General features: G+C 39.1%; 2 protein-coding genes and 1 long non-coding RNA gene across 8 annotated transcripts; 1 reads left to right on the top strand and 2 right to left on the bottom strand.

The window, feature by feature from the left end:
- The first annotated feature begins 60,239 nt into the window (after positions 1-60,239).
- BANK1 (B cell scaffold protein with ankyrin repeats 1) lies at positions 60,240-188,585 on the top strand. 5 transcript variants are annotated; one of them, XM_065837029.2, is made up of 17 exons: positions 60,369-60,504; positions 75,788-76,186; positions 81,984-82,049; positions 93,313-93,461; positions 94,624-94,762; positions 96,714-96,856; positions 103,626-103,746; positions 111,482-111,678; positions 163,520-163,616; positions 164,454-164,756; positions 167,443-167,724; positions 177,211-177,279; positions 178,896-179,089; positions 180,360-180,423; positions 182,410-182,480; positions 184,996-185,045; positions 187,154-188,585. In XM_065837029.2, exons 1-16 carry the CDS (start codon positions 60,441-60,443, stop codon positions 185,038-185,040), a joined length of 2,403 nt encoding a protein of 800 aa, XP_065693101.2. In that variant the 5' UTR covers positions 60,369-60,440; the 3' UTR covers positions 185,041-185,045; positions 187,154-188,585. The 5 variants fall into 5 exon arrangements, with proteins under 5 accessions (XP_071664339.1, XP_071664340.1, XP_065693101.2 ...); XM_071808239.1 differs by lacking the exons at positions 60,369-60,504; positions 184,996-185,045; positions 187,154-188,585 and adding exons at positions 60,280-60,355; positions 62,581-62,700 and having other exon boundaries at positions 182,410-182,605; XM_071808238.1 differs by lacking the exons at positions 60,369-60,504; positions 184,996-185,045; positions 187,154-188,585 and adding an exon at positions 60,240-60,355 and having other exon boundaries at positions 182,410-182,607.
- Positions 182,451-191,229, bottom strand: LOC136101150 (uncharacterized). The gene is made up of 6 exons (XR_010651307.2): positions 190,622-191,229; positions 188,589-188,746; positions 187,152-187,298; positions 184,133-187,071; positions 183,795-183,953; positions 182,451-182,673 (listed from the first exon to the last, which is right to left on the bottom strand). It is a non-coding gene; the product is annotated as an uncharacterized lncRNA (long non-coding RNA).
- A 30,797-nt stretch (positions 191,230-222,026) lies between these two features.
- Positions 222,027-247,666, bottom strand: SLC39A8 (solute carrier family 39 member 8). 2 transcript variants are annotated; one of them, XM_065836878.2, is made up of 8 exons: positions 247,291-247,644; positions 240,205-240,373; positions 235,069-235,238; positions 234,406-234,528; positions 233,082-233,249; positions 226,638-226,845; positions 225,947-226,131; positions 222,027-223,277 (listed from the first exon to the last, which is right to left on the bottom strand). In XM_065836878.2, exons 1-8 carry the CDS (start codon positions 247,474-247,476, stop codon positions 223,131-223,133), a joined length of 1,356 nt encoding a protein of 451 aa, XP_065692950.2. In that variant the 5' UTR covers positions 247,477-247,644; the 3' UTR covers positions 222,027-223,130. The 2 variants fall into 2 exon arrangements, with proteins under 2 accessions (XP_065692950.2, XP_065692951.2); XM_065836879.2 differs by lacking the exon at positions 222,027-223,277 and adding an exon at positions 224,471-224,633 and having other exon boundaries at positions 247,291-247,666.
- Between the last annotated feature and the right edge of the window lie 9,290 nt (positions 247,667-256,956).

The following is a 256,956-nucleotide window of genomic DNA, read 5'->3' as shown; positions in this document are numbered from 1 at the left end:
GTAGCACCAGTGTTTTGTCAACATTTTCTAAAGAACTGGGACTTGGCAGTGGGAAAGGATGGGACAGAGGAGGCTGACTGGCTTCGAGGGCCAGTGTTTGCAAAAACAACTGTCAGGATCAGATGGTATTATAACTTTAGCAATCAGGAGTTTTGAATGCAGATTCACCAATTGTAATGATATCAGAGAACATGCAGCTTTAAGACTAAACTAAATGTTCATCTGGTACATTCCAGTCCTTGGCTAGTGACTGACAATTGATCAAACCAACCACAAGTGACAGCTGAATGTATTACGTGACGGAGCAAATAATGTTGTCCCTAGAAAACATTTTTATCACTTAATATGGTTCATAAAGATGTTAATTGACTAATACAGTTTATAAACATATGAATGAGTTTATAAATCTAAGTAGAGTGTTCGTAAATCCACGTTATTCCATAGAAGGCCCATAACCATCTCTTTCAGGTAAAGATGGACTGAAACACTGCACAATATCTCACCCACAACTTCATTCTTTCTCCATTCATTGCTACTCAGATTTCACATCTATGGGATAAATAAGGAAGGTAAGACTGGATCTATTACGTGAAACTGAATTAGCAAGGGATTTCTTTTTAAAATAAGAAATTATAGATGGACAGAATTATCCATATTTTTGCTTGTGTTTCAGATTTAAATCTCCATTCAATGTCTCTCTGTACATGGAGTTCCTTCTTAGTTCTGACTTTAAATTACAACAGGACCACAAACAAGCAATAGTAATTTATAAACTCTAGCAGGAATCATGGCCAATTTATAGTTTTTTGGTAATTTACATCAGCTTTTAATCTGGTTTCAGGTATTCCCAGAGGTATAATATTAAGACCTGCAGAAAACAATCCTTTTTATTTTTGTTGATTTTGGTATTAATTGGATGTTGCAGCAGTTTACAAAATCTCACTGGGCTCTTAGATTCCCAAGTACTTAGAAACATCAAGGCATGTATCTACTTCAAAACGTTGGGCCATGAGGAACCAAGACATACTCTTATCCATCTAGTCCAGTATTTTGCTATTAAGACAGGCAAAAGCTACACAGTGGACAATTTCTGAGACACCTCCAGAAAAAAATTACCCCCAAAGTGTAGTTATTTGAAATTCATTGGTTCTCTGAAACTTGAGAGTTGACTATGTACTTTGTGTGCATTTGATATTATCAATATAACTCTGGGTATATGTGTTTTCTAGTTACTTTAAAAGATTCTCTTCTGTAACCAGATACAGAGGCTGACCCCAAATATTGCTTCCACTACTGAATCCAATGATCTGAAGATTTACATGGACAGAACCATCTTTCTGTCACTTCTGCATTTATGATAGTTCAGTTCCAATGAATTCTGCTCTCTCCTTGGCCGGGTGAATGGAAGAGGTTTTTTATCTGCCTTCTGTATACCTTTTTTGTTTTGGTTTGGTGTTTTTAATTATACATCCATGCACTTGTTTTCACTCTAATATAAGTGCTTCAAGTCTAACCATTCTCTCTCTCCACTGGTTCTAGCAATGACAAGACAAAGCCAGTACAAATGTCTTATCTGAATTTTCACTGTTGCTTTTAATTTTTCAATAAAAGAGCATCTCTAACCCTCCCAAAAAATTCTGTATAGTATGTAGAATGTCCTTCCAAAAAAATTCTGCACTCAGTTCTCACTCAGCAGACTCAAATCTCCTTCAGAAATGATTTGTAGTAAACCAGCCAACCACCTACGTTGTCTCACTAATGCTTATCACCACACAACTAAAAAACAACCTGTGCAAAGGTTTATTCCTCAGCCAATGTATCTACAGAATGAATATACCAGTGGAATGGAATGGATCTTTGTCTTTGCTATTGGGGTCTGCAACATCCTGAGCAAATTCCAAGACAGGAATAAAAATCCCTTCCCACTGATTCAACAGAAGGGACTTTGAGACACTCCTCAACTCTTCTGCGCATTCAAAACCTTGCAGGATAAAACCTATGAGTCAATGAGCAGGGATCTCATCTTTATTCATGCACCTCTTAGTGGCAATAAATAAGGTTCAATCTTCATAAACAGACAAGTACATACCTATAAACATACACACATGCACGATCCTGGCATATAAAATAGGAGATAAATAAATAATCTGCGCTGTCAAATGTATGGAAAGCAAGTCTGAAGTGTTCCAGGCTATGGGTATTTCTATCTTCTAGCTCGGTGGCAATTTTCTTTGCATTTAGCAATGATTTTGTAGTCTTTAATCATGTCACAACTGTCTTTAAGATACACACCTTATTTACAGGCGGAAGGAAATCACTTTTACAGCTGGATGTGTTCCCGGTTAAATATCACGGTTCAGACAGGACAGGCAGAGGATAGGCAGCGTGGAGAGACCGCCTCAGCTAAACCATTCCGTTCTGCATCACTAAATCTGAGCTCCTAGGAACACAGATCTGTTCTCCGGTTTGCAATCCAATGACATTCAAAACAAGCAAACGCCTGAGTAAGTTTATAGCCTTCTCCTCCCCCCTTTAAACTTCTGATTAAATGCCCATGTGATATTTTTGATGAAACACTCATCAAAATATAATATTTTAACACCTAATTTCTATGTAATTTCCCATCCCAAATCCACATAAAATCCCAAATTCATGGGTCTAACGAGAGGGAAGTTTGGAGCATTTTCCTGAGGGAAAGCGCAGTGCACGTTGATGGCAGCGTAAGCCATGGAAGAAGTGAATGTAGCTTTTCAATGTGAAATGTCAAAATCACTTTTCACTGTCAGCTCGGAATGTCAAACATAAGTTCTGAAAATAAATCCATTTACAATTCAGGCAGTTGCGCTTTCATATTCTCTATCACCAAAAGTACTTCATTTGTTTGCGCTTAGATTTCATCTCAAGTTTATTTGTGGTTGTATCAAACAGGTGGGGTTTTTCACATCTGCGACCCGTTTGAACTCATAATAAAGACAGCTTTAACTTTTCAAATGGATCCAGGAGTTCTGTCTGACTAAAGATGCTTGAAATCAATACTGCTGGCCGATGATACTCCTGGCAACCATGAGACCATGGCTATGAAAGATTCAACTTTTTATTTGCAAACCTATCTTACAAGTTACTTATTTTTCTCTGGATCACGTTTGAAACTTGAATTCATACCTAGTGTAGAAAAAAAACAGCGGTAGATTCCGAGAAATCATCATTATTGCTAAAAAAAAATAATTAAGAAAAATTGCTAACTATTTCTGTAGATATGCTATCCTGCCTTTAAATGGAAAACACTTTGTAACCCGGCAGGTAGTTTCCCAAAGTAAGGAAGCAAACACCAGGACCGTGTCCTTTAAAGGTCCTTACTTCACAGAACAATTTATCATTTGAATACAAAGACATAATACAAACCTAAAGCTACTGAACTGATAAGTGTTGGCTTTATGTGGTTTCCTCTCTTGCCTTCGTGTAGAAAACTGAGAGACTCTGGCTTGCTTTGCTCCGTGGGTTTGTTCAGACAAACCTCTCTGACTGTTCCTTCACTCTTTCATATGCCTGGGTTTGGCTACTTGGTTCACACAGAAACTGGATCAAATCCAAACACCCTATATGCAAACATGTAGTGGACAACCAGTTTTATCTTTTGACCAGTAAAGAACAATTTTTAGTGGCAAGACTAACACTGACCTGCTAGATCAATATAATAGGTATTCTTTTGCAGCATCTCTTTATAAATACATCTGTATCGTAGCAAAGCAGTTATGCAATTTCTCTAATATATTTTCACATGCTGGTTATTATTTAATGAAAGTAGAAAGATAAGAAGCATTATCGCCCACTGATTGCTTCTAGTTTAAGCCTGGGGAGGAGGGTGTATAAGCCTTGCACATTCTGTTCCTTCACTTCAACATACAGGGCTTGATCTGTAGATCTGTCTCGTGTTAAATATATATATATAGCTTGTGAGGTGGCCACAGTGCTGGGATGAGCAAATCCAGCTTTGAAGTCTACACCTCTTCCTGTTTATAAATAGAGTCGTGAATGTTAAATATTACATTGAAGCAGATGGTACCTTCCAAAGGAAGCCATTAAATAGCTTTAATTTTACTGTGTCCATTATTGTACATGCAAGTAGAAAATGCATGCACATGTATACAGATGAACACGCAAACTGGGTCTCATCCTCACTCTTCCGATGAGTCTCTGATGTTGTAAAATCTGTGTTTTCCATGGCATAAAAGGACCCTTCACCTTAGTAAGAAGAGCACATGCCCTTTGAGCCTTACACTGAGACACAGACCCAAGAGAAAGCCGTGACCCCTGGCCACCAAGGCCACACCAGCCCAGCTGGGCACAGGCTCTGCAGCCTCCTAGAATCATAGAATAATCATTTCAGTTGGAAGAGACCCTCAGGATCATCAAGTCCAACCATAACCCAACCCAACTCCAGCACTCCTGTCCTGCTGCTGCCCTGCACCGTCTGCACGGCCCAACATTAGGCCTTTACATTTAACACTTAAACCAACAAAAGCTACTGGGACATAATCAGCAAGCAGCTGAGGAGATACTGAAGAGATAAAACACCAACTGCAAAGGGACTCAGTAAAATCATTACAAGACCGGTAAAACCACTGTGTTTGATAGGGTATGGCCAAGTTAATTCTGAGGTGCGGAGGCTCCATAGTGGCTGGAGACTGGAAAGGCAAAGGGACGGAAAGGTGGACGAGCTCCTGCAGCCTCTGTATCACCAAACTGCCAGCCACAAGCTCCAGGAACCAAACCACAGAGGGATGTTAATGGTGCTTGATCTTCAGTGAGCCACTCCAAACAAAGCCAACAATTGCCAAGTGTGTTGTGCATAAAGACAGAGCACGCAAGACGGGTATTTCTAGATCAGGCAGGTTGGATCCTAAGGAGCTCGAGGAGAGCTCCTGCGCTTGTCAAGAGAGCTGGGTAAAACAATGGATCATAACAGAAGTTTAACACCATGTACTGGAAGAATCTTGGGAAGATAAATTCCCGTTCGTTCTTTACCTGGGAGATTCCACAGGATGATTGTTTCTCACTAGAAGTCTGTTTGATGTATTCCACTTTCTCTCTTAGGAAAGAACATTTGATTTATACTGCTTCTTCCCTATGTATTCCAGAATTTCTGGTTTTATGCTCAGAGTAATTTCTGGCACCTTCTGTGCTGCAGATACAATTTGTTCAGTACTCTCCGTGTTGTCCTCAGACATCGCTGGGCAACACAGTAATGTTGTGATAGCAGTGTCCATCACAGGTCTGACTGACAACCCCAACCTCTCCCTAAAAGAACAAATCTAATCCTTAATTCGCTAATGCATTTTTAATGAAAGAATATATTTTGTTTAGAGTAAGGCATGCAATAATTACTTATTTTGAAGCATTCAAGCTACTTCTGGATGCTAATTAAATGCTTGTGACTAGTAGCCTCCCTATAGTTACAGTAGCATAATTATATCTCCATCTTTCGTAGCAGAGCTCATTTGTGAAACCTTTGCTTAAAAAGTGTCAACTACCTAATCAGAAAATCAAAATAATCCCATGGGATTTAGGTGACTAGTTATGATAACAAAGAAAACGCACAGTGAAGGTGAGTGATCCCCAAACAAACCATAGTGGAAAAAAAAATGGGAGAAAAATGAGACTATGTCAGGAATAATTGTTTAACCAAAACAGAGCTAATTAATTATTTAAAAAATAACTGTTTGTCCTGGAAACCACTGTACAAAGAGCAATCATCACAGAAGCTCGGTAAATTGGGAGATATTTTAGAGCTACAGTAGGTGTGGGATGTGTAAAGATAGAAGTGCTTCTGCCTGCTCTGGAGGATGAGCAATGCACTAAAGTTGCACAGGGATGTGCTGATAAAGTTTTTCAAGTCAGAGATCTCGGTTCCAAACTTGGGGAAAACCTTCCCCAAAAAACACAGCTCTGGAAAGCTGCATTTCAAGCACTAAGGAACTGCATTGGCTTTGAGATGTATCATTTGCAGTGAGATCTTGAAAATGTCACATACACAGAGCAACAAAGAGGAGTTAGTCCTAATTGTGTTGGGACTGCAACAATAGATGACTTTATGTACTTTAATTTGCCGTAACAATCGTTAATTAGATTTGTAGCATTGGCATTTTCCATGAAATGAAGATGATTGGGTCAGTAACGAAGGGCAAACTGCAAACATTTGCTACATTAACTGAAAATATTACTGATCATTGGGCTACAATGCTTCAAATAGTTTTGCCACATTGGAGCAACAAGATGAGAGTAGGACATTCTATGTAGGGTACAGCAGGAGAGATGACGTTGATTACAGTCCAAGGAAGAAGCACTTTTGGTCATACTTAATTAGCATTATTATTTAATTATCATAGGAAGTAGTATAGACAAGTAATAATGTCGAACTTAACTCCAGCAGGCAAACTAATTCATAAGGAATCTGTGCATTGACAACAAAAGTCTATCATGATATAAATCAAGGGGGGGTGAAATCAAAAATGTAATTGCCATGCAACAGGACCTTCAACTTTGAGTAAAGAAGTAAGTACTCAACATATTTTCTGTCTCAAAGGCCTTCCTGGATTAGAAGGGATGAGGAAATGATCCCAGTTTATAGCACAAATTTAAAAATCACGGTGTCTGCAGAAAGTTTGGTATTTAAGCCCACCTCAGGTGGTCTTTTTTAGTCTGAGTCAGGGTTTTCTGCTACTAAACACAGTGAGACTTACTCTAGAACTGCGGGTATCCAACAGTTGCTCAAGATCAGAGTGGCTTTGACAGGACAGTCCCTCTACCTCACCACAAATGCCAGTGCATAGGCAAAATGAGAACACATGTGCTGGTCTAAATGAAGATCGTGTCAGATGCTAAAAGTCAAGAAACTGTCGTGAAAATTAATAATTTTTCAGTGTTATGAACAGCTTATGTTATGGAAAACCACAAAGTTCAGGAAAAAGGGGCATAAAGGCAGCTACATTTGGCTGCAAATCCCTCCAGCTCCACCATCCACCTTTCACCAGTGGCCATTAGCACTTATCTAGGGAAGAAATGCAAGAAGAACGATTATGAAATGATCCATTCTTTTAAATATTCAACCAGCTTCCTAACCAGTCATTTAAAAACTTCCCAAGCTGAAAACTGCACCTGAAAAATACTTCTAATAGGCACTGACTGACCTGGCTCCCATCAGAATGTCTGATCCTTTCTCTGGCACTCTTGGTTGTCTTCACCGTGTCATGTCATGGATTAACAAGCTACACCAATTCACCCTGCGCTGCCTGCACAACTACCTCCTTCTCTTTGTTTTGAAGTCGCTTGATAGTGCAAATGCAGAAGAAGCCGTAAGAAATAGTGAGTAATCACTGCCTACCTGCTTTCCGTGAACAATCCATCATTTGAGAGACCTGTGTCATTTCGCCCTTAGTCACTTCCTTTTCATCATGAAGGCAACCGCACTACAACTGTTAATGAGGTCAGAGTTTTCCCTTTTCTTTCTTATCACATCAATATATTTGCAACTGAAAGAAAATTCCCAACAGAATAAAGATAATACTTGCAAACGCAAGCCAGGCTCCTGTTCCTTGCAATATAAGGTGATATTCCAGATCAATCACAACTTGCATAGCACTAAATAACCTCATTAATCCTGTAGGTATGGGAACTTAGCAGGACGTGTCCCTCTTTTCATTAGGGCCTAGAAAAGGCGAAGAAGATTGTGCGCGGTTCACGTGTCAGATGGGTGTGCACCATCACATTTTACAGCAGGGCAGAAATTCCAGAGGTGTCTGGGGCCAGGGAATTCTTCACACACAGCACCTGTGTGCATTGGTCTGCCTGATGGTCTGTGGGCATCAAAGAGCAGTCAGTCACATTGCATTTGGGAGCAGGATGACTGCTAAATTTTAACGCTAAAATTATGTAACAAGAGCAAAACTTCTGTAGCATACGTTTCCATACGTATTTCAAGACGGGCTGTAAAGTGCTGCTTCAAAGAGCTCCACACCCGCCAGCTGCCTCACTCCTTGTAGAATCAGTAAGATATTTGCTGTAAAATCACCATCACACCAACGAAAGATGTCTGTGAACGTTTTTGGTTTTGTTTTTTTTTTTTTTAAATATTTGTCTTCAGGCCATTAGAATTCCTCAGTAATAGCAGATAATAATTCTCATCCTTTCTTAATTGCTTTTAGGAAATTAATTCAATTCTTGACTCGTAGTATCTCTGCATCCCTCTCCTTCCTAACTTCACAGAATCCCAGAATGTCAGGGGTTGGAAGGGACCTGGAAAGCTCGTCCAGTCCAATCCCCCCATGGAGCAGGAACACCCAGCTGAGGTTCCACAGGAAGGTGTCCAGGCTCTGTTACCCTCAATGAGAAGAAGAAGTTTCTTGTCAAATTTAAGTAGAACCTCTTGTGTTCCAGTTTGAACCCATTATCCCTTGTCCTACCATTGGTTGTCACCAAGAAGTGCCTGGCTCCATCCTCCTGACACTCACCCTTTAGATATTTGGTGCTACTTCGTCCGAAAAATGTCAGCCTTCGTATAAATGGACTAAAATCCTTCTCTGTCTTATTGGAACCAGGGCTGCAAGAGCAAACACCTGCCTTAGCAGGCGGGTTGGACTGGATGATCTCCAGAGGTCCTTTCCAACCCCAACCATCCTGTGATTCTGTAGACAGTGCACTGATTGATGTGATGTCCAGACTCGCACCCTCTTCCCGGCCTTCCGCCCCCTGCCCACCTGCACAGGAAGCCCAGGCTTCTTGGAAGATGCATAAGTATTGAAAACAAGCACAAAATAACAGCGTCATATCAAGTATATTTTCTTCTTCTTCTTCCCCTTGTCTCATAAACAGTGTTCAACGCTTTGGGACAATTTTGTGTGCCACCTCAAAATGTGAATTCCATGATCAGCTGAGAAAAAAAATAGGTAAAAATTGACATGATTCTATGCTTTGTCAACGAGTCATTTCATAAAGAACAACCATCATTTATTTGTATGTTCTTTTGAATTTCAGTTTAATACAGTGCATATGTGTGAGAGCATTACTGATGGCGTTTACCTGTATTCCAGAGCACACTGGAATTCCTGTTATACTGCCTAACACCATTCTAACAACTTGATGTGAACATTTTCTTGAAAAAATAATTGGTAAACCAAACATTGACCCAACAAGAGCTGAACTTTGGTTCTGCACATTAAACTTACAGTGGTACATTTTCAGTTAGGTGTAATCAAAATATGACTACTGGAAGTGTTTTATTTGGGCATTAACATTTTATGTGTTGATGCTTCATTATGGATGTGAAGAGCTCAGGAAAGAGCATCAGGGATCGGAGCCCCACTGTATTTTTTCATGACGATTTTAGCACCTAAACACTTTGGAGAATCTGAGTCTGTTCCACGGAAAAAAACACAAGTGAGATGTTTAAAGACACTGGAAATTTCATTCCAAGATTTAAACTAATGAATTGCTTTATTTTGTCAATGCTTTTTGCTCAGTCAATACATTGTGTCGTCAGAATGGACTCAAGTGTAGTATTGATCCAGATTTGGCTGGTGGTTTACACTGTTGTAATCCAGATGGGTAAATAAGGGAGTAATTGTTCAGTCAAATCTCTGTTGAATGTGGTTCCATGCCAGAGCAAATCAAACTAAACTTTTCAATAGCCAGTGGAGTTAATTATGAGGAAAAAACACTGTGCCAGGGAAATAAAAACAAAAGCCTTTTGACGTCGTGCACAACATCGTAAGCCATGGAGTAAGAAGTGTTGTATGGCCACCCACTGCCTTCGAATTTGCCAGGGGCAAGAATATTTCATTAGTTTTTGGAATCTTGGTAGCTTGGTAAGTACTTTACAGTTCTTGGGGATGTGTGACACTGGACTGCTGTTAAACACTGGCAGCTTAATCAGCCACCAGGTTACACTCTCTGTGAACCACACCATGAATATGAGCCCATGGGAAAACTGGAACATGCTACTGTATGATCATCCCACCTAAGATATCTTATCTAACTTTAATTTATATTTATACCTGATTTACAATTGCCTTCCAATACATTTTAACCAAAATTAAAATGTTTCACTGTATTTCATGTGATAGACCTGAAGTCTGTAATGAGCTGTTTCTTCTATGCATGGAAGAGGCACATTAGGCTCATTTTATGCTGAAAATGTGTGTTGTCTGTGGATGTTACTGAAAGATGAACTCATGCACGGTTTGGATAGCGAAGCAGAAAAATTGTGTGGCTATTCTAGAGAGATTTCAGCATACAATAGCGCTATAAGTGAGGTTATTTATAGATGCATTTATGCCATGCAGATAGGCTGTGATGAGACAGTAGTAAAACGATTTATCAGTTCTACATATTTGATAAAGTTGTTCATACTTTCTGTTTCCAAAGAAAAACTTTCCAGTCATTTTCTGGAGTATATATTATTGGATTTCCTTTTGTATTAATATCTAGTGATTCACATTTTTGGTAGCTTTTAAATTCACCAAAGAGAAATAGTTGTATTAGATCAGAAAGCAGTTTTTTTCTGCATAGAGTACCTTCTGTTTCTGTAACTGTTTTGTCTGAAAGATGGAGATTCCCAAACAGAAATGTGGAAGGGAAAAAATAAAGCTCTTTCCAGGTGCCAGGTTTGATATAACCCTAGTTAGATGTTTCCGCATTCCTGTTTTAAAAATTTACTCATAGAGCTGCTCCTCTGATAACCTTTCATTTTGCTGAGTGCAGTACTACTAAATATGAACATTAAAAACATCAGGAAACATACAAAGGTTGGCTTAAAAACATATGCATTCTTTAGCTTTGGATTTTTTTTAAATACTCTTTTTAGATCCAAAGCCTTTATATTCTTAAGATGTCTTTGACAATCATAATGAGCAGAAGAATCATTTTGTTTTAACAAATGAGAAATGAGACTTTCAGCTAATTACATGGTTACAGAGATCCAGGAGACTTGTAGGGGAAATACAGGTTTGGGGAAAGAAAAAAAAGGGGGGGCGTATCTTCAAGAAAGGAAAGATACGTAATAGGGCATAGAAGAATGATGATCAGAAATGTAGGAAATGTAGCTTTTAATATTCTGGATTGTTGATTCATGACAGTGATGACAGACACACTGATGGTATCTTCAAGTTTTTGGCGTTATAGACAATGAGAGTGTTTCTATAAATTTGTGTCCCATATTCTTCTTGTTATTCAAGGGAGTAAGGGAAGCCTTTTAAAAATATAAGCTGGCTAAAGGTTCCACTTGTGGATTTTCCTGTGAATCTCTGTGAGAAGCAGCCGTACTCAGCTACTCGGAGCTGGCCCATTAGTTCTAGCAGCGTTAGATGATCCTTGTGAAGAAAGTTCCACACAACAAACAACATTGAACGCGTGAACTTTTTTTAACGACATGACACAATTCTTCAGGTTGTAGAAATAGTTCTGTTCGGTGGGTTTGGGTGCTTTATTTTCCCCTTACTGTTTGTTTAGTCCTAGGTTATTTTTATGCTAAGAAACCACAGAAGGCTACATAGAATCTGTTGCACTCATGGTGTCTGGTCCATTTATCTAAAAATATCAGAGGATTATGGCTTACAGTAGGCAAGATTCAGAGCTGCTTGAATTCAAATAAACATTTTGCATTTGTTTGCTAAAATAACATAACAAACCAAACCGCATCAACATTCTTGAAGTTGTAGCCAATTAAAACCAAACTTTATATACATCTGGAATGGTTTGGGTTATAACTGTGAGAGTGTAGATTTTGTGCAGTGCTGGAATTCAGTTGTATTTCATTCCATGTAACTTTTAGAGCTAAACACAGAGCTTTTCGCAGAGGTTGGTTTGAAAGCATTGGAGAATGCTGTTCATTAGATGGGTACGACACAAGCAGCACAGACAACATACATAGAAGAACCATGGTCAGGTTGAAACTGCAGGTCTCTATTAGACCTTCCCATTGAAGCTGCCAAAAGGCAGCACCATGAGCAGCACTAAACTCCTCCTAAACTCACACTCAGGCTGTCTTTAGCATTTAAAATGTAAAGGTCTGTCTTTCTTTACAGCAAGGGCTCCCAAAGCTTAGGCACTAGTTCAGTAAAGCTCATTCAGGCACATTGAGCACACATATGCAAGTGACAGAATGTAAACACGTTGGTTTTGCTGGGCATGTGGAAAAGGAGAAGACTAGAAGACTTTTAGCATCAGTATGATAAATGGGACATAGGAAAGGAGGGTGGTGGCTCCACGTGCTTCCTCTGTCTGCACGTGCCCCTCTCGTGTCACTGTCACTTACTGCAGCCACACATCTATCGACATTTTCACAAACATTTCTTCAGAGACTATCTTTGGAAAATTCAAGAGAAAACTGACGATTAAAATCTCCTTCTTGGATATGGTGAGAATGTCATCCTAGGGGAATGAGAAACCAAAATACTTACAGTAAAAAACAAAAGGATGAAAGAAAATTTAAAAATCCATAAGACCATGAGAAAAACAACCTACTCTGGAGCTGACAGGTTATTTACAATGACACTTTCCCAGACTTTTTGCCAGTTACTGTGATAAAGGCTGAACAATGATTTTTTTCTCTCTCTCCCTTTCCAAATGGCTCCATTCTAGCAATCTCTGGCCAGTTTCATCCACTCCCTCCCTATTAGAAAGAGAAATAGAAGCTTCTAAATTGCTTATACAGCCATAACCCTTCGGAAGTATGATCTATATCTCTTTCTAATCAATTCCCACCTGATCAGTATATTTGAATTAATTTCAACTCCTGAGTATTGTCCTCTTGGTAGACTAAACCTATCCTCTGGATCTTCAGTTCAGCCTCATTCCCCAAACTTAGTCACTTTTACTGCAGGGATTGGATGTGCTCTTATATCTCCGAAGGGTTTTTAACTCCTTTTCTTAGACCATCCCCTCAGCCCAGTTTAAGTGCAGAGGAGTACTGGTCACCCTAGGTGTGCGCTACATGCATCAGATTATTTTTAAGCCTTCTTCCCAAATAACACGATTTAACATTCCCGAATATTGCTAAAACAATCATGCTTCTACAGAAAAAATATATAGAAGGGAAGTTAAAAGCAACATTCTGGAACTTGTTTAAAATCACATACACACACACACTTAGAATTGTAGAATCATTTTGGTTGGAAAAGACCTTTAAGATCATCGAGTACAATCATTAACCTAAGTTAAGTCCACAATCATAGATTCAGATAATATATATATATATATCATATATATTTTGTTGAGATGTGTATATGTGCTACAAAATGAGTAATTTAAATAGTTTTTAATTTCTATGCCTTGTCTGATATTTAAACTGCCACATAATTTCGCTGTTATCCTGTTATATTTGTGAAGACTCCACATTGTTGGAGTTATAAAAAAGTAACTAAGCAAAAGGGCCCCGAAAAAGGGTGAATCAACCAACAAACAAAAATAAACCAGCCAACTGAATCAAAACCCTACTTTATTCCATCATTTGTTTAGTTTCTCACTGCCTCCTTGCAAACCACAAGCTCCGCTCCAGCTTTGAGAACGTTCCCAAAAGCTCTGAATTTGCAAAGCATCAGCACAATTGGAAAGGGAGGGGTGTACAGGCTGCTCCAGGGTCACAGCACAGCCCGTCCTGTGGCTGGTGACCAGAACACAGCGGTGCACAGCGTGGCTTTGTTCTCCTAGTTTCTAAATGCGGGAGGTTTATCTGCCAGCAGATGTGACTTTTTGTTGGCATTACTGGCCTGCAAGCTTGCGCATATAGAATCATAGAATGTCCTGAGTTGTGAGAGACCCACAAGGATCCTCAAGTCCAACTCCTGTCCCTGCATTGACAACCCCACAGGTCACACCGTGTGCCTGAGGACGTTGTCCAGTCTCTTCTTGAACACTGTCAGGTTGGGGTCATGACACCTCCTGGGGAGCCTGTTCAGTGTCCAGCACCTCTGGGTGAAGAACCTTTTCCTCATGTCCAACTGACCCTCCCCTGACACATCTTCTGCCATTCCCTGGGTTCTGTAGTTGGTCACTAAAGAGAAGAGTTCGGCACCTGCCCCTCCTGCTCCCCTTATGATGAAGCTGTAACTGCCATGAGCTCTCCCCTTGGTCTCCTCCAGGCTAAACAAACCCAGTGACCTCTGCCACACAGCTTCCCCTCCAAACCCTTCACCAACTTCATACCCTCTTTTGGACACTTTCTAGCAGCTTAACATCTTTTTTATCCTGTGGTGCAGAAGATGCATGTTTAGGAATCTATGTTTGACTTATAACCATGAGAGACACACCCCCAGCTGGGGCTGAAAGGCAACCCCAGCTCCCCCACAACGTGTCTGGTGGCAAACTGCCCCCATGGTGGGCACAGCGGTGTGTGTGGGGTACTCCTGGCCAGCTGCCCCCCGCATGCTGGGGTGAACTTAGCCCAGCTCCAGCCTTTGCTCTTCACTGTCTGCTTTCAAGCTCAACCTTTTGCATTATGGCAACGCATTGCTTTGGCGTGAGATCGTATCAAAGCTCCAGCAGACCCTTAGGTGCCTAATACATATTTGTCATCAGGCTTTTTAATGGGAAAAGAGATGAATCGTCAGTCCCTAAGAACTGTTTCTTTAAAACGTGCCAGAAATGGGTCCTTCTGCGTTGGTGGATTCTACTTGCAAAAGCTAATGACTCTCCGCCTCATTTTCTGAGCAAAGCACTAAGTAGCAGCGGCTCAGGCACAGTGAGAGCTGTTAGTATACATGGAAGAGGGACGTCTTTCAAACAGAAACACAAAGCTCATATTTTAAATTTCCCTCTGTCAAAAAAAAATATCAGCAGGTGCAAAATAATAGACAAATAATGAGGAGAACGTGGTAAGAGCAGAAAGCTTGCATCACTCCTTCATTTGGCATCCCTGCTGTGGCTGTGGGCTGACTGTCTCCAATTCTGGCATTGACAATTCAAGGAGGGCAATGGAAATGGTGCAAAAAACGTAGAGAAGAGCCGTGAGAATGCTTAAAGGATTGCAAAAAGTCCTGCATCACTGAAAAAGTATTTAGCTTATAATGGAAAAGGTTAAGAAGCAATTTAAGCCCTCTCTGTGAGTAATAACATGAGAAGTAAAAGGCCCTTTGGATTAACAGACATTAGTGTAACTGGCTAAAAGGTGCAGATGGACTGGACTAGATGGAGAATAAAGTGCTTTTCCTGTAAGTGATGATAGTTAAGCACTGGAACAACTTGTCAGGTCCCGGTTACTCATAGGTTTCCTGTCCTTAGATGGTACCTCAACATTCAAAAAGGGGAGTATTGCTAGAGATTTGTCTGGAGATTTTTCATGGTAGCTATTCATGCCAACAAAGAGAACGTACGTGGGGTATTGATCACAGGTCCCATTTTTATTGAAGCATTTCACAATGGCTGTGTGTACACACACAGCATTAGCATGTGTAAATCTAGCTTATTAATTCCATAAAATGCATTGTTTTAATAAGTGCTTCTGCAAGCTTCTGTATTTCAGTATATGCTTTACAAATAAAACAAGATAATTAACACTACCTTGTCTGAACAAGGGCCAAAAAAATCAATGTAGAAGGATAGCAGACCCCCAAAGTAAAAGAGCACCTCTGTTTTTGCCTTTCAGTTTGCACTTTTCATAAGGAAAAAATGCAATCATTTTCTACATTGTTATGTAGGATCACCATTCTAGCATTGCTAAGGGTTTGTATTATGTGATCACTTCCTAGAAATGCTTAATGACTGATAAAATTACTTTTTGTAGCTTTTAGGTGTAGGATTTCTACATCAAGCCATTTGTTGATAGAAGGCTCTCAAACTGAGCCTTTTAGTCCAATTTAGCAATGCTATATCTGAATACACCTTTGAATCAAAGCGTGCTGACAGCATTTTAGTGCTATTAACCCATTTTCTAAGAACACTGGACATCTGAAGATCAAAGAAGAGTTTCTTGTGGTCAGAAATGTCTACACGAGAAAGGTTGTTCAGAGAAATCTCAACATAAAAAGTGTAAGTGAGAGGGAGGAGGGCCTCTTTCATTCTTAATCCAAAAGCACAAGTGAGGATACAGCAGAGGGACCGCGGTTCCCTGCAAATGATTTAATGGGCTCGCAAGTAGAGCAGCAAAAGCATTACATCCGAACAGCCTCTCAATGCACTGGCCATTGTTGTCCTCATTATGACACCGAGAGACCAAACATTTGAAGTCTCTTTCCTGCTTAAAGGGTTTTGAATTTTTTATGTGCACCGCCACAGTAGTCTTTTTAATAAAAAGAAAACTCTTGATAAAAGGCATTAAAGCCCAAAAGGCAGCAGCAGCAGCTTCATTCAGTCCCAGCAAACAGCTGGGAGCCAGATTTTACCAAGAGGTGCCAAGAAAAGCTCGACTGCCGTACCTGGCAGTGAGGATCCCGTACGACCTCGCCAGGCACAGAGCAACGGGGCACGGGGATTTCCAACAGGATGGGGCTGGAACTCAGCCGTGAAGCGACGATCCAAACACACAAAGCTGCTGTGATTTGAGTGTTCCTGTTCGAGTCTAAAGGCAGATTAAAGCCCCGCTGGAGCCCGCTTTGGACTTCTAAAAAGTCGAAATGCTTTTCAGCGGGGTGTTCATTTTCTTTTCATTCTTCTCTATTACCTTACAAAATGTGTCTACTTGCACTCAAAGGGAAATGGTGGAGGATCACATTACCCCTCATAGCTAGCCGATACAAAAGAATCTACTGGACACCTGCAGGTATTAAAAAGGTCTTACTTACTGGAAAGCAAGCTGTCATTAACTCTTCTAAGCTAGTCAGCAACTATTTAGTTTGCAGAGGGGTTATTTCAACACTTTAAAGCATTTCTCCTCTGTATACATAAAAATTTTCACACTATTTTCAACTAATATCTGTTTTTCTGTATTTGGTGTTCCCTCATATCTCACAAAACAAAAATGTTTGACACACTTAGCTCTGCTAAAGAGGGAATATTCTGAAAACCCACCCAAGCATCCACTGGATTTCAAGACTGATTGTATTTTAGCTTGGCAAGTCAGATGCAACTCTTTGTGTGTCCAGCCAGAAATCATTCCCAAGGAACAAAAGCAAGTGAAACACGGTCGTTCTGGTCCAGCTGCCACAATACCCGGTAGAGTAGGATCTTGCCAATGAATTAAGTAGCAGACTTGTTGCAAAATAATATTTTCAGGCGCTGCATAAGGTAATTTTACACTACTCCAACCTTGTGTTGGGGACACAGAACATAACAGAGTCCTAACAGCACAGAACAAGTCAGATTCCTTAAAAAAGGGTGAAGAACTCAGGACCAAATTATCCCTTGGTCTTTACTTGCTGTCTTGTTGACCACATTTTCCACAGATGCTTCTGTCCGTCTGTGTGCACATCTCAGTATAACTGACCTTTGCGACAGGCTCAGCTCACGGCCGTGTGCACACGAACCATCTCAGAGCCACGTCAGCCCCATCGCCAGGGCCAGGTCAGGAAGCACTGGACGCTTGGATTGAATATCAGCCCCCATGGCATTTTGTCCCAGGTTTAGACACATGTAAAGAAAACATGTATTTATGTCACCATGTCGGTCCACTCAAGCTCTTCTTTTTAGGCAGAACTAATCCCACATAATGTACATTCATACAAATTGCACAGATCCCACCAACTATGCAGAATAAGTTGTATGGGCAGGAATTTCATGAAATTGCAGCATGTGCTGCCATCTGTTAAGATTTACCCACGGTTTCTACTGGCAGTCAACCTTTATTTTCAGAAATATAACTTTCTAGGCAGAAATTGTAGTTTCTAAGGTCAGGGACTGAGTAAATTCGAACTCACTGAATGTAAAATTCCTTTGCTAAAGAAAATAAATCTCTGTTGGATGCTGGAAAAATGAAAAAAGGCTTTAAAAGCAACCAAAGTAGGTTACTTTGATTTAAAGAATAAATCATTCTGTTTATGTGAGGAGATGAATGTCAGATTTTCATTTCTCTAGTAATCTTGTCTCTGCATGCAAATCAGTAGCAACTCAAATTACTAAAACCTTCATGTCAAAATTCGACACTCTTCTCATCTCTAAACAGGACTTCTCAGCGCTGGTCCAACCAGACAATGATGTAAAAGACAAGACACTCGCTTGACACCATGGGAAATTTTAACTCTTGAATAAAAAAGGTATTTTATCATATATTAAGAGGAATATATATAAAGAAATAAATTAGGAAGATCATTTCCTTTTAGTTAAAAAATAAATACATTGTATATAACATACACATATTGTCCAGAGTCTTGGAATCAAGACAGAGTAAACAACCAAAACCTCTAAGCCAAGCCTACTCACCAGAACATATTACAATAAACTTTGGTTTCTGAATGCAGACCTTTTTGATTTATTTCAATAATAAGCTTTCTTCTGGTATTCAGCTTCATGTCCCCTCTTTGAAGCTTTTTTTTCCACTGAAATGAAAACGTTATTTTCTTTAGCAAAGGATTTGTGATAAGAGGTAGGTGAAATATGTATTTCCCCAAAAGAGGAAAAAAAGAAATACTTTGGTATTTTCTTCATCCAGAATCCATACATTTATTTTAGGAGAGCCACTTCTGACTCATTAGAAGTCAAAACTAGAATAGAAGGAAGAGAAATACTACTTTAGCTGCTACAGGTTAATTTTAAATGTTACCAACAAGCTTTTCAAAGGAAAGTTAATTGAGTCATTGCTTATGATCCTCAGAGCAGTTGTATCTGGAACAACTCATTTGGCTACCAAGGTGGATCTGACAGACAGACAAATTCCTCAAATGTAGTTACTGTGGGTAAACCAGAAGAAAACACAGGCAAATGTTTTGATGATCTCTCTACTGTAGTCACATTTTGTCAAGGGCTAAAGGGCATTGTAAATGATACCAGTCACAAGGTTCCTGCTCAAATTTTGTGTGGGACTCAATGACTATGAGAATTTTTAGAAGAATCAAACCTAAGAATTCGGAATTCATTTCAAGGATTAAAAAGCTTTCTGTTTACCGCAGTACACCAAGTGTGTCTGGGACTTCACAGAGTCCTTAGGAAAGGTGGTGCTTAAACGCCACTTAAAAAGAAGGAAAGGTTGGAAGCAGCAGAAGGAATCTGAAAAATTGTCATGTATTATGGTTCACAGAATCATGTCTGATGGAAAGGAGACAGCATTTGGTGCAAAGAGTCTTTAATGAATATCTCTCCTAGAACTGTTCTTTGACCAGAAGGAAACACAAATCAAATTAAGACAGGCTTCTGCTACTGAGTTGGAAAATATGTTCATAAGCTGGATTGAGTAAAGAAGGTTCTGCATGGGAAATCCCAGGTGAGGAGAGCGGTGGATCTTCTATATAAATGTTCTCATAAAAACATCACGATCAAAACATTAGCACAGACTCTAATGCGAAGGGAAGGTCAGTTATTCAGGATTTGGATCCCTCTGTAGCGGCCAGGCTGAGATGGATGATTATTCAGGAAGGAATATGGTAGGGCTCCCGGGATGAGTATGTATACTGAGATGCGGTTGAACATCATTATAAATTTCAAGTCTATTTTCAAAAGCTGGCTGCCTCTGTTTTGCTGTTGAACTTTCTTAGTACTTTTCTGCTATTTGGTGACTGTTAAAGATTTTCCCACAAAGGAAAAAGGGAGCATGAACATTCAGCCCACACTCTGCATCATCTGTCCCTATTGAATCTGTGCTCTTAAGTTTTGTTATGTTTGTCTACCTATTCCTACAAAGTTCTACTCAGGTTTATTAGATACAATGGGACGGGAAAGGAGCTCCAAAGGGGCCAGTAAACCAGGGTAAGAATTTGGCATAATGAAGAGTTGTCTCCATTGTTGTATTGATGAGAATATTGCTTGTTTCTGAAAGAATTTGCTCTTTCATCACAGAAGATACGTGGCAAAGTAAAAGAGGGTGGAAGCCATTAAACTGAATACAGTTCTAGACAACAGCAGCTTGATATGCAGTGTCCAAAAAGAAAACATTATTTATATATATATATACACATATATACAGCAATGTTCTTCCATTTTATTGTTATTATTTATTGTTATCTTTGCCTTAGCTCTACCTGAAGTAACACATGAAAAACACAAGTCACAAAGACCTTTTTCTGTGGAATATGTGAGCAGAAGTACAAAAAAGGAAATAGCAGCTGGAGTAAAAGGGAAGGTAGCCCACTGCAATTACTGTGTAAGAGGCCAGGGAGTGGAAATGACTTGGTGCGATGGCTTGAAGGCCTTTTTCATGAGAAGATCTACCAAATCTGCACCCACAAGAAGCCTTCCAGCTTCAAGGTACTTGCTAATACCAAGAGGACATGTAATTTGGAGTGGATGTGAGTTTGGTTGCATGATGGACTTCTTTTCTGAGTCACTTCTTCACACAGAATGGCTGCTAATGTTACCCTTGATGGCTATTAAAATCATACAGCTAGACTGCAGGAATTTGAAAGTTCTTCATTAACACTCCTGTCTAGCCATGGAAATACACCCTTTAAAGCAGGGTTGGCAAATATTTTTGCTTAATGGAAATCAAACAGGAATTTCAAGTGCCTTTCTGCAGACCAACCATAAGGCTGCACCTCAGCCTAGTGTCCCTGTCCCCCGCAGCCCAGCCTCCCAGTGCTCCCACCAGCAGTGTCTGGGGCTGCGCCACTGCACCAGGATGAAGAAAATAAATACATATATATATATTAGAGACTGCTGAGCAGTGTGGCTGTATGGCATGCTAGCAATAAAGGCTCTGACTGGCTCACAAACCAATTTCATCAGGAAATACCTTCTGGGATTTGTTTCCTCAGATAAGTACTGCTATTTTTTTCGTGCACATACAGAAGTGCAATATTCCAGCCCATTATTTTTTATTTAACTCATTTAACTTTTACCAGCACGTTGTACAGGGTTTTTTTTTGCCATTTTCTATCCCCGAATTTCACAGTGGAATGGAGAATCAGGGCAGACATATCCACTGCATGAAACTTTTATGCCGTCCAAAATGGCTGATCAAACTTAATCCATAATAATTCCAAAGAGCAGAAGGTATCATGATCCTATATTTTAGTTGTTTGTAGTATGTACAGATGTTAACAAGACCTGGAATCATGTACTCTGAATTGTGAGATAATGTCTGATAAACAAACATTGAATACAATTGTGATATACTGTCCCTCTAAGCTCACTTATAAGAGAAGTATGGTCACCTATTTGAATAAATCTCACTTTCCTCCTGACCCTTCTTCTACTGCTAGAGAAGATAAGCTTGTTGGTTTTTAATTTGTTTCTCAAACATGAATTCAGTTTATTAGAGACAGAAATAAATTTGTTGTTACAGAGATTAAGTTTAGCTTTGCAATTCTGGTATTAACTCACTCTTACAACTAACCACAGGGTGACAGTTTTATTTTCTGAAGAAGCTGGATCTCTTATTAGCATATACAATTACTTTATGAGTTGTCTGAAGCTAAATTTTTGCCGTGGTAGCAAAAAAAATGAAGTACAGATGCCCTCCAGGCCAGAAGAACAAAAACTCTGAGTAGTGCTGCATCCTGTACACTTCAATTTTGCTTTTAAATGTTAATATATACAGTCCAAAGTAGAGAATAACAAATGCTGACATCCACACTCAGGCATTTGATTTAACATCTATACCTCAAGAACATTCAAACTGCTAGCTGAAACCTTCACATGAAAAACAGAATATATGCAATAGACATGAAAGATGAGATCAAATACAAACATGAAATAAAAGTGCAACATACCTCCTGGTGTAATTTCTGAGTATTTGTAGTTCAAAGGAGACTAAACCACACAGCTTCGGTACCTGTGGCAAAGGATGGTTTCTGTTAGTGACCTCTGCTCTGAACACTGATTTGTGCTGTGCCATATGCCTGGCTGATGATGTACAGCCCCACGCTTCATGGTCTTGATTAATGCACGGTACTCAAAGTCAGCTTTTACTGTTACGTTAAATAACATGCCTCATATACCTGTTTTGACTTTTGAATCCAGCATCAAAGTTTTCTTCTGTGACCTAATGAAGTCACTCTCTGGCTTGGGAGGCTAGGGTGTCTCTGGGGTGTCATCACCTTCCACGCTACCAACATATAATGCATCCCATACACTGGCCCTTGGCATCAGTGTGAAATTCAAATCAGCACATGGCATAGGACACACCTCTTTGGGATTTTTGCACACTAGTCCTGGATATTTTGCTGTGCTGTGTCACCAAAGAGCCAAACCCTGCAATAGTGACAGGATTTCCTTGTGTGTGCCCTATATAGACAGCACTGAAGTTGCTACTGAACTGCAAAGAAAACAGGGTACACACATAGACTATCATAGTCACCCTGTTTAACCCACTTGAGCTCCAGCTATTTTGTTCCTATTTTTTTTATTATTTCAGTGAATTAAATAGTTGTCTTAATGTATGTTTAGAGAAGCATATTCATTTACGTTCAGCTCATCTTTGCATCTTAGACCAAATACACAGTGACCCAAATACACACATTTACACAAGATATTATAGAGATCACAGTATGATACATAATCCTGAAAGTATTCTTCCAATATGTAAGAAATATTTTCATTTAATCTACTTGGGGGGTGGGGGAGAGAAACACAATGTGCCTCTTCCATAAACTAAATAAAATTGCTTTTCATTGACTCACTGCTCATTCTAATGCAGCCTTATTAAATTCAGAGAAGGCTGCTACAGAGAAGTCTGGGGTAAACTAAACAGTGTTCAGATGTTACACTTCAGATATGTATTTCAGATGCTGTCTTTGAAGAACGACAAGTAACAGAAATAGTGCTTAACTTGCTCCAGGAACGCATCTTTAAAAAGTCTCCTGCTGTCTAATTACAGTAACTCAACGACATTTAAGCTAGAAAGGTCATTAACATTTTAAGCATACACTATGCCACAACTACTGCATATTTCCTGGCATTCCATAAAAACCTAGTGCTCTTGGGAAACTGATGGCTCACAGGGTTGTTAATAAGTGAGATACCCTTTGCCTCTTGATCACTGGTCTGAATTCTGTTTAATCTGGAAGCAACAAACAACTGTAAGTGGCTGGTGGTGTTTATGAATTGATTTGATAACTACTCTTGGTTTAGACTGTAGCAGGAAAATGTCCCAATTTAAAAAACTTTCCTTACTTTCCTTGCCCCCTTATTCACGCAATCAGCTCTGATATGTCTGGAGCAGTGTGGCACAAAAAGCTACAGACTCCTACAAGAGACTGCCCAGACAAGGTGTCAGTGGTCACACAGCTTCATCACGACTTGCCAAGGTGACCATATAGCTCGCTGGGTACACAAAAGGCACAGTATAGACCTAGTGACTCCAGGCTGGATTACAAACCCTTGTTTCTTCCCAGGGACACTAATGTGTGCTGGGAAGAAAAATTCTCCTTTATTAATAACATCGAGTTAAGAGATTTGCTTTAAGGACTGTGCTGGGTGCTTCTGGAAAACATGAGGGCATTTCCCCCTTATCACCTCACTTGCTTGTAATGAAGTTTTCCTCTAAAACATGTTTTTGGTAGAGCTGGTTGCAAGATCCCTTTTCTTACAACTTAGCAGACAGATGACCCAGATATGGCCCCAACACTGCTCTGTTTCCCTGGCATATGGGACTTGTAAATGCATTAGGGAAGAAACACCCTGAAGGGGTAAGTAACAGAAGTGGGACTCCTCTTACCTGTCAGATTGAGGCAAAGACTCTCCTCCTTTTCCTCTCCCCCTTCTCTTTCCTCTCTTTCCTTTTTGAGCTAGACCTGTGTTAATATAATGAAAAAAACAATATGAATTACAAAGGAAGAATGATCTGAATCAGACAAGGTTTCAACAGATGGTTCCCACTATCTTTCTACGGCACATCATTCTACTATTCACTCTTCAGCCTGGTTAAAACACTTTCCTCATGTGCTGAATGTCACCTTCTTGTGACACCTAAGAAATGAGCACTATTAGATCATTTATGAAACAGCAGTATCTCTGTGTAAAAAGACTGAATTGGTACTGGAAGTACATGGTCTTTTCCATGTATTGGTATCTACCTCTTTCATTCTGAAGACAGAGATTTTCTTAGGCTCTGTCTGAAGTGCTATGTGGATATGTGCCATGGTGTTCCCAGGAGCGACAAGCTCAGAGCAGACCAGCATTTCTGTCCATTCCATATGCCAAGATTCCCACTTAATAGAAATCAAGGCACCAAGGAGCGGAGAACCTCACGAACGCTTGAGTTTTACCCACTACGCAGCTGGGATGTGGCTAAGTGGGATATACCAACCATACATATACATATCTAGCCTCCAAAAATATCACAGCAAGGGATTTTTTCCATTTTTTTCTGCTAACATGGTAGAGTTTTAAGTCCTCAGAAGGAAATTCTGACTGCACTGGAGATTACGATGAAGCTCCCATTGACTTAAGCAAGGATAGCGCATTAATTTGGTAACAGCATAGTTTAGCTTCTCACTCTTCTAAAAGATCTTCCTGGTTCGTCTCGGATCTACAAGGAGGCCACAGTTTACACCACCCACAGCTCTGCAGTCCCCAGATCAAAATATTTTGCTTCTGTTTTCTGACATTATCCTACTGTAGTTAAGTCTAGCAGCTGCCTGCTCAGAGAGACAGAATGGGAATAAGTGTGATAGAATGTAAAACATTGCTAAGTCTATATGACAACTTTGGTGATATTTACTGCTTCTCACCTTTTCTTAATTACAAGATCAGTAGAGAGAATCATTCCTCACCTAATTTTCCTGCCCCTTCATTTGCCATATGCAACTGGTTACAAAAAGCAGCTCACTAAGTAACTATTTGTGGCCCAGCATCAAAAGGGATTCCACAGGGATCTGAGATTAATATTAATGACTATTTTTAATTAATTTGGCATAGGATGAAGATTGCTGAGAACAAACTCTAGATGGTATAAACTGGGAAGGGATGACAAATTGGATAAGATGAAAGTGCATCACACTGAATAAATGAGAGAACCAGACACAATCAGTGGGATATCAGCTGATATCCCAACAGGAGATGGAGTATTCCAGCCTGCTCAGTGGCTCCTATTCCTCAGGTACAGTTTGTGAGAAACCAGAGAAAGTCAGGCGTGCTAAGAGGCTTCCTTTTTACTATAAATCATAGAATCACAGAATGTTCTGAGTTGGAAGGGACCCACAGGATCGTCGAGTCCAACTCCTGTCCCTGCATTGACAACCCCACAGGTCACACCATGTGTCTGAGGATGTTGTCCAGTCTGTTTTGAACACTGTCAGGCTGGGGCCGGGACACCTCCCTGTGGAGCCTGTTCAGTGTCCAGCACCCTCTAGATGCTGCTGTTGTGTCTGTACAAGTGTATTGTGTGTCTAAACAGGCCGTGATTTTCAGCACTAGATCATGACCATCCATATTGTTTAAGCATTAGCACATTGCCTGGCCTGAATTTGGCCCATATGGATTAGTGCTGTCCCAGACAATGCCACATCACGGCTCAGCCATAGGACAAGGTCCATTTTCTGTAAGTAGCAAGGACAGATTATACTAAGAGAAGACCTTAGTCATACAGTTAAAAGTTCTGACATGCCTCTGCCAGAGAACAGGCCACAGCACTATGATGTTTATTAGCATAAAGAGATGCAGCCCATATGTTTGCATTGTGGCATGCCTTTGGAATAAAACTGCATATGCATATGCAAATGCAACAAATCTATCCATTTCCCCTCTTTTTAAAATAAATCCGTTGTTGTACCTCAGAAAGAGGGCCAGATAACGTACAGAAATACTGTTAAGTTGGCTTTTGTTAATTCAGACTATACAGACAGTAGCCTCACTCTATGTGTCAGAAGAGCTGTAGAAACTACCTCTGCACAACCTAAATAGTGCATGAGGCAGGATGGATGTTCCCCCAGCCAGGAGACATTATGCCAAACATTGATGTCTCTTCATCTTCAATGAAAAATGTGGACAATCTCTAATTGAACCAAAAGACAACCGGAGGCTGGTACCCATTGTGTTATCCCCAGCTGTGGAACAAGCCTCCTGCCTTCCTGTCTCATGTCTGCAAAGCCAGACTGTTGACCTTCCTGTTCAAGATGTTGACCGACCTTCAGGTCTTTCTGCAGGCTGAGTTGTTTTGCCTGGTCTCTGGAGGAGAAAAGATACATTTATTATGCTTTTACGAGGTTTTGGAGAGATTCTGGTTGAAAGATGCGCATTATTCTGGTGACAGAGGTGCTTCTGTAATGCATAGTATGTCTAGAACATGCAATGGGACGGGGGTTTGAGTTTCTTTCTATGCTAGTATGTTTAAAAGGTTTATTTTTCCTGTCGAATTTGGCTATGCTTTCAAAAGCACAAACACTTCTTGATAGGACAGCAGACATACTTGTAAGAAACTCCAAATTGTTTCCTTCGCCCACTCCCCATTTTAGATCATCTTTCACATGGGAACAGCTTCCCTCCTCCTCACTCACCTCCTCCTCCAAAAAATTTCTGACATCTGTTCCTTTACCTCTCTAGCAGCCACTCTCCCCTCATCATTTGCCTTTTATTTTATGGTACCCATTTGTGCACTTCAACTCTGTGTTCTCTGAGGCACGAGCTGTTATGTATGTTGCACTTCTAACCCTTTGTAAAGCATCTTAAATGTTACAGACATTTCCAGCACAATATAGATGATAATGTAGTTAGAATGGAAAGGCAATTCCCTAGTTAACACCTCCCACATGTGGTGATTAAGTACTAGGCTCAAAAGCATACAGCAAACCCAGTGCAGATACATTTCTAGAAAGACTGCGAATTCCTGCCTCCAGATGGTCTGCAGTTGGTGAATAATGACACGGATTGTTTGGTGCTTCACTAATCAATCATGACAGCAACAAGGAGAAAAAGCATGTCTGGGTAAAGGAAAATGTACTTTGGATAAACCCCAACTTATCGTTTTGTGCATTTGATCTGCTCATCAAACATCACCTTTTTTTCCCTTTTCTTGTATTATGCTGTTCTTAATTGTTTATGAAGAAATCCAGAAAACACAGTTGGGTTTTTTCCTATAAAATACACATGAGGGGAAGCTGAACAGCATCAGCATGACTGCAAAGCTGCATTGCATTTCAGACTGCAAAATGACAAATGGGAGAGGAAATGGCAGAGAATTCATCTCCTGCATTAGGTTCTGGAAACCATGAAGCCTTCTTCAAATATTTCTGTAACACCAGCACAAAACCTGCACTTGAGGTTGTAGAAAGCAAGGATTGGAAGGAAGAATGCCAGCCTCCAAATTTCTTCCTCACTGCATGAAAACAATTTGATTTTTAAAAAGTAAAAGTCATTCTCTAAATCACACCATAAGTAATGAATATGGGGTCAGCTTTAAGTAAAACATATAGAACAAAGTCCAGCATTTTCTTGATTACATGCTGACCAGTTTAACTGGATTTCTCTGTACATCAAAAGGAGAGAAACAGTACAATTAAATACATAAAAGATAGAAAGGGTGGATGGATACTGCAGGAGTCAGGAGTAGAATAGGCAGTTTGGGGGTTTATTTTTGGGTAGGGAGAGTAAGAAGAGAGAGAAGAGAGAAGAGAGGAGAAGAGAGAAGAGGAGAAAGAAGAGAAGAGAGGGAAGGGAAGGGAAGGGAAGGGAAGGGAAGGGAAGGGAAGGGAAGGGAAGGGAAGGGAAGGGAAGGGAAGGGAAGGGAAGGGAAGGGAAGGGAAGGGAAGGGAAGGGAAGGGAAGGGAAGGGAAGGGAAGGGAAGGGAAGGGAAGGGAAGGGAAGGGAAGGATTTTCCATCAAATAAGCATAACTAGTTTCCAGTTACTGTAGGCATGACTCAGAAAAATAGAAGTGGGCAACACAGAAAGGCTGTGAAAACAGCAAGGTAAAACGTACAGAATAACTGGATTTCAAAGAGCTAAAATTATACAAGATTTATCCGTATTAAGGCTAACTACTGTTTGTCTCTCAGTGCTACTTCATTGGAGTCATGTAGCAAATAACTAACCTGATCTTCTTACGGAGGACAGTTGCCAAAAGGTGGATACTGCACACTGATGACATTCATCCTTCTATTATAGTACCACCCGAAGTAACTAGGAATGAGATCTACACAAATTATGTGCAGATACTACTGAGGACATTGCTTTTGCTGATATTTTAGAAGATATGCCCAGAATACAGGCTAAGCTAGCAAAGTATTGATCCATGTATAATGGGAAGAAAATTAGGTGAAGAATGAGCTTTTATTTGCTTTTCTTCATTACCTGGGACTTAAAACGTGTCGAAAAACATCTTAAATAGATCAGTCACTTTTATTGTTCCAAATGTCCAGATGATCAGAGTTGCAATAAGTTGCTTTTCTTACATTCATTTGCTTACAGACCGCTCTATGGGCTATTGGACTAAGTGTCTTGCTCAAAGAAGATTCATCTGCAACCAGCTGCTTTTAAGGCAGCATTGAAAGTGAACCACTGAGGGGCTCACAAGAAATGCAAGAGAATTCAGGACTGGTCAGCTCTGATTGAACAGAAAAAGAAAAGGCAATGGATTTGTCAAGGAACATTTCTGACAGAATTTTTAGAAGCCTTCTTGAGAGAATACATCATTGAAATGCAGAGTGCAGTACAGTACCCCCTACTGTTCCACATCATTCTAGTTGTTCCCATCTGGTACAAAGCACAGTCATTCCTTTGTAAATCTCTCGTTCTCCCTTCTTTATGTCTGAAGAATCAAGATACCGAAGTGGCTCCTGCTGATTTCTTACAGGAGACCACTTATATCTTTCAATATTTCTAACAAGCATTTTTATTATTTTCTACCTACAATATGCATTAAGCCTACACATCTCAGCTCTCTTTCTGTGATCGGGCTTGGTTTCCTATCTTCTCCAAGCCAGTACTGGAAATATTTCAGTTTTTCACCTGTTGAACCTTTCTACTGTTCTAAATGCTTCTAGGGTTTCACATGGTTTTTCTCTGTGAGAAGATACAGAATTGAAATTCTGCCTCCACTTCCCTTTGAATATCTTTGTGGTTGGATACAAAAGTTTCCATAAAACTGAATTTATCTATCGCTTCTGCATTTGATCACTAGGTAATGATTGCTTGCATCCTATCTGTGGTAACTCTGTCAGTACACAGGCATTTCATTCCATCCCACATTAAAGTCCTTAATGTGGTTTTCACTGGTGGTTTCACTGACTCCAGAATTTACTGCCTGTTATCGGGGACTGCAGCTTGCCTTGTTATCTCATCGGCACATCTGACTCCATCCCCGGGCTGTGGGGGGATGAGATGTGTCATTCCTTTTTAGTTTGCAAATCCTTTCAGAGCTTCTCTCAGAGCAAATTCTCCATACACGCTGAAAAATTCCGGGCAGCGTATGTTACTGTCTCACAGGCTGCCTAATGAAATGGTTGCATGCTGCTGTTCACAGATGTTCAGAGCCCGGTACTGACTTAGCAGGATGTGTTTACTGGTTGCTTGCACTTGGCAGTTTCATTCCATGGCCCATTAGGGCTAACCGACTACTCCGGCATGCCAATACCACCTATCTCTTCTGGATAGACAGCCTATAGATTATTCTGCCTCCAGACAAGAAGGAATGGGCTGCTGAATATCTCTTTTGACATTCTAGAAGTCAACAATTGATCTTCTGACTCAAGATTTTCTTTGCTTGGTGCATGTTTATCTTTCAGCATCACCTGGCTCTTAGTCATGATGCCATACCCATCTGTACAAATATCTTGGGTATTCAATTTAGGTGTTACATGAAGAATAAATGAACGTGAAAGCAACAAAGTTCAACAAGATGCCTATTTCATTCAGTAAACCAAGACAAGTAGTCATTTCCCATTATTTGTTTTGGAGATGTTATACATCCGACAGCCAAACTTTCACAGTTAGGTCCCCGGTTGCAAGGGTAATAGCTTTGTTTCATTTCTAATTAATGTCTCCTTGAGCTGTTGATAGAACTCATCAACTGCATCTTTGTCATCTGCTGTCGTAGGAGTGTTGATCCGTATGATCGACATATTGACTGGATTTGCTAGAAAAAGAACTGTAGTGATTTTATTGCTGATTGGCTTACATCCAGGCATGTACTTTGATCTGATATCTGATCGGATATGACAAACACAATACAAGTTTCTTCTAATTTTTCTGAGCTTAAGCAGCATCCCAAGTAGCTGTTCATCATCCCAGAATGACACCTATTATTCCATTGCAGCACTAATTCTATATTTTTCTACTTCAGATTTTTCCAATTTCTTTGTCACAACAATGCTCTTTTTTTTCCCCACACATTTCACATTCTCACATTAATGCTTGGCCTGCAGAAGACTGGTGGTATAACCATCAGGGATTATCCTCCTAGAGGCTTGGTAGAGCCACAAATACTCTATATGACCAGTGACTATATATGACCAAATGCTCTATATGAACCTGTTCTGAGCTCTAGGGTCTTGCATTCCATCATGGGACAAATTGTCATGCGCATCTCCTGAAGCTTTTCAGTTTACCTGGACCATGGAAGAGTTTGAGTATTGAACAAATTATTCTAAGGAATGGAGTAAATAACCATTGCTTGGCTGTAAGAGGAGTTGGGTGTGCACTGTGAAACCTCCAAAATGTAGCACATCTGGTTGACACACCTATGGACAATGTTCTTCTGCATCTCATAACATTTTACATTTATATTGGATCTGCAAACACAGCAAAAGTCAAACTGAAGCTGTGACTCAAGTTCATTTTTAAACCGATTCCATGCTTGTTAGAGCATGTTTCTGTTTTGAAGGTGCTCCTTTGCTACAGAGCACAAAATGGCAGCTTAAACAAACAAAAACCAAACAAACAAAAACAACCCCCCCAAAAATCCAAACCAATTTATAATTACTTCTCAAATGCTCACATAATAGTTTAAATGTGTTTTTTCTGAGCTGAAATAAATGTTACTTCTAGGGACAAACGTGTCACTCACATTCCGCTAAATCACTTTGCTTTTCTGGGGTGCAAGCCAAAGCAGAATTTGGGATGCTTCTGTGCTCTCTTTATAATTTTGCATTATATTCCTCAGTGGCTTTTCTAGCTTAATCTTCAGGACGTTTCTCATATTCACTTTTTAAATTAACATGCACACATTCCTTCAGATACCCGTGTATCCACCTTGCAGAAACACATGGTGGTGTCAATACTTTCAGTCTGGTCTATAATTTGTTCCATCAATCCCTCTTCAGGAGAAAAAGAGGCAAATGAATGGCAGCGTCGAAGGTGGCCTTTTATTGATCATTATGAGACATCATTAGGATAGATTGTCTGCTTTTGTGTGTGTGTGTGTTTATCGGAACACATTAGAATTTTTCTCTTAAGGATGTGTTGAGTCTAAGCTGTGGTGCATATATTTCAGAAAATTACACGTATCACCAGAAAAAGACTCTTCTGACTGAGTCCACTCACTGGTTTGATTCTCTGTCACACATGTCAGGTTCAGCGGCTGCCTAGAGGCTCTCCATATGATCAGAGAAACCTTTAGATAATGACAAAATCATTGCAATGTGAATTAAGAGTTGGTGCTGGCAATCAAAGTAGTATTTGTTCAGTCTGTTCTCCTCAGGTTCTTCATGTAATTCTCTCCAGAGCAATCCCATAATGCAAGAAGTCCCATTGATTTCAATAGACTCTTTCACTTAGAAAGGCCTCGCATGAGATTTGAAAAGTCAAAAATTGTTACATCTAATCTTCTTTCAGAATAATTTAATATGTTTATGTAGCCACACGTTTAAACTGCTTAGGATGATAACCTGGTACTCTGGAAAAATGTTTTCAGTGTATACAACATAAATCCATAATCTTTACTTCCAATTTATGAAATGTGGAAAAGAAGAACTACTGTTTTCTTCAAATTTTTGCATTATATTCTGCAATTATGATTTTTATAGACAGTTACTCACCCACAGTTACAACAATCATTACAATTTTTATTACCAGCAATTAAAATACAAATGCAGTGTATTTCATTTCAGATGCACTTCATTCTTCTCGGGGTCTACATGCTTTTAGTTGTAGTATCATAAAAATCAATACAAAATAAGCAGAAATACTAAAATATGAATGAGGATCTGTGAAGAACGGGATCCTATCTCAGGAAAGTTTGAGTGTAGCTACAGCACTGTCAAGTCTTATAGAACTCATTTTGTATAGCCATGTTATTATACATTTTATTATTTTTGTTAAATTGTGAGTTTGGGTTTTGTTAATTACTAATGAGAATAAGGAGAAGGGTCAGCTAGCAAAAGGAAGTCAGGATAACCACTTTATTTAGAATCTAAAGATTTTTTTAATTTGCCTGGTGACAACTCACATGTCCTCATTGTTTGGGAAGCCCATAGAAAAGGTACAGCGACCAAATCCATACTGCCAGCATGAAGTATGGTGCTGACCTCCTTATCCCCTTGGCCGTTATTTAATGTCTGGTGTGGACAACTGACTGTATGAAATATCCAGTTTGCTGTATCTGCAGACGCAGAGATCACATCTTCCTCTTTGCCTATTGCTATGGCAGCTCATAACTGGTATATTCTGGTGCACCAGTAACGAAAGAAAACAAGGATGATTTAGCTGTAATGGTGGCAGGAGCTGGTGTAGAAAGTGTGGTTCCTTTGTTTGCCACACAGTTCTGGTGTGACCTTGAGCAGTGATGGAATTACAAAGCTTAGTCTAGGAAAGAAGTCAGGAGGTTATTAAGTCCATCTATCTGCCCTGAGGCAGGACCAGCTGTATCTCTGCCAAGGTCTGTTTAACTGCTCTTAAAAAACATTCAGTGACCAGGGCTCTAAAACCTCTAGGCCATCTATTTCTGTGACTAATTGATCCTTATCTTTAGGAAGATTATTTTTCTCCTGATGTCTAGCTTAAACCTTCTCTACTATAATTTAAGCCTGTTGCTATTGTCTTATCCACCATCAGAACTATTTTCCTTCTTTTGCAGGAAGTTACTGAGCATTTGAAGAACGTCAGTGAATCTCCACTCTTCTCCCTTCAAGTCTAAGCGATATGTTAACAGTTTGGGTGTGCAAACCCATGCTTCAGAAATTACTTAGCTTGCGTGGTATATCACAGAAATCCCTTGACAAAGGGAGTGTTCAGACCTACAAAGCCATTGTTACTATCAGACATTGTACTTCTAGGAACAGGACTGTTGCAGTTGCCAACTTCCACCAACAGTCTTTTCAGTAGTCGTTTCATTAACAGCTTCAGCTAGAACACAATGTTTTTGTATTTAAAAGTCAGCCAGCTCAGCTGTTTACCACTGATACGCAACAGGGACAAACGGCCAAGTGCCAAAAGGACTATTTAAATGTGAGATTATGGTCATAAGATCTACTTAAGCAACAAGGTTCCACAAAAAACATCCAGAGACTCCTAGCTACTGTGTGGAAGCCCTTCAAGAAATCTGCATATTGAAGTATTTTAAGAAACATGAAGAGTTTGTGGGGGTAGCAAGTTCAGAACAAGGCTTCCCTGTATTCAGAAGGGCTGGAGAATAAGAAAACTGAAACGCATTAAATACTTTGTACATACTGACGAAAGAGATTTATTCTCATGGATTTTCCAATGAACAATCTTGAAGTTCTTACCCAGAATTTACATTCAGCCCGTCTCAAAATTTCAATGAGATCTCTACAGAAGGAATAATAATTTTCATGTACAACTTATGCTTGCATGTGTGAAACGTACCTCATGTCAGAAGGACACAAACTGTTAAGAGGAAAGTATGGTCCAATGTAAAACAGTAACTAGAGGCACTGATAACCAGAAGGCTGCCTGCTAACTCAGCAGTTGTGCTCCTCTGTGGTTTCTATGAGTAAGGATCCATGCCCTCTCGACCTCCAGGGACAACTGTTCTTTCAAGAAGAGAATTCTGAACAAGAAGAAATATATTCAAGTAGAAGCGAAGGGAGGGTTGCAAGAGTGAAATGATTCATTACCATGACTGAAGAAGAAGAATAAGCCATTCATATGCAAGGTCATCTGTTGTTCTATGTCATTGTGCTAATGAATCACTGTTTGTTTACACACTGGGAATAGTACCTTACCAGTACAGGGACATGACAGAAACTATTTGCAGCAGGAATTATGCCAGTAATTTTAGTGAAAACTTCTAATTCCAAAACACATGACTGAAGAAAGGGCTGTATTCATACCCAAACCTGCAGAGACTTCCCCACTTCTTCGGGCTGTGTGAGATTCAAACGTATTTGTCTTAGTGCCAGACCTGTGGCCATCTGATCTGAAGCAGAATCTGACAGTGCAGACACTGATGTATTATGAACTGCCAAAAGTACAAACTAGGGAGCGCAATGTTTTTGCTGCTTCTACAGCTAGAGTGTTCATTAGTGGTTTTGAGGAGAAGAGAAACGGAAAGGCTGTGACAGGGAATAACTTTACTGGCAATATGACTAATTTATACTTTAATTTTCCACCTAAAGGCCTTAAGAAATAAGTTACCTCAACTATGAGCCATTTATTCCAATAACTCTTAATCTGGATATTTAGGAATTTTTCAGTATGTTCAAATGTTGCCAAAGAATCTGAACAGGAAGAATTTCTTCGCTTAAATTCCCAAGAGGTGATAACTTGACTTGACTAGACCAGTTTTTTCTCTGAAGAGAATAATTTTCTGAGTTGCTTTGTGGATAAGAAAACCTAAAGGTCATATGAAATCCTGTTATTTGACTAAATAAGGGTTGAATTCCAGATTTAAAGCCCAAGTGATAAAACTCAATAAAGTTTAGGAATAGTTTTCTGATAAAACCTATTTTTCTTCCCTTGATTCACATGTTTTCAGAATTCCTCAGGGCCAAATTCCAAGGTCTGAATGTGGTTCTTTGAGCTGAGCCATTCTTGAGAATCACTGTGGTTATCGAGATGCAACCTGCCTTGGATGAGCTGTTTGCAATGTTCAGTCATAATCATCACAGCCCGGATATTGTCAGCCTTCCTCTACTGAGAACCCTTGCATTAAATGCCCAGTTGCATTGGAACTACATAATTAAATGTTATGGAAGTTCTTCCCTAACAGTAAAGGTGGTAGAATTCCAACCTTCGCTTTATGAATCCATTTTCAATCATGGTCAGTGTATCTGGGAACTGCTTGCCTAAAAGGATCCAACAGCATCCTTTTGAGGCTTCCTGAGATTCTCAGGTTCTTGATTTAAATACATTTTTAAGGTTTAGCAGGAAAAGTCTTCTTTACTAACCTGATATATAAAGCACAGAGTAATCCCACTCCCAGACATATATTATAGAAAGTGTAAATGCTGGAAAGATTAATAATTACAAATTTACAGGAGAATTTTAATTAATGGCATTGCAAAATGCTATTTTTTCCCCAGTCTGTCCCAGGAGCCCCCTACATGGATGCTTATCCTACCATTATCTGAAAGACTATAAAAGAGAACCAGCAGGAGACTGGACTCATTCAGAGACTTTCATGTACTTTTCCTTAGTTACTATGTAAGTACCATGTGAGAACAGGAGCTGAGGGGAGACCTTATCTGTCTGCAACTGCCTGAAATGAGGTTGGAGCATGGAGGGGCTTGGGCTCTTTTCCCAAGTGACAAGTGATGGGACAAGAGGAAATGGCCTCAAGTTGCCCCAGGAGAGGTTTATAGTGGATATTAGGAAAAAATTCTTCATGGAAAGGGTTGTCAGGCATTGGAACAGGCTGCCCAGGGCAGTGGTGGAGTCACCATCCCTGGAGGGGTTTAAAAGGCATTTAGACGAGGTTCTTAGGGACATGGGTTAGTGCTGGAGTTTGGTTGGGTTATGGTTGGACTTGATGATCCTGAGGGTCTCTTCCAACTGAAATGATTCTATGATTCTATGGATGAGGAGTATGTGCAGAGTACAGCTTGTATTTTTAACAAGTGTTCTGAAACCTGCAGGGGGTCACTTACATGCTTCATGCAGCACAACCATGGGGCTCCCACTGTGTTTTGCTTCCTGACATGCAGAAGTAACGCAAGATTCAATGATATATTCCTCCTGACCTCTACTGATTCTCAGAGAGAAAAAAAACACCAGGAAACCACTTCTGTACAGATTCTCATACCCTGGTGACTGAATTCTCATACCCTGAAGACTGAACAACACAGACAGTACTGCAATACTTCAACTTTCAATGCCAGATCTATGAAAGACCTATGGAAAATATTGTACCCAGCTAAAGGCACAAAAGAGCCAACCAACAACCACCAAAAATAGCACCCAGGACTGACACCCAGCGAAAGTTTCAGATGTACCAGGACATCCATAAAAATACAGTTCTTGTTACGAAGACAAAAAAGAAAGAGTGTGGTTTAGGAAATGGTAGGAATAGAGATTATGAGGGAGTTAAAACAGATGAAAAACGTTTTAATATTACCTTCAGGAGACAAATTGAACAGTGGTTAAATTATTACTACTAGACTCTTTCTCTAGTTGGAAATTTATTCAAGGACAACAACAACATTTTAATTCATTTTTTCCCCTAAAATTGTAGGGGAAGTTATTTGGTATGCACTTCACAAATAAACAGAAGACAAGTAATTGTGCTTGTTGCCTAAGGTTTTAATGCTTAAATACATTAACTACTTCATGTTTTTATAAACTTACTCATTTTAAACGTTAAACATTCACTGAAGTTTAAACACCTGCTTTACTTTGTTATAGCTGTGGACTAATATATTTTATAAATAGCTCAAAAGAGCTTTGCTTTTCTTTTCCTTTGTTTGCTTGTTGCCCTGTTAGACTGTCTATCCTGTAAGATGACTGCAAAAAACAATACACAATGTAAAGGAAGAAACCCACTGTAATATCTTCATCTTCTGATTCATGGAAAGATGGGGAAGAAAATAGAAAAGACAGAATAACACAAATTACTTTATCTGGATAAAAACTATCTGAGTTGTTGATAAAGATTTGGAACAACTTGGCTAAACTCTAAGGGCTTAAATATGCCAGCTCTGCATAACACTGTTAGAAAATCCAGGAGGAAGAACAAGTTCTACTCAAATATTAATACTCTACAGAAAAGAAGGAGTCTTCCCCTCTTTGTAGAAATTCCAAGGGACTATTCAAAACCTCAAATATTTAGTCTTCTGCTGCTTTCCAGGATCTACTTAATCATAAATATAGTTTATTTATGATTTAGTAGATCTATCTCAGTTCTATCATCAGCATGGCTTGGGCTGGCCACAAAAAATATGCCCTAATTTATGTCTTGAATACTAGAAGATACCACTAACTCTTGTCACTGTGGTTGAACTTTATCTCTTCACATGAGCTACTCACCATACTGCATATTTTACACACAGTAAAGCAGTTCAGTAAATAAGTCAATCAAACGAGGTAATAAAAAAAGGTAAAGAATGGGAAAAAATATGGGGACTGCCTTCTCCCTACTCTCTGAATATAAGCTGGTGGAGGAGGCTGGATTTCTTTTGCGGTGGAACACTTCCACAACCTGCCAATGAGAAAGTTATAAAATTAAGTCTATACTAATAAATTAAGCAGTGCCAGAGTATGTTTTCAGGCTTGGCACTCACTCATCTCTATGGATGAATGATTAAAACTATCCCTGGCATGGATTTGTCCTGTATCAGCCTGTGTTTTTCTAAGCATTTCCAGGGATGTTGAAGGTGTTAACACATCCCCAAGACCACTTCCACAAGCAATTCAGGCCAAATGCCAAATATAGATACGGCCTATACAAGGCACACACACCAGGGTACTTATTGGCTCTCTTTAGATGACAGGCACAAGCAGCAAAGCATGTAGAAAGATTAGGGCATCAGCACAGACACAAAATGGCCATCCCATCATATATTGGGGCATAGGCAGCTATTAGGACATGTATGCAAGTTTTATAAAGGCCTGCGCCAGCATCCACTGAACAAAACTCTGCCATTAAGTGCCTTAGAGTAATGCACGTGTGAAAGTCACTGAACTGCAAGATAATAATGCTTAGTAGGCCAGTGAAGCATAAATACATGCGTTGTCAAAATCAGTTTCTTTTAAATGAGACAAATAAATATGCAGTTCTTACAAAGAACTCACCTACCGATTTGGAGAAAAAGATCTATTCAAATGTAACTTCATTTAAAAGGTTTATTTTGAATTTCAGTGTATTACAGAGTAGTTCTATTAAAGAGCTAAATTTGTCATTTTTCCCCCTACTAGGGATGTTGATCAGTTTCCTGATGTGATATTAGATGCATTTAACTGAAAGGAGATGGATTCAGCCGTACGTACATGACTAACTCTGTTGAAACATCAACAACAGAACAGAAAATCTATCATCTAGACTTTAACTGGACTACACAACAAACAAAGGCCATGCTTTGAGATTCAGAACCCAAAAATGTTAATAATCACATTAAGTCTATGACAAATAACAAACAGAGAGTTCAAAGGATAACACTCTTTATGTGTACTTAATAAAAAGGGAAAAAAGAATATCCACAATACCCTCTATTACAATGTAGCCCATACTGTAAAGGTTTTCAGAGACACAGCTGTCTATTCCAAGTAAATAAAGTGGCATTTAAGCAACCTGAACTTCATATAATCAGAGCCCTGAACAATCCACAAATCAACAGATGTTGATTTTACCACGTATTTTACTCCTTGGTACAGACCTACACTTGGGAATTAGACCTTGGTCTTGACAAAGCCTTCGATTTGCTCTAACACAAGGGAGACTATGAGCTGGGGTTAACTGGACTCTGATACGTTAAAGACTGAAAGGACAACTCTGAGTTCACTGGCTGACAGAATACAACTCACAGCAGTTTTCTTTAGTGGCAAACTGAATTTGTTCCAATTCAGATCAAATTAGGTGCACTCTTCCCCTTTTCAGTGATGAACTAGAACATTTTCCCTCGGAATTCTTTTTCCTCTCTTTTTATTGCAGCTCATTGTTACAAGAAGGTTGTTACAGAGGCCAAACAATTGTCCTGAAGGCAGTACAGAAGGTTGTCATATCTTCTGCAGAAAATGCCCTGATACATCCGTGCTTCACTCTGTCATGTCCTTCATGTCATGGCTAGAGGCAGCTTGGGACACCCTGCACACAGAGTCAGGTTTTGGTTTGGTTGGTTTGTTTTGAAAAGATCAAGAGTAAGATTTTAGATTTCTCTGTCTTCAGGTATGCTGGAAACTGGAACCCCAAACCAACATGCCAGGTCATCTACTCAATAATAAATAATATATCTGTTGGATGTGGCATGAGTTACTGATGTTCCTTAGTTTAACTGCTATGAGGTCCCTTCCAATCCCTAACATCCTGTGATTCTGTGTGATTCTGTGATAGTGTAATCATATAATTAGAAATCAATGTGGCAGCCTAGAAATAAAAAATATATTGATCGGAATTAAGTTTGAAAGAACTAGCTTAACATACTGAGGATAGCTTTATTTGCTATTACTAATAGGTCCATACCAACTCTGTGTATCCAAAGTCAGAACCTTTGAAAACACATGCTCTCACCTGACTAGACAAGCAGTGTAACAGACCTGTGATCTGTTTGCAAGAGCCCTCAGTCAGTTTACAATTACAGTGTGTAGTTTGTTTCATTCTAGTTTAACACTTTAATCAAGAAATACTCCAAATCTTTAAAGTCAGAGATTAAAGGAAATGGAAAATGGGTCCTCCCGGATCACGCTCTTTGCCTCAAGCAGTCAGCTCGCGTCAGCCTGAGCTCAGCTGCAATCACCGCTTCCAACAGGACAGTTGGGTTTGCCTCCCGAACTCCCGCAGCTGCTAACGCCAACAGGACCCACACTGCAGATCACTAGTCTAGCTATCTGTTTCCAACCAGCGATATCATTTGGTTACATGCTGTAAAACACACAAAGAGAACAACCCAAAAGCTTTCTCTGGAGGCACAGTTGCTGGGGAAACCATCTTCTCTCTGTATTCAGCACTTCAGAAACCCTTTAGCTCCAATAAAACAAACAAACAAACCATGGTCAATTTGCCTAGAAGTGTGCATAGCATCAATGCTATTTTTTGTCTTGCACCTCCAAGGAAACTGCCTTTCCTTTAAAGGTTGTACTGGTTGTTATGCCTATTTTCTATCTGTCATTGCATCCCCACACTTACGTTTGTTTCAGCCATTACAACAGAAAAGCCTGTGTACCTGTAAAAGCAGGTGGAGTGAGTGAGGAAGTAGAAGCAGCAGAAGGAACTCGACAGATGAAAATGGAAACGGCCTCCCTAAGAAACCTCTTGCAGCCTGATCACCCCTGTCCTAGGGGTCTGCTTTTTCCTATTGGTCTCACTGATTCTGGAGATATTCTCATTTAAGAAACACTAACCTTTCCCGTAGCATCACCCAGCCTCAATTGCTTTAAATTGCAGAGAATGAAATAGGCCAGGTTCAAGCCTGCAAGAAACTGTCAAACCTTTGAAAATTTTTCAGAGGTCAGCATCTGTAAGGCTATTTGGCCCAACTGAATCCTCTGCAAGATCACAGCTCTGCTTTGCGTCTCCTTACTTCATGAGCTTAACTGTGTCTTCATACGAATCTCAATTTTATTCACATATTATGATAGAATTGGATATTTATTTGAAATTATTTCTGAGTCTTTAGCACTGCATGAGCACTACTGTGTTTATTTACAATGGCTATTGTTACGAGGTTCTTGAAAGACACAGAACATAAAAAATCTTCCTGATAGTGCAGATTGTTAGAAACTTCTGTCAGTGAACATCACAACCTCAGAGCAGGATGTATTTATAATCTTATAGCAGTGAATGAAGCCTTTTATAAACATGCTTAAGAATTCTTGTCCTGATTTTGCAAACTGCAATTATTACCCAGCTTAAATGCTCGTGAATTTCTCCATTAATTTTAACATCAATACTTCTTTGTAATTGTAAGCAGCTGGGTAATTATTTCATGCCCTCCCCTAAACTTATCTTTTGGAAAAAGAAATCACACCAAAACGTCATCCCAAATACAGACATCAAGAACAAGAGGAGCAGAAGCTGGAATAATTTGATTTACAGTAATAACAGACTGGAGCTACCCGCTACTTGTTTTAACTACAAATTATTATACAGAACAACCATCAGTTACACAATTTGAGATGAAGTCAGTTTTTCCTGATATATAAAGTAGACATAAATGACCAAAATGTAGGATGAGTTTCTTAATTAAAACAATGGCAGAATTCCAGTAGGACTACTTTATGAAGTTTATTATAATACAAGTTGTTTTGCAGCCTAATAATGAATGGTGAATTACCATATGATTTTACCAGTTTGCAGAAAGGATGCCTTTTAATTTTTCCCTTTTAACAACAGAATATGAAAAAGTTCTTCTTAGTTCAACTTAGTCTTACTTCACTTCTTTCCTTTCTTTTTGTGAAACATAACCACGATTTAAAGGTATATATACAAGGAGCTACTACTTTCTCTTCCTTCCAGGATAATACCGTGCGTTGCATGCTAGTCTTTCTAACATTATGCAAGAGTTTGTCTGTAGGATTACTACTGTGCATGGAAAGAACACAGCAACAAGACCTAACGGGCTGCCTGTTACCCAGTTGTCTCTTTACATTTTGCATGTGCTGCACTGAGGCCTCAGGGCCTTCAGCCATTCAGGAGCTGCCCAGCTGTGCAAAAAACAAAGCACATTTAGCATGTCTGGAGCAAATTAATATTGCAAATCTCATTGTGACAAACAGAACAAGAAGACAAGGGAACCAAGGCGTAGCCAGGCTGCAATTTAAATTACCTTCACAAACCTGGAAATGCAACTACTAATTCTGACCAAAGAATTATCCTAAATGACTAACTAATGAACATGATTATTCTTCTATGATCTGGACATTCCACAGTGCTTCTGCCTATCTCAGAGGCTGTTCTTTGTATAAGTGCTTGGGAAATGGTAGGAACAGCTTCATGTCAGCCATAAGGAGTGCAGACTTCAATTCCATGTCTCCCTGAGGCAAGGGGAGGTCCTCTTCGGTACTTCATCTAGCAGGGAAATGGCAACTCTCCATAACCTTTTGTACAATGCACCTTCCAGTTTGAATCATCACCTCCTCAACACAGCTTGACACAAAACCCTTTGCCAAGGCCTGGGTTACTGAGAGAAAAACCACTAAAGCCTTCCAAAAACTTGATCTAATGAAAACATCTCATTCCTTACTCTAAAATGTTTCCATTGTGAGCCCAAGAGAAGATCCCATAGTCAATCCCACTGCAGCCAAACAGGAGATAAGAAGAGGCTGCCATTGCAAAATAACACTTAGCTATTCAGGCTTACAAACCCCTTTCTCACATGTTGAGGCCACAGCATTACTAGCTGGCAATATTCCCCCTTACTGCTTCCAGATTCATGAGGGGGTTGAGCATACTCAGGAAGGCATCCTTTTTACACTAAGGCTTCTTTTTCTTGCTAGCTCATGCTGCTGGCTCTTGCATAAGCTGTGAGTAGTCTTACAAATTTACACATTAACCTGAGTTGTTGTCAGATATTTGGTTTTATTTCTTCATTAGAAAACTGGTTTATACCATTTCAGAAACTCTGTTTTGTCCTTACCTTTTTTGTCCTCTGGAGCATAGTAGCTGCTCCCTGTGTGATTATTCCCTTTATGCAATTTATTTGGCCTGCAAGGTGAGCTCGCTCCACAGACTACCCCTTGCAGGCTAACATACCTTTAGTATTTTGTCTAAAAGCAAACAACACCACCATTTTACCTTGTTTTGTTTTTCTCTCCCAAGCTAAGGTTCCTCTAAGTGTTTTCTTAATCCTTTTAATTCCTCTTGCTCAATCACTTGTGCCAATCAAGTGATCTAATTGCTGACAGAACGAAGTGGCCTCCAGGATAGCTTACCAAATGCTGATCTTGTACATATACTACAACTTCTAACTGGGAGCCAAGATATCTGCTGACAGGTGGTAACTCCTCCAGGATCTGCTCTTCTGTGACCTGCTGAGTTGTTTTCCTGGTTTATTCATTTATTTCCTAAAGAAAGAAATAGGATCATTCGTAACTTTTGCTTGTTAAGCATGGCTCATGTGCTCTCTGTGGCTTTGGCCAGGAACCATGTGGTTGGAGCATTTATATAAAGCAAAAAGGTTGTGATTCTAGTGAGAAATCCACGACCCATCAACTGTGATTTATTGGTCCCTACGATGCCTTAAAAATATGCTGAATGGTTATATTATTTCAGTCAGTGCTTAGCATTTGAAAACAACAATTTTTCAAGTGATGCAAGAATGCCTTCACATCAGTGCAGTGCGGAAAAAAATTTTCAATAATGATTATTAATTCCTGTAAGACGTGCACTGTCAGGCTATTATGATGAGTCCTGACAAAGTAGTATTGTCTGCCTGATTCTTCTGCTCAGATTTTTAGGCTTTTATTGACATTGCTGCAAATCCATTGCTTAAAACAATACACTCTTAGGCTACATCATTCATAAAATCAAGCTGCCTACTGTGGGCATAGGGCTGTCATAATCAGCAAGCTTGTATTTTACATTCCTTTGCAATTACCTGAATACTTACTGTCCATGCTACCATGTTCAAGTGTTTTCCAGCAGTATGCAATGCCTCTTTCAGGATGGAATGAATGGGTAAACATCACAGAAAGATGAAGGAGAAACAGGGTTATGTACCAAATTAATGAGATGCAGTGATGTCAGTGCCAAACACTCTCTTCTATTAATTTGCCAAAGCCCATCCTCACCAATTGGTACATACTTCAGCCTTCTCTCCCACCTTTGTCTCATCGTGTGTTGGAAATTAGTGGTTGTCTCCTATATTCTTGAACACAGCTACGATGCTTGTCAGATATCCTTCTGTCCTAAGAGTGCCCTGACCACGGTGCCATTGACAGCTCCTGGCACTTGTGCAGTCAACTGCTTTCTGCACGGTGCCAAATCTTCTCAATACAGAGAGAGGAGGAGATCCTGCAGCAGTAACAGGCCCAATCCCTCAGAGGACCAAAGCTGCAGTTTTCTATTAAACACTCATTAAACAATACAGAATTCTGGGTAGAGGGACTAGAGTCCAGGTCTGCCTATCCCTTCCCTATAGTAAACAGTGCTCAACCTATTAGGCGGCAGCTTTTCCTTCCTGTCGTACAATGTTAATTCAGGGAAGGATGAAGTCCTGGATGTAGTAGAGGGTGGAGCAAACAAGCCGTAAAACCTTTCTCATCCCTCCTCTTACATCCCCAACCCCCCAGGTTATACATCCCCAGGAAAATAACCTTTCACAATGTAGCATAAAACACAAAATGTAATGTTCTAATAAAAATATATTAACTTTAACTTTTTTTGTGCTCTTCTGTTAATCAAGTCCATACAAAAAATGTGCTCATCTATTTCAGCTCCAGTACAGCTGCGAAATTCAGGCAGTAATGGGAGTGCTCTGTCTTCTGGCTCTCCATGGCATAACATGGACTTTTCAAAAGATCAAAGCAATTAAAGAAGAAATGAGTGTATGAAACGATCTTCAAACTGTCTCAGTTCTCCTGCTGTTCCTGATGTGTTTGATGTGACTTCCCGTGCTTTATTCTTTCTACATCTCTGTTCACATAGTGAAGAGCTATGGCCACACACAGGCTTTCCTTAAGAAAGGTTCCTACATAATATAGATGAGTTTTCCTTCTGTATAAGCTGTATACAGGTTTATTAATCTCCACTGAGAATTACTTTTATATTAAATTATCAAAGAAGGCATACCCACTCTACCTGGTCTCTGATTTGAGTTGCATGAGTAAAGTGAGTTACTGCACCTGGCTGAGCTGGAGCTGACAGCATTCACTCTCATAAACCATACAAATTAGATACAATCCTTCACAGATATCTCTTTCTTTCTGCGAGCATTCGCAAGAGACTTTGAAATTTACTGGAAATGTTCACTTTTTAATTGATTAGGATCTGTGGACCATATTCAGATTCCTATAATTTGGCTCTGGCAAACTAGCTCATTTTTCTATGAAATGAGATTTTGTGGACCTAGGAGCTACAAACAAAACTCCAGGTGGTCCCTAGCTGAGTAGTTTTCTGCAGTTCACAGCCAGTGTCTTTGAACCTTTTGAATAATGCAGTAAATATATTAGATTTTACTTCTCCCAACAGACTTTTAAATGCCAGGAGATCTGTTATTGTGGAAATATAAATCTCACTGAGGAAGCTTGGGATCTATCCAGAAGCTTCTGAAATCGGTGGAAGTCACCTGAATGATTCTGACAAGCAGATCAGACTGTATGCAGGTACATGACCATGCTGATGAATGTCACAGAGTTGTTGAATTGCCACACAGGGTTGTTGCCTCCTTTGTTTTAAGCAAAAAAGATCAAAGGTTTTTCCTTAATTTTTGACACAGCTGGACACACTGGAGCCTTATCAGCTTCACAGAGTTATCTTTTTCAAAGTAATCAGAGAACCAACATGCTTGGAAACAAAAATTCCTCAGCCAAAATACTCTAAAATCTTTGGCAATGTTCATATCTCATCTTGCACACCAAAGAGTTATTTCCCATGCTTAAATATGAATAAAGAGTTTTTAAAACACTATCGTTCTAGGTCTGATTGTTTAATTCTCTCGGCTTAATTCATAATAGGGTTTAGGAGCTAAGCAAAATTCTCATAAAACAAACCTCAAAACATTACAGAAACACTACAGTATTTACAGATTTAGATTTTTAATGATTACCCACATAAATAAAAGGTCAAATAGAAGAACTAATCTCTCTATCAAATCTCTACATCCCTTCTCCCTATTACTAAAAATACTTCTATAATAAACTGGCCACTGGTAATTGGCCACCAGAGGGAGCCTGCACAACTTCAAAAACTGCAGAGAGCTTCACAAAAGGAAAAATGGCCGAGCAGGGTAAGTGGAGTCTTTACCAGCTTCCCCAGAAACGTTTCAAACAGAACCTGGGCTTCATGTGACATTTTTTGCTGCTTCAGTGTGGAAAAGATAGGAAGCTACTCAAAAGGAATGAAGGCATTGAAAAAATCAGACTAATGACACAAGGAAGAAGACAATAAATGGATAATTGTTCAGCTTCATATAAGATGAGTAAAATAAGAATAAAGTATAACATTAATTCCATCATATTCCTGTTTCTGTTCTGTCTGTGTAAGGCCTAATCTGCCTACACTGAAAGTCATTTCAGAAAAGGAATTCTCTCATTTTGTATTGGCACAACTATGGACAATATGGGTATAGTGAATAAGAAGCAAAGCAACGGACTCTCTTTACTTGTACCCCTCCAAATATCTGATACTGCTTCACCAAATTTCTTTATGAGTGAGAAAAACGATTTCTGATTGTTCTAAAAATAAGAAAACTGAACACGTCTTGAGAATAAATTCACAACTTTCACCATCCACTGGTCAAATTTGCTTCTCTGAAGATTGCTGTCCTTTTGGATACTTGATATTTATAGTCATAGCATTCTAAATGCATTCAGTGATTTCTTCTCAAGCAACCCTCTGAAATGCCAAGTTGACTTTTATGAACGTTATAAGATTTATGGAACACTCTTTTAGAACAAATTAGAAATTTCCTGTGATGACTTAATTGAAAAAAGATGAAAGAAACAGATATCTAATAATATTGATGCTGTTATGATGGTGACTGTGTGTTTTCCTGAAGGAAATGGGAATGAAGAAACATCAAAAGGGAAATGGGGAAAGGCAACAAGAAGTGAAGGATGGAAGGGGAACAAAGGCAGCGGTTTCACCCTAGATCATCAAACTGACCAGAAACTACATGCAGTGGTAAAAGAGGAAATAAAATGGACAATGTGTATGTGAGATGTCTGAGTCTTGAATTCAACCTCTTACACAACATCCACCAGTACAACTATCAGTGGCTTGTGACACATCACCGGAGAGGCCTGCTGGCTTCTTGGATTACAACTTCAGTGCCAATATGACTATTGTTGCTGACTGCAACTGATGCAATAGGAATAGATGGCTACATCCTCCCTGCTTATGACAGAGGACAATTAAGCTCATTAGAGGTCTACATCCAGGCTATGATTTCTGCTCAATCCTGTACCTGTTGGATGTGCGGCAGAAGTCAAAAGATATATGTCTTGGGCCTGACAACTAGTGGGAATGAAACTATTGGGGTATCCTACAACCAGGGGTCTTCACTCACACCCTTGTCTCCAGCTGCTAGTAGGCTACCATAAAATTGTGCTTGCTTACACTATTTTTAAAGTGCTCAAGCCCTTTATATATCTTTCCCTATACACTATGCACTATAAATGTCTCAGGTAATTGGAAAAATTGCCACAGGTCATAAAAAATTGAAAGGTTTGGTTTCTCATTTCTACACTTTGTTCAGAAATAACCGCTATGATTGGGCCACTTTGCCAGTTCTGAGTTTCAATCTCTTGGGTAACTATGATTTAAAGTATATTTCTTCCATTTCTTAAAACCTATAACAGCACAGATTGGCATAAGGATCAGTACAGGGAGCTAAGAAGCTTCTATTTTAAAAAAGGCCCTAGATTACTTCATGCTAACTACAGGACATCCCTTGTGCAGTGACTAGAACAGCCTCAGTTTAATTGCTTCTGCAACTTTGCCAATTTGCTGTATTACTGGAAAAACTCATAGTATGATATTTGATATTTTTCTCTTACAGGTCAAGTACTGCAGTTAGTGGACTCCATGAGAATTTCAGTTTTCATATCTAAAGAAAGTGAAGCTTGTGCACAGCGCAGTTCTGGCTTACCTCTAAGAGCATCCAGCGTTAGAAAGTAATTAGAAAGAATCAAACAGCTCTTGTACGTTTTACGCTTCATGTAATTCTTTGGGGCCAGACACATGCAGTGGGTTTCCTCTCTGCCTGTTTGATTTTCTGATGATTTTCAGTTTCAGTTATTGGAGGTTGGTGATGCAGGACCAATACGGCACTGACAGCCACACGGACCATGTTTTGCCCAAAGCAATCCAGGGTTTGGAGCCTCAGAGGGCTGACAAACACCACATAGAGGATGGCTCAGACTTTTACCTTTTGACTCTTCTGATGGACATTTCAAGTGGATAAATTACATATGGAGGAAAAGCACTCAAAAACTTTCTGGAAAAAAAAGAATACAGGCATAGGCTTTGCACTGAGCATTTTAGTTATTGCATTGGAAGACCTTGTACTGTTCAGATCAAACAAAAGATCTGACTCAGAGAAGTCAGTGGTATCTTCAGTTATTCTTTTCCTAATTCAAGTAATAAAAGTACTCAGAAGGCAGTACAGGAGGTATTTAAGGGCCCTAAATCACCTGAGTACAAGACTGTGCATTTGGCATCTGATATCATGGTGACTTTACAATGGCACTCATCTCTCTTCACACAGGTGCTTCTTTGCACATATAGTATATTTTACAGGGTTCTTTTGTTCTCTCCCCTGCACCAAGTGACTGAAACATAGTGTTACAATGTCTCACATAACATATAGCAAAAGTTATGTTCTGTATTCACCTGCCTTGCTACAGCCATGTAACCCACGTAAATTAAATGTAGCATTTTTCAAATTTGAAAAAACAGCAAGAAGTTAATTTTAAAACTTAGTAGCTTGGAGCTTCAATTTAATATTCTTTGTTACCTGCAATGTTGAAATAAACCAATTGTCTCCGGAGGCCGGCTGTAGTTTCTCATTACAAATTGTACCAGCAGCTGGGGACTCAGGTTGGAGTTTCTAACTCTAAGTTAGAGAAATCAGCTCTTCAAATTTAAACCTCTCAGGCCACTTGTGACCTAAGCATTTCAATGTGCTGCTATGTTTTGACATCAAGTTGTGTTTGCATGTATTTTTACTATTTATCAAGAATATCCAACCAAGATGCAATGTTCTGCTGATAGGAACATCTGCTGGGTTCCATTACAACATATTGATAATGTGAACATGCTTGCTGTATTTTAAAAATATAGGAGTTTTCCCCTACAGTTTAATTGGAAAGTGGAGAGAATACAGTCTGCAGTGAATAAGGAGGTAACTCAGCAAAGGAGATGCATGTGTGTGCTTCATAAAGATATCACTTCTCTTTCCAATTATAAGGTGGCAGCTTTGGATGTGGGAAGGAGTGCTATGTCTATTCATTTAAAAATATGGCCAATATTTATAGCATTCGTGTATTCTCATTTTAAGATCTCTACTTAAACATAATCACCTACCATATTCATAATTCTAAATGCTTAACCCAAAATGATTTTCCTCTCCAATTTTTAGACAAAAACAGGAAAGACACATAAAATCAGTACATGTAACCAAAAATCCTATGTGTATGTACACCACATCTATGAAGTATCCACAAGTATACATAAATCAAAGCTAGAGCCAGGTGTTTATGACCAAAATTAGAATTACGGTGCACATTGTCATTGTCATAAACACCTGGCTCTAGCTTTGAGGATTTCAAATATACAACATTGCATACAGTTGCTGTGCATCATCTCTCATCTTCCTTATTCTGCAAAAACACGATGAGCGAAAGGGCTCAGAGGAACAATTGTTTGTTTTCTACACCATAAAAGTCAGCAACCGTCTACCTTCACTTTGTAGCTGTCACGGCATTACTTGCTTGGTGTCCAATAATCCCTATGAGCCATGATGCTGGAGTTTCACATCTCTGAGCCACTTTTCACACAGCCCACACACCATTCGCCATCCTGCTGCCACAATAGTTATTTCCAAAAAACCTGTTTTGAAACAGTATATTTAAAAGGCAAGTCCCACAGAACTGCACTGTACTAACAGAGAGCACAGCACAATTTATTCTGAAGCATGGGAACATCATGGGAAAGTCAGCATTGTTCGTATCTTTGGATTTTGTATCAGCACATGCATCATAAAACTCTGCACAAGAGACTGTAAATTGCATAAACTGTTCACTTACAGGATACTGAACTATGTGGGTGACAGATATGGCTCCACTACAAGACTCTTACTCGCAAGAATACACGTATGCATTCCTGCGTACATAAACTGATGAAACAAGGTATGATGTATTATTGGTAAGGGAGAAAAGCTAAGTTCTGTTCTCCCTGGAGCTTGGAGAAGCATGAAAAATAGGTACTGTAATTCTGTATTTGACTTCTTGTACATTCAGTTCAGAACATTGCCCCTGATAGTAGTCAGCATTAGAATTTTGAAATAAAGCTGATACCTTCCATCATCTATATCTATCGTCCTAAACGCAATATCCTAGATTCAATCTCACTTCCAAAGCTTTTATTTCTATGTGTTGTAACTTTGGATGTGTTTCCATCAGTCTTCAGATCTGCACAATTTTTGACCTTGATACCACCCTGCTTAGGTACAAACTGCAAGAGAAGTATTTAATGCAAGTCACTTTTGGTGAGTGACTCAGTGGCGTACTTCTGAATCATGGCGCCAGTCAGGGTTACTTGCAGTTTATGAGGAGAACGGCCTCTGGCAATGTGGGCTTCTCAGAGCCTGAAATAGAAAAAGGTCAGTGGTTTCCTGTCCCGTACAATACCACATCCTTTTTCACTTTGGCATAGCACATACCATGCCCCTCTGCCCTAAGCTGTTCAAAGGCTGCAATGCACCACAACATCAGGGTAAGCCAACACTGGTTGGCCATGATCTACCAGTTCTTATAAAAGGCGTGGGAAGGAGTCAGCAGTAAAGAAGGCAACGCAGAGGGGAGGGGAGTAATGAGGGATGGAGATAACTATTGTGCTTGGTCTGTGGAGGCCTTGGAAATCATGCTTTTTTTTGCATAATTAGGACACTTCTGTTGTCAACCACTGCAAAGCAGCCAAACACGTGGGTACATTGTGAGTTGAAGTTAAAAGTCAATTGAAGTAGCATTACAGGGTGATTACATCGCTCTGACCGTGCTGATTGCATGGGCAGTCCTCCATCGGAAAAACCACAACTGCAACTGCTGAATCAGCTCCTTTTCTAAGGAAAAAGAAGCCAAGCAACCTATAAATCCTAGCAGCTACCCCACTACAATCCAATAGATTCATCCCCCCCCTCCAAACCCTCTCTTCCATTTTCATTTAGTCTGCAATGAAATGCAGAGAGATTATTAATCAGAAAATAACTCGTTCAAATATTCACTTGAGGGCTGTTTGGTGGCTGGACTCCAATTCATACACAAGATGCCTGCCTCTAATGAGTTCAGTGAGGTAGCTACCTCCAAGCACAAGAGTGCTAGATGATGAGAGAAAAATTGTTTGGACCATCAGCAGATAACACCTATTTTACCTTCTCATCACTAAAAGAAAATAAATAGTTGTTACTCTTACTGCCTGAGATGAGTTTCCCAGTGTGAAATCCTTAAAGACATCAATTGTTTTTTTAATTTATGACGTATGCATTTCAGAGAGTTGAGTCTTACTGTGCTAAGTTGAGTTTTTGGGAACTTCGCTTAAGGAAGCTGTGACAAGATCCAGTTTGTGAGACAATAAACACCTCCGACCTGTTTAGGTTTTGAAGAAGGTCCACTCCTCAAAGAATGATTTCTTTTTTTCCAGTGCAGGAGCTATAGGATGCGTGAAGCTCTCAATCTAGCCTGTTCTTTGCAGCTTGCATCTACCTTCATTTCTATTGTCTGCCTTTCCCATGAGATTTATAGCTTTTCTGTGTAAAGGTCGCAGCATGAACAACTCCGTCAGCAAAACCAAAAAACTACAAAAATATGTATTACTGTAGAAGTTACAACTGATTCATAGAATGCAAACAAACACGCAACCACCTGTAGGTCTCCATGTAAAACCAGTGGAAAAAAAAAAAGTTAAATGCAGAATCAGACAGACATACTCTGATTCCTGTTAAATTTGTGGTTGTAGACATGTGCCAGATATCAGTTTTTATTGCATTTTGCCTTACACAACAAATTCAGGGCTATTTGTCATTTAGAGCACATCTTCCTTAGATTACAAGAAATAAGCAATGGACATTCCCCGAGTACATTCGTCAATATGAATCTGCAATCACTAACCAACATCTCAGCCGTCTATGAGTGGCTGTTTCCACTTTAACACAAAAGGAATTGCTGCTGTCTCTGACTTGCTGGGGTTACATGCTTCGTTATGTATCTCTTTGATTTGACTCGACGGCAAGTGCGAGGCTGACGTGGTGCCCAGGTGAAAATGAGTTTGACATCCCTGCTTTAGAAGCTCAGCTATTAAGAATAGCAGGTAATTCTGATAGTCTTCATCATTTGCCCTCTGAATCTGCAGGTGAGAAAATCTAACAGGCAACTACATCAACCATCACACAATATTAAAATCTGTTGTAAAGAGAGGGGATAGGAAGAGGGAGCAAGGGACAGAAAGAGAAATCTCCTAGAGCACGCTGTGCCATGTGGGAAATTATATAATCCAGGCAAAGCATGATACAAGTATTTCTTCCTTTGTGTGTGTGTATGTGTGTGTGTGAGAGAAGGAAAATATAACATCAGCTTCATTCTTGCTCACGCCTCCTCTTCATAAAGCAAAAAATCTGCTGTCCACTGTAATAGAAGTTTCTAGGCATTTTGTGTACTGAAATGCTACCCATAAACAACAAAAAGGCAGCATTTTATTGCATTCTGCCTGGGTTATATAGTCTCCAACACCATAACTTGTTCTCCAGTGACCTAGATATCAGGGTGTAACTTGGATGTAGATGAAAATCTTCAGTTTTTAATTAATAATACATAGTGCAGAATCTGAAAGGCTATCTATAATTTATGTATCAGTGTCTCAAAAGCAATCATCCATACATTATATATTCAGACAGAAAATTATCTTGCTTTTATTTTCCAATAAAAACTATATTAAGATGTTACTATGTACCCTCCAAAATGGTTCAGTGCTATCCAGAGCATCATAACTCTCAGAAATGTTGGGTTCCACCGGGTTCTGTTTGTTACAAGAGGCTGAATGTGCAACAGCATTACTGACCAAGCATCTCTCCCTCTCTCCTGATGGGCTTTTAAAAATGATCAGGCCACTTCTTGGATATGGGCTAATTTACCCATAGAGGAACAGATACTGTGAGAAAAAGAAATTTATAAAAAGGGAAGGAAATGATTTAACAATAAGGGGTTTCCAAACTGGATGTAAAAAAAACCTGATTGTGGTAATATGCCACAAGACTCCTATAAAACAGAGAAAGAAGAAGGTCATTTTTGAAATATAAGTTAATGAAAAGCTATTGCTTATATAGCATGTTTAATATTAGCAGTCCTTCTCATAACGCTGTCCTATTTTCCAAGCACCCACCTACTTCTGAGCACTTTAAAAAGTAAAAATCAAAAAACGCATACTGTGTATGCTGAACATGCAACTCTCAACAGTTGCTTTCAATGCTATATTTGCCCTCATCTCTGTCAGGCCACAAAGCCTAAAAAATCTGTATTTTCTTCACTTCTCTATCAAGCTGCAAGACCTAAAATAGTGATACCAGGCTACGTAGCGAAAAAAAAAATTAAAAAAGAGTCAGTTTCTCTTACACTTCAGTCTTTTTTATGCCACTTTCATGCATAAAACAATGTAGACAAGAAGCCAGGAGGATCAATCAAGCCTTCCCTCCTGCCTCAGGTGCCGGGGAGGTAATTTCCACATTCTCCACTCCTAAAAAACTGTTTGCTTTTTTTTCCTGAAGTACTGAAATAATCCAGCTTCAACAGAGATTTAGTGCAACAGAGATAATAAATATTTTCCAATCACATGAGGGCAAGGAGATGATAAAACTAATTAATCCTCGTGATGCATCTGGATGTATGATGGCTTGTATGTAGCGAGATAGAGAGGTAGAAGATCAGAATTCACAAGACAGCTTTCTCTGTCTCTACCTAGTACAACACAAAACCAGTTCGTGTAGTACGTACAACTAAAGTTATCCCTCAGAATTGAATCTGGGGATGGAAGGGCTTTTGAGAGACATTGTGAGTAGACTGAGGTGTTATCAAACAGAACATTTAACTTGGCTAGTCTAAAATCATAGCATATTTTTCCTTCACAATTTGTAGCTCAATAACTAGGATTACCAACCAGTTCTTGGCAGATATTTTGAAGATTACAGTAATTATACTTCAATGAATTTCTTTATAATCATCTGTTTCTTGTATAATACAATTTTAGAATATTACAGTGTGTGAATTAGCAGGTAGCTACCACAGAACTCTGGAATACAGCAATCCAAATCCACCTCTATTTGAATTTTGAAGTATTATTTCTTTATCTTGCAAACTGTCCACTGTAGTGGTGAAGAGTTTCTATTTTTTTTTAACCTCTGCTGCTAATCTTTTGTTTCTTTCCTATAAATTTTTATCACTAAGTATTTTAAATAACCTCATATATTTTTCTTCATAGGACTCTAATGACAGTTTTTGCATGATGACTTAGGCTACGAAGGTTTTTTTCTCTGATATTAAATCAGTAAGAGGAATAAAGACACTGAAAAAAAAAAGCCAAACACATCTATTTCAACCATTCTAAAAAAAGCTTTAAAAAAGCTCTGTGAAACCTAAAGCTGAGGCAAATAGGAAAAGGAGCTGTATCTTTATAAGTCAGTAACTGCAGGCAAATAGCAATGTAATGTATGCTGAAATTGCTTCTGCAACAGGAACTGTTAGATTTTCTCGTTAGCTGAAAAGTAAAATATTGGCAAATTACACAGTAATTTTAGCAAAAAAACCTCTTAGGTCACATGGTCTATTTCTTCTGTTCTGACAGGACTACGCTGCTCATTTTGAAGTGTTTTGTACAACCTGGTTTTGAGTAACTCCAATTAAAAAGTGAATAAGATCATTCCAGTGAACGGTTCTTTATAATTCATTTGCCACCTGACAAATTGCCTTTGAAAACTACCACAAAGTACTTAAACTTCATGCTATTATAAAATACTCCTTAATAGACATGCTGTTGGTTTCTTCATACTGCTTGAGTTGTATTTGTTACTTGAAGAAAAATTACTTTAATCTGGATTTAATTAATTCTATGGTCAGTGGTCAAATGGATCAGCATTACTGAATTAGGAAGGGGAGGCTGTAAATCAACTATTAACAAACCATTACAGTACAATAATTACATTCTGAAAAATTACAAATAGTTCTCAACAAATCAGATGTCAGGCCTGCATAATGCTACATGGCTACTGAGAAGAAAATGATGCCACATTAGTCTCTCGGGCACATATGATCAATAAGAAGCGAGTGCTGACTACTGGCTGAGAAATGTACATTACCTTTGCTCTTGTTTCATTATTGGAAATATCTCTTTGCAATCCTAAACAATGAAGTCAAAAGCCTCATCGGTTTTAAATCTCCTCATGTTGCTACAATCCTGTTAAATTGTCTTCAACTAGTCCTTCCCTGCTTGCAACACATGCATTTGCTATTTTTCAAAAATGCAATTCAAGTGTCCCCTATCTCTACTTTCCAGACCATTCTCAACAAGGAATTTTAAAGAGGAGCCAAGCATTACTCCTGTGTGGTTCATATGATACAAAGGAAGAATGATGCATAGAAAAGTGTGTCCATGGACTATGAGGAGAGTGAAGAGGGAAAAAGTTTAACTTGCATCAGCCAAGAATACAACCCAAAGACAATGAGTAATCTAGGTCTGAGAAAATCAGTATGTTGGCATCCAGCGATGTTTTCAGTGAACTGAAGAAACACCGTATTCTGCTATTGGGGCTTTGAATTGACTTGAACAACCAGTTACTGTCTTTCTGGTCATTCCTTTCTTTGTGGGTTCCATATGGCAAGACAAACCAGCAGTTCATTTATGACCAAGCTTTACTTATAATCCATGAGTTACTCTATTGTCTATTGAATGGGATTTGAGTCCAAAACAATCCAATCTAAATTTTTCTGAGAACATTGTTTTGGGTGCTGCATCCAGTGATCTATTAGTGATGTAGTTCTTCAATATAAATTTTCAAATAAATGTATAAAACAACTGTGATGGTAGGCATTAAACATCCTATTTATCAACAATTACTGTAAGACATAGACAAGACACAAGAGGTATCACCTTTATAAGTATGTAAGAGTAGCTTGCTGTATAGTATTATATAGTGACATTGGCTTTCTGATGCTGTAAACAGTATTTGAACTGGTTTCTAATCACAACATGATTAATTCATTTTGTTACCACTGAAGGCTTAAATGTCACTAAATTTGTTACGCAAAATCTTGAGAATTAATGTGACCTGTACATGCATGTCAAAACTTAAAATACAGTAACAGGCAATTCTACATGAAATTATATTCCATAGATGGGCGAGGGGGATTCATTCCTGCTCTCTGTTTTACCTGTAAAGAGACCTTATTTTTAAATCCTTACAGATGTATAATGTATCTGAAGTTTCTTCAAAACTATATAAAACTCTGTTGTGACCACCAAGAATGCTATGGGAGGAAATAGTTGTGGGCTTTTTTTTAATATAAGAATGAAATTAAAGAATGACACAAATAATTTTTATGACACACTGGCAATACTTTTATGTTCCAGGCCACTTTTTTTATATTCTCTTTTATTTCATCTCTGTCATTAACCAATTGAAACATAATGGTACTAGAGAAAGAAGCTATTAGATTTGTCTCACTGGACCCATTTTTTCCTTCACTGGCAGTGTTACTGTGTACAGTAACATTTTCTGTTGGACTCATGTTCCCTTCTAGATCTGCTTTATTACTATTTTAGTGGGTGTGAATTTAAGTAACAAAAGGAAGGCCGCAAGCACTACTTTCTTGCTCCCCTGAAAGCTAACATATAAACTGAGTAACACTTGGAATTCTTTGATATCTCTCCATAAGATTTAACCAATTTTTGGAAATATATCATGTAGTTAGTTTCTCCTTTTTTCCCACTAGGCAAGAGGAGGGGACACTCTGCTAAATCCATGTTAATCCCTATAGGAACATCCGATAACAAAATGAAATACCTGTTCACATGGGCAGATAAACTAACATGACTACAGCATGAATCCAAAAACCAACCCACATACATGCAAACCCCTGCTAAAATACAAAACCAAACAGCATCATCTGAAATGCAATACTCCCAACTGCTTGTACTAGTGATTATTGCAATATTAGCTCTTTTGTAGAATAACCTAGTAATATTATCAGTGGATTTAACAATGAAAGCTGCAAGTAAAATTAAGAGTTAATAATTAACTGTGAATAAATATTTCAAGACCACTTCAAGCTCTTTAACAGACAAAAAGTTGTTCAAACCTTAGCAGACCTGTAGGAAACAATCAGCTTGAACACAACACTGACGTCATTCCCAAGACATGTTTTTCATGTTTTAACATGGATTTTTTTGTTTGTTTTTCCTCTGGTATAGCACTGCTTCATGACAAGCACTGAGGCTGCTTGATAATTTAACTAGTTTTTCCTTGCCTAGAAACAGAGTGTTCTTACACCTCCAGCATGAATTATAAATTCCTTGTTTTTATGATATATACAAAGTGCCATCATTAAGAGGTGGAAGAACGGGGGAAACATAATTTTTCTGCTGAGTCTGTAGAGAAGACCTCAACATGAAAGACTTCACAGCAAACTTAAATTTGTCAGCAGGAGTCTTTGTTGGAAATGGCATTGGCAGTGACATCTAGTCCTACGCAGACATTACACCTCACCAGAGCAAACCTTCATGACTGGGCTGGTAGAGGAAGAAGTATAAATTGATGGCGATAATTATGCAGTTAGAAAAATTACGTGTTTTTTTCTTAGAAATAAGGCTGCTGGCTGTAGGCCTTGCTATGTCTAATCCCGTCTGGAGTTGCAAATAGTAAGAAACCAGTGCCATGCTCACCGTTACCCCCGGTGTTCTCATCATCCTGGACACACCAGTATCACTGTCTGTTGTTCGGTTTAAAATACAAGTAGAGCAAATTTTATTCTTCCTTTTAGGACACATTTCCGCAGTGCTGGCTCACTTTCCTCTCAGAATATAAATAACTGGCCTATCACATTTCCATTTTGTCCCTCATCCTAGCACCCAGGAAAAACTTCTAATATTGTTTTGTTTTTACTGGAATGACAGCATTCCAAGTTCCATTTTAGTTATTTTTATATTTAAATACATTTATACTTCATGACCTTTTTTTCTTTTTATGAATTCTTATTTCTAGAGTGAAGATCATCACAGTTCTGACTGCTACATCATCCCAGCCTCATCCAACCACATTATTTAACCCATCTTTTAGAAGCAGCAGTCATTATTGCCTGGGCAAAATAGTTAGATACAATATTTCCAAATGTTTTATCTTTGACATATTGCTTCCTCTATTATAATAATCTCCTTCCTGTTCATCTTGCTCATGACTCAGTACTACTGACACTCTAATGCTGTGATCCCCATGTCCAAAAGTACAGTATTAGAATGAGATAATGCCCAGATACCTGTCATTCAATGAACAAAATCTGAAGGGTAAAACGAGCAGAAAAGAACAAGGGGAGTTATTCCAGGCTCTTCCCATTGCATATGTAGACTGACATGCTTGGATCTAGCCTGGATTTTCCCTGTGTATATGTATCAAAAGCACAATGACAAAAAAACCCTCAAAAACACATACTAAATAAAAACCAAGTATCTACCTGTGTAATGACAGAAACAGGAACAGCTCACGATGGTTCCATTTCTCATGTATTTCAGTTGGACACAGTCCGTGCAGCATGCAAGGGCTTTACAGGAGCAGTTCTTTGACTGAAGTCCAGACTCCTGCAGATTTGTGGTTTGTGGTTGATTGCAAACTGTGAAGGTTTTGTCATGCTGTCTATAAAGACTGCCTCTGTGTGGCTTTTCCTTTAGTACTGCTTCAATTCACTTTGCAACCTTTCCTTCGGTTCAGGCAGAGCTCAGCATTTGTCTCCTCCAGTTTGGACACCCACACTCCTGAAACTGATACTTAGCAACTTCACCTTTGAGATTCTTAAAACCTTTGACAAATTTCACTAGAATCAGCTGCAAAGCATTAATGTTCTGGTAGGGAAGAGGAACACAGAAGTTCAAATGAGTGAGAAGCACACTACCACATGTGAAGTGCAGTTGGAGAAGCGTTGCTCCCTTTGGAAACCAACTTAATGTTTTTTTTTTCTTCCAGAAGGTACATCCAGCTTTCCTGTAATCCTATTTTAAGGGGTAACTCCAGCTTCTTGTGGTTCTGGCCTTTATTCTGAACTTGCAAGATGTTACTGTAATCAATGCCTCCTGACAAGCCAGTAGTTTAATGTGGTTAGGAGGATACATAAAATGAGGGATAAGGTGAGTATGAACGTGATTATGTCAATTGCTCTTCTCTGGGGTTACACCAGATTTTAAGGATTGGAAGTTGATTGTACTTAATATGCTAGAAGAGCAGGATCCTCATCAATACACAGTTATGTAGAGGAATAACCAGATGATGTCTACGAAATGTTGGTATCAGGCTGCTGCTTTGAATCCAAAATGCTGGTTTGATGTAAAGTGGAATTTAATTAGTCGCAAGAGACAGGCTGATAGGAAGGAGGATCCAATGATTACATGGAAGCCATGGAATCCTGTAGTGACAAAAAAGGTTGAGCCATATACGCCATTTGTGATGGAAAAGGGTGTTTCATAGTATTACACAGAATCACAGAATGTCAGGGGTTGGAAGGGACCTGGAAAGCTCATCCAGTGCAATCCCCGCGCGGGAGCAGGAACACCCAGCTGAGGTTCCACAGGAAGGTGTCCAGGAGGGATTGAATGTCTGCAGAGGAGACTCCACAACCTCCCTGGGCAGCCTGGGCCAGGCTCTGCCACCCTCACTGAGAAGACGTTTCTTCTCAAATTTAAGTGGAACGTTTTGTGTTTCAGTTTGAACCCACTTACCCCTTGTCCTATCATTGGTTGTCACCGAGAAGAGCCTGGCTCCATCCTCCTGACGCTCACCCTTTACATATTTGTAAACAAGCTCCAGAGCCCCAGCTCCCTCAGCCTTTCCTCACACGGGAGATACTCCACTCCCTTCAGCATCTTCGATGCTATTCTATAGCTTGAAGCACTGTGTAGTAGAACCCTAATAAAATAGCCAAAGTGCGTGGATTGCTTGTTTTTGGTTACCTTCTGTAACGCTGTGGTGTGCTCATGTGATGGTAACACCTGAGGCGAGTAGGATGGGGGTTTACGGTACCGCGGGAGCGGGCGGCGAAACTCCACGGCCGGAAGGAACCGGGAGCGGCCCCACGCTTCCGGACCGGCGGCGACGACTTCACCAGCCGGGACAGCGCTGTCTGTCCCCAGAGAGAGAGCGAGAGAGCGAGGGGACGCGGCGGCGGCGCCATCGTGCGCCAGGCAGGTCTGTGAGGGGCGGCGCGGGTGTGAGGGCGGGCGCGCGCGGCGGCCGTTGGAAGTGGCCGTTGGTGCGAAGAGACGCGGCCGCCATGTCGCAGCCGGAGGGCAAGCGGAGTCCTTGCTTTACCTTGACGGGGGTAACGCCGTGCGCGGGTAGGCGTCGTGGATGAGGAGGGTTTTTTTAGGGCTTTGCTGCCGGAAGGGTTTTTGTGGCGGTTTTTCTGCAGGGCTGCCCGCGGGTACCCGAGGGGCTGTTGGATGGAGGCGCTGCTGTGTGGGGAGGTTCTTGTGGAGAATCGGGATGCGCTGCTTTTGCCTTTGCCTCCCTAGGTTGTCCTCCAAGTGTCATGTTGAAGAGTGGAGAAATCTACATGAGGTATTCTGCGCTTAGTGGGTGCATGCCCTGTTAGCGTTGCTAGTCCAAAAAACTTTTTTTTTCTTCCTTTTGATATTTCAACACATGTTACATGTTTGCATCTTTTCATGACAAATCATGCCAGAGCTTTTATTGAGGCGGCAGCTTTTAGCACCTCAAGACAGCTTTAGATAACTTCTCCTCAGCTGCAAGTGCTTTCAGTTCATCTGTTATTGTCTTGAAGTGCATAATGCAATTTTTATGAAGAGAGGCACCGAAAGGTTAAGAAATTAAGGATAAAAGTTTCATGAGTAATGTTAATTTGGCTTACATGTATATCCACTCTGGGATAGTCTTAATTGGCTAATAACCTGTGTTATTAATTAAAAAGTGATCATCCTTTTTCAGTCTCAGCATTCAGTATGGCATCTAGTCTTATTTTACACTGGACAGTAAAACACTGCTAGACTTTACACAGAAATATTCATTTCCTTATTTATGTTTTCATTGGTGTTCGTCACATTATCTATGTGCCTCAAAACTATTAGTGTATATTTTGTTACTCTACTGGTAGTAATGCAGTGTATTTTCGTGCCCTATATTGTTGGAGAAAATTGATGAGAAGGTAAGATGATTTACGAAGGTCACATGTAAATGAGAGGCAGTCCTGAATCTGGACCAGGAACGCTTCACTCCTGGTCCCTGTGTTCATTCTTCCCAGTTATGTTTCCTTATTCACAAAATACTGTGTATTTACTGCTCTCAGTTTCTTCATGTACATTTACAAGGCTGAGGAACACTTAAGTCAAACCAGTGACTGCAAACCTGGTCGCTCAATAAAGGAGAATTGGAAGATGTGCAGCCAGATGCCAGAGGTTTGACTTGCTTGCAGCAGGTTGCTCAGCTCTATCTTTGCAACTCTTCTATTAGTCAGGACAGTTACTTATTTCCTCATTTTATGAATGAGGAATTGAGAAGGAGATAACTGAAGCCCTGACTCTGCAAAGGTGGCTCAATACTTTGGTTTACTGTTCTGGCTCACCATTTTAGATGACTGCTTCTGATGTCAAAACAGGCTGTTTTCTTTTTCAAAATACCTAAAATTTGATATCACTTTATAACATCAAAGTAACCATATTAGATATTAATTATAAAGTGCAGCATTCTAATGACATTAGCATTGTAAGCCACCTCTACCTACTACTGTCATTATATAGATGGAAACACTAGAGAAGAAAGGCAAAGTGACTTCCCTAGATGTTGTGTAATAAGTTAGTGGTAGATAAAATATCAAAACTCAGGACTGCTTTGTCTTCTACCCAAGGCTCGTTGCAGAATGGATATAGTTATTTTACTAGTATCTAACTTTTGACAGACAGGATTTTCTATCTGGACTGGACTTGCAGTATTGCATACTTCTTGAAAGAAAAAAGTAGCATGCATGGGCATGTTGAATAGCGTTTCAAAATGTGTATGTACTGTCTCAGTTACTGGGCAAGCAGATATTCCTAGGTGTGAACAGTCAGTTGTATTCTGATAATTAGACGTTTGCTTACTGATTGTTGTATCTAAACAACAGTATACAATTGTGCATGACCTGGGGACATTCAGTTTAAAGTTTGGCTTTTGGTGAATAAAGGCAGTCAAATCTTGAGTACCCATGTGAAGTTGCTGGAGTAACTGCTGAGCAAATACCTAAGAGCACCAAAGAAGGATGGTCAGTTTCCCAGTTGCTTGCAGTTAGTTCCACATATATGGTATTGAGAATTGGCAGGGAAACAATTAAGCGTAGGTTCAGCAAGCAGTAATTATGCTGACCTTCTACTCTGTCATCATTTATCGCTGTCATTGTTTCATGTATTTCTCTGCACAAGCCTCATCCACCTGGAACATCCATGAATAGACCTGTCTATTGCAGTTTTACCACAACACCAAACCTTTACTTCCACAGTGAAAATGGATCTGTTTTCTCCTGATGGGACACTGCTTATGAGGTATTGAAGTTGCTTTGGGTGCTCTAATCTGAAAACTGGGATACTTGATGGGAGGGACAGCCTTTTTACTTGTCAGTACTCTGAAGGAAAAGCTGGCCTAGATGAACTTCTTTATGCAAATTCCACTAGATATGCCGCACCTTGTAGAGAAAAAACATCTGTAATGCATAATCCCTGATGACATCTGTCCTCACTTGAAACGGGAGGCACCGACGGATAACTTGTTAATGGCTATGCTGCGTTTGAGTTGTCATACCTCTCTGCAGTCATGAACACAAATACTGTCACTGAGATCTTCCACTATGTGCTCTTTATTTACATGACGTACCTTTCTGTGCCTCCAAATGTTCCTGGGACAGTTTACGTGACAGATGTTCTGTGAGAGAATCTAGACAGTGAATATACACAAATAATACTTGATTTTTGTTTTTCTCAAGAATTAGGGATCACTTGAACTCACTTTTAGGGACAAAATAGGTCTCATACCATGATTTGATTCAAAATCTAAGGGGTCTAGTGGTGGAGTTTTGAAGTAGGTTCAGTGATAACATGATATGAATAATATTACCACTAATAATACATTAGTAATTCGAGTATCAAAGAAGCCTGTACTGCAGAAGCTGCTGTCATCTGTTTACAATCTTATTATTCTGAAAAGAAGTTCCTATTTTTTATTATTAATGCAACATTTTTATATTTCTGCAGTGGGAAACAAAAATATAATACTTAGATATTTTAAAGCTGAAATCTGTCTCCTTAATGGGATCCATTAAGCTTTGAAACTCAGGTACCTTATAATTAACATAAAACTATAATTTGTCTTCAGAAGTGTTGGGTTGCTGATTCAGATTCAGAAGTTGATCCTGAGACAATGCTTTCCTTATGCTAATCCTCTCTGGTCTTCCTTATCTTGCAAGCAGTGATTACTGAGATTTGCATATAAGCAATTGACCACCCACATTTGAAAAATTGTATCATGGTAAAGGTGAAAAAAAGTAATGGCAAAGGTGAAAGAAAGCACAATGATCTCAGTTTCTGAAAAGAGTAACGTTTGTGTCCAGGGACTTGAGAACCGCAATGTCACTGTTTTCTTGTTTGTACATCTCTTGGAGCTGGTCTTTGATCATTTGGTTAGCTTATATACTCCTTTATTAGGTAGATAATAAAGGATGTTTTGACTCCTTTAATAAGCATGAGTGCCAGAATGTGAACAGCAGCAGTAGCTTGTGGTATAATTATATCCTCCTGGGAGGTCCAGTCATTTCTGGCTATCATTGAAAAAATAAAGTTGCACTGACCTTTTGTATAAATTGAGACTATTACAACGTGAGCCATGATAAACAGCTAGGTTTTATTAAATGTAACCAAAAGTAGTAATAGGTTCAGAAGAGTATTTTATGTATCTAGGAAATTTGAAACTGTTGTGAAGATAAGAAGAGAGCCATGAATACCAAGATTTAAAGTTTAAACTGGGATCTATTTTATGTGATAATATTGATTATTTAGCTTTCATTGTCTCCCTGCATAGTAAGAAAGCAAGATTTGTATTAAGCCACAGAATTTAATTTATGCTGTCATGGGCCTGACAGTTAAAGCATACTGGTCTCAAGCAGTCCCATCATTACTTTGTTTTTCAATCTTTCTATGAATCTTTGTGCAATTAAATAAGTTAAGGCTTACACATGTTTGACACTGAGACGGTTCAACCAGAGGTATAGCGGAGTTTGGAAAGCAACCTCTTACTTTCTGATCACATGCTTAGCAACTGTAAGTCACTTGAAACTTTATACAGGTACTTATAAATAGCTACAGTTTGTGGCTGTGGTTCACTGCTTATAAGCTTAGGGGTGAGGAGCAGTCGTTTTTAGTGTAGGACCATTTGTCAACTCATTACTCTTCATTATTGTAAAATATTAAACACTGTTAAAGACAAACTTAGTACAATTCAGTTTAGCAGTATCTGGAAATTACTTTTATGATAAATGAGAATTAACATATCTATAGGAAATACAGTTACTGCCTGAATATAGCCTACTTGGAATATCAGCATTCAGTGATCCTCAGTTACTACATTTATCAGAGAACAGTGCTTTACTAGTATACTGCCTAAGCACTGATTCGGAGCATTCAAACCTTGAAGTACACAGTAATGTATGCTGCGATTAGAAAAGGAAAGGAAACTTCCTTCTTCCTTTTTGGTCTTGAAGTTAATGTACTTCAAAAATGTAAGTGAATGACAGATGTTAAAAAAGATGCCAAGACTCTTCAAAAGCATGTAGTGCCAAGGAGTTCCCGTTGTTTCTAAGAAATGAGCTTTTGTGGAAATTTGGGACAGACAGTTCACGGATAGATGTTCGGAAATGTCCACATGTTTTTTAAGAGACTGTTTGTTTACCTTTGTTGAAATACTTGGAATTTCTTTTCAAAATACTTAGGAATTGTTGTAAAAACATAAAGCCAATACCCCAGCTAGTGTGTGTCAGAATAGCCCTACTTAGCCAAGGACGCCTTGTTGCTGAGCACTATTGGAATTTTGCCAGTGTTTCAAACTTTTTGAGGTTTTCATACTTGCATTCTGCTTTTGTAACACCATAATCTTATCATCAAAACTTCCAAATCTGTTTCTCCCCGTATCAATTCTCTTTGCTGTTCAAGATTAACCATTTTAGAGGAGGCCAAATATAATTTGGCCTTGAATGCACGAAACAGAGTCTGTAATGATTGAATTGAAGAAAAGATACTTTCTGAGAAAGTTTAAGGCAGATCCTACATTTATAAGTTTGGAAACAGAAGATTTTTCTCCTTACAGGATACATTCAGGACAATTTCATGTTAATTTTTCTTGACAGTTTTCTACAAGAGTTTTAGAACAGCTCTGTTTCATTGCTGAACTTGCAGCCTGTATTTCAACACTGAAGTTTATAGAATTCATTAGTATGGCAATCCATATTCCTGTATTTTAGCTTGCAAGTAGGTAGTGTATACTATAAATTTTGTACTCCCACATGCTGTTAAGTCTATGCTGTTTATTATGGATAACATAGAGTAATCATTGTTATTCATTTTGTATACAACCTCTTATTTAAAACATACCTTAAATTATATAATAAAAAGACAACCATCTTTTGAAGCTGTGACGGCTCATCCATTGGATTTAGTGTGTTTTGGAGACTTCTTTTAAAAGCTAGTCCTTTTTATCAGAAATCAAGGGTTGAACATTGACCATATTCGAATATTATAAAAGTCAGTTATACTATTTTGTTTATTGCACCACAGTTGCATCACAGATGAACACTCTGAAATTTAAATTGCCAAACTGTACATAACTCACCAGAAGACAGTTTGTTTTGTTTAGTACACTGAAAAGAGCAAAGGTTTCACACTTACTTAGGAAAAAAAAAAAAGCTTGCCTGAGACAATCCAGTACTTGATAAATGGCAGTGAAGGATTTAAGTCCTTATTGAAGCAGTAGGAGTCTTGAGAGGAGTGTTTCCAAACATTAATTCCTTTCTTTTTATGGGTTTTGTTTCTTACTGGAAGATCAGATTAATGAGAAGTTTCACAAGAGATTTAAGCAACTGTCATTTTTTGAAAATGACCCTTGATTATACTGTTTTCTTCCTAGATTTTTCCATTCTTAGTATATTGTTAAAGTCTTTTCACTGAATTTTAATGTCATAATAAGCACTTAGTTCAGTAAGTGTTTCATTTTGTTGTAGTCCTAACTAGCCAATGCAGGTACCTATGAGTACATTAAGTACCACAGGACCGTGTGGCCTTGCAGTCTGTACCAGCTATGAATTCAGCGGAAGTGGCTATGCTCAAAAGCATCACTTGAGGAACCTGCTTTAGTACAAGTGTGCAAGAGCAAGTTGGAGCTTAGCTACATGCTCATGGTACTGCGGTTTAGTGTGTTTCCCGAATGCTGTAAGGCTGTGTCCACACTGGGAAGTAGCGCTCCCTGCAGAAGGGGATTTGTAGAGGCCAGCAGTAGGTGCTAACGACCTGATAGCCATGCAGGGCACATTGAAGGGAGCTTATTTTGAACTTCTTCTAGCCTGATCCTATGGCATTAGCAGGTGGCATACAATAGGTGTGATTCTGAAGCACATGTTCTGCTTTACTTTTTTCTGAAAGGTATGCAATTTATGTGTTCCACGGCTAGTCAGTAATGTGAAGCACAGCTTGGTGAGGACAATCAGATGGTTTATTTTAAATGTATACTCATGTTCTTAACTGAATATTAGTGTTTACTCACTCTAAGCCATAGCTGTTGCTCCAAGTGGCAATCTTCCCCTCCCATTAATTCCAGAGGCTTGGATTTATCCGAGGCCTCATTTTCCCTTTTGTCAACAGAAGCTTTTAGGCAACTTCAAGGCAAAACAGGCTGGGGAGTTGATCGAAGTGAATAAAAAAATAAATGGTCAGCAGGGGCATAATCAACTGTATAGTAGAGATGTGTAGGACCGCCCCTTCATGTAGCAGTGAGATTTTTTTGTGTGTGTATTTAAGATGTTTATGCAGTTATAGCAATAATCTGCAGTAAACAGAAGGTGGAGCATGGGTGGTATAAACTTTGGAAGAAGAAATACAAGACTGCATGTTGTGTTTCATACATACAGCAAACATGAAGTCAGTTATTGCTGAGCAGTTGGCATCCTGAGGAGTCTTAGATTAGATGCTAATAAAATGTATGTGCAAACAAGACAGTACTAGACCTATGACAGCATCAACCTGTTTTCTTTTAAGACTCTTCTTTTTTTGGATATTCAAGAGCAAAATAAAAATTTAGTTATATAGATTCAGTCAAACAATGAGGGGCTTGATAATGTAAACTACAGGATGCTTCATAATTCCTTGGTCCTGTCTTGTCCCGCTCAAGTTTCTGAGATTTACTATATTTGAACTGCACAGATTCTCTGACTGTAGTGAGATACGGTTTAATTTGGTGTAGGAAATGGCTCAAGAAGGATGTGTTTTCACTTTATTCTTTTCTAACTAGAAATGGAAGGCAATGGGCTTGAAAAGCTAGTAGTACTGGTGAGATACATTTCTTCCAGTTTACATAATTACATAGACATAGTTTTCCTGTTTTTATCCAACAGTGAGAACATATGGCAATGACAGTAAAGTATGGTAGGCAGGTATATAGGGCGTGGTAAGTGTGTTTGCAAGAACCTGAACATACAAAACTTCCAATTGGTTCATTTCCAGCAAGCAACGGATTTGGTCAAAGGCAGCAGATATTAAACCTTTCTATGAGGGCTGTCCGCTAGAGGAGGACCCCAAATTGATACCTAGATAACTCTCCAATTTAGTCCTATTGTAAGGCTGGTAATAATTTGAGAATTTTGCAGGGAGGGAAAGATAATTGCATGTGTTTAAGTTATACTGAAGAGATACACTTGCTGGAAGAATGTCTTTTGAATTTCATGTAAGCTTTAACAGTCTTTGGACGTTGCAGTTGATTTTGCAATCCTGTGGGCGAGTTAAGCAAGGGCAGACTCGCACTTGCGAATAACTTGATTTCTTTCTGTCTGATGGGCAGAAGTGAAAGTAGGTTGTTATATAGCTAGTGTCTAGAATCTTTGTCTTAAGGCAGGAGAGAGGAAGCTGAGGTGGGCTTAATATAGAGAAGTCACCTGTCTACTGAGGTTTTTGCTGAATGTTTTACTTAGCTTGGTTTCTAACTCACTGTTAGCTCTGTCATTGCTCATTTTATGAAACTACACATTTATGTAATGATTTTTCTACTTCATTTACTTCCTTCTGCGTGCATCATTAACATGAATGCTGTTGAAAAGGTTAACACAAAAATATAAAGTGTCCAACAATGATTAGAGGTTTGTCTTGTTTTTTTGTTGTTGTTGTTGTTATTGTCTGTTTTTTTTTTGAGACCGTCACTTATTTGTCAGAAAGGGACAAAAGAAATGAGCTGAAACAAGAGGATACTTTCTTCTAGAGCCTTGTAGCTTAGACGTGTTACATATCAAATAGAAACTGCTTCTTATACTTCCTTTAATGTCTGGATGAATGCTCAGGTAAATAAGATGCGTAAAAAAATATTTTAAAACAGTCTGTAAAAGCAGAATTAAAACCATTTGATTTATGGGCTATCAGGAGTCCTCCCTGGATACTCTGCTGACTTGTGGCAAAGGAAACGTAGTTGTTTAGAAACCTAAAGAAGTATGGGTAAGACACTGGAGCAGGTTGGCCAGAGAAGCTGGGGATGCCCCATCATTAGAAGTGCTCCAAGTCAGGTTGGATAAGACTTTGAGCAACCTGCTCTAGTGAAACATGTCCCTGCCTGTGGCAGAGGGTTGGACTAGGTAGTCTTTAAAGGTCCCTACCAACACAAACTATTCTGTGATTCTATGACTGCTCTAAGGCAGTTTTACCTGACAGATTTCTTGTGTCAGTGATAATCTGTAATTTAGGAACTGTTGGGATGCTGTCCATGGTTAATTCGATTTATTTGACCATGTTGCAAATGCAGGAAACACAGAAATCTCTCTGAGCAGAAATTGCAGTAAGTGGTGATAGTTACTGAAAAACATTGTCGTATAATGATGATTGATGATGTGTCTGCTAAGTCCCTGGTGTATAAATTACACTACCTAATGTGTAAGATATCTTCCTTGCGTTTGATAGAGCAGTGCTGTTGTGTGACCTCCCTGGATCACAGCAGTTAGAACCACAGCAACTTGCCCGAAAAGTTGTTGTTTGCAAGATCAGTGCTTTCTGTTTGGTTGTATACACACAATTTTCTGAGGTATATTCTTTTGTGATAGAAGCAAATGTGCTGGATTTCATTAAACTGTTTCCCCTAGAACTAATAAATATCTGCAGAGCATGTTTTCTATGTTTCTTATTTCAATGGAATTAGAGATGAGAATTCGTGAGAAACTGATGTAAAAATGAATGAAAGGTGGCAGAGAAAATAGCAACAGAAAGTGGAAGAAAAAGCAAACAAGTTGAATATAAACAAGCAGTTCGAATGTGAACATAAATCAAAAAATCCATGGGATAAATCAGGATGGGCATATCTAGAGAGATCCTGATATGAGAAACACTGGCAATGAAAAACAAACAAAAAAACAACAAAACCCCCACTTTGGTCTACCATACAAGCGAGATTTTGAAACTGGAATTTTTAAAAGTGTTTCATGTTTATAGAACTGTAGTTATAGTATAAGGGAAAGCTTCAGGTGGTTGTTGCTTCTAGTAGAAATAGCATCAATTAATACAAACTTGATACAGCTTGTTCAGGTTTTTGTGTGACCTTAAAGACTTGTTCCACAGCAGTCATAAAAAAACTAATGGATTACTTCAGCTCTTTATGCTGTCAGTATGGTATATTTTTCTCTTCATGATTTATTCTTGTCTAAAGCATTTCTGAATTACCTGACTATATTCTGCTAAAATTTACCAAAGGTGCGATTTGCTCTCAAGGAAGTGAGTGTGATGACACAAAATTTTGCCTCGTTGCAGTGATGATAAAGGAGGAGGTGTACCTTGAAATAGAGAATTGAGTTCTGACCTTTATACCCCCTGTTTGTGTTTAGTCATGCTCATTAGAAATGAGAGCACCTGTCCATCAGCTGTGGATGGACAAGGCCTCCACAGGGGAAGATACTGTGATGATCATTACATTTCTGTATGTGTTCACAGGACAGATCAGAGAGGCCTGAACCGGGGAATAAGGCCATATCATTCTGCAGGAGAAACAGCTTTTTGGGCATAATGTTGGCTTTGTCAGGTTTGGTAGTCAGGTATCTTTCTAGTCTACCTGGGTCAGGTCCATGCTGAGGAAAGGTACCCCACAAACTCATTTGGCTCTGTCTTCCTGTTGGCACTGTAGAGAAGGTCAATGGGATTTCTTAACAGAGAAAGCCTAGAAGATTAAGCCTAAACTCATCCCATTTGGAGGAAAATCATTCCTCTCCATAGAACTTAATTTTGCCCCCTCCAGGCCTCACTGAGCTTAGTGGAAATAATGATGAGGACAGGAGGCTTGATTTTATACAGATAGAGCAAGTACTTGTTTTCACACACAATGTAGCAATTAGTGACAGAAGGTACATAAACAATGAAAATGTTCTTATTACGTGCTAGTTAAATAGGCATTTGAGAACAGTAGTGCAGCAGCTCTGCTGGCTGATACAGTGATAGCAGGAATGTCCCATGCTTTAGGATAATTGCTTTAATTGAAACAGGTGTGCCACAGTGCTGCAGCAATTTAGCTACTTTGTGATCTCACTCTGAAGTTTACAAGCAGGCTTTTATAATTTTCATTTCCATTAGTGGAACATCTCTGAGAAGCAACATATCTGACTTGAAAACATTTTCCATTATCTGCAAGTAGTTCTAAAGTGCTTTCTGCTGTCCTTCCCATTTTGCTTGCTTCAGGGGATTTGCCTTGCAGAATTCCAGCAACCAAGATCTAGAGATGCATTTTGAGATACATTTACTGGATGTATAACAGGTACACTGACTGGGAAAATCGATGCCTTGTGGATGTGTGGGGGGCAGTTTATTATGCTAAGGCCACTGACTAGTGTTGAATTAAATGTTCTCATTCTGTTTCCAAATGTTAAATTGCAGGGTTTTTTTGAAGTGCTGGTGAAACTTTTTCCATAGTTCCTTATTATATAATTTTAAGTGATCAGGGCAAGCAATATGAAGAGATGAATGACTGAATCTTTGTGAAAAGGTTACAAAGGGGCCAAGAGATTAAAGGTCTTTCGTTTCTGGAATCTCATTTGAACTAGTATGTGTGCTTGCCATTCTCATCCTACATACAGCCCAAATGGAAATGAATCTTTTTGATATTAGAAGAAAGGTTTTGCAAATCTCCAAGTGAAGATGGGAGTGTAGGTCTTTCACATTGCCTTATGTTTCTCATTCTCCATTTTTTATCATTGCATCGTGACCCTTGACTATACTGGTAGTTTTATCTTACAAGGTAAGAAGAATATGGGGGAAAGGGGAAGTAGAGATGTCTTAGAAGGAAAACAGACATTTTTCAAACTGTAGGGGTTTTGAAAACCATGGACTTAAGACTTTAGGTCAGGGGTATCAAGCTCATTTTCACCAGGGGCCACATCAGCCTCACAGTTGACTTTAAAGGCCTGAATGTAATTTTAGGTCTGTATAAATGTTTAGTTCTCATAAGATTCAGCAGGTCTTTTTAGAGAATACTTCAGATGGCATGTTTCCTGAGATGTTCTTTTTCGGGCAACTACATGCCAGTAACTAGAGAATAGTTCTGCTTGTCAGAAGAACCCTTTCAGGTTATGGATGACTGCATGAATTCTCTTACTATCTCTCATTGCTGAACTAATAATACATTTTATTTCTAACTTTGAGTCAGTTTTCAAGTAGGAGTAGTTGAAGCATGGCTTAATTTTGTCAGGATATGATAGTTTCTATTACATTAACTTTCAAGGGAGCAAAATTCATCTCAATGTGGATTATATTCCAAGTGCAGTAACTTCAAATAAATATGCAGTGGGAGATGAAAATAATGAAAGGGAAAAAACTCTAGTTGGTAAGTTAAGCATTGTTACTGTGTATTCAGTACTGGGTAGTGTTGCATTAAAGTTAAACTTCAGATTTTGTTGTTTGAAGTTAAAGAGATTCTGTTTTGAAAGCAGCTATTTGGGTGAGCTTTAAGTAATCTGCATGCAAGCATCTGCATCTTAGTAAAATTTCTGTAGACAAAAGCATTGTGTAACAGGAAAAATGCTAAGGCACATGGAGTAGATTTTAGAAAGGGGACTTCATAACTATTCCTGGGGTAAACTGTGACTCTCCATTTGAAGTCAGGTAAGCATTTAAAAATAGTGATATTTCACCTTTTAATACAATTTTGGGCAAGTAATATGTAGGTCTTGTGTTCCTGCTTAATATCAAAGTTACCTCTCAGTCTAGAAGACAGATAAATCAATGGCAGGATAAAAAATCAAGCATATAATTCAAAACAAAACCCACATTTGGTTTCCCACAGGTGGCTTGATAGCACTAGTTGCTTTCTTCAAACCAATAAACAAACATTGCACCAAACTGCAGCATGAAATACCTTGCTCTGACAAGTCTCTCCTCAACAGCATGACTCTTCCCTCTGAATATAGATAGAAAAGAGAAATCAAATATGGCAGCCATATTAAATTAAAGTTTTATGAGATGTATGTTGCAGAGCCTTTCTTCGATCAACTGTGGTGGTAGATGTATTTCACTCCCTTATACAAATAAAGCTTTCTTTCTCATATATAAAAATAAACATAGTTAGAAAGAAATGCAGTCAAGCCTTCAGGAAACATCTTAAAACTCCTTTTGCATTCATGCTTATCTAAGGCCAAAGCTGCGAACTGAGGTGCAGATAAACAGTAAAGAAATAGAATTACTTCATCTTCTTCTGTCATTTAGATGCAGCTTCCTCACTTCTATCTTTAGAATTTCTTGAGTAATCAAGCCTTCTACTGTCCATTTGCACAGGGCTAAACTTTATACGTTATGCATGTTTTTATTATCATTATTATGTAATGTCAGTTCTGTAAGAATATTTCTACTGAAGAGCTTACTCCTCCTTGCCCAGCACACAGAGAGCTCTTCAACTGTACCTGAATGGTTGGGTCTAGCAGTCCTTTCCTGCTCTGGGATACAGAAACGCCTTTGGGGAGCTTCCAGCCTGCACAGGAAGGAGGTGCAGTTCTGCACCATTCGTGCCCAGTGCTCTCCTTCTACTTGGAGAGGAAACTTAGACTCTTGGTCAAGTGGGTGCTGTGGAAGACACCAGCAGATCCGTCTTCTGCACAATCAGGACACCAAGATTCTGTGAAGCTGAGGTCTGGGTTGGGGGTGAATTGCCTTTTCGGTTTAACATGCTTTTTTTAATCCCTTCCTGCAATTCCACTTAGCTATGTCCTTACCCAAATCCATCATAATAGAAAGAAACACAGCTGAGCATGAATTTAAAATGAGACCTTCCTGTGCATATCTGAGGTGATCTCAAATGAGATTTTATTCTTCCCATACACTGTATCAATAGAGAGTTCACGAAAGTGCAGGAGGAATGGTAGTAGTTCTACAGGACCTCTCTGATAGTGGGGAGAGTAATAATCCCAGTTTACAAACTGTAATGAAGGCAAGGCTAAGAGTCGCTTCATGAGAGTCTGAAGACCTTAGGGGGACAGACTTCTGAGGGCAGATACTTCTTTGAGCTTGCAGAAGTAGATAAAACTATATTCTGTGACTGGAAGTTGAAACTAAGCAAATTCAAACAGTGCGAAGAATGAATTTTTAAATCTTCTTCATAGACTAAGCATTTTCTTCAAATCCATATTTTTAAGGACCACTACAGTGCTTTTAGTAAATAGGGACTGAAAATAAAAGGTGCTTGGTGATTCTGTTTCTTGTGATAGGAAATGGTGTGGTCAGTCTGAAAAAGCTTCTGGCCTTACAGCTTTGTTAAATATAATATCTTCTTTTGAAACTGTGCAGCAAGTGCTTTTTTTCTACTTTTTATTTATGCAAGTTATGGAAAATTCTATGAGATTGTGAAAACAAAAAACATTGCAGCAAGTAGGTTTCTTGTGTTAGTGTCACATATATAACTTTGCTCTGAGTTAAACTGGAAATATGCTACTGTTTATTTTTACAATTAAACCAGCATTTCAGCAGAAACTAGCATTTTTTAGAATGCTTTTACCATGGAAAATGTAGCGGTCACCTTTCCAAACATATTTTGAAAAATATTACCCTGCTCTAATGTATTAGTTAGCGTCATTCATCTTGAAATACCATCACCCACTACCATATTGAACTTGGTCCTGTATGACTTCATATGACAGAAAATTTTTTTAAAGTATGAGGATTCATATTTGTTTGAAAGATGGCAGCTATCCCCCAAGCAGCTTATAGGCATATAATGAACTCAAGAGACAAAGCTATTGTGTCCCTAGTCTACAAGTTTCAGCCAGCCTCAGCAGGATAAATATTTCCTGAGTAAAGAATGAATGAAAAAAATATAGAAATAAGTTATTCTAAAAAGAAGGAGACTTCAGTAATTAAAACACTAATCCTGGACTGGAGATGTAGGTTCAGTTTCTTCTTTTGTACAAGAACTTACATGGAATCCTTGACAAGTTTGTTCTCTTCAGCTACATCTGTGCTATGCTTTCAATGGTGCATTCCACTTTCCAGAGCTGTTGTGTGCCAAAGAAACATTTTAACTCTGTGTGTGCCCACCATTTCCACATCTCTTGATATTCACAAAGAAGCGACTTACTGACCTGCACTACAGACAGGTGCCAGGCAGGTTGCCTGACCCATTGGGAACCTGGGAGACACACTGAACTTCAATGGAGGGAGATTCCACAACCTCCCTGGGCAACCTATGCCAGTGCTCACAGTAAAAAATGTTTCCTGATGCTCAGAGGGTGCCTCCTGTGTTTCAGCTTGTGCCTGTTGTCTCTATTTCATACTGTCATCCTAGTAACACTGTCAATGACTATTAGTCTTACTGGCATCACATTTTATGTCTTAAATAGAAAGCAGAACTAAAAAAAAAAAATAGTTTTAGATTTGTCAGGTTTGTAAGTAATTCTGTTAGAATAAGGACTGTAAGAAAAAATCAGTAATGACTGTCCTAATACCGTGCTGCCAAAATATCTTAAACATACCAATCCTGTTTCTAATGAAGTCAGATCATGTCCGGTGTTCAAATATATGTTTTTTATTTCTGCCTTTAAAAGTTAACTGTAGCATTTTTAATAGTATCACCTATTTGTCAAGAATCTAGGAGTGAGCAGAATGTGTGGATGCACTCTGGTGTCTACACTGCCATTTCAGTATTCATTCTGAAATACTAGTTGAAGCTATTCTAAACGTATAATATTCTGAGCTATTTTAACAGTATTTCTGTGGATGATATTTCTGCTTTGGTCATTTCAAGGTGATAACCTGTCTTGTTACTTCAGAACCTCAAGTTTTTAAATGGGGGGAAGCTATCTGTTTTCTTGTATTTATAATGGCTTAAAAATGCATTTGAAATTATTTTTTTGTTTGTTTGTTTTCTTCTCTCTAGAAAATATGAAGGATATTCTCGTGATATATGAACAAGATGCAGAAGAGTGGGCTCTGTATTTAAAATCTCTTTTTGGGCGCATTGTGAACAAAGGAGGAATCTTGCTCTACGATCTAAAGACTTCATCTTTCAAGCACCAGGAGCTATTGTCTTTACCCTGTTATAAATGTAAACTCCTGATACTATCATGGGGACTTCTTAACTGCCTGAATCGAGAAAGAAGTTATTTTCTAGAGCAAGTTCTAAAACCTCTGGATGATGTGGTGATTCTACTTTGTGGAGTAGAGAACTCAGATATCCTTTATGAGATACTGACCTTAGATGGAGGCAGCAAGGAGATTTCTACTGAGCAGGATCCTGAAGAATATATCTCTGTTGTTACTGGAATTATTCAACCAGGTAATGTAAAAATGAAAACTTTGTATGACTACTAAATAGTTCTCTTAGCTGTATTGATGTAATTTGGAAGATTTTTTTTAAAGTGATAGTTTAGATTTTCTGGATAAATTATCTCTCTTCAGCTTGGTCTAACAGTTTTAGTTGGGTAGTGCACTTTTCATTGAAGTGTGATGAAACTGTTGTACTCTTAATCCAGCTTCATTTTCACAAGGAAGCAGCTTTGTAAGGTCTAAAAGCTGCCTGTGGCACTGGTGAACCTACCACCACCATTTAACAGTAAGACTGAAGAGCTGACAACACTTTCTTCTGTTTTGTTGTTTTTTTTTTCCTGAGTTAACAAATCTCAAGCTCTACAAGTCTATGGGTTTATGTTTCATCTCTTTCAAAATGCCTTAATGTGGCAGTGTATATGGCTCTTTAGATAAATCTGACAGAGAGAAAAATAATTACTGAGAAAGACCTGGTTTCATGGATGGTGTCACTTTCTGTGTGACCTGCTCTTAGAGCTTTTGCATAAGTTCCCTTCCCCTTTTACCAACCCAAGTAATGAAGCTGTACTGGAAGGACTAAAGCTATCTGGTTTGCATGTGTTTGCACATCCATGAAAACTACAAAGAAGCATTAGTGTAAAAATTAGCACTTCTAGAATGCAAGAGAAACCTGTGTCCTGAGGGTGAGAGGTACTGAAATGGCAGAGTTTGTGCACAGGGTTTAGTTTAACCCAAAGTTTAACTTCTCCAGGCTGCACAAATGAAAGTGAGAAATAGCTTTAGAAAGATGGATGAGCGGACCGCTTTGGCAAGATGATGTAGCTGTGCACAGGTTTCGGGTAGATGGCTGTGTGTTTTCCTTTGAGACTATGCTTACTACTGCTTCTTTGTAGTATCTAGGTCTCTTAACTCCTCTCAGCTCTTCCTATTTTGTTATGATTTTGTCTACTAAGCAGAACATTGTGCTTCTGGCTTCGTTACCTGCAAAGTGCCTCATAACAGCACAGGAGCTTGTGGTTGAGAAAGACATTCTCCAGTTCAGGAGTTTTACTTGGAGATTAACAGGTTTTAGATGCAGATGAACAACCAGGAATATGCTTTTGAACACAGGAGTAGAGAGACCCCAGCTGAGTCAGAGCGACCTAGCTGGTGAATGTCCTTGCTGCCTTGGGCTTGAGCAGATCAGCAGAAGCATAGTATAAGACTTTCAAACCTGCCTAGAACGTGTCTACACACAATTTGGCTGTATCACATCAATGCTTTAAAAACAAAGCTTAGATGGTTCCTTCCCAAACATCTCCTGTTCTAACATTTTTTGCAGATGGGCATTTATTAACCTTTTACTCAGTATATTTATTTTTTTTTTAGCATCTCTCAGACTTTAAGTTTTGGGCCTAATCACAGTTGCCTGGTTTGCTTTCAGGAGATAATGTTTGCAATTTCTGACTGTGTCTGATATTTTGCTTCAGATTGAAGTTCCTTGGCAGCTTTTTAGTGGAAGGAAAACAGTGGGTCTATACTATGCATGTCTGTGTGTGTATATATGCATATATATCGGAAGGAACTGAGCCCAGAGACAGTCAGTTGACGCATGCACAGGAAATTGCAACGTTTTTTCCAAGATAAACAGTTTTCTAGAAGACAGATGAGGATTCTTTGCTTAGGTTTGTGCATTCATAAAAATATTTATTGTATGTACCTTGGGATTTCACTTACATAGTCATGTCAAGTGACTTAATAGCTCAAATGATTTTTTTCTTTGGCAGAGGTCAATATCAGCAACTTCAGAGACAAGTGCAAAGCTGAATTAATGAACAGTTTTGGAAAGCCTCAGTCTCAGTGCATACATCTTTACCAGGGATGCATAGACTGTGGCTGGGATCAAACAAGTTCAGTTGACTGAACTAGATCCAGGACTGCGATTAGTGTTGCTGCCTGGTGCTTCACAGTGTAAACCTCCTCTGTACACACAGCTGAGAACTGCTCTGGCTGTATTTTTCTGTACTGGTGCACCCTGGCCGTCAGGCAGGCCAGCTCACATCAGTGCTTCCTAGGAGACCTCTGCATTGCTTTCTGTTGCACACTGCAAGTATTCCAAGTGGGAGATTTTTCTGTCACCTGGGTGTTGATTTAAGCTCTGAGGAATGAAGATGTGCATGTCTTATCATTATTTACCTTTGCTTAAAGATAATGGTGACTGGTTGCAGTGCCTGTATTTATGATACTCTTTTGTAGAATCCTATTAAGCTCTTAGCATTTGTGGTATCTGTGGCAGGGATTTTGACAGATTACTCATCTGGGAGAAAGATATATATATATTTTTTTTAACCCTTGTATTTAAAATGGCTTGCTAAGAGGTTATTGAGTATACTTGGATTATTTTTCCTTTGCAGCAATTTTTTTTATGCCTTTCTTCAGGACTGTGTATTCAGAAGATTTCCCATCTCTTTGTGTGGATAATCATCTGTCTCTTAATTGTTTTCAGTGCCCATCTCTTGTCCCTTACACTTCTGGTTTTGGAGATAGAGATAAAAGCACTTCTGTGTGTATTCCTCATGCTTGTCCATTCCTTTTTTTTCCCTGAGCTGTTCATTGCTGTGAACTTGTTCCTCTGTGCATTTGTACCTTCTCGTCTCCTCAGTACTAACAAGAGCTGTATGCTACGGTATGGTCCTCATTTCCATTTTGCCCTGCCAATGAATCTTTGAACAGCTCTGCAGGGACTGCTGCTAAGATTAGCAGATTAGTAAATGTTACAAAGGTGTTCTGTTTCTCCATCTCCACACAGTGTGATTGTTGGGTTGCCAGTGCAATGAGGAGGATTTGTAACGGGGGTGACTGTCAACAAAAAACTGTGGTTCGTGTCATGAACTTGTTTCGTGTGGTACATGATCCTGGCTATTTGAAACCAGAAGAGAAACTGAAGTGGCAGCCTGGAGGTGGCAACCATAGACACGATGTTGAGACTGCCATACCCTGCTGCTTAAACTGTTTAAGTTCATTGTTATTTCTTCTCTTATTTTTGCAAAATCCAGAGGAGCCTTTATTCATTATAAATCAGATTTCTTAGCAGCTCATATTTTGATCTGTCTAGCCGGTCATGGTGACCCGTACCCTTGGATTCTGAAGTATGCAGCATGTATGTGATTTTTTTTAATCTTATTTTTGACACTAATTGGATGAAAACTGCTTACACCTTGAAAAGTGAATGCACTGACATCTTAAAATGAATGGGTTTTAGCAGCATTTAGGACAAACTCATAAAAAGTTTTATTAATAATAGAAGTCAAATGATTAGAACATAAGTACTACTGCGACAGCATGTACTAATTTAAATTAATGTACTGTGATTTTACTGTTGTTTATTTAGGTTATAATTTTTTATTTTGAAAATGAATTAATGGATTTATATTATCATCATTAGTCTGCTGTTTCAAGGTTGCAAGTGGACACCATCCAAATTTATGTCTTGTTTATGGCACAACAGTCATCAGTCAGTATTTAGCTCCAGTTGTGAGGCTATTTCTATAGCTTACAAATAAGTTTAAGCTTTCCAGCACGTATTTTGCAGCTAGAGCTGCATGTCTTCAGGAAATGCATTATTTGAATATTTTTTGGTGCACAAGTGTTGTTATAACAAAACTGCTCTTTGCAATTTCACCGTGATGTATTTCTGTGAAGTTAGTGTCGGCTTCTTGAAAAGAGGATAAAAGAAGGGTCTTGTTTTCCAGATTAAAAAATTGTAACACCTATCTCTGAAAAAATTAATTGTAGCATTTACTTAAGTTCATACTGAAAAACAAACAAACAAACAAACCCCCCAAACTAACCAATATTAGGATAGCAAAAGAACAACTTTTTTTTTTTTTTTTTAATAGAATCGGATTTTGCTCTGGGTGGGGTTTCTCTGTAGTTATTTAAATGGCTATGAGGACACAACTTGGTCCAGAAAATGTTATTACAGTTATTAAGTTAGGTGTTCAAAAATCTAGAAGTTACAGGTACAAAGTAGCCTCTTAAACTTTGGTTAGAACCCTTGTTCGTGGCATTGATTGCCTTTCATTATTTAAGTGCATGCTTCCCCTCTCTCCACCTCCCCTGGCAAGAAGCTGCCCTCATTAGTACACAGGATAAATAGTACTCAGTTAATTAGCACTTATTTGAGACTTTGTTTTGTGTTTGAGTTTGCGGTTGCATTATTTATGTATCGAATGTCATTCAGATCCTGTTGAGAAAACAGAATTTCCTAACAAGCCAAATTAGAGTCAAGCATTTCTTCCACTTCCGATACCATTCTAAGATATTACCTTTCATAACACTTACCAGTATACAGTATTTTTCATGTCCATATTCAAAATTCCTTTAATTTCAGGTGTCTTTGTGTCTGCTTGGAGGTCTGCAGGTCAGCTGTAAGGTCTTTCACGGAAAGTGCTGTACAAAACTAATGAGCACTTCTGAAAAGCATGTTTGAAAAGCCTTCTAGGCTTTTGCCTCAAAACTTCAGTATGGGAACCTGAAATTACCTAACTTCTCTAGAGCAGCAATCAGCTACTATCTCTCACTGGAATCCTCTCCTCATTCACTGGACTCTAGTAAGAGGTATAACTGAATCAGAATACGGTCAACACCACTTTAAGTACAAAACCACAAGCCAATGCCAGCGTAGGTCTAACCACTATCCGCAGTACAGATCAATTTAAAGGAAATAAGTCAACAATATACCACGAAGGAAAAAGACTACTTTTTAGTGTTTGGTTTATGCAACCTTAATAAAGCCATTGTAAAGCAGTCACTTTCCCAGGCTCCTCATCCTAGCCTTGGTGTCTTTACCCAGTGACTCTTCAGTCTTGATCCCTTGTAATAATACTGGTTATTCCCTTCTGGAACACCCAGCGATATGTGTAGATGCTATACAACAGCATTTGTGTTGAGTTAGCTGGATCTCAGAGCTCAAGCAGGCCTCATATCTCTTATGTCAATGTTACCTCAAATGTGGAAAAACAAGTGTTAACTTGATCCAGCATAAAGAAAGCATGGCATAGACAGATATTGCATAATATGGCAGAAAGTCTCCTGGTAGTTATTAAGCCAGCAAAATCATTTTAGCAAACTGGAGCTGGCAGAGTTTTTTAATGTTTGACCAGTACTTTACAGAATGTGACCATTGTTTGGTTTGTTTGTTTTTACCCAGTACTGGGAACTCTGTAGTCAGATTTATTGTATTCTCAAACACAGCCCCTCACAGTTGTCTTCTATGTCTGTGTCCATTTTCCATTTCTCAATTTCCTGCACACAATTCTGTTATCTTTCCTTTTACCCAACTCCTCTCCCATTTTTTGCTATATTGACTTTCAGGGAAACTTCTCTACTTCCTTAAGCCCTCATTTCTTACCTGCTATAGCAAATTGAAAAGATCAGTCACAGGGATGTTTACTTTAAGGGGATAACTACAATTCCATTTAAAGATCTCTCTAGACTTGTTCCTCTCCACTCCCCATTGGATTTCTTTTTCTCTCTGCAAAACTGTATCTTTAAAATAGCTTTATCTTACATCTAAAATAACATACAGAATTTAGTCTATAAAAGAGAAAGTGAAAATCAGTGCCATGGTATCAATTTTTTTTTTGTTTGTGCCTTTTTTTTTTTTTTTTTTGCTTGATTTTTGGTGATAATATCTTCCTTAGAGCAAACTAAACATTCTGTGAAACTATCAACTAGGATAGCAATGATCACTGTCATCAGAACTGATGACCATTTAAAAAATATTTCTAAGTAGATACCATTAAAGGATTATTCTTTTTTCCTAGATAAGCAACAGAGCGAAAATCCTGAAGACTCTTTGTCTTACATCTATGAAGCAGTTCTTGCAGATGGTGAGTTGAATTCACCTTGCATTTCCTCAAGTAAAGCCAGTGCTTTTCAGAAAATTAGATTTGTTTTCTTACATCTTGTCAGACATGGAATGCAATAAACTAACCTTGGCATAGCATGCAGTTGTGCAAAGGAACATGCCTTAGTCTCAAGCCTCTATTCACACCTCTCTACCCACACATTCTGGTGAGGAATATGAAAAGGGGAGGGGATTCAACAGGGGCATTCTTTTTCCTTTCATTTCAGAGCAGAGAAAAAAGGAAGACATGGAGAGCTTTCCTTTTCTGTTCCCAGGATGAGGAGTTTTGCTTGTAGTAAAGAGCACTGATCTGAAATTTCAGATAGATCAGTCCTACTTGCACTATGTTTGTGGCATCCCGACTTCAGTGCGGGTTGACACTGGCCATTCTGGTTTATGTATTTTTGTGAAAGCCCCTAATATTAATAGGGAAAACAGATTAACAAAATCTCCCCTTGCGTTTACTGAAGAGATACATAACATGTTTCCTGTCCCCAGTTCTTCCTTAAACACCTTTATTTCTGGGTTGACACATTTGTGAAGTGTTTGGCTTAACAGCACCAGCATGCTGACTGAGGGAAAAGGATGAGTAAGTTATTCTGGAATTCCTGGCACAGACGTTTTCTGCTGCTGGACTCTGAGATTACTGGCTCTGTGGATCTATTTTGCTGGCAAGGTGTAAAAGCAGAATGATGCTGCAAGCTCAGTGGCTCTTCCTTACTAGCACAAATTCAATATACATGTCAGTGATGTATGGAGTTCAGAGTTTTAGCTTCTTCAGTTAATTTCAAGACATGAGCATCAGCCAGTGTGTTTTTAAACACTCCAGTCATTCCCATTTTCCATGTGTTGGTTCACAGAGCTGAACAATCTTGGAGCATGTGGATTGGATTTCTTTCAGATAAGTGCACTCAGGGAGCTCACTAGGTGCAATTCAGACACTAAAAGGTGTGCATTCTACAGGTCCAGAGCAGAGTTAGTTGGAAATATGCCCCTTTGAAATATGTATAGTGTGGAAGGGAGTATTTAGTGCCAACCATCTTTCTCTATTAAATCTTCTGGTATTAGTCCCTCCTCCTTTCCAATAGAGACTGTTTGTGACTCTTGACATCTTGGATGTACTGCTGTGATCTCAAGCAGAAAACTGCTGTAAAGCTGCCCTACAGACCTATTGCCAAGATTCCTAAGGATGTCTCTTTTGGTCCTGTGTTGAATGTGCTGTGGATCAGTGCATTGAAGAAGTTTACTGGTATAAAGAAGGCTTTTTTGTAGTTGCTTATTCATCATCCAGGTGTTCAATAAGTTGGCATCACTGTTACTCTTATTCATTATCATGATGTCCAAAAAATGAGATAGCAAAGAGAAAACAGGGAAAATGGAGAATCTCAAGAAAACGAAAGACTGAGATGTTCTGCCAAGCTACTCTCAAGAAATAAACAATTTTTACTAAAACCCTGTAAATTCACAAAATAACAGCATTTTATAAATTCTTAAGCAGAGACCGGCATGCCAAAAGCTGAAGTTTGTTTTGAGTATACAGATACTATACCAAAAAAAAAGGATAGGCTGAGAGAAGATGGAATTTAGACTTGAACTGGAATGAGAGTAGAACAGGTCAGAAGTATAAAGCTTAATGAGAAATCTAAAGCAACAAGACTGAAAGAGCAGTGACTGGATGACAGGACATATTAAAAACAAACAAAAACAAACTATATCCAATAAAGCAAAGATAGATGGGGAATGAGCAAGAGCCAACAATCAATAAGAAGTGATTGACTAAAGTGAATTGTGCAAGGCCTTGAGGGAAAAGGTCAGATAGTACATTGGAAAATGGAAAAACAATATGATCACTGAAATCCTTTGGGGAAATATGAGCTACAAACAGATGTGAAAGCAATTGATTAGCTAGTGAGTGATGGAAGAGATCCAGTTGTGGAATGCTAATCACCATGATACGAATGTATGAGGACTCATTCCTGTAGGTGATAACTGAACAAATCAGCTCTTTGGTCACTTAGAAATGTTATGTGTTTATTTCTGGTTTCTATATAAGAGAAGTAGACTGATGTTTTCTTTTCTATTACTAGAAAACTGTATTTTGAGAAATCCCCTGTGGTTCTTAAGGAATTTTTTCTGCTCTCCAAAGAATCATTATTTATAATTTGTCCTACAGTTGGAAAAGTGAGGCAATATTACTAGGAACTGAGTATACAACCTTGTAACCACACAGATAAAATGTGAATGCCTTATTGTGGAACTGGCATTCATTATTTTACCTGCAAAATAGAGCAAACCTCACATTTAGATACCAATTAGGTAATACTCAGCTTTAGAAAAGGCCATTCTCCTGTGAAACAGCTTTGTCTTTTTTAACATTTTCTATTAAGGCTTGTATCCCAGCATTCATTTATTGAACTAATTAGGGATGGGCAAGCGGAGCACAAAAAGGTGATTTTAAAGTGAAATAGCTGTCTGCCTATTAAAACAGCAGACATCTGTTGGTACTGCTCAAGGGTCTCATCAACTAACATATATGTGCATACTGTGTTTCCAGTATCCTTCACCTAACAAAATTGGAGAAAGGCCAGCACTTTAAAAAAAAAAAATAGTAGATGGCATCCCTTCTGGAGATAAAGAGCTATTGGGGTACCTCTGCTATTCTTTCCTATAATGCTGTCTGAAATCCTGGTTTAGTAAAGTGTGCCTATTCAGGGGTCTAGGTTTTAGATTAAATGACAGTGCCTTAAAAGGTAAAGACTTAAGATGACTTTCAAAGCCATAACCCTAACAAAAGAAAAATAACCAGGAGTTAGAAAACAAGTATGGTTTTCGGATATCTCTAAAAGTATCACTCCTGATGCTGTTCCTGAGAGAGCCATGTACCCTTTTAGCCCACTTTAAGGGTCAATAGATTTTAGCTATTTCAAACCAAAGGTGGGAGTAAAGCAAAGCAGCCTGTCCCCCAGTGAGTCAGTCTTGCTGACAACTCACTTTTTTTTCCCTTCTTTAATAACAAATGTGCGTGGTGTGAGTCTTTATGCTGACAGTAACTGTGGCAGCGTGGCACGGGGAGACGTGGTCTCTTAGATAGACAAGTTCCATGTAATTTAGAGCTGTAAAGATCAAGAACAGCATCATAAATTTTGTCCAGGCATTGATAAGAGCGCTGTGTAGGTATTGGAGCTCTGCTGTCATACTCAGACTGATATGCTATTTGGCGAATGAGCTGCTGCAGTCCAAGCTAGCTTATGTTACCAGATTGATTTAAGAGGTGCTATAACGTGGAGTATAGTGTCTTATGTCAGTAAACATTTGGATACTATTAATGATATGTATCCTGTACTTGGAGCGGGGTGAAGGCTGAGAATGCCACCTGTCAGTATCTGTCCCCCCAGCCTCTCCCAGTGCAGTTGTTTAAGGTCTTTTCAGCTACATTAAACTTCATTTCATGACCTTCCAGCCGTGTAATTTTTTGAACTTTGCTGACTGTAAAGAACATTCTTTCTCGAGAGAAGCTTCAAACATAGTCAAGAGGGAAAAGTTTGGCTACTTACTAGTAGTTCCTTGAGGGTCATATCTGTAAAATCTTAAACTCTATTCAGCCTGAAATCTGAACTTTTGGCCTGCCTGCCAGGTGTGCTTCTCCGAGGTACAGCTTGATTCTAAAATACTCCCCTCTAGCTGTGTTCTTCTATATCCAGGCAATTCAGAATGTAGCCATGTGCCACTTCTTTGTCCAAGCAGAGCATACAATTTGTACCAGGCCAGTTATAAGAGACTTGAATTGTAGTTTGGAGATAATAGAGACACCAGGCAGCTGCAGCTAGCCCCTCTGGAATAATAAGGAAGTCGCAGGACCATTTTATCAGGCAAACAAGTTTTGGAGGTCTGCTCACAACCCTGGGTGCTCCTCCTGTCAGTCTTTTTGTCTTTAGCGGTAATTTGAGTCAGCAGCCGGAGGATAACCTGTCTCTGTAACAGCGCATCTCAGATTTTATGCAGTGTTTGGTGCTGTATAATCCTTCACTGAAACAGAGGTGAGATATGTGTTTGTTAATACTACAGAGAAATGGAACAAAAATGCCAAAGTGTTCTTGCTGTGATAGAACTCCTGTAACTCTGAAGTGAATAGATGGACTCTAATCAAACACGGGGCTTTAATAACTGAGAACTGTTGCTGCATACAAAGGGCCAGACTTCAGTTTGCTTTTCCCTGGAGAAAAGGCAGGATGAAAGTTTGCAGAATGTAGAAACTGGAAATACCAGCCTTGGACTCCATCAGCAGTCCGCTCAGCACCTAGATGACTTCATGCAGGTAGTTATTATTTCCAAACTAATCAGTGTGCTTAATAGTTTAGAAACTGTTTGGGACAGTCCTACTATGTGTTTAAGACTCAGCAGAGTGGTCATGTTATTAGTGCTGCTACTGCAGCTGAAAATTATATAGTAAAAGATATATTTAGTCCCAAAAAGCTTCTAATCTAAATGTGTGCATCCTAACCAAAGCACTGATTGCTGAGTTTAAGTCAAATCATGCTTTCCAGCCACAGACCAGGTAAGAACTAGTTAGTTGTCATAGCCATACATCCTCTGAATATACAGTTAAAATCAGAAGAAAGTAATATATATATGTGTGTGTAAAGAAATGTCTACAGTCTTATGCAAATTATTTCTTAAATATTATTGATGGTAAATTGTGGGGTTTTTACAGTTTTGGGGTCATTTGAAGGCAGGATTTTTTATTTTTACTGTGACATCCAATATGGCTATACATAATAAGACTTCTGCATTGTGTTTAGATGCTTTTATGGTAACTCCATTAGGCTACAGTTAGATTGGTAAATTGTTGTGTACAAAAACATACCTGAAAATATGAGAACAAGTGAGGATGCACCTTTCTAGTCAAATCAGTCTTTGGCTACACATATATAGTAATGCATAAAGCAATACGTGTGGGGGTGTTGCAGGGATTCCTCTGTTACAGGAGAGAAATAGATGTGAATGAACCTTGCAATACCATCTGTTGCTAAAATGACAGAAACACCAACTCCAAATATTCAGAAAAGAAAAAACCTGATCTTTATAGATTTAAAAGAACTGTCAATTTGATGCTTATTTGCAAGAAAAATTGCTCACCATAAATTAAGTAATGGAAACATTTTGGAGACATGGGCAAAATAGGTCAACTCACAGAACGCTACTGGTTTTGACAGAACAACTCAGCCATGCAGGAGAAACTGGGACTGAGAATGTTTTGGAGAAAAACAAAGATAACTGTTGATGTAGTTGCAAAAGATAGATGATTCAGCATAGAGAGAAAGATTATTTATAGCTTCTTCAATAAGGAATATGTTTCCCTTGGTCTGGAATTTATGCATGATAGAAAACAAAGGAAAAAAGCCAGATGTTTATATGTTTGAGTATGTATTTAATTTTCTGTGATTTTTTTTTTTTTTTTTTTTTTTAGAAACATTTCCATTCCTAAGCCCTGTCTCACCATCATTAAAAGAACAAACAAACAAATTTTTTCAGCACAGCAGAAAAGGGAATTTGCTTTGAAATCCAACCTTAGAAAGGGCTTATGGTAAAAATGAATAAATGCCACGTTCATGCTGAGTAAAACAGGCTCATTGACTGAAGCCCAGTGTGGTGGACGTTTTCTGCCTCCATGTTTCTCACAACCTTTCTCAGGTCATTTATAGAGCAACTTGTGCAGTTAGAGGCTGCCATTCCATCTCACTCTGCTGCACTCTCTGCTGAGTTCATACAGCATGTACAAATACCTATACTTGAAGAGGAATAAGTCATATGTGTCTATGTTAAACTTATGGTGGAAGGGAAGAAGAATATGATATGCCTGAGAGTTTTTTCCTCATTTTTCCACAGTCCCGAAGTTTACTTTGTGGATGCTTATTGGTTGTTTTGGGGTTTTTGATTGTTGTTGGTTTGTTTGTTTTCCTATATGGCTCTACTTTCATCCACATTTCTGCAAAGTACTCGCACATGTGTTTGAGTTTAAGCTTTTGAATTGCAAAGGAAGTTGCTTATACACAAGCACCTTTTCAATTTCACCTTGTAGAAGCCAGTGGGACCAGCTCTGCCTTTGCCTCACGTTGTGCTGAGGAGTGGTCCTGCCATATTACATGGGATGACTCCTGCACTTAAATGATATGCTGAACTTAACCTAAGTGCTCTTCCCTTTAAGCCTCTTTATTTTAATCTTTGACACTAGAACACTTTGTCTTTTCTTTCATAGTAAGTTGGCCACATGTACTTAATAACCTTTCCATTCCTTGTCATCTGCCTAACCCGATTTGCCCATATTTATCATCCTCTTACGTGTTGTGTGATCTAGGGGTAAATGAGGACCTTTATTGTAATACAGTTCCAGTTTTTCAGCTACCATTGCTTTAGCAAGACTCGAGGGAGAACTGAAATTTGTAAAGCTAGCAGGCGTTTTGCTATGTTAAAACCAACTAAATTTTGGCTGTGAAATTCATTCCAGGGGTGGCCTTAGAAAACACATAAATTTTTCATAAGTTTATGTTTTCTGCTATTTTTAATACCCCAAATCTGTCACATGTGTTGTTGACTCAAAATATGTAGCAAGTACCAAGTAATCAAAGACAGGCAATTTATAATCCTCATGCAGTAGGGATAGCTAAAGAGTCTATTTGAAAAGTTGGAATTTGGGGGAGTGGGGTTGAATGTGACATGAAAATTGTTCAGAAGCCGTGGTGAGGAATTAATTGTTGAATCCACAAGAGACTAGAGAGGCTTAATTAAAATTTCTCAGTTTATGCGAAGGAATGCAATTTTGAAGTCATTTCATGAATTCAGTTTAAAATGTTAAATCAAAAGCAATAATGCATTCCAAAAGATTTTTGTGTAAAATATACCAAATTGATGTATTGAAGTTATATGAATTAATAGAGAACATTAAAGTAAAATTGAAAACATCAGCACTGTGCCCAATTAAGAGAATAACTGTTACAGTAAATGTGTATAATATTTTATTATTTAAATATGAACTTAAATTTAAGATCAGTCCTTTCAGTGTGACCATCAGTAATAGATATTTGACAGAAGTAAGCCAACAAAAGTAACCTGATGGAAATGGAGCATTAGCCTCTACAATAGACAATAATTCCCGGTAGGACTGCCCTTGAATACTCAAGGGAAGATTATAATAGATTTTCTTTTCTTTTTTGCTTCTAGCTCGTACTGCTGTCTAAGCATCATTAGATATACTTAATAATGTCTTATACTTCGATCCTACAAGAAAGGGTCTGGTTTTATTCATCCATTATTTTAATTGTTACTGCAACATTTTAAGACCCTCATGGATGGGGCACTGTTATATAAAATATTTGAAGAATGCATTCACCAAGAAACAAATACCCTTTAATAAATCCCCTGTCTTAGATATTCCAGCATTATAATGATGTTCCTTTCATTTATTTAATTTTATTTTAAGCTAATCTTCACTTACAGTTGAAAATTCTTGTTAAATGATTATTTTTCTGAAACCCTAGCAATTGGTGGAGCTCCCTAGCCATTGCTTTCAGGTTAAAAGCAAGACTATAAAGAGGATTCACAGTGAAGATGTCCAAAATGTAAGTGTTCAAAAGAGCTGTACATCGGGGAACACCTTCTGCCTACATTTAATTAATATTGTCTAGACATTGCTCCATTTGTGTTACTAGAATATTACTGCTGTAGTATTAACCCCTTGTGAGTTACATTGGTTTAGTTAATGCCACCAAGCCAAGACTTGCTTAATCTCTGGTATATTGCTTGTTCAGTATTTACAAGTAACACTTCATGTGGTGGTTTCCTGTTCCATAATTTAGGACAGATAGTGTGCAACTGCCCTTGGAATCTGAGTGCTGGAGATGGTGGCTCTGGAGTTTGGTTCTTAACTATACAGTAGTGATAATATAGATCCCTGATATTTTTTGACTGCTGTACGTGGCTTTCATTGATTGCCAGGTAGACCTGACATTTAGTGAAAGAGGTCTTGCTTGATGATTTTTAGCTAATAAATTGCTAACCACTTTCATAGTCAGCAGGGGAATCCCTCACTTTCTTACATCAAAGATGTGGGTATTGAAGAGCCACATTTCTTAATAATTTATCTAAAGTCTGGGGCTGTGCAATCCCAATACTGAGAGGGTTGGAATCCTGATACTGTAGTTATATGTCGCTGGGCATAATAAAAACATTAGAACAAAATAGATGTGGAGGAAAACATTATCCTGGTTTAAATCAACTTGTTAGCACTAACATTGACCTTCTCAGTAGATGAATTATTGTGGACATTAAGAGTTAGAAGTTACTACTGTCATTTTCAATAAGTAGAATGCAGATCATAGAAGTAAAGCTGTCATAGACTTTCCATAGATCAGAACGTATCCACACGATCCTTGAAGAATGATCACTGATGGAAAGCTGACATCTGAGAATACAATGCCTGCTGGATTTGCTACTCACTCCTTTGATTTTGTCCATCGTGTAGTGGAATGTTTCTTGTCTTTGCAGGATTCTTTTGCCTAAAGTGACAGAAAAAAAAAACAGAGGCGTGCACCTCATATCAATTGTCTTCTGGAGTAAATTCTGTGCATTTAAGATTTATGAGTGACTTAAAATATGACCACATTCCCAAAGTACATGCTGTGGGCATACAGTATCTTGTTCTCCTCAGCAAGGGCTCAGGCCTTCCTATTTCTCAAGGGTGGTGCTATGTAAAGTCTAGTCTTCACTGTGATAATCAGAGAAATTAATGTGCTTTTTGAGCTGGATTAGTTAAACTACATGAAACTGGGGGTGGATTCTCATTCAGAATCAAAATAGCCTTGGTTCAGTGTAGTCTATTTAACTTTCGAAATAAAGTAAATGGAATTAAAACTACTTCAGTAAAGTATGTCTACACATAAGTTTAGTGTATTTTACCAATCTACACTTAAATTCAGAATTGATTTGCCTTAAAGGCATGAGAATATAATCAGGAAGAGGCTGGGGAAGTTTCGTAGCTGGTGATGAACACTGAACTCCCCCACCTTTGAAGTTCAAAGAACCTTTAGGTTCCTCAACAAAACATGGACAAATGAGACTTTTTTTTCTTTCTTCTTGAGATCTCTGTAACAATCAAAGCACATCTCCAGGGGAAAAAAAAAAAAAATCTATATTAGACATAGCATACCCCAGTTTCTCTACTACATTCCCCGGTGTAACTCCACTTAGCAGGCACATTTATTACAGAAGTAGTTTACTAAAATCTGTATCTTCTTGAGCAAGGCAAGTTTGGTAAGGAAAGGGAACATTCTGTTTCAGACAAACTGGTACATATGGGTAAAATAAAGGCAAGCCAGAAATGGGAAACTAGTTGTAAATTACCAATACTGATGCTGAGTGCAAAGGGTTCTGTGCCTCTTAGGAGCATTATGTGGTTTGTGTACCTCGTCACTTGGGTGTTTTTGGAAAAAAACCCAAAATGGCTGTGTTACTAGTTTGGGCAAAGCCAAATTGCTTCTGTTCTGTATTCTGCCCATCACTAATTTATACTAATATTCTACATCCACTTAAGAGGAAAAGATGTGCCTGAAAAGTTATTTGTGTCCTTGAATGTAATTGACTGTAAGTGTTCCATAATTTACAGTAACACAAGATGCTGTTGATGTCTCTCTGGATATTTTCTCACCAGCCAGCCAAGATTTTTTAACTCTGAGCTGCTTGGAATGATATCATTAATCTAACTAGGTGACTGCAATATGCTGGGTAATCTTGAATGATGAAGAGCTGCTGCAGTCCTTTGAGATGGGTATCAACAGTGTTTTGTACAGGGTAACAGAGTGTCTGGAAAGGAGTAGAAATGATACAGCTGAGAAGTAGCAGGTGTGAAGAATAGCTTCTCTAAAACACAGGCTTAGTCAGAGCTCTGCAGGTGTACTTGTCAGTTCTTCTATATTTCCTCATTAAAATTCTGTGATTTGGTAAAGGATTCACTATGGCTCTTTGGCCTTTACTGGTACAGCAAAGAAGAAAAGAAACTGGTTGTAAGCTATCTGTAGGAATGGTGTAGCATTTCCAAATCTGGAATATTTTACATAAATGTCGTGGTTTAAACCCAGCTGGCAACTAAGCACCACACAGCCACTCATTCACTCCCCCCAGTGGGATGGGGAAGAGACTTTGTAGAAGTGAGAAGACTTGTGGGTTGAGATAAAGACAGTTTAATAAGTAAAGCAAAAGCTGTGCACACAAAGCAAAAACAAGGGCTTCGTTCACTACATCCCATTGGCAGGCAGGTGTTCAGCCATCTTCAGGAAAGCCACGCTCCATCACATGTAACAGTTACTTGGGAAGACAAACGCCATCACTCCAAATGTCCCTATCTTCCTCCTTCTTTCCTCAGCTTTATATACTGAGCATGACATCCTACGGTGCGGAATATCCCTTTGGTATGTTGGGATCAGCTGTCCTGGCTGTGTCACCTCTCAGCGTCTTGTGCACCACTTGCTGGGGTGTGGTGTGAGAAGCAGAAATGGCCTTGACTCTGTGTAAACCCTGCTCAGCAATAGCAAAAATATCCCTGTGTTAGCAGCACCGTTTTCAGCACAAATCTGAAACACAGTCCCATACTAGCTACTATAAAGAAAATTAAATTTATCCCAACCAAAACCAGCACAACAAAAAATGTATGCCTTCACTCTGTCATTTTGTCCATAGAAGAAAGCAGAGTCTGTGAGGAACATCTCTGTCTACTCTCATAGTTACCTGGTCACGGGTATCACTGCCTTTACATAAATCCTTCCTGTAGACAGGTGGGCTGATGTTGTATACTTATAGCATGTCCTTGTACATATATAGGGAAAGTAAGAGTGGTAAAAATTCCAGTTTAAACCAGTGTATGAGAGTTCGTTCTTCTGAGAACTGGCAGATCCCTGTGACCTCATTGGTCATGAGGACTTTGGTCTAAAGGCCTTCTCCCTTTGGATTTTAGTATGAGCAGAGCCTGTTCATATAAATAAAGGCTGTGGGATCAGAATTTCAGAGGCAATCTCTTACCGAAGAGGGGAACCTCACCACATTTACATGAAAAGGAATTTTGCCAGGCTTTCGTGCAGTGTCCTTGATATGACTCTAAATGCCATATGAGTCTCTAATATGTTGGAAACCACTTCATCGCAATGTTTTATTGATCCCGGATTATTAGTAATGTCCTCATTCCACATTATTTGTTTCAGATCACCAGAGTGGCTCCAATGCTACCTTGTCAGATGTTGGGGGAGCATCAGAAAAAATAGACCTCAGTGTTAAAACAGAGATACTTTCTGAAGCATTAGAAACTAATGAACAATCAATATTGGTGCTTCCAGGAAGAATACCATGTGAGGTAAGGTTTTTGGATGCTAAAATCTTTGCGATAACAGTCAATGTTCTTCTCTTCCTGCTGCAATCTTACTCATACTATAACGGTTTGGAAAACAAATAGGAGGTAAAGGGCCAAAAGGAGAGTGCATCAAGACTGCAATGGGATTTCTTTTGCCTTTGGGTCACATCAACACTGCAGCCAAAAGATTTGCAAATAAAATAGTTTTGAGATCCCCTCTGAGGGATTTTATATCTATTAGAATAATTTTGCAGCTTGGGTAAACATATCACTGTCGTGTAGACCTTGTAGTTTAGAGGGACTGTGTAGCCACACACTTCCTGAGAGAGACGGAGTGGTTCTTGGCAAGAATCCATGATATGGGTACATGTATATATGTGCCATAACATGAGTTACACAAGTGCTTGTGTAAGCAGATACCTTGTCTGATTTTAAAATAAATCGGAAATATTTATATATTCATACCTGCATGCATATCCGATGGGTACAAATATTTGCATGTGTTTGTTTTTAATCAGAGTTGCTGTGAGAAAATGTGTGAAAATGTACACAGAGGAGGTACAGTATCTAGCACTGCATTCCTTTATATAAGTGAGTGGCTACAGTCAGATATGGAGATTGTGATGTACGTGGAATGTCCCGTATTTTGTTTGCTATCTGTCTTCAAAGGTGACCTACACCCATCATTTCATTGCCGAGATCAGTACAGTTCTAAGGAAGTAACATTCCCTCTGGTTCAGAAGGCAGTAGAAGGGTTTTGTCTCATATTACCTGCTGCTTCTGTCTTGCTTAACTGTCAGCTCACTGGAAGAGTTTAAGTGAGTCTAAAGTATTGTAGTGTTTTCTTATTAGGATGAATGTCATTCTTTTAGACTACAAAGTAGAATGGTCTTAGAAAATGTAACAATTCACCTACACATGCATTTAAAATACTGTTTTAAAATATTGTTGGGTAAACTGAACTTAAAATTCTACATTAATTTTTCATCGATGTCAGTAGGATACTAAAGGGTACACTGAGGTAGCATCATGTTTTGGTGTTGTTATTTTTTTATATGAAGCTGTTGGTAAAGGGACTTTCCTTCCAACTCATGCTTTCATTTACATTTTACACTTTCAGTACAATTTTCTGAAGGACTAATGGGAACATATTTTAATTTTATAGAACCCTGGTGAAATATTCGTTTTGTTGAAAGACGAAATAGATGATGAAACTTTAGAAATTGAATTCATAGCAGATAATCAACGAATTAGGACACAGCCAGCCTCTTGGAATAAGAAGGTCAAGTACATGAAAGCTTTAGGTAAGACAAACATTCTTGAAGTAAACAGAACATTTTGGACTCCCTTCACTTTTTCCAATAAGCAGTTTCACTTCCCACTGTTTTGTAGATACTTCCTGTACATGGGTTTTGCATGCAGAACATTTATTAATAATGCAGGGAAGCAAGGCCTCATGATTTATGGGAAACTAGGTTCTATTAGCTTGGTTTTGTGTGGTGAAATGGCAGGTGGCAGTCTTAAAATGTCACTGATTAGTCATAGATTAACATTCTTCAAAATCACTCCCATAAAATGCTAAGCTAATACTGTCTTCTTTTAACACTGTTACTAAAATGTTTCATTTTATATTTAATGCAGTAAAATTGGTTTTAGTCCTCTGTATCATTCTTACTGACACAGGAAATGATTTCTTTACTTTGCTCATGTCCATGTCATTTCTCTGTATTACTCAGCTCTGCTTGTTTCTAATGATTTTTTCAGCTGCTCCATCCATAACTAGTTGCCAGCAGTTTCTCTTAGTTTCTGTGTGGATTTAAGGGCCACACCAATCCCCACTCACTTAAATTTTTTAATTCTTAACTCACATTTTCACCTAAGTATTCAGAGTGTAGCTTGCCACTCCACTGCATACTGTGAATTCAAGGGAACTTACATATGTTATTCTAAAACCATTGCAATACAACTTCAGAGAGGAAGAAGAAAAAAACAGTATAGGCTACAGTTTTCAGCAGTGGCTTCTGGAGCTATGTTTAGGTAATTCTGTGGCCTGATTTTCATCCTGAACACATATGGCTTGAGAGTTTTTTATCACTGTGATGGTGCAGGGAGTTTGTCTTTAGAGACCCCATTGGCAAGTACGTGATCAATAAGAAACTCAACTGGATTTCAGAGAAGGAAAGCTGAAATCCTCATTTACAGATCTTTAAAGACTCTTCCAGAATTATTCTTTGAAAAGGTTCATTGCAGGAAGGTTTCTGTAGTGGATGAAGAAGTAAAATATGAACAGTAGATGAAATATGAAAAATTTGGCAGAGACCTGCAGCCCAAGTTTAATTTTGTTTTTTATATCATTTGCATTCAATGCATCTCTCTGTTTCGAAATCTAGAAAAGTTGCAAGTTTGGGAATACTTTTTAATAAGGATCCAGCTCATCTGATGTTATAAGGAAAATGTGTATTTGTTTTTCTTTTTTTAAAAAAGGCATTTGAGCAGTTTCCATTTAAGTGATTTAAGGTAATGTTCTATTCATTTAGTTTCTTTGGCCCTATTACTCTTCTCCATTTTCAGGGTTGCCCATTTTTATTGCTCTTTTGTGTGCAGAGTTGGAATGTTAAGAAAACCGTGCTACTGCTGGTGTGGTACAGCAGGATGCCTGGCACAGTGAATCGTAATGAATTATAAAATGTGCTCATAAAGAAGGCTCATGCTGCATACGCAGAGCAAGTCATACTTATGTAACAGACTGTATAAACGCCTCTCTCCTTTGCTTTTACTAGGTAAACAACTGGAATGGAAGTAATTATACTGCAATTTCTGCAGCCTAGTTCAAATCTGATTTGAAGAACCTTGCCTGCAATTAAGAAATATGTTACAAAAGATGAATAGCAATTCCACTATTTGTAATAAATGAACTTTTCCTTAATTAGTAGGCATAAGGGAGCTGATTATAGGTCATCAGTCTATCAAAGGGAAATTGGAAATTTGAAGTGTACTGTTTTCATCTCCTTTCTAACGTGAAGTAATACAATAGCTTTGTTTTATTCAGATTTACAGATATGCATTTTCTTTTGTCAGCTTTTTAATGTTAGACTGAAAGACCCGACTACACTGCATCATCTGTGACATGCAAATGCCGTTCATCGACTCTATGCATTTTCTGTGATATTTTCCCATTCTTTTACTTATTCCCTGAGACCCCTGTCTGGGATTGTAAAGTATTTTCAGCTGCTGTTCTGATTTGTGTCTTATAAGATTTTCCTGCTGGCCTTGTGTATGTAAATGTCTACTGTGGAGGAGTCATTAAGAGCACAGCGCAGATCGAGTACTATACTGCACTAGAGGAGATTGAACACATTTTTAAGAAAGTGGCTGACCCAATAGCTTTCACTTGTCAGGTAAGTTGACTTCTCCATTTTTAATAAAAAAGATGGAATATAGGTGCCAATATGAGCTAAAAGATAATACACTGTGCTGTAAAGGTTTCTTTTGATTATACAGTAATGAGTAATGGCTCAATAATAGGCTCAGGATGTCAGAGGCCTGTCTTTGAGCTGTCTAGCTGTAAGCAAGTCAGGCAAGTGAAAACAAGTTTTCTCTCTTTTTTTGTTTTTGTTTAGAGAGTGATATGAGCATCCTTTGTGCTGCATACTCCAAACAAACAACACCCTCCCTTACAGAGGATGAAAATAATAACAAACACCAGCGATGTCCCTCTTCATTGAAAGTGTTCTTTTTAGCCTATATAAGCAAGTAATCTTAAATGGCATTCTGTTTGGAGGATTATTTTTCATTCATCAGCAAACTGGATTTTTCTGGCATGGCTTGTATGGAAGATATAGCTTGTATGTTGCTATTCATATAAGGTCCATTTACAGCTACTGAATTATCATTCATGTGTTTTGCTGATGGTCATGTAGCTTCTTTCCATATATTTAGAAGAATTCAGGGTTTGAGCTGGATTTTAAATCAGCACAGCGGGCTGTAGTGCTCTGCAGCATGTCCTTTGCCAATGGCACATAAAAAATGGTAGCCCAAGTAGACTTGTCATGATGTCTATATCGTAATTGCAAAGCCAGAACAAAAATAATAGTCTGTGTTTCCAGTGCAGACAGTCTCAATTTCCTGTGACAAATCTACCATATCTACCAGCTAAGGCATTACGCTCATAACGAAAGGACTAATAAAAAATGATATATTGCATTATTAGTGTTCTATTAAGCATGGGGGTAGATTCCTTCCAAGTAGAAGTCACTTCTGTTCTAGGAAAACAGGCTGTTGCACAAGAAAAATAGTGCAACTCTTAAGTGTGAGTGCATTCTTAAAATCTCCATAGTATTCATGATTCTTTAACCTGTTTTCTGAAGGACATGGAAGTAAGCTTCTAACAGGTTTCATTTTAAAATTTTGTGCATAAGAAGTGTGGTGTAATGATTAAAAAAATTCTAATTAACATAGTAACATAGTTACCTACAACAGACCTGGTATTTCCTCTGGAGAATTATGTGTGTTATTCAGGAATTTGACCCTTCATTTAAGCAGCATGGCTAATATTTTGCTTATGACTATCAGATATGTTTAAGAATTTGCTCACTTTTAATCATCTGAATAATAAGCAAGAGTTTAAATGAGGAGACACTGTTGCCTGCTCTTAACTTTATTATTATGGGAAGTGAAAAATTAATGCTGAGAAAATTGTTATAATTGGATAAGTTTTACAATGCACACAATATCATGGCTGCTCTGTGGGGAAATAGACTAATGGTAATTCTTTTGGAAGTGTACATACACACTGGAAGATTTATCATCATATTTCATGGTACCTGCTGAGCCACAGTGAGGTGCACTAACTCCATAGGTAGCTAAGCTGTTTCCACAAACTTTTTTAGTACTTTAAGCTCTCATGCAAACCTGATTTAATGGCAAATAAGATACATTGTAAAGATGCAATTTACAGAACATGATTTAACTTACCTTTAAAAATATGTTCACACAAGGAAAAACAAACCCGACTTGATATTAATTAGAATTCCCATCAAGTAGCAGGAGGAGTAGTAACTTTTATTTAACCAGGATAATTAAAACCTTTGAGACGAGCAGCTTATTTGTAAAAGTATCCTGGGGCAACAGTGGTTTATCTATGCAATGTAACAATCAAACACAATGGAAAACAAAATTAAAATAAAATAGAAAAGCTTACAGCAATTATTGATCAAAGCAATATCATTCTGTGGTTCAAAGAAAAGTTCAAGATTTTGACAAATGCTAGCAAGCTGAGAAGTATCTCCTTATTAAAATCCTGTGATGAAAGCAAATTGCTGCAGTAATGCACACCAAAGAAACAATGCTTTGGCAAAATGCTTTCATTGTGTTGTATATTGTATTGTCAACGCTTCCAGCCATACTAATGATGGTATCATCATGGAGATTATTGTCCCCTTCTCCATTTTCTGCCCCAGTAAAGCCAAACAGATAAACAAAACCCAACAAATAGGCTTAGAGCAATCCATTGCTTTTACTGATGGTCAGCTCAGTTCATCTATCTTAGTGGGAGACCAACAAAGTATAGTACTGCTGCACTTCTGAATTCCTCTTTTTAGAGAGGAATTAAAGATTAACACAGCCATATTGTAGATGAAAGATCTTTACAAATCATGCCACATCTGACAGATTGTCCTTTTCTATGTTCCAGATTTGTCTGAATGTAAAAAACATTTACCAACTTTAGCAAGACATTTAAAACAACCAAATAAATATTTTTAAAGTAAGGAAATAAATAGATTTAAAAAATGTAAGAAGTTTCCTTGCATAGATTTCAAGAGAAAAAAAGGAAAATTTTCAGCAAAGTAGGAAGGGGTAGCCTCAAAAATGAACCATAATGCTGAATGAACTTGCTATCAGAATATATGAGGGTAGGCATTTGCTACAGGCCATAATTCTTTTTGTTCTCTCAATTGCATGTAATACTGCATTGCAGAAGCTCTTAGGGAATTTGTGTTCTTACAGTAAGCCAGTGTACAGACTGATTTTAAGTTCTTAAAATTCCTAATTGAACATTCATATTTTGTCTTTTACTTTTCATGAACTTCTCATTTCAACATTCTGCGGGATTACACGCTGTATTGAGTTTTCTCTGACTTTCTACCAAATGCGGCTGTTGATTTAGTTATTTAGTGCTGGGGTTTCCTGCTACAGACTTCTTAGGAATTAAAATGAAACAAAGGTCACATCCTTCTTACAGAAATTGATAGGTTCATGTTAGTTTGAGTGACTTAGAATATCTCAAAAGATTCAGGAAATCTTTATGATGAACTTTGGTTGAATAATACTCTTGCGATTCCGAGAAACTCAGTATCTTAAAGGCTGGTTTTATCATAGTCACCAACCAGGATTCCAGTTCCAGTATGTATTGAAAAAGAAAAATGCAAATAAACTTAAGCAGCTGTTATTTTTAAATGTTTCTTTCTTTTCCTCTAAGGATGAAATCTCTCCATATTCTGTCACTCACTGACATTGTCAGAAATGCCTAAGTGATTTTTTTAAGCCTAGCCCATTCTCTTTGACAGAGGTAATCTAGATATTGAAGTGCATATAAAGTAGTGTCTGATACATAAGAGTTACCAAAGAAATTCATCTTTATGGAAATGTAACCTTGTTAGTACTGCTAAAGCCAGTGAGAAACATGTTAATTTACTGGCTGTGTATCTTGCACTTTATTGGCACACATTTGGGGGGGCTTTGTTAGCAGTTATTAAATGGTCATCACGTTCACGAATGTAGCAAAATATGTGCTTGGTCTTTTCCATTTTCGAGGATGTTTTTGGAAGCCAGGGTGTGATGGTTGGGGCTTGGGCCTTCGCTGTTGTTCACAGCTGTGTCCTGTTGCTCTGAAAAGTGGGTGGGGGCATGGAGATATTGCTTACACCCAGGCAGGTGGTGCTGAGTGAGGATAACCTGCTGCTGATGAGCTCTAGGGCAGCTATGAGCACTTGCAGATGGACCAACATTGAAGGGTGGAGCAGAGAGCAGCTGGCTGTGCTTTGGAGAGCATGACAAGAAGTGCCAACAAACTCACTGGCTTAATTCTAAGTGGCTCCTGGAAAGAACAACTTACCTGCAAGGAGACAGGGAGAAAGGAGTGCTTTTACTTCATTTTTGTTGTGCTTTAAATCTTTATTCAGATGAAGTGTGGGCTTTCTCAAACTGACTGCTCCAGTGTTCCTTTGCAGTGTTTTTAAATACAGTTCTACTTCTCTTGGCTTTGGTGAAGACTCAGCGTGAATTTTAGGTGCGTAGGGTTGGTGGGATTTCTTGGCAAGACTTCATGGGCCTGTAGAAGTTTATGTAGGGTAAATCAAAACATGTAAATGTACTGAGAGTCTAGGAATGCTCTGGAGCATGAATGGGCAGTAAAGGAAAAGTCTCTAAACTTAATTCCTTCTTGGGGGGAGGTGACGTTTATGTTGGTATGGAGCTGCGGAGTGGTCCTATTGCTATTTCTGTTTCATTGTTATTTCTGCTATTATCTTCGTATAAGTACTGGAACACACCCTCCTGTATGTGAGATAAGATATTAGCATAGACTTTTTTAAAATAACTAAGTTTTCCTGCTGTGTCTTTGTTGTAAAGTAGCAGAATAAAACTACTTGTTATGGTTTAGTTATTGAGATAGCTTGTCAAATCATTGCTTGAGACTTCAGATTTTAGATTCCTGGAATAAGAGGAAAAAAAAATGAGATGGAAACCTTGAACCAAATTGCACCAATAACTCTGTATAACAAGTATATTGTGCCTGGCTTGGAAATCATAGAAATGGTTAGGCTTGTTGTCAGAAGGCAGGCCTGATAAAGCATAAGAAATTTAGCTTTAATTTAATGTGTTCCCATTGGGAGATCAGACAGTCTAACTTCTGTCTCAGAAGCTTGTAAAACCGAGCTAGCCTGATGTGGTTAAGCTGAGTAATTGTTTATGGCCTTGAAAATTTTGCTGCAAGTTCCTGAAGCTGTGTGCTCTTCTCATTTCAATACCTTGCTCCATCTCAGACTGTTAAACATCGTTTTCTCCCATGTAAGTTTGGTTGTCTGACTGTAAAGTGAGAACTATATGCTCTTTAAGGTACTTCTCCCCCAGATTTCTGCCTGAGTAAAAGGGAGAAGAAGGGGTTCCTCCCTTGGCTCGCGTTAAAAAACAGGGGAGCTTTACAGGCAAGATTACCTTGAGTGCTTGCTGAAAAGAGGCTGCGGGTTTTATTTGGCTTTGATATCCAAGGCAGTCTGAAATGCATTCTCTCTACAATCACTCTTCAGGCATTTCAGGGCAGGTGGTGTTGGGGTGGTTTTTTGTTTGTGTTTGTCTTGTTTTCATGTTATTGTTAACAGAGAGGGCTAAATAGGTAGCAAGATGCATAGGGGGCATCCCTGACATTTTAAAAGGAAATTTAAAATGTTACTTCAGATTTAGTTTGTCTAGAAGCCCACGTCTATGTTTATTTTCTATACAGTGGAATTTCTGCTACACAGTTGCTTTAGTGAATACCAGAGGTTTTGAGCTTCTTTCTTCATGGCACAATTTCCACATATGTGCTCATCTGAGCTAGTTCCCATGTTACTGTTTATTTTTGTCCTACGCTAGATTGGACTCTGTTAATGTAGTACCAGTGATGATACCATATCTAAGACGACTTCAAAGAAGAGTGAATAGTATGACTTCCTCACTGAATTTTAGTATTATTTCTCTAATTATTTTTAAATATGATGTGGTTGTTCATGTTAATAGAGGTTTTTCTAATAGATATTTGGGAGGTTTTGCATATCCTTTCTCAATTCAAACTGTGAGTCTGGTATTCAGGTTAGAGCTTTATTCTAGAACAAGCCTTAAAGATTCCTTTTTTCTAGGAGTACTTTTTTTCAATGCTTGTTGTTTTGGTTATTGTGGGCTAAATTAAGTAGTCAATTATTGAATAACAAATAGAATGTGACAGTACAGAAAGGGTGAATAATGGAAATAGGTTACAAGTTACTAAATATTATGGTTTTAATGTATCATAATAAATACTGTTAACTATGGGAAAAACAAAAATATCACATTTTATAATTGGTAGTTCCTTAAGTGCACTAATTTGTCTTCAAATTCTGGGTCATTCCTGTAAGACTCAGGTGAAAATTGTATCCTGCCTTGTGTATTTAAGGTCTTCTGATCACGTCACACTTATTTTGTTATTCACTTCCAACAGCCTCGGGAATTAAACTTCATGTTACATCAGCAGACCCCCCTTTGTCCTTTTCTCCTCAGTGTGGCAGTCACAGAGTTCTGTTTTAAGTGTATGTGCTTTATGTGTCTGCAGATGTTCCCTATTAGTGATCCCACAATTGTCTTAACCAGAAACAGTTCAGCTGTGGAGAGCCAAAATGAACACAGGGCTGCTGCCCTCTGAGGAGAGCAAAACAGCTTGGTGTAAAATATCCTTACTCTTCAAGTCTCTGTGCTTGATCTTCTCTTGTCTAACCAAGCAAAGAAACAATTAGTTATGGCTACCGTGAGAGTCATTAGTAATAGATCTTGGCCTTCTGTCCAGAAAGAGGTAAACAAAAAAACCACTTCGTGGCAGTCAATAAGGATTTCCCTTGTCTAAAGACTATATATTTAAAATAGTAATCTAACTGGTTGTTATCAGTTTCTCAGACTGTCAGCAATATTAGGCATTGGCTGATGGAACTGAAGCTGTTTCCTACCTAGCAAAGTATGCAATCTTACTGTGAAGGATTTGGGTAACAGAAAGCTACTGTAAACTCATCCTGAATTACTGCCATAGTAAGATGTGGATTTATTGGCACCTCACATCTGTCAGAACAGTTCTTGGTTATTACACTGCATTGTTCTAGCTAAATTGAGAGCAAATAAGCACAAATACTTTGTTCTTACCCTTCGTCTAGAAGTTCTTCGTCATGGCTGAACTTCATAATACCTGTTTCTCTTCAATTCCATCATGTTATAATGATCCTTCTGCATTAGAATATCACTTCTGTAGCTTTCAGAAGCTATGCTGCTCTTATCAAGAGTGAGTTTGTAATAATACTGTTTTAAATAATTTGATGCACCAGCACTCGGAGGATAAAGTTAAAAAATACATATGTAACAAATGCACTATTTTCTTTTTCTTTTAAACAGGCTTTTAAATTTTCTTCTGTAGAGAAGCTGGACAATGTTCTGACTTTGTTATTGAAAAGCAAAATATCTGCTTACCAGTTCAGTCCATTCCAAAGTGAAGAGGAGCACCATCAACAAGCTAGTGAGTCACTTCTTGTATGCATTGATTTTTATTACTGATGCTATGGTTCTTACTTATAAGTGTTAACAAGACAATCTTTAAATATTTAAAGCCGCTAGTGAAATGCTGGAATCCACAATAAACAAAACATAAACAGGAAAAATGGGGGAAATAATTCTGTAAATCATTGCTTCATAACTCGTCTTCATTATACTTGTCTGGATGTTTGATCAGCTTTGGATCAACTGCAAATTGACAGCTTTACAGCTGAGCAAATTTATACTTATGGTGAAAATGAGCAATAAAAGGCATGAGGAGATGCTGGTACATGACATTTTTTTACTAGTTGTTCTTCTGCAATACAACTTCAACTTCATTTTCTCAAAATTTGGTGACATAAAAAGAAAATCAGAAAGGTTTCTCTATCTGAAGAGAATGGATGGCTTTTGAACTTAGAACAGCATGAAACTTCTCCATGCATTTTAGCACTTATGCACTTATATAGTTTCCATTACTCCTGGCCAAAAGCGTTTTTTGTTTTGTTTTTAAAGACATCCTATTGAGTTAAAATAGGATTTATCTCTGAAATAGGCACAGTATGTGAACAATTCAGGAGTTTATCAACAGATGCTCTGTTACTACCAAATGGAGGGTCTTGGTTGAGTTCATTAACCACTAAATAAGGATTCAGCTTGATCAGCAGTAAACCAAGAGTGTGATTATTTATTTTGTTTTGAAAGCATCATTACAGTGTTATTCTACATGTGTGTTAGACCTCAGCTTTTCTGAGAAACTTTTGGGGAAAAATAAAAACTAAGAAAATGTGTTTCCCTTCTGAAATACTTAAGAAAGAAGTATTCGAGTTGTTGGCTGACTCCTGTTTTGTATACCTGGGCTACAATTTAGAGACAAAAAATTCAAGGACAACATGACACTTCTCGTAGCCAAATATAACAAATTTTGGAGGTGGCTTTACTGTGGTCACAATTGTACTTCCTTTCCTTTTCATAAGGTTTCTTTGATTATTAAGTTCACCCGTCTGTACTAGGTATAAACGTTATTCCATTTGTTACCTGAAAATGAGTTTAAATATGAGTCCAGGTTAGTGGAAGCAAACAAGTAGGGTGTTAAGTGGCACATCTGTCCTTGACGTTTTCCTGTACTGCAGAATGGGGGTGTATAGAACACATTAGACACTCATTCCTAATGTGAATTGTTAGTTCTGATGAACAAAAGATTTTGTGTTTCTCTAATAACCAGTTAGATCTGGGCACATTTTTAGATATTGAGAATAGTGCTTACCAACCTGCAGTCCCTCCCCAAAAGACATTTGTAGTTCAAACTTGTGAGCTTGAGCCAAGTAGGGACCTTGTTAAAATGAACTGATTTGATATATGGTGCAACAAGAAAGTATGAACTTAGATGCCTAGATTCTTCAAGAAAGAAAGATATGATTGCAGAGCTTGAAGCACTCAGAATGTAGGAGGCCTAAGCCTCCCTCTTCTGCCTGAAAGGTATGTGAACCTGTGTTTGTGATGCTTTCCAATCAGGCATTAGATGTGTCAGGTCTAACAGAGGTCTAACATCTCCTCGTTGGGCCATTTTTATGGCATTTTATTCCAAGCACCATTTTTTTGTCCAAAGATAAAATTTCAAAGAATTAAAACTAATTAAACACGCTCTGGAAGGATATGAAGCTGCTGGATTAATAGCTCTATAGCACAGAGATTAATTCTTCCTGTATCTCTGAACAGGCAGATGATTTGGCCCTAATTTCATAATTCTGTATGTGATGCCTTTCCTCAGTGGTCGAAATAGGCTCACTTATGGCAGAAATCCAGGGCAAACACTTTACATTGAGACATACTTGGTTGAAATAGAGGCATGTCAATAACTCAAATACAAATACTTGTATTTTCTAAGTGACTACCTGCATATGATTCTATACGATTCATGCCCACTTCCAACCTTTGCTTCAAAAGGCTTCAAAGCCTATTGAACTCAAGAGAGCCTCCGATTAGACTTGGGATCAAATGCTTAGTTCATAAAGCTTTGAATATGTAATTTTCCTCCAAAAGCTGGAGTGATGGTTTTTGTGCATCCAGCGTCTAATGGACTGTACTTAATCTCTTGGCTCTCCAGTCTGGGTGTAACAGCTCTAGCTTAATAATAATGCTTCTGCCCAAAGGTAGGTGTGCTCCTTGGAGTTGATTCCTGTCCAAAAAGTGGCAATTTACTTGAGGAAAGCCTGTTTCATTTTCCCATATGAAAAAAAAAATACTGCTTTTGGTCACCTAAGACTCCTAGTGACATAACAAGCCCTATCCTGATTTTTCTCATTCTTTCTTTCAAGCTGAAACATCTATAAGAGAAGAAATAAGAGTCTGGGTTTTCAACTGCTAGGAAACAAATGGAAGAAAAGGTAGACTGGGAGAGAAGAAATGGATAGGGCTTTAAGTATTTCTTTGGTTTAATCAATGCTAACACTGTAGAAGTCTTTTTAAGTGCCTATTTAAATTGCTGGGAAAAAAAGTTACGTCCTGTATCAGTAATTTGGGAAATAAAAAAGGATGTCTTACAAGATTTGCAGAAATATCACTGTAGGCTGTTCTGTTTGCTTACTGCAATTTTATGAAAAATTCTTGCAAGCTAAGACAGTGCTACAATACCATAATATTAGATTTTTATCTTCTGTTTTATAGCTGAAGTGTTCCAGAACGCTCTGCAGAGAAGGTATTATGACAGGACAAAACATACAGAACAGCACTTCCCTCTTAACTTTGTGTATGTCTACTAAAAGCTTAATTAAAAGCAAGCACTGGCCTTAAAGTTAGTTAAAAGTTGAAGTTACCTTTGTGTACTTAAAACCTACCACTTGGGCACTTTAACCTTTCCTTCCTGCATGTGACCACCAGCTAACTAGTTCTTAGTGTAGTTGCTATAGGTGGCAGCTGTTCTCTGTTAACATTTTCATTAAATGACTGCTACTGAGTAGTAAAAGGAAATGGTAACTTCTATTATAGCTACTCTAATAACCACTACTTTGGTTCAGTTCTGTATATTTAGCTGAAATGTATCAGTTGTTCCAGTTTCACAGCTGATAAAAGCTCCAGCAATTTTCCCCAATTCAGTGTGACGAACTTGTAAGTTCAAGAATGGTATTTTCTGCCTGAAGCATGTGTGCTTTCAAGTAATTACAGCATCTTCCTACTGTGTATAATACAAAACTCCTGTTAAACACAGTATGGTGGAAATTTCTTTACAGTAGAACATCTAATTTGTCTTAAGCACTTACTGAATTTTGTGAATTGGCAATTAAGCGAACAATTATAATTTTAAAAACACGCATGCAAATGGATCTTGCAGTGGGTTATTCTTATGTGGTTATTTTGACAATGGTACTCTTAGTTATCATTGACTTTTGCTGTAGAATCTGTTGGAAAGAGAGAACTTCACCTTTGGCAGATGATTTGGGAGGGATTTAGCCAGTGATGTGCCTCTTCTCAGAATGAAGGCAAAAAGAAAGACTAGTAGTCTTCAGTTAACCTTACTATATTTTTTCATTAAATATGTATTTAGAGGAGGAATTTCTGAGAGGTCAAGTCCAACAACATGTTTTTCCACTCTCACTGCATGGGTGGCAAAGTTGTTAGCTTAGACAGGGCGAAGAATGACTCCTAGTACCACAGCTGCATGCAGAACAGGCTTGGAAGTGTTACTGAGGCTGCTGAAGGAGCAGCAGCTGTTTCAACTGTTGGTTTAGCATTTACCAAGAGAGCAATTGTACCAGGGTGGCCTCAAGCAGTTCAGTAGTTCAGAGTTTTCTATCAGAAGACTTGAAAAGTTTGACATGTGAAGGCTACATCCTACCTTCTGTAAGTGCAGTTGTGTTGCCTGGAAATCCAGTGTTTTGTTAATACTGTATTTTGCTAAATCTTTGCTGGGAAGAAGAGTGTGTTGATAGTTACGTTACTGAAGAGGAAATGTGTTTAATTTTATGGAAGGCTTGTGGCTAAATATCTGGTCATAGAAAGTGCAAACTATGTAATTAGCAATACAGAATATTTCAAGCAGCCAATTATACCATGTATTACTTGTAATACAAGTGTACCTATAATGGTATAAGTTCATATACTTGTAACAGTAGACCAGTAATGGTATGTGATGTTTTTTTGTTTTCCCAGAGCTTTTAATTCTTGTTAAAATTGCCGTTATGCCATCATTTTTTTACTACTAAAAGACTTTCAATGCAAGGGTCAGTTATTTGTTTATTTATAGCTAATAAAGCCATGTTTATTATATAAATGGATTTCACTGTAGTATTTCAATTTCTCTGTAACAATAGATGTTGCAGAGGGATATCTTGAATGAAACTGAGGTCACAATAATTGTGTAATCCAGATGCAACCTATGTTGTTTGTCCTTACGGACTTTGGGTTCTTTTGGTGACACTCTTGTCTGTCGCACCTGTTTTAAGGAGGGATAGAAATTCATACTGGGAAAAGTCATTTGAATTTCTCTGTGAACAGAACCTTCCCTTTTGAAGTGGATGCCATGAAAAGATAGAAAAGATGAAATAATGTATAATGATTCAGTAGGCTTATATCTCAAGCAAGATTTGAATCCTGGAATTAAGACTTCAATAATTAAGTTCAGTCTTTAAATTTAATACACTCCCAATAAAATAATGTAGTTCTTGTACCTTTTCTGTTCAGAGATGTAATAATGAAGCTAGCGTTGATGCGTGTCTAAGATTAACCTTTTTGGAAATTGCCTTTCAATCTACGATCTCATTGGATCTCGTACAAAAAGAAAATCCCTCTGCTATTGAATAAAACCGGTGCTGATTGTATCTGCATATATATATGGAATTTTGTTGCACTAATTTGCCGACTGACAGGTTGGTATATAGCAATAGCACCATCCTCAATGGCTTCTTCAGCTATAGCTGTAACTTGAACCAGTATTTTGAGGCTGTGTGCTTTTATAGCAAAGCTCATGTAGCCCAAATGGTTATGAAAGCATACAGGTCAGATTTCTCTGAAGACTCATTCTCCAAATAAGAAAGAAATGAAACTATTTCTGTCTCTTGTTCTTGGTGAAAATGCTTTAATATCCTTTATTTGGTGTTAAAAACATTTGTTTCACTTATGTCTTTTTGAAAGATCTCACTACCAGTGCTGCAGTTAAAGCTTTTGTACCTGAAGACAGCCTTTTTTTCTGCTTACTGCAAGGAATAGTATTTTGTTTAAAGTTTGTCTTGGGAAACTGACTTATTGATTTTTTACCATCCTCCATGGCTCCTGAGGTATTTAATTTGTTAATGATGTACTCTCCTGTAATGTTCAAAGTGTCGCAATCCGCTTGAATATCAAACTTAGTTTAGGAGAGGTTGGGTGGTGACCCGAAAAAACACTGAAGGAGCTGAAGGGATTTTGGAGTTGGTTCCAGGATACCTCTGTTTTGTGTAAGTTTGAAAACTCAAGATATAAGCTTAGAACAGCCTTCTGAATACCACTGACTCTTGATATTGAAGAAGAATTCTTAGCATCCAGACCACTGGTAATATAGAGTAGATTTCCCTTTTGGATTGCAACCACTTGTTTCAGGTTTTGTTAGCGTGGAGTGGAAATTCTTTTAGAGCAAGTTATTGTTTATCAAGGCTCTCTTTACTGACTATATTTGACCTTTTAGAGTCTGCTAACAGGATGCAGACTATTGATTAGTTTTTTTTTATAATTTACTCTTTTTAAAAGTTACTGCTCAATGCCTATTTAATTGCTGGACGTCTCAAAAAATAGCAAAAGACAAAAGCTTAAGAAATGCAATTTGATGATTTGTGGATGTTTTTTAAAACAGTAGCTTGTACTGGGAGAAACTGGAGATTCCCAGGCTGTGGTCCTAGTTGGGAGACACATGCAAAGACACCGTCCAGAGTTGAAGGAATCATAGTGTTATAGCAAAAATGGGCGGGTTGAGCACAAAGAAATTACCAGGACCAACTACTATTTATTAAGAGCTCTGAAGAAATTAATAAGTAAAAACGCTGGATTTCTAACAGTAGTGTGCAATTTTTCCATTGTGTGGTACTGGAAGGTGTAGCTGTGATGCCAGAACATGGTTTCTCTGGGGACCTTGAGAACTAGAAGTGGGTTAATGTGTTGTCTCTACCAGACAAATTAATAAAAATTGTAAAATAAATTTTCTGTATTGTGAAGTCTTGCTTTATAGATTTCTTGTAGGTTTTTTTTGTAAGAGTCAGCAAACCTGGTCAAGTCGATAATTGACTGGGCATGGATGAATAACTGCCTAAAACCAGGAGGCAGATAGCTGGAAAAAACTTACGCTGGTGATACAAAGCATTCAGAGTAATGAGGAGGAGGGCTAATTAGGAAAAAATGAGAGAAAGGCCTTATGAGATTTAGTAATTATGCAGTAAAATGTCAGCTCATATTCCTTGTAGGTAAAAACGAAGTGATGCAAGTGGAAAAAGCAGTCCTGTGTTGTCATACAAAATAAGAGGTTTTGAGCAGGCTGTTAGCACTGAGGAATAAGATCACCCAGTTCCATGATAACATCAACTTGTTGCTAGGCAGCAGATCAAAAAGCAAATGAAATATTAGAAACTATTAGAAAACGAATAGAGAACAAAACAGGACATAATTATGACAGCGCATAAATTACATGGCTCACCCGCAAAATGAGTATCATGTGCAGCTCTTCTCCTGTCATCTCAAAATAGTTACATTAAAGCTGGAAGAGGTTCAGAAAAGAGCGGTGGGGGTGATGGAGTTGATTCTCTGTAAGGTGCAATTGAGTAGACTGGAACCCTTCAAGAGAGTAAGTCTGGGAGTGACTAAATCACTACAAGTGCAGAGAGGGCAGACAGGGATGGTAAATAAGATGAATTAGGGACTATCAATTGAACCTTGCAGGAGCCAGGTTCAAAACAAACTGGAGAAAGCACTTCTTCTGCAGTGGGTAGTAAAGACAGCCCCAAAAGACCCTGAGAGTGCCTGGGGAAAAGAGAGACACTGCATGCTGATATATATAGACAGCTTGCTACGCAACAAACCACAAGTGATTAGGAGGTAGGGTATGAGGTCAGAGGGAAGTATTGTTTGTGTCTGATCTCTTGATTTTGTTTTTCTGTTGGTATGTGTAACGCATGGAGTTAGAATACGGAACTATGCTGAAATGATAGAAATTAATATCATGCAATTTCAGATAAATCCTAAAAAACATTATCTGATGCATTCATCTTTGAATTATCTGATTTTTCGTTACAGGGATAAGCAAATTTTTGCATGTCTCTGGTAATCATGTGAATTTTCAGAAAAGTCTCTTAATAAGAAAACATAGTACCCTAATCCTAAAAAAAGTCCCATTCCAATGTCTCGAATTAAAAATATTCCTAGAGCATTAGATAATATACACCTAAACAAAACCATGTTTCGGCTGTAGAATCGTCTTTCACTTACAAGAAAACTTATTCTTCAGTAGAACTAAAGCGCTTTAAATTCCCTTTGTCAGAGAAAGTGAGATTTCTCAGTTACACTAAAGGCTCCTTTATGGAAATGTGTATGCGAATTATAAAACAGTTGGAGGAATTGTTCTTTGCATGCCAATTCTGTATGGGAGGTTTGATAATTATGATTCCATAGCACTAATACTCAAAGGACTTTTGTAAAAGAAGTTGGAAGGTGTTTTATAAAAACAAACCTGTTCTTTCTGAAATCTTTGTTTCCATATACAGATAGTCATTTGGAAGAATTTCCTACTCTCCTTCATTGTGCCGCCAGATTTGGATTAAAGAACCTTGCAACATTTCTGCTCAGTTGTCCTGAGGCCACATGGGCTTGCAAAATAACAGACAAATATGGAGATGATCCAGCAAGTATCGCTGAGAAGCACGGACACAGGGAACTAAGAAAATTAATCGCAGAATTGTCGGTAAGTCCATATGCTTTTTCAGATGTCATCTCTAACCAGGGGACTATGATGTTGTGCTACTGAGATTTCATAGTATCTCCTCTCGTAAAGCCTGGTATGTTGGAGTCTTACTGTCTGAAAATATTATCATACTCCCACTGTCTCAGAAAGAGGGGTCAAAATGGATACATCCACTTCTTGAGCACTGTCATAATAGAGACAGGATTTTTTTCAGCACCCAAACAATTGTTATATTGTAGGTAGTCTAGGTCAACCATCTAGAGTAGGAGATAAAGGCTTCTTTAAAACTCAATTTAAAAGTGACTCAGAACTCTTATTGCCACACTTCAGCATTCAACAAAGATTTTCCGCTAGTGTTATAGAAACTCACCCCCCTGCACTTCAGATGCATCTTTGCTGTGCACCACACATGGGCCTGGGGGCTTCAGAAAATGAGTAATTTTATTTTTATCCTTAGAAATGCATTCGTACTCAACCTGGTGTTATAGTGTGGGGCCTCTCTAAGAGGCAGCTTAAGTACATGTGGTACAGGCAGGCTACGGCTGAGATGTGTTTAGAGAGCACATTGCGCTTCTGTAGTCTTTTTTTATGTTTTGGTAGACTTACATCAGTGACGGAACACAGCATTTGTGAGGGTGATATGGTTCTGAATACCTAGACTGGCACTGAAGTAGAAACAACTCTGCTACCATTGTAAGCATGGTTAGACGTGCAGTCATACCGTGTATTTTCAGTTGATTCAAATGGCACGGCTTCTAATGCGACACAAGTAAGAACCGGAGCGTGCTTCAAGTCTGCCAAATGTTTAATATGGTATTTTAGAAATTTTAGCTCCAACCGCTGGAAGAAAAATGGCTTATTTGTGTCCCCTGTAATAGTGCACTTAAGAACAAAAACACTTACTGTACTTCTGTAATTGATGGGAATGTGGAAAAGAAATATTTGCATGGCTCTGAGCCAAGCAGAATTTAGTTTAGCGACATTCCAGGAACTTCCCATTACAGCTGGAGTATTGAAATTGCTTATTATTACAACAGAAGTACTTCTGTACTTGGCATACCTCTCACTGTTTTAAAATCGTTGCATGTGTTTTGCCATTTACTTAAGGAATAGCCTCAAAATATACACAGTAATTCATCACTTCTATCTTTGAAGAGCAATAGGGTTCCAGGAAAATGAGTGTATTAACATATGTGTTCAAGTCGTCTGCAATCCTGGAAAGCGTCTGTCATTTGCCTTTGTGTCGGACAGTCCTTAGGGGAGTAAGAATTCCCTGTGGGGTTACAGAGGAAGAGAGAAAGAGCAGCAAAACAAGTGGCAAGACCACAGGTGTATGAGTGGCAGAGGGGGAAGAGATTTTCTCCTTTCTGTACCAGTGTTCTGTGCAGGGCCATTAAATGCTAAAACATCGCACCCTTTAAGAACTTGTATAAATGTGCTTGCTCGCACAAGGTCTGCCTTCTCTGTCAGAAATTCTGCTTTTCAAACACTCCTTCAGAGTGCCTCCTTTATGCAAGACTTGATCCATTTGTATTAGAGGTACTAAAATGATGGAGCTGTCCCTAAAGGAGTCTTTAATGGGGTTTATGATAAAGCTCAGATTCAAATGTACCGGCAGTTTATTAAGCAAGTTGTATTTTTCTTGCATTTTAGCACAAAGCCACCTAAATGGACATTCATTTCTAGTTTCTACATGTTTCATTATAGTTTAGATGAAGTAATTCCCTCTTCTATAGCATAACAGAGGGATATCACTTAACGTTCTGCGATAACATCCAGAATTGTTACTTTGTCTTGTGCTTTTATTCCTCCATAGAACCAAGTATTTGAATGTTTTCCATAATTGCTTGAATCACGTGTGTGAATTTAAAACTAATAAGAGACATTCAGTAGGAATCCTGATGGGAATCGTTGGATCCAAATAGAGGAAACAATGAGTTTAGTTGAGTCAACTGATGGCTCAAACACTGATAAGAAAGGCTGAAGTACTTTTGCTTTCCATTAACCATGGGCTTGAAACGTATCTGCGGTCAGTTCTTACCATACCTGTGATAGGTAGGACCTTGTTAAGCATCAGTACTTTGCTCAAATATTGTGGCCCTATTTCACATGTTCATCTTTTGCATGTTTTCTGTCCCTGAAAGCTGCTTTGACACCAGCTTGTTGTTCTTGTCACCAGCTGTGGTCTTCTAAGCCTATGGAAAAGTTCTGCCTGCAGAAAACAAAGAAATCACTAAAATGAAGTTCTTATATAGCACACAAAGGAAGACTTTAAAAAATAGATGAGAGAAAATTTCTAAGCATTAAGTGACTAATGAGGGAGTGTGTTCAATTTGACCCAACCATTTAAAATTGGAGGTCACACTGGCAGTGATTTTAGGCATTTATGTTTGGGTATGGGCGGAATTCTTTGTTCCAGCACTTCGGGTTGCTAATTTCTCCCCTGCTTTACTAAGAACTGTGCTGCTGAATGTGGTGTAGTCAGGAAGATTGCTGTGTACTGCTTATTGTATACACCACAGTTTCAAAGAAAAATACAATTCAGAAAGTGTTTTATTGGTTGTTTAATGCAAATAATTTCTGATCGTTGGCTTTGGCCTTTAAAGCAGATTCCTAGGGGTGATATAAATGTTATTTAAATATAAAAATTGAAGCAGTCATTTCATGTTGCCACCACACAGTCAAGACAGCACAAATTCATTTTTATCTTTAAAATACCTTCTAACATTTCAGAATTGGTTGCCTGAAATCTAAGGCAGAAAAAGCACGTTAATTGAACTTTCTTAACCTGTGCAAAATCCATGGCCAGGCCTGTGACAATCCATGGCACAACAGTGGTCTGATGGAAGAACCTTCTTCCTCTGCCACCAACAAAACTCTGTCTACATTTCTTGGTTAATATAATTTTCTGCCTGCTTAAGCAGCTATTGAAAATACAGTAGGTATTCTGTACATATTGGTGCAGTCCTTTAGAATGGCACAGGTCATGACAATGCCCTGCATAGGCCTTTCACAAGAAGTTAGTTGGTTTGTTGGTTTTTTGGGTTTTAGTTTTGTTTTTTCCAGAAGGGAGAGTTACACCAATTCTTCTCCAGCTCTGTTGAGCTCCATCCTGCAAAGTCTAGATCCGTAGTTGCTGCGTTCACTACTGTTATTAATGGCAGTTCTCTCAGTAGCAGAGAGAAGCAATCATACAGGTGATCATAATTTTCCCTCGGTACCTGTTTTATGGAAGATATATGTTTCAGATCAGTTGCAGGTGGGGGAAGAAATTTTTATTTCTGAATGCCGAACTATATTTTAAAAAACTGAAAGGGTGATCAGGGATGGAGGCTGGCAAGTAATTCAGCATAGCGCACCTCTCTTCTCTGTCTGATTTTGAAGTGAATGCTGGAACCAGAATACAGAATTTCTTCAAGGATCTTCAACTTGATGAAATATAAAGAAAATCTACAAAAACAGTGTATTGTGGGATTGAGGGTACTTTTTCCTTAGTTTTATGCAAAAAGAATCTTACCTGGCGTTGTAGCTACTATTGCCAAATGACAGTACATCTTTAGGCAGCAGGAATCCCTTTAACAAAGATATTCATGGTTTGCTAGAGAGTTCTAGAAGCTCATCAGGAATCAGCTTTTTTGAACACAAAAGTATTATTGTTACATTTAGATTGAGCTTTGTGTTTCTATAAAAGCCTATATGATATGGCAGAGCTCTGCAGCATGAAACTATTATATTTTTAAATCCGGTTGCAATATCTGCCTGAACTATTTATTTTCTGCTGGGGAAGGACACTTACGGAAAGATATATATATATAAAAGAATATTAAATGAAATTAATCTGCTTGCTATCAATATTTGTTTAATTACTTCAAATGCTGCTGTCGTATTGCACTGGCCCATAGCTCATTACTTTCAAATCGCTGGAAGAGTATGTGAAAAAGAAGAGGATTAGTCTCATTTCTGAAATTTGTGTTAATCTGCTAGTGATTCCACAATGGAACTTGCTGAGATTTTATTCTTGACACAATATTTTAATGTTCAGAAACGTTGGGTACATGCATCCTTTAGGAGACTGGGAGTTATTTAACTGAAATGAGTAAGTAAATGTACTCTTTGATACTTTTTTTGTGACTGGATGTTCACAAATCAAATCTTTAATCTTCTTGAGGGGTTGAAGTCCTGTGAGCTTCTGATATGCTGATGTTATCCTATGATTTCAATCAGATGTTTGTTCACTGGGTTCTCTTTCTTTTCCAAAATTGCTTGTGGAGAGGCTTTTTATTATAAGTGCTTGGTGTCTTATAGTTAAGATTTGGTTTGGGGAGTTTATTGTTTTTACTTTTACTATCTGACAAAGTTTCTCTCTCTTCTTTTTTTGCATGTTCTCATAGGGACATGGTCCTATAATAATAACTTGCTGGCATATACTGCCTTTTGAGGTCAGGCAATGTTTTAGTGAAGAGATGAGGTACAAGACTGAGCATGGAAAAGCTCGAGTTTAAGGAGAAAAGACTAGATTTATCTTTTTTTTTTTAAATCACTCATTACACTAAAGACATTTTTAAAGTTTCCGTATTGAGTTTTTTTCATGCCAGAACCGTGCACCTTAACTGTGATTGAATCTTGTGCCATAATTATGCAATTGAGTACAAACTTCTTGCATAAAGAATGATAAACGGAACTCCAGATTTGGAAACCTTACTTCTGTATGAGATGTATATTGAAATTCGTGTGTAATTTAAAATGAACTAGGATGGTTTTTCCAAAGAGTTGTCTGGTATTTTGTCTTATCTTTTAATATTCTGTAGGTGTAGCGGTGACACAGTGGAAGTCAGTTATTTGCAATTCACCGTTTAAAAAAGCCTTAACAGTTTTTAAGGGAAACTTGGATACTAATGGAATTTCAGGCAAAATCCTGTGAGTTTAAACAGGGAAAATGAAAAAGGGTTCTGAGAAGATAGCTTTGTTCTTTAAATGTATTTAGGATTGTAAAACCAAGGGATTTCCAGAGGTGATCCTGATTGTTTTGTGATAGGGCAACATCAGCAAAGTTGGCTAAGGAACTTTTTGGAAGGGTGGGATGGGGAGTGGCCAGTTTTTCAGAAGTGGTGTTTAGGGTGAAAAGAAACATCCATATGGATCATCTGCATTATTAGGCTCCAAATTCGTTTGAACATACGAGAAACGTACGGCTGTTTATGTGCAAATACAAAACTTTACAGAAGTGAGAGAAAATAAAAGCGACTGTTACGTTGCAGAAATCATTGACATACCTATGTCATATCTGGCCTCTGCATCTTTCTTTAAGGTGTGGAAATAAATATGTTCAGGTAGATGAAGACTCTACACTAGCTGTTAGAAGGTACATGGTAAAGATATATAGAATAATGACTGTTTTCAAAGTAAATGAGCTGCTTCTGCTCAATGTCTTTCATGGTAAGTGAAAAAACAAATTTGACATGAAATACTGTTCTGCAGAAGATGTCATTTCTCTGTTCAGTTAGTTAAGATACCACTGAAACTCAAAGAATAGAAAGGATTAAACAGGCTAGAGATTTTTGTGGATGTTGAGAACTGTTAGACACTATGTAGTGTGTTGTTTCCATCATGAGGGTATGAATCTTCTACCCAAATTACGAACCAGTTGCATAAGCTTAAGGATGAAATTTACCCAGGGAGAAGCTACCCCGTAGTTGTCCATTAAAACAATTGTTCCTTGCAGTCATTCCAATAACCCTGTTATTAGGTGAGAAGACTGCCTTTTTATTTCTTCTTCCTCAAATACAGACATCTCAGAAGCCCTTACAATGCAAAGGAGAAGTTGAAATGATCTAAAATCACCTGCTAGCTCCAGGTTTATTGCAGAAGGAAAGATTGCTGGGGCATTCCAATGCAAAGTCTAGAAGCAAGTTTTGAGTCTTGCCTCTGTCATTTGAAGCAATTTAAAGGTATATGTATAACTGTGAAAAAGCAGGTTTACCTTGGTATAGGATATGCTCCCAGTGAGACTATCTGGAATATGCCTTTTGGCTGCATGGAATCAAACATCTGTCATATCTTAACAAGTTGTTGAACACGAAGAAAGATGGCATATCAAGAGTGCCTTTCTCCAGCCCCTCAGAAGGGAGAAGACAGAAAAAACCAAAAACACCCAAGAAACCCACAAACATAAAACCCACAGAGCAAAACTGTAATAAGGCTTTCAGCTTCCTGGGGGAAAATGAAGGAAAATTAGGAGGGGAAAGGAGCTGTTAAAGTTATTGTGATAAATGTAATCTGTGAGCCAAAACCACCTACCTTTTGACTGACATTGTGAGAACTTATTGCTCTCAAAGCCCTAAGAAAAACTAGGTGGAGGAGCAAGAATTAATGAGTGAAGTTACGTAAGAGGCTTGCTGTGTCCTTAGCAATCTGAAGGTTCAGAGCTCTGCACAGATCCAATAGTGACTTACCTGACTTTCCTACAGCTGTAATTTATTGCTTAATTAGAAGAATTGTCTTTAGGCTCTACATCAATAGAATGACCATTAGGGAAAGGCATTACTCAAAGCTACCAAGCCCATTACATGGAAACTGCTTAAGAAAATCCATTTCTGACCTGCATAGTGTTAGTTCTGTTTAACAGCCATGCACAGCCTTAATTTATAACTCTGTCTGAGGACCCAGCACAGAAGGCTCACTCTTTATTTTGCCTTCTACTCTTCACGCCCCCACATATTGTTTTACAATAAATGATTCAGTATTTCATTGCCAGCACTATAGGCTGTCTAGCAATAATAACTTTCTTCTGTTTGTTGCAAACTTAGAAGCGGTGTCTGAGTTCCCACACTCTACCAAACTCAGAAGAACATGCAGCAACTGACATCCATATGCTCACTTTAATGAAGAAAGCCAGTATGTTAATAGATTGCTTTATAAGACATTTAATAACCGTCACAATCACTATAACTGAAATTGTATCATGCGTCTGTAACAGAAATGGGCAGCCCTAGTGAACCCTATGAGCTCCGTGCCAGAATCTTCATGTGGCTGGCAGCAACAGCGTACCTGTGTCAGTGCTTTGGGAATTGTTCTCACCGAGAAGTTGTTAATGGTTCTGAGTGTGAGGCATATAACTGGACCTTGGCACTCTCTGATGATGCCAATCTTATGAGCCACATTGGCTCAATTCTACTTGCTCCTGAGATTTCAGGCTATTTTGCTGCTCCTGTATGGCCTTTGGGTGACCTGGGAGCCATCCTTGAAATATTAGAGAACTGCTTAAAACCTGACACCTGTGGCCATTTGAATTCCAGCTGAGTTCATCTGTTAATAAATGGCACGTTCTGAGAGCCACAAGAATGAAAGTAGGCAGGAAAGTCTCCTGCCATATGGAAGACACCAGCAAGTTCCCTTCAGGCTACCTAGGAAAACACAGAAATCAGTGTCAGTACCAGGCATGGAAGGAAGTGTGATTCCTAATTGGATGACTTCATCAAACCTTCAAAGATCTTTCTTAATGAGATATATTTTTAAAATATGCTGCTAGTTGATAGCATGTACTGTGTTACATAAATGGGTTAAAGGATTGAACAAAAGTTTCCATGGAGACTTTATGACTCCAAGGTGCTTTCCAAATTAATTAAAGTCTTGCATTGCAAGGAAAAGAGGTTAAAGGTGACAAAAATATAGATCTGCAGTCAATTCTGACCAGTTTGTTCTAGGGACACCTGTCATCATGGGCAACATAATCGTTGAAGTTGTAACTGTAAAAGCTAGTGATTTTTGTCCATTTCTTTGTCCCTTTCTTCAGAAAAGTTAAACAAGACAGACTTGGATGCAGGCCTGAGCTGATCATGCAGATCCAGGGTAAGAAAAGCCTACCTCTGGAAAATCCAAAATAGGTCATTTCAGAATTTTGAAGGTATTTGTGATCAAGCCAACGAGTCAAAACTGTTCACCTCCTTTTTTTTCCAAATTATTAATTAAATAGTGTGGGTTTTTTTCTTTTGTGCATACTAAATTCAACCACGTAATGCAGAGAGAAAGATCTTTCTTACTAGTTTTTTAGTAAATAAAATGACAAAGCAGCAAGTGTGCATATACATTGGGACTGCGTTGTGTTGTGGATCATAAAATGTGTTTAGTTAGAGCTTGGGCCCTCAGTGAAAAGACGCCTGTCAGCCCCTTGACTGTGAGTCATTACTGAGGAACAAGTAATGCACAGTGCCAGTAGTAAAATCCAGCACATTGTTCAGGCAGCACTTAACTAGGAGGGGTAGTTAAAAGACTTACTGGAGCTGAAAATCTCCAGAAAGGTGGTAAACAACTGGGTAGGGTTTTAACAGTGACTCACTCTGTATCTGCAAGCAGTAGATGCTGGCAAAAAGAGGAGATGGTAGAAGTGCATGAGCAGCAGCTTTTTTAAGCAGCCTTGAAAAAATGCAGAGCTGGTGGGCTGCTGCTGAACAAAACCATCTATTCCACTGAGCAGAAGTAACATACCTAGAGCATAAATGAAGAAATCCATACCTTCATAAGAGCTGAAGTTTTAACTCTCTACCACAGTAGAGGTGAAAAAAGTGAAGAGATTTGGAAAAGATGATGATACAGGTATTTGCACTTCCTTGGAATTGAGAATTTGTTCTTGGCGAGTTCTTTCTAATCTGCAGCTGAAGATCGCTGAGGGTGAAAATATACATTGGACAAGGCATGCTGGTTGAAGTAGAGAAGCTAAAAATTATCACTGAAGTGTCTGGAGTTCTGAGATGCTGTGACACTGAGCATCAGACTAAGTTATAAAGTGTGGCACCATGTTCTCATAAGCATATGGTCAAAATTTGGTACTTGTGGCTTCTGTAACATGCCCACTAGCAAAAATAAATGCCGTTATACCAAGCAAATGAGAAGGATTTAGAAGCATTCCAAGAATTTTGAAAGATTAATATCCTTTTGAAAAGCTTGTGTTAAATGAAATGAATCATAAACGACTTTATTGTCGTTGCTCAAGAAGTCCATGAGGAATCGTGCATTCTATACTTCTGTTTTCCTGAAGAGAGCTTCGAAAGATGTTTCTATACTTTAACAGCAAATGTAGATAAACTGGTGCCTGAATATATCAAATCTTGGGTTTGCTGGATAACACTTTACTTCACCTAAAAATGCATGAAAATTGATCGTATTTGAAATTAGATACAGGTTTAAAAACTTGAGTGCTGCTGTTCATTGTTTTCATTCTTAAAAGGCTAGTGAAAAATGGTATTAAAAAGCAGCTATATGGTAACACGTTGCAGAATTATGTTTCAATCTACGTTAAATGCTGTAAATTGGCAGGGTAGTGCAAATGGATCATGGATTGTCATCTGTAACCAAGCAGGTTGTGCTCGTGGGAGCAGAGGACAGTTGCTGTAAATGTGAAGGGCAACAGAGAACAGGCAGAACCCAACATAAACTTGTGGTCTAGCGGCTCTCTAGGCAAGACTATTTAGAGTGGTCTTAGTGATTGCGGATTTCGGTGTTTTCACAAGAAATAGTGGACTGTTTTGCACACTAACAGGAGATTACCATAAAAACTTGAGGTATCAGAACTGCAGGATATAACCCATCCAGAAGAAAGAAATGGGGTTTTGCCACCTGACAGCAGTGATGTTGACATATTTTACAAGAACTGAAAATCTACCCACTTCTACGAGGAATCACGTGGAGTACATGAATGCCACTAGTTTTAGTTAAATCGATTGTAAGAATTTTAATTGCAAAGAGCATTGGCTTCATGATGCTCATTTCAAATATTTTTGCTGATATTTTGTGAGATTTGAATTCATCATAGTCTCAAGAAGTTTGTGAGTCATTTTTGATATTCAGAATTGTAATTTGACCTTTCTTTCGGATTTCTCCAGTTACAGATATTTCCATTTCTAATACTTAATAGCTGGGAAATTTTATTGTGTTCATTATAATTTGCTTAGCAGTGAAAGGTTAATTGAATACTGCTAGTTTGTTTAGATAATAGCTCTAGATTAATTTGCAGGTTTTTCTGATTGGAGGAAGTTTTGTGTTAGATTGGTACATTAATTATTATAATGGTCTTACAAGTGTTACTGGTTCTATCGGTACTACACCAAGCTCACAACATGCTGGTGTGTAAGACAGGAATGTGGTGAAGGATGGTTCCTGAGTGATTTGGGGAGAAAATGCTTCCATGGTTACTGAATTCTTCAATTTGTGGTCTCAGCATTGAGAGGAAAGGTATAGAAACATCTCTGTATGTAGATCAGTGGCAGCAGTGCAATTTAACAAAATTAGTCTTTGGCTCATAACATCTGCAATTCTGTGTTTTTAGTGAAATTTTTTGTTATTTTAAAGATCTTGATTATATCCTTGAAGTGTTGCTTTAAATGTGATATTCATGTATCAGTGTATCTTGTGTGTTAAAGGACATGCTGATCTTTTCTAGAGCTCAGACACAAGAAACACCATGCATTCAAATTTGATGTTATGAATTACAACTGAAATCATCTCATGTTACATAAATCGGCCAGTATTTGTCATCCTATATATCAGTGGTTAATTACCAAACTGTATACTAAGTTTTTGTCCCAGGTTGCACATGTTTTAAGCATTCCATGCTCAGGGTGTGCTAACTTTCTTCAAGAGTTTGAACGTGAAGTTTGCTTGGTAAACATTCATATTACACAGGTTAGACAGCCTCTGTCCCAATCACCTTGAATGATGTGCAAAAATGACTAGAGATCTAAGTTCACAAGTCCTGACAAAATAATTTGATCCTGACCCATTAAGCTCATATTCTACATCTGGATACAGAAGAGAGATGGAGACAGATTGTTTGAATCATGGCCTTCACATGTGTTATTCCACATTTTAGCTATGTAATGACCAAGAAGATGAATGCCAGAGCAGTGCCTGTGAAGCCATTTATATATAAGAAATGGACCTACAGAATATCAGCCTTCCTGATATTTGCAAGCTTCTGAGTCCAGATGTGACTTCCTGTTACTCCCATCACAGCTGATCCCTGACACAGGCCAGAGCCATGTGGACGTAACATGCCTGACACAACAAAAACTCAGATTTCTTTTGTGATTTTGATCTATTTTTAATCCTAATCAGATTTTTAATGTGGTGCTGCTTAGGGATGAGGTCCAATTTCATTACAGGTTTTTCCCCTTAACACTAGGATTGTATTTTGACATCATCAGTAAGGAACTTATTGTACCCAAAAAACAATACCAACAGTGCTCAAAATCATAATAGTGATGTGCAACCTTTGAGTAGTGTTTGCAGAAACACAAAATTGTATGTCTTTTGTCGTGGGGAATCCTCTTTCCCTTGACCAGGCTGTACATGATGCTTAGGCATTAATGCTAAATAAAGTTGGTTGGTCTGAGATGGAAGAGGCCTAGTTTTTATTCCTAGGGAAGCTTTAAGTTCTTTAAGAGGCCTTTAATAAATAAAATCCTTTAAACCAGGCTCTGTCTGGGTGTAGTCTTGCACTGTGCTTTGTACTCCAGCTCTTGTAGACTTATTCAGGCTTTGGGAATACTCAGCACATAAAGTATTAGGCCCCTGAAGCAACATAGGTTCAGTGGATGCAGCTAGGCCTTCGGAAAGGAGAGAATGTCCTTCAGAATAGTTCTTCAGGCTTTGTTTTCCTAGCCTTTTTATACAAAAGGGCTGAAATAAGTGAAAGAATGAAGTGGAAGCAAAGCAATATTTAGGTGACTCCTTACATTATTTGCAAAGCATTGGCCAGTGTTGAGCAGAAAGCAAAATGTAGAGATGACTCTAATCTATGGCCTAAGCAGAGATCAACACCAGGAGAAGTTGTTAGTGCAGAAATACTTATTTAATTTATAATTTCTAAGATAACAACCAGTTGTGCTTCACAGAAGTTATGTGTGATACATATATGAAATTTAGATTGGTAATCTGATAATTTTATTTATTCTGTCTACCTCACACCAAGATTTCCCATACTTTATCGTGAAGTTGTTAATACAGTAGAGATAGATTTGTGGTCATCTACACAATTCTTTACAGTTTTGGCAAGTGACAGTGCTACAACTTGCATTACACAAGCTTATGTTCTTTGGGCTGAGCAGGTGATCCTGTCCCAGGAAACTCAACAGATAAGGAATTGAACCGCCAGTTGAATTTAAAGCTATGGAAGTTAATTCTGATGATTTTTGTTACACCTGCTTGCTATTCTCATTGCAAACCATTTATTTTAATATCTATTCAGTTTATCAGTTAATTCACAACTACTGCATTTTTAAGTGACTTTGGTCCATAGTTCCAAGCCCTTTATAAACATATCATAGTTTAGGTGCTTTCACTGTCATTTCTTCTTTGTCAGTTCTTACCTCAGTCAAAATTATGTTCTGTTTTCTATTAATCATAGAAGTGCAACACTCCTTAAGAAAAGGATGAATGCCATTGGGGCTGTCAAGTTTTATTTTCTACACAGAAGTAACAGGGAGGGTGTTTTCTAGGATTACAGAAAGGTAAAGGGAGTAGTTGTATGTACATGTAGGGTTTTTGTGGTTGTGAGCTTTTTGTTTACTGCTACCTAAATTATGTATGCTAATAAAATTATGGTGCTTGTATATGCTCTTGTATTAATTATGTATGACATGTGGATATATAAGAAGGTATAAAGCTATTTTAGTCTAGTGTTAATTTTCTCTGACCTAATACAGCGCTGACTGAGGGACTTGGAACATGATAGAGCTGTTGTTCAACCTTATGTGTTCTTATTCCACATAGAGAAATGTTTCATACCTTTCCATGAGAAAAGTGTCTTTTATTCTGAGGTGTGCGTCTCTGACCTCTCTCTCTCTTCACCATTGTAACTCCGCTTATTGCCCCCAGTGGGATTCACAGTACATGCAAGTGATAATACCCTTGGACAGTACCCCTGAAATGCTTCTAGGTCTGGAAAAAAGGCAGCAAGTCTTGAAATTATGTTTGAAATTACACGTTACCCCGTCCAATACTGCTGTGTTGCTGATTAGCATACAATAAGAAGTAGAGATAAGTGGAGCAGAGGCTTGAGCATAGCTTGCCCTGATATTTTCAGTGATAGCAAGCCACAGTGATCTGCTACAAAACCAGCTATATTTTTGTATGTTTTCCACACTTCAAGGGGTATAAGGCAGCCAGGCTTTTGATGTTCAGATCATGAACAGGGACTTGATAGTTTTTTGAACACAGGCAACTTGACCTAGGTAGTTATGTAGTTGGAGGGCAGTGCGGGTTAGAGTGTTATTTTTGAAGAGGAGAAGGAATTTGTCTGTATGACCCCTGCTACGTCTGTCTGTCTGTGGAGAGAAAAGCCGATAATGCTCTGAGAAAATAGTGCAGTTAGCCTAGAAAAGAAGAAGTAGGGCTTCCCAGGTTAATAGTGGTAGACACAGAAAGAGCATTTTGTAGCAGTTTTATATGCCAGTGTGGGCAACTGGATCCATTCTGCAAGTGAATGCATGTGTTCTACGTTAAAATGACTAGAAAGAGTAACCGATTTCATAAAAAGTGAAGACATGACTGCTGAATTTGAAATTTAAATTCAAGTATGGCTTGTTTTCCTGTTAATTGATGCAAAAAGTAGACTTTTTCCCAGCGTTTTGTTCCTTGTTGAATACAGACTTACGCTTCTTTCACCATTCTAGTCTTCTGAGTGAAATAGATTACTGTCTAGGTCATCAGTAGCTGTTCCACGTACAGGCTTTGCTATCAAACTTCTATATCTCCAAATCCTGACTTAGCTGGATAAATATGGTGTCCTCATCAAGTGATTTCAGCCACATTGTAGCTGGCAGTTCGAGGTGTTCCTGTGTGTGTACCCTGCGTGTGTCCTTTAAAAAAACTTGAGCGCTTATATGACAAAATAGAAAATTAATTCTAAGTTCTATAGATAAATCTGCGATTTCAAAAACTGGCAGACAAGACAACATTATTTGATAATCAGTATCTTTTTAAGTGCTTCCAAATGTTAGTCCTGCTGAAAGCCTAGTAGTAGACTGGAGATGAATACAGCTACAAATACTTATGTAAACCTCTGTTTGCAGATCAAATGTATTATAAAAAAAATATATGTGAAGGTGGGCTTGGAGAGATGGAAAGCTTCAAACTTCTATGTGGGAAGGACTGAAGGAGTAAAAGCTATTTTTACAGAAGTACAATTTATTTTTAAACTTAAGAAAAAACTAGATAAACTTTGGTGTAGTGTGTCTTGCTGGTGTGATTTCTCTTTGTGCTTTTCCCTGCCACAAAGTCTGGGAACACTTAAGTGGATTAAGGACCTATAGATATGAGATGCTACTGTGTATTACTGTGGTAGTTTGTCAACATTTTATAGATGGATTGCGTTGTTGAAGTGTGCAGGCACAATATTCACAACCATATTAAGGGAGCAGACTAACTCCAGTGACAACAGATATGTTATCCATTCGTTCATATTTAGATGATTGATCACATATTCTGTAGTTTGCCAGGTCTTTATCTAACAGCAAAGAATAGATTCAGATATTGAAACCAGCAGCAATGTATTTTTTAATAAAAATAAATAAATAAAGGCAAGTAGGACAAAATGTCAGAAGGAAACTCTTCAGAACAAAACCAGTCCTGGAAGCTCTGTTTGACATCCAGTGGAAGCAGCATGACAAGGTTTCTGCTTGGGTTTTGTGCTGCCATGACCAATAAAATGTAGACAATAAAGAAGGTAGTGAAAGGTTTGCACTTTTTTTGACTTCTGAGTCATGTCCCAAGTTGGTTTGTGCATGTTGTCTCACCTCTTGTTTTCATAAGGAGCTGTAGGGTGTTCTTCAATAAACTGAGGGATAGTGACCAGTGTGTTACGCCGTGTACGCAGCAAGATGGCAAAGATTTCTGCAAAGTCAGACTGTATGTAAGCTGAGGTTCTATATCTGCTGTCACTCTCCAATCTCCATGCTACGGAAGAGCTATGTAAGAGGGAAAAATGAAGGTAAAGGAAAAGAGCTGCTTTCCCTGCCACTTTAGCTGTCTTGCCCCTCCTTTCATCTTTTTCTGGCTGATGTTGAAGGATCCAGAGAGCAGCAGATTGTGCTAGTCTAGGGATAGCCTAGTTCTGTGTTCGCAGTTCCCAAAACTTACAGAATTACCAAGATGTTTTGATCGGGGCTTTCTAAATGGTGTTTACTGTAGCTGATGATTCATTCACAGCTGTTTCAGTAACTGTTACTGTATCATTTATGCATTTCATACAAAACAGACAAATTAAGTTTGGCAGGGACTCATGCAGTAGGAGCTCAAGATTTGTAAGTGATGCAGGAGCCCTGCCTCTTTTGTGAAACCATCAGATAAGAGAGGCCTTTTGACTTTAAGGAATGTTTTTTGTTTTAATTTCTGATATTGTGGATCTACTGTGTCTTCTATGAATGGAGCAGTGAAAGGAGGAGTCTCCCTGTCCTTTTCCTGCTGGAGTGTGGGAGAAGGAATGGTTTGCATTGGATCTAGGTGTACTTGTCCTACCCAGGTTCCTTTATGATATAGTGCACTCAGAACCTGCTTCTTGTTTTGGGATCATGGGAAAAGGCCAGCATATAAACATTGAGGGAAATTTAAGGGTGCCTGCAGGCAGGCCAGTGGGATTTTTACCACCCTCTTTTGACACTCATAAATCACACAACTCAATTTGTGATTTTTATGCTGCAACAGATTGATACAGACTGTTAAGGACATTTACTGAGGCCTTCAGAATAAGAGCATGGAATTTGTTAGTGTCAGAATTGCTGGGGCTTGGCTAGAAGGCTCATTCTGGCTAGTTTTTTTTTGCATGCTGGTATGTATATTTTAAATCCAATTTAGAGACCAGTTCCTGTCTGCATTTTCTAATCTGATGTCTGCTAATCTGTATTTGGGGTTTAGGATTCCCCATTCTGTTCTGGGTTCCCCATTCCACAGAGATGAGTCATATTCTTCTTGTGACTCTATTTAGAGTCTCTTGGAACTGGAGGTGGAATGAAATCACACAGCAGCCTCTGCAGAGTTGTATGGGAAGAAGGGTGCACGCTAGTTGCCTCTAATTCAATTGCTTGGGAAAAAGCTGCAGCACTTAGTGGTTCAGAATTCAGAAGGCTGAAAGAAAAGGAAGCCTTGACAAATGTGATTTTTAAATGCAAAATATTATTTTTTAGCCTAATGACTGGAATTACTGGGTCTTAGCTCTTAACCTACAATAATTTTAACTAATATAGCACCATATGATGCCTAATTCTTGGTAATATGCTCTTACATTAGTGATGGTGATAATGTATTATCCTTCTGTTTTATTATTCATCAAATTAATCCCTTGGATATTTATTTTAATTTCATTTGCCTTACTTCTGGTGTTACTCTGTCTTTAGCCCATTGTATGCAGCTCTACACATCTTTTAGCAGTTTTTCCGTATTTCTCAGTAACAATGAATTATTTTTTTATTTTTCCAGTAAGACCTATGCATTAGTAGAGAAGATGTTCTTTAGAAAGTACTCCTTAAGGGAGCTGAAATGTTAGACATGCAAACCTGCTACAACTATATTTTTGGAAACATAAAAACCAAAGATCATTTGACCATGGCTCTTTACAAAGTGTTTGTGTTTTCCACAGGTGTTCTAAAAAATGCTTAAACACTAGAAGTATCTAGAACTTAATGCAAGCAGAGTAAAACTTTCACAGAGTGAAATATCCCATCATGGAATCATCAGCATTGTTTGTTATGTCCCCTTCGTGAGAGATTTTAGTAGTGACTCTCATACCAATATGAGAGATTATAACATTTTTTCTTTTCCTTTTTGAAAGACTCTTAATGATTAGAGCATAGTTTGAGATGTACAGTTCTGTGCATGCTTATACATGCCGTAGTAGTTGTGATTTTGGAGATGGCTTCAGCTAAAAACACTTGATGCTGACTGTCAAAATATCTCTGAGGAGCAGAGTCTGATTCCACAGGACTTGATAATGTTTTCTAAGCAGATATTTCCCCTTTTTATAATACTATTGATCTTAGTTCTACCAACACAGTCTGAACTGGTGCAGATATGTTCAGATGGCATATGTATATGTGAAGTAGTGTTGTCAGAATGTCTCGAGCATTGATTGTTCCAGAGATGTATATGACAGCAGGTCACTATTTCGCCATCAGTATTCATGGCTGAAGTATATTTTGGAGCATAGATTTAATTTGACTTGACACATGGCAGAAGACATCTGTCATCTGTTGTTTTTATCACATCCCCCTACTTGTATAATTTTAGAATAATAGAAAAATAGGAGAAAATGTATATTAAAATTTTGCTGACAAGAAAATGTTGCCATTTTACCTTTCAGCCTTAGTTCTGGTTTCACAGAACTTTAGTTTTAAACCCTTTTTAATTTTTATTTTGTTTTTATAACTTAAGGAAAATTGTCTCCTTTTTGCAGCTCAAGCGTTGATTTGATCCTAATTTGTGGAACTAATGCCAATAATGCAGTTCTTTTAATTGCATCAGACAGGCTAAAAGATGACCATTTTCTGCACTGTTTTGTATTGTTCTAGTGAAGTAGTGCCTTTATTACATTTCTCCTATGTCTAAAATTAGAAGAATTGCATAGAAACTTTCAACACTAGCTGAAGGTATTCTTCACTTGACAATGAGGAAGTTCCTGACCTGGGTCAGTCGTTATCTGAATGTTTTCCTCTAACCTCTGCAGAAGTTGCAGTGTGGTGGCGGTTGGGGAAGGGGGTGAGAACAAAAGCAAAGGCAAACCCCACGCCTTTCATAATTCTAATACACATACAGCATGTTTAATCTCATTAACTGGGTCCTGGTCATGTACATATACCTGTGGATTGATGATAAATGTTCTGTATGCATAGCTGAGGAGGTAGCCTTGTGTCACGTTTGCTCTGTTATGTTACAGTACTTCTGTATATAGCAATGCATACAGTTGGAGAGAGCCAAGTTGTACACCACTTTACATCCTCTTTCTGCCCCGAGAACGGTGAAAGATAAGACTAGAGACTGTTTCCTGGAAAAATTGTTCGTTTTGGTGGCATTAGTCCCCGAAGCAGGAGCTCTCTAGAGACTATAAGGGAAGAGAGGTTAGATATCCTCCCATGTTTGGAATCAGATCCTATGTAGGTTCAGAGCCGTGCATCCATTGGGCTATCATGCAGTTCTCTTGAGCCCTGTGGAAATGCAAAGACAGAGGGTTACATGTGCCCTCAGACCATAGACTTGTGATCTACCCGGTCTGGTGCATGCACTGAAGGTCTTTCTTCAGGAAATCTGTTTGTGGGAAACATTGAGGCAAACGTCAGGGAACGACATGCAATGTACCGCAGGGGAAAGAGGAGACCTTTTTCTTTTTTCCCCCCCTACAATAGATAGGAGTCCAAGACAACATCCAGTTAAGGCAATAACTTCATGGTTTAAGTTGTTATTGATATGGCTGTACAGCCTGAGCTCCCATTTGAAGGTCAGAAGAGCCTGTGTTGTTTACACATCTTGCATTAGTGTTGCTGTACTGACCTTTCAGCTCTGGAACTGATATGGCCCTAGAGATGAAGGCAATATACTTTCTCCAAATTCACTTGTCTCTTACAAAAATATTTACACAAAGACAGTGCTTCCCATAGAGCCTGTGGGTAAAGGGGAATATCAAGGTTTTATGAAACTAGGTATTTATTCCCCTTCTCCTTTCCTGAGTCCCATGGAGGATGGAGTAGGTCCCAGCTGTGGCAGAAAGGAAATCCTCTAAAATCAAAAGATACAGAACACAAAGGTGGGGCAGAAAGAAGCATTGTAACTGCTTTGGATATTTCATATTTCATTCCTCTGAAGTCTGCAAATGGATGCTGGCAGGACATTTTTCTTTCTCCTTCACTTTTGAGTTTGTAGGAGGAGAAGGAATAGATGATGGACAGCATCAGCTCAAATCTCTGTACTAACTAAGCCATACAGCACAGTGCTGGGCAAACATCATCAGTGTTGACAGCAGCAGAGATGGGGGTGGACAAATGATTACTAGAATAGCATGTATATCACCAGGAGGGTGTAGTCCACCAAATGTGGGAGCTGTTCCTGCTTTTTGAGAAGCTAACTCACTTCTTCCTTTTAGTAGAATTTGTCTCTGCATTACCCAAGGGGTTAAGCTGTTCTGTGTTTGTCATCCTTGTATGCTATTGTAGGAGGGTAATATCTGCATTGCAAGGTATTTAATTTCCTTGCATAATTAAACTAGAAGGAAAATTAGTGCTGTTGTGCAAACAGTAAATTCCTTAGTGATTTACTTCACATTAAGTAGATTTGTGTAGAAATTCTTCATGTGAAAACTAGATGTTCCTATCTGCAGTGCCATCTGTCTAGATTAGCTGTGCCGATCTAGCCCATGTCAGCAGAGACTGAAAGGTGGCAGCAAAAATTTAATTTAGCTCTTGTCGTTCACTTTTCCGACGTGCTATGACCACTGCACTCACTCGATGTCTTTGTTGAATGTCTCAATGGAAAGGCCAAGGCACGTTCTCTTGGATGATGGACTCATGAGCCAAAGTTTACAGGCAGAGCAGGGTGGGAAGTCTGTATGGTTGTTCTCTCCTAGCTGAGCAAACAAACAAATCAGCCTTCAACTGACAATTTGCCATCTTTATCTGAAATGCTCTGGGTGTTGTTTAAATGTAAAAAGAATAAAGTCTACAGTTCTGGAAGAAGAATACTTGAAGAGAGTATAACCAAAGCTACATTGGGATGTTATAATTCTTATTAGTAAAAGAACGTATAGAGCAGATATTCAGAGTATGATTTTCCTACTAACTTGACTGAAAGAAAAAACGCAGTCATATTGCAGAATTATAGAGAAAGCTGAGAGGCAGCACTGGACTGAAGAAATAACCATGTATAGACTCCTGGATTCAAGAGCAGATAAATGTTTTTCATCTGTGACAGCGTGTGGGACACTAGAGTATTGACCATGGTGAGGGCTTTGTAGTGATACTTGTTAACAGGTTGGGGTAATTTTTTACTCATTTTATTGAGATTGTTACTGTTCAGTCCCTGATGTGTGGCAGAAAAGGACTTTTCTCCTGTATTTTCTTGACAGGAAATTTCTGTTCTGGTTCGGGGCCTTTATTTTTATAAAGACGGCCCACAGCTGCACACGCACTTCGGCTTATAAATGTTTTTGCGGTATATTAAAGAAGACATAATAAATACTAATGCACAGAACTTAGCCTCACATAGGTTTATGTTTACTAAATAAAAAGAGAAAGCAAATTTCAATGTCGTTTATGAGTGGGGCAAGCAACAGGGAAGGAGTTTTGATACCTACGTTGTTTTAAACATACACCAGAAGAGGGAGACAGTGATGCACCCAAAGAGCATTATTGCTAATTAGCCAATCATGGAAAAGGAGAACTCAATGGTGTCAAAATGTGGTCTGAGTGCTGTGCTCAGAGGAGTTTGCTGTCCTTGAAGACCACAATTAGATAACTCCAATACAGATTGTGATGCTGTTTGGGCAGATGGTCCCCATGAATTATTCCAATGAAGACTCAGTACAAAACTCCATTAGAAGGGTTGATGCCTGAAGAACCACATGAGTGCCAAGTGGAGCGACTGCACCTGAAAGGCACTTGTGTGCTTGTCTGTTCCCGTTCATCTCAGATGGAGAAGATTAGATTAACTACTTCCAGTCAAAACTGATGTAGCTGTTCAGAGTTTACTCGTTGTAAGCAAATGAAGGGACTTGCATTGCCTCCATCTACTATTATAGGTTAAGAAAAAAATAACATTGAACTGCAGTCTGTCAAAGACTGGCAGACTTAGAAGAATTTAAACTATCAGTTGATAAATGGGGTAAGGGAACAACATTTGCAACCACAGTTTGTTTAAAAACTGTTGCTTTTGGCCATGCGGGTGAATGCATCTTGCAGAGTTATCTTTTCTCTTCCAGAATCCATCAAAACTACTGCTGCTTGACAAAATCATAGTGATATGATGATTCCAGTATTTTATTGTGTCTGGCAAACTTTGTCTTAGTTATACTAGTATGCTCTAACGTATTGAAAGTAATGTTCTTCAAATCAGCAGGGCATGAGTCAGATTTCAGGATGATACATTTCACTTAGCGTTGGGATTTAAATGTCAGGCTTGTCTTTAATTTTCTCTTCTGTAGATTTGGAAGGCTTTTGGGCATTGATTTTTATGCACAAGCACTAAACAATAAGTTGTCTTCTAGAAACTGACTACTCCTTTTATTCTTGCTCATTGACCACCAAACTCCCAGTATGTCGTAGTTCTGTGTACAAGTTAGAGTTTGATTACATTGATATAATTTTTCCAGTTTTCCATTCTGTCTTTAGCCTGTATTGTTTCCATCAGCTGAACTGGCAAACTGCTAACCGTATAAATACGAAGTTGGCTGTGTAAACAGAACTCTCCAGCAATCTCAGTGGATCCCAATACTGGTATTTTTCTGTGATCTCAAAGGTGACTTGGGAAAAGAACAAAAAGTAAAACAAGGTTCTGATTATTGGTAAACAAAAATAATACATTCATGACAACAGAGTTTAGTGTGCAGAAGAGTATTGATTTGGCTTTTGAGCTTGGCCCTTTGCTCCTCTGCATCCTGTTTCTTTGGGATGATAATTACCCATATGGTAGGTGAAAGCAAGTATGTATAGTAGAAAGAAAGAAAAAATGCATGACTAGGCATGACTTCACCATGTGTCTGCTCCATTTTTAAAATTTGTATAGATTTCTTCTGTGAGCTATGTTCTGAAATACAAAATGAAGCACTCCCAGTCATAATTCAACAAATTAACCATAACTTCAGAGTTTAACAGTTCACAGAACACACGAAATCTTTCCTCATAATTTGTGTCAGGGGCTCATTCAAGAACATCCTGCAAACCACAGATCCATTTGGCTGGACTTACTGATGTTTATAGTGAGTTCCTTTGGCCTGTGTACAGTGGGTAGCAGTGAGGGAACCATGAATGGAAGGAGAACACTTTCTCCTAGATTTGTATTTTGAAACCATGTTGTGGTTTTTATTTTTGTTGGTTGTCCTCTGAAAGCTGCGTTTGCTGAGTGCTGATGTGGTAGATGAGCACATTTGACAAGCAGTCAGGCTCTCCTACACCTCTCTAGTAGGACAAGAAGTGATAACTTTAAGATGTTTGTTCGCTGATAAACTGCATTCTTCAAGTTTTTACCTTTGTGTGTTTTTCAGGAGTGACAGGTCTTTAAGTTGAAAATCTGTTGGATTTAGTTGAAGTCTGCGTGGAAAACAACCTGATGTGAAACCCCCGTATATATCAACACAATCCTCCTTTTGTTCTGCTTAGTGTGAACTAGGACTGTCTCTACTAGTGCCAGTTTCATTGCATTGTTATAAGTCCTTGTGCTACCACAACATTTTAGGTGAGACTTAGTTGAAAGATGTAAACAAGGTGTAGGCATTCAACATCTTTCTTGCACATAAGCATCGAATACTTGCTTAACTTTCATTGGAGCTGGTTTGCTATGTCACATGCTTATAGATGGCAGCTGCATGGCTTATTTGGCATCTGAAATACAAAAGAATAAAGTTTTGAGAGGTTCAAACAAGTGTTTTTAACAACATGTTCCACAGAAGTATGTGTTGTACAAAAATAGCAAGCTTGCAGATCACAGGCAAAATAATTTCTGGAGACGGATTTTCTCAGAACTGTTTCTTGTGATTATTATGTAGGAAGACAAATGCTTCTCTGATGTTACATAATAAAAAAAAAAATAGACTTTTAAAGAAAATTATATCTTACATGTTTTAAATTTATTTGGCAAGCAGTTCCATTGTGCAGTACTTAGGAGAAAAGCAAGTCCATCTTGGGTTGACACCGCAAGAACAACTTAAAGATGATAGACTGTCTTTAGGAGTTGAGTGGTGAAGCTGTACATCGGAGAAACAATGCTGCCCAATCCAAAAAGTTCAAAATGCATCTTCCTTTTTCATATACCTGAAGTGTCAGCATCGTGAATTAATTTCTTCCACAGTGCACAGACTGGTAGTTTTCCATGTCAAAGTAAATCCTGAAAGCCAGGCCTGAAGGAGGAGTTGCTTTTGACATGTCTTTGTGCCTAGCTGCTTGGAAAAGTGCTGCAGCACACCTAACCAGTTGTGGCACAGGAAAGCGAACATGACACGCAGTATTTGCTTCATAGTGTGAAAAGGGTTTTCTCCTTTTGTAAAACACAAAGCTGCAGGAACATGGAAGATGACCTGACACTGAAACCACTTTTACATGCAGAGAAGACTTGCATCTCACTTTGTTATTGCCTAATGCCACCACGTTTAACACATCAATTTAGAGTAAGTAATTCAAACATATTTGTGAAGGTACCATAGCAAGAACATAGTGTAAGATGTTAGTTTTAGTCACAGTATTGTAATGTAGTAGTAGAGAATACATATTTCAGGAATCTTGCAGCTTTCAGGTGGAAATACATAATGGATTGAAGCCACTTTTATGGTTGTAATATGTGTGTTTCTTAAGAGTCCTCAGGATGTTGAGTACAAAGTCTTCTTTCTGATCATTTTCAATAGTTCTCGCTGAAGTTCTGGTAATCCCCTGTAAATGCATAAGCATAATATTTTCCACATGAGTTTTGCCATAACTGTAAAAGCAAACCTGGGCTTTGGTTTGCCGGTCCTTTTCCAGTTCGCTATGATGAAAGGATCAGCGTTTGGTGGAAAGGAATTTAGTTACTGTTACCTTTTAAAGGTGTTTGCTTTCTGCAGATTTTGTAAGAAGGGATGACACGTGTGATTGTGCTCTGGGCGGGCAGGCGGCCCGTGGGAGCTCATGCCCCGATACTCAGCACTCTCATAAGTTGTTACACGCTACTGATGAGAAAACTTTGCTTGGAGTTTGAGACCATACTGGAAAACAGAAAGTTCACTTCTTTTCCCAGCTTTCTCTGTCTCCTGTGATGTGTGTCCATTTTTGGAGGAGCTCATGTTGCAGACTTGGTATTGGTTTGGTAAACAGTACCTGTAGGAACAGAGACCACAACTGAATCCATTTCCGTTAGCATGGTACAGGTAGTCATATACGATAGACTGATCACATGCATTAGCTGAGACCCAGGCGTGTGCACATACACACACAACAAACAGGGATTCCTGTTTCTCTCACTCCCTAGTAAATACTATCCCCAGTTAACATTGGCTAAAATCAAATGTATTTACTGTAATGTGTAACAAAGGAAACAGAATATGAACTGTGCAGTGGTGATTTAAATAGTAGTTTGAGCTGTTAATTAGGTCTGAGTTGTCAAAACCAAATGCAATAGAAGGGTGGTGTCGCTAGAACTGATTTTGCATTTATTGTGTGTGTATCTTAGTGGGGAATCAAACTCGAGCTCTGAGGTGAGCAGTGTTCCCCGTGGATGGGTGATGTGAACTTGGAATTTGGTCCCAAATACAGAGGGTCCAAAAATGTCCGGGTGCAGCTCATTTCCTCTTCTGCCTACTTGCCCTCTGAATGTTAAATTGGCTCAAGACTGCTCATCTCACACCTATTCTCCACTCAGTTGCTATTCTCAATTATAGCAATACTGAATTTAGCCCAGTTCTTTTCACAAAAGTTGCTTTCACTGGACCCCATGCTTTTAGCATAGTGTGCCTCAAGTTTTAAGTGCAGCTTCAAATCTAAGTAGTGAAATTACCACGATTAAAAACTAAGTTGATGTCAGAACAAGTTTGCAGTTGTATTGCTTCAGAAGTGACCTCCCATGTGACCGAGGTGACTAAAAAATAGAGAAGAGTCAAATATTGACATTTCCAGGCCAAAGATTAACTCAGATGACTAAATCTGTCAGGTGTTGTGATCATGGTGACTGTGTATGTTGTCAGCCTGAAATGGTATTTATACCCTTAGACTGTTAAGTCTATCAGAAAATTGTGAAACGACTGGAAAGTTTTGAATAACCCACTCCCAATTCTTTCACAGTTACTTTATGGATTCAGTATCCTGGGAAACAGTGCGATGGGAAACCCTCGTAGACCATAATGCGTAATAATTTGGAATTAACATTCAGAATCATCACCACTTTTATGACATAAAATTGAGAAAATACACATCAGTCTAATCAGTGGAAAGCCAAACCCTTGTTCTTTTAGTTGCAAGAACAAAGGTGATTGTCAAAGATTAAAACTAACAATGTTTCCCTTTTAAATGGGGAAAATTTACTCTTCCCACATATCTCAATACTTGTCCTCACTTACATTGCTTTCTGAGCTCCCTGTATATCACAGTGGCAAAAACTTGGGCTTCTGATTTTCTGCATTCAGGGAGCCACAAAATCCATTTGCTGATTGTTCTGCCCTCCTGGGCTAAAATGGAGTAAATGTATTGTCAGTGAGTGTGATTTCACAACAAAATGCTAAATTAATGCAGCGCTCCATTCTAGTGGAATGATACTTAGTATTGTTTTCCATACTCCGGGAGCAAAATGAATTGGGAACATGCTAGCACCAAAACACAGCTGCATTGCCCACAGTTTTTTAATAACAGCTCGCTGGCATTGTCTGAGGGTCACAGGAGGCCTCACTGTGGCAGATATTTGATGAGGCTGATACCAGAAAGTGTGGACACTGCGTGAAAGAATGAAAACGTGATTGCCAGCTTTCACTGAGCTCACTTGCAACCTTTGGACTGTCAGGCATGTTTTAATTTCTTGCTCTCAAAACCTTGATTTGATGCAGGAAGCAGTTGGACACCTCAGTTTTTCATAGCTTTCTATGAAATTTAGAACAAGATAAATCGTGTCGATTTAAATGAAGTTATAGCACCTTGCTTACTGGCAGCTCTAAAAGTATTTGTTCCTTCCAAATGATGAGCCCTGATTCAGCAAAGGGCCTCGGTCCTGAGTTCATCGGCACTGCAGCACCGCTGCGTTTGAACACAAAGCATGCAAAATTCATAAACTCGTGTCTAGCTGGATGCAGCAGATTTGCTAAAACATCTCTGATTCTAAAAATAAGCTATTTTGATGGATATCTAAGGTCTTTGGATGGTAGTGGTTTTTAGAAGCTTTCCACTATTTCATTGCTATAGCTGATCTGTAACCTTTGTATTGTTTTTAATTGGTAGACTGCTGATAAAAGCGAAATCAGAATTCATTGGGTGTTTTGCCTTAAAAGCAACTCCTGAATTTTCAGAATGGAGTTTACAGAAGCCCATTGATTCTTACATGCAGACAGTGATTGTGGTAGTGACATTCCTGATTTATTTCACCCTAATTTGTGGGGGAAATCAGGTCTAGAGAGCTTGCTACATTTTCAGGACTTCAGAAGGTGAAGAAACAGAAACTGATACGGCACGACAGCTCAATGATTTGAATCGTTAGGGACTGGTGTTGATTTCATTACAACTCCTGGGCTGCAGTGGAGTCATTCCTGACCTATACTGTGTGTAAATGAACTGAGAATTAGCCTGAAAGATCACAGACAAGGTAAAGCCACAACTGTTGTTTGGTAATATACACAAGTGCAGCTTGATATGGTATTTGTAGAGAAATGTCGAAATGATGACTTGAGCCCTGTGAGTAATGCTAGGAGCTTTACAAAGGCTTTTGTTATTTGAAACCCCAATTTCACTATTGCCATCGATATACTAAGATATAGGTTCCAAGTGGGGGCAAAGCAACCAAAATAATTCTGTATTTGCTTTGTATTTCCCTACATTTAGATATTCAAATAAGAAGTAGAGTTTTCAAAGGACTGTGTGGCATAACGTGGTAGATTTAGAGCTGTATATAATGATAAAATTTTCACTTAGGTGAATTTCAGTGACCAAATACTATCACATTGACAAAAGTTATTCCGTGATTTTATGACTGTTAGAAAAAGTTGCTTTATAATCCAAATCCCAGGAAAATATTTTATTAAATCTTCTGAACATAAATTCTAATGCAGATAGAACTGAAGAATGTTGTTTGCATTTTTATATTTTATAATTCAGGAACAGCCGGAAGGATTTTTATGACACTTTTTTCAAGTTCAGAAGAATAAAATACAGTTCTGTCAAGAACCTGACAATTTTGTCAAGAAGAGGCTTTAGCAGCAGTAGTATTTTTACAGCTCTTTGATTTGCTTGGTGCAGTTTACTTAGAAAAGAAGCCACTTTCAGGGCAGGATATTTGTTTCGGCTAAAGAGTGGATAATTTGTTTTGGAAAAGGAGATAGTGTTACATAAGCAATGAGCCACATCTTTTAAATGATTTTTAATCCCAGCAAAAAGACTGAGTATAGGTAAACTTAAGATTCCTTTACAGTCTTGGGCTAAGACTGATGCAATTCTGTTAGAATACGTGCTTGTTGAAGAGTTGGCTGTGCTGAAGTCGTGTTCTTCAGTGAGACATCAGTAGGTGGGGAATGCAGCCACTTGAGGAATAGCAGTGGCCAGGACCAAACCTGCCAAATGCCTTGCAAGCAAAACCAAACATTGAGGGAAGTGGTGAAAGGCGACAGGGTCACCTCCATCCAAAACAGCTTCTGCAAAGCAAAATAGAATAAAGATAAATGTTCCTTTTCTAAAGAGAACAGCAGCTTAAATATGCAGCCTTGACCTGCTGAGGAAAATGGTGCTTTGCTGCAAAGCTAAAGGCAGGTAAAAAAACCCTACTTTAAATCCTCAAACCATTCAGGATTTAGCGCTAGGCTTAGGTTGTGGTTGGGTCTCTTCCAACCAAAATCATTCTGTGTTCTATCAGCATCTCTTCTGATGCAAGACATTGTTTTTCACAGATCAGGCAATACCACAGGCTGCTGTGAATGCTCAGAGGTCAAAAGTGTGTCCCTTAGATCAAGAGGAGATTGGAATGGTATTTGGAAGAGAAAATCATGGTGGGTTAATAAGTACAAGGAAACCATCTTTGGCTCAGGATTTCTCTTAAGCTGAAAGTAGTTGTTATGGAGAGCATCAGAGGTGTTTTGCCTGATGCCTACTGTTGGAACTGGCTTGGTCCAGTATGTTTTTATTTTCTAGTTGAATTAAAAGCGGTTCATTTGTCCTGGGATTCCAGATGAGTTGGTGGCTAATGTGGTAATAGTTTCTGACAGAGCCGTGCATGGAGGCCACATCAAACTGCAACTGGACGTGCAACTGGAGCAGATATCAAACCTTTCCTGACATTAGCCCTTGACTGACTTGTTTGATGGATAAGGAAAGTGGGTTCAAACTCACTGATATTCTCTGTTTCATATATTTTAACAGCGGAATTTACCTGTCTGGCTTTACCTTCATAAAGGTGATCACTCGATCCCCAAACTAAAAAGAAGCAAGGGCACTTAACAGCATTTATGTCTCAAAGAGAAGAGCAGAATTATGCCTCCTTTTCATAGAATCATTTCAGTTGGAAGAGACCCTCAGGATCATCAAGTCCAACCGTAACCTAACCCAACTCCAGCACTAACCCATGTCCCTAAGAACCTCGTCTAAATGCCTTTTAAATCCTTCCAGGGATGGTGACTCCACCACTGCCCTGGGCAGCCTGTTCCAATGCCCGACAACACTTTTTGGGAAGAATTTTTTCCTAATATCCAATCTAAACCTCCGCTGGCACAACTTGAGGCCATTTCCTCTTGTCCCATCACTTGTTACTTGGGAGCAGAGCCCAAGCCCCTCCATGCTCCAAGCTCCTTTCAGGCAGTTGCAGACAGCCATCAGGTCTCCCCTCAGCTCCTGCTCTCCAGGCTGAACCCCCCAGCTCCCTCAGCTGCTCCTCATCACACTTGTGTTCCAGCCCCTCACCAGCTCCATTCCCTCCTCTGCACTCTCTCCAGCACCTCAATGTCCTTCTTGTGATGAGGGGCCCAAATCTGACCCCAGGATTCAAGGTGCAGCCTCACCAGTGCCCAGTACAGGGGCACAATCACTTCTCCAGTCCTGCTGGCCACACTGTTCCTGATACAAGCCAGGATGCTGGTGGCCCTGTTAGCCACCTGGGCACACACTGGCTCGTGTTCAACTGCTGTTGATCACCATCCCCAGATCCCTCTGCCAGGCACTTTCCGGGCACTCTTCCCTGAGCCTGTAGCGCTGCCTCGGGTTGTTGTGACCTAAGTGCAGGACCCAGCATTAGCCTTGTTAAACCTCAACCTCAGCCAGTCCAGGTCCCTCTGCATGGCCTTCCTACCCTCCAGCAGATCAACACTCCCACCCAGTTGGGTGTCATCTGCAAACTTATTATTTTGTGAGATATTATTTGAGTATGTACAGCAGTATTCTTGGACAGTCATCCAGAAATAAGTGCTAGTTGTGGATCTTCATAAACTACTATGTTTATTGTCTCCCATGGTTAAGGTTTCTTCCTGTTTTGTTCAGATGAGTATGGAAATTCTGTAACCGGGCCAGTTTGCTGCATATTTTAAGATCGGTGCATTTTCTCCTTTGCATACGTACCAACAGAAGAAGCAAAGATAACTTCATAGGCAGTCAATTTTTTGCTTGAGAAATTTTGGTGCAAAGTTTCACACACAGCATTATCTTTCAGAAGACATGGTTCATTATGTATTTCCATTATTGTGATTATAACTTTGCAATTATTTATTCTTGTCTGCAATTTTTTTATGGAACTCTCAGACCTCCAGATTAGAAAAGCCTGTTTTGGCTAGAATCTTCCCGTTAATCTTCTCTTGCTGCTTGTTGTATTGTTTCTGTTAATTTATTGTGGAATTTATTGATTGGGATCAGAAAACATAATTTAAGCTAGCATCTTTTACTTATATGTCTGTCTTGTTAAGTTTACATTAAAAATGGTTCCCTCCTTAAGGAAAAGTATGCATAAAATTATGAACATGAAAGTAATTAAAATCACTGTGAAGTCGTCATATCAGTAGATGACACAAGCTCTGTGCTTTTGCATTATTTGTACAGAATTCCATTTTGGGTCTCATTGTGTCAAGGCAGAGATTTGCATTTTAATGGAGAAAGCATGAAACACAGGTCCTGTAAGTGTTGGATAAATAACAAAGGGGCATTGTTCACAGTGTAGAGCCGGTTGTTTTAAAGAGCCAGTGGTAATGTAGTGCAAGACAGGTCAATGTTTTCTGTCACTGCAAAATAGGGTATTTGGGTATATGTGTGCTTGACACATACGTGCACCTCTTAAGCTTTGCTGTTTTCTTCAACTGTTTGCTTTAGCAAAGCTGAGTTGGACTGTGGTGTGGTGAATAGAAATTGCTTCAGTCCATGAGAGAAGTGGAAAATGCAGCTTCCTTTGCACATCAGTGTGGGCATACAGGCAGCTACAATTTCATCCCTCAAAATGAAACAATGGCTTTTAATTCTCACTTCTTTTAGCATTCCCCAAATTCTTCTTGGTAGGTTTCAGTGTCTGTCTACCCTCTTGTGGATTTTACTCTTCTTGAGACTGTAGTGTTTTTAGGGAAATGAAGCAAACCTCATCCTACATTTGCATGGCTTTGGGAATGCTCTGTTGGTCTACTTCTGGTCACCAGCTGGCCAGGAGAAGCAGTTTGCTGTGTGCTTTGGACTGTGTTGCATATAGACCTTCAATGAGCTGATGTAGATGTTTCTGTACAAGAATGATATTCTTGTGGATATCTGTGGTTGCTTCGTATCTGTGATTACTTCACCTTCATTTGAAGTTCTAAGCGGCCTTAATTGCAAAGCAAGAGCATAGTCCTGTCTGCTTTATATGATGTGGGAGATAATATTTGCAGTTTCTTTGAATGTTGAGACAAAAAGAGATTATTGCTACTCTCTTGGTTTAATTAGGATGCCGCTTTTCCTCCCAGTACACTGAATTAATATTTTGGTAAAATGGGACTCTTATGTGATATAGCTCGATGCATAGGCTGAATGAAAAGAAAATCCAAGATCAGAAAAGGCTGTGTACAGAGCTTTGAAGTGACTTTTACTGGTCAAAACATGTGAAAACTGAACACAAGGCATGTGCTTGACTGTGGCTTTGAGACTAGCTGCCCCCAGGAAGACACGTGTACCAGTTTTTCATGGATATATTGCATTTGTTTCTCCTTGTTTTCAGGATAAAAGTGCTTTTTTCACTGGCAACAGAAAATCTTAATGGCAATGTGAACGTCACTCCCTCGTGTCAGAATTAGCAGTGAGTGCCTATCAGGAGAATTGATGTAACCGATCAAGAAAATAATAAGGCCTTGGGACAGTGGGTTATGCAGCTGCTTGTAGAAGGCACATTGTGCATCACAGTATAAAAACAGTTAAAATAGCACACCCCCAGTATCAGCAGTTATGAATATAGTCCATTAAATCCCTTCAATAATAATTGGACCTCTAGACAAGAGGTAAGGAAGTAAATAAGTGCATCTGTATTCTCACTTTAATAGAAGCTTCAGACTCTCATAAGGCAGCTCCTCAGCTGACATAAATTGATTTCATGACTCCAAATCACTATCTGAGGATCTGCCCCACAGAATATAAGACAGTCAAGGGTTGTGTGCTCAGTCACAAATATTCAACATCTTTAAACTATAATTGTTGCTTAGAGAGAGCTTTCTATTTTAGGTTTATATATTATCACTCCTTACTGCATTATCTTCCAGCTTTCAGCAGAAGAATTGATAGCAATAGTAAGGTCTCTTGTGGAACCTTTATCTTTTTTCAATGAAAATCTAGATTTTTTTTTTTTTCTAATGTTTTATTCCAATTTCATTATTGCTTCACAATGCTAAGTGAGGTAGAATTTCAAGGGGGTGGAAGCACAGGTCCAACAGAGACATAATGCAAATATGTTGAATGCCACAATATAGATACAAAAAGGAATTTGTCCGATTGGTTTTGGAAGGAGAGCAAACTTTGTACTTAGCATAAGCTGAGCTTCATTCTTCGGTTGTGCCCTACTAAGCTTTTTAGCGTCATCACCTTGTTGGTAATCTCTGAGATCGTGAGCAGCACAATCCCATCCCTGTTCTGAATTCCCCCCGGCACACAAGTCCTGCTGATGGCAGTGGTGACCGTAAACACATTAGTGGCAAATAAATGGCCTCCAGAATAAGAGTCTTTCATGAGACAGCATCTGAAAAATACATGAAGGCTGTATTCCATTACAGAGCAGGGTCTCTGGAAGGCCCCTTGGTGCGAATTGTGGACACAAATGTGGGAAGGGAACAATTGTGCTTTCCCGTAGGTCCCCTCTGTGGCCATTGACAGCAGTCTAGACTGCAGCAAAATACAACTGCCACACTTAGCTCTGTGTAAAATAAAAAGCCACGTATTTTGAGCATTCTCTTCAGGTTTGTCATGCACTATTAAAATGTGGAAGTATTTTTTTTCAGTTCTTGTGCAGCATGGGACTTCTCTTCAGTGCTGGGAACAGTCTGTGTCAAGCTGCAAACCCCACTTTGAACAAGGAGTTTGGTTTCTTTCTTGACAGCCTCTGTTCCTTTATTGTTACAAAATCTAGTGGGGAGAAGATGGAAAGTATCTGCAGTGCCAGAAAGCAAAAATAACAGGTCATTTTAACTACAATGAACATGTATTTAAATAGAGAGATATTTTACAAAAAGTTGGCTATTGCCCCAGACAGATCATTTTTGAGTCTGAAACACAGAGGAACAGTAACTAAGCAACAGATCGGCTGGTGGGACTTGGATCACCTAAGCAAGCTGATGGAAGAGTCCCCAGGTGAAGAAGATGGGGATTATAAAACAAGCGCTTTCAACAGGGAGCGTCAGAGGGAAGAAAAGGAAATAAGTTGCTTTAAAAGGGTGGAATTGGTTCCCTTTTCTTGAGAAAAGCTGAACCTCTGACCTAACCTCAAGGAGTGCTGAAATGTGACAAGGGATTTTAAGTGTTTTGAAGGGCATGTGAGAATCTGTTGTTTCACAGATACCTGTATTGTTGATGCTACTGCTTTAGGTAAAGCACCTGGACTCCTTGAAAAATGTAGATACCGAGTTACCTTTAAGTTCTTCCCTTCTGTACAAGGTTGGGGCTTTTGACAGATTAATGGCCAAGGAATTACAGTGTCTCAGGAGCCAACTGAGAATGAGAAGAGTAGAAAAAGCCATTTTATGTCTGTATTTGCCAGAACCTTTTTTTACAGGTCTGCTATGATAAAAACAAAGCAAGATGTTCTCAATCCTGTGAGTCTGAGTAGTGTAAGTGGTGGCGGTTGTGGTTGAGACTCGCAAAAGAAACAAATTTGTCTTGAAATGGGTCTGCTAAGTGTAAAAGACAGGAGAGGGCTGTGCTGTTCCGCTGGTGTTTAAGGAATTAATACGTTCGCAAGTACTGCTTGTAGTGACTATTTCATTACAAATTTCAGCTACAGATGTTATGACTGTTTTCATAAATATCATGTAAATGTGTACATACAAAAAACTCTTTTCATATGAAGAACATTAACTCATTTGCTAAATTTGAGTTATGGGAGTTACCTCTTCTTCTGCCTGAACAGGAGGCATAATATTCTGACTATTCTGTCGAAAAGCACTGTAGCTTAATTTAATGTTATTTTCTCCTTCTTTATTACTTTCTCTTTCTTTCTCACTCTGTTCTGTCTTTTTCATTTTGTTTCTATTTGGTGCCTATATATAAATTTGTGGTACATTCTTTGGAGATTCTGGAAGGGTTGGTTGATTGGTTTTGTTTTGGGGTTTGGTTTGGGGGTTTTTGTTTGTTTTTTTGGAAAATACCTTTTTCAGTATTGAATTCTGCACTTAAACATCACAACGGTTGATAACAATGACACCTTACTGCTGTAAATAGAAGAGAATTAGGCTGCTTGATTAATTTCTGCCTTGTAATTCAGTGAAAGCCTGTTTACATGTGCACCCTACGGAGTCTTGGTTGTGACTCAGATCTTCCGCAAGATGTGTTGATGTAGACGAACTTCTGTAATTACATTGCATTAATAGATTGGATGTGTTATTTTGGGATTTGTCTGAAGATCCACAGTATTTTAGGCTGTGATATCTATATTCATGTGGATTAATTTGACAAAAAATTATGATGAAAAGCATAATGTATTTCAGAGATTGGCATCCTTTGTGAAGCAAAAAGTTTGCACAAAGAATTTCTCTGAGCAGTTTTTCTTTTCTGACTATAATAGGACATGGTCTGAAAATCTACTGGGCTGGTAAACGACCTTCTAGTATGTTAATTAGATAAGAGACCTTCAAGGTATTAAACGTGGGAGATATCTCACTCCTCAAAATTTCTCTCTGTTGCTCTTAATAAGTTTCTCCTAGTTATTTAGTTGCTTTTTAATGCCATGAGTGTGCAACTGGGCATGGGTTTGGGAGACACAACCCTGCACTAGAACTGTGAGGACAAATTAAGCTTCCCAGGCTCTTTGCAAGCACAGGAGCCTCTCCCTAAGCCCTCTCTGTGCCAATACTTGAGGGCTCTGCAGAGCTTTACTTTTCGTGGGTTTCTATTTGTTTTGCTTATATTAACAAAAACAATTTGGATGTTGCACTTTTTGTCTAAACCCGGCATTTGCACCTTAAACATTGACAGGGTTTCATTGCATAAGGCAATCAGAAAGTTGAACTGGCAAAAAAGGGAAATCTACATGTCTTGACTGGTTAAGCAGCAAAACGTGTAGAGCAAAACGAAGTAAAATATGAAAATGTAAGTGAAAGGATCCCTAAAGCTTGTAAATTGCTTATTTCACTAAATTAGGATGAAAAGTTGTAGTCACTATTTCACTATGTGGAAATGGGCTATGACAAAGGACACCATGATATGTCCTTGAAATTATCTCTTCAGGTAACAGAGTTGTTTTTCCCCTCTGAAAATGTGAGTCTTTATTGTAAACTTTGGTAGTTACTTTGTTCCATTACTTTAATTACTAAAATGTTCACTCCCTAGAAACATCCATGCCTTGTCATAGAAACAAGGTTATCATTCATCTATTAAGATTTTAATTGTGTCAATAAATAACCATCCTGAGTCTCTACACTGGAGGACTGCTGAAGTATAAAACCGTAATTCAGTCTCTTGTGTTTAATCATTCGTTATTAGACAGTGAGTTTGGTAGTGTGTTCCCTGTTCTTTCATCTTGCTCTTAAACTTTTTATTGCCACTTCTCTGCTCACTGACTTCGAAGCCAAATCTAGGGCACGGAGGGCCCCATGGTTTCCAAAACTGTGCGCCTTGAACTTCACAGGAGAGAGGTATGATTTTACTATTCGTTTCCTATTTGTCTTCTCTTATGGGAAGAGAAGATAATATAACATAATACGAGGTGTGTGTCTGTTGGGCTGTGGAGTCCAGTTCCTTGATTGACTTTCTGGCAGCACATCAAGAGGTTGTGAGTCTTGTACAGATCTTGGGAAGAAGATTCAAAGCAAGAGAATTTGCTTGCATTTCAGTTCTTATTTCCTTTCCTTCCAGATGTGCCAAAGCACCATCATTGTTACTGAAGTGTTTTTTAGTGAAGTGTCAAAATTTAACTTTTTGCTGGAAAATGTGGGTAGTGTTTGTATTCTTTTGGTGTTTCCATTGTATCAGTCATACAAAGCACTTACATGACTGCAGAATCTGCTGTGCTGAAGGGAAGGCATCCTCTCTGAATTGATGGTAAAGAAGGAATGGAATCATCTCACATAAGCTGGTTTTCATGTATTAAACCTGAGCTCATCTAAAATATAATAAACACGAGAGGGATAGTCTGCAAATACCCTAAGCTATGAAGCGTTAGAACACTGAACTGCAGGCATGATGAAGTGTTGAAGCCGTGTGTCTTCTGTATTGATGATACCTGTTCCTGTGTGGTTTTTGCTGCTTGCTGTTTCACCATGGGTTAGCGAGGGCCTGGTGCTACACAGTGGAGTAAGTCAGTGAATTAGTGACTCTGGCCCTAAGGTCCTTGTTCATCTGTCAGTCTCTGGCTCTCTGTTCTGCCAGGCTACCCTGTCTACCTAGCGGCTGAACTACAGACGGTCTGGAAATGGAGGAAAATGGCAAGTTTCATAGTAATCTATCATGTGACTGCCTACTTTTCAGGAATGCTTGGGTATTTTTAACCAGTTTTTTAAAGTGAGGTATTTGGTCCTGTATATCCCTCCAGCCCTGTAGGTGTGGTGTTAATTTTTGGGGTTATTCTTGGGTTCCTCAGCACTCAACAGTACAACAGTTTATCCAGCAGTCACGGAGAAACAAACTTTTCAAGCATTTTAGGCTGGAATGGAAACATCAATATGAAATATCGTGCTGGTTTTCATATTCTTTAAACTGCAATAGTGTTGTCTTTATGGTGTCTGCTGAAGTTTTTGAATTTAAAAGTATATTGAGTTTTAAGGCTTCCTATTCACCCATTCCTCCTCAAACAGCAAACTTACATCTCACAGTGTTCCACAATTGCCTGCTGTGACAATAAATAACCTCTCTTCAGTGTTAGAGATTATTTTAAAATAGTTTCCACTCTCCGCAATAAATCTAATTTCTAAACTTCTTCAATATCATAGACCGCTATGTGAAGTTACACATACTATGAGTTTGTTCAGTGAAACGTGAGTATCAAAGATTTGCCCATCCCAGGAACTGCACGTCAGAGTTTTACGTGTTATTAGATTTCCACAAAAGGGAATTCACACTGTAACAGTTAGAGAAACAAAAAGACGAGGCAGGACACTCAGCAGTCCATTGAAAAGCGATACCAGAGTGCTATGGGCAACAGCTTATACAGCGCCATCTCTATCTTCCTTTTCTTATTCCTGCCTGCCAGGGTAATCACATTTGATAGGAGGTCAGTTGTGACAAATGACCTTGAAGTTATAGTTGGTATCAGCAGTCCATTTGTCTGGAACTCTTATTCCTCCACAGACCCGTTTTTACAGGTGCATTTTATAGACCTTTAGATTGAGACGTTCTTCCTACACTGCTGCTACACAGGTTTTGACAAAAACTAGTCCTGAAAGTGCCATGTAAAGTATTATAGTCCCTTTGAGGCTGACATACATTTTACTACACATGAAGATCTGCCCCAAGAGTGTTATCTTGCATGCATATGTTGCAGCAGAATGTGTGCAGCATGGCTAGCAGAGGCCCCAGGGGAAAGAGTGAAATGGGACTCTTTTTCCAACTGCCTGCTGCTGTTCTTCCCGTCTGCTGCTGGGGTCCTTCCAACTCCTGAGCTCTTGTGAACTTAGTCTTTACACTTAATATCTACTTTTCTCTGTGGTACTAGGCGGGAGAGGAGAAGAGGGGAATGAGTTTGTTAAAAATCACTGTATGTCCTATTAGGGAAAAACTCTCGTAAACTGAAAGTGAAAAGGTAGAATCCAGTTGCTTCTTACCTCCAATATCTCTGCTTGCTTGTATTGCTTTTCTATTATATAGTGTTGTATTATTTATAGTAGTGGCTACAAGGTGTCTGAGAGAGGGATGAGAGCAGGAAAAAACAATCCACTAATGTATTACATCCCAGGTTCATTAGCATCTTGTTTTACTCTAATGCAGCAGGTATGTCTGCCAAATGCAAAACTTGGCCCACTGCTCTAAATTATAAAGCTGAGCAAATAAGCTTCTGGATCCTGACTGTGAATTAGAAAAACGTAAGCAACAGCAAATGTAATTGCAGTAGACTAACACTACAGGTATTAAATAAGAACGTGGTGCTGTAGGGAGCCACACGCTGAGTGTCAGATGTTAGTTGCTTCCCACCTCGGCTTTTATTTTGTTCTTTGTTCCTTCTTTCTGGTCTTCAGAATTGAAAGCGCTCACTGAAAGAGTAATATTTGAGATCCATGTTCATACCAAGTGCTAATCTAGTATCAGCTGCCTTTAAAATGGCTGTCAAATACATTTTTAGTGAGCTGTGCTTGCTAAGCGTTTTCTAATACCGATGTCATTAGCATAAAAGAAGGCTGATTACCCAAGTTTGATTAGTTCCCCCCCTTAAATTGAGAAGAAAAAATATTATGGACATTTTCTGACAGAAATTACTGAGACCAATGTCTTAAGGTTCTAATTTGTCTTTATGTCTCTCTTGCCCTCCTGACGCAGTAGACCTCAACACGTCATGCAATCAAAAGCAATGTTTATGACTTTCAGCAGGTACACAGTTGCTTTCTGCAAGTGGTAACTAATTGTATTTCAGTTGTCAGTCAAGGAATGTATTTCTGTCAGATTTATGAAAAACACTCATATTTGTTTAACTTTTCCTCAGCTGGGACAGATTTTATGGTATATAGCATACAATTCAGTGCATTATGATGCTCAAACTTATTCGTTCATACAAGATTCCGAGGGCATACAGTGCTGCAGGTAACATATATTTAGATGCTTATTGGGTTTCTATGGAAAGCAGTTACAGTCAATGGCAGGCTGGTAAAAGTGGAGCAATGCGACACCATGGATCAAGAAGGAAGCTCTTGTCCAGAGGCAGACACCACACACCACGGCAGGTTCACAACAGGTCACCGAGAGTCGTGTTACCTATAGCCCGTGGTACAAACCACATAGATCTGCTCTTGGAAAGAGGGGCAAAGCACAGGTGACTGCTCACTGCTGCTTTGTTGCTGTTCATAAACAAAGCTAAGACGACTAGGTATTTCCCTTCAGATGTGACAGAGAGAAATACGTTATAAAATTAGGACAAATAAACTTTTATTTCTTTCAGTAGCATCTCCTGTGAACTCATATTCTCTGTTGCCTAATTTTTTGCTCAAGCATCAGGAGTTTCTCTCCATGGAAATATTCAAATGAAACACAATGTTACTTTATGTTACATAACACATCATGGAAAATAATTTTGTTTTGCTGAGTTGCAAGTACCTCAGTTTGACATTTTATAAAGTAGCTTGGTATTTTTTCTTCTGTTGCCAGCTTCTGTCTGTTTGGGGTCTGGATTGTCAGAGGGCTTGTGCAAGCCATGAAGGTGAACTTCGTATTGTTTGCATGCTGTATGCAAAATGGACCTAAATTAGACTGGATTTTTTGCCTCTTTTAGCTGTTTTCTGTACATGTGGGATTTATTTCTGAGATGACAGAGCACAATTGGACGGTAGTAAATATATAGCCATCAAATAAAACCAACTGTTGACGAAGTATGTGAAAGCAACAAAGCACCTTACAGGGAAATGATTTGTCTGAAGACAGTCGTATAGAGGTCACTGATCAAATGCATAGATTTTCTTTTTGAGAGAAGAGCTTTCACTTAAATTGATGTCCAAAGGTCTTGAAGTATTTTGCAGCCTCTTGCCAAGTTATGAAACTTGCTTATGAAATGAAAAAATTACCATCTCCGTTTTACAAAAAGAGAGGCAGATGCAAAGCCTGTCTTCTGATTTACTTCCTATTGTTTTCACTTCAGTGTCACCATCCTTCAGTTTATACATGAAGATGTACTTGAACCAAAACAATAAAGCAGAATGACCAGGGTACCAGCAACAATTTTGTAATAGCTGAATCTGGAAGTCAATACATGAGCCAAGTTTGGATCTGTTCGGAGTTAAGCAAAAGGAAGAGAAGGACCTTGGCCTTTGAAAACTAAATTCTACAGAGGCTAATTATTAATCTGATTGACTAGGGGTGTAATTTACATGATACGTGTTTCAAAGGGGAAATTGTGTTTTCCCTTTTTTCGTGCTTTTGTTTCTTATAAAGTGCCTGCTTTTCCCACATACTGTACCAATGTTTTCCCCACAGAAGAAATGTTTCACTACATAATTTGTGCTGCTGTGTATATGCACAGCCTGAGAACAGTAGCTTTTTAATTGATACACTTGAGTGCAGTACAGATAATAACTGCTTTTCTCATTCTTTATCGTAGCTATTGTTGAGGAATGTAAAGATGATTTTCAGGGACATTAATATAAAAACCTGTATCTGAAAACTCTGATTATTGATGGCATATGTATGTGGAACATACTCTGGAAATACCATGGCATTTCACAGATTTAGGCCCTTTATCCCACTCCTCTTTAATTCACTATTAAAAAGAAAATGTTGACTAAGAGCAAAACTCCTGTTGGCTTCTGTGAAAGAAGAACAATTCCTGGGCATGCAGCAGCATCAGGAGGAAAGAGCTGAATCTCAGAGGTCACCAGAGAGCTTAGAAATTTCTGTTACTTGAGTGAAGATGACAGATGATACTGTGACTATCAGCATCTAAAATGTAGTTCATCTGGTGCAAAATACAGCATCTGCTTAACACTTTAGAGTCGCGCTGTGCAGCGTCTGCATAGAATAGAGGGCAGAAAATGAGGAATAATTTCTAGATACCGGACAGCTGGAGCCCAGCGATAAATCAGAAATGTCCTGCTCACCTGGACATGTTCCAGTGCGACCTCACCTAGGCGTTCCTGCTCCAGCAGGGGGATTGGACTAGATGATCTTTCGAGGTCCCTTTCAATCCCAAACATACTGTGATACTGTGGTATATGCAACTGTCTTGGCCTCCAGCGTATGATGTGCTTTCCAGTGATCTGGAGCGGTGGGCTTTGACAAACGCCACCCTGACAGACTGCATGTTCTGCTCAGCCACTGGAAGGGCCTTGGAAGGCTCATGAGCTCTAGGCACATTTAATCCATTTACCGTATGCCTTCTTTTCCCTCCATGTAGAGTCACTGATTATTTCTGTGCCCCAAACCATTGCTAAATACCAGATATTTACTCTTCCTTTTTAAGCATAAGCTGTCTGATTGTGCTAATCTTCTGTTTTCCACAAGTGTTACTCTTCCACTAGCTGGCTACCCTTTCAGGTGCATTTCTGTCTACTTGTTATTTAGCTGCTGCAATATTTGAAACATTTCACATCCCAGCTGAGATTATGGTCATCTAAAACATAATTACACTCTACAAAGGCAAGGTTCTTATCTTTTCATATTCTTGCTGTCTAAAAGAATTGAAGAGCCCTTCAGAGCTAATGAGCTTTTTCTTGCTTTGGGTAAAAAAAAATGTTTTAGTATGTGCCATCTAGGAGAAAAAAAATAGGCAGAAATAAATAGGTATGACGTGTAAAATTCTGTCTTATTGCCTGTCAGTCAAGCATTGCACATGCTGTCTTTTTCTCAGGCTGAGGAACCTCTATAGCAGGTACAGCATTTTTGTTCTGTTCCAGGGTGAGGGCTGGAGGTGTGAGAGGCCTGGATGGAGCTGTGCTGGAGCAGTTCCCAGCTGGCCACCCGCGTCTCAACCACTGTCATGAGCTGATGGGAGGACGCATTCACTGCATAGTGGCTGATGCTGAAGTTGGTGTAGCCTGAAAAGCTTTAGAAGTTACTGTTACCCCACAGGATTATACTTATCTAATGTGGTGAGTTGACCACAGCCAGCAGCTGAGCACCCACACAGCTGCTCACTCGCCCCCTCTGCCTCACCCCCAGTGGGATGACAGGGAGAACAGGAAGAGCAAAAGCAAGAAAACTCGTGGGTCGAGATAAATACAGTTTAGTAAGTGAAGGAAAGAGGGGGAAAAACAAGTGAAGCAAAGGAAATCGTTCACCACCTCCCACAGGCAGACTGATACACAGCCGGTCTCCAAACAGCAGCCACCTTGGGAGCCAAAAACCCACCCTCTTCTTCCTCCACTCATTGCTGAGCGTGACGTTATATGGCATGGAATATCCGCTGGGCTGTGTCTCCTCCAGACATCTTGGAAGGGGGGCAGAGGAGGAAAAGAGATGATCTTGAGGCTGTGTAACCTAAACATGGGTGTGTTACCAACATTTTCCTGACAAATCCACAACACAGCACCATAGAGGTTGCTCCGAAGAAAGTTAACTCCATCCCAGCCACACTCAATACATCTAGATTTATAAATCCTGTTCAGATTCTCACTTATGGAAAGGGTTCTTTGTCTCCCAGCATACACAAATGCTAGATATTACTTAATGAATCTTCCACCTTCTCTCTCTGCTACCAGTTGGTCTGCTAAGGGAGTGGTAATTTAGTAACTACACTGAAAGTTCAAACAGCGTAATTGTCATCAAGTGAAAAAGAAGCTCCCTGGAGAATGGTTATTATTTTGCCCAGAAAAAAAAAAAAAAAGAAGAAATAAGAAAAGCAAGAAAAAAATCTTCTCCTGCTAGACTAAAAATATTAAGCTGTTGGCAGGATGGGAGTGTTTTTGTGGAGTTTGCAGTGATTACACTGTCAAACAGCAGTAGAGAGTTTGTTGAGCAGAATCAGTGCTCTGCAAGATTTGAAAGTCTTTCAAAAAGGCGTGTGGGTGTGTGAAAAGTGAAGTAACAAGAATTGTCATTAAGGAGAAATGAGCTAAAATGAGGCTGAGGAGGAATTTTATTTTTGAATGCTCAGAAGAATAATCCCTTAATACTCAGTAGTTAGATTAGAGAACAGTACAAATGCTTTGGAGAGAGAGCGAGCACAAGTTCTGCAAATGGAGACTGCAGTGATTGGATTTGAAAAAGGTATATACCAGTAAATGAAATTCTGGGATTAGAAAACCCTTTCTCTTTCTCCTGTGGTAATGTTTTTCTCTCAAATCCATAGTCATGAAGGCTGTGTAATAATAAAAAGACATTTAACACACAAAGAGATATATGATTACAGATCAACACAGCAAGCTTTTAGTTTGTTTTTTGTTGATGGTTTGTTCGTCAGTGTGGGTGAATTTGTACAAAGGGAGGGCTTTTTCTTTCAGAAATTCAGTTAAAAGTAGGAGTTTAAAGTTGCAGAAAGTTTACTATGATTTGATAGACAGGTGTACAAAGTAAGTGTGGAGTTACAAAGAATAATGGTGCAAATAGGGCTCAGTTCTGGGATGCTCGTGAGCCAACACACGGTGTGGTAAATCTGCTTCCAGCTAAACTTACAACTTCTAACCAAAGGCAGACATGCAAATGAAATGGTTTAATAAGAGAGCCCAGAAGGAAATTACTAAAGATTACAGTAGATTATTTCAAACAAAGCAATTCTTTTTGTTCTTATTAAAATATCTGAGCCCAACATTGGGTATTCATTCATGTTTTAATTTGTTTACTGTCTCAGTACACTGCAAATCATCTGTTTCAGTCATACATTTGCTCCAAACCGATACCAAAATCATTAGACTTTGGCAGCAGAGTTTTTCATGTCTTATTTTAATTGTCTGTCTTTGGTAGTTGTGTGCGTTTATGTACTTTCAGCACATTGACATGAGAATTCTAGCACTTCGTTATTGTTTAGTATTGCAGAAAATATGGTAGCTGTTGGGACTTTTGGCACACTATATGCAGAAGGAATTATAGAAATTATTGTGGATGTCACAATATTATTTTTACTGGCGTTGTTTCCTTACTCAGTTTTCTGCCTAATTTAGTATATGTTTGTTTTGTTCTAATTTGTTTGGATTAGTTTAATGAGAAAATAAGTATTCTTGTCCATTAGATCCGGACACACTCCTGATTTGAACTAATATGAACAAAGCAGAAACTGACCAATTAAACAGAAATCCACGCAGATAAGTAAGGCAAATATACACACTTAGGACCCAAAAAGAGAAATCTGTGCTCTGGGAAAGATGATGCTGCAGTTTTATACAACAAGAATGTTCCTTTGAAAGCAAATTGTGTGTATGCTGGGCTAGATTCAGAGAACGGTTTGGGTCAGAAGGGAATTTTAAACACCATCAAATCCAGGGGTGTCAAACTCATTTCATTGGGGGCCACATCAGCCTTGCGGTTACCTTCAAAGGGCCGAATGTAATTTTAGAACTGTATAAATGTAACTACTCCTACGTTTATATGTATATACATGTATACATATATAAATGTAACTACTCCTACGTTTATACATATATACATGTATACATATATAAATGTAACTACTCCTACGTTTATACATATATACATGTATACATATATAAATGTAACTACTCCTACGTTTATACATATATACATGTATACATATATAAATGTAACTACTCCTACGTTTATACATATATACATGTATACTTATATAAATGTAACTACTCCTACATTTATACATATATACATGTATACATATATAAATGTAGCTACTCCTACATTTACACAGGCCTAAGATTACATTTGGCCCCCGGTGAAATGAGTTTGACACCCTGATCTAATCCACCCCCTCTATGGACAGAGACATCTGCCACTAGGCCAGGTGGCTCAAAGCCCCATCCAACCTGACCTTAAAAAACTTCCAAGTATTAGGAGTTAAAAGCATAACAGATCTATGTTAAAGGTATAACGGGGGTAGGGGTCATATATTTAAGCAGCAACAATGCTGCATTTATGTCCAGACACATGATAAAAAACCACATGGTGTAAGCAGCCATATGAGAAACTAGAAAGGCATGAACAGGTCTGCAATAAGTTATAATTGCTTGTTACTCTGAGAAGTCATTTTGAGTAATGGAGCACTCATTGCCTTTAGTTCACAGAATGAGCAGCTTTATGGAAAAAAATACAGTTTCTGATCTTAAATACTTGTTCTTTTTGCTGTCTGACTTCTGTGGCTCTAACAAGTTTGGGTCAGTTGCTTCTTACTCGGGTGGCTAATGGATGTTAACAGCACTGTGAATGCTGTCATCTTGTATTGATATCAGAAGACCTTAGTAAGGCAGGGAAAACTGAAAAGAAAACATAGCACATGTGAGAAAAATCCCAGGAACTTTTTCTGGCCTTGCACTTTTCCTGTAAACGAGTAGAGCAGAGAAGGGTGTTCTGACTCGTTTCTGGGCATTGGATGTGCTGATCTCTGTGGCTCAGTGATGTTGCATGTGCAGCTCCTGGGCACGGTCTGAGATGTGCGTGAGTCCCAGATATGGTGTGGAGCTGAGACCCTGTGGAACAGGCTAGTATATGCTCTTCTCATTTTTGGTCAGAAGGTCAAGTTCAAGTGTTTGAAGTGTTTGTATCCAGCCCCTGGGCTACTGAGCCCACACTGCTTCAAAACTGCTCTTTGTTTGAGCCTTTTGTGGCAGAACATGTGCAGCAAAACACCTCTCCCACCCTCTCTTCCCACCTGCCCAGCTTTAAAACCAGCTTAGATTGTCAAGTGGGTTTTGTCTTTGATTATAACACTGTATTGAATATTTCACTGTACTCATGCCGTAGAAAAATCTGCGGTTTCTCATCTGTTTTTTTGCAAGCATGAGTTATCAAGCCAGGTAATAGGGTACTAAAAGTGCTTAACATTAATAAAACTAATGAACAGCAATGTTGGATTTGTCCTTATGCGTGCAATCAATTTTATGAAGCTGTCTTCTTCAGTCATTTCTCCAGGTGCTCATACAGGGCTCTGGGAAAAATGAGTAATAAATACTTAAACACTTTCAATACTTTGATGAATATTTTACATTGTAGAATATGTGAATATTACTAACATTAATGCAGATTTGAGAGTTAGAAAAACTTTTATAACCAGAATGACTGGTCACTAGGCCATAACTCAGGGAATACAGGTGGAACTGAGTGAAAAAAGTGCTTCACAAAATGCACACAGACAATTTGGCAAGCACTGAGAGTACCAATGGAAAATATTTCCTAGAGCGTATCTAGTTCTCAGGCAGGCCCAGTGACAAAGGGTGTAGTGTAGGCCAGGCCGTAGAAAGGGTGAGACAAAAGGAGCGATAAATAAATAACCTGTCCTTTCTAAATGAGAGTTTTTAAATGCATTGGTAAGGTTTTGATGTTTAAGGTGAAGGAAATAGCCAGAGGTGTCTTTTCTTTGTAACCAGAGGAGAGAAGGTCACGGAGGATGTCCAGACAAGTTAACGTGGTGAGAGCTATCTCAGAAATGCTATCATATACTGTTCCTACGATGGGAATGAGAAACAACAACATAATAGTGGCAGATTTCAAAAAAAAGCATATTTAAGTGCGAGCTTACCTCACTGTGGAGGAAACATTGGAAGTGCAGTAAGAGAACAAACCCAAATGGGAGAATAGGAGGTGGAAACTGTATCAGGTTCCTAAGGTCAAAGACAGAAGTGTAGCACAGGCACTTAAAGACATTAAGGGAAAGACCCAGGCACAAAATGAAATGCAGCTAACAAGAGAAATCTGAAGTAATAAGAATTTTTTTAATAGGGCTAGTTCTCAGCGATTCATTGTCAAAATGGAAAAGCTTATTGATTAGAGTCATCCTGGTTCCTGTACTATTCAGTGCCCTCTTAGCAATTTAGATAATAGAATGTTTTTTTCAAATTCCTGCCAACTCCACAATCCAGTGTAGTGACTTATGGGCAGACATACCCTTATTCAGTTACGTGAAGTTTCAAAATGTTCCCAGTTCACATTTACTGCCAGGTTTTCAAAGCTGTTGATTTTACTTTTGAGAAAGCTCTGTATTCAGTATTGAGGTTGCATTGACGAGAAAAAAGACAGACACTGAAAATACAAGTGAAAATGAGGCCGTGTCCGCTCACTTTTCATTTATAATGACATTTAGAGAAAATATTGGTTGTTTCTTTGGGATGCCCTGACCGCAAAGACATAGGCATACATGGACCTGCGTAGCTGGAATGAAATCCATTTAAAAACACACCACCACAGGTTCAGTTCTAGGTGACCGGCAATGTTATCTTGTTTACTAGTCACAAGATCATCTCTAAAGCCATACCAAGGTTGTCCTCTGCTCTGAAATGCTGAGGCACAGAGTGATGGGAGAGAGAGATGAGTGAGCAACACGCCTCTTGGCAGAGCTGCAGGCTCTGAATGTTGGGAGTGGGATAAGATGAAACATTGTGGTGACATTTTATAAACAAATCAAGCAACCAGATCTGTCTGAGCTCTGAAAGAATGAGCTTTAGTATGACTGGGTACGATTTTTGAGATGTCCGATAGCAAGCCTGAATGCTGTCTACCAGACAGCTGGAAATGCCCTAGAGTCCACAAGAAGAGTAGATAGTCTTTCTCTTAAACAAATTTAAGGCAGCACCTGCAGTTTAATCTAGTGTTTGAAGTCTTGCTTCTATCAGAAAAAGGCTTAATGAAGAAAACCGCCGGGCAGATGGACTGACTGAAGTGTGAAAATCGAATTAGAATTAAGATTAGAATTGAAATTTAGATGTGGCCTGAGGTAATCTTATAAATTATGGGCTTTGCAAGACTGGCTGCAGAGAGCTGCCTTTCTTGTGCTCTCGTATTTGGCGTACTGGCTACAAGAAACATAATTAGTACTGAAAAGGAGAAGGGCATCACCTGGCTCAGCCAGTATTGCACTGACTTTCAGGAAAGAAAATCTTGACGAAGAATCACATGATGTTCTTCAGGCACCTTTTACACACAATGCAAAACTATAGCTTTGTACTGTAGCAGAGGATACGTGGGGAGAAGGCTCCCAAGTATATCCTTGCAGAGCCTGACTTACCTGTAGGAAAGAAAATAGTCTAAGTCCCAGTGTTTAATGGCAAGATTCACTGCAGAGCCTCACAGAAGATACATTTCATTTTGCTTTATAAGTGGTTCTGCAGTAATGTGCCTTGTTCAGGTTTAAGAGTTTGCAAAGGCAGCACGTGAACTATCAGGTACAGTGACTCTGAACAGCACAGACTGTGACTTGAGAAGGTAAAGTCTTTCAGAAAGATGGAACACAGACATGAGTCTGACTTTAGACTCACAAGGGATGTAATTATTCAGTGTAAAAATTATATATATATTTACATAGTTGAATTTCGACTTACTAAGGGCCAATTTTGTGGAAGAAAAGGGCAATTAATAAGTAGACAATTCGAAACCAATGGAATCAAGCACATAAGAATCACATGAATTAATGAATTATTAGCATTGAGTGATTATGATTAATGAATGACTAGCATTGTCCCAGACCCAACTGAAGCATGAAGAACTGATTTTGAAAGCTGTTGAGCAATATACCATAAGGAGTTCTGTGATACTTTGTTTCTAGGAATATAAGATATGGACATATTTGTATGTATGTATATCCATTTAGATCTTATACAGGCTACCGTGAGCTGTGATTGATTTATTTACCTGTGAGTTACTGTTTATAAATGAAGTGCTGATGTCCAGGTGCTTCTCACTATTGCCATAACTTGATACAACATCACTGTTGGGTAAGATGCCTCTGAATTCTTTAATGTTTCACTTCTCACTGTACAAGAAAGTACAAAGTACCACATTTCAATGGGATGGGCCTTTGCCAGCCAGTGGGAGAGAAGTGTTTTTGAACAGTAAGAAAATCCTTTCCATAAGGAGGAAATCTTTAGAAAACGTGCCTTAAAAAGGATGGCTATACAGAAGAATTCAAAAAATGCTGACAGAATGGTTATAATCATTTTGCTGATGGTGTTCCTGAGTAAATAACTGAGGTAAAACAATTCAGGCTTTGTATGAGGGACAGCTTTGAAGCTATTAAAAAACTTGGCCTTTTTGAAAGTCTTTAATTTGACGTAAAGCTTAATCAGGACAGTTAAAATACATAACTGAAAAGAATTGAAGTATCTACGTTTTGATGTTGAGAAGTGGCATTTAATCTTATGACTTGAAACATCATCAGTCAGAGGACTTTCAATTCATTCCAATATTCCTGTTGCATCTTGAGGTAAGGAAATTTTACTTGATAACTTGCACACTGGAGTTTCAAACCCTCAGAGCCCTTGTCAATAGCCTATTGTGAACAGTTTGGTGCTGCAAACAAGTTTTTTATACCTTTTCTTGTAATACCCGTTTTCACTAAAGTTAGTTCATCCTACGGAAGGTAGCTTGACATCCATAAAAAACCTCAGTGTAAATCCAAGTGCCCTTTTCAGCCAGACTCAAAAGACTTTAAAGTTGAGGTCTACGTGCATATTATACAATACACCCTAAATTCTACTGTAGAAACATCATGTTATTACATTCAGACTAAGTAACCCAGCCCATATGAAAGACTCTCCAAACCCAAGGTATGGGCGTTCATTCAGGACATCGTGGCATGGTTTGCAAGCTGAGCCATGGCATTATTCTGATGTACCTGTGTTGCTTCGCATTGTCAAATAAGGATACTGCCTTTGGAGACATTGCACCATTTTCAGCTGCATGGTGTCATCATGCCCATTGTCACAGGAGGCTTTTATCAATAACTTTTGTATTATACAGAATCTTTTTCAAGTGCAAACATGTTTAGTTAAAGACTGTTTCCATCTATTCAGCTTTTCTGTGTCTCCCAGGTCTGGGAGGCTTTTAGGAAGTGTAGTCAGGGGCTAAACATCTGAAGTGCATCCTGAATTCTCTGAGATCCAGCATTATCAGAGAACCACCATAAGATAGCAGGGCAGGCTGACCTTCAATCTTCTGAAACATTCAGCGTTCAAAGATGTATATTAATTGTGTCTATTATGTTGGTTTCCTGTGAGTCACCAGGTTTCCTTCAGCTGAGAAACACCTCTGCTGCAGGAGAAAATCAGCAAGTGCCACTTGCTTCCTCCATTTACCTTCTGACCTCATTTTACCAACTGTATATCCACGTGTACTTCATGTTTGCAAAGATAAAAGTGAACACCTTGAAATAATTTCTCTGGTGTGGCACTCCACTGTAGTAGCAGGATATGATAGCTTAATACATCTAGAGCTCTTCTTGCTTGATTTCTTCTGCACACGTCTTCTGTTCACAGAAGTACAGAATTGGTCAGAAGGCCATTTTTTTTCCCCAGCTGTACAGTTACATTTAGCACATGCAGGCCTAAATCTTTTGGAAAGAAATATTCTGAAAAGCTCTAATTTAAGGGCTTTTAAGAGGTATCCTGTTTCTGTGAAGAACAGCGGAACCAGGTAAGCAATGGGGAAGCTCAAACAAAACAGAGAATTCTCTCACTAATGTGCTCATATTATGGGTATAGAAGATAGAGATTAATACTTTATTGTTGTAGGCAGGTGTAGCCTTGTGGAGATCCAGGCGTATTCTTAAAGCAGCACAGCAAAGCAGGATGGGGAGGCGCCTGATGCACGGGGCAATGGCTGCGCTGTGCACCAGAGCAGCAGGGAAGGAGGCATTCTCGGTTCCCCAGAAAAACCCACCATTTCTCCATTTTTTTTCCCCTTTCACACGGTGACGTTAATTTAAGGCCTGAGAACTCTGCCCCTGACACAGTGGCTGTGGGCACGAAGAGGCAGCAGGATACTGGGATCCAACTTCTTGTGTCTAGCACGAGCTCATGGGAATCAGTTTCTGTACCATGCAGAGGGGTATAACTGCTCATCAGTTCTTCTCATTACTTCAGTGTCCACTAATGTGCTCATAAATAGTCTTGCAGACTGGATGATATATGGACCATGCTTTGGGGCTGGTGTAGTCAAACCCTCCGAGTTAACGTTTTGTGATTCAGATTATTGAGGGCTTTGTTTTGCCTATGCAGGGTAGCTTCATATGCGCTTACATGGGAATCAAGGTCCTGCTGGGCTCCTTGAAAAATCTGTCCCCTTTTGAAATTTCAGTTGTTTCTGAAACTCGACAATTAACACGTATGTGCTGTATATCTTAAGACAAGGGAACTGTCTGTATTTGTGTTACAAGTTTGCTCTTGGCGGCTATGGGTGAGCAGAAGTTTATACCTCTTGAAGAAATACATTGGTAGTATTTTAAAGAAACAAATGTTCTGACCCTCCTGAGGCTAATTTTGAATAGTGCTGTGTGAGCGCAACAGCCTTCTAGAGGAACAAGAAACAACACTTTGCCATGTTTGGGTGCTAAGGTAGAACTGCTAACATGCTTTGTAGTCCCTTTTGTAGTTTTGCAGTGCACGTGTAGCTCTTGGTACCAACAACTAGGATACAGGAACTGTTTGTAATGAGCTCTCCAGTGATTTCTTGTACTCTCTGCACCCTTGAGATATTCGGTGATGTCCTATAGACTTGCTGTTTTTCTGTTACTGATCTTTCTCATTACTTATGGGTGCCTCATAGTTGGGAGCAGAGTTGGGAACTGTCTGGACAGCCCAGCACAGTGTTAAGGAAAGATCAATCCGCTTCGGTCCTTGCTGTGCCAACTTGGATACTGCTTCATGGCAGAACTTTTGTCCTTTATATGTACCCAGATATATGCATTGCTTTTGCTTGTAGTGTATTGTGCTGGTTTTGGCTGGGATAGAGTTAATTTTTGTTATAGTAGCTACTATGGGGCTGTGTTTCAGATTTGTGCTGAAAACAGTGCTGCTAACACAGGGATGTTTTTGCTATTGCTGAGCAGGGTTTACACAGAGTCAGGGCCATTTCTGCTTCTCACACCACCCACCAGCAAGTGGGCTGGGGGTGCACAAGAAGTTGGGAGGGAACACAGCTGGGACAGCTGATCCCAATGGACCAAAGGGATGTTCCACACCATAGGATGTCATGCTCAGCATATAAAGCTGAAGGAAGAGGATGGAGGGAACATTCAGAGTGATGGCATTTGTCTTCCCTAGTAACTGTTACACATGATGGAGCCCGGCTTTCCTGGAGATGGCTGAACACCTGCCTGCCAGTGGGACGTAGTTAATGAATTCCATGTTTTGCTTTGCTTGTGAGCAGCTTTTGCTTCACCTATTCAACTGTGTTTATCTCACCCCATTAGTTTTCTCACTTCTACTCTTCCGATTCTCTCCCACATCCCAGCGGGAGGGCGGTGAGCGAGTGGCTGTGTGGTGCTTAGTTGCCAGCAGGGGTTAAACCATGACATACGTAAACCACTACGTACTAGTAAATGTGTGATATTTCTGTCTCCGCTTTCCCCTTGGTAGAATGTTGAATATTGTATTGATATCAGGGCGTGAAAGTACGAGAGAAATCTCTGCTGCAATCTCTACAAATACACGTAAGTTTTGGATAGAATCAAAAGAAGAAAATGTTGCTGTTTCTCCTCAGGCTAATGGTTTCCTTGCTGATCCTACACAGCTTTTCTTGGGCCTGATGTCTCCAAAGCCGATGTTCTCCATTATTTTTCTTTCTAGATTAATACAGCAGATAATTCCACCAATTGCAAGGAGGAAACAGAAGATGATGACATTTACGTGCTTATGTTAGGCTCAGAAACTCAACCAGCCACGAGTAAGTCATGCTGTTAGACAACTTTATTGGTAACAAAGCACGCGTTGTATCAAGGGAGTGAGATTATGGACAAACAGCCAGCAGCTCCTGTGCGGAGGCACAGATAGTAAATACGTTGCAGCTTGATGTTCATACATCTAAGCATAGATATTCATAATCCGTGAGATCATACACATTCCCCTTGAAAGCAAAGTTGCCTGTTTGCATTTACTGATGGTATATATTTAGCATGTGTTTTACAGTTTTACTTCTGTAGTTTACTCTCGTGTGACTGAGGTTGAGTACCCAATTCTTGATGCCGTACGTGGTGATTAAAATGTGCAGTTTCACATCCCTCCACTATATTCTTGGTCTGTGGGCCACTAAAGACAGAAGAGCTCGATTTCCACAGGAGCGCAGCCATGTCTCCCAGGGCAGTGTTTATTTCATTTTACAGAGATTTAAATAAGCACCCAAACCCCACTGCATAAAAACAAGCTACACAGCTGTGTGAGATATAGCTTTATTTTACTAAGTGTTGCACTGTGCTGCACTCAAAGTCAAGTAACACAAATTACCGAGGCAAGTGTGCGATTTCATTCCGACAGCAACTCTAGAAAAGTTTAACATTGCAGGCAGAAAGACGGTGTGTATCAGAGTAGCAAGATATTATAAAAACTTCCACTGTTGATTTGGTAAACATTTTAAAAGCTGTTCACTGACAGTATGTACTTGACAGCTTTCCTACTGTATTAGTTCATGAAAATTTTATTAGCCCTTGTGTTGCTTCTGTGGGAATCCTTGAAACGGGAAATGTTTCCAGATGGCAAATTTTAAATGAAATAATGCATTCTTTAGCATTAAAAGCCAAGCAGAACCCAGGAGATCAATATGAAATTGAATCAAGATGCCAACAAGAAGCTGGGGTGGATGAGGAAAAGAAAGATGATGTAGAAGACAGCAGAGAGGAGACAGAACGTGAAGATCAAGAAGAGCGAGATTTATACAGCTGTCACAACAGTCCTGACGGTTTGTATGCCAGCATACCTGATGATCTCCAAGAGAACAGAAGCAGCTTTTTCTGTAGAAGGCCACCTCCTCCTCCTCCTCGAAATCTGCCCAGCATCCTGAACCAGGACGATCTCCACAATTTATCACAAGGTACGATCTTGGGAGGAAGGTCACCCCAGATGCAAACATGTGCAAGTGCAGACTAGGTGCTGCTGTAGAGATTCTCTATGATCTCTTCTGGCAGCAGTAGCCGGGTGGTATGGCCCGAATTCTGCAAAGCAAGCACGTGCACGTGAACTTTGCTGCATCAAGATCCTCGTGGCCAGGTCTGTCAGCTGGTGCTGTGGTATGGCCTACTGGCTTTGGCTTGCAGCCTTTCCTCACTCTGCCCATCTCAGAGAACTGCCAAATAATACATGATGCATTGGATTTACAAGAGAGGCTTGAAACAAAAGATTGAGCTTGTGTTTTTGTCAAGTTGACTTCAATATTTACCATTTTAAAATATTAAATAATTATCTTGATTTAATACAGCTTGGGATTTTGCAGGTAGAATTAATATAAAGTGACTGTGCAGAGATAAGTAACAGTATTTTATTAAATTTTAACCAGTGTTATGGATAGAAATCAGAGAATCATTTCAGTTGGAAGAGACCCTAGCACTAAACCATGTCCCTAAGAAGCTCATCTAAATGCCTTTGAAACACCTCCAGGGATGGTGACTCCACCACTGCCCAGGGCAGCCTGTATAAAAAGTTATATTGTGTTGCAGGTTGAAAAGAAACAGAGAGGCTTTGGCCTTTAATTACATGCTTTGCCTTTTTTTTGTTGTTGTTTTAATTCTTCCACCCCAGAGAAGTAGTTTTATTCGAGTGATGAGAAGCTCATGATACTGTTTGTATCTCTTTCAGAAGGGATGACTATCATTTTTTCTCATCAGAAAAAACAAGTATGCAAAAGAATTCAAGCTTAAATACCAGGCTTAAATAGCCACACAGGGGGGAAAAAGCCCACCACCTTCTTGTTTGTCATGGACACTACTGATAAGCGTGCCCACAAATTGCTTCTCAGTTTCTCCACTGCTTATTACTGTTAATTCTGTTTTTAAATGTGGCGTAACCTACTGGAGTCTTAAATTACCATCACCCAGCACTTTGAAGTTCACATAACTAGATAGAAATAGCTATTTAGCCTTATAGCCTGCTATAGGTAGGTTTTCATCCTGTTTTTTGCTGTAAAAGAAAAAGCTGGCTATATGCAGGAAGTCACAGATGAGAAAGAGGGGCAAAATAAAATGAGTGTTAAAGATGTGTTGAGCTTCTGCAAAATCCTCAGGTGCAGCTCTATGTGTGCAGAAATGAGGGGCCAGGTTTGGCATAGAGGGTTTGTTAGTGTAGATTTGATATAAATGCCTCTCTTGCAATAGCTCTGATGCGGCTCTACCATCAAGTAGCAACGAGACCCTCTCTGCCAAATGCCCCTTGTCTGCTGTGGGCACCAGCAGAGAAAGTTTCTTGGCTACACCGTGTCCCGTGCTGAGTCCTGTGCTGGTGAGGCAGCTCTAATGAGTTATTACTATGTATTTTTAGGTGTTTCTGTGGAATACCTAAAAGGCAAGTCCCCTCTTCTTGGCATCTTTCTTTTGGCAGTGGCAAGAGAGTGCCCCCTGTGGGAGTCAAATGAAAGAATATCCTACAGAGAGAGAAACAAAACTTTTATGGTGGCATGGAAACAAAATATTTTTCATATTAAATATGGCAGGGGTATTAATCCCACTTGTTTTAAAACATTTTATGTTAGCCAAAATACATGTTGATAGTACCTATTAATAATACATCCCATTTATAAATGACACATTCCACTTATAAAGGTATCACACAAAGATTGTTGAGCTCCTCTGAACATATAAACATATAAACCAATTCTTTAAATAGCAGCCAAAGAACTGAAAACACCAGTAGCGAGCACAACCTGGTTTAGCAGATTCACAGGTAGATTACAACACGAGGGAAAAATGACTCAGTACAAGAATTCCAGTCAGGTCTCCTGGTTTGACAGGAAAGATGGGGAATCATCACCAGGAAGTGATCATCACCAACCTCAGTAACAGCTTCTAACCCTTAGCAGTTTGTGGGCTTTCTAAAGACAAATCAAACCCAGATATCAGGGAAACTCATTGATTCCTTTTAATGCTGTACAATGTGAAAGCTGAAGGAAAGCAAATTTTGAGTAATCGTATGTATATGCAATATAGGCCATACAGAGAGTTGGGAAAATGACTGGCCTGTGGGCATTTGGGTAGTTTTAACAGAGATTATAAGGGGTCATAACTTTCATCTATGCTGTAAAGTACATCTTGGGAGAGCCCTCAAAACAAGTGGGACATTGAAGATGTAGGAAAGACAAAATCCACCATTTTCCAAAATAAATTTCAATTGTTAAGTCATTGTTGCAGTAGCTAACAAGTAGCTCCAAAATGTCAAGGACCACAGGTACCACTTACTTGGCTTCACCATTAAAGAACATGTTTGTGTGACTTGTGGGAGCAACTGGGGCACTCGGTATTTCTTTTAAGTAACCCCTGTGTTTTGAGGCTAATAGCTAAGCATCTATTTTTGATAATCTGATGTGAAATCATGAGGAGGCCCTGAAGTTGGAATTACTCCTTTGGGCCATCTTTTCTACTAACTTAGAGCATCAGAAGCCTCTGAAAATCAGAGCGCTTCACTTTAGAAGTGAAATTAGCTCTCCGAGTTGCTTTAGAAAACTCTAAATCTTTAAGTCTAAATCTCCTTTCTTTACCCTATGTATGGAACACAATTCCTTGCTTTTTCAGAGAAGAATTTTGTGGAGAGCAGAAATGAAAGAGAACAAGGTGATGGACTCATAAGAGTGTGCTGCGGGGAAGACCAAGATACATACAAGGGAAACAGCAAAGAGGAACACCTGTACACATTTGCAAATTTGGATGAATCTGTGTACGATTTCATCCTGGCTGAGGAGAATGAAGAGAAAAGGAAAGAACGCGGGTCTTTCATCCTGAACAGGCCGCCAGCCCCTGCCCCTCGTCCCATAGGTTCACCGGTCAGAGAGGAGAACACTCCCTATATAGTACAAGGTTAGTGCTGTGGCTGGTAAAATATATACATGTCTTCTATTTGATGAATAATATTTTTAAGAGACTTGTTCCGTTACTTTCAAACTAACAAATTAGTTGATTCAGTCAACCTATTCTCACCTTTCTCTGACTAGTGTTAATTTTCAACTTGCATCTCAAATAGCATCACTTTTTTGGTTTACTTTTACAAAAATTATGATAATAGAATGGAAAATTAAGAATTGCTGGGCTAGCTGTGAGTGTGTGTTTTAACAGTGCAAACAGAACGTGCTATCTGGATCGCACTGCCTTTCAGTTTTTAATTCATTCTGAGAGAGATTTTAGCCATATTTTATATTTTCTGAGGAGAGCAGTAGGGAGAAACGCCTGTGTGAGAGCTCCTCTTTCAAATATCCTTTCTCCAATGCAAGATGCTAGAATTGGCCGCTGAGGAAGGATTATGTGCCTTTAGCTTTCCTGTGAAAATTGGGGGACCTTTTTGAGCTTATTCATGGAGACATAAGGTTGGATGAAATTTCAGGTACCTTATAGTCCAATTCAGATTACAGCCACATTTCAAAATAACAAAAGGAATTTCTGTGAACCTACCGCAGAGATCTCTGTGTAAGCACCTAAATCCATCCTGTCTGCATTTCCAGACTCCTCTAGAAAAATTTGCCAATGTATGAGAATATGCATAAGAATAAATGGTAGAAAAGCAGGCCGAGAAAGGACATCAATAGATTGCTTACTCTATCTAGTGCATGGTTTGTACTAAAATGGGATTAACACTACCCAAATCATCCTTTTTCGTGCACCTCCCTTTTCACACCTATTTGAGTCAATGGTTTATTTTATTGTTCCTAGCTAGCCTTCCTCCCCCAGGCTGTATAACTCCAGGTAAGGGCCAGAATGTGTGGAGTGATGCCTTCATCATTTAGTTGCTCTTTCTTCAGCGTGTTCAGGAGGTATAAGGATGAATCATTACAGTAGTTAAAGTGTAATCCAAGAACAGATGTATATATAGGGGGCCTGTTACAACCTCACAAGTCCTGAAATGGCTCCTTTTACTGAGATTGCTGGAGCAGTGTCTTGAATCTCGACCCTCCATCATCACAGGCAGGCCAAGTGACTTGAAAACCCTTACTGTGAAGATGCATTATTTGGGAGATTGCTTTCACTGTCTTTTATTGCACTCAAGTTTCTGCTTTGTCTACCCTAACTGTTCACTAAGGAAGACACTGTCAGAGCATCTTTGATGCACTGTGATTCTTTTACACCATATATATATATATATATAGACACACACAAACGCATACTCCCAAGGTTTTTAGCTTTGTTTTTATAAAGGGGTAGTGATAGACGAATTAGGTTCCTGTTGTTGTATGAAATCAGCCTTTGGCTCAAGTTCATTAACTTACAGAATAAATGAGAAAAGTGGAAATGCTTAAGAAAGGCCCAGCTGAGCACTCCAGCCTCTGTTGTCCTGGCCATGCTGCTCGTTGCACATCTGGGCTTTCTCACACTCCTGTTTTGTGCAGAGATTCCTGAGACAGTGAAATTTTAGGCAGAACTGATATACCTTCAGCTGAAAGATTTTTCTTACTACTTGGATTGGCAATTTTTGTTATTCTCCACAGTGATTAAAAAATTGTTACCCAGTCCAGCAATATCCCGGTTTCCAGTTTATTATATTAAAACTGCTTATAATTAGGGGGGGGGAATATTGTTTTGGCTGTAAGAACCAGAAAATTTCATTCCAGTCCATCATTACAATCTGCATGTGTTTGCAGCCCTTGCTTTATAATTTAATCTAAGCAGTGTAAAATAAAATTACTCTGGCTAGTGCGTATACACATTTTTCATCCCTCAGATAAATTGATGATAGTTTCAGTTTTGTTTTCATATACTATGTTAAAAAGAACATTGCGGAAGGTGCAAAGTCAAATAATCACAAAGTTGGAACTGAGGTCGTTTTTCTGTTTTACTGCTTTCTCCCTGACACAAACATGAGAATACAGTTCTGAAGGATATAACTCTGTGCTGCTATTTATCACAGGTATTTTGTTTCATCTAGTGATTAAATCAGGGGAGCACAAGATGCAAAACTCTTCAGTGTTTCTCATTCTCATTTTTGTTTAAAATACGATGTGTGCCTGCCCTAGGTCCAGTGCGTTGGTTCAGACCCTACTGTGAGAAATGCTGTGATTTGTTCTGTATCCATGCAGTGTTTGGATGCCCAGTATGAAGTAACTAAGCTGCCATTTTGATATGCACAGTATTATACAATACTTTCCTTGTTCAAAGCAGAGATCCCTTTGATTTCAGTGGCCACTATGAGTGCTCAGAACTTCAAATTCATGTGTCTATTCTGCACCCTAATGTCAGGGATTCACAAGCCCAATTGCTGGCTTAAATACTTGTCTGGGGTTATGTGGAGGATTTGTTAGAGAGGAAAGTCCTATTCCATGGGGCAACTTCTACCTTCTCACCTGAGGTACCCTTCCCTCCTCTGTATTCTCTCTCCATTCACTGAATAGCTTTTAACTTTTAAAATAAATAATATCATTGTAAGAAAAGGTTGTCTTCACTGCACAGTTCTGGTTGATCTTTATAACTGTTCTCTTCTGGTGTTCAGTAAGGAGCCATGAGATTAGAGAATGGAGCGTGATGCAGAGCCGGGGGGCTGTGTTACGGCTACACAGCCTCCACAAGTGCATCCCCACGTACCCTGGGAGTTAATGGAAAGAAGGAGCTTCATGCTGCAAGGACTGCAGGGGCTGTTGCAATAGTGCCATGCAGACATGCAAGAGGAGGATTTCTTTCTGCCCTTTGTCTACCCACAGATTTGTCCGTCAGGACAAATTGAGTGGCTGAAGTCTCATGAGAGCTTTCACCACACATTGAAATCCATGAAGGTCCTTCAAGCAAAAGTGGCGGTGTTTCCAGAATAGCAACAAAACAAGCAAGCAAACAGCCTTCTTTGTAATAAGTAGCTTTCAGACACATGGAAGCACACATTTACACCTGGCAGAAAGCCTGCTCGGTGTGGATTGACACAGGGTGCTCTGCAGAACAGGATAGTGGAACTGTTGATCTATAGAAAACAAGCTGGTTTTCAGAATAACTTTCAGAGCAGGATCCCTTCCAACCCAAACTATTCTTTGACTCTATGATCTACACTTAGAAACCTAGGCAGTAGACACTCAGTGATGCAAGTTGTCACAACTGAACTACTGCAATCTACAGTTTGAGCATCTAACCTGAATTTGCCGACAAATACATTCTGGTAGGTGTTTTAACCACTTCTAATCAGTTTCATTTAGTCTATTATCAAATTTTAATGAACATGCAAACTACTGTATTGAACACTGCTAAACATACAGCATCTTTAACGAACACAGAGTACATGTATTCTTTAATTTAGACTGCTGCAAGAATTCTGCCTTCTATGTGAAAGGCTTATCAACCAATGGAGCTGCAAAATGGTGCCAGGTAGCTTGTTGTCCAGATGGTGTGCACTCTTAGTGTGCTCCCTTGCCATTCCTCAAGTGCTTAGTAATCCTTTGTAGATTATTGCAGTGTTTTTTCAATAGTCTGCTGCCAAAACAACTGTTAAATAAATGGATGAAGGTGTCGTATTTTCAGTTTACAGTGCAATTTTAATGCTTCCTATTGATACCAGATTTGATTAAGCTGGAAACCGAAGTCCCCAGGATATTCTTAGGAGAGCTGCCTGAGTTTCTGTAATGCCTCCCTACCATTTCTGAAGTCTGACCTACCAGCGCTGCCTCAGGGCTTAAGGATTCCATTAATGTCCTGGTTTGATCATTTACCTCTTGTCAGACACCAGCATAAATAAAACTTGGTATGTAATAGCCTTAGTTGCTTTGCAAACCTCTCACAAAGCCCTGAAGGAATGCATTTCCCCCTGTGCACTGTGGAAATGTTTTACTATTTAAAGATAGCTGTCCGTGGCACTTCACACTAGGGTTAAAAGAAGCGGAAAAATATGTTTCCCAGTTACAATCCCAGAAGAGAATAATAGCATTCTCCTTGCTCATCGGAGTCACAGGGTATGCAGGAAAAGTAGCAGCCAGGATGTTTTTAGGGAGGAGAATATCTCATGTTCAGAATAGACAATATAAACCCCAATGAAATGAAAAAACCAAAGTCCAGAACAGAGCTGTTAGTGTCTTGGCAACTTCTCAGGCTGGTGACTGGGAACTATAGTGACTGCATCCTGAGTTACCAATTAATGTTTTGCAGATAGTTTAAATGGTCTAAAGCAAGGATTTCCAAAGTGAAACTTTAGAGCCCATGCAAACTGCAAAATATTTGTGTCCCACAGAGGGATTTTTTAGTACTTCTCTACAGTGAGTACAAGGTACTGCACTGCAGATGAATTTCATTATGTATCTCCAACTTCATGGGGTTTTTTCATGAATAAAACACCAGGAACCACTCTTCAGCTGTCTTAGGGCACTTAGGCTGTGTTAACAGACCTGGTTGGGAAGTGCTGTACTGGCTTCATCTGCTGTGTTCATTCAATCAGATTTTTTGCTGTCTTAACTGTAGTAGATTGAAGCATGTACTGAATAAAGTGCACAGAGAGGAAATATTTATAGGATGCCACCTGCTTGAAAAGCAAACTGTTCGAAATAGCATATTTCTGGTAAAACCAGGTAAAGAGTCTGCCCCTTTTTGCTTTTCTCTACCAAAGAAAAAAGGGCCCGCGGAAGTATATTCAGGTTTGACATCCCGGAGCAAATATTTTTGAGTATATTGCTAGAATCCTTCCAGCTTCCATAATCCACTCAGTTAAATTTCTGACGAGAGCACCAGTGGGAAAGTTCTCTTTGTTGCATATGGTACAGCAAAGACATTGACACTGCCTTCTGCACGGCATCGTCCTCTGACCACCGGTACCTGTTCTCCCTCACTCTTTGCCCTTTCTGTAAGAAGGAATTCTGGTATTATTTTTATGATCTTGACTCAGTGTAGGGGAATAATCTCTGTGCAGTCCCTCCCTGAGCAAGGTTGCTGGGCTTCTAACGGGTTTGAGCTCCTATCTGACAGAGTCAGAATCTCACTGCAAATTGGGAAGAGAATTGCTAGTGAGCATGTGTTTATTTTTGGTTTAATGTTTTCACATTGTCATTACACTGTGATTCTTTTTAAAGTCAATTTACTTTTGATCTGAGAAAACCGGGGTATTTTTTCAGTCTCAACTGACTAATGACTTGGCTGTGGAAGGCAGAGGCTGACAACAGCCTGGCCCGGTTGTGATGAGTGGATGTGCTGCTGTCGCTGAAACCCCCTGCAAATCACAGAGCAGCACAACACTTTGGTATTGCTGCGACTTTGACATCACCTGGCCTTTATTCTGATGAAATGACTGTTGTGTGTTCTTATAAATGTCTTGAGTGCCAGGCAGCACATTTAGAACAGCTCAGAACTCCTGTACCAGTTCAGATGTGGTCACTGGTTTTCTCACCAGTTGCATCTTAAATTTCTCTAAGCAAAGTGAATTCAAATTAGTTTTCCCACTGTGTGTCTTCTCCTTTGTGTTTGCTCTGCTGAAGGTGTGGAGTAAGTAGCATTAGGTGTGAGTAGCCCACATATTCTTCCAAAAGGGAGGTTCATTGCACAGTTAGAAGTGGCCAGTGCTTTCCCATTGCCCTGATGGTACGAGCGCATTCCCACACCGATGCTCCTGGGACTCGAGCCTTTGTTACCCTGCCCAGCTCAGCCCAGCCAGCCCTTCTCCACAATGCTGGACCTAACTAGACCAGAACTAGACTAAGAACTTTTGTTCTGTGCTCAGCTATGTTGCCTCAGAAAAATACAAAAGGCTGTATCCCGTTTCCTTAGTTGATTTTGTGTCATGAATCACTAGAGTTTTTTGTTTTCATCTTAAGTATGTGAAATATTTTTAATAGATTTTAGGAGTCGTCCTTAATCATCTCTGTCTCGTCCTCATTGATGCTGAGTGTGTCAGCAAACAAAACAGACAAAACCAAAATGAGATCTAAAAAGATGTGAACAAACATCTGCAGAGTTCTTATCTCCTGAATCATAAACATCATTCTACTATATTCCTTCCTTAGTATTCTCTGTGTATTTGTCATCCCTTGCTGTGCTACATCAAATTGACAATCTAATGCCTACCAGAAAAAGAACTTGCAAGTTTTATTTGCCCAGGTACTATACACACAGAGTTTAAATGTTAAAATGTTGAAATAATGGTGAAAAAATGGAGTGGGCAAAGATAGAAGTCTCTCCCTGCACCAAGTTCCAAGTAGCAATTCACCCCTCCTTCTCCATTCTGCCATTAATCACGAGTTAATTGTGTGACGATTCTAAAATGAATGAAGCAAAAACCTACTTAGATCAAGGAGGAAGCTTACAAACTCACTGTAATTTGCAACTGAGTTGAGATGTGTTAATAAGTACAACCCTAGTGTATTAATTAATTTGCATTATCACTTAGCCTTGTGTTTCTATAAAGATTTTGTTGCCCTGGATTTTCGTTTTGAATGTTTCCTAAATAAAACAGTCATTGCCATAGATAATTTAGTTTCGAACTGATGAATAAATGCATCTTGAATTTCCCTAAGCAAAGTGAATTCAAATTAGTTTTCCCACTGTGTGTCTTCTCCTTTGTGTTTGCTCTGCTGGAAGTGTGGAGTGAGTAGCATTAGGTGTGAGTAGCCCACACGTTCTTCCAGAAGGGAGGTTCATTGCTCTGGCTTCACGTGAATCGCTGGTGTATAGTGCCAGTGGTTTGATTTTTAGAGGTAATGTTGCTAATACAACAAAGTAGGGAACAACCCTCGTAGTTTAGATGGGTAGAGTAAAATGGCAATTAGAAACCATATCTTGGTTGATTGTTGCTTTTTAACTGATCGGAATTGTGCTCTCTCTTGACGTAACTCTTTCCCCATTTTCATTGCCGGTGTTTCTAATTCTAATCACTTGTTCCTGGTCTGTCACTAAGCAATTTTTGAAATGTCATAGCGCATCTCTGATTTGCTATCATTACAGCTTTGTGTTAGAACCTCAATTAATTCTGAAAATCAAATTCCTGTCCTTTTTGTCAACCTGCAGCTATTGTAAAAAGTGTTATTCTCTCTTTCCAGACCATGGAAAACTCATCACAGTTTCTTGCACAGTTGTGTGACTATAAAATGCTTTTTTTGGGCAGAATTATACCCAAGAGACTTAGATTTCCAGTGTTTCTAGCCCTTTCACTTGTGGTGATCCCATGAAAATATTAACCACATTTCAAGCGTCATCATATTATTTACCTGCATGTGCAGACAGCCTGAAACCACATCTGTAGCTTGGGAGACTGAGATACAAAAGGCAATTCAGAGTTCCTTGCATCTCCCTCACGTTTCAAGCCTTCTGTTAAGGATTTTCCCAGAGTTCTGCGTATGTGCCATGAAATTTGTTGTGTCACGCTTTTTAAATGTTGTTTTCTGGTTTCATGTCCTACTAGAAAAAACTGCAGTAGTTTCTTATTCTCTGAGTTTGCTTTCCTGGAGAAATATTGAGGTTATGTTACATTCCTAAAAAGCGATCTTACTACCTAAGACATAAAAATGTATTTAGGGCATGTAAAGAACTTCATCCGTGTCCTGTAGCAACTGAGGAGAGGAGGGGGAATAAAGTGGAATTACTTATTCTCTCAACCTCCTTTAATTCTGAGAAACAGGAGATACATTAGGGACAAAAACGATACAGCATGTATGGAGTTGGGAGGTTTAATTTGTAGATTTTTGACCTACAAGGACCTGTGGGTACTTTAGCCAGTCACAACGTGATTAAAAATTGAACAGGACTCTCTGGTCATACAGATATTACCGAAGGGTGCACATTAAGTAAGAAAGCATTACACAAGTACTGCATCTTTTTCATCAGGCAGAGAGGCTCTGAAAATATACAAATATATATCTCTGTCCTCCACTGAAGGACTATGGCATTCTTCCATAAGAAATAATAGAATATATACCTGTGCAAGATTTCTTTCATTCCACTGCTGTATTCAGGCAGTTCATAAGTGACTCGAATGTGGGAATGAAGGAGTAGATTGCTGGAGTCTTCGCTAACCCTCTGGCAGTCGTGTGTGTCCACACGTCTTTCCAGGCATTCCAGAAAGAGGGATTTGTTTTCATTTACCTCACCCACACGGAATACTTGCTGCCAACTCAAACCATTTCAGCATGATGCAGCAGAGTGCTTTTAACAATTTTACTTTGAACTGAAAGAGTAATTCCATTTGTGATTACTCCAGCACTGCTGAACTCAGCAGAAATTTCAAAGCCTATCAATTAAAGTGCTTTCCAATCAGGGCCGTTGGTGAGTACATCCCTTCTTCTCCTTATGCAGTAAAATTCAGGCTGCCTGCATTACCTTGGTGTTCTGGTTACTTTAATTTCCTCCTATTTCAAGTATAGAAGAAAACTCCACAACCACAGTTAGCAGAGTTCTTTGAGAATTATAGCGTATTAGAAAACACAAAATCTCTCAGTGTTATGCTGGAGCTAGGGATGTAATATCAGCAGGTTGTGCTGCCTGTGATGTTGTTTTATGCTCTCCATGTAGCCTGAGAACATTTGAAGGAACATCAAGTCCCCAGGTGTTTTCATTCATCATCACCTTCCGTAGGAGCCTACTCAGGAGTCAGCGGAAAGACTTTGTTCTGCAGGGCAGAAAACACACCCTTAGGAACTGCTCCTTCCTCACCTCTGCGTGTAGCAGAGTTTGGACGTCCCAGGTGTCTGGATCATCCATTTTACCAGTTTCCCTGCGAGCAGTGGCTGCAGCTGGAGCAGACGGGGCAAACCAAGGGCCAGCAGGTTTCCCTGGTCCGGTGCAGAGCGTGTCTGCTCTGCCGCGGGAGCACAGCGCCCTGCGCTGGGCCCTGCACCCTCTGTTGAACCCGCACGTTTGCTGCATTGCAGGGATGTCAGAAAGATCACTGAATGGGAAAGAATTCTTCTGGAATCCCCAGGAACGGGGAGGATGGGCTAAGTGAACATGCTTTGTTGCTCCTGGTGCTTGAATACAGTAGGCAAAAATTCACACATACTGTTTCCTAAGCAGCGTCATTATTGTCACCTAGAACTATTGTTTCTTTCTGCATTAGTTTTCCCCATAAAATAAGAAACAGGCTGCAGTAGGTGTCTGTACCATGTGAAAAACTCCCAGATCTAGCTGTTTTTTCTAAACAAGTAATATGTTAATGTGCTAAGTCTATTTGATTTTCTTCAAAGCTTCTTGTCATTATATCTGTACTATCGGTAATCCTGCCATTCTGTGCAACAGAACAATTTTTCAAGTAATTAACATTAGACTGACAAGTGTGTTGAGAAGTACTCCTAGGCTAGAACAAGACATTTATTCCAGCCTGCTTTCATGAGCCTCCTTCATTTGTTCGGAATGTGGGATGGGTTTTTATTGCCATTTTTTACCAACTTCCTTGTATTCATTTTGTTGCAGTGTTTCAGCAGAAGGCCACTCGAGTGCCCAGCGATGACAACAGGACGTGCTGTGATGCCAGGAAGCCCGGTACAGAATTGAATTTAGCTCTTTAACTGCCTTGTTGCTTTTCGGTAGAACTAGAGATTTGCTGTGACTGGATTTGGACTGATTTAGCATCTATTTTCCCACATAGGATTTATATCCTTAATGGTATTGCAGCATTAAGCCATCAGATTAAAGAAAGAAAAATAAAAGTCACAGTCTTGTGGGCAAGATTTGTAGAGTCAGAGTTACTTTAGTCTCTTCTGTCTCCTTTCTCCATTGTGATTAAAACCTGAGTACCCCAAGATCCGTGTAAAATGAATTACCGGTGGCAGTCCAGTTGTTGGTTGAGCTGTAGCACATCAAAATGTTGCTATCATAAATTCCATTAATGGCACCCTAAAATAATTAAGAAGGTTATGTACAAAATGAATGAACACTGAGTTAAGATTTTTCCTCCCTCTTCTGTTAATAAGTAGGATTAAGGCACATAGAACAGCACATAATCACCTATTTATTTCTGCAGCAGGGAGCCGCAGTCTCCAGTGCTACTGACATTACTTTTCATGAATGCTAAACCACTTTAGGAAAAGAGTACAGGACCTTCTAGATGTTATTATGTTGGCGTATTGGTAGCATACCTCTGCAAAAATTAAATATATGTCAATAAAACAGAGTAGTTTTTAAGGGTCTGAGGAAATACACCCCACCCCTTTTTGCTGATATGAAAAATGCAGTTTTACCTAAACTGGTCTGATCTCCAGATAATCTTACCAGGCATTAGGGACATTACTGTCACAATACAAACAATTAGCTGAGATGCAAAAGAGTAGAGATTCATGCCTAATATGTGCTAATGTTGTGTACGATCAAAAGGAGGGAGTGAGCTGAGCCACAGTAGCTGCTTTTTCACTTCCTTAGTGTGTTTCCCTTTGCACAGCCCTTCCTCACTTCAAATAAGGACACTGGTGCATAACAAAGCAGATAAATCTGACCCAATTCATCATTATGGTTTAAACTTTTCCCCTGGGCAGGGAAACAGGCGCTTTATGGCACCTTTGCAACAGCTTCATACAGGGCTTGGAGAGCCCCGTTTAGCGGCTGCTCTTGTGTTCTGTCAGCAATTTCAGCATCAATATCCTGGAGAAACGTGATGCTTCACCTCCCTGGACCGAGCTGGGAGTCTGTAACACACGTCTCCCTGTCATTTCCCATCATAATCTCTAGGAGGAGCATGTTGTGATGTTTTCTTGTCACTGCAATGTATTCAATAATTTGGGGAAAGGAAATAGTGTGAAATTTCAAAATGCTTTTTGAGCAGATTTCAGTTCCGGCTTTTGAAAAATGTCATGTGTGAAGTTGGAGAAGGAAAAAAAATCAAAGTGGCACTGTGGATGGTTTTTGTCTTCATGTAGAAACAAATTCCTTTTAAAAGTCCATACTATAGTACTATAGCTTTAGTGCTAGAAGGAAATTCTTGTATGAAGTGAAACCAATGGAGAATCCATGGATCAGGCCAGTAGGAATTAATGAAATGTTTAAGATGCTACCCTGCTGAAAAAGAGTTATGGTAGAATCCTCATTCATTTATTGCATTCCTCTCATTAAAAGAAGAAAAAAATATATATAAAATATAATATTTTGTACCTTTATCTTTGTAGGTTCTGTAGCAGCACACAGAGGCCATGCGGACACAGTAACTGATAGCACTGGGAAACACAGCATCCCCGCTCAACAGGAGGAGCTCATCCGCTTGCAGGAACAGGTGAAAAAGGGGGCGGTTTCTGTGGATGAAGCTCTTGACAGATTCAAACAGTGGCAGCATGAAAAACAGAGACTACAGTCCACTCAACAGGTAGGAGTCTGAAATGTATGTTTCTTGATAAGAAATTCCAAAAACAAACTCTTGTGTTTTGGCTTCTACATGTGAGGTCAAAAATAAGAGTCATGGTTTATGTGCCCATCAGCTTCCAAGGAACCTGCTTCTTATGGTTCAGAATCTTCTAGATAACTATTTCCACTGTTGGTTGATTACTTGAGAGGCTTCCTGAATTTATTTTGCCTGACTTCAGGTGCTGTTACATTTGGTTAAAATCCTGAGTTAAATATTTCAGTCTTCTGAGACTTGTGTTTTAAACTGCCAGGTGATGCTTGGATCTTTGCATCTTTTATGAAACCACAGACCAACGTGCTATTGAACAGCGTCAGCTAACAGAAACATACCTAGTTTGTGTTGTTAATATATAATGTCTTACCTTGGGCTTTATGCCTGTCTGAAAATGCTGAATCTACTTAGTGAAATTCACAATCGTCAGCAGTGCCCTTCAGCTCTTTTATATTCAATATACAGAGCAAACTGAGGTGCACAAAAACAGGATTTACAAAAGCCCACGCATTGAGTCACTAAAAGAACTGCATCAAAGCTAGAAGCTAAGGAGAAAGGCATGGGAGGGGGTTTGTTAATTACTTTTAACAAGACAGCTGGAGGAAGAGGTTATGCCCTCATTTTATATGAAGTCCTGCATTAACAAAAATATTTTCTTGTTGTCCTTTCAGTGCATTTAGGAGACAGAGGCAAAGCAAAGCTGGTCTGCTGCTCTACAGAGTAGGAGAGCTATCAGATGCTGCCAACAGGGAGAGATTAACTGCTCTCTGTGTTTGCATTTACCAAGGAAATAGCATGAGCTTTGTCATCACAGTGGAACACTGAGCAGCACAAGGGCAGGGGCTTCCACAGCTTCAGAGCCCGGTTCCCAGGGTGGGCACCAATATGAACATGATGAATTTACCTTATGCTATCACTGCAGTTGTCCGGTTCTCACTGGGATTTTTGAGGAAAAATCACCTGTCCAAAGCAAAAAAATAACCCCCCAAGGCTCCAGAACCAATGTAACTTCCTGATGGGGAAAAACTCCACAAGACTCTTAGGTATAAATTCTAAAATTAGCATCTATTTGTAGCACATCATGGATGTTTCTCAGTTTTTTAGAATTCTTTTCCTGCAGAAAGAAGCTCGATGTTCAGAATGCTGAAGAATCCAGCTTTTTCTACTTAGTCCTTGTTTCTACAGTAAACTTCCATTACTGATTTCTGCTGCTGATTTTATGCTTGTTTTTTACTTAAAGGAAAAAGTGCAGCACCTTCGAGACAGCACTGCTGGAAACAGACTGGAAAAGGAGAACCTGAGTGGTAAGTTGCACTTTTCTCTGGCTTTCAGAACACTGAAACCCTGAACTGTAAGTAAACTGCAAAGGTCCCATCCAAGGCATACGCAGACTTTTGGATCAGGTGTTGAATCTGTAATGAGAATTTTGTGTCAGTTGTTCTAGTGCAGTCAGGCCTTCGGCAGGGTCAGGATTTGATCCCAAAGATGAGCTCACTGAGATTTAATGGGGCAGAAAATTTATGAAGTCTTTGTGGCTCAGCTTTTCTAGAGTGCATTTCCTCCTGCTTCATCGCAATGAGGGTAGATGATTTCTTTAGAACAATTTCCTTGATGACTTCAATATTTTATGAATCAGCTATCAATTTGCACTTGCAAATTCTTGATGAACTTTCCACTGCTACAGCAGTTTAGTAGTGCGAGTCATTAAAAAAGCTGCACCATTGGTCATTTAAGATGGTTTTTTCCCTTTGTGATGGAATGTTATCTGCAACAGTATAAATCACCTGCATTTCCTGCAAATGACTGTCATCTTGTTGTTATGAAAAGATTGTATTAGATAGTATTGACTTTAGGCCTGTGATTTCTGTAAACTTCAGTACATACATGTTCTTGGAAGGGAAATCTTGTATTTCTTTTTTGCATTTGTGTGTTACTATTTAAAATTATCACCTAAATATGATATTACTGCAAGAGAAAAAAATAATCCACAGTACTGTATTTATTATTCTGTTAGAAGGTGGTGTATTTACATGGACTTGTGAGTTGCTCTCATTAAGGCTGACCATGAGCCAGCTCTGGGCCCTTGTGTCCAGGAAGGCCAATGGTACCTGGGGTGGATTAGAAGGGCGTGGTCACTAGGTCAGAGAGGTTCTTCTGCCCCTCTGCTCTGCCCTGGTGAGACCACACCTGGAATATTGTGTCCAGTTCTGGGCCCCTCAGTTCCAGAAGGACAGGGAACTGCTGGAGAGAGTCCAGCGCAGGGCAACAGAGATGAAGGGAGTGGAGCATCTCCCGTGTGAGGAAAGGCTGAGGGAGCTGGGGCTCTGGAGCTGGAGAAGAGGAGACTGAGGGGTGATCTCATTAATGTTTACAGATATATAAAGGGTGTCAGGAGGATGGAGCCAGGCTCTTCTCGGTGACAACCACTGGTAGGACAAGGGGTAATGAGTACAAACTGGAACACAGGAGGTTCCACTTAAATATGAGAAGAAACTTCTTCTCAGTGAGGGTGCCAGAGCCTGGGCCAGGCTGCCCTGGGAGGTTGCGGAGTCTCCTTCTCTGCAGCCATTCAAACCCGCCTGGACACCTTCCTGTGGAACCTCAGCTGGGTGTTCCTGCTCCAGCAGGGGGATTGCACTGGATGAGCTTTCTAGGCCCCTTCCAACCCCCTGACATTCTGGGATTCTGTGAAACTCTTGCTTGCCCAAGTGGTAGAGTTGCAGTCCAGACTATTTCTATTTCAGCTTTAATACTCTCTGTGGTTGGTAGGGGTGCAGCGTCCTGAGCACATGAACAGGCTCAGTCCATAATGGAAACATACCAGCACAAAGGTAGTATCAACACCAAAACTGTAAATTTTGTGAAACAGTAAGGCTTGTATTACCCAGTAACTCAGATAATGATCCCTATGTTCCCTTCTGCTACTAACCTCTCTGCCCTCTGTTGCACTATGTTATAGCCTGTGATGCACAGAAATCAGCGGGGAGAACCATTCTGGAGGCCCCCGTCTTGTCCAGCAGTGCACTTTATTACCAAAGATTTAAATTCTCAAAAATAAGAACTTCTAAAAGACAGAACTCCCTCTACAACTGGAGGCATATGCACGGCAAGAATAATGAAGGGTGTCGGAACACTAGGACCGAAGTCTGACATATTATATAAAAATATACATTATTATATGCATAATAATATGTAATGATGATATATATTTTAAATACATCATAATATAATATATAATTAATAAATTGCCTGAAACAAAAATTACAATCATTTTCTTTTCTCTTTCGTAGTTCCTAAGGAAATAAGACCAGAGAGCATTAATTTTAGAGACTTCTTGTTCCACATGCCATTTAATAAAGCGGTACGTATGAATGTTAGCAGTTCTCAGATTTGTTTGATTAATTCTAGTTCTCACATCTCTCTGCAGACTCTCCAGCTCTACCTTTAGAAACATGGGCCTCCCTCTCCAGGTTCCATGTTTGAAATCAGGATTTGGATTGTCTTTTTCATAGACAGTTTTTGACTTGAGGATTCAAAGAGATCACATCAGAAGCCTGTTAGAAAAGGAATTTTATTGTAATGAGAAAATACAATATCTGCTATAAATTAGTATGGGACATCATTTTTAGTTTCTTGATAAGTTTGATCTTGCTTCCACTGTAATGAAAGTTATTAATGGGAGTGGCACTCAGTTCAGTCTTCCATTATAACATTTGATGCTATCTCAAAGTTCATGTCTCATTTTGCAACACTTTAATATAGAACTGAATAACACCCTCAAAAAATCAACTGCAAAGCAAAAAGTTCTGTCACTCCTGGAGTGAAATATCTGCAAAAGCCTATTTTAAGAACAGCTAAATAAGGATTAAGCATGTAGAATGTTCATTTGCAGAAAGTACAGGCACAACTATTTATCTTGTAATTATCTACATACTACACATAGGGTCTTGCCCATAGACATTGATAATATCTTTTGTCCAAGAAGGGAAGATGTCAGCCAGCACAATGACCAAAAAAAGCACAAGACACCAGCATCCAAATGTAGTTAAACCTCACCTTACTCTGTGGTAACTGATTCCTTGCCTATACCCTTAAGCATCAGATAAGGCTTAAGAGTATTGGCTTTGTGCACATCCACTAATAGACTGAATGGCAGCAGCTTAGACAAATTTATGTAAGAATGACTAGACAAGTTCCCTTTAATGTCTTAAAAGACAATACAGCTTTCACATGGATTCCCTGTCCATACTTTCTAGCTTGTAAGAATGTTTTAAAAAAATCCTATATGATGCCTATCTACATCTTTGGACATGAGAATTACCTATGTGAATCTCATTTAGCTGTTTCTCAAAATGAGATTTCAAAATCTGCCTTCTATTGCAGTTACATTATGGCACCTTATGTGCCACAGCCCACAGATTTAGTCATGCAGCATCTAAAAATAAGTGCAAGATTGCAGAAACTGCATAAGATGATTTGAATTGCTTGTAGTTAGTTATCCCCTCAAAGCTAATCTCTCTAGAGCCTTGAACCTGGTCTTTAGGGATACAACTAGTATAGTGTAAGATTCCTCATCAAATCCAGGAATGACTGATGTTCTGCTCAAAAGCTTTTTCCACAGGAAGCTCAACTGAAACCATTTATTTCTGAGCTGTTAAAATCAGTAGGCACTTACCCTGGAAGTGGCCTTCATAGCCAAGGAGGACAACTTTACTGTGTGTTGCTATAGGGTGTTTAATACTGAACCACTCCTGTAAGGTGCTGTAAACAACCAGATAGGCGACTGTGGTTAAAGCATCCTCCACAGAATTTCTTCTTCCAGATTTGTAGATGCCTATGACAGTAAAGCAGGTCTGGTTTAATTAAGTTTGCTAAAGCAGCTGCCAAACACCAAATCTCTTCCTCAGCTTCATCCAAAAAAACACTCAAAAGAGCACTATGCACCTTTTGCAAACTGGCAGGTTATTGATTAGGTTTGCTACCCTAAATGTCTGGCTTTATTCCCCAACCTACCACGGTTTTAGTCCAAGTTGCTAGCAGATTGCTTATTCATCAGCTGATGTCACTCCAACTTGCAGGTAGTGTCTAAGTAGAGTTCCCTGAAAACTGAAACAGTAGCACTTAATTTTGAGCAAGTTCCATTGTCTCTGACAGATCAATAGGAAGATGAACAGAGACAGACCCTAATTTTGACATTTGAATCCATGGGAACTCAAGCCAGTTAGCAAAGCTGAAATAACTCAGGATCCTGAAGCACAGAGAAGGTTTTGTACATGTGGGGAGTATGGAAGTCATGGAGAAGACGACTTTCTTTTCTTCATGACTTCAACCACATACATTTCACAGGACCTCTAGTCTTTAAAATACTATTTGTTGGTGTCCATTGGACTTGTGAAGCTACATCTTTAGCCTGGCTTATTTCCACTTTCTTAAGTATTTTGTAGCTTCACACTATGCTCAAATTTAAAAGCAAGAAAATAACAAAAGATCAGTTTCCTGCCTATTTGTCACTAAATCTTCATGAGGCAAGCCCACAGGCGCACTGTTGGCTGCAGAGGTCATCAAGACAACTGGATATCCTTGTACCCTCAGCCTCTCCTAACTGCCACCAATAAAGAGCAGCCATGCTGTTAGGTTTGTACAAAATCCGACTCATGTCGCTCTCCCACACAACACCTGCCTTTTTTTGTGGACGTCTCTTGCTCCACTGCTCCCAGGGACATGTGTAGTATTCGCATTTGAAGTAAAACATACAAAAAGTGACTCATTCTAGGTATGTATTTTTTGAATTATTCAGCTCTGAAAGACATTGTACACTGCTCTGATTTATCACTGATATACATAACTATTTATTAATTGCATCTGTTTCTTTTCAGTCTCCATCTAGGAACCCAACAGACAAGGAACAGATGCCTCATTAGCTGAGGTAAGAGCATGTAGATAAACACACACACAGACATTATTTGTCATGGAAACTAATGCCTGTGAAGTACTTTCCATCAGAGTATGTTTGTGTAACAGTAGAATGAAGTGCATCTCAGAGGTCTGATATCATAAATAAACATAATCATCTTACGTTATGGTTTGCAAAAAGAACTTACTTACCTTTGTCAGGTGTCCACCTGTCCTGGTTGGGCAGATCTGGAAGCAGTTAGACACTGACCTGACTTGTGGATGCAGTTGAAGAGTGTCCCCGCTGGTTTTTGCAACTAATTCAGCTTATGCAACTAAAAGCTGTATTAGAGTGTTGTCTGACATACTGATCACATGTGCAGTATCAAACGTATGGAATATCAAAATAGAGTTGAAAAGTATAGATGCAAGGATGTGTTCAGAAATGCTAATTAACCAAGAGACCAACGGTCATTTGAGTGCTGAATGAATGAGATCTTTAACATCTGGGGCTTTTAATTACTCTCTGCTACCTGTGTGCATCCACATATATCTCACAGCAGTTTTAAATCTGTATGTCTGCCTTTCAATGAAACTTGATCATGAGGCTTCCTGCTAGGAGACAAAAGTAAATAAACCTGTTTTACAGCATTCAAGGGGGTTATTTGCGGTTTGATGGTTGGTTTTTTGTGGGGCTTTTAATCAGTTCAGTTTTTAACATCTGTGCTGAGATACAGCTTACCAGGAACTGAACTTGGATCACCAGCTGAGGTTTTAGACCTCATGAATTAGCTTGCATTCATTCTGAGAATAGGGTACAGTGAAATAATCACCTGGAAAGTTTCTTATTTTGCTAATCCCTCTGAAAATTAAGTCATGCGACCTTTCTTATGCATGGAAGGATGATTGCCATTAAAAGTCTGAGGCCAAGAACAAGGATGTCTGAATTCTCTTAATGTATGTGCATATCTTTTCCTTGAGATCTTCAACAACTTTTCTTAGACACTGAATTTCTTCAGTCCATTGATCTGTGCAAGAACAGCTCCAAAAGTCAAGAGTTAAATTTTCTTCTTTAGTTTCCTTTCCTTCAGATAAGTTTAGGACCTTAAACTTTAAAATTTAAAGTTTACCATGTTTTAGATAAGAGTACTATTTGTAATTTTGCATTATTAGAATTATAAAAGGGATTAAACAATATTTGTTCACATTGACAAAATGACAGAATTCATTCCTCAAGACAAATGTAATTTTAAAGGCTTTGTTAGCTAAGCTCTCCTAAGACTCAATAGGTCAGTCTTACGGCATGACTTGAAAAATCGCCGCTCCTTCAAGAGGCAGCTCAGCTCGCTTCCTACACGGGCTTTCCTCCCAGAGCTGCTTCCTTCACTGGGTAAAAAAGCTCTGAATGTTCAAAGCTCTGAAGACAGAGAAAAGTATTATGAAAACCTTGATAATGGCAGAGGTGCTTATAAATTGCAGATTGTGAAAGTGAGATGAATCATTCAAGGGGGGAGGGGGAATTATCCTGGGATCAGAAGAGGTGATCTCTGTCACTTCTAGGAAAATGTTATGCAGGAGAGAAGGTGAGTGAGATGTGGGAGAACTTGCAAAATGCATGTTCAATCAATTCTGTTTGCGAATTATCTACAAATGTTCATTTACCCACATGCACCAGAAAACATGCACTTAAAGTGAAATTCTGAAATCCTCTGAGATAGTAACTCTGTGTCTGAAATGCGTGCTTTCAGTACAAAACCAACACAATGTGGTCGTTTGAGGCGGTTTTTTTTTTGGCTTGGCTTGGGTTTGGTGGTTTTGAGTGTTTAGTACTAAAAAACCTGCAGATAAACCATTCAAAACCTACATTTCTGTTGCTAATATGCTGGTTCTCCAAACAGTTGAGCCCCCAAGCGCAGTGCAGAGTTGTGAGCTCGTCGTTCGTGCCTGTCTGAGCATCATCGCACTTCCCGTATGCAAGGGGAGAGGAGAATAACAGTCTTGATATCCAGCTGGTGGCTCTGATGGCATAGCCTGTGCTTTTGATTCTCTCATAGCCATTTCTACAAATACAGCGTTTGATCTTATTCTAAACAAATATAACCAGTCTACTGAATATTAAGCATTTTTCATTATTTCTTACAGCGCCATTCTCAGCCAGCTCTGCATCAGTTTCTTCGCTTGGCATCCCGCGCGTCTCGGAGCTGCGACACGGCTGTGTCAGCATCGCTGCGCTTTTGGGATCTTGGAATCTCTCACCTGGGCCAACCCAGGAAGACGTCCAGTATCGCTAAAGCAAGTTAGTAAGAGTTCTTGTCAAGTCAGCACTGACTTTTACATTTTTTCTTTGCCAGTTTTTGTGGGGTTAAGATGACAGCTGAGGATTTATATAAAGATCTATTGATGCTTTGGGTAATTACTTTTAAACTAATTTCAATTTTTCCATAATGCTTAGTAGTTGTTTAAAAGTAGATGTTATGCACAAAAGAGAAAGATTGTGAAAAGTTATGAAGATTATGAAGTTATAATACATAAAGTTCAGTTTCTACTTTTTATTAAGACATTTTTGTATAGACTTTGTATATAAATTTGTCTTTTCTAGGAATAATAATAATTGTACTCAAAGTAAAGTTAATTCTTAAAGTCAAACTATGTAAATCAGTACTAATTATCTACTAATGCATTAAAGTGATTACAAGAATTGGGTTTACAAGGAAATTGTGTTTTGCTTAGTTAAGTTGTCTAAGGTAAGCGCTACACAGAACAAAACCAGAACAATCTCTACTGCATTTCAAGAATCACAGAATCAACTCTGTGATTCTGTGATACATGTTGATGTGCCACCCAACTTTGGCAGAGGGGAGGGATTCAATGTTCAGACTTAGAAGCCTTGAGGCTCATATTATTTTTCCATTTTCAACAAAACTATTGTGTCAAGACCTGCTCCAAATGAAAATAAGCCAAAAAATACAATGTTGGGATTTTAAAATAATGACACAATCTTTCAAGTTTGTATCACACAAATACCTTTAGGCTAATTAAAATGCTATTTTAAATGAGTCAATTAAACATTTTCAGAAAATTATCTGTTCTCTGGGGAAACCCCCTATTTCTGTTAGAAACACTCCCACAAACACTGCAGATGTATTGCTGTGAAGTCATAAATATTCAGTGACTGCTGTATTAGTGTGGCAACATAGCTTTGTATTCTGTACAAAGGCTTCTCTGAGCTATCTGAACCACAGCAAAAGCCTGGAAATGTATAAGGTCTCCTAGATTGGGAAATACGGTCAGTGCCTATGAAGTGAGGGACATGAGACAGACAGGCTTTATAGGAGAAGGAGCTGTGATATTTTAGACTTACCTGCCTATGTGGAAATGGAGCGAGGAGAATTACTTGAAAATCTAAATGTGTACAAGTTGTCATTTTCCCTTAAGCGGTTCTCCTCCCTCCAAAAAATACACTTATTTTCTTATAAACCTCGCTAGTCAGTGTATGCCTTGGCAAGCACTCCTGAGCAGCGGACACACAAATTGAGAAAAAGAATAAAAATTATATAAAGTTTCTTCATGTCGGTACCTGGTGTCTTTTCTGCTTGTTCCTGTAGCAGAGGAGATGAAGGGACATTTCCAGGCAGGGTCAGTTGTCACCGAGCTCCAGGCAGGATCCAGGTGCTCTCTGTGCTGCCAAGTGAGCAGCACCAGCCCAGTGGCCCCTTCGCCCCAGTGACAGGGCACCTGGGAAATGGAAATATTTGAGGTCAATGGTCAGAAACTAACTAAACAGGAAATGAACAGTAATAAGGTGCGGAAAGTTACAGCAGGGAAACACTTAGGGTTTGCTGGGAAAACGAGAGAACACAACAATACAGCAAGAGTGCCAAACGCACACCTAGAAGCCAGAGCGTAGTTCCCCTCAGGAAATAAAATAATACAATTTTAAAATAAAATAATAATAATTTTTAAAAAATTAGTAGCACCAGGTTAGAGGTTTCAGCAGAGTCCAAGCCAAGCACCAGTTCCAGTTGGCAGCATAAGCAGGGAACTCCCATTTGCTAAAAAATTGAAGCGCAGAAGAAACTTTTGCCTTGTTACAGGGTAACAACAGCAAAGAAGATTTCAGAATTCTAAAGGCCAAACTGCAGCCCCGGCAGCATTAGCAACATGTAAAAGGCAAAAAGCTTCAGCAATACTTGAACAGGAAGGGTATAACAGGACAGGCAGAGGCACCTCTCCTATCTTTTTTCTTCAGTGAAGCACGTGCTTAGTAGGGAATTTTAGTAAGCAAGTTTTAGCCACTGAAGACAATTAAACTTCAACACTCTCAGACAACATGTTTCTTTTTTATCCTTTTTAAATCTCCCCCCATTTTCTAAGGCTGTGTCATTCTTTCAGGCAGCAAGTGCACCCACTGTTTGACAGACACCACGTCTCACTGTTGCACAATACAAGTATAATTACAGTAAATATTTTAACTAGCTAAAGCTGTCACTGAAACAACCTTAATCTTGAGCTCTGATGTACAAAAAGCAATAGTATTTTCAGTTCCTGCAGCTGGGACAGCGACTTTGCCACTGTCACAGAGGTACAACTGTCCTACAGAGTATGGAGCAGTCTCAACAAGATGTAAGAAATCAATGGAGAAGACAGACAGTGTCACTTTAATGAAGAAATCATTTTGCTGCACTACAGATTTATTTGCTTGTATCACTCTGATCTTCAGGGTGGGTTTGACACACAGAGTTTAGTATCTCCTCTGACTCCTGGCGTTTTATTGTACAACAAGAACAAAAAACAGCCACACCACCACTAAAACCATTTGAATGACTTATGTGTCCTGTATCTCAGATCAGTTATTGTTGGCGTACAAAATCTGACAAATTGTATGTAATCCATGACAAAGTATTTTCTACAATATTATATTCCACAAGGGCCAAGGAACAAGTTGAGAACGGGGCTTTTGTTCATCTGGGTTTTGTCTACATGCACGGAGAGACTTTCCCCTCTCCCCCCCACAATCACCCCCAAGGCCCAGAGCAGAACTGAAGCAGTGGATGATTTTCCTTCTCCCTCCTCCAAAGGGAATTTCTGAATCTCAGTATAGTTAATTAGGTGTAAGCTACAAGTAAAATCATCATACTTCTACAAAAATAAAAGTGTCCGTTCCCCACCCTGCTCCTGTTCAGTATTCACACTCTTGTTTTCTGCTGCAGGATTTCCATATATTTCCCCAAGGTGCGTCACGTTTCTAGGCAGACATTCTGACAAAGGAAGTCCTGAAGTTTTGCTAAGCAAAGGTGCATCACTAACAGGAAACATCACAAGTGTCTGTTTAGCAGTGCCGGAATGATTAAGTAAACCACAAGAGCCTGAGAGCTTAGCTGACACAAGATCCCTTTTGTAGGTGTTCTAAAATATTACCTTCATTGTAAGCTAATTGACTGATCACTAAAATAACACCACTCTACCCCTCCAGCTGCCACTGTGTATTCCATTACACTTCAACCAATAACCCATTTTAAAAGAAATATTTTAAACATTGTGACATCCAAGAAGAAGAAAAGAATATGAAGAGACTGACAGTGACTGTAATCAGCAAACCAAAACTCATACCAGCGTTGTGTGGATGGCCTGGCTCGTCTGCAGGAGGAGCCTCCTTACAGGAGAGGTTTCACTGGGTCATCAGTGCTCAAAGATCACCCACATTTTGCATTCAGACATAGCCTGTCACCCATCAGGGTGTGGTATCACCTTCCTGGACGTTCACCCTATGAAAAAATTTTTCATTTCAACATTTCAACAACAGCATAATATATAGCACAATAAAAACAGATCTGAAGTCCTGCCTTCATTTTGTTAAAGAAGCTATAATCCTTCCAGGAGCCTAAGTTGTGCTGAAGACACATTTCAGTCTTGATAGGAAACCTCTACTGCAATAAGAGCAGGAGCAAAGTGACAAGTGTTGTCCTGACAGTCCAAGGGCGTGTTAGTAACAAAGAGGAGGCAGGACATGTGCAGTCACCACACATCCCCTTCATTTACTGGAACCAACACTCGTCCTGACAAACTTTGGCATTGCTGAAACGTGACACTCACATGAATCGCTCCAGAAACAGGCCCCAAGACAAGCCATCAACCAGTGGGATGGGGAAAGGACTCAGCCTCATCCCACTCAAGACACACTGGGCTGCAGTAACTGAAATGTAAAAACTGCATCTGGAGAGCCTGGAAGATTTTAATGGAGATAGAAAATGAGGAAGGTACAGTGAACTTATGCCAGATGTCTCATACAAGAACTCAGAAGGCCAAAACCAGCATAATTGTCAGCTCTCAACAGTTATTCCAAAAGCTTGGATGAGCCTCTTCTGACAGAAGAGGAAAACCCACAAATAAAGTCCCCAGGTCTCAGCTCAGCTGTGCAAAGCGCCTGTACATGCAGACAGCAGGGACAGAACATCGGTGAAGAATCCACTGAAACAGCCTGACATGGATGCTCCCTGGCCGGTATGGTACACAGCGCAAAGCAGAATTAAAAAGCAAAAAATACATATATTAGCTGCAATCGTCTGTAGATGAAAGTGATCTAAGATGCTTGCTCGTATGGGCTAAGCCTCCAAAAAAAATAAAACCACATGTAGAAAATTCTTTTCAGCGGTGAAGAGTTTACCATTGCCACCTATACAGAGAATGCACTTAGCATGGTGAAAAACAAAAGAAAAGCTCACAACATATGCAAAAAGCCGTATTTTGATCAACCAGTATTCAAATTCATCAGATATGATGCTGACTCATTATGAACCTGTGGCTTCACTCCTGGCTGAAGACAGGCCAGAACGTTTCAGCCCAGGGCACTAACCTAGGAAGCTTGGTTGGGTTACAGCAGCTCTTCAGAAAGCAACCTTGGACCCCGTGCACTTCAAGGCTAGACAGGTGGAACAACTACCTGAAGGACTCGTTCCTAGCAGAGATTTGTCTAATTCCATCCGCCTTCTCTGTCTTTTGCAATATCTTGCTCTGCTAGATTAAATGCTGTTATCAGAAGTCTTTTCATATAAAGATATTTCTAGATAAAGGAAGAAAAAAACCCTTTGAAAACACCCTTTCCCTTTTTAACCTGATATCACAAAGCACGCCTGATAAACTTTGTTGTAGTTTTTGACGTTCCAGCACACAGCCATACCTGCAGGACGAGGCTGGCACACATCACTGCTGCTTACGTACGTTACAGGAAACCCCATGTCCACAGCCTGGAGATGAGGATCCACCAACACAATACACAGGGCTCCACGCCTCAGAGACAGGGACCGTGGGGTTGCAGTAAGCAACCCAACAATCAGCACTACTGCAAGTGACTGCACCTCTTGTCACAGGTTGTCCTGCTGGTAGGTTTTTAAACCCTCCATCCTTCACCCACATGGGGTGGCTGTTCAGCTCCACTCCTTGACACCCAAAGAATGCAGGCGTGCAAACAAGCTTCAAATGCCACTGTTGGAAGTGGATACCAGGCAGTTTGGCATACAGGATGCAGTGGTTTTGTCCCTTCAGGGCATCATTTGTCCTCCCCTCCATCACAAAACCATGGTAAGTATCAGTGGTCATGCCCTGAACACGAGCTGCAACTTGGCCTAACAACTCCTCGCCTGCTGTTAACCAGACCAGCCAATACCAGCAGCTGCCCAGCTGCAAAACAGAGCCCACATGGGCTGTCACCCCCCACGTCACCGTCTGGGGCTCAGGGCACACAGAGACACACACTGTGCTGGAGATGGAGAACGGGAAAGGATCAGGCAAGGGGTAAACTGCACCATCAGCCAACAAGTTACATTAGTGTGCTATTTTAGGGTGGATTCAGTCAATCTATAACCACAGGATGCAATAAATGAAGTTCCTGATGCTGTCTCTACTGATCAATTAAACCCCTTTGGAGTCAAGCAAGCTTCTTCACTAATATCAACACCATTAAAACCAAACTTTCTCCAGCCATAACACACTGAAAACGTTTGGAGTGATATTAACACAGAGATGGCACACAGGTACTGCAGGGAAATCCACAAATGGCAGTGCATACTTCATCTTGCACAACTTTCACAGCCGCCTTCAATTATTTCAATTTCAATTAAAGTCTCAGGCCCAAGAGTAGCGTGAATGCTCTGGTAAGCAAGATGACAGAAAGTGATGAGATCAAAACAGGTGAGAAACTTCCACTTCAGCTCTACAGAGGATCCTTCTCTCCTCAATCCGTCTAATGAGTTTAAGTTGCCTTTACCCCATACCTGACTTGCCTTTGTTTATTAAGAGGAGCTTGAAAATCACATAAACACAAACCATCTCCTATGGGAAAAATGACTGAAGTATTTTTACTTTTCAGCATTAAACACCTGGAGTCACAGCAAAATGAAAGGAATGAAAGAGGCAGCAACATTCCTCTGGTCTGATAATTTCATTGCCATTTGAGCATTGTCACATCATCTCTTTATTTTTTCCTGCCCATCTCAAGTGGAAGTTTACAAGATGTGAACAAACTGTAAAAGGAGTCAGAGAGAAGTGATACATTATAAAATTTCTCAGGCAGGACTCTTTCTTTTCTGGATACTTTTTGTTAGTATTTCCTGCTAAGTGAGCTTGAGCACTGAATTCGCTTACCATCACACATTACGCATTACCTCCATTTTTATGATTTTTGTGTTTGTTTGTTTTTTTACAAGTGTCATTAACAATGTCTTGTGTTCTATTTCTGACTGTTGATCTGAAGGCAATTCCTGTTTCTTATGCCAGTTTTACATGCTAGATGTCAGATTTGTGTCTAGATGCCTTGCAAACACACTCACGATAAACAAAACGGCGCACTGGAGGCATTTCAGATTAAAAGCACATACTTCTTGCAAAATTAAGCTGAGATCAGGATTCTAACAAAATGAGCTCTCTAGATCAAGACTATTCTGGGAAGCCGACCCATAAGAGAAAGCTACACTTCTGCTCCTGCCATCCCTACCCCACAAGCATCAGCTAGTTTGAAACAGTAAGTCACATTTCCTACAGCGACTACTTTTCCCTTGCGAGGACAGAGGGTGTAGTACTATTTTATTAAACACGGTAAGTAAATCATTTTGTGGATCCAAAGCCAGCTCCCTTCTTCCTCCCAGATGAGACAAGATGGCTTAACCCCAGCACGGGTGTTGGTGTTTCAGTATCCCTTGTGTTGGGATGTTCCCTGAGTCTTCCCTTTCCAGCTCATCCAGAGCAGCAACTGAGCTGCCATTAGTCCCCCACTTAGGACCAGGGTTAATTGGATGAAGGCTGAAATAAAGTGACAAATTGCTGCTATTTAAACAGTAAGAAAAACATGACTTCCCATTTGCAGCACAGATCAGCTAATACTTCAGAGGTGAGAATTCGACTGTTCCAAACATCACATCCACCGTTAGTCAGTCATCCAGGCCTGACGGTCATTACCACCCCAAGATTCTCCATTTCACAGAGTAACTACTCCCTAATTCACCTTCAAATGCAACATGTCCAGCTTGCACCAAATAACCCAGATAAATAGTTCAGATTGTAAAAGCTCATAATTTAAAGTGCTTATGGCACTACTGAAGAAAAAACAGAAATTCAACCTGCAAAGCTTATCTCATCACTGTCCAACTGAAGTCAAAACAAAGCCTGACCAAATTTTGTACAGCTGTAGCAAGCGCCACTTCTCCGAGCTAATTTAAGCAGCCACCTTAACTTTCAGTAAAATACTGGAAGAAAATGCGGTGGTGTTCCTGACGAGGCACGTGAATCGAATTACATGCATAACAACGCGTGTATGTTCCTGTGCTACTGACAACAGGGTAAAATGAAACTGCTTTGCCATCAGAGGAGACTATATTAGTTCACTAACCAGGTTAATAACTGTGAGGCTACAGGGCAAACCACAATCAAGAGTACAAGATACCTTTGTTTTTTGGGTTTTTTTTTTTACAGGCGGCTGACAGAAGGTATTTGAAATACTGTACTGTTTCCCCCTAGATACAAAATAAGCATAAACAAAAATCAAGGCTAATGAGGTGACATAGGGCTAGAGCAAGTCCCCTGGCTCAAAGGACGCCACACAACAGTGTCTGTTTCTCTCCCATTCTTCCTTGCTCACAGGCTCACTGCAGCTGTACAAGCAGCTCAGCCTGGTGCCCTCTCCCATCCCAGCTTGGTACGTGCCTTAAGGAAGAAAAGCCCATATCCCACCCACATCTTATCCTTTTACAGACACACTGAGACTGAGTTCTTTTTTATTCTCTCTTAAATGTCTGCAAGGCAGCTACAGCCGAACCACAACACAGCACATAGAGAAACCAGTTCAATGGTGGCAAACTTTTTTTTTCCCCCCATTAACGGGCCACAGATATCATCAAATTGAAGAGGCTAATGAAACATCGGCAGGTCTGTTGTGCTTCACTAACTTAATCTGTTTGCTAAACACTTTGGGGTTTGGGATATCAGAAAATCCCCCAGTCAGTTGCTTGCTCAGTCTCACACCGCCAAGCTCTCCTTATCTAGCAGCTTTCTATGCAGCATTAAGTTAAGCAAGGTTCCCTGCACTCACCACAGGAGCTGCACCTTATTTATTCAGGAAATTCAAAGCACGCTTTTAAGAACACTGGCAGACAGGGCATTTTCCCCATTCCTAAACAGCACAGAAACAAAAATAAGCTCAAGACAAAAATCACACTGAATTCAAAGGGTTGGGGGAGTAAAGGCCCCTCCACCCTCTTCTCACTTGTGTACATCATTGTAAAGAACATATTCAAGTGGTGGGTGAGCCAATTTCAAGCCTTCTCTTTCCACCCACAGCTTTTGTTGCATTTACCTCTGTTCAATCATTCATTCATGCTCCCTCAGCCGCTCGCCCACATACATTCCTTGCTGACAGCCCAGCTGCACATATGCATTCAGAATTACAGTCATGGCTTTTGTGATTCTGGTACTGAGAGAATACGAGAAGCAGCGGGGAGAGAAGGCTCTGAAAGGCTGTACAATATGGACTGTCACAGGTTCACATCACACACACATGTAACGTGCCAGTGTTAAGCTAACTGATGCAAAGCCACTGAAACAGCCCCCAGGAGTTGTTTGCAACAGCAAGAGCAAGTAGCTGCTAATTTTAGATCTGGAGGCAGCGTTAGTAACCATCAAACATGGACAGCAGGGTTTTCAATCACCTTCTACAGACACCATTAGAACTACAATACCTGGGCACATCTGGGTGGCTGTTTTTATCTTCAAGTTCTTCTAGCAGCATTTTTTCCTCTTCCCTCAGGGTTCAAGACAAGCTTCAAGACTGTACGGGTCTGCCTTGCATTGCGAAGAATCTAACCTGACCCAGCAGTGAGCTGTACAGACAGCCCTGCAAGCAGGATTTCACACTCTCTGAAGTCCACTTCATGACCTTGTGCATTACCAGCATAACATGACATATGCAATAGCAACGGGGAGACACAAATGGGGCACAGATGTGGAACATAACAGCAGGAATGTTCACCATCTCTTCAGGATGAAACCCACCATCTCTTACCAGCTGATGTGCTCAGCTGATTGCAGTGGCACAAACTACAGGAAATTCTCCAGCAACCAGACTGTAACAACCACCAGTGCTGCTACAGACCAAACCTGCCATTTCAAATCTATTTGGTTTTCTCAGCAGATATGGGTTTCTTATGAATCATTGTGTCTCAGCGGAGCATAGGGGCTGGATTACAACTCAGCTAGATAACCAGCAGGGAACACAAAAAACCATACAACAACATGTAGAGCATGGAAAAATAATGATCAAGGGGAAGGTTTTCAACCCTGAATGTGTGAAACCAAGCTTCTAAATTATACAGGCAATTAAGTATGCCAGCTTCAAACGTGGTGAGTACCTGCTAGGACAACATGGCAAAACTTAATCTGATTTTTAAAGAAATGTGGAGGAAAGAGGAGGATGCTTTTGCCAAGTAGCAGCAATTGGGGTCCATGGTAGGGCATGGAGCTCTGGGCACACTGTAGGAAGGACCTAACTCCCATTTGTGAGGAATTAGGAATGTAGAACCTATGAGTTCAGTGCTGAGAAGCTGACTGTTACAAGACCTATGATCATTTGGAAATCCAGCCATCTCAGGCCTTACTTAGCAATTAGCAGTTTTCATGTTAACTTCTAAAAAGCATAAAGCTGCTAAGATAGAATGTATTTGCAAGGCTAAGACTTACGAGCATTACATCATATGTCAGATGTCTTGTCCAGGACGAAGAATACCAGAGAGCTTGAGCTAAAGGGGTTAAAAGCTCCATTTTTGGCTATTCTACCTCACATTGTTTACTTGTTGCTGAAATGTGTGGTGCTTTGTCAGCTCTACAGCTGGCTGCATTGCAAGGATGGGTGAATTCATGTTATCCATAACCACTGCAGCCTCCTGGAGTCTTTTTACTGTGAAAGGCATCTAGCAGATATAAGGTATTTCTTAGTAGCAGCAGGAGAAGTAAATAATGGGGAGAGCACTCTTCTGGTGCTTTAAGATATTCAAATAAATGAGGCCTAAAAGCCATTTATTCTGAAAACACGGTTTCCAGTGATTAACATGTTCTAACAACTCAGCCTTGTGTCAATCTCTTTGGGCAAAGAAACATTACATTAACCTACACTGTTCATCATTTTTAAACCAAAATTTCATAAGTTACTCTGGGACGCAGTAGTCTCTAGAGGTCCAATGGATATGGATTTTTTATTTCCAATATCCACAACATAAGGAGAGCAGGCTTCAAATTGGTACCTTGCATTAGATGAAATGGCTTCTCATTCTGCTCACTGCAAAATGTGAAGTAACATAGAAACATCAGTAGCTGTGCTAGCAAATTATTTTGTAATTAACCATATTCTCCAAGATACCTTTTGCTTTCTCTCCCTTATATTCGCAAAACTGCATTTTAGTAGAACTGGCAGAGGCTTGCCTATTCGGAGAAGACTGTGCTTGGAAGGCCATTTTAATGGTTAATCAGGAGAATTTAGGCATGGAGGACTCAAGCAGGGATTGGGGGGCCGGGAGCAAAGTCTGAGGGGTTTTTTAAAGCACTACTATATCAGGAAGTGCAGGACTCCAGCTGTGGGAGTAAAAAAGAAGATGGATGATGCAAGAACTCCTCCCTGTCTTAAAGTCTGTAAACTAAAGCCCAGAAAATACTTAAATTATAAAGAAATTGAGAAGGCTCAATTCAGCAGATATAACTACACTTGTCAGTCCTGACGCTGGATGCGAAAGCATCATTTCTGATTAAAATTTTAGCTGATACATTCTTTGTTAGCCTTAGTATTCATCCAGATAATTTATCTGCTCAACATTTTTGAAATTTGGGTAAATTGTTTCTGATCAATAGCATTCTTGCTAATAGCCAGCTTGCTAACTGGCATCACAGCGTAGCTTCAGCTCCTTGTCAGGTTTGTGCTGGGATGGAGAGCTCCTTCAGTCTCACCTTTCCCAAAGTGCTTGCAATGCCCACACAAAATACAGAGACTCCCTTGCTTGGCCAGTCTCATCTGCAGATAAGCGTGGCTAAAACACTCACTTTAAATGTATCATTCCATATACATTAAACATAGGTAGAGCTAATTAGACAGCACAGGGCAGCTGAGGAGCACTGATTGCAGAGCCCCACCCAGCTCAGGTAACTTCTGACTAGCACTGAGGTGCAATGTGTTGGTAAACCAAATCCCTCAATAAGCTCAGAAGAAAAGTCCTGACAAGCTTCAGGACTGAAGTCACAACGCAACAAGATGCCAGGTTGGGTTCATATTCTGAAATGGGGCACGTTTTTCCCTCCAGTGTGAACAGACCACACATTGTCCAGGAGCTTGGATGAGTAACTTGAAAGAAACACTTTGCCATCACTTGGAGTCATTCAATGAGAGATTGAGCTGCATCTGCAACTGATGCTACAGCATCAACAAAAATTTTACACTGAAGCAAGAAAATGATGGAGGATAAAGCTCAAAACATATTACTATTTATTAAAACAAATGAACAAAAACCCCACAGTTGTTTCCTCTTCGGACAGGATAGCACACTTTAAACCACCATCACATATGCAATCTTCAAATCTGTTGTTCTCTTCCGTGTCTTTCATATGCAAATGGTTTGCATGCACTATGGGTAATTGTGAAAGACTGGGGAGGGTTTGCTATTCTTAAAACCAGAAAGTCAAGTAAGAAAGGGTAACACCGGATTATGTGTGAAGATTAGAGATAGAATGAACTTGACATGTGTCTATTAACTATACCTTCAAAATACAAAAGAGTGAGCCCAAAAGGCAAGCTTAATGGATAGAAAATACGTATAAATTAGTCACTGTGTTGCTAAAAATATAGTTGATGCCAGGAATTCACCCATTTAAAAGAATATTTGACGTGCATAGGTAATAAGATTTACACATTCATAAAACATACCTCAGGACATACCTCAGCCACTGGATAATGGATGTTTTATACCTATTTATACCTATGTTTCCACCTATTCTTCAGAGCAACCATGAGATTAGCCCAGGGTTATCATGCTACCTCACCGCATGCTAACCCCCAGCTCATAGTAGGAAAAAAGCGACTTACCTTGTTAACTGAGACTGATGTACCCTGCTCCCATTTTATTCTGGAGCCAGATGTATACAAGAAAACAATTCAATGTAAGGAATTCCAAATCTTGATTAAATTCAGCCACAGGATTATTTGTGATGTGCATAAGATTTCAGCCCTGCTTCTTAAAGATAAGGGCAACAGCATTTATAGAAAACAGAAAGAACACTAGAAGCCCTGGTAACAAATGCAAGTCTTCAGATGCTCTTTTGAAATCCTTTGGAGATAAGAAGTAACACATGGTTTAGTTACCAGGCATTAGTGCTGGGACAGCTGTTTTGAAACCAGCAGGAGTTCAAGGCCAGAGATGATCTCCTGTCCCTGCTAACCTAGCAAGAGAAAGCAAGCTTCGTGGTGGCATTGCACCACAGAGTGCTCCAGAATACCCTCCTCTGCACTTCACAAGCAATGCACTGGCTGCTAAACCTCCCAACAATAATCAAGGCAGCTTATAAGAAGCTAAAGAAAGGGCTTAGCAGGACAGCAGAAGCAGATGCCATTCAAAGCAAATACAGATTTGCAAGGCTACTTGCTCATTACACTGGATGTTTTATTGGTCAGAAGATCTCTATGTTGGAATTTCTTTGCCATCTAATTTTCTGGGTTGCGCCCCAGAACAAAATTGAGAAATTATTGCAGTGAAGCAAATTAAGAGGTACAATGAGTACCTGTTAAGACTTCTGTTTCTTCTCAATTAACTTTACACACTTGTTAAGTGATGCACTCCTATTCATCCCCATCTACCTGTTCTCCAGTGCTGCGTGACCTCAGGAAGCTGTACTCATGCCAAATCTCCCCCAGAATTAAACAAGTAGAAAAAGGAATATTTTCTGTGGGTAAAAATGTAATTGTGGTTGGCAGATGTTCTATTTGCCTTGACATGCTTCATCTAGATCCCACTCCCTCCACTAAAACAAAAGGAAATATTGTATTGTTTTCACTTCAAGAATGGAAGACAGCTCCAAATATCTGTTCTTCACGCTGAAACTGTCATCTTCTTCCCTTTCAACTGCTATTAGAGCTTTATGAAGGTTTTGGGTATTTTATGGTCATGGTTGAAGATATACGCATACACAGGAAGTTGACTAATCTTCTAACTAATCCATTATACATAAAATAGTCACCAGATTAGTGCAATTTGTTGTAGTAGGGAGGCATTGAATAAATTCCCTGCTTCACTCTACATCCCTAAATCATACCTGCTATGCCAAGAGGCCCACAAATTCCTCAAAGGGAAGTTAGGATTAGTAAATCTTACCCTCTTTATAATACGGTATCTGGTTACTCATGTACAAAAAAATGCTACACTACTTGTGTAAAAGTGCTTTCAGTAAAAGCTGACATAATTCATACTCGTTTTACCATCCTTTGACAAAGAGTTTTTAAATTACACAATATACATATAAAAGTGCAGTTCTGTTCTTATGATTTTTTGTCACAAAAATACTTAACTATCCCATCTCCCAGTTTTTCAGTTTTTGTTCCTCCCATCGAGTTTCTGCAACTACATCACTCTAAGTATATCTGCTATCTCTGCTTTTTCATTTACCCTGATGTTACATTTATTACTTGTGCCTTACAACACCACAATATTAGTCTCAGAAGACACTTCCAGGATGTTTTCCTTATAAAGAGGCTGTCGAGCACTAGCTAGTACATACATGAATGTGTCTAAATGGGGCCTTAACACTGATTCTCCCCATCTCACACTTTGGATACTCATTTGTAGTCGTGCAGTCTGGCATAAAAACGTCACTGCTGTTCTTTAATTTTACTGCTGTATAGAACAGTGAGGCAGGGATTTGGTGGTGTGGAGTTTGGTTGGTTGGTTGGTTTGTTGTTGGTTTGGTTTTTTGGTTGGTTGCTTGCTTTTTTTTTTTTTTTTTTAATGAAGATAACAAGTTGGGGGAATTTGCCTGATTTCAGTGGCAATTATGGATTCCAGCACAGGGACAAGCCTCGTAAAGACACGGCCTTATAACATCTGCCTTCGATAACATGAAAACCCTGAAAAGCTTCAAGGACTGCCAGGAAGTATTGGTGGGGAACCAGGTCTCACCACATACAGAGAAACCATGATATCCCGTCCCTGTTTCTTTGATTCCCCCATCCCAGTCCTCCTCTCCAATACTGAAATGCAAGAACCACTTTTTCTCATCACCTTCCCAATTTGCTGCCTTGTTGTATACACACTTTTCAAACCTTCTGATGAAGAAGTGGGGGTGGGGAGGGGAAACACCCCACTATTTAACACTACTTGAATGAAAGCCTATTTGGAGAAGGCTCATCCACTCACAATGCACAGGCAGATTCTGTTACTCCACCTCAGGGTTGCTTTGGAAATAGGACTAGTTTCACTAAAAGCAATTGTGCTGCTGCTATCGTAAGTTACTACCTATAGAGAACAGTGATTTAACTTACCCTGAGAACAGGGAATAACATGATAGGATGGAATATAGGAAACGTTTACTGTAATTTAGAATCGTATGAAGATGGGGAAAAAAATTAAGCTCAGTTATACACATTACACTGGTGGTAGAAGGAGGCAAAGCCAGCACTACTGGAATGGTCCAGATCTCAAGCCTATCTTTTCAGTTCAAAAACCATACTGCTACTTGTCCGTATTAACTGTGTTAGTAAAAGACTTGGAGGATTCTTCTGAAATAACCTGCCAAAGACAGAGATTTCTTTTCAAACCTCTTTTAGAGGTTGTTGGGTTTTTTACCTAATCAAGTGACTAAAGTGTCAGCATCATTCTACAAGTGACATATTTGATACGACAACGGTTATTTGTACTACAGAGGTGTTACAACTCTGATCAGACTCCACTGAACAAAGAATTGCACTTCCAGATGAGGATTGTCTGTGCCTAAAGCAGTTTACAAGGGAGAAGGGAAGTGCTATCTTGGTATTCACATCAGCTACCTTCAGGAAAGGGGTGAGTAACATGAGACCAAGAACACAGCATTTATTTACATAATATAAATAATAATCAAAATACAGACTATTTCTGGAAATGTAGACGGGAGCTCTCACAAAATGTTCCATGTTTCATTGGTTGGAGGCATAAATCAATTTTCAATATGTATTTAATTTTGCAACTAGTTGTCTTATTTTCTTTCACAATTAATTTTTTCTCACAGTAAGAGGTAAGATCACAGCAGGTTTAAAATGAAGCACACCTAATGTCCCATTAGCAGAAATGTCAAGCTCTTCCACATGGGAAGTATAACTGATGGCAAATTTTATTCAGTATAAAAATCTCTGTCTGGAAAAAACAGGAAAATGCCTGTATTGGATGAATATGCCTCACTTGTTTGAGATTATAGCATGCAGCCCGGAGTGCAAGCCATCTCTCGTTTAGATTCACAACCCTTCAGCCAAAGCCATGGTACGTGCTGTGTGCCAGCTCTTACCCAGCAGTAACTGAGGAACAAGCGATCTTTCATTTGCCAAGCAGTAAAACCCACACAGAATAATTACCCAGCAACAGCCAGCGTGCTGTAAATCTAAAGTTGTTGCACAGCCATCCTCTCAGAGGCAGAATTGCTGGCTGCCTCAGAGATTTGGACTGGCCTGGATCTGGAGGAAGCCACGTCACAGTACAAGCATAGGTCTCAAAGAAAGGGCTTTCTCCTTGCTTGCTGGGCACCCCTGGGTGAAAGGGAAGTTGGAATGAATAGTCTTAAATCATATTAAATCCCACTGCTCCCAGTAGCTCCCAGGCATCTAAGAACAATGTTGAGTTCTTAAGCAAATTTTCCCTTCTCACCTTATGTTTTTCCAAGCCTGTTGGCACTAGTGACAATAGAAGCCACTGAAAAAGATAGGCAAGGGCTGGGAGGAATCCTGGCAGGCACAATGGGAAGGAGACGCCACCAGGAAGGGCAGTCCCCAGACAAGTTTTCTTTCCCAGGATCTTCACTTCCACCTGAGCTCACTGCACTAAGACCACTGAAAACAGAACTGTCCCCCTGGACTGTAGTCTAAGACTCTGTTACTCACACAGCTCTGCCCAGAGACAAAACACCCAACTCTGGTGAGATTATCAAGGAATAAACCCTATTCCACAATCTGCTCCAAGCAACATGAGTCCTTTCAAAAAGTATGGTCAAACAGCAGAAGACAGTGCTTTGAGAAACCCCCTGAACTCACGTGGATGAAGAACGATGGCCCAAATACTGTAAGCCAACAGCTGGTTCCCCAACAGCACATCACTTGGGATACATTCAGCAGGTTTGCTCGGTGCTGTCCACATCCAGCCCAGGAAAGAGCACGGGCCTGTCTGGGTCCCAGCCCTCCTTACACAGCCAAGTAAGAGTTTGGGATGGACGAAGTTCCAACTGGCTTTTAACAAGGACTTTGCTGAAGACAGAGTCCCCATGCCAAACTTTCTTATCAAGAAAGGTGATATACTTGATAAATTATTTTGTTCAGAACAGTTAGAAAGTGGAGAGGTGGATTTCATCTACTTCACAGTGATGATTTAAAGTGATCCTCATCACCACAGGGTCTGACTCATGCCAGGCAGGTATAGGAAGGCGGCTATTGAAGCTATTGGTATTTTGGTCTGAATATCTCTGATACGAATCACACAGGCCACAGCTGCCATAAAAAGCCAAATGAGTTCATTCAACAGCACATTGTTGCCTTAAGTTAAGCTATAAAGGATGGAAAACTATTGCTTACAAGAAGTCTCCCATCACCTCTTCCAGAACTTACTCTGGTCTGCACAAAATAACTTCTCAGTCTTAATAGCTGTAAATGAAATAAAACCGTAACTGGCATTAAACTGAATTCTACAACAACTTCGCTGTATTTTTACTTTGGTGTTCAAAAATTACTTGGGACTGAAAAAGCCAACATTTCCAGAGAAACTATTAATTTTCAGAGCCAAATTAACCTTTAGTCTAATGAAACTGAATCCACTGACACTGCTCTTTGGTGAGCCAAATTAGTCCAAAATTTTGTCTGTAACAAGCACTGACTAATGCTCTGTGACTACAAAATACAAGCTAACTTGCGGCAGATGCCACTTTCAGATTTCTTCTGAGGACAGCTCTAACTAGAAAACTCAGATCAGCATTTACAGGCTCAGATCACTGGTGTGCTCAGCCCTTCTTACAGTTCCAGCTTGGTATGACGTGTGTGCACACAAACACACAACTCACTCTGGAGTTCTTATCCATTTAAACTCCTTGTAGTTACTACTTGATTGGCCACACTTACATAAGCATATAAAAAAAGCTCTTAAGATGCTCCTGATGTAAGTAAAATGAATCAAAATGGTTTTTGTTTGTTTTTAACCAGGACATACAACTTTTTGTGCAGTCAGTAATGCGCTCATATTTTAGAATAATAAATGACAAAGTTCTTTCCTTGCCTTTGCAAACCAATTTCCTATCTTACCTCTTGATTTTTATTCTCTCTCCCACATGTTTCTCCCTTAATTAAAACTTCAGACATTAGAGGAAAAGAAACTGTCACAATGAATCAGACTGCTAGTCCATAAGGTGCAATATCCTATTTAATACTGATGTCAGACTGGCAGATCACTTGGAAAAAACACTGTGTGTTGCAAGTCAGCTGAAAATAAATTCATGTAAGCTTTTCAAAGAGTCAGTTCCTTTAGTTGATTCCATAGTGGATTTAACTGATACAAACCAAAGGAAAGACTAAGACTGCTTCCAACAGTTGCCATGGATGGGTTTCAGAAAAGTGCCATTTCTCTCTGGTGGCAGCACAAGTACAAAAAAATGCACAGCAATTGGGTCTGCAGAACATCCTTATACACAAAAGTCAACTTTCTACCAAGCCAGGATACTTCCCCTACAGCTTACTATTCTGTATGTTCAGGAAGAGACTAGAAAAATATATTAAATTTATGCGTTTGTCCTGACAGAAAGGGATAATCCCTTGAGACTCGCATTGGCACTTCCTTTTCAACTATCCGCTTTTCAAGCAACAAATTCTCCCAACATTGCAGTGCAGTGAGAAGGTAAACAACTGAGTTAAATTAACCTAAAGGTCAGCCAGGTCTGCCTGAAGTCACAAGTAATGCCAGGTTTGGTTTAATCTCAGGCTGAAAAGGTTTCCCAACTTCAAGTTTACAAGTTTTGAGCCTTTCAGTAACTCTGGACACAAACTTTGGTTTAAATCTATTTCAGTGTTATCCGGTGCCAACAGCTTCCCCAAAAGAATTACACAGCTAGAGTTTTAATTTCAGATCGGTCCAAGATGTGTTTCATGAAGGAGTAAGTATAAGGGCACTGTAGAACTCGAGTCTGTGTAACAAGCTCTGTGGTAACTCCCCCTTTGGTTTACATCAAGTTAGAAACTGGGTATTCCATAAGTTTTTTAAATGCAAATGCACACATGAAAAACCTGAAGTGAATGAGACATAAGAGAACAAAGACATGGATCAGAATATCTGCAGAGATGCACTTAAGACAGATATTGAGTCTTACAGTTTATGATTCCGCAACCTTTTCTAAATATCCTGTTGTATATTCAGTGTGGTCTCTCAAAAAAGGTTTTAGGCAATCTAGGCCTTAGTGTAGCAGCAAGTACCTGCAATCAGTATGAAGCTTTCACTCACCTCCACAAGAGCAAAATGAATTTTGAATAAGCCTTCTTGTTTATCATACAGATACACGCTGTTTACTTATTTAGAAGCCTGTTCTCTCCCTTCCTGCCTAGGTGGGTACTCAGCAATTGCTACACTCCTTTAATACAGTTGGAATATGTGAAGCATGAACTAGGAGATAATATTGCACATACTGTTTTGTTAGTTATGTTATGATAGATTATACTCATTAAACCTGTGATTACTGTTTGTATTTATTGTGTTCCAAGGAAGGATTACAAAACAATTACCAGTCCTACAGACCTGCTAGAAGGCTTAATTGCAGATTTGCTGTATCTGCACCACAAATTAAAAAGCAGCAAGTTACATTCTTCAGGCAACATTAAAGTTTGCCCACACATACATACAGAAGGGGTTTTTTCTTGTTGCTGGATTTCACCATACTTTATTATACATTCCTGATACATAAAAGGCTCTATTTCTATACTTTACATGATGCTTTGGGGATTAGAAAAGGATAAATAAATGCAGCTGCACAAAAGCTTCGAATTATTCACAGTAGTAATAGTCATTAGTAGCGATACCTCTACCTAGTTGAGTTATCTTTTTTCACTTATTGATAGACTTGAGATCAAAGTCCATCTAGGTACTTCTGCTAAGTTTTCTAAGGGTTGCACAGAATTATTTGGCTCCATGGCATCCAATTAAGCAAAGATGTAAAAATGCTTGTTGACATATGAAAAACTTACAGGTCATGGCAGGATGGAGTGTGAAGAAAAGGATGAGAGCAGAAATATATTATATAAAAAAATACCCCCCTTTTCTCCATTAGCTAACAATGTGTCTTCTATACATCAGTAAGACTCAGGCATTGTCAGTTGTCATCCTTCTGAAGGTTGGTGCTCTTTATTCAGCACTTCAAAGGGATTTGACTTCATTTCAGTCTCAAACTGTGATCTCCTCTCATGTAATTGGAAGAAAACTGCTTCAGATCTGTGAGAGATTTCAAGCTTTTTCTCCCTAGTATACAGATCTTTCTGAAACAGCTATGTCATGTGAAAAGTATGGAAATGGCCAAGCTAGAAGAATAGGAATCCATACAAACCATCTGAAGGGAGCTCTTCAGTAAAGCCCTTGTAAAACAGTCATTTCTCCCGTATCAGCCAATCCAGCTCTAAACCACACTCCAAGTGAACGACAGAGTCATTCCTAGCGAACAAACATGAGCAACACTGAAACCAATTCTTCATGACAAACTGTACAAAGTAGATATGCACCAGAAGGGCATTCTCACAGTTTAGCATTGTCGCCACAACATTATAAGAGCAAGCAGCATATGCAGCAAGGCCATGGGGAATCAGGTTTGAAGCTGCACTGGGTGGAGGCCACTCAATAACACAGATGTAACCAGTGCCATCAGTGGGGACCAAGCTACAGCTCTCCCTACCTGCAAGAACTTATGGCTTAGTCTGATGGGACAGCTTGAATAATCAAGTGCTCACATGGAGAGAAAATGGATACACATCTATGAGTCCTGGGTACAATCTAGCACTAAGGAATTAAAAATAAGTTTTATATCCAAACAGAGCACAGACGTCATTATTGATTTGGGGGAAGACTTTGAGGTATCAAGTACCTGCATAAGCCAGAGATAATCACAGCGATGTGGGTTTTTCACACCCTAAAACCTCCTCAGAATTTTTCCACCATGGTTCAATGCAGTTAGCTAATTTCTGTGCCTTGAAGATCGGCTCTGGACTTTGGGATATTTTTTTCCATTTAAGAAAGCAGCTGGCCACTAGCTATTGGTTTGCTAAGTCACAATTTAAAGTCAAATACGCAATTATAGCAGCTATAAATAAGAACAGGTTTTGTGCAGCAGGAGCCCTATTACAGCAGTGTAACCATGTTGATACAGGAAGTGATGTGATTAAAAACTGGTAAGTACCTGACAACTCAATAACTCTACAGCACTTTCCAAGTTCTGTAGTTAATGTCTATCTACTGTTAATTTTCTTACAGAGGGAAAAATTGTGTCCAAACAAGTACATATGCACCAAACATCTGCAGTCTACCAAATGAAAACCTATTTTCCCTGTCATATCTAGCCACTGTTTTAATTCCTGGCAAATTCTGTGCTCAAAATTCCATAAAGTGGTGCAAAATATGACAATAAACCCATTTCCAGTTATTTCCAAAGGGTATTTTTCCACAGAGCTTTAACAGGAACTCATCATACATGTGAAGATACTGAATTTCTTTTTCTGTATGTGATTGCTTTTTGAAGGGAGGGAGCCAGGCACAATAGATGGAATCTGCCAAGGGAAGAATGAAAGCAGCCTTTATTTCATAGCCCCGCAGAAACAGCAGTTCAACAAGAGGGACAAAGATCACTGGTCAAATCTCACAAAATCTGTCAGCTTCAGTTTATGAAACACACATTTATGATAAAGAATTGGAGTGATGTAGTTGAGATGAAAGCGTTACTTGTCTCCAATACAGGCAGTATTTACAGGAAGGATCACAAAATCATTTCGGTTGGAAGAGACCCTCAGGACCATCAAGTCCAACCATAACCTATCCAAACTCCAGCACTAAACCATGTCCCTAAGATGCTGTACAAAACCTCAGAGCAGCTTTGAGACCAAGGCAAATTTAGGTCAAGTGAGCTCTCTCCCCTCAGTCCATATATTATACACAGCTGCATAATCAGTGTTACTTTTCTGTAAAATATCTCATTGGGAAATACAAAATGAACAGACATTACAGGCATGAACCAGGTATTTCAGTGGCAATTCTCCCATGAAATCATCAGCTCAGTTGCCAACAGCACTAAAGGCAATGAAAACACCACAGAAATTATAAAAGAAGCAGCTGATCCGTGACACAGACAAGCATTACTATTTGTTAGTAGCAAAGATGAGAAAATTGCAAAGAAAAAGGAGTTCAAGGCCAGGAAACTAATTTCTCCAGCTGCAGTATCAGCCAGCAAGATCAGAAAGGCTTCAACCACAGTTGATAACAGCTGCTTTCCTCTTGCCCTTCCTTGAAAGCTACAACTGAATGGTCAGCTGTGAGAAGAAAAAAGTCCCCTATATTGTACTTTATTTCCTATATTATTGTGCTAGAGAGTAGCTCGTGAGCAAGGAATTTTTACCATAATAAAATCAGTCCAGGTTTCTCAAGAGAGTCCTGAGAATTATATTTCTTAGTTTTCCATCATAAGGAAAATTTGTTTCCTTTATTTCCTTCTTGCTAAAGGGAACACTAACACAGGCCCTGTCTCAAAAACACACCTTGATTTTAGAGAAGCATGTGTGGGTGGTCCTATCCAGGAAGGCCTTTGGGAAAGACATCATGAATGGAAGAAATTCCTAAGATGCTCCAGTAGTTTCTCTCAATGAAGTTCAAGTCTTGGGCTTCTATAGATTCCATTTTGTGATTGTCCATACCAAACAAAAACTTCAAGAGCTTCAGCTGGCACCAAGAAGTTACAGCACATGGTACTGTTGCTTGACACAAATATCTCTATGTTGGATGCAGTATTTTTATCTCCATTTCAAGCAAAAAAAGTACACGATTCAATTTTAAGAATAAACAGAGCAGGTAAAGCACTGTTGACTTCATCAAAACTTTTTATACCAACATTGAGATCAGCGTTCCCATAGAGGGAACAAAACAGTGAATAGCCAAGAAAAAAACTGATTTGATTTACCAAAGAGGAAACTCAAATTAGCAGCTCAAGGATACCTGAATGTAAAGTTACAGTACATACATCTTTAGTGAGAGATTGTCCATTGCCATTTTCTTTGCTCCTGTTTATTTTGCAAAGGTTCAGTACAGCTTTGGGAGCTTTTTTAATAGGGAAAAGGAAGGGAGGTTGCAATTTACTTTTTTCAGACTTAAGAACAAAATTGATGTAATATGGCTGAGCTTGAACACATCCTCGGTGTGTTCTGTAGGAAAGCACAGTTGCACCCGGTTGCTAAGGCAAGACAGGGGCTGTCATTACCCACAAAACAGCCTAAGCAACTACCAGCAAACTAGCAGTGAAATCTCTCTCTGCTTTAAGCCTTCAGTGTATGCCAAACTCCAAACTGTTTCTCTAAAGTCATTTGCTGCAGACTTTAAGTCAGCTCTCAGCTGGGAGCGCTGTGGTCTAATGTTGTCTGCTCTATTGCAGTCCAGGCTGCCTTTTCAGGTCCTTTATCACAAATATGCCAGCGCACAGATTTTTGCTGGGATCTGAGCTTTCTGGTTTATTCCATAACTTAAGTCATGTTCACCCCTTCCTCCTCTATCCCCCACACCTGCATTTTCTCTTGCATTTAGTATCTAGTATTCAGAAGCTGCTCTGACCTGCAGTCCACACATGCAGGTTCCATTGCCAACAGCCTGGCGAGCCCAGTCATCCAAATTTACAGACAAACACAGGATCTCCAGCTTTACTGGAAAGGGCACCACTAAGTCTGGTCTATCCTACGAACAGGAGGTGTACAAGGAAGCCAACAGAAATTGCTGTAGAAGATACACCATACATATATCCTTACAAGTCCTACAGGAATTATATTAATCCAGCCTCCAACTTAAAAATGTCCTGTCATCAAAAATACAAACACTTAACTTGACTGGATCCAACTATGAAATATATGGCCTTGTTAAAAAGGGACATCAGCTCATTTACTCTGACCATGATAGGTACCAAATCATCAGTCTGGACATGGATTTAGATAGACCAGATATCTTTCCAATTTTGCAATGCCAGTTAGGACTCCTGCATTTGTCTACTTATGTTGAGAGAGTTTCTATGTTCTTTTAATCTTTGAACAAATTGAGAGCTTAAAAATTCAGCCTAAGCTAAGAATTTTATTTACATGACTAGATAGTTGCCACCTTGTCATCTTGGATCTTAGCATTTGGAACTAGAAAAGACACTTCTAGTTAATTTGCCAGACAAATTAATGTTAATAGCAGTAGTCAGCCATACAAAATACTACTCCTGTGAGAAGAGCCAGGATTTAGCTGGGACTGCTCACTGGGTTCTGACTTGCAGAACTGCGCCACATCTGTGGAGGGGAATTTCCTGTCCAGGGTAGCTAGGGAGAGCTGCAAGAAGTCAGATTTATAACCTTCAACAGCCAATTTTTGATATTCATTAGTAGAAATATGGAAGGGCAGGACTATGACAGTACTCAGTAACCTTTATAGGAGCTTCTTACTACCACACAGACACTTCTCCATGTTGGCTTCCAACATACTGCACATTCTTTTGCCATTCTCAAGCCCATTCACAAAGTGCTCAACTTTTCTTTTTTTAATCCTAACAAACTTCCCTGCTAAGAAGTATTACAGAAGCAAAGCGGTATTTTGCCTCCAAGCTTTGAAATGTTTTTGCCTTGATTTGTGTATTGTTTGATAAATAGACGGCAAGCAGCTCTGTTCCCACTGTATGAGTCAGAAACTAAGCCCCAGGCACAGGCCTCAGTGTCGTCAGGCCTGGGGTCAGAAGTGGACCTGAGGCAAGTTGACACTGATGTGCTTTTATTTCTGCGGCAAGAACAGTGGCAATTAAATCTCACCCAAGATGGCTGTTCGTTGTCTTAGTGTTTTACAAACATTAACAGCTTGCACTTAGCAATGCTCTAAACTGATAGACAATATGGACCATTGTTGCCATTTCAGGGAGGCAGCAGAAATGAAGGGAGAAGGGAGATTTAAGTAATCTACACAAAATCGCAGCAGCTATACTCAGACCCAACTTGAAAACCTCATTTTACCTTCATTTAACAGTCAACAAATATGCTATCACATGGACTCTCCAGTGTGATTTAGCCTTATTATAGACACGTTGTTGCAGACCCAGGGAACTTGGGCACCTCCATACTGTGTCCCCCGTGCTTCCATTCAGGAATCACCGCAAGCCAAGCTGAATACTTCTTTATCTCCAGTGTCAGCAAGTCACAGGGTCTTACTCCTTTCGACCTCTTATTTGCCAGAGGAGAAAATGGAAAGTGTTTGAAACCATTACATTTAAAAGATACACACAACTTTATGCATATCAGTCAGCAAAACATGCACATACTTGTGAATTTTGCTTATACCACTCCTGGCAGGTGGGAAATTTTCAGCTTACAGACCAAAAACACAAGCAGAGAGCTCTCAACAGTACTTGCTTCTTCCACGTTAAACACAATATCTTCCTTACTATTAATTCTCTTTGTTAACTAGTTTTCAGTGATTTGCTGCTCCTCCTCCATCCAACAGTGACCAGAGAACAAGTGATAAAAGTTGTTTCCTTAACCTCTCTCTCCAAGAAGGTACATTCACATCCATTAAAATTAAGCAAATACACTAACATTAAAAATGACCCAAGTGCTTAAGCTGGCAGGCACCCTTGAATGCCCACAGCCTCCAGTGGCTTAATTCCCCACAGAAAATACTCAGCATCTCAAAAGTTACTGCCCTCATCACAACACCATTAGAAACCAAAATGATAATTAAAAAAATACCCAACAGTCTGGACACCTGACAGAATCATTTAAAGGAGAAAGAATGACATCTTCATAAAACTTTGTACATTCAGATGAAAGCAACCAAAAGAACTCGTTAACAATCCACAGAAATCACAGTTCGCACACTCTTAAAAATAACAAACCTCAAGAGCAAAACAAAGATAGGAATTTATAAGCTATAAACAAATTGCTTTTAATTAGCCCAGGCAGAGCAGCATGTCAGCCCCACTATTTCACTGACCCCATTCCTGAGACAGCTTGAGGGGCAAGCATGTTGTGTTACATGAACACAGCCCATGTTCTGCTGAGCAGCTCTCTCTGGTACCCAGCACAGCTATAACAAGCAGCGCAACAGACCCTGACTCAGGTACCCACCACCATCCTGTATCCAGCTATACATCAATATCCAGCTGAACATACAGATCTGTACAAATGTAAGTGACCTGCAGCTACTTCCCCCTCCATCGTTTTTATGGTAACCCACAACAATTATATAACTTTGAGCTCTTTTTGCAATAATTCAGAACAACAGTGCAGATTCAGAAAAGCAGAAAAACATTAACACAGCTCCATACCACCCACAGCAGGAGGGGTTCCTCAACTTTCCTAGCTCACCCTCCCAGCAACACTGCCCCTCTTACCTTCTCCTCAGCTCAAATCTACACAGAAGTCCAAAGCAGTTCAACCTCCTCTCCAGGGTTCCCCAGTATGATGCAGGCTCCAGTCACTCCCTTTTCAAAGCTGGGCATTTTGTTTCCTCAGAAGTCTTCAGGTAGCAAAGTCCCTCTTTGAATCATGTATAATCCCAACAGAAGTATGAGTGGCAGTAAGATGCCAGTGAGACCCAGAAGAAATCACCTGTTCTGTTATGAACACCCTTAAGAGTGCTGCTTTAATCCATTTATGGCCCAACTTCATCACATTTTTAAAGCAGGTTGTTTCCTGGCCCTGCAAAAGCCCCACTCAGCCCTCTTAGCCACCTGAACCCAGCTGAAAGAAGTTAATTATTACAGCTAATGGTTCATATACACCACCTGGCCTGGGGCACTGCCTTGGCATCTGCTTGCAGTCCACTCCAATGGGAACCTCTTCTGTCTCTGTCTAGTTCATATTTGCAAAAAGTACTACAACATATATATATTTAATTGCCTCACTGATGTATTCCAACTTGGTAAGTCTCTCATGTGACCCAGCCCGTCTCTCCCACACTACAGGGGATCTTTTGTGCTAGTTTCAATTCTTTATAGCATGTGCTCCAAATCCATGCGGGGTTACCAGAAATAACAGAGCAGGCATGACAGACTGTACTCACCCACCTGTTCTACTTGACCTTTGCCAGTCTAGATAAAACTTCAGCAGTTTTCCCACTTTTATTCTCTCATGACATCATGCACCTCTGTTACCCAACCCTGCTTTCTCAGTATACCAGTCCCCAAACCCTCCAGCTGACTCTTCCTTAAGAAGTACTTCCATCTTCTCAGCACCACCCTTGCCGGCTCCAAACCTCTGCTTCTCTTCATTATTTAGTTCCTCACCAGTTGTTCCAAGATCCACCCTCTGGTGGCCTCCAGTTTTCAGTGAAGAATTGCAACTCCTCCTTAATTTCCTCCAAAATAGAAACAGCAGGTACTGTGCATTCCCATCCTACACTAACATTTCATCTTCTTCCCATCCTCATACCCACTGTTGGGGACTTCAATTTTCAGACTCTGGCCTGAGCCTGTTATTGCCAGGTGCTACATTATGTGAAGACGCCTGTTTACACAGGGATCAGTTGGACATCAGATGATGAGTCGATCAGACCTCTCTCTCCTTTGCTCTTAGTGAATACTGAACAGTGCCCAGAGGAGCTAGAGCCTTCCATATGCTCCCATCCTTGGCTGAGTTTCTTAAAGAAATCATTATTATTTAAAGTATAAAACTATGACATTTCTTAGCCTCAAAAAGGAAGTCACTGTTCACCATGCAAGGGGAAAACTCTGTTTGAATAATCTTTCACTTTACAAGCCACAAATCACAATGTGTCCATAACATTAATTACAGCATTTAGTACAGAACTAAATTTATGTAAATAAAACTAATTATAATAATTATTGCTACTGTGGTGCAATTATATTACTAATTGTGCCCTCTCAAATTATGATTGTTCTGACTTGTATTTCTGGTATCAGCTACGTCTTTATATAGTTCCACCCTCAACCCTCAGAGGCAAAAAGAATAAGCAAGTTCCTCCCTCACGCACAGCAGCTCATCACCTACCAGCAACCTGACCAAACTATCCTGTTCTGACCTGCTAGTATGGATTTACTGATCTTGTTAGGTTTAGTTGTTCAGCAGATAAACAGAGTAGATACAGCTGGTGGAAAAGAAGGATTTGTGGCTCATGGAGTATCTTCTATTATGTAGTTATATATAAAATTTTCTGCCAATACCAGTATTTTCAAGTTTCTCATAAACTGCAAACTGGGATGCGGTTTCACTTTAAAGATCCAACAGGATAATGTTTCAAAACCAGAGCATATTCCCTGAACCCTCTAGGCTGGGAACTTTGCAGGTATTTCACATCCACACAGGTCAGGTAATTACTAGTCAAACATGATTACAACTCCAATTATTGCTCTATAGTTATGTTGGTACCTATGTCTGGGTGTAAATCACAAGGCAACTATGCTCTGGAGAATAAACCACAGCCCCAGGTATACCAGTTGCCTAAAGCAAATAGTTACAGATCCACCCTTGCTGGCAAGCCACTTTCCTTCCAGTGGAAATCAGAGTAGACATGGAGGAAGGAGGCTACTTACCCAGGTCTCGTCCCAATATGCCTCAAGATGTATCTGGACACCCATCCAGTTATCAGCTAAGAAATACTCTTAAGTTGCACTGGTGAGATCTGCCTTATAAATAGATTGACACCTCTCTGTTGTGCTTCACTCTATGAGCCTTCTCCTCAGCCTGCCTAAGTAAACTAGGTAATAGGACTTTAGCTAAGAAGTGAGGCTGCATGCCAGAAAGTGAATAAAAAAATCTTCAAGAACTTATGAATTATAAAACGTTGCAGAGAGTATTTTGAACCAGTACAACATTATGGTGCTGGAAGTACCAAAGGTCATAATTTTTCAGGTAAGATGCAAAATGCAGGTTCTACTTGCTGTGACCACTGTTAGCCTTTCAGAAGTTAGGAGCTTTACTCTCAGTGAACAAGCAAAAGTTCCTCACGTCATACTTTTTCAGTGTTGTGTAGAACTGTTTCATACTATACTGGAGCTGCATTCTACACATTCTACTCTGAAAAGAAAAAAAAAAAAAGAGATGAGTATGCTAAACTGGACTAAAGAGTGAGGATATTGCTCTATAGGCAGCTTTTAGCCCAGATGTGTTAGAATACAGTTATGACAGATCAAGTTTGTAGCGCAGTAAGCTCCAGTACTATATACATTTAAGACAGAAAATCCTGTGCCTGATACTTAGCATGCAAATATATACTGCTCTTGCTTCTTGGAGATATAGTATCACTACATCACAAGGAGACACTATCATTTCATGACACAGTCCACCTTTCTTACTAGGGTTGACTGCCTTATCGATATGGCTTGTATGGCCTGCATACATTATTTATGAACACATACTCCTCTGTTTATCTGAGATGGTATAGATCTCTCCCAACACAGTTCTTCATTGTGCAGCACAGACATACCCATTCAACATGTCAAGCAAGAAGTTACATGCAGGGCAAGTCCAACAGTGCCCCATTGGTTTCTCAATTCACAAAACAATCTTGCAGAAGACAACTTCAAAGACATACATTTTCAAGTAGGAAATATAGTAAGTATGGTCACATTTAGAAATCAGCTGTATGCCTCTACACACAAAGCTCTCCCTCAAGTAAAGAAGAAATTTGTTACAAGCACATCAGTGAACAAGGCCCTTTGTTGACATCAATGAAAGTCATTCATTTGATCTGCTAAGTGATTTTTCATTATGGTAAGACAAGCAACGCTAGATTTAGCTATGACTGGAAGAGCAATCAAAATGCAAAAAGGAGAAGTAATTTTTATGGACTGACTTTTTTAAAAAACAAAAAAGGGTCAGGAACATTATATGCCTCATCTAATTACTTACCAATTCAGCAAAATCTGTAGCTTTGATTTCACTAATATACCAATGAGGTGAAAAATTACGAAGTCTCTACTGAATGGAGGACAATTTCTCTGTCGGCACAGAGAACCATGCTTTGTAATAGAAGAACATTAATCATGACAGAATCAGGTATTTTTTTCACTTCTGTCTGCTGTTTGTAAAAGGAAATTTCAAACAAATCGCACCATAACGTACTTCTAATGAACAGTTACCCATTGCAAATCTCTACCAACATTTTTATAACCAAGAGGGGATCTCTATTATCGTACTAATAGCTTATTAAAATGGTCAAGAGTTTCCTGCAGGCTATAAGTATATAGACAATTAGAGAGGAAGAGAGACACTAAAGGTTCCGTGATAAACTTTACAAGATGTAATTAATTTCAGTATGTGAAAACCTGAGAAATTATTTCACAACCTTCTCAGCATTACACACAAGTAGGACTCTCTCAAAGATAAAAGAAACATTCTAAAGAGATTTTTCATTACAATTAAGTCAGCTTAGTGCAATTCATTGCAACGACAAAATAATACACACATCAGAAATGTAGCTAGAATTTTTTTTGTCTCATAAAAACAATTTGGAAATTATTTACCTTTCTCTAGACAGTATTTTGTTGTTGAATTTACTGTGAGACAAAAACTCCATTAGCTTTCACCCACAAATTGGAAACGTGGATTTTAGTGCAGATTTTTTATCCTTCAGGCCAATGACATCAAAGCCATTTGGAATTCTCTAACTAAACATGCTTGACTCATATAATCTCATTTCATGTTTCTTATAATTAGGCTGGTTTTCTCACTCTTCAGCAGTAAGGGAATGCCACTGTGCATGTTTCTTCTCAAGAAGCAGCCTATCCAGAGATGACTCCTGCCGTCTCTCCAATTGACTAAGGTAAGCTGCTGGAAATAAATAAATTTTCTTCTTGTCTTTCTTTGACTATAACACCACTGTTCTACACAATAAAATCACTGGTATAGTAAATGCTTTTATCAAACAGGATTACCGGCTGTTTTTTTTTAATTAACTCAACCAAGACCAACAGCACAGAACACCATGTAGTCATAGGTCCAATTATATTTTCTTAGCAAACCAAATCATGATGGGCTCCTCCTCAGCATTTGCTAAGATGGTAAAAGAGTAATTCAGGATGGGATGTATGTAGTTGACATCAGGAGATATTGGTTGTGAACTATGACGTAAAGCCAGGGTAAAACAGAGGTAGCAGAATTGAGTAGATCACATTTTGGAGTTTCTGAGAAGCAGCATGTTTTTGATCTCAAGCAAGACCCATTCATAAATGTTATATTTTCCCCATTTATGCAAGGTCTGGATTTTATTGCTGAAGAACAACATCCTTTTCTTCTTTAAACTAAACCACATTCATGCCTGCGTTGCTCCCAGTGTCATTAATAACTGTACATACACAAATGCTACAAAGAACAACAGACGGATTGTAACCAATGTGTTTTAAAAGACGGCAATGAAGGATCAGGGAGAGTTTCTCATAATATTACCTTTTGCAATGCTATCAATCTTCTCAAATGGTCTAAAAGATAGCTAACAAATATAGTCAAAAGGCTCACATTCTACTCCTAACTCTATGTCTTGCCTTCTTCGGGATAGCTATTTCATGTTGTTGAGTTACTTTCCTTATCTGTAAGCTATTCTGTTTACACAGGCTCCCTTTTATGGGACAATCTGGCATCTAGATCTGAAATAACTACATGAGAACTAAAACCCCTCTCAAAATATGCTGACCCACCAGTCTCCTTAATTTTCCAGAGAAAAGGGAAAAAGTAGGTGAAATATTGAGCACTACGGAGCCCACCATGTTACTATTACAGATGCTATTACTCATCTGCATCAAGGATTCTCCCAAAGCTTTTTTGCCACCTACAAACAAGACTGTAAATGACAGTTACAAGACAGAACAGCTTTTTGAGTGTGGTACAGACATCCAGGTCCCTCTTTGGATACTGCAGTTGCCTATACTCAGCTTTTTTGATTCAGTCTTATCGCTTGAAGAATGCAGCAATCCTTGTTTGTTCTTAGACTCAGGACTGCTATTTCTCTAAAGGAAATCAAGTTTGGTTCTTATGAATCTTCCACATAATGCTTTCACGCAGAGCAGCAGGTAATAGTTACATCATGGAGATTTACATTATCTCCTAAATTCACGTTACCCATAAATTCAAACTATGTCTTCCTGTAGTTCACCTCCTATGCCATTCAATATCCCTTATTTTTACCCCCAAACCTTAAATGCTGTAGTACTTCAGTTTAAAATGGAAGATGTAGAAATTGTGGAGAGTTTTTAGAAGTAGAATAAAGCATTATGGTCATAAGACAACTACAAAACATGTAAATACATTATCTTCTTCAAAAGAACTGTAGTAAGCTAAAAAAAGAAAGAAAAGCGAACACACAAAGCAAAAATCCACTCCCAATATATCAGGTAAAAAAAGGAAATGTATTAGAGATTAAGCCTTAAAAATACAATGTAACCTTATATTTGACAGGTGCATTGTATCTACTGCTAGCAGACTTAGGGCTGTCTGGTTTTCATATTAGCAACCTTTGTCAGCTTGTCACACCTGTACATTTTGAATTGAACTGCAAGACAGGGAGAGGAGTTTCTGCTCAGTTCTTAGAGAGAGAGAACTTGTGCATCAAATATTTTAAGAGCTGATAAAGCAGCTGCAGCCTTCCTAGAAACTTTGGGATATTATAGTAAAATAAAAGTCAAGAGCTATGATATGCATATGGTGCATATGCACACATGAAATGGTTTGCTGGCACCTACCAATCTATGCAGAATAATCAACTCCAGAAGGATAATCTAAGTTAGTGCTCTTTTCCATATGTAGCTCTGAAATAAAACAAGCATTTCTAGAGCAATTTTTTCTTTGTCTTCTTTTCCTTTACTCAAACCTTCATTGAGGAATTCTGAACAATTCTGATCCTTTTGGAAATGGGCTCACAGCATCTGTGCTTTCTTGCACCCCTCACACAGGCTGGAGCTCAAACACCTCAAACTGTAGGAACATACTCAAGAGATCAAGTCCAGCTGACCAGCTCCCATAGTTATAGAGAGGAGATGGTACAGCACAGGACAAAACAACGTGCAGATACATAAATCTGTTCGCCTATGTTCAAAACCAATGTTTTCTTAAAAAAGGATAAAAAGATTGCAGTCCAGAAATTAGCACGCACAATTGATTCTCTACGTGCAAACAGATGTTTCCACTGCTATCATTAGCATAACCAAATGTAATTCATGAATGTTAAAAATCATATTTAAACCATATAGATCAGGTTTAACTTTTAAGTAAAGCAATGCAAAGCTTCAGGCAAGCTGTAAAACTTGATGTAGCAGCAGGGCCAATACTTCAACATATAGAAGACCACAATGGGAATGGGGCTGATATTTAATTTAGCTGGTTATAGTTGAGACCAGATTTTTAGTCTGATGCTTTTCATTCTTATTCAGTAGAGAACTCATCAAAATGTCAAAAGTAATAACCATAAACTTTAAGTGCCAATTTAATTCTTCAATTCATTTTTCCTGAAATCACAGAGAGAAATTACGTATCACATTTTTGACAGGTTTTCCCCATAGACCATTTCACTTTTCGACGTATCCCTTCTTCAATGGATCAGAAGAACTCTAGAATTTATCCTTTGTCCATGTTGTTGTTCTTTATATGTTTTTGGCTCCAAAATCAGTTGTTCTTCCCTCTTTATTGTCTTTTATAGGTGGGGGAAAGGGGAGGGAGGGTGGGGGTAGTTCTTTTTCCCACCTCTCTTGAAATTTAGTGAAGTGTGTCTTGGGTCCTGAACCACATAATGAAGAAAGAGGAAACTTTATGACAGTGTGCTATCTATGACAGCATTGCCAACACAGAATATCTTCCCAATGTATGTTGGGTAATGCCTAACATTAGATAATTTGCCCTAGGGAAATAACAGACGCAAAAGCTTATAAGAGCCCTCTCAAATTACACTGTATACAGAATTTGCACAATTGTTGAAAAGAAGGCTGAAGAAATGACAGAATATAAGATGAAGAGTGTTACAGGTGACATTAACATGAAAAAGAAAGTGAAAATCTTCCCCTCATCTAATTTCCAGACTTCTAGGGAGTAACTTACTGCAGTCTTATTTGTCACAAACAACAATTTTTTGTGTGTTTGCCTATGCTTCTTCCTCCCTGGCAGTCCCAGAATTGGAATAGATTTATATGTACTGGACAAACATAGTAGCAAAGATTACAACAAAAAACCAGCTCAAAGAGAAATCAAAAAGCTTTCTTACCTACTGAATATTCCACTTGCAGAAAAGGCAACTTAGCTTGTGACTAAAGTACTACTTTGAAAATCAGACTTTGTTCCATCCCTAGTCTGCTCTGTGATCTAAAAGTAGGTTACTTCCATGATCCATTTGTTTCACTTTTTCCTCCTTGGGAAGATAACAAAAATCAAGTCTCCCTTGCAAATGTTTGGATTTAAAGGTGAAAAGTATCATGCAGGCAAATCATTATCTCATGAACTAGGAATGGTCAAATGATTTTTAAAAGTCAATGAATATTCATAGTTTCTATGATACATCCTTGTCATACAAAAGAGTAGCGTTTAAAAACAGCTTATATCAAAGGAATCAACAGAAGAATTACAGAACATGGAGTGAGTGAATTCATTTTCACAGAAACTCAGAGAGCATAAAGTGACTAATAAATGCGTTTTCCATACAGGAAATACCATAGACTACTAGAATTACATTTTAACATTTATAACATATTTTAAAATAAGTGTCATTTAAAACTCCTGTGCAGTCTGCCTGAAACTTTCTATCAACCAGACACCTAGAGAGGTTATTTTTTCTAATGTAATTACAGATGAGATTCAAATAAAGTACTAAAATAAAGCCTTTACCTGACAGAAAAAATATTTTAATAGTGAATTTAAAGTATTTGTCCCTTCCTACTGCCAGGAAATACGTCAAGAAACAGTATTTTCTTTCATGTTGTAAAACTTGCCTAAAAAGTAATGAAAAAAGTAACTTACTTGAGAATAGTAACACTGCCTTCAAAGATTAGTGGTGGCTGAAATGGAACATGGTTTTTTATTGATTTCCTTGCACACATCTTACAACACCAGAGTAGCTGAACTGTTTATTTCAGAAGAATTCATATATCTCAGCATGACAGTAGAAAGTTCATATGTAACAGATAGTGATAAGAGTTGGTTTATTTTAGCATCACTTACTTTCAGCCCATGGCACACAAGAAAACAATGCAAATTACAAAAAAGCTTCCCGGAATGTTGATTTTAGCAAGTTTCTTCTAAATTCCACTTTGTAAAACTAACAATAAATCTTTCAAAATTTTACCCTAAAATACTGATTTTTAAAAGGGATATTTGTGGAACTTAAATATAAAACGTTCTTATTTTCTTAAAATACAAAATGCTTGAACATGTTAATAATACTCAATGTTTCTAAAATATTATGGAGTTGATAAATTGCCATAAATTTAACACAGGTTCCCTCTAATTCAAAAAAGTGGTTCTCGATATAAATCAACAATTCCCTAGTGCACTTAAAAAGAGAAAAGATCAAAAGCAGTAACTAGTATCTTTCCTTCCAGTGTTAATTAGTAATTAAAAATCTTAGCTTCATTAATACCTACTCTGAACTAGCTTGGGTTTTGTTGTTGGTTTGGGAGTGGAGGGATAGGGGGGAGTGAGTGGGCTGGAGGAGGAAGCGGATGTTACACCGACAAATCCTGCAATAAAAGGCATGAAAATGAAACAGCTTTGAAACCGCTTGCCTTCATCAGTTACAAAAGGATAGGAGACTCCATTATTTTCTCTTAAATAAGCACCTTCTTTCAAGGCCTCAGCCTTCATTTGGTCTTGAGTTGCACATAGCTGCTTGTATTGCATAATTCTACTGGCCAAGTAACATCCTTTATGACAGTTCAGATATGTCTGATAATTTTAAGTAGAAATAAAAAAAATATTAGAATTGGTTCTTTGGCATAGTACAGAAGTTGACAGTTCCTGCTATTTGGATTGATGGAAAGTCCTAAAGAAGAATTTCCTGTATTTGGAGCAAGGGTGACAGGATGGGACTTGTCACCGTTTCAAAACCAAGTATATTAAATGAAATGTCCCTTTATGGATTTCAAGTGTCTTGCATTTGTAATTTACTTCATGTCTTCAGTACCGTTTCCATTTTCACTTCCATTATCACAGCTGAATATTTCCTGCATACAAGGTAATCATCAGTATCGCAGTAAACCCTGTTAGTAAACCAGCATTCTGGATAAGGAAGAATGTGAGATCCATCTTTCTTCCTGTCACTTTCTCTCGCAGCATATCATTCATCTCTGGGAACTGAAAAAAGGGATATTTTTAGGTAAGTATTGCCATCTCGTGGTAGCGTGCACAACTGAAGGCATTAAGAACTGAACCACATTGCTACTTTGGACTGAATCTTAGAATTAAAAGAGGGTGAAGGCTATCACAGGAAGAAGTCACCCTAGTTAACCTGAAAAACCACTTCACAAAGGATTGTAAAATGAAATGGTGTTTTTGTTCCTCTGCGCTCTGACTTCACCCAGTTTTGTCTCATGCAAATTTCCTCTTTCTGATTTCAGTGGTCTCCTAGGGTCCAACTGTTGGTCCATATGTTGCTAGGAGCAGCCACTCGTATGTTGTTAAATGTTGTGTTTCTTCCTTCACTAGTATAGACAGAGAAATCCTTGTTCAGGTAATGGAGGATTAGGATTCTTCTGCTGTATAAGCAAATTAAGTGAAGCTGAAAACATAGACAACCCCTCAGAAATAAGTGTTACAAACAGAAGGTCTGGTGGGCTGATGAGGTAGTGGCAAAGCAAGGAAGAAAGAAGAAGAACGTTGTGAAACTGGTGGTAACACATGCAATGTATTACATTATAGTGCAATGAAGGGAATCTTCACTCCATAATTCGTATCTTAATGGCAACATATTATAATAGCAAAGGATGACTGATCTGCTGTTAACTGCAGAAACAAAGACACCTTCTGGAGGTGATGGCAGATGAGCACTGGTGATAAAGTCCTACATATGGGGTGATTGCAGGGTGTGTGTTTGCTGCAGATAAAGTCAGCTGCAGTTGATTTTGATGAACATGGTCAAATAAGCTTTAAACTCTTCTCCTGTTGTACTGAGAGTAGTACAGCCAGAATGCAGTGAACTGTAAATGTCAGTGTTAGTTTAGTGAGTCAGAAGTTGTATCTTTGATCTCACAAGGCAAAAACAACCATTGAAGGTAATGCAATTCTTGAAGAACAGACTAAGATTAGAGGGAAGTGGCCAGACCTTCCCAGAAATCACTCCGGAGCTTGGTAATCCTCTTGCACAAGAGGCAAAACCAAACCAGATCAGCTTCATGCCATACAGCAAGGCTCACTTGTGCACACACCTCAGTGTACACATTCTCACATGCCCACAGCCTCGCCTCACAGGGATCTTACTGGCAGAGGTTGGACTACACCAATATTGGAGGAAAAAAGAACAGCAAAAAGAAAAGAAGGAAGGAATCACATTCTAGTTAATCCTACCTGCTTCTGGACAAGGAAACCAGAAGTGTGTGAAAACCGTAACAGAGAGTGGAAAGCCAGACCTCTGTACAGAGCACTCGAATACCCTATTTCAGACTTTTCAGGGGGAAGAAAAATTCATATAGGTAACGGATACAATCCAAAAACCTACAAAAAGAGAGAGATGAAGGGGAGGTGATGGGGGGGGGGGGGAAGACAGAAACAGAGACAGAGAAATAGAGAGAACAGAACAACAGATACAAAGAAAAGAATGTTACCTAATCTGATAGATTTAATAACAAGTTTAAGCTGAGCCACTCTAAATTTATGCCATGAGTTTTCACACATGATAACTGAGTACATTACTATTCATTATATGAGTGAAAATAAACAAAAAGCATTAGCAATTAAGGTACTGCAAAACTGTAAAAGAAACTATTTGTATTGTTCATTTAACTCTAACATTATTACATTTTAAATCCTATGTTATTACCTAAAGTGTAACAGAATTTAATGACACAGTCACTATAACTATATGACAGTTCTTAAACACATATAGAACCAAACCAGGGTCTCAAATCTTTTCAAATTCAGGCCGCCTTCTCCCAGTTCCACATTAAAATGGATTTATCATGTGGCAGGTGCAAACATCTTTGCAGATACATCTGTTCTTACAGCACTGAATTACACATAATAAAACTCAAAATCCTTGAAAGATCTCTTTAACTTAGAGACACAACATCATCATAAGAGTAACTTATGCAATATTGATGACTGCGTGTGAAGCCAGATTTTACTTCGCAACGTTTGAATCTGATCTGGATCTTAGCATAATTTCTTCAGCTTATACCTTCTAGCACATTTAAAAAAAAAAAATAAGTTATAGACTGGTTTTAATTGATTTCAGTGAATTTTTTAGTCTAAACAAGGAAACTGGAGCTGCCACTGTTTAATTTAAACCAGAACAGAATTTAAATCAGGCTTTTCACCTAAACAACCCCCGAATTATCACTGTGGTTACAAAACACCTTTCATTCAACTCAAAACTAAATATTTAGTTTCATTTTGTTTACCTTTTTTTTCTTTTCTTTTAAAATATAGTTTAAATAGAAACAAATTAATTTTTTAAAAATAATAAGCTGAAACACTCTGCCCCTTTAAAAATGCTGAAACAAAATATTTATACTCTTTGATGAAATCAGCCCAAATTGATGAAAAGCTTGTTTCTCTCTCTAAAACTTCTTTTCAGCAATAATCTGATCAGCCCTATTTGTGAAGTGAAAGGTTTTCACGTTTCATGAGTAAGCGTAACTATTTCTGCATCTCCATTAAGGCTATAATTGGTGATTTAACATCTAGTAAAAACGAGCAGATGACAATGGCATGAGAGGTACAAAATACCAAATTCTACTGAAAAGACTTAGTGCAATCTTTGTTTTCTTGCAGAAAAATAAATAAATGAAAATCACATTATATCTCACCATATCTGCCAGAGAGATGTACAGGAACATTCCACCGGCTACGGCAAAGATGATGTTAGGAGCAAAGTTGTTTCCTACTAATATACCAAAAGCCAGCCCAATGTAACAGGAACACGCAGACAGAAAGTTGAAAAACAGAGCCTGACGAGTACTCATTCCTGCATTAAGTAAGATGACAAAATCCCCTAAAAGAAAGGAGAGAAAAAAAATCTTCAGAAAATGATACTGTGATTATTTTCTGATTTCAACAGAAGTCTGAAGAAAATACATGATTTGTATACCAATTATAACCCATTGCTGTTTTTCCTCATTCAAGTACATGATGAGCATTTCCCTTCAACACAAAGGCAATTGAATTATTCTGAAGCAAAGAGGTGATGCGCAATTGAGCTAACAGCATAGGAACACAGAACTATTCATACCTAAAATGATTTTTAAAAAACAATCAAAACAACAGCATATATGAACAGGGTAATTAATACCTCTCTAATATACTTCCCCAGCTTCCACCCACCTGCACTTGGGAATTTCCTATGCTAGATGCGTGTTTTGGTGCTTGGGAAGTTTTTGTTGAAAATATTTTCCATTAAATTGCCTAAACTATTTTCCAAGCTCTGCCAACCTTCGGCCACCACAGCCTTCTACAACAGTGATTTCCACAGTAAACAACACATTGAATGAAGTTCCTTACCTAGTTCATGAGGAAACTCTTCACACAAGATGGCTATGGAGGTACTAAGGCCTTGAAATAGAGATAAAGTGAAAGAAGCACCGATAGCCAAACCATCAATGAAATTATGTACGGCATCACTCAGTGTCACCATCCAAGCAATGGTCCCAATCTTTGACAGAGGACGACCCTTAAGACACTTCCATAAGCTGCCTTGGGTGACTTCCTCCTGAAAAAAAATAACTCGATAAAGCAATTACATGAAACACTGGATAAATTAATCACACTTCTGTTTTTAAAGGAATGCCAAATATAAAATAAAGCACTACTGCATTTGGAGACCAAAATGCTTGATCCAAGAAGCAAAAAGCACAGGTAGCAGCAGCAAATGTTTTCTGCTTCAATAAGTTAACACCCCGGGCTCAATCACCCTTCTGGCTACGAACCTTTAACTGAATGCTCTTCAACTGAGAGAAAGTAGTTCAGACCATAGTGGTGTGAATGCCTCTCCAGAGTCTCTGTCAGATCTAGAGTGCCAAGGCTCCTCACAGCCTCCTCAGCCACGTCCATTAAGCATGTACAGTAAGGATTCAGATCATAGTGACCGACGACATCTGTATTTCCTATCTAAAACACATCTGCACCAATTACATGCTGCAGTACATTTTGCTCTCAGAGACACGCAGCTGCTACAGTAATGGCCAGGTATATGTGAATGTAGGCACATATCTGGATACCTATGAACTTTATTTCTGATTTTGGGCAATGACAGTTAAGTCCAGCCATTCAAATCAATTTCTACGAAGTGCATGTTTAATAAAAACAGTAGTGGGCAATTCCGACTGTGAGAGTTGAAGGCTCAAAGGATGAAAACAACAGGCTCATACAAAACTGCACTGCATATACACACCAGGAATCTCAATAATTCCTCCCAGAAGTGGAAGTAATTTATACACATGGTGCCAATGAAATAATGGAAACCTTGAAGCAGATAAAAGGAACTGCCATTTTAGCTGGGAGCACAAACTAATATCCCCTAAAAAAATTATTAATGATCCATTCTGATAAATTTCTGTACACATATTGCAAATCGCTTTAGTTTTGCCATATAAAATGCAAATGTTACCAGGCAACTAAGTTTTGCATTTAATGGAAATATGATGATTAATAAATTCTTACATAATCTTTAATGACAGCACAGTAAGGCCTGTCTCATTATTTGCTCACTAGACTCTTATCTGACATACTACACCCTCGTACGTAGGAGCTGCCTTGGGACAGGACACAATTTCAGGTCAGGGATTTCAGCAGCGGATGACTAATGCACTACTTGGAACTCCTGGCTAATAAAGCCTTGGTTGATTAGTGCCACAACTGCCATAAAGCATGCTTGCAGCTCCTACAGTGCTTAGGAAATCCTGAAATGATACTTCTGATTTGAAAATAAGCAATGCTATCCAAAAACTGGGAATTTCCCTGCTGACTCAAACACTTGCACAACATGCTTGCATTCACTTTTTGGAGGTTTTCCTCTCAACACTGCATCTAACACATGAGCAATAACAATCATATTTTTGAGATTATTAACTTGTACCTGTACTAATTCTGAGATAGGACCACTTAGGAGTAATGGACCTCTCTCTTAATCCACAGAGGCAAACTTCACTTCAAGAAATAAATATTACAAAGCAAACCACATAAAATACATATATTAGGTAACTGGAAATAAAAAGAAACATTAGTATGAGAAAATCCAAGTACAATAAGTGAAGTTCTTCCACCTATTGATCTGGCTCCACGAGCTGAAGTTCTGTTCCTCTATGTTTTTTTCTGTTCCCTGGTGACCATCCTTCAAGCTGCCCAAGAAATTATGGAGGCATTGTTTTGTGGAATGTCTTGATTTCTGTCAAAAGTGTCTTGGGCATGTTTCTAGCTTCACTGATGAAAGGGAGCTTGAGACAATGCACAGATTTTCATCTTGAATAATTCATGTATTTTTCTACTAAAAAAGAACATTGTTCTTTTTGGAAACAACACACACAAAAACCCCAACACCACCACCAAGTATTTTCTGACAGAGCAACATTAATCTCAGCAGACTGTATTTTGGAAAAATTATATTAGCAACTTCTATTACACAGAGGAAAGGTGATGGTGGTTTTTGTTCTGTAAAAACTTTCTATTACCCAAAAATTCTCACTGTGCTGGTTTGACTGAAAAGAAGTTAATTTTCTTCATGCAGTTAGAAACCTTTCTCTTTTTTTTGTAGCTAGTACAGTCATTATTTGGACTTGGTTTGAGAACAAGAAGATGACACCCTGGGACAGAGTTAATGTTTTTAATTGCCCTGGTCTGAGAGCCAAGGACACTCTGAGCTCTGCCCACAGGTGTGAGGCATCGAGGAAGGGGGGCATGGATGGGGCAGAGCTTGACTGACATCCAGACTGATTAATATGAGTATTCCATGCCATTAGCATCATGCTTCATATTAAAGGAGAATCTGGTTCTCCTGGTGCCTCTCTCTCACCTTCTTCACTCTTTTTGTTGGAGCTGGACCAGTTCATGGGAGTTCTGTTCAGGATTTTGACTAGTTTGGCCTTTGACCATCCTGCGCTTTTGCAGAGGCCTCTGGGCCTTTCTGCCTTTTTTCCCCTCTCTTTTTTTCTGTCTATGGGATCAGCTATTGGGACCAGGTGCTGTTTCCTGGGACTGGCTGCTTGGTGTGGATGGAGTTCATGAGGAATTGCATTGAGTAACTTTTATTTCATATTCCATTTCTATTTTATATATATATTTACTAGTAGTGTATTGGCATTTTGTTATTTTATTAAACTGTGGTTATCTCAATCTAAGTTTCTCCCTTCCCTTTCAATTCTCTCCCCCACGTGAGGGGTGTGGAGTAAGGAAGTGGCTGTCATGGTTGTATTGCTAGCTGGGGTTAAACCACGACACTCACATCAAATGCCAAGCATCTCCATAAAATAAATGGCTTTATGAGAAGAGTTTATTAGGATGAAAGTTCCTAAAAGAGTAATGAAAAGAATGAGCAAATAATACAAATGTACAAAAATGTCACTTGTACATGCTCGTTTATGCTTGGTCCCATCAAAGCACATTTGTTTTTATGTGAGAACCATGTATGTGTCCACAGTTTTCTGGGGGGTGTAGGGGCATAACTGGCTTAGCCATAGAACTAAGTAAAGGACCCATTTTTCGGTACCAGCAGCACAGTTCATAATACCAATGAAGTCCAAAGCATTGCAGACATACGACAGACAAAAACCTGATCTCATGGGCTTTTTTGTTGAAATAAATAATTTACAAACATACATGCTGAATTTTCTATGCCTGCATGAAGAAAACGAACATGGAGTAAGAAGATGCTATTAAGATTAGCTGTTGAACTCATCAAGAATGGAACTGACTAGAGAATCACTGAGGTTCAAGCTGGTTAATCGTTAAGTCATTGCAATTAATTTAGGAAAACAGTACTGGTTTACTTCTAGAAATGAGTTTCTTGATCTAATCTTTTGAGATGCAGAAACAATTACAGTTTAAAAACTAGGAATCGATTTCTGAGAGGCTTCTGGAGTATATAGATGGCTATCTGCTGTTTACTGTGTAGCTTTGAAGTACAATAATCATTGCCTGCGAACTATTTCAGATAATGTCTTGACATCTTTTGTAAATTATATAAAGTACAAGGAGGTTGCTTGTCTGGGTTTAAATCGTGAACTTTACTAGACTGTGTATCTGATAAAAGCAGATGAAGAACGAATACGTGTTTTTAATGTTTAAGGTAAGGCAGACTACTGACACATTTACCCTACAAATATAGAGGATTTCAAGGAAAAGACAATGTCTGTCTGTGGTGGATTATTCCCACTTTGTCGTGGTAGTTTAGCAGACATCACAGAAGAGATGCCAGCTAAGGAGCTCTGCAATACCCAGCTGGAATATCAGGTCTGACTTTTTTTAACTATTAGTGCAGTTCTGTATTATTTGTATCTCCACAGTTTACAGTAAACCAAAGGCATCCTTGGTATTTTTGTTCTTCTGAACCCAATTGTTTTCTTTAAAATTAATGGCCTCTCTTTTGTTCCCAAACTTAAAAATTACACCAAGACTCTCTTACTTTATCCTATGATATCTCATCAGATTACTATTGCTATTTCTAATGCATCTCTGACTCCCTCAGACATGAACCAGACATGCCATTTTGTGTCCTCTGGAAGTGCCCACAGGATCAGGAAGACATCCTGACACTGCCTCCATGGCATAAATAAAGGCCACCAAAAAGTTTTGTTATACAATTCTAACGTTGTGCACTTGTGGATACAGACATTTCAGCAATTTGTCTCTGAAACAGCTTTTCTTCAGAGCTCCTACTGTCAAGCCATATAATTCTAATACAGACTAGATACAAATTTGAGGCAAGCACAAAAGAGGTTTCCAAGGTTGTGATTACTGCTGCAAGTGAAATCTGGAAGTATGTGACTAATTAAACATTTCAATTTACTCTGGCTGCCAGTCTGTTCTGGCATTAAAAGAGAAAAGATCGCTGGTTCCCCATGGCTGAAAACAGTTACTACACTTTGGCACAACTGGACTTCAGATTCCCCCAAAGCCTACAAGATGATTTCTGGCTACAGTATGCCCTCTCTAATAAGCTTTAGATTACAAGGACACATTAAAATTCTATTAGGTATGTGTTGGCTGATGTCAAAAGGTACCCTCATAAAGACCAAATGCCTGTAAAGTTGAACCTGCTGTCATGGCACTACCCCAGCTGCCACAAAACCCTCAAGGACTACCTGGCCCCTTTGCACCTGCCTGGAGGAGAACAAGAGTAATGATGGTTTTTCGATTGCCAACCCTATTGTCAGCCGCACGCTCTCTGCCACTGGGATTTCCTTTTAGCCAGCCTTAGCTTCAGCGTGAATTTTATCCTGTTACTTTCAGGAGGTTTTAATACAACATAATACCTTCCTAGTTCTGGAGAAACTGAGAGGAAGAAAGAATAGAAAGCATGAATTTTCATAAGAACAATAAGTAGAGGAAGCTTTGTGAAATTTCAAGTTCTTAAGTCAACATGGCATGTAAAAGCAGATGTATGAATATTCCACAAAGGATCTTGGGGTGATCTACAATATTTTATGATCATAAGCACTGCATCTAAACTAGTTGCTAGAAATAAACACTATATAGTTACATTTTATTATTATTATAAATGATATGATTTGTTATGTTTATGTTATACATAAGCAGATGGCTAGTCAAAACATAATCATGGAACAGGTCCAGATAAAACTTCTGGTAAACAGGGCAAAAAATAACACTCATGCCAGTGGAGATGACTGTCTCCACAGAGAGTCGAGGGCCCTTTGTTTGTTTTATAAATCTACAAAATACAGTTTAGGGACACTCATAACACTAATTCCCTCTTGGTGTCCACACAGTTTTAGTTATTACGCATGTTTCTCCTAATACTTCAAATGCCCAGTACCCACCACACTTCGTGACATTTCTACAGTAAGGACAAGTACAATTCTGCTGCTTTAAACTGTGCGCATGACATGTCCTGTGAGCCTGCAGGGTCAATGCAGAACTCTGGGATTCTCTCCCAGCTGTTAGGGCCTGTCTGTGGCTTCCTCTCCTCCTCCTTTTCACTGCTCCCCACAACCAACTTGCTGGCTGAAGAAGATAGCTGGTAAATCAGAAATCTCTACTATGAAAAAATCTGCCTCTGTCATCAGAGAATTGTTTCTAGGTGTTTTTCTTTTTTTAAAATACTGCTCCTCCCTGTACAAGTAAGAGAGTAAAGAAGCACACCAACTTTACCTTCCTGGTTCAATTTTTTTCTCAGATCGAAGGAAGCTGTATTTGTAGCGTGAAAACAAACAGAGAAACATAGAGAACAAATCTGAAAGAGAGTAATACTTAAACCAGGAGGAATGGCTTCTGTCTCAACATGTTACCTCCTCCACAATTCCCACAGTATCCAAATATACTGGACTAGCACAAGCAGTGCTCACAATATACTGGACAAAAGTTACTGTATTAGTTTTCCTCTTTAATCATTGATTCAGAGGAACCAGGTTCTCACACACACCAACCATTCTGACATAACTTTATGTAGTTCAGAACACCATATGGATCATGTAACATTAAAACACACTATCACTCTTTAAGCAAAACACTAAAATTGACTGATTAAAATAAAAATATCTGATTAAATACATATCGCTGTCCTACCCATCCTGACTCTGCTATCAATTAGCTCTTCTTGCTGGCTACAAATTCAGTGCTTCATTCAGCTTTTGTAAGCTTGCCCCAAAAATCTACATTTTTTTCATAAGGCTCAAGCAAGCTAGAAGTTTACAAAAACTTAACCAAAAAAAAATCATATTAACTCTCCCCTATATAATTGGTGGGATAAAATAAATAAACATAAAATTGTCATACCTGTGCTGAGACCACACTGATGCTGTCAAAACCAAGATTTCCATTGCTCTCTATGACGGCTGCATTTGCGTAACACGTCCCCCCATTGCGGGATGATAGTGGTTTGGGTGGGTTAGTCTTATCCTGAGAATGATTCTGTTCAGCATTTTTGGAGTCATTATGGCCAGTCTAGGTGACAAATAAGTAAACAGGTAGCTAATTAAAGCAAAAGCAGAATAACAAACATAAGAAAATAGAGACCAAAAAAGAAATGGTGGGCTATCATACTCATGCTGCCTTGCTTTCAACACCAAGTAAATGTTTAAATGTGCAGCAGTAAACATTTAAATGTTTAAATTAACTCCAAACTTGTCTAAGTTCCTAGCTTATCTCTTACTTTAAGCTAATCAGAATGCATGTGAGGATTTCTCATTTTTATACCTTTATATAGAACTTCCCAAGCCAAGTATCTGACCATAAGTGATCAACATCCGCTAGTTATTCATGGCTGCCTGTCAAACCGAGCCTATTCACCTTTGTCAACTGTTTCCAAAAATAAAGGGCAACAAATTCATTTGCTTTATTTTTTTTTGGTGAAGCTATTACAAACAAGGGACATTTGATCTTCATAACCTTCAATAGCAGCAACAGTTGGGGAAGGGGAACCTTAAGTGAGGTAACAGTAGGAAGACAGGACAGTTTCCTTGGCAAGACATGAGCAGAGAGGATCAAAAGGTTTGACAGGCCCTGAGATAAATTAAGCCTCACTCAGGTGAATACACAGAAACACGTACTCTGGCATCCAGGTAGAAAGCAGAGCCCTGTGCAATATGCAGCTTCCCTATAGCAGGTCTGTGTACCAGAGCATGTGCAAATGCAGAGCTGAAGATAGGGAGGGTGAAATTCAGGCACTGTCAGCACAGTGACACTTTACATGTCACTGAGAAGGTAAATATGTCACACTGATTTCTCCTGCCCAAAGGGTTGCTCCAGGAGCAGACTCCATGCTCTCCAGCTCTTACATAGTTCCACTATTTTTCTGATGTGTTTAGCTAGCATGGCAACAACTTAGCCATTGAGAGCAAATAGTGCATACACTAGTGACAGCAGACCACATTTTCATCTGCATTCAATTCCCAGCACTGCTTGAAACTCCCTCAAAAACGTGAGATTGCGTACCCTATCCATATGGATTTTAAACAGATATATCAGAATGCGCAGTAAGGCTGAGTTCCTCAGATAAGATGAAAAACAACCCCACATTTTATTAAACTATCATGCATCACATAAAATAGAACAGGTACTTGAAAGGAAGGCTCATTCAATTAGTGATACATTTAATTACCTGGTCATAGATCTTCAATGTCACTTTAAGAATCCTTTCCACAAAGAAGAGGATATAGAATCCACCAAACACAGCAACTGCTTTCTCGGTATAGTTATCTACTTTGGGGTCAAACCCAAATGCCTAACAGTGAAAAAAAAAGAAAAGCAACAATGCAAATTAGTCCGTAATCTTAGCACATTTCCAGAAAAACAAACATCCCCTACACACATACTCCTTTAAAATACAGACTCTCTAGAATCCATGAGTTTCCATGAGGCTGAAATTATGAAAGATCCTGCTATTTTTACATTTTTCTGACTTGAATTAAATGATAACAGTGCTTTAATTTACTAGAACTTTACATGTGGAATGTAGAAGTAAAGTGCAAGATGAGGAGGGTCTAACCTATAGCCCATTAAAGTTCACTAGAATTTTATTCAATGGATTTCTCTTTCTGTCTAGAGGCAGAATAGCCCTTGGTCTTTCCCATGGCACAACTAGACATAGATTTGACGGCTCTGCTCACCCAGCCAGAAAGAGATAGTAGCTATTGGCACTGAAGCACAGCCACAACTTCTTGGAGATTGCAACACACAAACAGAATCCCACTGCAACATACTTCTAAAATTAATATACTTGAGGAACTAGTATGCTAAACAAACAATGATTCTCCTTGCTTACCTCTGGAATGAGCTGGAAAATTGCATTAGAAAAGAGAGTACCAATGGCCAAACCCACAAAGTAAGTTAAAACCTTGGGGAAATACGACTTCTTCAAGAGGGGAGTTAAAATCAATCCCAGAAGCGATGCCAAGTTAATGATAGACACAGCCAGGAACCCAAATCCCCAAACTGTGGACAGACAAACAGAAATGTAAAATATTTTAGTGTAACATTCACTTCAGGCTGCTTGTGATTTCTCTAACAGCTAAATTGGCATGGAATTGGGAAAAAGAGCAGTTCCCTGGTTGAAATTATACACAATATCACAAATACAAAAATTTTAAAATGTATAGATACTTAAGATGAATACACGCAGAAAGGAAATATCTGGAAACACCGTCCAGGACTACCTTATTAAAAATGGAAACTGCACTAGTACAAGATCTGGGATAGCCTATCTGCTGCTAGTATAAATCAGGTCTCTCTACAGTCAGCAAAGAGGAAAAATTAAGGTTTAGTCCAACAGTCAAAGCAGCTATAGCACAGCCATAAGACAAACCTTCTTATAAGTCCCAGGGTGAGATTCAGTTGTCATTTACTCCTGAAGAACTCCAAAATAGAAAGTCTGCCGTCTAGGCTGTACTAGATCCCAAAATCCTTCCTGACAAAGGACAACTCCTTCAAATCATCCTGAGGTGGTAACTTTCCATTCTTAACACTCCTCCTCCTCTTCTAATTCAAAGTAGTTCTGCTGGCTGAAAACACTGCACGTCACTGCTTAGCAAACAGGTGAGGTGGCAGATAGCTGCTAGTAGAGGCAATTCTAATAGAGAAATTAAAGCATATAAAAAAAAAAGGGGGGGGGGGGGTGTTCTAGGTTCAAAAAGATGGATATGTGATTTAGGTACACAAGGGGGACAACCTTTCCTAAGAACTGGCAAATGCAGCAGGGTTCACCATAACTTAGCATAATCTCAGATATTTAGAGTTCAGACACCAGGACTTGTACGAAGTCATGCCATAATTCTGGAGTCTGAATTATAAGACAAGGCATGGGGGTTGAGGAGGTGGGGAATGGGCAGAAGAGCGGTTGTTGTTGCTGCTCATAAATTCATCCCAAAGTTGTGCCTCATTCATGACTACTGGTTATCCCAGTGACATCTCAGGTCCCTGTGAGTACAGAGGAAAGCTTTAAAGGCTGCACTGAAAATGCCCACAACACTGCCTCAAATGATGCCACAAAACCACAAAGTTTTCCACATAGACAGTGGGGTTGTCTATAAAAATTAACCAGAGATAATAATCAAAGCCAACACAATGTTGGCCGTATGAGAACACTTTGGTACAATCCAGGCAGTTGCATAATTATAAGCTTTACAATATGTACGTCAAGAAGTCATAAATTTTCTTCTGCGTAACAGAAACTAACAGGTCAGATAACAATCTGCAGCCTAACTTTCCTGCATCACAATCAGCAAACACACTAAGCCAGATTCCTCCCTGCAACGGGGATGGCTCTACTTTGTTTGCAGAGTGTCTCAATTTTTACATGTAATGAATTTCATAGCATGTCAAGGACAGAAAGCATTAGAAACATTCAAAGCATTTACACGTGAATTAATGCCAATTAGAAGATTCATTTGCCATTTTTGAGAGAGAGACAGAGAGAGGGAAAAAACACAACTAGATATCGACAGATTCACTAAGCTACACAGGAGATTAATTTCCATTAAAATAAATGACAATCAAGCTTGTAAATATCTTGTGGAAATGAAGTTTATAATAAACAAATGGGTTTCCAATGCCATCATGAGTCACAACCACTGTTTACAGTTTAGGATTACTACAGAAGCATGAGACTCCTCCAGTTTAGTGTACAGACTACTCTACACATTATTCTGTGCAAAATGTACATTTTAAACTGAGTTAACAAAATAAAAACCCCGTTTATCAGATATGAAGCATTTAGTGTACTTGCCCAAATTACTTCATCTGAAGGAAATCAGAATAAGTTTCAAAAATTACAATACAAATGTCAGTCCTAATAACTTTTTACAACAAAAAAGAGGATATATTTACAAATTCTGTGTGTAAATCAGTGGATGACACAAATGATAGGAGACCGGAGCTTAAAACCAAGCACGGAACAACAGGCTATTGCCAAATTGTGAGAGAAGTTCTCACTATACTAACAAATGGCCTGACTTTCATGCTGGTACTCTTCGTTCAGAAGAGTAGAACATACTGGGACATTTAGCTTGAAGTACATGTTATAAATTACACAACTGTCACAATTTTGTATGCTTAATGCAATGGGAGATGTCTTATAATGTACTAAAAGACCTGTGTTCATAAGTAGGGATGTATTCTAATCCACTGGTATGAAGTACCTAGCCTTTTTCTGTCACAGAAAAAAAAATCCTTTATCCTTCCTGATTTACCAGAGATTAGGGTTGTCAGAAGACAAGATGTGATTTTACTTTTAAAATTCTGTCCTAGATCTGGATAGCTCAAAGAACTTGGGATTTTACATATTGATATTATGTTTCTGATTTACTCATCCAAAGTGAAAGAATAAGAATTAAAATAAGCAATTAAATAACCTCAGAGAATGAAAGAATAAATAAAGTATTATCCACCCTAGGCATTCTGCAGATCCTGCCTGCACTGAGCTTCAGTAGTATGGGGACTAGTTTAAACTAATGAAATTTTTAAAGGAATAAAATCAATCTAAGATTTTTCTTCTACATTCTCTGGGAAGATGTTCCCGGACCTTGTAGCAAGCTTTCCTTTGACTTCAGGAAGATGTGAAGAGTAATTGCAAAGCTAAAAAAGATTACCCCATAATTACACAATTACATGAACTGGTACTTCAAGAAAAAGACCACAAATTGGGGAGAAAACAAAGAAGTTGTAAAATAACAAGACAACAAATGTTGCCAAATTTATTGTATTATAGACTGAATTTTGCAATATCTTGTAGGCAGTGCTGTCTTAAAATTGGTTTTATTCACCAGGACTCCATCCACACCGAGCTTTTCATGAGTCCCTGCATCCCAGAAAGCTTGACAGTCTGACCTGAGGTATCTGCACAGAGCGTTCTGCTCAGGACACACAGTGTCTTCCCCTGACACTGGTGGCACAGTCAGCCTTTGTCAGCTACCATTATTCTTTCCGTCTTTATAACTGTAACACCAACAAAGAGACAACGAAGACACCCAGAGCCACAATAAATGCAAAAAAATAACACAGCAGGAGTACAAGTAAGATCCCTGCCTTAGAACACCATTGCTCAGCATTATTCCTTACAAGAACTGAGGGAAACTGCTCTGGGCCTTCCTCAGGCAGGCTCAAGCTCTTCGTGAATCCTGTCCTGGGATGAAGAGGAAATAAGGGTATGAAAACCTTTCTGAAAAAAACGAACAGAGAGCACAGAACCTGTGCACCTTGTACAGAAGCAATGCCACTGCGCATTTCCAGCTATTTCATGCAGTTCTGTACACCTCCCTATTACCTTTCAGAGAAGCAAGAAAGGGAAGGACTTGAGTGCGCCCCTAAGGTCTGCTGGATTACGTACAAGTTATACAAGAGACAGGCTATATGCCGCCTTTTAACTTTTATTCTGCTTTGGCAACACTTATTTTCTGTTATTGCAAGTAGCTGTCCTGTAAAGCTTATTGTACTAATTTCTTCAGTATGTCTTGTCTGTTGGTATTTGGGAAGACAGAATATTGTTAAGTGTGTGGGAGTCCCTGAGCAGAAAATTCACATAAGCACAGCTGGAAACATGCATAGAGGATTTTGGTTCATGGGCAGTAACTGCTTACGGTTTTAAAATACTCTAACCGTGGGCCTTACAGATTTCTTGCCCAGGAGCTGAGGGAGGGGCAGGGAGAAGGCTGCCTTGCTTATCTGGCTAGTGGACATTGCTTCTGAGCTGACAGGATAAAAGAAAAACAAGGGGGATGGTCTAAATAGTTTCAGAAGTTAACTACAGGTCAAGCTTTCCACATACAACCTACCTAAAGAGCGTCCATGCCCCCCTCCACCCCAAAAAGGCAGATCCTACCCTACAGTGCGGATATTAAGCACTTTTTGACAATATATGCCCTCTTATGGTATAGGCGATTTAGAAGAACGATGGTAAATTGATGCCATGGTTTCAGTGACTGATTAAATATAATTCTAGTTATTCACCGATACAGCTAAATTTTAGGAATTATCTATAATTCTTAATAAATATCATCATTTATATTAATCAGAATGTTATTAATGCTAATATTTCAAAGTTACGAAAAACACTGTTGTCTCTCTGCTCATAAATGCTGCCACTAAGCACCTGCTCATCCAACGTTCTAACTTTTAACTTTAATTCAACTGACTCCCTTGGAACAACAAATTTATTTGGAATACCTGAATCAAATAAGTAGGCCATTACATATCTGATCCTTGTCAGTGCAAAAAGCAACTTCAATAACCAGCTGAATTTTCCCTTTCCTACATGTTTCACTGCACTGTACAGTTCTGTAGACAAGAAATACAGAAATAACAGCGAGAAAAATAGCAGTAAGCAAGATTAAGGCTACACAGCCATGTGATGATGTTCCACGTGGAGGAGGCAGCACAGAAGATGACACGAAAGCAGAAGCTGGAGTGTGGAAATGGTACGAGTATTTCTGCTCAGTAGAACAGTCTCTGGCTCCCCTGATGTCATGACTCCCACCTGCCAACAACTGCACTCAAATGCAGTCCCCTAATAATTTGACCTTGAGTCGCCTTGATGCACATACATCCCACTAACTCTGATTTTCCACTTCAAATCAACTGCACAAACTTCCCTTCTGTACTCCCATCTCCTCTCCTATTAACCAGCTATTAGCGAGAGTCCTTATGCTTCAAGGCACAATCCATTATCCAAACAGATCAGACTCTTCCTTTAATGGGCAAACTGTTCCATAATTACCCACTCTGTTCTTTCACCTTTCTCTAAAACATTTTGAATAGATCATTGTTATGATAGGATATTGTTTAGATAGTCCACTGACCAATTGTATCTTGCTAAACAAGACATTCCTGTCATGTATAGATAAATTCTTACTATTCTCTAAAGAACTCCACTCTAGTAGCAGTATTAATACAATTAATATTAACTAACCTTGCAAAGAATGTGGTTTAGATGTATCCACAAAGTTTTCTTGATGATCACACGGGTGAATAATCAGCTGTTGCAGAACAGCAGGACATATTGTAGAGAAGCTTGAATTTGATACATGACTGTTGTTTGGTATCCCATGCAAAGAAAAAATTTCCTCACCGGTCAAGCACTGGAACAAAAAGGGATTTTGCCAATTTAATACATTAATGCAAAACTAAAAAATAAGTAATATACTGAGAAACTCAAAAATTACACCATCAAAATACATTTTCAAGGAAGTGTACACAGTGTTTGTACACTGTGCATCAGAACACTATCATTGCTTCATGTGAAGCAGAAGTGATTTGAAGAAGTAAGATAAATCACGAATCAATGAACCACGTTTTACATAGGCATTTGCAAATCTTATACCCTATGAACCAGGACAGTTAAACCTTACAATACATTTGGAAAAATAGCTTTGCAGCAATTAAAATCTCACATAATTAGAAAATAATTACATTTAAGAGCAGACCAGATACAGTTACAGTCTCAGTGACAGAGTATGCCAGAAAATTATTGGTAATTCAGTGACTGCTTATTCATGTAAGTGACCACTTCTACTTTACAACAATGCTTCTTCTTTATCTCCCCAAATCAGCTGTTTAAAAATTGTCCAAATGTTTGCAGCACTCATTTTTCATTCATTTTATAGCAATAATTGTGAGCAGCAAACATTGGTTTGTAAAATCATTGTGTACTCCAATGAGACAAACTCTTAATTTGGATCTTCACTTTGTCTTCAGCTCAGGACACAACAGTACCTAACAGGTCAAGGATAAACGTATTTAGCAACACTAAACCAGGCCAGGGGCAGGGTTGGTTGCTATGTTCGTTATTTTCAATCAAAAACATTGAAGACAAACCACGAAATAGCTTAAAATGTAGATCTACAGAAAAACTGAGTATTTTTGTAAGAAATGTTCTACACTGCTGAAGTCTTTCATCCAACACTTTTCATTTATTCACATTCATGACTTCCTGCAACAATCGGCAAGGAAAGAGTGCTCTTTTTTGTGGTATAAACAAAAGTGATTTGGCTTATTGCTGTACAACAAACACATACGAAGTTTGAGTCTTAAGACAACAAAACCAAAAGCCAAATGTTTTCTTCTATATGAGACAACAAGTTAGAGCATAACTCTCCCTGCAGCAAATAGTGTGGTTGCAAAAGCAGAGCACTGGAAGCCTGAGCAAAATAAAACGAATGGTCACTCCCTGCTCTTTTCAGTTTTGCTAGCCTTCAGGTTCCACAGCTCTTCTCCAATAATTCAAGATTACTATTTATAAAGCAAATTCCTTCTACAGATAAGCCAAAGCAACTGCAAGCCATTTACTTCAACAGAGCTGCTTCCACTTCAGTTACTAAGTATTTTTCCAATACTGTCCCAAAAGGTGAAAGGCATGTACACGCACTTCAAATGCGACTATTTCCTATCTAGCTTGGAGGAAGAGAACATGCAGGCAATTCAAGTAACTTCAGCTCAATTACATCCAGGATGTTTCTGCCCTTCCTCTTGAATGACCCAGTCTAGTAGAGCATTCAAGAACATACTTGAACTTGTAAGTCTAAATTTTGTTAAGGCAATGAGACACTGAAGACTCAAATATATACAAGTAATGTGCATATACTTTCACCTTTCAATGTCCATGCTGATGTCCAAGTATCACATATAAAATAAACATAATTTGATAACAGAAAATGTGTTCTGTTTTAAAGCATGTTGCTCCATTTAACACCAGCAGAAGTAGTGCATAGAGACATCGTCACTGAAGATACAGCCTCTAACAGCCCAAAACATGAACCTCTGGAACTTTCTCAACTGGTTGTATGACTAATCATTTTACCGTTAACTCTGCATGATGGAATAATGCAAAATACGTGGCTAAAGTATCCAATGTGAAACAAAGAAAAGATATTTGTGGTCTATAGGAATAGTTTCTATACGTTGCTTCTTGTATTAGTGGCTGATAAAGCCATTTCTGGAAGTTTGCAGTGAAAAGTCCTTAGCAAAATAAGCTAGTAGGAGCTGAGAATTCCTAACATAACTATCTCTAAGAGAAATTATTCTTAACTATCTCGTTCCTAGAGATACAGAATGGATTGCTAGTATTTTAATATACTAATATGTAAGTACTAATATTAGCTCAGAAAAATCCAAACCATGTTGTATGTAGAAAAAGAGATTATGGAGAAAAAATAAACCAGACGCAGCATGAAATTTGCAAACTTGAGACTTGTAACTTTGGCTACATACAAACAACTAAGCAAGAAATACCAGCAGACAAGAGCTCTTTTATGTGAGGGTGAGAATCAGCATTTTATTTAATTACTATTATTATTTTGATTAGGGACAAACCCAGAAGATAATGATTCCTATAAATGATTCATTGCTATAAGTCACTTCATCTTCTCAGTGAACTCCTACATACATCCAAGAACTAAAAAGCAAAGTAGCATGAGTTCACTGGCAGAATTAATGGATTAATTAAAAGATTAAATCTATTAGAACCCTTGGACTGGAGCAACTCATGTTTGCACACTGCAGAACTCTGCATTTATCTTTGGAGGATAAATACATTAAGACAGCCACACTGCTGTAAAAACATAAGCTATTTATTTTGTAAGACTGACAGACAATCTCAGGAGAAAAGAAATTCAGCCTTGTGAACAGGGGCCTGAGAATGATGTCCTGGCTCAGCAAGTCTCCTGCCACGTCTGTCCCCTGCTATCCAGTAAGCCTTGTCAGAACACTGAGGTGAGGGGACTGGTTGCAATGGGACTGTCACCCAGTACTTAACAAACAGTCACAAAGAAGATAGGACATAACTGATCATGTTAAAAAATAATTTAATAAATGCTTTCATCAGAATTAGGGAGGCCTTAAATCTCTAGAATTTACACAACTACAAAGCATTCAGACTTTAAAAATTAAACCATCCACTGTGTCATTCAAACAGATGTTCACTTTTCTCCTAGTAAGGCTCTCCCAAAAATGACTGGCCAGTCTGGGATTTTATTTTTTTGATGGGAAATGAAACAAAGTGATGCCAAACTATCTAGAATCTCTTTATACCAGTATCTTTATAAACTAAAAGCGGATGGCAGCTCACCACATCTTTTGAAGGAAAGGACGGGATAATTGCTCAGACAAAAATAACGCACAGACCCTTACCTGGAAAATTAACAAAATACACTACAGTACCAACCATCTTGTAAATGCTTCAGTCACTTTTCTTATCTTCTGCCATGTTCTTATATTTGCCCTGCCTTTGTTTTATCCGTAGCATTCCACATGTGAAGTACTAAGATACCCCACGGTAACCTGGACTGTGGTTTCTAGATGTTGCCAGATTAAATACTGGCCTGGCCCACACCAGAGCTGCACTGTGGGGCACACAGCAGCAACAGCCCAGAAGGAATGCCCTGAATATCTATCTGACCAGCACGTTTTTCTGACCCTTAGCCTGGATAAGGCAAAAAAGAGACATATGACTATGTCTTCCTCAACATACTTGTAACAAATTAAAGCATCCAATGCTGATATGGTGACACCTTTTTGTCCCTCAGCACTGGTAAGACCTGGATGCTAGGAGACAGCCAGGCCTACAATAAGCAGCACTCCATGGGAGTCAAACCTGATGAAGCTGCTCGAATGCACCTGACACACTGACATGCTCAAGGCAGCTGTTCATGCTGGGAGCTGAAAACTGCCCATGAATGCTGAAACTCGCTGATGATATCGTAGAAATAAGACATTTAAGGGGTAGAACAAATAAGCCTCTTTCAGGCCATTGCCCCTACTTTCAAAAGGTGTAACATGTAACTAGTGAAACACTACCATACAAAACCAAAATCAAAGCAGATACTAATCTTGTTCTAGTCTATCTGAAGCACCAAAGTAACTGTTTTTATGACTCATCTTGATGTGAAAACTACTTATATCTGACCATGAATATAAAAAAAATTTAACTTCATGTTGTCCACAGGTCTTGTTTAAAAATGAAAACGCCTTACACGACGACACAGTATTCAGGCATAACATACGGATTGGCATAAGTATAGACTTAGAAATGTCAAAGAAGGAAACTGAAGGATGATTTTAGCACCTACTGATTACATTAAAGCACAAACAAAAAAGTGATGTTAACAAGCTTTCTTTCCAACGCCCATTTATCTTCTATGTATTTTTTGACCAAAACTTTTGAGCATGTAATTTAATCCTCCAGCACACAGGTTATGGCTATCACACTACGATGAACTCAATGACAGCAGATCAAGTCTGGTTTCACATTTTTATATCTTGCTAATAATGTAAGATACAGAGTAAACATGCCATCACCTACTGAAATTGCTAATTTTATCCCAATTAGCAGGATTAAAATATGTTGGAATTCCACAGTAAAAAGAGAAAAAACAGCAGTGACCAGTATTTGAGTTTGCTCAGTTACTACTTATTTCTCTGACAGAAAGTCTCAGCTTATGTATTAAGGAAAGGTGACAACAGAAAAAATGAAGAGCAAAGAAAATACAAACACAAAATAAAGAGAATTATAAAAGTGCATGATGAAAGAAAAGGAGACCAAAAGCTTAAGGAAATTGAGACAGTTCAATCAAAAATTCCTTAACAGTACTCAAAAAAAGATTTGTTTTCTTTTGTGTGTTTTACAGGGAAAAAAAATTAGCATTTTCATGCACAGCATAGGAAATAAGTTACCCTAAATGCTTACATAAGTATGCATTCAAACATCATCATCAACTAACTAAATCGTTTTTTCTTCTCCCTTATCTTTTCAAGTCAGCCTGGTATCAAAGAAAAACAGAAATCAACCAACTGTCTTCTCTTGGTTTACACACCCGAACTCTCAATCTTTAAAAAAATGGATCAGCTTCTGCTGGATCTTCCCTTGTGAGATTAAGAAGCTTACTAAAATTGTTATGAATGAAACACTAATACTAAACATTAATACTATGGTAAAACTAAGAGAGACTGTTCCTTCCTGCCAGTTCTTGCAGTGCTATATCACCTGTCCCTTACAGATCAGCTCTCCACAAAAAACTACTTCAGACTTGGATGAGGGACTCTGATAGAGCAGGGGTGTGTAATCTTGCCTGGAAGAAAGCCCCGGGGGTCATCCCACTAGCTCTGGACACTGAAGTTAAGAACTGAAAGTCTACGATAAACCTTTTTTCCTCCTACAGTCAGATATTTGGGCAGCCTGAATGGATCCAGCCTACCTGAGAAAGACCCAAATCACTTTCTGGAGTTATTTACTTTCATCCATAGAGAACAGGTAGAGCTAAGGCCTCAGGTGCGTTCCAACATATAAAGTCAGATTACGCCACTTTATGTCTGCTGTCATATCCAGTAGACACTCTAAATTATCAACTTGTAAGCACAAAGAGTCACAATATTTGAAATGATCACATACGTTTCACTCGGTATGAGTATGCATTCGTATGCACTACCTGCCCACAGTCATTCATATACCTAACATCTATGATGGACCAAAAGCCAGGAGGTAAAATGCGTTTCTTAAATGGTACTAACAGACAGAAACCTTAAGGCCAATTTTGAGAAAGAACACAAGTAACTCAGAAAAAAAGTATATGCATTTCAGTATGGTATCCTAGATGTTACTCAAAACGGACAAAACTAGAACAAGCCTACAATAAAATTTCAGTTAAACTTCAAATGAATTACAAGGAACATGCATTTAAAGAAAGAGTATTACTTTTTTTAATTTCCTCTGCAGCCTGTGCCAAAGTCTGTGTACGAGTGCTACGTGCTTTTGCAGAGGGAAAACCTGAAGGACTAAAGAATCTACTAATTTCTATTCCCTTTTAAAGAAAGCTCCTTTTCATAACCATATTCAACACTGCAAACTTGTATTTAGCGTGTGTGGCTGGGAATGTTTATGTTTTTAATACACTGTGTTGAAACAGTGTTCAATTTGTGAGACTCGAAAGCAGTTAAGTCTGGCAAATATTGCCATGCTTATACTGAATAGTATATTGATTTCAGTGGTATTAATTCCCAACTAAACCTCTGCTAAGTATAAAGACACCAGAATTGCACTCTTTCCAAAGCATACAGAACTTATCCAAATCTCCTCCACAGAACAAGAGCTACTACTCCCTATGTAAAAAAAAAGTTTCTCAAGGTCTCCAGAACTATGCCTCTTCTGTTTCTCAGGGAGTTGAACCAAACCAGAGCTTTCCTTTCCTTCTCATAACTGACTTGGTGTCCCTGACTCCTGAGCGTAAGGAAATCTCCACCAGCCTCAAGATTCCCCTTCAAAGAAACAAAGCCTAGGACACTACAGAGGTGTGAAATTAGATAGACTTTAAAAATCGCAATGAGGTCTGAGTTTTGTATGGAGACATTAAACAGAGTAAAATATTTCCATGACAAGTGCTATTTCAATGATAGTAAATTAAACTTAATTTTAAACAACTTTTAGTATATGAATTGATGGGTGTGCGCTTTGCACTCAGTTTAGATGAAAGATGCAAAAATTTCTGAAGAAGTTTCTTTACGCAAGCAGACTCGTCTATAATCAAGATTGTGCTATCCCCTAACAATTTTATTTTAACAATCCTGAAGATTTGCATACATAGCTCTTGGAGAGAAACATTAGCCGATTCTCATACACTCCTCACTGTTGTCCAGATGCTATTTACACAGTAAACGCGCCAGTTTAAGAGCTGAGCAATGAGGAGGCAGAGCTGACACCTCGGGCAGCCCCGCACCGCAGCAGTTCCCTGACGGATGGCATTTCTCCCCTGCCGCAAGCTGGTCTCCCCGGTGGGCCGGTACCTTTGCCCGAAATCCGGGCCCAGGGCCTCAGGAGACCTTTGCTCCCACACTCCCTCCCTTCCTCTCTCCCCGCTTCAACGCGAGGAAACACGACAGCGACGAAATTTAAGAAACTACGGAGCTGCGCACCCGGCTTGGTGCCCTTGTTCCTGGACGTGCGTTTCTATAGCCCAGCCCTCGCCGCGGAGCCAAAGCGGCACCTGGACAAACCCTGCTCCCGCGGTACCTGGTTGTGGTGCAGGTGGGTCAGCGGCAGCACCGCGCCCAGGGCCGGCGCAGCGCCCAGCCGCTGCAGCAACGCGGAGAGCTGCCCGGCTGACAGGCTGTGGTTGGCCCCGAAGACGCGCAGCACGTCGTCGGCGAAGGTCGCCGCGGCCGGGGCGCCCCGCAACGCCGCCCCGCGTAGGAGCATCTCCAGCCCCGCGGGACGCAGCGAGTGTCAGCAGGCGCGCAGCACCGCGCACCCCTCCGCACCGCCACCGCTTCTGCCCGCGCACCCGGTGCTCCGCGGGGCGGGAGCGGCTCCCGTCCGGCTCGGCCCCTCCCCGGGGGGGGGCGTAGTGGGGAGACGGGGCGGGCAGCAGCGCGACGGTGCCCCAGGGCTCCGAACAGGGCGGGCGCCGCTCCCCTGCCGCTGATCCCCCTGCCTTGCGGGAGTCCCCGGCAGGGGGCCGTGACGCTTTTTGGTCCCCGCCGCCGTGTTAGGCTGGTTACAGAGCGTCAGGCGAGCCCCGCCGGCCCGGGACTAAGGGCAGCCGCAGGGCCTCCCCGTAAGCCGGTGTCACAACAAAAGGGTGACACGGGGCTGCTCAGAGATAGCCCTACACCCAGGCAGAAGCAAAGTCTGGAAAATCCCTGGTTGGTGCCAACTCTGGCCCAGGGGTGAAGGGTCACAGAACCAGACACATCCATGAAGGTGCAGAGTCTTTTCTGAACTGCCGCAAGCGCACGCTTTGCCCCTTGCTAGCTGTCTGCTGAGTTCTGCCCGATTGCCTTCCCCGTCTGCCACACAGCCCTTTCCCCCAGAGCCTGCACCCCAAAAGCAGGCCCCAGAGCCACCTGCCATGAGCCACAAAATGTCAGATGGGATAGTTGAGGCCAAGGTCCAGGCCTAGGCCAGGTACACGAAGGGGTACGACCCGTCACACACACCGCACCAGCAGTACCCCTGCAGTCAAGGCACCTGGACCTTGGAATGAGCTGCTTGGCTGGCAGCCAGTCAGGTAACTCGCTTCTCTCAGGCCCAAGTCAAGACATGGATTTATGCCTAGCCTACCATTTTAAGAAGGTTTAATGCACATAAAAAAAAGCATGTTCTTTCATGCATCCTTTTAACAAACAGAAAGTTGTGACTGTTCATGGGTATATTCCTAGGGGTTGTCACTTCGTTGGTTTAGATAAAAATCCTCAGGTTTCAGGACAGCAGCCATGCAGCAGCAGCTCCAGCTCAGAAGAAATTTCTACTATTGACAAGTTATTTTGTAACTGCCTGTTACAAAATTCTTACATATCCCTGTAGTGGGAAGAGATAGCATATTTTTAAAGAGGAATATTTTTATAAACAGATTCTCATTCAGACCTCTGTGGAACTGTGGTGAATTACATGAGCTGAGATACTGTCCCTGATTCCAAGTTTTCTGAAATGAGAATTTTGCACCGTGTGCGCCAGGAAGCCTGGGTAACAGCACTGGGAAGGAGTCATGGCTGAAACATACTTCACAAGCAGAGAAACTCATTTGGATAAATTCTTTGTAAACAATTTCACAATGCACAAAGCATAGCAGTAAAAAAAAAAAAAAAAAAAAAGCCAGCAGCATAACCTACTACCAGGAAAACAAAAAAAAAACCTAGAGAGAGCTACAATCATATAAATTCTAGTATTGGAAAACCTAAATGCTACTCTTCTGAATTAGACCCTGAATAGCCAAGATATTTTCATGTTTCCCTCATACTTGGTTGGTGGAAGCCAAAACCAGCCCACACATAATTTAGTTGCAGGTTGTTCCAAATGACAGTCCCCATCTGCACTGGTTATACCACCAGCCATGGCTGAAGATTCTCCACCTTATCCACCTGTCCATTTATTTGTGAATTTTGGGTCTTTTCCAGAGAAATCAGCACAAGATTTCCTTTGCTGCTAGTAGAATAACAACATTCTTCTTTAGGCAGTAGCACTGTCAGTAGCAGAACCGGCACCACCTGTATTTTCTTCTACAGTGTCTCTATTTCTAAACGCAGCTTTAGTAAGCAGCCGATTATTGAAGACATTCTGAAATTTAAAGAAGTCTATACTTGAAAAGTGCCTTAGGACCACTAGATAAATTGGAAACAACTGCAAACTGGTTAAAACAGGTAAATCAAAACAGGTTGCGGGCGCCATCAGAAAGATTTGTCAGTGCTTTGCTGTGCAATGCCAAAGGGTTAATCTCAAAATATATTAAGACTTCCTTTTTATCAGTAGCAGAAATATAAAGGATTATTTAAATTAGTGTAATTAAAGAAATTCATATTTGGTTTAGTTCTTAGGTCCATATTTGCATAATGCTGAAAAGTTTAAGGAATTCCTGGATGATTCCATTAAGAATGATTCTCTCTTGCCAAACCTCTGTAGAATGAAAATCCTGCCTCTATTTGAGAGAGAGCCAATTTTTTTCCTCAAGGAGTGACGTATTCATATTACTTTAGTTTAAAAGAAAAACGTAGTTTCTAACCTGAGTGTTACCAAAAAAGATCCCAAGAGCTAAAAGTACTTGCTAACAGTAAGAGCAGAGGTCACACACCTTTCAAACTGTACAAGTAGCACCTGAAGGACTACTCCAGATTTTGCATGTATTCTTGTGATGTACAGACCCAATCAGAAAGTCTGATCTTTGTTCATATCAAGCCTGATACAGCTTTGTCAGGTACTAACAGAGCCAAATTCACTTTCTCAAACTGAAAGAACAATCTGTTTGTACACTGTAAAATAAGTATTTCCCAACAGTAAGTACTTCATGGTCCTGACTCACTATTGTTTTGTTTCTTGCTTTTATTACACCTGTGTAATGTTACTGTCACATTTAAACCAGCACAAGGTGCCAGTGCACCAGATGGTGACTGGCAGTGGCCAAGACACATAATCAGTTTCTCCAATCTTCTAAAGGGCCAAATCCTCTCTGAAGTGGGTTTTCTCTTCAAAAATGCAGTGAAGCTGTAGCTAATTACATCAAAGCTAGCATGAGTTGTAATTGTATGTGTTATTTACTTATCCTCAAGTCAGAAGAACCCTCTGTTTATTGTCATTCAAACCAATGGAAATAAACTTATTTGAAAATAGCAAACATATTATAATTCTGACATTTGGCAAGTAAAACACATCCATCCCTTGTATCAACTCTGGCACCCTTCTGCTCTCAACTCTGAGTTGGATTATTTATTTAACCAGGATTTTAAAATTATATCCTGTAACTAAACACCCTTGAATCAAATGACATAAAGCAATAGATATTTGTAGGGGAAGTATCTAGGTAGATATGCGTAAAAATATTGGACTGACACCTTTTCCACGTATTTTCCATAAGTAATTCTCTTCACTGTGGTAAGCAAATTCCAAACAGTTCTATTTGTTCATTTTTAACTTGGCCAGGCAGACTTAAAGACTTACAGCCATGAGATTTTAACTTCCAGGGCCTCACAGTCCAATAAACTGCAGGTTAATAGCGTGCTAAGATAGATAATCAGTTTTCAATATAGCCACCTCAGGAATCTTGCAGTTCTAAGTTCTGTGCTCTTGCAAATACTGAAAAGGAATTCAGAGATTAGAGCTCTAGGAACACAGGTAAAAGTTACTGTGAAGACTCAAAACCACAGAAGCCAAATAAAAACCCTACTGTTTGGCCTAAAAAAATCTTAAGATAATAAAGCTTGAATCTCATCACTGTGCAAATCTTAATTCATTTTTGAAAGGCAGGGTTCACAGAATGGCACTGGAAATATGTCCTGATATATCATAGTAGAAAAGTTTCTGAAATTGCAGACTTAAAAGTAATCTTTGCCTCAATCCGCGTTGGCCAAAATACTTCATATTGGTACAGTAAAGCAAAAGGAAAAATGGGATCTCAAGTTTTACAGAAGAGTTTGACTCTCTAATTTTAATAGTTTAATATTGAATTACAAGTGCTAGGGGCACAGACCTCAAAATATGACAGGTATAATGGCATTGCTATGCTAAATCAATCATTACTTGCTTATTTTCTTAGGCTGCACTATCCATACCATTTGTGTATTGTTTACTATCCTGGGAAGCTTGGCTCATGCAAAAGGTTAATATTATGCAATAGATTTCACCCTGCAGGAGGTATTCGTCATTCTCCAACCGTCCACTAGCCAGTTCATTAGCTCCCCCTCTCCCAGTTTCTGATAAGAAATATGATCCATTTGCTCCTTAAGACTAAATATTGTTCCAGTATAAAACCAAAATCTTTACAATAAAATAATAGTATTAAAACCTTTACTCCTCACATTTTCAAGTACTAATGTATACAGATATTTAAGGATCTTCAACCACAATAAGAATGAGAGTTTTCATTAATGGAGAAATGCAGATGAAATTATGTTCAGTTCATATCTGCTCATTAGAAAACTAAGACTAATAAAATTCCACTGACACTTCAGAAATATTTGTCCCCACCTTGTTAGTGTAGGCTCAAGACAGGATCATATTTGTTGTGTCAAAGCTTAAAGTTGGTTTGAATCTGAAGTTTTGGCCTAGGGCCATCTCAAGTTTTCAGCTGGTAAACAGGCTTCTAACTTAAAAAATGCAGTAGCTGTGGGCTACAGCTTCAGACGGTATGAAGTGAGCCAGTGCCTGGAGAGCTGAGCCAGCCTAGAGCAGCTGTGGGTCAGGGCTCAGAGTACCCAGGGATGCATGTGCAGGGAGACAGAAACTAATAAACTTCCTTAAAAGAGAACACTGTTCACCATGAAGATTAATATTGCTCATATTGCTTCACACTGCTCAGATAATCTTTACCAGAAGAGTCATCTTCTGGAAAAAAAAAAAATGTATTTTTGCACCTTTGGGGAAAAAAATAAAAAAATAGCTCTTCTTTTTTCTGTGTAAAAATAAAAAAAATCCCCCAAAAAACCAAAAACCAAACATCCACACAAAAAAGCACAAAACACTACACATTCTTATGAGTTAAACTACATTTTTTAAGAAAAGGGAAGTTGAGAAGTTCAGAGCTCTTTTTCAAGGTAGCCTTACTTTGTACTGTAGCATTATAAAAAAGAATTTTTACATTTACAAATTAAAAGTGAAACATTTCAGGCTATTGTTCCCAAGTCTCGCAAACACACTTTGAAATTTAAATTTTCTGTTGTTCTAAAGTTAGATCAAAACCAACCTTAAAGTCTCAAAATCAATGATGAAACAAGTAATGTTTTGTAGGAACATGCCTAGTAGTGACCTCTTACCTGGTGATGACCTTTAAATCCACCAGAAGATCCCAGGGGAGGGTCAGTACACGACTGAAAGCTACAAGCCCAGATTATATTGACATATCTGTACTGAATTGTATGTCGCTAAAGAACAAGGGTTACCACAGAATAAAGGAGAAGCAGTCATATGTCAATATTAGCGTGATTAGATAAGCAGAGTAGTTTCAGCAGGATGTCCGAGACACAACATGCTGGCGTTGTGTTTTACAGGCTGGATTCTGCAGGGATCAAGATGAACCCCGTGAGAGAGTAATGCTAAACCAGCTGCAGGAGTTCTTTGGGTTTTTTCCTCATAATCCAGTATGGTGCAAAAGTCAGTGGAGTTTCTAGGGAGGGACCAGAACAGCCTTTCCAGCTCTCATTACAGGACCCAAGAAAAAACCAGTTGTTCTGGACACCTGTAGATCAGTGCCCTTCAATACATCAGTCCCTTTGTTTATTGGAAATACAGCTGCTAAACATGCTTGAATAAGCAAATCATTTCTGAAAACACGAAAACTCAACTCTGAGTTTGCAAATCATGTCAGTATGCTTAGCACATCTCCAAAATAGGTGCAGCACAGGCCCCTGAGATTGGTAAATGTGCTTAATTTTTCAACAACTACTACTATCAGAGAGAGGAGAAAAGGCACTGTAACATAGAAGGCATCTAACTTCAGAGAAAAAATACAGATGCAGGTAACACTCTCCTAGTTTGGGATGCAGTGGGTTATCATACAGAATCAGGCCCTTCAGTCACTTCTCTTGTACCTGCTTGCTTAGCACTGAAATTTTAAAAGTTCCAGTTAATAAACAGAACTCCAAACCTGCATGCATTCTTCAGGAAGTACTGTCGCCATGCCAAGTTTAAATTCAGGATATACTTAAAACTGTGGTGCTTCAATCTATTAAAATAATATCCTTCAAATGACGAAGTTTTTAAATTTGGGCCATGGGTCTCAGTCATATATCAGTTCAGTTATTTAAGTGAGAATACTTGAACACAAAAAGCATCTCAATTTTAGCTCTTTCCTGGATGTATTTTGGCATTTACCTGCAAGTAACAGTGTGTTAACAATTTCAAAAATAGTTTGTATTATTCTGTTGCAAGACCAGCAGCATTATCACAGTGCAGCACCAGAGTTACATGCAGTTTGTGACAGCTTTTGAACTCTTCATGCTTTCACAAACTTGTTAGAAGTATTGGTAGCCTAGATTAACATTCAAGCTCTGTCTGGCATGAGAACAGCTTCTGTTTTGTTGAAAAGTATTCGAAAATATGTTTTCTAAAACTCTCGCAACTCATAATTATGCTGTAGAATACAGCCACAAGATGCCTTTGAAGTTAGATTAAACTACACAGGATTGAATAGTTATTGATAATCAAAACATTCAGGTACATCAGACAGGACTTTCAAAAATTAAAGAGAAAAGGGTATGAACACTTACATATAGGTATAATATTAAGTATGAGATTGCCAGCTGACAACCTAACCAAGTTTGGATTTAATACATGCCGAGATGAAGCTTCTAATACCATACACAGAAGTAGCATATTAGATCAAAGGCAGTTCCAATTTCGTCTTGAGCTTATTCAAATCTGAATCACTACATGTATGAATTATTATGGACTTAGTTCACACAACAGTGGAATCCATTTCCATGCTTAGTTCACTAAATCTGAGTGTGTATAAACACAAACAAGAGAGGCATTCAGGATATTCTACCACTAAATAATTTATAGAAAAATTTTCAAATCTATGGCAAGTAGAAAAAGGATATCCATAGGCTATGCACAGCACTTGAAACCTAGTGTTCGAAGTATACAGTAAAAAAATACAAAATTAAGATTCTAGTAATTGTTATTGTAAAAAGAATTCACAATTTTTTTTAAAAGTTATCTTAAGATGATTCTGAAAGCTATTAGTAACTTTTACACTTCAAGAATTTTTACAACGCTCATCCCTTGAAGGAAAATACATACAATTCAGTGAAACGGAGAGCTCTTACTTTTCCCCGTGTTCTGTACATTTTTACAAAAGACATGGCTACATCCGACTTCAGGGATTTAACTGAGCTGATGCTCGTTTGATAAAAACAAGTGGAGTGGAATAAAACGTGTCAAAGGGTAACGATGACACTAGAACTTCCTTCAGCAATTAGAGCAGAAGCACCAAACAAATACCTGTTTCAGTTACGTGTGTAAATCAATACATTGATCTAGAGATCACTCAAATTTATGGGATTAAAAGCCCCTCTGTGAGGGTTCCTCATATGCAGAAGGAAATGATACTTCTGCTACCAAGTACCTGTTAATTAATGTTCATTCACTGGTTTCTCCTTTATTTCCCAACAAGTTTTCTAGCCAAGCAAAATATTTCAGTGTTCACCCTTTTCACAGTGCCTTGTTTCCCCAAGATATGTCATTCTATTGAACAAAGTATGAGCAGATATACAAAATTCATATATTACCGTGGAATCATGACTTAGCACTAGAGGAAAGTTGCATTTATGCATAGTTGCGTTTTAGTATTATGTGACTGATTTGTCTGCAACAGCCTTTGGCAATATGAAGTGTAAGTTTGAACCTTCTCTCACTGGCACTCTAAGTCCCAAACTGTAAACGTAACAATTATTTCTGACATGCAAGTTATTTTATGTATATCTATCTAGATGGTGGTGGTGATTTTCAGGTCTAAATGCTTATTGTTTATGTAAGAATTTCTAATGCCATTTGTAACCTCACCATAGCACATCTGTTTTCAGAGTTTTATTTAGTCCTGGAGTTGGATGTTACACTGTGTGTTTGGAGTTGGTTGGTTGTGTTTTTTGTTGGTTTAGTTTGTTTTGGGGGAGAAGAGGAGGAAAACCATGTGTGACAACAGGTTCTTTTCATATTCAACTATTTTTGCTTTAAAATCTTGTACTCTCTGTAAGGCCTAATGCTATTAAGCCTAGCTTACTGAGGCAGGAGTACTGCCAGCTCTGCTGAGTAGTCTTTATACACAATGTGTACAAAAGGCAGAGCCTGAAGTCATGAATGTACCAGAGCATTGGTTTTATAGGAGTCAGGAATTTACAGAACCAGAAAAGGTTAAAAAAAGGTTTTGCAAGCTGTATGTGACCTTATCATCAGGTCAGAACACTAAAAAAACCTCAATGGAGGTATTGACTTTGTTTACCACAACTCAGATATGGAAATCACAGAATCACAGAATGGTTGGGGTTGGAAGGGACCTCTGGAGACCCTTTAGTCCAACCCACCTGCTAAAGCCTGTTCACCAGAGCAGATTGCACAGGAATGTGTCCAGGCAGGTTTTGAATGTCTCCAGAGAAGACGACTCCACAATGAATGACTCAAACTTTAAAGCAAACAAACAAAACAAAACAAAACCAAGAACCAGGACAACCTTCCAAAGTATTTACTATCAGTTGTGGAATAGAAAGTGTTAAAATGGCTAAAGGATAACACAGTGCAAACATTTGGCAGAGAATGCTTCCTAAACAAGTTACAGATAAAAAAAAAAAAAAAAGGCTCAGGCATTTGCATCTGTGGGCCCCAGAAAAAATGCACAAAAGAAATCAACACCATTAACTTAAGGAAGCTGGCTGCAGAAGTGTTCGATAATTTTACAGCTCAATTCACACATTGGTTTCTTACCATCCTACCTCAAAATGCTGCACAGGATTTATAGTCCATTAACACTTTCAAAGGTCTTTGAAGACTAAATACATTAAGTTAAGCCCTTTGAATCAACTTGTGTTCTTCTGGTATAAATCAGAGTAGAATCTCTTTGGCCAAGCAGAACAAAGAGTGAGTTAGAATCAGGATTTGGAAGCCAAAAATTAAGTCTCGCAGTCTCTATTTGCTTGGCCTACAAAAGGTGTTCTCTCAAGCAAGTGCAGCAGGGAGAAAAGAAACATGAGAGTTCATTCAGTTCAGCTTGTTCCCTGTTTTTGTGAGCTTGTGAGGCAAATGTGTGGACACAGCATGTTTCCAAGGTCTAGGCTGCAGAAGCAGACAATAAATTGCTATAGATGAGGAAATGGCCTCATATATAGATCCTGGACAAATATCTACCTGTATAGATGTCAAACTATACCAACATGAACAGATTATTAAATTATTCAAAAATAATTCTTATTTTTAGCACACAAATACAAGAAGAACTGAGAAACTTTGTAAGCAAATGTTAATAACTGTGAGAGAAGCATTAAAATGTAATAATAAATAAAACAAAACGCAAACACACCACACAAATGGCCTTAAGCAACTACCCTAGAAATGGTTCATTTTGGGGGTGGATATAGGCCACCACATGATAGAAGAGCACAGCACAACCAGTGAGAAAGTTTCATAGGTAAACAATTATCAGTCTACCGCTCCACGCCAGAGAGGTGTTGAGATTCCTAACATAGTTGCTGGCAGTTAATT

This window comes from Patagioenas fasciata, chromosome 4 (genome assembly GCF_037038585.1).
Source record: "Patagioenas fasciata isolate bPatFas1 chromosome 4, bPatFas1.hap1, whole genome shotgun sequence".
Lineage (NCBI taxonomy): Eukaryota > Metazoa > Chordata > Aves > Columbiformes > Columbidae > Patagioenas > Patagioenas fasciata.
The sequence above is the reverse complement of the archived record's forward strand: the minus strand, read 5'-3'. Positions and strand labels throughout refer to the sequence as shown.

Excerpts from the sequence above, each read along its gene's own strand:
- BANK1 (XM_071808236.1), top strand. The coding sequence starts at position 60,441 with ATGTCGCAGCCGGAGGGCAAGCGGAGTCCTTGCTTTACCTTGACGGGG. Across the intron at positions 96,857-103,625 it reads CAATAGCTTTCACTTGTCAG|GCTTTTAAATTTTCTTCTGT; the intron begins GTAAGTTGACTT and ends TCTTTTAAACAG. Across the intron at positions 163,617-164,453 it reads AGAAACTCAACCAGCCACGA|CATTAAAAGCCAAGCAGAAC; the intron begins GTAAGTCATGCT and ends TGCATTCTTTAG.
- SLC39A8 (XM_065836878.2), bottom strand. The coding sequence starts at position 247,476 with ATGCTCCTACGCGGGGCGGCGTTGCGGGGCGCCCCGGCCGCGGCGACC. Across the intron at positions 240,374-247,290 it reads CCCACCTGCACCACAACCAG|TGCTTGACCGGTGAGGAAAT; the intron begins GTACCGCGGGAG and ends TTTTTGTTCCAG. Across the intron at positions 223,278-225,946 it reads ACATCTCTCTGGCAGATATG|TTCCCAGAGATGAATGATAT; the intron begins GTGAGATATAAT and ends CCCTTTTTTCAG.